The sequence below is a fragment of the Dermacentor albipictus genome, chromosome 4 (assembly GCF_038994185.2).
Source record: "Dermacentor albipictus isolate Rhodes 1998 colony chromosome 4, USDA_Dalb.pri_finalv2, whole genome shotgun sequence".
Lineage (NCBI taxonomy): Eukaryota > Metazoa > Arthropoda > Arachnida > Ixodida > Ixodidae > Dermacentor > Dermacentor albipictus.
Genome location: NC_091824.1, coordinates 105,291,396 through 105,579,753, shown reverse-complemented (window position 1 = coordinate 105,579,753; position 288,358 = coordinate 105,291,396). Strand labels below are relative to the sequence as shown.

Below are 288,358 nucleotides of genomic sequence, written 5' to 3'. Positions count from 1 at the left end.
ACTGCTCTACCTGTGGGAAGTTTGCTTGTCAATCGGGCGAAACAAAAAAATCTGAGAGGAGCCCTGTATTTAGATTAAAATGGTAATTTCTTCGCAGTTCAGCTACGCTGACGTAAACTGACTACTGCAGTCCGAGCTTTACCGCATGAACACCACAGTGTACTAGTCAATTTTCAACTGTGCGCCTAAGCAACGAAGAACTTTTTTTTATTTAGGAAACCTGTGGTCTGTATAATTTTGTTTCATGGATGCACGTCACCTGAGACAACAGTATTTGGCTTCCTTGCACGTCGTTGACGTTGGCTACACATCGCACCGTATGCCTCGGCCCTCTGCTCAAGGACTATCTACGTGTGGTTTATGTCCAATCATTCGTCAACCCCTGCGAGAGCGACCTCGTACTCGTGTTCACCCAGATAACGAAGGCTGCTACGTTATCATTATTGCGAGGAAATAAATGTATTGCGTGAAATTCAACACAAAAACGTAGTAAGGGACACAGAATAGTGCTAATCAGTTTTATTCAGTACATTGTTTTCCTCGCAGTTCGAACCAACTCGCTCAACAACAAGTCTTCTTGTTATCATTACTGTGGCGCTTAAAAGCAAGCGAAGGCGAAGTGCTCTAAGAAACGATAAGGCACGCAACGTGTTCCCTTATCGATATATTTTTTTCGCCAATATCGAAGACGAAGACGAAGACGAAGAAGAAGCATCGAAGAACATGGAGAAAGATCGGCTTCCGCTTTCAACATCGGTTTCGACCCGTTAGTCTGAGTGTATCCTTGGTTCGGTTACATCAATCGACGCTTAGCATCAAGAGGATTACGGCGACACCAGGATTTCTACGGTGGGTCGACTATTCACATTTTAAGAGACTTTTTCGAGCAGCCAGGCCAGGTGCTGCCTGAGTGTGGCAATTGGAGGCGAGTCAGGCATGCAAGTCATGATGGATGGGGAGGAACTACCTCCCGACAAGTGCACCGAAGAGTACGGATGGCAGGCAGCAGTTTCTAGGCGAATTTCTACCAGATCCGCTATTAGCGGCAATTCAGCCGGAGCTAGGCCTCATATGGCTACGTCGCCTAGAACATTCGAGAACGGCAGTCGAGTCAAGAACAGGGTCGCCAGGGCATCCCGAATGCCATACTTGCCGAAAGATCACTTTAAAATCATACTCCGACCACGCGGCGGACTCAATATTAGCAAGATTGGCTCTACCAAGATAAGCAAAACCATCGTTGAAGCAGCTGGTCTAAGCTCGGACCACATTGCATCAGACATCATATGCCCGAACGTGAACCAAAACATAATTGTGGCGAGTACGCCGCAACGAGAGAATGCTGAGAAATATGTAAGAATCAGGTCAATTAACCTGAATGGATGCAGCTTCGAGATCAACGCATATGAGGCTGCACCTCACAACACGTGCAAGGGAGTGATAAGGAACGTTGACTTAGCAGATGGCCCGACGGAGCTGGAGAAGAACATAGTCAACTCAAGAAACCCTTTGGCTCTCGCCGTTAAAAGAATCAAGAATACCGGTACGGTGATCATCGCCTTTGATGGACACAAGGTTCCGAATTTCGTCAGATATGGCCCGGTCCTTGTAAGGTGTTCACTATACAAGAAACAAGTCGACGTATGCTACGCTTGCGGTCGGCTCGGTCACAGAGCTGATGTGTGCCCGTCTCCGCAAGAGAGAATATGCCGAGGCTGTGGTGCAGTGAATCCGACTGACAAACATCAGTGCCAACCCAGGTGTGAACTGTGTGGTGGCCCACACCCAACTGCGGACAAAGTGTGTAAGCAGCGCTATACAACTCCATACGTGGTCAGAAAACGGAGAAACGAAAGAGCGCTAGCAACCAACGTCAACAAGGACAATAACGACACGCAGCCAAGCTCAAGGTCCCGCAGCAGGTCCAGGTCCCGCAGTCGCTCACGCTCCAGGGGAAGAAGCGTGTCCAGATCCCGACCCAGATCCAGATCCCAATCCAGGACGCGATCCGGATCAAGAGATCGGCGCCAACAGGCTGCATCGAAACCCGGGGAAGGAATCAACGGATCCACATGGGCCGACAAAGTCAAGGGAACGGCCATAGCGGACAAGACGCCTCCTCACCGGGACAACAATAAAACAAGACTTATCTGGGCCGACGACGCGCGTACCGATCCGGTAAGTGCCATGCTTTGTGACCCACCCCCAGAGCAAAGTAAGGATCGTGAAATAGAAAGACTTAAGAAAGAGAATGCAGAACTAAGGGAAATGAATCAGAACATTAGAGAGATGACGGCAATAAGGAAACTCTTAAGCGAGGCTAAACAAGCAGAAAACAAAGATAGCACTAATACACGCAAAGAAGCCCCAGTCCCGGCGCCTGCTGGTGAAGGCCCAATGTCAGCCAAGCGTAGGGCTGTTGAAAGTAAACTCAAGAACACTGAAACACAGATGGAGGAAGTCAGACAAGCGCTGGCGTCTTTTAAAGACAACATGCAGATGCTTATGGACAGTGTCTCACAGTTGACAATGAATGTAGGCCATATACAGACGGCACTGAATGACCCTAAGGAGGGACTGAAGGCTTTTGGCGAAAGAATTAAAACCCTGGAAATGATGACTATGTCAATGGACGTAAGGGAACAATGCGGGTCGTCATTCCTCAGAGCTACACTAACTCCCCAGGCGGGGGAGATGAATATGCAATATGGCTCACAATAAGAGGGAATTTCGAATATGGCAGTGGAATTGCGGGGGGTACAATAACAAACGTTCCATCATCCAGCAATACCTTAGGTCACTTCAGTCTAAACCGGATATTATCGCACTTCAAGAGACAGGATATGGATATGTCACACTCACTGGATACAGAGCCATAGAGTGTCAAACGTTCGGTAGGGGCCTGTACGTGCTTGTAAATAAGCAGCTTACACACATCCCACATGAATTAGGCGTCATAGACAAAAACCTAGAGTACCTCATGGTTGAGGTTGTAGTACCAACTTCACACAAAAATCAAAGGAACAATAGCTTATTCGTACTCAACATTTACAGTAATCCGAAACACCAGAAACAACACTTCAAGAGATTATTCGAAAAGGCTACTAATTTAGCTGGAAGTAGACCTCTGATTATATTAGGAGACTTCAATGCAGCCCACGAGCTATGGGGCTACGTTACGACGAATGCCAAGGGCAGGAATCTGTGGAATCACGCGGATGAGCTAGACCTGGTCTTAGTCACGGATAAGACACATCCTACAAGGCTTGGCAATTCTGTCTGCAGAGACACCACACCTGACCTTACGTTCATTAAGAACACAGAGCATGTTTCATGGACTAATACAAACATGAATTTTGGAAGCGATCATTACGTAATAGAAGTCACACTGGAAGTTGAGAAAGGCCGAACTCGAGAATTCGAGGTCGTAGATTGGGACCTTTTTCGTAAATTAAGAGCCCAAAGCGGAAAAGAAACCACCAAACTCAATCTCAGAGACTGGTGTGAGGGCATCAGAAGGGACATCAAAACAGCGTCCAAAAGAATTGTTACAGATACTAATGTAGAGGCAATGGACTCGAAACTTGCCCACTTAATAGAAGCCAAGGAAGCCATAACCCGAAGGTGGCGGGCACAAAGGCTAAATCGTAGGCTCAGAAAAAGAATAGCAGAACTTAACAAACAAATCGAACAATACTGTAACGCCCTCTGCCAGCAACAGTGGGACGAGTTTTGTGAATCAATCGATGGGCAAATCAGGAACGGCAAGGCGTGGAAATTGATCAAGCATCTGCTGGATGAAAAAGGCACTAAAGCCAACCAAAGACACAGCCTTGCCCGAGCCATACACATAGCCCTTAGGGATCAGCCCATCGAAACAGTTACCAAACAACTAATTGACAAATACCTACCAGTTAGAAATGAGCAGGACCAGCCACTTCCATCAGAATACAGGGGAGCCGCTCAACCGGAACTCGACCAACCCTTCACCATATCCGAAATCCGGAGGGTGTTAAGTGAACTAAATCGAAATTCAGCCCCCGGTCCTGATGGAGTAACAAACAGATCACTTAGAAATCTCGATGAGCCGTCCATTGAATCGCTGACAGACTTCATTAATGAAGCATGGATCTCAGGCGAAGTCCCAGAAGAATGGAAAACTTCACAGGTTATACTAATGCCCAAACCGGGTAAACCTCCAAGCTTGGACAACTTAAGGCCAATATCACTTACATCATGCGTGGGGAAGGTCGCTGAACACGCAATCCTTAACAGGCTAAAAGACCACTTAGAAGACAATAATATATACACTCACAACATGCTGGGTTTTAGGTCTGCACTTTCCACGCAGGATGCCATGAAGCAAATTAAACACCGCATACTCGACGGATATTCTAGAAATACTAAGGCCATATTGGGATTAGACTTGGAAAAAGCGTTCGACAGAATCAAGCATGAGTACATCCTCAGAACGATAGAAGACATTGGACTCGGGTTGAGGATGTTTAAATACATCAAATCCTTTCTCGAAGCACGCACGGCGAAGATAAAGGTCGGAGACACAAACTCGGAAGTGGTTCAGCTCGGAGATCGAGGAACCTCCCAAGGATCGGTGATCTCTCCCGTCCTTTTCAACCTGTGCATGATTGGTCTGTCCAGAAAGCTGGGCAAGATTAACGGCATTGACCATACCATATATGCTGATGATCTCACTGTATGGTGTGCTGGTGGCAGTGAAGGGCAGATACAGGACGCACTGACTGAAGCGATCAAGATGGTGGAAGAATACCTGAGGCCCACTGGACTCAGGTGCTCCCCCCACAAATCGGAGTTACTACTTTATAGACGTGAAAAGGGGGGCAGGCCTAAGGGCTGGAAACCTCTATCGGAAAGCAATATACACCTACATACAGAAAATGGTGCCAATATACCCAGAGTCAACGTGATCAGGGTACTAGGCTTTTTCATTGATGCAAACGGTGGAAACCATACCGAGGTGAAGAAAATCACCCTTAAAACGGATAACGCGTGCAGGATGATCAGGCGCCTGGCAGGAAGACACAAGGGCATGAAAGAAGATAACCTCATCAGGATAATCAACTCATTCGTACTCTGTCATATATCATACGCCGCTGCCATGTACAATTGGACGCAGTTTCAACTCAAAAAGCTTAACGCAGTGATCAAGAAGGTTGTTAAAAGCGCATTGGGGCTCCCAATTCGAACCAGCACTGCAAAACTGCTCAAATTAGGAATACACAACACGACCATGGAGATCGCGGAGGCTCAAGAAACATCACAAATAGCGAGACTATCTACAACCAGCACGGGAAGATCAATCCTGGACAAGATCATGATCAACCCCATTACGGATTCAGCACAGTACGTTAAAGTTAATCAAGAATTCGCAGACAACATAATTGTCGCACCTCTACCCAGGAATATGCACCCAAAACATAATATCAACAGGAGAGTCGCACGAGCCAGGGCGTTAATCGAGAAAATGGATAAAGGGGGCAGAGGAGCCTGCTTTGTCGATTCGGCTGCCTACAAAGATCTAACTAAGTTCGCGGCGGTGGTAGTGGATCATCAGGGCAATTGCACAAACTGCGCCACGGTCTACACTAACAAACCTGAAGACGCTGAACAAGTTGCCATTGCACTGGCACTAACAGACGATAGATTCATGGAAATATATAACGACTCGAAAACGGCTATTAGAGCTTTCAATAGGGGAAAGATTGCCCCGCAGGCTGCGAGAATAATTAACAAAAGGCAAACAAATGTTACACGTTACATTTATTGGTTCCCGGCGCACCTTGGTTCACTTGATGGCATTCCCGTCAATCCAAATGAATCGGCCAACAGCGTCGCCCGCGACCTTACAGACCGGGCCGCTTTTACATATGGTTTTGATTCTGCTGGATTGGAGAACTTACATAGAGATACGCTCATTACATACAATGAAATTACAAAACATTACTACATGGGAAGGAGGGAGTTTCCACCCCCTCACTATAGGCTAAACAGAGCACAAGCAGTTACACTTAGACAATTACAGACAGAGTCTTATTATTCACCTGCACAAATAAAGAAATGGTATAACGTTGCAGACATGAATATTATATGCAAAGCATGCAAAAAGGAGATATGCACGCTTGAACATCTGCTCTGGGAGTGTGGGTCGCTCGGCCCTGGCATTTCCCGGAATCGGTTTTTAGGAATGATCAGATCTCCTGATCATATCCCTCAAGTCCTGGCTGTCCAGTACGCCCGTGATAGGGCTAGGAGGCTTGACCTCCCGGTCCCAACATGGAACTAGCCGGGCAGGTGGCAACACCTTGTACAGGACCAGAATAAAGTTTTTCCTCCTCCTCCTCGCCAATATCGTGTACCACCCACCTCCCCTTTATAAGTGAACCCTTTTGTGACGACCCGTATCTATGTACTCTACATACGTACTACATATGTACGTATTCTACGTATCGTACATGTGTACATACTCTACATGGCACTGACTCTTTCTTGCGGGCGACATGGTAGGAAATGCCGGCAGCTGTGCTTGCCCCTTAATCAAAAATTTTGCCTCGCATCATTTTCTTTCTTTTTATTCTCTATCGCAAACGGTAGCCCGCCAAGGACTGGCCAGACAGAGCTACGACTGTCTCATTCTCCTGAAGTGAACAAGCAGCTTGGATTACATTGTTGTCGAGGTACATGAGGCAGTTTTGACTATATAACTCGTTATCATACCTAGAAAAACGGTTGCAGTGCAATTTTTTTCCGACAAAACGCGCCGAGCGCAGTAGTCGACGATGCAGCTATGTAAACAGCCGATAACCACATTATCATCACCGTTAATAGGCTGATGCTGCCGGGCTATTCGTCTGCTTTAATACTAACACTATCCACAGTGTGCGTCGACTTCCGCGCAATCCCGCGCTGCCGCAATGTGGGTGTCGTTTACCCAGTTATATTAAGTTTTACTACAGTAGAAAACCAGACCCCTGTTTTTGCGATAAAGCTAATTAAACCAAGTGATTTCAGGAAAGTAAAGCGTGTGCTCTGAAACGCGTTCATTTTGCTCTCTAAAGGCTGTGTTCTGCAGGCTTCTGCCGGTTTCTGCCGCAACCCCTACACTTATTTCTATAGCACCATGCGTCATACATGAAAAGCACTACGCCATGTTTACCTTAGCTTAAGGTGAAGTCTTCAGCAAACAGAGCGCGAAAAAGGGACGGTTAGAAACCCCAGTTGTGACATCCAGTCCTTTTGGTAGAACACCGTGTTCCGTCAAACAGTGCCACCCTCTGCGGCAGACTGCACTAACGATGTTTTGAATTGAATTCTTGAGATTTACGTGCCAAATCCACGAGTCGGTTATGAGGCACGCCGTAGAGGTGCGATTCCGGATCAACTTCGGCCCCCAGGAAATCTTTAACGTGTCACCCGGGACACGGCTGTTTTTGCATTTCGCCCCCATCGAAATGCGGTCGCCGACGCCGGGATTGGATCCCGCGACCTCGTGTTTAGCAGCGCGACATCATAGCCGCTAGGCCACAGCGGCGGGTCCAGCCATGTCCACAGCACACCGACGCCGTGTTCTATGTACTTGCGTGCGGGATTATGCGTACTCTCGGAAGCAAATGTTTTGAAACCAAGGCATCAGCAGCAAAATGAGCATTTTTTTTCTAGCATAACGGTTTCAATGCATAACATGCGCGTGCAAGCTGTAGCACTTAATTTGAGCCTGCATTCATTAAAAAGAAATACTTTCATGCGGCGCTTATGAACCCTAAGATTTCGCAGGCCACTGAACAAGGACAGTCGAGCGTAAAGGTCATGTGCAGCTGCAATAAGTAATATAAAGAAAATGGCCGTCACGCAGTTTGTCCATGTTCCTTTTATTTGGATTTCACGAAAGTACAAGCGTATCGGTTAATAATTTTACAACATCGATTTCTGGGAACAAGTTGCACACGCTGGTATATTTAATTATAGCTTGTATATAGACGGAGCATGTAAAAAAGGCCGTAAGAAGGATGGATCAGTCAGAAGTTTCATCTTTTAGTTATTCCAACGGTGACTTCTTTCGGTTTCAGCAGTCTAACGCCTTTAACAAACTCGAAAGGTGCCTAGAATGGGTGGACGAAACAAAACACTGAGCAGTTCGTCATTAGCAGATCAAGCAAACCTCAAAAAAGTGATGATATAAGAAATAGATGTCGACATCGTAAACTGTGTGAGCTGTCCGCGCTTCTGGCAGCATAGCGACTTCACACAAGTTTGGCGTACGTGGGATCTACGTATCTGGCCTCTTGGTCAAAAAACAGCACTTTAGCATCTCCACAACGACACACAAACTGAGAAATAGTGTCAGTGCATGTAAAGTTAACGGTACGGGCGTAACTAGCCCTAACATACAGTCTATAAAAGTAGCCACATTGCACCATAGACCACTATCTCCGGGGTGAGCACACCTGGCCTCTTGGTCAAAAAGAAAGAAATAAAGAAAGAAAGAAAGAAAGAAGGAAAGAAAGAAAGAAAGAAACTACGTCGACGTTCATGCGCGCAAAAGAAACGAATGGAGAAACTTGGCATGAATAAAAGAAATAAGAGGATTCGGAAAAATATGTCATGTGCGACAACGGAACGAAGAAAATAATGCAAAGAACGCAAACGTATAATGCAACTATGCAGCATTGTATCATCTTTAATGCTTTCAATTTCAGTAGATATAAGTATCCATACACCGCGATTACGCCGACCCTTTCTACTTTAGCGTCAAATTCGGCTGACACGCCCTTCTTTTCTGTTTCTTTTCTGTTTATAAGGCACATCTACATTCTACCGCTGTGATGTTTTTCCCATTCTGCTCTTGTCAGAATCACAATCAGAATTGGATTTATTGTGATGATTAGAAAGATTACAGGATGTTAATATGCCGAAGGAGGTCCCGAAGTCAGACTGCAACGGGACCTCCTTTACTACCTAAACGTAATAAAACACAGATTACAGCAGTTTCAACAAATCATTAACAAGGAAGAATTACAAGTTTGAGTATCAATAGCTTAATTGAACAATTAAATTTGCATAAATAAGAAGCATATAAAAAGCACCTCAGAATAATTTCATTAAACCTAAAAAATAGCGTAAATGACATGACGTACAAAGCATAATTTGCGAACTCGAATACATAGCATGGCAAGGACATGAAGCAGAAATGTAATTGTATGAAAATAAAATGAAGGCACACTGAAAGAATCGTTGTGAGTACGAACTAGACATAAGTATTCGACAAAATATATTCTTTTATTTGTTTCTTGAACTCGTGTTTCTATGTCTAATGGTAGTGTGCTCCAGAATGCGACAGATGAAAAATGGACGCTCTGCTTGCCGTAATTAGTACGTGTTTTTTGTAAAACGAAGTTCCTATTTATTGCATATCGGGTAATATTGGTATTTAATATTGTAATTCATAGTATTTAATGTAATTATTGTATTGTATATAATATTAATATTGGTATTGGTACTACAAGCATCGACGAACTCTGCAGAAGAAGCCATTATTAAAAAATAATCACTTCAAAAATTTTGAAGCCTGACACAGCGAGTCATCTGACTTGAACCTCGAAGACATTTTTGCACATGCGATAAGGTCAGCGGCTGCAGTTGCATAGGCCGGTGGTAACCATCTTCAAAGGCTATACTGGTAGTGGGTTCCTGACTGGAATTTACTAACTATACCTTCATTTTTAGGTTGGATGAATGTGTTTCGCAACACTACTATCATACAAGTCAAAATTCGCACTTGCCTTTGCTTTTCTCGCGGGTACAAACTGCACGGTGTGCACAGAGTGAAGCAGGCCCAACTTGGTGACCTGCAGAGCCATACGCATACCGATGCAGTTGCGAGGCCCTGCTCCGAAAGGCAGGTAAGTGTACGGTCGTATGGAACCAGCATTTTCATCATTGAATCTAGAAAAAAAAGCACGTGATTCACACCTGATTCTTCTTTTTTTTACCCTATAGAAAATTAAGGCATTGTATCTCCGCAGCGCCTGTTTTTGGGTGGGTTAGCAAACTTGATGAGTACTAGATAGACAGTTCCTTAAAGGAATTCTACTTCTATTTTCATTACCCCTTCCCCGTGCTAGCTCCAATAAGAGCCATCTATTGTCCAATAACAAGTTTACTGAACGAATCACGTCCGCGTCAATCAAAGAAACACAGTGAAATTTTATGAGTTTTCAACGTTCACAGCTACACAAAGATTTCCACATGCGCAGAACTCTTGTTGCAGTACTTGCCTACCACTTATGACATGCGCTGGCGTGTTTTCAAGCAGTCTTTGTGCTTATATTGTTTACTAGCATTTGTTCTTTCGTTTTTCAACTGTCCAGGCTTACTTGAAGAACCTATGTGATGTCCTAGTTTTCCATTTCCTACCACAGGGCTGCTGCAGTATACGTGAACAAATAAATAAAATAACCACAAAAATACGCTTGTACATTATGTCTCTTAACTGCAGCCAACTAGCCTCATGTGTGGTCAGGTATTTTATTAGAACATCCGTCGCAAGACATATCTCTACTAAGTGAGTGATTAACTGGCAAGTATGCCTTATTTTTCATTCCTTGTCCCTAACAAAGTCAGCAAGATCTCGGGTTAGGTCATTAGGTTTGCACCTGTGTGATAGTATTTCCGGCTGGCTGCATGACATGTAGATGATTCTAAGGACTGGATTCGTGTTCTTTCGTAAGGCAATATCTTTGAAGGGAACCACGCAAAAGGTGAGACAATTAGGCGAGTGGCAAACTAGCAAACTCCGCTTTTTGGTTTGTGTCGCTCCTCAATTCCTGATTATCTGTCTCAACCAGACAGGCAATCCTGTTGAAATATTTAGCTTCCAGAGCGCTATGTGTGTGTGTTCGCCAGTCACCGTCTCGTCTTTTACACTGTTTTTTTCGAAGATGAGGACTCATTCATGGCACTCAATTGCCATCGCGGCTCTTTCCAGATATACTTAAGTGACCATGGTCACGCGCGTTTTTAAATTTTCAAGTTTTTGCCGACACTTCTACATTCGCTTTATTATTTTTTTACGTTCTTCGCGTTGTGTCACGCTATATCTTTGTGAAATTAGTTTTTACCCCTGCCAGATGGGCACTCCAAAGGTCTTTGATCCAAGGGGCGTCTTCCTAAAAGACGTTCACGTGGGGTGACAAACAACAAAGGAGTGTATCCTTAGAACTTCTTTATGGGCCTTAAAGGGTAACCTGGTTTAACGAAAGAAAACATTACAGGACGCAATTGCGGGTTAATAATAACTTTAGTGCTTGCAAAAATCATTTTCTACTTAGCAGTGGCGTAATTTGTCTGGCGGTGGCCTTTTAGTGCAGTGATTCCCTGAAACTGTCGTAGCCGTTGCCAGAATTATGATCGCCACCATCGCGTCCCATTGGCCTTTGGCAGCTTCATCACTGTATGGATTCCTCGGCAACCGGCTCACAAGCGGCAGGGTGACTCGCGTGTTTCACCTTGTCACAATTTGGAAGCACCGTATACCTTCTTAGCTCGACGTTTACCGTCTGTTTAGACCAGCGTAATCCTGAACACTTGCACACAGCTGCACAGCCGTAACGCTATAGTGCGCTTTCGCACAACGCTTATTCCGTCTTAGACGGGAGAACCAGCTGGGCACAGTACTCTCCTCGCAACGCTGCTGATCGAGTCAATCGATTCAGCCTTTGCAGTCAAGCGAACCTTTGGCGTCTGAGGGACGCGCTAGCGGAAATTCGAAATCAGCAGACGTTCTGTACAACGCCTTGACGAGTGTAAGGCGTGTGGGACCTTAAAGGGATCCTGAAACAATTTTGACAATTTTGTACAAACACGGAGTCGTTAGGGCAGGTCCTTCTGATCATTAAGTCACACATTTAGGCGCTCTGCGTAAAGCGTGTAATTTGTTATAAGGTTTTTAAAGTGTGCACTACCGATCGTAGCGGCGGCACTCAATAATAATAATAATAATAATAATAATAATAATAATAATAATAATAATAATAATAATAATAATAATAATAATAATAATAATAATAATAATAATAATAATAATAATAATAATAATAAATAACGCCTGAGTTTTCAACCGCCCTGTTGCAAACTACGTATCTGGCGCTCGTGACGCCAGTTGGGCGAGCTATTCGATGGGCTACTCAGGTTGCGTCATGATAATCTTTCCAAATTGATGGTGAACAAAGGTTGTCCGTAATAGTTGAAACTTTGGATAATTTGTTTCTATAAAATGTAACAGAAAGAGAATACATAACAACAGCATAACGCTACACTCGAGCACTTCCCACACAGAGCCAGTGCCGTCCGCTTGTGCTACAACGTGCTCCGTGTTGCCGCGAGCTGCGCGGTCAATGTTGGCCTCAAAGTTTCTTTTCGCGAGGACCACTTAATAGCCCTTGTGGCGTTTTGGGCTGCAAGTCTAGCGATTGGCGGCATGTAAAACAGCGACACCTTGTCCCTCCGCAAGGCAACAGGCGAGCGGAGTGGATGCAGCGCATCGGGCTGTCAGTATCCGAAAGGCGCCAGAATCTACGCTCTTGCGGTCATCACTTCACGCCGGAGAATTGCTACCACGGTAGAGAGCTTTAGCACGTCCGGTATTCCGGTAAATGCAGGCGGACTGCGCGTTTTGCCAGACGCGCGTAGATTGAGGGGCGCGCCACCTGGTGGGGTGAAACTCAGCCACACGAATACATAACTAATATAGCAGTACCCAAGTGTAGTCTACTTTGCTGCTAATATTAATTTTTGGCAGCAGCGTAATTGTGAACACGTTGTCTTTTCAAATGTCTTCCACTTGGTTACATCAATATTAGCTTTGTAGTTGGCTGGTTGCGCTCTGCGCCACCAGGCGACTGGCAATGCTCAGGCCGCTTACGTTTACAGCTCCGCCCATCCGTCAAAACGCCTCCGCCCATCCGGCAAAACGCCTGCGCTTACCGGAATAACGGACATAATCGGCGCTGCGACAGAACGCTCGCAACGCATGCTGCTTAGATAACTCTGGCTGGGGACTAAAGGCCCTGCGGCGGGCGGACACGTTGGAGAGACGTCGCGTGCTGTGTGCGAAACACCGAAAATAGACGTCACCGAAAATAGAGCCAGTCAAGGCGAAGCTTAGCTCCGATCGCTCGGCGAACGAGTTGAGGAAGAAAAGCATGGGTATAGAGAGGAGAGTAACTTTTAATCGTCCGTAGCTCTCCTATTATCAAACGCTTCACTTAAATCGTAGCGTGAATGCTTCACTGCAGCTGTACTCTACGCGGCTACAAAATTCGTCCCAACCATTTCAGGGACACCTTAAGCGGCGCTGACCCCAAAGCTGTAGAAGCTTTTTACAAAATTGGAATTATTTCTGTGTTTTCTTCTTTTCAATTGGAATTGGCCGGATAACCCATTTTTAAATGCTTTGTCAGTTGCAGTTTGAAGAGGCCGCGCAACATGTTCTGTGGCGCCTGTCAACAAAAGAGGCCGCGCTGTACCATGTGTCAGAGGCGAGAGAGAGAGAGAGAAACTTTATTGTAATTGTAAAGATTTGAAGGAGGGGTGGTCGGTGCCTTTCAGTCCAGGGCCCCACTGGCCTCTGCCGCCTGCCTGACCTGGCTGATTAAGGACTTTTGTCCTGCCAGGTCGGAGCGGGCGAGCTGTGCCTCCCACTGCTCCATTGTCCTACTGGTGTTTGGCCTATCAGGGTGCTTAGTGCACTCCCAGGTTATGTGCATTAGGGTAGGTATGCCACCGCACCAAGGACAGTTGGCCCTATAACGAGTGGGATACATGGCATTTAGCAATTTTAAATGGGGGAACACCCCGGTCTGTATTTTACGCCAATCGGCGGCCTCTTCCCCGTTAAGTTGTGGGTGAGGCGGCGGGTATTTTCTTCGGACTCCACGCTGATGAGCAAGGATGTCTTTGGCATTTAAATTGGTGGAATTTTGTGAAGGGTAGTGCGGGTGGTTGGGGTTAGAAGAGGACGCCGTCGCTCGGTTAGTGAACCCTCGAGCTAACGCGTTAGCCTTTTCGTTCCCCTGTATCCCCGCGTTGCCCGGGCACCAGAGTAGGCGATGATGGTGGTTGAAGGATTTGGGGATTATCGCGAGGCTAGCCGCAGTCACGTGCCCTTTGAGAAACATGCGACATGTCTCCTGGGAGTCCGTGGCCACGACCGAGTCCCTTTGCGAACGCTCCGCGTGAGCGAGTGCGATCGCCACTGCTAATATTTCAGTTGAGGTTGGGGATCCCGCCGTGGCCGACGCGGTAATATGCTGTTGGCTGATAGCGTTCACGACTGCCAGGGCGTACCTCCTTTGGTAGCGCTGCCCGGTCGCCTCTGCATACAGAGTTGCGTCCGTGTAGTACGTGTTGTACCTATGGTTATTAGAGTAGGCTGATTGAATGTGTTGTGCACGTGCTTTGCGCCTTTCTTTGTTGTACTCTGGATGCATATTCTTTGGAATCGGGGCTACGGTAATTTTGGATCTCATCGAAGGAGGGAGAGGTACGGCCTGCTCTGTGAGATAAATGGGGTATGCTGGGATATTGAGTCTAGCCAATATTGCCCTACCAGTTTTTGTGAAGCTGAGGCGCTCCCTCTGTCGCATCAGGGTGGCTTGCCTCAGTTCGTCGAAAGTATTGCGTTGTCAGAGGCGAAGTTCTTCCTGGTAAGAAGTCCTTCAGTGTAAAAAAAAAAAGGTTTACTCGTGTGTCAGGGTTAATAAACAATCTCGCCCGAACTCCTAATCCTTGTATCACTAAACTTCTTTTATCATTGCCCGACTGTCCATGGTGTATCACGCTGAGAATATTCATTACCTTTCAGGAATGAATTTTTCAGGATCAGGAAAGAACTCCGGGTCCCGATGCATAGCGTATATGGGGATCGTAACAACGCTGCCTTTGGGCACCCTGATTCCAGTGTCCCCCAGGACATACTCCTGGCACGTGGTCCTATCAAGTCTAGAAACAAATAGACAATTAGAATAAGGCTTTAGAACATCCAATGCCGAAGTACTGTGGTTGTCAAAACATATCCACACGTAACATGCGTGTATGTGCACCTTCCTGTGAAAAAGAAACTCGTCGTATTCACGTGCTATCTTAAGCCGTGAAGAGATAAATAGAGCACACCTCGGAGCCGGTGGATACAGCCTCATAGTCTCCGATACGACACAGTGCAGGTAGGGCAGCTTAGAGATGACGTCAAGACTTGGATTATTTCCCTGGAAGTACATAAAGACTTTATTTGAATTTATTTTTTATCGCATAATATATATCATATGTATACAGCCAAAATTGTTTTTGCAGGCAATATAGAAATATTTGGTGACAACGTGTGGAAGTCAAACAACAATGTTTCTCTTCTAGTCTGAAACGACAGTAGTACCTTGCCGAAGTAAAAACACTCTTCCTTCCACAAGTACGGTAACATTTGTGTCTGAAGATTATGGTAACGTACAGAAAACCGACAGATATTATAAATAAGACATGATGGATTCACAGCCACACTCACTTTCTCATGTTTGGCGCACAGCACGTTAATTCGCATAAGTGACTCGTATCCTAGGCACATAATCCATGTGCAAACAGACACAGTTAATAAGGGCACATTGAACTTACTGGCATTTTGTGCGATTTATGAAATCGCGCCAGTCAGCTGGACAACGTCGTTTGTGCCACATATAGTGTCGACTATAATTATGCGCGCAAAAGTCATTCTAGCTGCGCTCCGTCTATTGGGGAAAGTACCATGCAGATTCGTGCAAGGGCCGCACCTTTTTCCCCAGTTTTGACGAACTGTGGCCCTCACACGGGACGGAACTTTCAGTCAAAATGGTGCCAGCGACATGTGCACAACCTGTATGTACCATTGCATCAGAGGTCAACACGCGGTTCACACCATCTAGGGGCGGCACGCGGAAGTGCGCAACGCGCGAAAATTCGCCGATGCGCGCGTGCGGCATAAGGGCACCGAACGCAATTGCTTCTCCATTGGAATTTTCTCCGAATATTGGGGTGCTAAGTGGGGGGTGTGGCCTTTACACAGGTGCGGCCCTTACACGAGTCTATAAGGTGAGTGTACGCATACGTCGATACAAAAAGTTTCTGCCAACACTGCAGCTATTCCATGCTTTTGTAAGTTGCTGAATAAATACCTGAACAAAACGCTTCGTGAGATTCTGGGTAGCAAAGAACGATGTGCATATTAGGAAGCTAAAAGCTAACATTCAGGAAAGAATTGGGTTAATCGATTTCTCCAAAACACGTCACCATCTCCGAAAGCGCCAATTAAGTGATCGTCCATGAATGAAACCAACGACGCAGGTATCGTGCGTTTAGAGGCATTTGGCAAAACAGCAATGGCGGTTCACACGTATATGCTGCCTAATACGAGGAAGCCACGGCCACACCGCTCCAACGCGACAAATGATTTTGTGCAGCGAGTACTTTTAAAAGCATTGAACATCGAGTAGTGCAGCATTGCTACTTTCAGTAATGGAATTGTACGAGTTCCATATCACTCATCCTCAAAAACTACAGCACAGCATGCAAGTTCCTGTGATTTCTTAATGCGAGTAGCCTTCTTTGTGAACCTCACCTAGTTTGCGGTACGTATCTCCTCCTTCGTATACCCGGTAATCCATTGTCGTAAGTGTGTAGCGCGAAGTATGAACGAGGACGTAGACAAGGACAAGCGCTGGATCACCAGCGAGCCCAATCAGTCACCTTGCTAGTGACCGAAGTTGCTTATTACTCTAGGTAAATAGGTACGTGACGACTGGTGTTTGCTAAGCAGACAACATAGGCAACTGCGCATAAAAAATAGACAGAACCCATCCCACGAGGGCTATCCACGGTAATGCGTTTAGCATTGAACCACTATAGCGATACAACGAGTCATTTATCAGGCGTGTACTGATGCGGGGCTCTACATTCGCGCTTCCCTGAGAACACTGCGCGGCCCCTGGTGACGACGCCACGAAGCCTGCGCATGGCATCTGGAATAACTGGCGCGCCGGTGCGTGTGAACGGTGAGAAACGCGTCATGCTGCAGCTGAGCTCCTCTCTCGCGCTCCTTTCAGGACACGTTGCGCCATCTGGTGGCGCTGTCGAGAAATCCGCGCGTGGCCTCCGAGACGGGAATCGTGGCGTGCCGATACGTGCGAACGCTGAGACTTTCTCCCTCACTTGCCACACACTCAGTGGCACATTCACAGTGACCCAAGTTGGCGAGAGGTTCACTGAAGAATGGAACATACCAAGCGCATTCATGACGCCGCTCGCTGAGCGATGGCGTGAAATACGTTCACTGAAAAGCGGCACATAAGCCAGTGCAGTTGTGGCGCAGCCTGCTAAAGAATCGAGTTGCTGTTCTTGGAGAACACTTGCGATGGGGGTTCGATTCCACCCCTACCCCCCCACGTCGGAAAATTTAAAGGATCTTTTTGTCATTGTAGAGCGGCACATTCTCAGTGGCACGTACCTAGAGACCCAAGTTAGCGTCAGAGAGGTTCATTGAACACCAGCGCAGACCGACTGGCGCATACCCCACCCGGTGCTTCAAGTAGGCGTCAAGGAGTTTCATTGCAGAGCGGCACATACCCTTTACAGCATCTACACTGACCCATGTGTGCGGGAAGAGGTTAGTTGAAGAATGGCACATACGCACACATTGCCAGATACTCAGTGATTCAAGTTGCTCCGAAGGTAGATTTAGAACCCTGTTCCCTCACCGCAGCAGCCCAATGCTCTCACCATTCGACCATGACTACACAAAGACCCATTTTGGCGGGAAAAGAGATGCAAACATCAGTATATATATACATCCCAGAAAGTCCGTGAAGGATCTAATGCATTAAAATACTGGCGAACATAGTACAGGTAACATAGTGCAATACAAAATGCTCGTGTCTATACTACTATAGAGAACCAGCTAAATAACATCTTCAAACGACTTTGCAGACACATAATTTGAAAGTATATTCACGTCACTTGGTAACTGACTCCGATCTCGAGCAGTTAATTCTTCAGAAAAAAAATGTCTTACCTAATAGGTCAGCTTTACAAAACGTCTCTTTAACTTTAAGGCCATGATTAACTCTCGAGGACACATATTCAGGTCGATGTTTAGGTTTCACGCGGTCAATACCTGTTTCTGTGTGGAAAATTAGGAAAACAACTTTATTCTTGAATTTTACGGCGTTTCTGCAGCCTGTCATATTGTATCTTCTTCTTTACATCCATAGCGCTAACATTTCTGGTATAATTTCTATTATACTGCCAAATGCTGGGGTGCATTTGGCAGGCATTCTCAGATCATGAACAGCAGGTTGCCATTATCCCTCAAGAGAAAAGTATATAATAGCTGTGTCTTACCAGTACTCACCTACGGGGCAGAAACCTGGAGGCTTACGAAAAGGGTTCTACTCAAATTTAGGACGACGCAACGAGCTATGGAAAGAAGAATGATAGGTGTAACGTTAAGGGATAAGAAAAGAGCAGATTGGGTGAGGGAACAAACGCGAGTTAATGACATCTTAGTTGAAATCAAGAAAAAGAAATGGCCATGGGCAGGACATGTAATGAGGAGGGAAGATAACCGATGGTCATTAAGGGTTGCGGACTGGATCCCAAGGGAAGGGAAGCGTAGCAGGGGGCGGCAGAAAGTTAGGTGGGCGGATGAGATTAAGAAGTTTGCAGGGGCGGCATGGCCACAATTAGTACATCACCGGGGTTGTTGGAGAAGTATGGGAGAGGCCTTTGCCCTGCAGTGGGCGTAACCAGGCTGATGATGATGATGATGATGATTCTAAATGCAAACCGAGCAGCTAGCTTTAATCTGCACTCTTTGTAATTTTCCTATGCGTGTTGCTTTCCAAGGATCCCGAAACATACCGGCGTAATCAAGTGTTGATCGGACGTTGGTAACATAGAGTTTGATAGGAAAGTGTTTTGCGTTTACTTTCTTAAAGCCTAGAACACGAGACGTTTTGGCAGTAATGTGATCAATATGATGTTTCCCATATAAATCAGGGGTTAAATACACTCCCAAATACCTAAATACAAAACAGTCATCAGCAGCGTCCCATAAATATTATAATATACTGAAGTAGATTCTTTCTTTTAGAAAAACAAATATGCACTCTCTCTTTCCTTTCTTTACGCTAATGTCCATTTGCCATGTTGCGCACCACTTCGTAAGCTTATCTATGTCACATTGCAAAGCTTCACAATCATCTATATTATCAACTATATATAAGCTACATACGACACCATCAGTGAACATGCGCAGTAGAGAACAGAACACAGAACAGAACAGAACAGAACAGAGCGCAGAACAATTGTCAAGAATAAAAAATTAAATTATGGGGTTTTATACGTGCCAAAACCACTTTCTGATTATGAGGCACGCCGTAGTTGGGGATTCCGGAAATTTCGACCACCTGAGGTTCTTTAACGTGCACCTAAATCAAAGTACATGGCTGTTTTCGCACTCCGACTCCATCAAAATGTGGCTGCCGCGACCGGGATATGATACCGCGACCTCATCCTCAGCAGCCCAACACCATAGCCACTGAGCAACTACAGCGGGTATAAATCAAAATGAGCAGAGCATGGGGCAACACTGACCCTTGTGGTACACCCGATGTATGTATAATGTCAGCGTCAGCCGATGTCTCCCCTTTATTCATAGGCGTATCTACCAGGGGGGGGGGGGGGGGCACATGCCCCCGCACTGTCAAAAGTGGGGGGGGGGCAAAGTATGTCATTTGCCCTCCCCCCTTAATTGAAAGCGGGCACTGGAACTTTCGGCTGCATGCTGGAAGGTCTATTAAAACTACAGCTGAAGCTAAATTTTCTCTCTTAGTAGAGTGCCCACATAAGTGCTGCTTTTCTTTACTACGCATATCCCTGCTTGGACAACGACTACTGTCTTTTGTGTCTTTTTGGGACGCCCTGTAGCGGACAACGCGTGCGATTCGCCATACACGCTGGCGTTGCGGAGAACGCCTGGCGCTAGGCAGTTCCAGCCATAACAAACTGTAAGCTTACGCAACTTGCGTCATTCCCAGTTTTTGAGGCACCGCTATATCCGTATTCTGAAACACAATCAGCGTGTTACATTTATTCTGCGGGTGAAAGAGGGGTCCGGATAAACTATAATAATCAGCTGCGCCCAAGGACTGCATGAAATCGTTGGATTATCAAATGCCGGAACTACTTTATCTCTCCGTTGCAGCGTTGCAGCCTCAGTATCTTATCACCATGAGAAATGCAATGAAACCTCTTACATGCATGACTGTACAATTTCATTGTGCGCTCACTACTTATCGTAGATATGGTCGTGAAAATGGCCTTGGTCGAAATCGCAGAGCCAGTTCAATACCGATAGAACACCGACTTGTTCTTTTTCTAAAGACATGTGTCACTTCTAACTGATGATTTCATTTTGAGGCTGTTTCTAAATAAGAGTTCACTATTACTTGTTTCCCAGCAAGAAAGAAAATATAGCTTGAGCTGGTAGTTTTAGTAGACTTTCTAGTGTGCAACCGAAAGTGTCAGTGCCCGCTTTCATAAGTGTGTGTGGGGGGGGGGGGGGGCAAATGAGATTCTGTGCCCCCCCCTCAACTTTTGATAGTGCGGGGCAAAGTGCCCCCTCTTCCCCCCCCCCCGCAGATATATATTATATTGAAAAAAAAAATAAGGGCCCTATTTGGTGATGTATACCAAGAATTTGCACTGCGTAGGTTGCTTAGGTACTCTGAAAACATGAACTGACTGATCGTCTTATACCAATTTTTGTGCGTTATAAACGGGATTTGGTTGTTTTCTTCCGGTACACCTGGTAATATATACGGGGCCCGGTGATTATATTATTCGACCCACGAAACGATGTTCCGAGTGACGAGCGATTTATGTTTATTCTGTGTAGTTTCATTACAGCCTTTGTAGCAAGTTCCTCATTGAAGCGTTGAGGGTGTCATACTGCCGTTAATCTAGATGTTTCCTAGTCTCCTAAAACAACGCACGAGATACGGGCGTGAAATTCTGCCAAAATAGGGAAATTTTAGGTTCAATGAGTTGCGAAAGTTTCACTTTCTTGCTTTAAATGCAAGTGTCGCAGACAATTACTCAACCCTTGTTTTTTTTCGTGTATTTTCATGAAATACCTTCCGTCACGAATTACGTTTGAATGTCGATAAATGTCCAAGTTATGGAATTTTATCTCAAGGTGCAGGAGAATCCACATAGAAAGCAAGTCAAGGTGAGAGAATGACTCGTTGCATTTTATATTGACCCATCATAATGACGTAGTAAATAAATATTCATTTATTGTACAGTCAGTCATGCTACGCTTACTCATTAAATATATTGAATCACCCGCTCAATGTGCATGCAAGAGTATATTCGGCCCAAGCACTACGGCAAGGGAAGAATTATTCTTTCGCGATTACTACTGAAACGTCTCACTTGAAACGTCTCGTCAAAGACGGTAGTGCCTTCATGAAAGCGGCCGTGTGAAGCGATACATTTCTCTCAGAATTGAAATGGGCGTACTTTAATAGCAGAATTCTCAATTTACTGAAATCTTATTGTCCACTGTCTATTCCTTGCAACCACTGCACAGTAACGGTAAAAATAAGTCGCGTCCACAAAACGTGCCCGCCGTGACTGAAGGGCATATTACGAGATTTGTAGTTTGTTTCTCCGGTGTTCTCGGTGAGCTAAACAAGGCATTTGTTTATATCTAGGGAAAATTAGGGGCATGGTGTGGATAAGTTCTAGGCAGTGTCCCAAATGAGTGGGAAAATTGCGCATTTTCCAATAGAATACGTATACAAGTTGTACATAGCGTTATTAGTATGTTTTACTAGCGGTGTAAGACTTAGACGGCTGCGCTAATTACAATAATTGAGGTCCAATGTTGTGAACATAAGGGCAACAATACGCCAAGTCTATGTCCCATGGTAAATATGTGTTGATCAAATACAGCGTTAAAAATAAATTGTAAACAAGCGTTAGAAAGTATCACGCGACTGCTATTAGCTAAGTCTCCTAACGTACCAAGAGAACTCTGTGTTTCAGATATTTTATACTTTGAAGGAATAGGAAGCATTTTAAGTGCAATGTGTAGCGTATAATTTTAACCTTTTTTGGCTTGTTTAGAAACGTTACAAATAATGATTAAACCCTGATCTTTTTTCTTCTAACTTTTTCATGCGTGATATATTAGTTACGCCTGGTGTCCTCCCTGAACTAAAGAAGGCAGCTTCGTTACGTTTGATGACTGTTAGGACGACTGAAAGGGTGATGTGGAGGTGAAGTTCAAAACAGATGGTTAATTGGGGCTATCGCAATAAATAGCGTACGCAAGCACTCCACAATGTTTGAGCACGTCTGATGAGCGGGGAAGAATTGATCCCGCTGGCCTGGCAGAACCTAAAAGCCGTCAAGACCAAAGTTAGCGAAAATTGGTGGTACATATGGAAACTCTCTGTGTGAAGTTAAATGCGGTTTGATCAAACACATCTCTTGCAGAAAAATTCGTATTCAAGTGTAAGAGCTTCTGGTATGACCACCGTCAGCTATGCTTTCCAGTATCCCGACATAGCTGTAGTTTACAACAGGTTTATATTTTGTAGAAAGCGTAGGTGGGACATGATAACTGCAATGTGGGACAAAGTTTCTACGCTCCTGGTCTCCTGACCCACACACACACACTCTAGAAATAGTTGCTACGCCACTGCCACTATTAACGACTCTTTGGCATCTAAGATGTCAGTAATTGTTTGATGTGGTGGTTGTAATGTTTTAATGGTAGTTTCTACGGAGTTTCAACTGAGTTTCTGTAATCACAACAAGATATATCGTGTATCATTCGTCATTGAAGTTGTCAACAGGATTGTTATACTTAGTGTGTCTGCTGATGTGCCCATAGGGTTTCGTGATTCACTGATGACATGGAGATATGACATGGGGATAAAATATTCATAATAATATTAATAACTAACATAAAATATATCATCACCAATTACACACCCATCTTAAAGAAATTGCAAGTCGCATTACGGTCACCAATCATCTTCAAAGGATGGATGCAGCGCCAGCTCTTTTCTTCCAAATATTGGTCTTCTACATAAAGTGCGCCTCTACAGGAGGGCCAGGGTGGGCGGCCCACACCCAGTGTTTCGTCCTGCTTACCCTCCCCCTACGGCCACCATGGAATACCTATTGATGGGGTGCCCTCCTGCACGCCCAACTAAAATGGAGAACCACCTTGCGAACTTCAGCAGAACAGATTTGCCATGATCCATGTTCCCTATGCTTCGAATTGTCGATTAATTCGCTCTTGCGATCAGATCTACTAGCCTCATGGTTAGCTAAGATGGCAAAGCGACCGCCCCGGAAATGTGTCGGTCCCGGGTCCGAATCTCAGACGAGGACGAATTTTTCTTCAACTACAAAGCGTCCTTTTCTGAGAAACGCGTGTGGGTTTTCTTTGTATTTTCGTGCTACATTCGGGAGGATGACCATTTTTCTTCCTCATGATGTATTCCCTCAACAGAAAAGTATTGGCGCCGCCACCCCTGTTCCACATTCTGATTGCGTTTCGTACATATATAACCGCGCTTGCTCATCTTCACCGTCAAAATGTACTCACATGTGTGGCGAAACATTCATCCGCTTCTCTGCGGAGCTTGTCCTGCGCATCGGGATTAAGGGCGAGAAGATGGGCGGCGAATGCGAGGACGGATGAGGTGGTATCGTGGGCGGCGACGAAGAACAGAACGCATTGCGCCAGGGCTTCGTCTTCTGTCAAGGCTGAACGGCAAGTTTAATCACGTGGTCAAAGCAAACCGCGTTGCACTCCCACCGCATGCCGTTGTGTTACTCCAATAAAGTGTCAAAGGATAACTATAAACAATTCATATAGACGGTTTGACCTTTGTACAGGAAGTACGGACTCCTCCTACAAGAACATTGTTAAACCTGTGGAAGTGAGGGCAACTGAAAATGGCAGCTCTTAGACACGCAGCTTTACTATTTTACAATTAAGCTGCTATAATGTAGCTCATTTAACGCAGAGTGCTTGCAAAACAAAAAGAAAGAGAATACGAAATTCACCAAATAAGGAGAGAGGCAAATTTCTGCTCTGTGTACCCATGCTGTATTTTAAAGCCTGCTGCTTAAGCAAGTAAAGAATAACGCATTAGCTTACTAGCGATGGATGCCTAAGTATTATAACCTCCAGAACAAACTGAACCGTTGGGGCTCATGCTGTACATACATGAGACAATCATATTGGAGCGCACATCTCAGGCGTACTCTTCGCGTAGCGTCTCCCGGCGTCTGTGCGCACAACCCACCCTTCCCTCCTTCTTTTTCCCCTTCCCACGAAACCGCTTTCTAATTCCGCCTGAAATAGGTGCCATTTTATTTGCCATTAAATCGGATACCTAATGGTATGAACATTAGCCATGATAAGGCGGATATAATTATTCTTGATAAGGCAGCCCAATGTGAACTCGCAGACACAATGAAGGGTACCGAACGTGCGCTCCAAATACTCTCCATGTGGTTGCTGCTTGGCCAACGATATGTTACAAAACTGCTCAAGTCATTACTACTTAATTACTCACTCACCCTTCGTGACAAACTTCTCGTTGCTCTTTACTTCAGAGTCAATGTCGAATATTTTTGTGCGTTCCTTTCCGGGCGCAGTTTCAACACCATCGCCAAGAGTTCCTTCCTTGGCATCCATCATGAGTTGCAAGAAGTCTTCATGACGCTATAAATACAAGTCATGTTCGATTTGCCAACACGTACATTCTCTCAACGGTAATTTTTTTTATTTGTAGACACTCGGCTGGCAGCCATATTTTACATAAAAAAGATAATATCATTCGATGCTAATGCATTCACTCTGCTCGGCACTCCCCCCACCCCACCCACCCCCGCCCTTGCCACTTCCTCAAATTGGTAAGGACGCACAACTAATTGAAATTTGATCAAAATTGTTCTCTGGTACATGAACGTCTGACGTAATGCCGTATTTCCATGCTTTCTATGCACACACGTGTAGTCTTGAACAGTGTGAAAGTTATACGGCACCACACTTCCTTCCGCCGCAGCTGAGACTCAGAACCACGGTCCGTTTTCACAAAAAATGATGTTATGCTAGAATTATTCGTAAGATAGAATTCCAGCCAATGTTGATGCTGGACATATCATTAGCAAATGCAGCGGCCCTATCGCAAAGAGCAATTACGAAAGAAAAGCCTTAAAGAATTCGGCCACGCATTTTTGCTTCAGTCTTGCCAAATGTCGTTAACATTTACATATATCTTAACCCTGCCTCTGGGTGGTCTCAACCCGAACAAATCGGCTGACTAGGGTGTCTTCTAATTTGTTGATTATATGCGAGAACTCACCTACGCAGCATCGCGTGGCCAAGAACATCGTTATACCTGGATGATATATATGTCGACATAAAGAATACCAAAGCAACTAGTGTTTTGTAAACGCTAGGGTTGATAGCATAACCATACAATAAATTTTGGTGCTTTTTTACAATAGTGTGTACGACGGTGTGTACAACAATGAGACCATGGTGAGAAGCACAAATGGGTCCACAGATAACGCCATGCCTCCCCCCCCCCCCACCCCTTTCCTGGAGGTGGTCCTGGATTCCCTCCTGGTGACAAAAAACGACCATGCAATATACTTACATGGTGTCCTCGCCTTCTCTCTTGAATAATTGCCACACAGACCTCTTTCAAGTATCGAAATGGCTCAGGGTCGAGAAGTTTAATCTTCAAGACTTTCAATAGTACCGGGCATAAAACTGAAAAAAAGAAACAAATGACATTTCCAAGATGGGGGAGAGAGAGAGGATGCATCCCTACATTTGTGATGGCTGGGTGTCACGCCACTTTATTTAAATAAAAGCGGAGAGATGTAGAGACATATCTGCCCTTACTGAACAACACGACAGGCAGTCTCATCCCGCCAGAGAATGCCTTCGAGGCTTTCGTCACAAATTCGTTGCTTGCATCTTTGTACGAGTCAAGTTCGGTGCCGAAAGCGCACTTTGCTATGACGTCCAGTGTATAACGGCTGTAAAACCTGAGCAAGAAACAAAAATTGTCATTTGTTATCGCGTACTCATAGGTTGCAAAGCTGTAAGCCGCTCACGGAATGAAAAAAATAAAATATGGCTTCTACTAGTTCTATCAGAAAATAGGTATGTGTAAATTCTTAACGTCGCTGTCCCGCCTGCATTATATAGCGCGTGAGCAGGCTAAATTGCCTAAATCTTTAGGAATAATGGGAGAAATACGTGCCTTCTTGAATACCCAAAAGAGGCCAGAAACATAAATTCCCGATACAAAAAAAAGTGGGGGCCACTAAGAACGACATTGTCTTGAAACACAAGTTTTCGATCTAAAGGCTTTGTGAATTCGGTGGTTGATGTAAAATTAGATCTAAAAAATTTAATTATGGCGTTTTACGCGCCAAAACCACTTTCTGATTATGAGGCACGCCGTAGTGGAGGACTCCGGAAATTTCGACCACCTGGGGTTCGTTAACGTGCACCTAAATCTAAGTACACGGGTGTTTTCGCATTTCACCCCCATCTAAATGCGGCCGCCGTGGGCGAGATTCGATTGCGCGACCTCGAACTCAGCAGCCTAACACCATAGCCACTGAGAAACCACGGCGGGTAAAAGTAGATCTACGCATTACAGGTTCGCAGCAAGATCGCACCTGGAGTGGTCAACAGCAGTTGAACAAAGAATGTCCCTGGAGCCAAATTGCGACAAAAGAACTCCTCGTGAGAGCGTTTCACAGATGCAAGCGCGATAATATTGATGGTAATTTACAGTATCGTCAAAAATATGCTGTGGCTATTTGCTTGGCATACACTATATTTGCGGAAATAAAACGCTTAACTCTGGAATATTGGTGTCTCGATCTTTAAAGGAGAACAGGGAACTAAGTAAGTATTTACCACTTGAGATCCACGTCTTTTCCCTCTTCAGCGGCTTTCCCAAGGTGCTCCGACGAAATTTTGGCACAGTCCTGAATCATGTCGTTCATCTGAAGCAGAGTATAGCATTCAACAACAACGATTTACTTCGCGCAGTAAGGTCTGAAAACAACGTTGAAGTGCAATAGGAGCATTGAATTGTTACAACGCAACTTTCACATAACCCTTGAAAGTGTCATGTGCAATTTCAGCATGGCTGGTCAGTTAAACATTCTACAGTTTACAAGCTGAATATCCGACAATCAATTTCGTCAGTATCATATACGGGAAAGCATGGGAATGCCAGAGCTTCTTCACGCGTCTTTCAACATATTAGCGCTTCGTTTTATGACGATGGTATGTATTACCTTTCAAACACTAAAGTGGATGTCTATTGCTTGCTTACACAAGAACAGGTGAAATGCAAGAACGCTCGCACACTTAGATTTAGGCACACGTTAAGGAACCCCAAAGGACCGGAAGAAATTAATACTCCAACTCCTATTGGATGCCTCCAACTACGGCATCCCTCATAATTAGATAGTGGATTTGGCGTGCAAGAACTCAGAATTTATTACTGCTTGTAATGTGAAACCAATATTGTTTGGCTTTGATACGTGTTCTGGCGTTCCTATTCGAAAAGAACTTACCCTGCGCAGCTTGCCCATGGTGAATGCAGGACTTGACGAGGGCCTGATTTTCCTCCAAATGTCTACAGGCGCTGTGGTCATCATGTTGTCCAAAATTGGTTCGAAAAAATCTATTATCTGGCGCAATAAAAACACAGTTAGTCATCTTATCGTTGTAAGTGAGGTGTGCCAGTATTACTTTCAAAGTACATGAGCTGACTTAACTATCCCAGTCGCACAGGCTATAGCTTGGCCAATTCAATAGGAAGTGTCCGTCAGGCTTCGTCTGTTATGTAGATAGTTATGACGGCGGATATTTACGCATTCTTTATACTGCTGATTTGCTGACAATGATGGCTAGAGAGGTTCGCATGTTTCCAAGTTTTACCATTAGTCGAACGTTTCAAAAACAAGCAGTCGCCACTGCAAGCGTTCATTTGATGATTCACACCAAACCTTGCTCTCACTTTCCTTTGCAAACTCCAGCAAGAAAAAGCACTTGTCGTTAGTACTCCAGATGACACATTAATTGAACGCGGCCCAGTGCATGTATGCTTTAGGGACCCAGTTCTCTATCGTCTATCTTCTAGCTTAAGGATACCAAAAAACAATAGTACGAATTGGCACTGCATAAGAATAACTAATTCCAAGAAACGTCGCTCATTGTAGTGCTCTTTAGATCAACTCTTTATTGAGAATCATTACGTTAGAATAACCAACTTATAACGATAGAAACCTTAGTAAGTTGTTAGGAATTCACGTTATAAAACGGCAGGCCTACAAAACACTCCAGAAGAAGGGAAAAAAACGACACAGGGGGATTTGTGCAGTCCTTTTCGTTGCTCCTGTGTCGGTGCTCTGCAAGCCTGCCTTTTCATACCATGAACCATCTTTTTGGGACACGTGACTGACCCTGCACAGGAAAGGGAACCAGGGTCCGTATTACGTAACAATTCGTTTCATCCGACTGTGTCATTGGCCCGAACGAAGCCACGCCCCAAGTTTATCGCCGAGATCGGCCATTCAGCGAGACGGCTCATGAGAAATAAATATAATCGCACGAAAAGAATCCTCACAAAGTGTGGCCCCTTGACTTGTAGTCACAAAACTTCTCTTATACGTAAATTTTGTCCATCACATTGGCAATCGCCGTGGCCGTCGTATCGTTTTCACGCTAATCACTATCTAGAATGTTGGATATGCCCGAAAGACGGCTGATTACGAAATGCTCTCGCATAAGAGGTTCTGCTAATGCTGCTTAAGGAGCACTGCAATTCAGCTAATACGCACGACTCCAACAATAAGGGTAGCATATGAGTAACGAAATGCGATTAAATGCACAGGACAAGCGCTCGACAAGTACAAGTGCTTCCCTATTGCATTTTTTTCGCATTTCGTTCCTCTCGTGCTATCCGTATATTTATGAACACAGGGCGTGTCTTCATGAAATTGTTGCTTCATTCTTTCCGTTAGTGCCTTCCACAATGACTTCCGATTTTTCGAAGCTTATATTGTTTTTATTTCAGTGGGTGTAGGAAATTGCCGGTTTACTTCTTATTTTACATATTTGCGATGTTACTGCCCCACCTTGGAATATACTTCGAATATATTTGCTCTATTACACAGATTTTTTTTATTTTGTTCTACTCGTTCTTAGGTGGTATTTCATGTCTGCTACGGCCTATCTGCCTATTCTACTCTCCCTATGCACGGTGTGTACCTAGTGCCGACTGTACAACAACCCTCTCCCGAATTCAATAACCTGTTGCGGGCTTTCTTATGCAAAGAGACAACGGTAAGAACTAAGCCAAGAACATATGCAAGGTCATCTCTTTACGTACCCGTCTGTTACAGAGGATTGGAAAATCCTTCACGAGCACAAGCTTCACCATATCAGGCTCACCAACCGACAATGCGGGCCTGCCTCCCTCGAAATACCTGGAGTGTTGAAGTACGTGTTAAAAAGAACGAACCGTGCATATCTTCAAGTTAGAATCATCTGTGATGGCTCACGTGTCTGCGGCAAGCAAATAAGGCTACATACCCAAATATCCTTCCCATCTTCAGGTAGCGTTCTTGATCCAAAGTGTGCACAGGCTGGTCAAAACAAAATAATACGATTAAAAAATAAGCTCGTCTTTTCGCGGACCCACATTCTCTTCATTTTTGTTCCCCCGCGATATACAAACATTGATAACGCATTATTGTCATTGCGTCATATGTACCTTTCTTTATTGCTGCTCAGAACGCAGTAATACGGGCAACAGTTAAAGGAAACAAACGTAGCAGTTGAAACTTGGGCATAAAGTGTCATGTTTGCCTCCTGAATGTCAAATAAACTTCTCCTTAGATGTGTTCTCAACAAACATGTAGATCCATCGTACGACGAAGTTTAAACTGAACACGATAAGCTTGGAATATCTCGAGCACATTCTTTTGGTATTCCTGTCCAGATTGGGAATTTTTTTAATGTTTCCAATTATTGCAGTGAAAGCACTTCAGGGGCGAATCTTTTCACATAGTAAATATTCTGCTGTCTCCAACTTCGTTTGCATAACCCTACGCGTTATCTTATGGTGATCGTGCTTTTCGTTGTATGAATGAAAATATTACTACATCGCAAGTGAAAGAAAAATAAAAAGGAAATAAAAGAAGAGAGTGTACTAATCAGCGAGAACTAAGTGCGAAATTCGACATAGTTTGGCATTTCACAAACGAGCCTCGTCGAAGAAACCAAACTCTAGCGATTCGTGCAGCTATTGCTTAGTGTTTACGCACTCAGTAAATACATAAGAAGATAATGCTTGGCGAAATATATAATGAGTAAACTTTGAAAGGGCTTTTACGAACACTCTAAAATAAGTAAATGAGGTAATGGAGGTCCTCTGCCGTCTAACTGGCCAACTGCAGGACATGTAGAGAGAAAGTATGTTAAAAAAAATCCCGCATGACAGAAATTAAACAAAAAACATATTGCGCGTATATCAATCTGTCTGTCAGAAATAGAAGGTACGCTCTCGTATAGTCGTTGAATTACAGAAACCAACGTGTACTCAAGATTTAGGTGCACGTTCAAGATCTCCAAGTGTCAAACTTTTGTCTCAATAGTCCTCAACGCCGTCGCTCTTCACTGTCCCAATTCTGTCTTTTTATTTATTTATTTTCATGCTTTTTTAATTATAAGTATTTGCGTATGCTTGTACTGAATTTTAACTGTAAGGATTATCTGTAAGGTGCAGCCAATATAAAAATTATGGGGTTTTATGTGCCAAAACCACTTTCTGATTATGAGGCACGCCGTAGTGGAGGACTCCGGAAATTTCGACCACCTGGGGTTCTTTAACGTGCACCTAAATCTAAGCACACGGGTGTTTTCGCATTTCGCCCCCATCGAAATGCGGCCGCCGTGGCCGGGATTCGATCCCGCGACCTCGTGCTCAGCAGCCCAACACCATAGCCACTGAGCAACCACGGCGGGTGCAGCCAATATAATTTACTGGGAGCGAAGGCTTCTTGTCCTTTATTTATAGTTTGCGTACATTATCGCTAGTTCAGAAAATTTTAAGCGTAATTTGACGCGCATTTAAGTTGGCGTGTTTCTGTTTTAGAATATCAGTTGGGAGTCAGCGCCTGTCTCATGCACATTTATTTAACTTTACGTTGCCGAAAAACTAGAGCGACATTCAATATACATTCTAAGATCGTAGCCTCGAGCCCGAGGGAGCAACATGGTGTCGGTTTCATGCCGCAATAATCGGGATTCTGTGAAGAAGTCACAGTTACACCGAAAACAAATCAAAATGAGCAGTTTGAGCTCACCCACTTGCTATGGTGCGCAGATAATCGTTTGTAAGTGACCCATGCGGCCTACCTTGTACAGAAGGCCGGTGGCTGGTCCAAACAAACAGGAGAACTTTTCGTGAACGACATTTTGATTTTTCCAGTAGTTTTTGCTTCTTGCTGCATACCTGTCAAATTATTCACGATAATGAAGATGATCATTGGTACGGTGTGAATGACGCAATTAAATGCTATACCGAGAGAAGGAAGCGCCAGCAGTAAAAGAAAAATATATAAACGTTTTCATAACCAAAGCACAAAACCAATGTCCAATCTGTGCCGTTTCTTTTGACCTAAAAATAAGGAGAATACACTGAAAACATTAGAACAGTGAACGTACTAGCCGGCGGTAGGCGTGCGCTCTGGTTTTTATCGTGCATGTTAATTTGTCAGAAGGCGCCAGAAATTTCGAAAGAACCGTTAAATATAGACCATGACTCCACAAAAAAACTTACTTTCACAAATGGAGTAAGGAACTCCCATATTCGTGATACTGCTGCAAAGGCGAAAGCGAACTTCAGCGTTTTGTCGATGGCCTGTTGCTCTCCAGAAACGTTTAGCCGGAAGTGTAGCATGAGTGCGTGAAAAACAGCCTAAACACAGGCTCGAAGGCATTGGACTTTGCCTAACGGTAAAACAAAGCTTCAAAGTCCAATGCCTTCGTCCAAACACAAAGTCCAAACACATCCGCGACAGGGATGTGTTTGATGCTGTGTATGACTTCCTTGAAGCAACAAAACGTTGGCGATCCCTATTACACTTTTTTGCAAATCATTGTATATCTAAATCGTTCAATGAACCTTTTATTTCACTGAATTGCAACTGTCCACTCATCTTCTGACTGCACAACTATACAATATTGCAGCAATGTTGGCTTGGGAGCTGTTCTTGTGCAGCGGCAGGAGGGCACAGAAAGAGTACTTTCCTATGCCAGCAGAACACTCTCACGCACAGAGGCTAATTACTCCACAACTGAGAAGGAATGCCTCACCGTACTATATTGTGTCTTGGTACGGCCCTGGCTCCCCCCTGCTTTTTTTTTCCCTTTTTTCCCCCCTTTTTTCTGCTTCTATTTCTTTTCTTTCCTCCCCGCGTGCCCACTCTCACGCTCTTGTCCCTTCGTCTTGAGAATGAGGCTCACAGACGTCGGACGACAACGCCTGTTCCCTCTTGTAATCTCTCTCTTTAAAACCAGCCGCCAGCGACAACACCCGCACGTGACGTCACTGCACTAACCCTTTAAAACTAACACGCCGAAGATGACGAGGCCGCCTTTGACGAAGATAGGTCCACCTATCGAAACTTTGGCCAGCCTGTCTGAGGTACTTCAACCCTGTTTAAAAAAGTTTATACCACAGTATGGGCAGTTATGAAATTTCGCCCATATGTGTATGGCCGCCACTTCACAGTTATCAGCGACCACCGTTCACTGTGTTGGTTGACAAACCTTAAAGACCCTTCGGGACGACTGGCGTGTTGGAGCCTACGGCTGCAAGAGTTTGACATGACTGTCAAGTACAAGTCGGAGAAACGACATACGGATGCTGACTGCCTGTCTCGATCGCCAATAGAGTCGTCTCCTCCACCCGAAGAAGACTCGGCATTCCTCTGTGTTCTGGACACATCCACCTTCGCCCAACAACAGCGGGACGACCCTGAGTTGCTTGAACTCACCAATTACTTAGAGGGCAAATCTGCAAAACCGCCTAGAGTTTTCGCAAAAGGACTGTTGTCGTTTTGTTTGCGGGCCAAAGTCCTCTACAAAAGAAACTTTTCTTCGACCGGGTCCCCCTATCTGCTCATCATTCCTGCAGCTCTTCGTACGGAAGTACTTCAAGCCTCGGTTCCTCGCAGACCATTTGACCTAATCGGAATGGATATATTGGGTCCACTTCCTAGTTCTACTGCAGGGAATCGCTTTGTTATCGTAGCAACCGACTCTCTCAAACGTTACGCTGAAACAAAGGCAATCCAGAGAAGCACAGCCGCCGATGTGGCGCGCTTTTTCATTGAGCACATTGTGTTGCGCCACGGCGCACCAACCGTCCTAATAACAGACCGAGGAACCGCATTCACGGCTGCGCTTTTAGATCACGCCTTGCTGCTAAGTGGAACGGTGCATCGAAAATCAACCGCCTACCATCCGCAAACCAACGGATTAACAGAACGCGTATACAAAACAATCGAAGACATGCTCTCCATGTACGTGGATGCTGAACATAAAAATTGGGACGACATCCTACCATATATCACCTTTGCATATAACACGGCGAAATAAGAGACGATGCGCATGACTCCGTTCACCCTTGTTCATGGACGGGATGTACAAACGATGTTGGATGCGATGCTTCCACATGACTTTGACGACACTGATACGAATGCCGTTGTGTTTATGCAACGCGCAGAAGAGGCTCGGCAACTCGCGCGCTTGCGGATCTGCCAGCAGCAAGACTACGACGCAGGGCGCAATGATCTTTACCATCGAATCTATGACGTCGGTGACAGAGTGTGGGTTTGGACACCCATACGGAAACGAAGCCTCTCCGAGAAGCTGTTAAGGCGCTACTTCAGACCATATCGAGTATTGCGCCGACTCAGTGACGTCACGTACGAGGTCGTCCCCGATAGTCCCTATTGTACGCGGCGCCGCACGCACCATCCTGAACTTGTGCACGTTGTCCGCATGAAGCCGTATGTGAGCGAATAACTATATGCGAGATACCCTTACTTCCGCAAGTGACACTTCTGGTCTAGCATCGGGACGATGCTCTCTTACGGAGGGACAAATGACGCGTCTATTCTTCTATGCAGATCACAACAAAGATAGGGACATTAACGGACTTCATCTAGTGGGTCAGGGGGATTCGGCGTGGACAAAGATGTGTCTCTGGCCTGTTTCGTATTTGAACAAGTCCTGCGGTTCTTGAAGGTCTCCCTGTCTACTATCCGCGTTGTACTGCGACAATATATTCCTTTCTGTCCAGTCTTATTCTTTATAGTTCTCCACTTTACGGTTCTTATCTGAGCGTTTCCTACAGCTACCCAATTACCGTCTCATCTTCCATTGCAGGTACGTGCCATATATGAGCATCCTCATTATCATCATCATCGTCGTCGTCGTCGTCGTAGTCATCGTCATTATTAAACAAAAAAAACTAATAAAATCTCAAGGTCTCGTTAATACCTTTTCTAATTTGTCTGCACAGGACCCGAAAAGGTAGCCAGCATCTCCGCAGTCACGGATTTTTGTGAAGCCACTAAGAAAAGAAAAAATAAACGCGAACGTGGCTAATATCCGGGAGTGTTCTATTCGGAACTGCGCTCTAAACCTGTACTTCAGGAGCACACGCCTCCAACATTCTGGCACGAGGCACAAAATGCTTCTTTCTAGTCTGAAAATGACACAGACCGAAACATAGACGAAGCCGAGTATTCAACTGAATGAAACAAGCGAAAGAAACGTGCAATGAAAATCAGGCGAACAAGATTACTTACAGGTAAAACAAAATGCAGGCAGTCACAGCCAGGAGCAGCCACTCGGGAATGTTCATCAGCGCCATCGTTCTCTTGTTCAGCGCCGTTGCGTCTGAACGCGAGGCTTGGTTCGCAGCGTGCGCGCGGCGAGGTCACATCTGAGCGCAATCGAGGAGCAAAATGCAAATGCAAAATGTTTGCTCGAAAAACAGCTCGGTGGAGACAACGCTTCGCCCCACTTCGGAACAAACGTCTGTCCAATCGCGAGGTTATGCACAAGTGGGTCTCTTCGGGGGAGGTGCGGATAAACGCGAAAAGGGAGCAAAGCACTATCGACAGTATTGGAGCAGGTGAAAGGCCACAGGAGCTATACGCTCGTCGTAAGCCACCGCCTTCACGCGAACACTACTCGTGCGCTGCCCCGTAGGGGAGCTGTGCAGTCGAGACTCGTGTCATGAAAGTAGAGATCACTTCGTCGCACGACACACGAACGTACGTCCTTGACTGAAAGGAGTGTTCAACGGGTGATGGAATAGGGGTCTCCTGTTTAACCCTCGTGGCGCAACCACGTTTTTCTGTCTTTTATTTAAGTTTTTTTTTAGAGCACGTGGCGCACCATTTCGTTCTTAATCAGGTTCAACCTTTTGAACTGAGATAAGACGAAAACACAACAGACACACTGGTGTACTCGTAATTCAAAGAATTCGGGTCTGTTCAGTATGAGTGGTAAGCGTGAGTTTATTTTTGACAATTTTCCTACGTAATGTACGGCGCGTATGATAGTAAATGTCGATAAATGTGGTTGCAGAATAAGGCATGGCGACCGCTGAAATCTACATTTTGGATCCACACATTGTGAAGACGGACATAAGTGCCCCCAGAACCAAGGAAAAGCTCTGCGGAAGAAAGAGCAAGACAAATTACAACTCCGAGAGTGAAAATGTCAAATTCTTTCTCTTGCAATAATTGGCATTATACTCGGGCACAACGTGACGGAACGGTTGAGAAAAGTCAACAGAAACAAGCTATATAAATATTGCACCCGACGTTGAAAGACCAGCCAATGTTATGCCCAGGCTGGTATAAAATACTGACACGCTATTTCGATTGTTTTCGGCTGTAATTATTTGCAATAAGTCTTTTAGATCATTTTCAGGTCTAATTATTTGCAAAGATGACGAGCAGATCTTCTGACAACATAGGTAGAGCGCTGCCCAAGGCAATATATGACAATATAATCTTTGCAAGTGCAATATTAGGCGCTGATGTCGGTAAATAAAGCGTAATAAATGCAACATATGTTTGCCGGGTTATTCGCACGTTGTCGAGCTTGAGGAGGTTAGTTAAAGTAAAAATGTTTCTTTGTTGACTGACACATAACAGCACAGTCACCGCAGCAACATAACTACGCAAAAGAGATGATAAGACGTGTTTTCAATTACTTGTAGCATTAGCCAAGTACGATTGGCAATCAGTAAATGCTAACAGCCGCCCGAGCACTGTCGTCCGCATGTGTTTTGTTCCTGACTTGTCGACGCAAGCTATAACTTCCACAGAACATCACTGTTTTACCGGGCCAGGCAATGTAATGGCGCGAGGACAGAAGCCAGAGAGAAACGTACGCCGATGAGAAGGCTCACGAAGCCATCGTAGCCCTTGGAGAGGACACCGACGCCACCGGCAAGAAAGAAGGTGGAGCCCGAGCCGTAGTACAGCACCGACTAAGGAAAGCAACGTGCGGACTGTGTTAGGACGAGCATTCGTTGCAGAACGCAACTGTTTCAGCAAAGAATAATGTAGAATATGTGTCTCACGGTACTCTCTGTATGGGATATTAAGGAATCCCAGTCATTGCCTTCTGCACAGTACAAGGACATTGCCAGCAGTTCAACACTGCGGGGCATATTAGAGCTGAAAGTCGGGCGAATCGGTGTTGGTTCTCTTCGGAACAGCGCCAAAGAACTAGGATGATAATGATGGTGTGTGTGTGTGCGCGCGCGCACGTGTGTGTTTGTGTGTGAGCACGTGTGTGTGCGTGTGCGTGTGCGTGTGTGCGCGTGTGTGCGCGTGTGTGCGCGTGTGCGTGCGCGTGTGTGCGTGTGCGTGTGCGCGTGTGTGCGTGTGTGCGTGTGTGCGTGTGTGTGTGCGTGCGCGCGTGTGTGCGTGTGCGTGTGTGCGTGTGTGCGCGTGTGCGCGTGCGTGCGTGCGTGCGTGCGTGCGTGCGTGCGTGCGTGCGTGCGTGCGTGCGTGCGTGCGTGCGTGCGCGCGCGCGCGCGCGTGTGTGTGCGTTCCCACGTGAACGCGTAACTGCTATCGTCGCGTTTTAATTAACCATTTGCGCAGCCTCTCTAAAAGCCTACGACGCCGTCTTGTGTCGCCTTTCCGTAGTACATCCTGTTCTTTTGTATCGTCCAGAAGGGGAGCTGCAGGCCACACGCCCCAACGTCTCCCGCAAGACAAGACTATTTATCATATTGTGAACGCGGTAGTAGAAGTTTTAAAATGGCTGTAGAGAGCTTTCCTGTACATAAAAAAAAGAACAGTGGAAATAACTTAGGGAGATGTGATCACAGAAATTCGGTAACACAAGAACTAGCGAAAGAGGTCGGTTTCTAGAGAAATAACCTTTGCGGGCTGTATTTTATTCATCTGTGCTTGAAACGAAAGAGAAAAGATACTTTTAAAGCCGTAATCTGATTTCCAAACTATATATATAAGAGCCTAGTTTGAGTTCCCAAGCGGTCGGAACTTGATGTGAAAGTTTCAAGAGCTGCACTGCATGCACAATACTGTTTTATCAAGTGTGCTTCAATAAAAACTGTGGAAAACATTTTTTGAAGTAACTGCTCGTCAAATACTTCATCATAGGAAGCTGTAGTGATGTATTCGACGCAGCATACATTCACCCTGCCTTGAGCACAAAAAGAGTGAAAGTATCCTTCATCGGGGAGGACAAAGAATGAGCCGTGAGCAAGGCAGCACAGCCTTATAAGAGTTGGATACCAAAGCAGCAGCTGCTCACAAAGACCGTGGTGGTGCTGACGATTGAGCTGAGGAGGCTGTGCACCGCCAGGTAGACGCCCACTAGGGAGTAGGTGAAGCTCACGTAGCCCAGCCACATGTAGACGCCGGAAGTGTTGCTCGTGATATGCAGCAGTATGAACAACATCGCTGAGAAGAGCTGGAAAAGGAAAACTGATGTCCTTGTTCAGCGAAAGCGGAACGCAGGCGCGTGATAAGGACATTTGCGAAGGACAGTAATATACCAGCAGTTAGTGCTGCTGAGAAAAACAGCAGGAAGAACTCTGGCCACCCGTAGATCAGTGCGCATACGCAGCTATCTTGCATCTTACAGCAGTGACGGGGACAACTGAAGGTCCCGTAAATGTTACTAAATGCTGCAGCTGAACGTCCTCCCAGGATGGGAGCAACAGAAACTGATGATGACAATTTCTAATGGCACTCTATTTGAAACGGGGGCTGCCAGAAATGGTAACCTAGCCTGCTTGAGCTGAACAGGTTTTACTGCGTCTACTGCTGTCTAGCGTTTTGCCTATGTCTACATTACATTCATTCTCTTCATCAAAATCCATTTATCATATTGTAAACGTATAATGACTCCAGCTCCACTTCTTCCCTCCTTCTTTCAGTGGGACTCTAAACGTCACTTGCTTTTCTTGACTGCTGACCAGTTAACGCTCCAATCAGCTTTGAACCCCAGCGCTTTTGAAATGTGGACATTCCCTGGGGTCCCGGCTGGGCGAATATCTTGGCATTCCATCACAATGTACTGAGTCGTCACTGCATTTTTTTTCTGCAGCAAATGCATGCATGCATCATCCTGCATCGTCTACCTGCACATTGTCAAAAAAAAAAACGAGGCCACTAGGTGAAGAAAGGACAGGACGAGCGCTGTCCTTCTTTACCTTGTGTACTACGTACGACAGGTACCTGCCAATTTAGACAGAAGAATTCGCGCAGACGGTTGCTTGTAGACGAGAGATGTCTTGATGCGATGGCTCACGAACTCGACACAGCCGGTAATACTTGTTGACACTATGCCACAAGTTCTTTTGACTTAGCCGCTTAGTTCATCTCAGTGTCATTTAGGTGGACCATATTTTGATGAATGAACAAAAGAAGTGTCGTGGCACATAAAAGTGATTCAAACGAATGTCGCCACAAAAAAGATATTAAAGGAGTGCGGAGCGCTGAATATGAACAGTGCTATGACAACTAAACACACGAACATCAATATACGTATGTTTACTTAGGCTAAAAAAGAGTCGCAGAGGTGAATAATTGGATAGCTTCAGGAATCCTGGTAACCAAGCATGCAGCTGTGAATGGAAGGTTGTGTTCTTTGTAAACCCGAAATAGCTTTCTACGTGGATGCCACGATGTAAATATTCTTTTGGGCTGAATACGCCTCGATATTATTTTCTGTTGCTGTTGTAACGAAAGCACTGTACGGAGATATGCAAAATTCCTATAAAACGAAGGCGCTTAAGTGCCGTGAATTTCATGTGGCATATAGCTTGCTTACAATATTTAATCTGAGCGGGAGACAGCATGGAGGTTTCCATTATTTATTTAGCTCAACAAAATCAACCCAAAAGCTTAGCTCACCGTGACAAGAGTGCCCGCAATGCCTCTTCTCGAGCAAAAGTAGTCGAAGTTGAGTTCTACGCCTCCCTTCAAGTCATTCAGGCGGCGTTAGAAATCCGAATCACGACACAGACATGGCAGGTCAAGTTCATGCAGCTTCTAACTTGCCTACCGTATTAATTCACTGATTGCTTCTTCTATAGATAGGCAAACGAGGTTAGCGCCTGGTCGCCAACATCTCTTTCGACCATGCACTCTCTCGAAGTTCGCAGGCTCATGTCCAATCATCGGTACGTATGCGCATGTTCTCCCTCACGCCCATTCACATTCACCGGCAGTCAGTCACTCGTGCTCATGCTCGAGCCCATTCACTCCACCAGCACCTCAGGTTGACTCTCACGTCTTCCAATCTGTTGCAGGCAACCACTCCCTTACATACCCACGTCCACGTCACACACTCAGCGACACTCGCCATTCACGCCCACTCACACGCACAGGTAGTCACCCATATGCACGTACTCGTTCACTCCCAGTCACCAGCGTTCACTCGCGTCTGCACTCGCGTCCGCTTACAGTCGCACCTGAGAAATAAATGTGGCCGGGTATGAGTAAGCATGAGTAAGTATGTTGGCCTAATCGTGTTATTCAACTATTGCGCTAACGTTTGCGCATCCACCAAAATTATAATTTATCACAGATACTTTCCAAGTTTTAACGACACACTGCTTGCGTGTATAGACTCGTAACAAATTTGTTTGAAACGGCTTACGAATAATGTGTGCTCGCGCATGTATCTTGTGCGAGCAAACATTGGTCAAATCCTTATTCCGTACTTGCAAGTGGCGTGTCGATTATATCAGCACCCCACCAGATGAGAATTAGTGTTGTCGCGGATGCACTGAAAGCTAGAAGGGAAGCGATAATGGAAGACCCAACGGAAGCTTCAGTTTTCCCAGCCTGTTAAATGAAGTCAAAGCCTTCAATCCCTCCCGTAAATCTTAAGAAACATTAGTATACTGGCAGTAATATTAATTATCAAGGTTTAGGCTTACCTTGCCCATTCTTCTCGCTGTCTGGATTTCTTCCTTTTCCTTTTGTTAGCGGCACCACCTGAAAAACTAATAATGGTGCGCCCTCTCACTGCTGTCATTTTTGCCTAATCTTCTTCGAAATATTTTTTTAATTATTGCGATATTTCGTTATCAAGCCTATTTCTTGACTTGCTTTCTCCTAAATTTTGTTATTTGTAGCTACTCATTCAATTTCCCATTTCTGCAGCCTTGTCTTTAAAAGTCCTGGCTTTTCCCCACCTCAATATTGCTTTCAAAAGTTACATCAAGATTGCCTTCAAAAGTAAGTAATATTGTTACCGCAAAGCTCGGAGACCGAAGCGCGAACCAAATGCTTACGATTCGAAGTGGTCAAATGGGAGAAGCTTTGTAAGGGCGGGCACCGAAAGACAGAGAGAGAGAGAGAGAGAAACAACTTTATGTAGTCGCCTGCAGAACGACACCGTGACTAAATGGCGCCGCGACGCGGGCCATTTGGAGAAAAACTTTCATTTGGATTCACATATCGTTCTATTTTTCATTGTGCCCGATGAAGGTGATGTGCCATTTTATGTCTTTACTAATTGTCTTACGCAGTTTATGGAAGACACGAACGTTGGGCCACAACGCTGAGCCGGTTGTTTCTTCATCAGTGCAGTTTAATAAAAGGATTGTTCACCTGAAGGATGTATCTATGACCCAATGGAATTTAAACCAAACTGCTGCCTTCGATTGATAAGTAGTTTGTCGCTGCCTCCCTTTCAGAGGCAACTATGCTTGTTTTCTTTATCGATTACTACTCATACAAATCGTGTTTTTTTTATTATTTCTAAAGTGACCTATTGCATTTTGCCGTTGTAATGATTGCATATGACGAATAACTAGCTGCAATAAATGCTATGTATCAAAAAAAAAAGAGGGCGGGGGAGTGCGCCCCTCCAAATTCCTCCTTTAAAACGAAACTTTCTTTGCCAACTTTACAAGGTTTACCATGTCTACCTGGCTGTTGTTGGCCCTACCGCTATATCGGTGGATATATATGTCCATGTATATATGAAAGTTATATGAAAGTACCAATGAACTAGATTTGCGTACAAACCTTGTAGAATGAGCAAGTATGCGCCTCTCTGTTCTGCGTACCAAAAGACTTCCTTCATAAAACCTCATGAAACCTCCATACCCATAATGTCCGCTCACAAGCATCCCTAAAACACGCCATTTTGTTAATGGAATGGTGAATTATATACCGCGGATTCTTTCACGTTATGGTTATTTACTTAACGACTCAGTATGTATCAGTGGGGCTTTCCCGTCCTTGGTCAATCCCCCAGAATCGGTAAGTCCCTCTACGCCACAATAAGACGTAAAGAATCCCTAAATCTTGTTCGATATGTGTCCTACTTTTCAGAAGATCTATGATGATGATGACGATGAAGCCTCAAATAATGGCACAAACCCACTATAGGGAATAAGCCACGAATCGGGTGGTAATTTGATTCAATAAATAAAAAAATGTTTAATAAATAAATAACACAAAAAAGGAAAATAAACATATAATCGAAGATGAAAAACTGTGAATACATAAGATAAAGTATTGATCAATACTATAGTAAGCCTTGCGTTGACAGGAATACTAAAAAAGAAGATAGAGCTTTCATCAGCATTCATCCCTCGACAAGCATGACACATCGTCTTCGTCCTTGAGGCATCGATGCGTATACATCTCACAATGTGCATCCGCCTCATTTGGAGTTTGCATTTCGGCATAGCCTGCGAATGACGCAGTGCATAAACATAAAAATTGCAGTACGATAAAGTTGCAACCTTCGTGGTGGACACAAATGCACATTCCAAGGGATTACATGTTGCGCGGAGTAAGAAAAATGTACGCGTCACTGTTCGTTGTAACGCGTTTAATTAACCGCTTTAATAAAGTTTTACTTCACCAAGATTCAAAAGTGTGCGTCGGCTTTGCATATCTTTAAATATAGTTTATTTGTGTATTCATCTAATGGAATTGTTCAATTAGACGCTAGTCCTTGCTTTTTAGGTTTCATGATTCTATCATTTCTTTTATTTATTGTAACTTATAAACCTCTATACCACTAGCCCGACTCTTTCCCGATCCCTGATTTTATAGGCAGAGAGAGAGAGAGAAACATTTATTGAAGCATAAAATGGAATTCTCGCGGATCGAGGTCATCTCTTCGTCACGCTGTCTTCTCTTCGAAGGGAAGCCTCTTCAGCACGGGTGGTCCCTCAGTCCAGGGCTCCACTGAGTTTGGCCGCGTCCCTAGCGTGCTCCACCATCCTTCTTTGGACGGCGAGCTCGCAGCTGACGAGCCGGCTCTCCCAATGCTCCGCACTCGGGGGTTTATGATCGCGGAATGCGTCGTTTCGTTCACACTCCCAAGTTATGTGATAGAGTGTGGGCGTAGTCCCGCACCAGGGGCAGGTGTCCCTATACTGCGTTGGGAACATCTTGTTTAATATGAAAAGGTTGGGGAAGGTGTTTGTCTGGAGCCTACGCCAGCCCGTTGCTTCCTCCTTCGTCAGCGCTTTATGGGGCGGTGGGTACTTGAATCTAGTCCCCCTGTAGTGTTGCAGTAATTCCGAATAACTGTCACTGAGGATCCCGGCGTAACTAGCGCGGTACTCCTGCTGCTGCCCAGCTCGGAATCTATTAGCTCGAGCTAGACCGTCCGCCGCCTCGTTACCCCTTATGCCCTCGTGCCCAGGTATCCAGATCAGATTGTGTTTGATTTCCGCCTCCTCCGAGGGGTTACTCCCTCTGAGGATCCTAAGGGCAGTTTTGCATGTTCTGCCCCTCATATAGTTGCGACAGGTCTCTTTCGAGTCTGTGAGAATATTTAGAGATTTATTCCCCCTATAGCCTTGCATTGCCGCCAGCGCCACGGCGATTTCCTCGGCTTCAGCTACGCTCCATATCTCGGCCGAGACGCACGAGACAAGCTTTTCCTCCTTGTTCATTACTACCGCGATGGCAATTGCCTCGCTTCCTATTACAGTTATGCTCGCGTCCGTGAAGAGAGTGTTCTCTTCTCTAGCCACTGTCTTTTCTATGTATTCGGCCCTAGCTTTCCTTCTGCCTTCGTGGAGCCTGGGATCCATGTTCTTCGGTATAGGCTTTACGTTAAAGGTTTTCCTAATTCCCGCCGGTACGTCCTCGTACCGGTCGACGTCTGCTATTTCGAAGCCCAGCCTACCGATCAGGTTTCGCCCCGTGTAGGTCCCCGTTAGTCTTTTCATTTGCGCCTTCCGCTGTGCTTCCGCCATTTCGACGAAGGCGTTGCATTTTATAGGCAATACGCCCCATGCTTGAGGATCATCATCGCCATGATCGTCTCTACTGCGTGCGCTTCGTGCCTGATGAAGACGAAGACAAGACCACGTTAGTGGGAGGCCGCTGAGAAGCAGCAGTTGGGACTTTTCCGTTAGCGTGCAGTTACCACAAAAGGTAAGCGTGGCCTTAAGTTAGAACTATCTATAGATCGTGCTGCCGCCGCCATCTAAATCCGATTTCTAAGGCGCAGAATTGACGCTCCGCTGCTTATCCTGCCACAGAAGTGACAGCGATAGCTGAGGCGCCATCCGACTGCGATGTGTGCCTGACACTGTTCGTGTTATGATTTATTTATGTGTTATCATACCCTCAGAGGGTCCAGTGGGCACTGCAGAGGGAGTAGGTACATAGGCTTGCAAGCAATCATATATTAATAATAAAAGAAAGAAACAGTGAAAAACTCCAAAGCATTCTGTCGGTATCAAAAGTAGATTTAAAATAAGAAAGAAAAGTAAATGCAAGTCCCCCCCCCCCCCGTCCCCCAAAACATCACCGACGAATACGTTACTCCTTAATGCGAAATTTGAGCACAGCTCCATACGTGTTTTCATTTCGCGCATCAATATTTCGTGTAATGATTATATAGGTACACGGTTTATATTATGAAGAGAAAGCTGCGAGTAGCTTAGCTGGCGCCGACAATCTGTCTCGTGCAGCACATTGCAAACGGAGTGAAGTGTGGCGCGACTGCCTCGCTAATCGGGATATCGCGAGAGGCAGCGCGTAGGCGATGCGTGGGCGCGATTCACAGCAGCCGCCATGCACTCATGCAGCGCTGTTTCCATACAGACAATGGGCCCTACTCTGACGTCATATCGTAGCCATCGTCACCGCACAGCCCGTCTTGCAAGGCACTGCGCTTTTTTTTTCGCACGCTTTTGTTCCACCAACGACCAGAGCGGGGCTTCGTCGCGGGGAAATCGTGCAACCAGTGTCAACGGCGACAGCACCCAAGGGAGCGTCACATCGAGCTTTATTCGCAGCCACTCGCCATCGACCCTTGCGGGAGCAGTGATCCCCTTCACACACGCTGGTACCGCGGTCTGACTTCAGCAGCTGGCGCCGTGGACGAGCATAGCCCTCCCCAGCTCACGCCACCCTGCCCTCCTCCTCGGAAGCGCAGATAAGATCGCCCAAGCGGCTGAAGATTCCGTGGCCACCGGCAACTCAGCGCATGCGCAGGCCGTCTCCCCTCCGCTCCTCCTCCGCTCCCGCCTCATGCTCTCACTGTAGCCTTCTCATCCGCTTTCCTCCTCGTGCGTACTTTCATCTCCCGCTGAGTTCCGCGTTCGCTCGGTTACGAGGTGTTGCAACACCGACACTCATCGAAGCAACGGGCGCCTAAGAGCTGCGCTCTAAAATTTGGTTATAGGAGTCTGAAATGACGGTGAACCGGCTGTAGTGGCGATAGATGAGGAAAGGTGGCTCCCCTCAGCAAATAGGTGTCTAGCATAAAAAATGTAAGAACACGTCATTTAGACATCGAGGAACGGCTGCCTTACACTACTGCCATCGACACGCCATGAAACTTAACATAGCTGTGAAATAAGTTGATAGAAGACATTGTGATTGAACGGTGATGGCAGATTTTGTGTACTAAGGACCCGAGTTGCTGCAGCGAGTCTCAAAGTTAAACAATATAAGTATTAATTTCCTATGCAAAATACAATTGCTCAGAGCATTAATAGTAGAACATGTGATCGGCACGATAGGTAGAGAGCTTAATGGAACCTTTATGAGATCAGTCATGCAGCATGACGAGTCATCCATAACACAGCAAAACACATTAATGGAATGCAAAGTTGCTTCAGATAATATTATATTGGCGCCGCCGCTGTCTGTATTTCTACTCATTGTTGGTTGCGGTGGTTATTCATCAGCTTACTTGAGACCAAAAACGTTTCCCAGTAATAGAGAATTACCCTTGCCTTACGCTCGCTGACGCCATATTATGCCTGCAGGTTTTCTAATTTCATCGCAACCACCTACTTCTCTGCCGTCCTCATCCACACTTCCTCTACTCGTCCATTCTTTGATTGGATATCCGCCCTATGTACGCCTCAGATGGCTTGCCCAGCTTTATTTTCCTTCGTTTTCATATCAAATATAATATTGTCTGCGTCCATTTGATCACTAATCCACTACACAGTTAATGGTACATTCGACTGATCGCTTTCCAGCGCTCTAGAGCGTTCACGCGGCGCGTTTTACATTCGGCTGGTCGAAATTGAGCGCTCTGAACACATTCGCGTGACTCATTCAGAGCGCCGCGCTCTAGCTCAGAGTGCACGGAGGCGCTCCTACTTTAAACCTGGGAACGCCACCTAGATCCCACAGAAACTTGATCACGTGGCTACTTCGATTGCCCTGGGACCAGATAGCACGATCGGATGGGGCAGGCTTTCCCTGGCTCCAATCTCGATAGGGCTACGCATCGCTACAAACCGAGTTAGAGTGCGCTATTAACCAGTCGAATGAACCATAAGGTAAGTTAGCTTATAATAAGTTGAAGCACAAGAAAGTACAGGAACGCGAGTAAGCCAGCGAGAGAGTCGTTTTGTTATAATTTGCGGTGACTTTTATACAAGAACAAATATACCATCTGTGAGCACTTTTGAAGGATGGGCACTGGTCTTTCAGATATAAGAGCACATGCGCGTCATCGTGTGCTGTATCCTGGGGTGCTTTGTTGCAGGGAAAAGCTATGGCAGACACGCCTCAGGCAGCACTGAAAGAAGCCAAGCGACAAAGCAACTTGAGTGTGAACCCCAAGTATACGGTCACGTGGCATGGCTTCCTGAACATTGCTGAAGTAGTGAGTGCCTTATTTCCCTCATTTCGCTATTTTTCGTTGTCGCACAAAACAACGTTTGCACTCTATAAGCTGGTGTAATGCAACTTGCCGCTTCAACGGAGCTATCACACTGTAGGGCTCGACTGCGCATACACGTACATCGTATTTTCTTGTTGTTGGAGCTGTGGAGCCGCTTTTTTGCCAAACCACCTCATGAAATTTGTTCGGTTATACTGGGTAGTTGACTAAGGCAACTTTGATCAGCCAAATAAGTAAACTTCATGCACGCATTGTCTGTCATAAACCAATTCGCTTCCTTTCCTCGTGGGTCAAGGAAAGCGACCAGAATACAAATTGGAATAAACAGTAAAAATTTCTCATTCATTTCTGGTGCGTCAGACCTTTCTACATATGATTTTCCAGCGCTTTGTCTCTCTATCTCGTCCGTTGTTATGCGCCGCTTTTCCTTCAAATCAACATGCGACAGTAATGAGAAAACGTTTCCCTCTAAGTTCCGTGTAATTGTGCTGTTTCAAGTGAAGTGCTCAAGTGGTGGACTACCCGCCAGTCGAAACCCTACGCAGGTGACGGCCATTTCGGCCCTGGTGGCCGTCATGCTATCTTCCAACGAGACCTTGGCTGCCGAGCTGACGGTGGTGTCGTCGTTTGCCTACGGCTACGTCTCGCTCATCATGCTCGCGGGTGGCATCGTGTCCCCTTACTCGCAAGCATTGCTACCGCTGTCGCTATACGTGAGTCGAAAGCTCTCTGATAGGCGGAGTTAGCCGCCACGGCCCCTCTATTGCTTTTTTGCTGTTGAACACGAGGTTGCAAATTCAGCTTCCGACCGTAGATAGATCGGTCGAATTGAGGGAAGAATGCAAAAATTTTAAAAAAGCGTCTGTTCGAAGGTTTATGTTCGCTAAGCAACGCTTGCCAAATTCATCTGGGAGCCCCCGCTACGGATTCCAAAAGCCCAGGTGTGATTTTGAGGAGTTACACCTCATCGTCAACCAACATGGTGGACAGCGCAGGAGACCGGACATGGGATGCACGAGCAGGACAGATGCGCGTGTATCTTTTGGGCTGTAGCCTTCAATGTTCACAAATGCAAAAAAGAAAAAAAGCATGGGACCTTTGTTATAACCCCCTTCAAACAATCAATAAATCAGTCAGTCAGTCAATCACCCAGGTCATAACACCCAATCAATCAATCAATCAGGAATGAAGCATACGTGTCCCAGTGGTTTCGATGGCTTCTTGGAGAATACGAAGTCTAAATCTTCTGAGACAGACAGACAGACAGACAGACAGACAGACAGACAGACAGACAGACAGACAGACAGACAGACAGACAGACAGACAGACAGACAGACAGACAGACAGACAGACAGATAGACAGATAGATAGATAGATAGATAGATAGATAGATAGATAGATAGATAGATAGATAGATAGATAGATAGATAGATAGATAGATAGATAGATAGATAGATAGATAGATAGATAGATAGATAGATAGATAGATAGATAGATAGATAGATAGATAGATAGATAGATAGATAGATAGATAGATAGATAGATAGATAGATAGATAGATAGATAGATAGATAGATAGATAGATAGATAGATAGATAGATAGATAGATAGATAGATAGATATAGATAGATAGATAGATAGAGTGAAACCTCGTTATAACGAACAGTTAAAAAGTCGGAAATTAGTTCGCTATATCCATAATTCGTAATATAAAATTTCGTAAAAAATACATGCAAGAGGAGCAAAATTCAATCAGAGAAGGCACAGCAACTCGAACGATGCTTACTTGGGTCACGTTCATTTATTTACGCACAAAGGACTGCGTTACCGCGGCCTGCTTCTTGGTGTTGATCGCATTCCGTATCACGCCCTGTTCCACAGTTTGCAAACACTCAACAAGGGCAAACCCACTGCCCTCAATAGCACTGCAGTGGCGGCGCAGTAAATCCAACGCAGCAAGTGCTTCTTGTGAAGTCTTAATGTTCTCATCGTCTACAGGGTCAGCCTGAGCTTCGTCTGCGGGATGTTCAGAGACTTCCGCAGCGATTTCGGCGTCCGTCAGTAAGGCCGTGGTCGCAGTTTCACAGTGTCTTCCATGTTGGCGGTTGTGAGATGCGGACGATTTCTTTGGCTGTCAACTCTCGATGACGACGTGGCATCCGTGGCGCTGTCAGCGCCTGCGAGGTAGTCCTGAACGTTTGCTGCGCCGCACAACACACTTGTAGTGCAACGAAGCCTGTCGCCTGCTATTAAAGTGAGGTAGGGCTTGGCGTCGCGAAGTTCGTTATATCCGTTTTATGCCAAACCGTGTTCGCTATAGGAAGTTAAAAATACATGTGTTTGACAAAAATATTTCGGAAGAGTTCGATATATTCAATAATTCGTTATATGCGTGTTCGTTATATCGAGGTTTCACTGTAGATAGATAGATAGATAGATAGATAGATAGATAGATAGATAGATAGATAGATAGATAGATAGATAGATAGATAGATAGATAGATAGATAGATAGATAGATAGATAGATAGATAGATAGATAGATAGATAGATAGATAGATAGATAGATAGATAGATAGATAGATAGATAGATAGATAGATAGATAGATAGATAGATAGATAGATAGATAGATAGATAGATAGATAGATAGATAGATAGATAGATAGATAGATAGATAGATAGATAGATAGATAGATAGATAGATAGATAGATAGATAGATAGATAGATAGATAGATAGATAGATAGATAGATAGATAGATAGATAGATAGATAGATAGATAGATAGATAGATAGATAGATAGATAGATAGATAGATAGATAGATAGATAGATAGATAGATAGATAGATAGATAGATAGATAGATAGATAGATAGATAGATAGATAGATAGATAGATAGATAGATAGATAGTACAACCATGTCATGGACGACGCAGCAATGGCAATAAGCTGAGCAGAATAACTTATGGACATAACCAGAAGTTGTTGCTGGGTTAGTTGGCGTACCGGTGACAGTTGTCAAGACGGGCAACACGCGAGCACTCGAGCACTCACTAGTGGGTCTTTAAAACTTAGGAATGCAATGACCAGGTATGCATCACTGGTGTCCTTTGAGCACAGTGTGCTAACAACTTTCTCCATGCATGCTGTCTGGTCACTCTGTCACAGTTTCTGCTCTACCACCTCATTGGCAGCGCCTTCCTCTTGCTCAGCGGCGGTTGGCTCATGGGCGTGGCCAAGGGCGAGTTCCTCATGCAGGTCGCGGCGGTGAGTGCGCATGCGCGGTAGTCTCGGTCCCTTCGTGCTTACTACAGGATAAGAAATACAGGCTGTTCGAGATACTATTAGGAAAAGCGAAGCCTTCCGTAAGGATGAAATCTGCAACTGTGTGCTTCAACAGCAACCTGCAGAAGCGTCTAGTATTTTGTATTCTTTTTAATTAGTTTGAAATCCTTCATTAGCAGTAGGAACCTAAAGAAGCGTCAAGATATTTTGTTGTTCCTAATTTAGAATGATCACTAAATAAGGAGCTTCTTAGTTATCATGTATGCGGCACATATGTCAATTCTATGGTTTAGAACAATTTGTAAACGTTAATTTGAAATTGCGGCGCGCTCTCTCGTCTGTGTTTCTTCTTTTTTCTGCGTTAAAGAAAGAGAATCCTATACGACTTTCCGCTTCCAAGCGCTTTATACTTTCAAGCCCATAATTATTTAAATAAAGCGAATTTTAGTATACGTTCTTTCTTGGGCTTTTGCGCGTCTGCTCGGTCAGCTTCTTGTCCAGTTAGGCGGGTCGGCCCGCGTGATAGTACACTAGTAAACTGGGCTGATCCCGGAGATGGCGTGTTCAAAAGGGAGCCGATCCCGGATTCAGTGAAATGCGTGGTGGCTTTGATCACACGAGTCACGTGTTGGCTGTCTCCGCGTCTTTCTGGCTTGTCAGGCAGGCACGTATTTGTTAGGCTAAACATGTGGTGACGAAAACGAGAAGCTTTATAGCACTGATTTAATTACGTTACGAAAGCTTCGCTTCGCATATATTCTAAAGTATTCGTTGGATCTGCTCTGTCTTGTTTTGTTTTGTTTTTTCACTCCCCGAAAACCTAAGTGAAAAGATCACACCATGTCAACAAAATGTTTTTTTTTTTCTTGACAGGGTTCCGGAATCGGCTGCGGGATAATGCACTTTCTGCACGGCCTGTACGTCTTCGTGACGGTTTTCCACCAGCCCGAGTGAATGGCGCCATCACTTAGACTTTTCGCGTCCTTATATATAAAAAGATTGACTCTACCCGTCGTGAAGTCTGTTTATCGCTTTCCACAGAAAAGACATCGTTGAAGTTAGAGAAGCAACACGAAAGACCACAAACCCGCAGACAATATAACGTAAGTCAACCACAACTGCGCCAAGCGTGCGTTGGAAAGTGAACCCGCATTCAGAGGACAATGATCATGCGTATCCGGCCATACGTTTCACCGGTGTTTTAACTGCAGAGAGGTTCACCCAAACAGCTGCCTCTGTTTGAGTGACGTTTGCCAGTAGTTGTGGATGGGATGCATCTGCAGTGGTCCTGCCGACACCGCGATGACAGTAGTCCTCGCTACTATTTCGATGTACTTCGAGGCAACGCTGAGGGGAATTCCGCGGACGGTGCCAGTGTATAGGGATTTTTCCAGTGAAGACTGCAGGTTGCGTCTCAACTCAACTCCTAATGTAGAAACTATTTATTCTCGTTTCCCTGCTCTATAGAACAAACACAACATGTTTCTTACCATAGTTGCCCTGCAACCCTCTTTGCCAGCATGTTGTCTCGCGGCAGTGGTGGCGTATGGTGAAACTCGTCATGAAATCAATCGCTTGGCCACGCGAAACGGTGGTCGTCATGTGATCTCGTTGCGCAAGTGGCACCAAAATTTTCGTCCACAAGGAAGTTGTTACAAAAACACGTCTGCGAGGGAAACTGCCAAGTGTGCTGCGAGTTTGGTGGGGCGTGGCAAAGCTGGCAACGTGAGCTGCTCTAAAATGCAATTAACAAATAAATTGGGCAACGTTTGTGGGAATCGAGCTGGTCGGAACAGCAGTGTCTCAACCTGTAAACTTCGCCAACAAGACCTTCTTGTTTTTGTTGCCTATTATGACCAACGACAATAGTTTTAAGATCGTTTCCCGTATTTGCGTTTATGTAACCTCGATACGGCATAATGATGGCAGTGACGACGGCAGTGACGACGGCAGTGACGACGGCAGTGATGACAGACGGTCCGAGGCACCTTTTGCAGGGTCGCTTGATTTCACCTGCAAAATTTCTGATTTCTTCCCATGAACAACAACAATGTTCTTAGTAAAGCGATTCCTGAATCAGCGCGGTTGTTCAATATTTCGCGTAATCTCATTACGACATGGTCACGGGGGTGAAGACAGACGACAGTCGTAGGCATCTTTTACAAGCTTACTTCACTCACGTGCGAGCGTCTTCCTTGTTATGACCAATGACAACGATCTCGTCATACTTGTGAGCCGACTCACTCACCGAGACTGACCCTCAAGACTTATGTTGAGTGAGCTTGTGCGGATCCTAGTGAGCCTGTACTAGCAGAATTTTGGGTAATCTGAGTCCGAGTGATTAGCAAAAAAATACATATTTTTTGCGAAATTAGTCCAGCTGGGTTCAGTTTATTTTCCAACCTATGGAAACCAAGTAGAGGGTTGTCTGAAGGCGGGTAGTTTTCCAATATATAGTGTAATATCACTAGAACATCATTCACATCATTGAGAGATGACAGACGATAGTGCTAAGCACCTTGTACAGGCTAACTTGATTCACCTGTAATCATGTTTATTGCCTAGCATGTCGAACAACAGCTCAGTAGAGAGTTTTCTTAATTCGCGTGGTTCTTCAGTATTTTGTGCAATCTCACTGCGAGATGATGGCGGAGGTTACAGCGCTGCAGGCAACATTTACAGGCCCACTTGATTCACCTGCAAAAGACATCTGGCTTAGGTAGCAATAACTTCTTTTTTCTTCTACAGCTGCTCTCAATGCTCCTGCGGGCATAAAGGGAGATTTGCGCCACATTTTCTTTGAGGGTTGCTCAAGGAGCCTTGCCGCAGTCACAAAATGAAGGCATGCAACCGTTTCTAAAGAAGTACTCTCGCCACTCAGGGACAGGCAACAAACACGCGCACAACAAGGACAGCGCAATAAGGAACTTTCGTTGTGCTGATTTATATATTTTAAATATCCTAAATATTTAAAATACCATTTAAATATTCACACACGAGCAACTTCTCAATATTTCGCAAAAGAAATTTTAAAAACAATCATGCACTAATTAGTTTCTTGCCAACAGATTGACCTTACGGTAAGATAGTCGTTTTTTTGCAAAATCGGAACAAAAACGCTCCCCTTTCGACACTTGTGCTCGATCTTCGTCAGTATAACCTTCGTGTTTGCGTTTCGAAGTGTTTCGAAGGATATCTGAAGTGATCGAAGTTTTTGTAGTTCTTGCAGCTTGCGCATGCGTTTCTTTGAAACTCGAACGAAGCAGAACTGCCTCCTATTTGAAGAAACTTCTCCACCTGTAAAAAGAGGTAGACCAATCAACCAACATGTGAATGATTGAGTTATTCATGTCATTGACAAGACGATCAGGCATTTATTTTGTGAATCTGACAGCCTTACATTGTTCAAAGAATTATAAAGGGCGAAATAATTTTCGTTCTCGCTTTTTTATCTATATGGTTACCTCAAAAACAGAAATCGTTGTTTTCTACATATTAATCTTCAATCACACTTTTACACTTTCTCGGGTAAGGTTCTCAATCAGTACTAGCGTAATCCGGCATAAACTCGCGTGCTGACATACTAAGATCATTGCGGGATATAAAGATATTGTGACTCACTTGATCACTGGATCACACCTATAAGACAAAATGTACACGCACCATCCATCCGTCAATTGCTTTAACGTAAAAATAACTTGCTTTTATTAATAAGTGGCAAGCGTGTTGATGTGTAGACGTGTACGTGCAGGTGGAAACGTTGTTAGAAATGTAGGGGGTGTTTTACGTGTTACTTGTTATGTTACTTTGCTTATTTACTTTTCACTTGTAAGAAGTGTGATATATAAATAGCCACGCCTTCAATAAGGGTTTAGTTTTTAGTTCAGTGCTTTACCTGTTCTTTCTACGTCCGTGTTAAGTAGCGCTGTTTTTCCACGATGTATATGCTACTAGTCCGCCCAAACATCAGCTATCATCAAAAAAAAAACATACTGCTTGATTCTTGAATTAAAATATGTCACCGCAGAATCTGCGAACCCCGCTGAATTCTTTGTTCCCGAGGCAGCCAGTGCTTCTGACGGAAGCATGCAAGGTTTTCACATACATCAATGAAGCATAAACTCAAGTTTAACCACGAAAAGCCCAGGCATGTAAGATGCGTTAAGGATTCATAAACTATTTGTAAAACCAATCTGACACGCCCGAGCGTTCATACACAGGCAAGGGGAGCGTATATACTGGGATATGCTGCTAGAAGGAAGCAAGGTGTGTGTCATCTGCTGTAACACTGCTCAAAAGATGCCGATTTCTCGGGAACAGTACGGTGGCGCCAATTGACACCACGTGGTTTGCCGCAGAGGTAGCGTATGGCACCACCTTTCGTCGCAGTGACAGCGCAAAACTACCTACTTGTTACCATAGGCTACGCTTCTATTTTTTTCCTTCACATCGAGAAACCATCTCAAGAAAACCGCCGAGATTACGCCCGAACTTCGCTACGGAGGCCACATAAAGAGTATAAGTCTTCAACCACATTCACTTCCCGTGAAGTGGGCGAATGGGCTGGAAGTGGCGACCCGTTCAGCCTCAAGAGAGCAGGCCTATAGGAAGTCCAGGTGCCGCCATGCAAGGCAATGATGTAATTTTTGTTGCGTAGTCTGCAAGAGACTTAGACGAGCGCCGCTTCCGTGGTAAAAAAAAGGCTTTTTACATAGCGCTGAACAAGAATGAATCACTCACCTGCGCCAGTATATATATAATTATCTGCATGATCTGTAATTCCAAATTAATTCACTGTAAGCAATATTGTCAGCATTATGTGGCCGGGAAGATGTACCTTCAAGGCAGTATGACAAATATTAGAGACGTGGTGAGGTGGTATGGTAGTTCACTTTCACCTTTCATCTCCGCAGCTATTGCATGCTGTCCTATTTATACAGATTATCCCTACCGTTCTGTAAAGGGACTCTACTGTAATTAAAGAAATGAAAATATCAAATATGGTGAAACTTTCCCTCCCACGCTGCATACATGTAATGACCCGCCGTGGTGGCTTAGTAGCTACGGCTTGCGCCAGATTTCCAGCAGAAGTAGCTGCTATTGAAGATAACCACGTTTTTCGGCAAGCCCTAAATACCATTGTTCTAAGTAGCACTTACTTCATAATTGTCGCCCACTATAAACTTTTGTATTTTGTTGTAACTTTGTAACCCCTCCCTTCTGCAATGCCTCTGGACCTGAGTGCATTATAAATAAATAAATAACACTGTTGACAGCAAACCTCCACAACGGCTTTTCAATGCTTCAAGCAGTTTACCCGATGCTGTGTACACAAAGCTTAGATGAGTTCTTATGAAGCAAGAACAGGGAATGTAGGTCCTCATTTTAATGCGGGAAAAAGAAAGAATCGTGTGTTAAATTGCGCAGCCATTTGACGGCTGCCGTTCACTATACCTCACGACATGCAGTGGTGCACTACGAACCAGGCTAGCGTTACAATAAGGCGCGACTGGCGTGTTCTCTCCTCTGGCCTTTTCTTACCCGACGAGTCAATACGCCGAGGGACCTGCAAACATGTAAAGCTTTCCATTTAGGGTACCGAAAACGCAGCATGAAACTCGAGGCGACCTGGCCAGTGTGGAGCCCTAGAGGAGTACGTCTGAATGGTTATTGTGTGTTTCGCCCGCGACGAGCGTTCCAAGCGCGTTAAGGAAGCGGGAATGTGAACAAGCTTTGTAACGTACGTGCCAACAAGTAAGGCCAGAAACACAGTGATCCCAATTCAAACAAAAAAGTATAGTAGTACGAGGACAAGCATACACACGTACCAAGTGCAGACATTTGGACTGAACATGAGGAAGGGGAAAAAAACGAAATCACAAAAGAACCAAAATGATCAGAAAGATAGAGGAACGTGGTAGGGGAAGAAGAACGAATGCTTATCTACCACATACCCGCGGTGAGAGCTGGACAAAAAATATTGATATAAAGAAACCGCTGTTTCTTTTCTCATTGTTTAAATTTGGCATTATTTGCGCAGAAAAATATTAATCAGCCGGGAGACGTTAAGTTTCCAAACGAGTTACTTCGTTAATAAAGCGTGTCGTTCTCACGTACCTGTCTTTTATGTAGATGCAGATGTACAGCCTTGTGAGTTGGTGACACATACCCATCCTGGGGGTTTTGCCAAGAACAAAGCGTATTATAGGAAATAAGAAATATAATATAATACATTAAAGCGAAAGTCGGGAATATGCAGGCTGAAATCAAAACGAAGAGATTGTAGAGTTTAAATGACCGGAAACTTTAAGGTCAAAATTAAGAGCTTAAATTGCAGTAACAGTACATCGAAATGCTATGACTTTCCTTTCGCTGTGCCCAAAAGTCGAGGAACTCAAGGAAAGCAAATTAGTTATGGTCATATCTAATTCTAGAAGGTGAAACGTTATTCTGTAATGTTATATTCAATTGAAGTAAGTGAGTAATAAATAAATAATAAGGATAATACATATCCTCTATCTTTATTTGTCTTTAATGTGTCATGATTTGCAACGCGTTGTCTCTTCCTTTGATCTTAAAGAAAGTGTATCCAATGTGCAGTGGTTCGATTTTTTGTTATTCGCCCCTCACTTGTGACGGGATGCAAAATACCACAAATCATCATGGCACACGGCCGCAAACCCACGCCTACACGGGTTCTCCTAGCTAATATTAGCCAAGCTTTTCAACGAAAAAAAATTTAGAAATACACGGTGCAAGATACAACCATAAGACCTACAGTATTCGAACACCGTAGGTGTTCCAATACTGTGTAGGTGTTCGAATGGAATTTTGCACTGTTTTTTTCTTTCATCGTTTTTCTTCTTTTTCTTTTTTCGTTGAACAGCTCGGTAAACGTTAGCTGGGACACATGGTTTATACTACACAACGGGTAACAAATCATTGCGAAAATATTCGAGGCTGCAAATGTTTGGCACTTCTTCGTCTCTGAAACTTTGATCACAAGTTCTTTATCACACGCATGAAGCGTACATATTCCCTTAGGTAAATAAAATGTAAACGTACATGCCCAAGCCCCAGAGGGATATATATCCGTTGCATAATGGGCAACCAATGCGCAAACATATTGCTGTGGTGCCTGCACCACACAAGGCTGAATGCGTTTAATCTTATGGCCCTTCTTTTTTTAATGAGGCATGCTTAGCGTCAAATCGCCCGGAAAAAGAAGTTACACTCAGACACGGCCACACTGAATGCCAACATGCGGAAGCAATTAACATTGCGTCGTATTTCCTCTATTTTAATTGTATTACACCATGCTTGCTAAATTTTTATTAACAACTGACAAAAACCTGACCGCATCAGTCACAATTGCTGTTATCACGCGCCTTTGGCTCTGCCTCTGGCTTCGCTGCCACTTCTTGAACGCATGCGCAGCCTCATCGCCATCGCCTCCCGCTTCCACACGTCGGCTGCCAGTTGCGGAAACCGCCAGCTTCCTGCCAACCCATCTACGAGCTGCGTTTTCACTTTCGACTCACCGCATGGCTACGTACCGTAAGCGACCTCTGCATGAACGGATATTATGTGAATGGACTTTGCACAGGCGGCTCCCGAACGTACAGCAGAAATGGGCAGCACTGTGAAGGATTTGAGTGGTTCACGTAACTCCCTCTCACATGAACCTATAGGAGGTTCTAAATATTCCGGAAAAAAAGACCTCGCGGTTACTTACGCAGACGGACAAAGCGATGGGCAACCGTACTTCTAGAAGAAAACGAAGTTCTTGCCACAGAGAATCTCAGAACGCATGGCTTTTCTGTTTTCTGGAAAGAAAGTATACGTGAAGCAAAGATAAGAACGTAATTCAAAGCACTATGACAAAATATTTTTTTTAGTAAGGAACTGAACTCAAGTGGAACAATGAACTGCACAATGATGCCATTCTGGGATGCCGAACTCTGAATTTTCTTTCGCAGAAGAGCCATATTACCAAGATTACCAGCCCAACCAGCCCAACGCAGCTACAGATCGTAAGTACACGTGTTCACAGTGTTTATTTGTTCGTGTCGAGTGATGCGGACTTTTCCCAACACACGGCGCTATGCCGTATTGCGTTTATTTTTATTTTTTGTCTTACCAGTAACAATAACGGGGAAGTGTATTAAAAAGCCCTGGTTTCGAGAAATATTACCCATGCATCTGAACATGGGAATCCTTCAGGGTGCGTTTTTCGCCTATCAGATAAAGTCAAAATTTATGTTACAGAAAATATATATACAATCAGAATTTTTTTAACAAACCAAAGCACATGTCTACCATCCAGGCAACCCGTGACATACTTGACACATCAAGGATCTCAGCTGGAAAGTATTTTTGTGGAGTTAGTGGAATCGGAAGCAAGAGAGCTGTTAACAGAAATCCGTGTTTTCTGTTTCAATCAATTCTACCTCTACTGTGTGCCAGAAGTGTACCACTAAAAGCGCACTATAAGGATGATGGCGTGACGTCGGCTGACCATCTAGAAAAGAAAAAAGAACGACAAAGGTGTTATTATTTATAAACGTCAAGTCTGATCCACGTTGCACTCTTTATTCCTCGATAAATATGGGGAAGAATAGAACGTCGATCAAGAAGTACACCCGTCTGGGAAAAATAACGAATTTGACGAATTTGAATTGACGAATTTGAATTGACGAATTTGAATTGACGAATTTCCCAGAATATGCGAGCCGTGCCGTGGAAAACCATACTTTCAAATGATTTCATATTGCACGCCATGTTTTCACCTCAAATGTGAAATTAAAATTGCGCTCACGTAGTCACATTTTTTTGTAGTAGTATTTGTTGTCAGACTAAATATCTTCGGAATATCTTGCATTGAACGTTTCAGTTGGCGAAGTTGCTTCAATGGGAAATTGGAGACAGGGTTGAGTTCAGCTCGTCCTACCTTTATAGATTAGTGTGTCCCAACCGTAAACTCTTCTTTCTTTCCTTTCTTCCTTCTTTATTTCACTCGTTTCATTGCAGCTGGTTACTACGATAACACCGCTTTCCAGGAAGGTGAGCGCTTTCGCATTTTTTTTTTTTTTTGCCTTTTCGCAGTACTCGGGTGCTATTCCGGACATCCTCTATAATTCAGTCATATTGTCAAATCTGATTGGTCTACAGGACTGTTGTGGCCTCTATAAGTGGCTGAAAAATCCGCCATTGTAGATTTTGACAACGGCAGAATGTCTCGGGGACCCCATATATTCAATAGAGCTGGTGCGTTGAGAATTCAAGAAAATTGTTTGTCAGAGCGGAACAGAGAAGCTTTAAAGCAATAACTAGTAACGACACTCCGACTACTTCCACACCGTCGCTGTCATTCATTATGAACCAAGTGCCGCCCTTAGGAGGCTAGTTCTTGTTGCGATAACTGTTTTGCGTTCGTGGGCTCAGTTGTTGAGTTCACGCGTGTTCAGTTTAATCAGGAAACTCGGGGTAAAACACAGCGTCGGATATGACGTGCAGCGTTTCGGGAGTGTACGCTGATCCGACTGCTGGAGTCTGCTGAGACGGACTAAAATTGCTGTTTTTGGTGCGACATGGCTATTGCCGCGTGTTGGAATCGGTCGACTTCGACGAGGGTGCGTTTCATACAACAGGAGACTCGTGGTACGGCAGCAGCGTCCCATGGTTCCACTAAGACCAAAACTTGGTTCACCTATGCGGCAACACCCACCACCCCCTCCTTTTTTTTTCCTTTTTCAATATGTTAATTCAAACACTTGAGCACATCACTGAGCATTGATTGTCACGAGTATTTTACAACGCATGAAGATGTAGCCTAATTCTCAAACGACTCATTTAGGCTCGATATAATCATAACGCAAAGCTCACGGTAGCGTTTCTGGTAGGCTAGTGTGAGTTTTCACGGTGGGTATTGAGTAACCCACCGTTTTCATTTTCTATATATTTTCTAGATATCCTTTGTATATATGTGCGCTCCCTGGTCAAAAATAAACGTGGACAAGTTGCTCTAACTTTCTTTATGTTGACCTCGCGTTGCTCCTGCTCTATGAAAAGCACTTCTTTTGTTAAATTTAGCTAAAAAATTGAGTCAGGACTGAAATGACGGACACCAAAATTTAATGTAACCAAGTGAATCGTGCCGCTCACGAGTACTGTTGAGACCTGCAGCGTCCCAAAGAAAACAATGAATTGTCTAGATTTAACTTATTAGTTAACGGGAAATAGTTCGGACGCAAGCCCCATTGCAATGCGCAACAACGAACTTAATTGACTCAACAAATTTCTGGCAATAAATTATGTTTGCAGGCGTCGCAGATGCGCAGTTTCAGGAGAACTACAGCGGTAAGTAATCTACTTAAAGTGTACAAACGTACTGGCTTGATATTTGCTAGATTCGCAATTTCACTAATGTGTTGCACTTTTATGCTTTGTTTCTGCAAAACACTTGAGTATTTTTATGTGTCTTCATTCTACCTAAAAATCGTTATAGCGTGTTTAAAAACAAGGACAATATGCATGTCGTCTTTAGGCAGCACTGTCTTTCATTTCTCGTAATTGTGAGCACCAAGTTCGGCTACTATACAAATAAAAACGCAGTCTGTTTATTTTTTTAGTCTAAATGTTTATTCGTGAACGTCATGTTAGTTTCTACAGTATAACCCGAATACATGTTTGAGCACGCTGGCAAGTACATTATGTATACGGACGTAAGACTATGCTTACGGCTTGACAGAACTAAACTTCGTCACTTTTATGGCACAATAAAAGTAAGCTCCTTCTAATTCTTTGTTAGCGGTGCACGTAATACAGGGGCAAAGTATTTTTTTCTTTAATTTTATGTTTGAATGTCAAGGTAACGTGCAGCCGCTAAACCCTCAGAAAAGCTTGCAACCTTTGGAGCTTATCCAGACAATAATTATCATCTGTTCCATGTGTCTTTCTCTTATTTAACCCTGAATATCTACTATCTCCATGTCACGCACGGCAAGCGCTTTACCAGCGTAGCATAACAATTTCTTGACAGGCAAGTAGCGAGCGCATTCAAAGTAAACGCAAGCAAGACAGATGACGATTATTGCTTGACAAGATACGCCGAAAATGGTGTAAGCTTTTCTTAGAGTTTGAGTCTATACTGTAATAATGAATGTGAGTTAACTTGCTCGGAAGGAACGGCGGGCTAGTTGGTTTGACATCTTTGATTGAACGGCAGCGCCCTTAATGAGACATAGACGAACGTTGTCCTGCATGTGTATGTGTGTTTCAATGTTCGTCTAGGTCTCATTAGGTATGCTGTTGTTCAGCGAAGAGGGATTTACTCTTTCCACTCTAGCTGCGGCCTTTTGTTTGCAACTGTGCATGTTATCATTAACAATATTTCCTTTCTCCTCAAAGCTGTTTACGGCAACCCAATGTACGGGGAAGGTAAGAAGCCTTTTTTTTTTTTTAGATCACGCATCGAAATGTCAGCGCGTAGGAACTTTCGCATTCTGCGTTCACTCTATGCGGGCCTGAGAGGAGGAAATTTAAACCTATAGCTAAGCGTCATGCAGAACTCATAGGTCGGCAAGTGGCGTTGTGTAAATTAGCTTTTAAGACATAGCTCTCGCATGAGTGGAATTCTAACCTAAAGTACTACTGCAGGTGACGCATTTGCGATGAAATGTGCGACAGTAGCAGCCTTCTACGTCGTTTCCTTTCGCAAGCTGATAAAACGATTATACGACACCTAGTTTCCACCGCTGCGAGAAGTCGCTTTAAAGCGACCAGTCGCGTGGATCGTATTCTATCGTTGCTTTGCTCGCGTCCTTGCAACCTCGCAGTAAACTTATTTCACTGCTGAGCGTGTAGTCGGCAGCTACATTAAGCACATTTCTGTGGCCGTGGCCTCCTAAATCACGGAGGCCACGAGGCGTCGAATATACGGCGTGGTAAGTGTGAAGCGCGAGATTGACGCACCAGCTCCTGCCACGCCGAAAATTCTTTAGAAACACGCACCCACTGTTTCCTGCACATGGCCACTCGGCACTGTTTGTCACCACCGCGTGGTAGCAGGTGTGCCGAAACCCCGACCAACCGTGACCCCCGAGATCACACCGGCACACCTAAGGATGCGCCGGTTCTCGGAGGCCATGGCTGAACCGGTACGGCAGGCACCCTAATGGGCCACGTCAGTTATGCTTGCGCGGAAAACTGGCGAAGTAATTTTAACGTCTGATAGAGCACTATCGATGAGAGATTCTTCAGAGCACCGTCACCAACATCCTGGCTCTGTTTTCGAATCACATTTTCTGGTTGTCTCCGTGGCTTCTCGCAGGCGCAGTGGCTGCGCCTCCTCCTACTCCGGGTAAGTTGACCGTCTATAGTTTCACGATACATAGCAATGCGTTACAGGTGATAAGTTTCATGCCAAGCTCACCCTTCGACATACCGCATGTGAGGCAGTTGGCCAATATTGCACGATGTAACAGTACCTGTACAGCACGTGCATCTCTTGAAAATTGTTTCTAAGCATCAATTTCTATAGCAATACTCATTAATATTATGACTAATCAATATGTAATTATTGGTAATAAATCTACAAAACGTGCATTTGGTAGCCCAGTATACCTCATCTCAGTACTTGCATACGGTCAAGAAATGCAGATAGTACGATATGAACAACATTTGTCATGCTCATAAAAAAATGTTGTTCGCTTACTCATCTAAACGACGTGTCGAAAGAAAAAAACATTCCCATTTTGAGACCATTGTTTTTGTTATTCTACGCAAGAAAACATTCGGCAGCGAAAAACTATTTTCGAATTGCACGGATGTCACAGATGTTTAACTGATCTTATATTCTGCTGTCTATCATTACGCTGCTGTTACGTTTACCTATTTAGATTTTAGCACTAGGTTTCATCGGACACACAAATAAAACAGCTATCTATGGAGAGCTATTTCACAGACCACATGAAAGCGCATAAGAAATATGCTGTGGTGTGTTGTCTGATTGATCGACTTGTATATCTGTTTTAGCCTGTGTGTATACGTATTTCTTGCTTGACTGCACTGATAATGCGTTTTATTTTCTATTCAGCCGACATAGGAGTGGGATCGAGCGGTAAGTGTATATTTTCCATGCATTTGTTGAAGACGCCAGCGATTGGCCTATCGTTTAACATACGACATTATTGAGCTCACTATAAATCTTCCGGCTATTTGACTCCCCCTCAGACGAGGTTGTTAAGGAGTTTGGAGTTGATGCTAACATATATCCACATTTGTATAACTATCACCGTTCTAATGACGCAAACTGGTGAGGAAAGATAACTTGGAAATTGAGTTTCTTTCCTGACAGTTATGTCAGTTCACGTCTCACGACCGCAGTTAAAACAGTGTCGTCTTAAACTTATCAAACGAATGTCTTGTAAGGAAGTGTCGCAACGAACGCAATTCCACGAATGGGTATTACAAATTTTAGTGTCGTTTGTCGGGATAAACTGTAGGATATGAGGCAGCGGTGTGCATTTTTGTATTGTTAAAAACAAGCGGCAGCTCCGCGCTGCCCATGTCTTGTGGTCATAGGGGGCAGGGTGTTTTTTCAAGCTGCACTTGCAGATTTTCTTCCCTGTCTCCCCCAATCTGTTGGAAATAAAGATATATTCAATTCAATTCAATCTGTCCGTTACGATAGCATACACGAACCCCCTTTGCCAGGTTTTTGAGGTCGTTGTCGCAAACTGCGCATTTTCGAAGGTGTCACAAGACGTGACCCTGTCTCACATCACTTGTGGTAGAGGACTTGACTGACCCAACGACCGATAAGTTCGTTTCAAATCAGGCTAAATACGACTAAATGTCCGACGCCTTATTGGACGAACAAAGTCGGGACGTGGTGGGATGCGAGATATCGGCACCATTTCTCTAAACTAAGTTATAAAACTACTGTTCACATTGTTTGGTTATTTCAGGGGCCGAGAAACAGTACCCGTAAGCATGGCTCCGTATATCTTGATTTACAAGGTAATATTGAAAATGCATTATCGTTCTTCATGGCGTTATTCGTGAGAGTGGGTACTACATGCCTGCCCAAAGGACCGTGTACTGCAAAAGCGCTACCAGCTGCTGTAGCTTCCAACAAACACAACTTCACTTCCACTGCCGAATATGATATATACTGACTATTTCACTGAGTACCCTTAAAGTTGATATAATCATTCATTGATCAACGGATGTGAACATCCCAAAGCAAAAAAAAAGTATGGGGTTTTACGTGTCAAATCCACTTTCAGATTATGAGGCGCGCCGTAGTGGAGGACTCCGGAAATTTTGACCACCTGGGGTTCTTTAACGTGCACATAAATCTGAGTACACGGGTGTTTTCGCATTTCGCCTCCGTCGAAATCAGCCACCGTGGCCGGGATTCGATCGCGCGACCTCGTGCTGAGCAGCCCAACATCATAGACACTGCGCAACCACGGCGGGTCCATCCCAAAGCAAGACAGGATCTATGAGGGAAGGCTCAATGGAAGGCATCACAGTAAAATAGACTATCCGACGTTCTTTGAAGTGTACATAGGCATCAGTAAACGCACGTCTTCGAATTCAGCCCCCCCACTTCACTGGAATACGGCCTCCACCTCCAAGGATCAATCCCTCAGTCTCGTATTCAGCTGATTTTATTGACCAATGTATTGTAGTGCATATATAAGGGCTATGTAAATAAATAAATTTTCGAACCCAATGGAATACGAATATCCGAGAAAAGCGAACTTCGGATATCGAATCGAATACCGAGTACTTGGAGTTTCAAAACAAAGGCAAATATAATGGATCCATGGAGTCGGCTTCACACACAAAAAAAGGCTTATTTACGTTATTCAATACATCTAACGCCGTTAACAAATAGACGTCAAAGCCACAGAGAAACTCGTAAACTAGAAATAAAGGAAGCATGATCTTACCTAGTGCGCCGGCCATGACAATGACAGTAACGAAGCAAAAGAAAAAGGTGTCACCAATGCACTCAGCCAAGTGTACTGCTTGTTGGGGAAGACATGGGCAGTCCCGCAGGACCGCGAATTGTTTTCAAGAAACCGAACATGGCAATATTGGCTAGTTAATGAACCGCTTTGCCCAATTCGAGACAGCAAATTCGCAGGCTGCATAAGCCGAGACAAGCTTCTTTATCGACTGGTAACTTCTGCAGACAATATCTCCTCTTCGCCGTGGTTCTCCTTTAGCAGAGTTATTCGGGATATTCTCCCCTTACATTCTTTATCCATACATATATATATATAAAGGACCCGATTTTTATTAGGCATACCATAAGAAGCCAAGAAACACTGACACCTAGGACAGCATAGGGGAAATTACTTGTACTTAATGAAATAAAGAAACGATAAATTAATGGAAATGAAAATGGATGAAAAAACAACTTGCCGCAGGTGGGGAATGGTCCCACAACACAACCTTCGCATGCGAAGGTTGTGGGATCGTTTTTCACCTGCGGCAAGTAGTATTTTCATCCACTTTCATTTCGCTTAATTTATCGTTTATTTATTTCATTTATTAAGCACAAGTAATTGCTCCTATGTTGCCCTAGGTTTCAGTGTTTGTGGGCTCCCTATATATGCCCGCTCGCGCAACGGTTGTGTCGGTGCTGCAGCATTTATTTTATGTGTTCCTGCGTCTCCGCCTCTCTCTTGTATTTTATTTATTCGTCTACTACGAGAAAGGATGCATTTGCTGCTTTTCTTTTCTCGCTCTCTCTTTCTCTGTATCGTGCAAAGAAACGAGACCCTTAAAACATTTCCGCCATCTTCTTTCCAGACCTCAGAGTACGTGTATGGAGTGGACCACCATTGGCCTGATGTTATTTTTGACTATCACATGCATAGCAGCGGCGGTTGTCTTATTAGTGTCCACGAGTAAGCATCTTTCAATTCGCCTAACGCTTTCCTAGCCATAAGGTTTGTTGGTGTGGTGACGAAAAATGCGCTTGTAAACATTATTATTCTTTTATATGAGGCTTGGCAAAGGGGAAGAAACGCCACAAGTGGCGTCGAAAGTGTTTGGGGGACTTCAGTGCGCGAAATGGGGATGGGGAGGTGCAAATAATACAGGAACCACGAGGACAGTTCAATTTTAACGCGACAGCGTTAAGGAGCTCGTGTCGCAGAAAAGCTGGTGTCGTCGGCGTCGGTGTCGGCGGCGTTTTAATTTTAAGATTGATTGAACACCGCGTGCGTGACTACGGCTTACTCCCAGTCTTTGTGACTGCACACGTATAGTGCAGCAGAACTCCGCCCGCCTTCTACAAAATTAGATAGTGCTACGGCTCGCCTTTGTGACGAACAATCGTATTACGCGACCAAGAACGACGCGAAGCTCTTCAAGTTATGGCTCGGGCAACGACGACAATTCAAACGGTTAAAAAGATTCACCGACGATTGCGACACTCCCTAATGCGAATTTTGAGCGCAGCCGTTTAGGTGTTTTGCATTCGCGATATATTGTGGCAAAGAATTTGACTGCGAACGACAGGGTCCTCTTGGCGGCGGCGCTGAGCCTCCGCTCGCGGCAAGCTCGTTTAGCAGCAGCGGCAGACGAAACATTTCCACCGTTTGCGACGCTCATTGCTCAGAAAGAAAACGTGAATACGGAACCGCCTGGCTAGCGCGGAGCTCATTCTCTAGCGGCGGCGGCGGCGGCGGCGGCGGCGAAGCAGCGCATGCGCAGTGGGTGGAAGCCCACGCCAGCGGTGGACGCGCCAAGCGCATGCCTGGTCGCCGCTGTGGAGCCCATCTTGCGCGGCACTCCGCTTTCCCTTCACCCTTTCGCCATATTCTCCTCCTCCACTTTCCTCCTCACGCTCTCTTCGCTCTCGCTGTCTTTCATCCCCCACTACACTCCGCGTTCGCTCTTTCATCCTTCGCTGTGCTCGTTCGCGTGGTTGCGCCGGCGCCGACGTTCAACGGAGGAATGGGCTGCGCTCTAAAATGCCGAAAGTCCAGTGCTACCGCATCGTCGTCTGTGTAAGCGTTTGAGCTCCGTTGCGAAGCCTTCTCCCCGTCTCTTTGACTCGCGCTGCGGCGCGGGAGCTAGCTGACGCGTTCGTTACGTGTCGGCGGCGCCAGGCCGCGAGCACTGGGCGTCTTCGATTTATCCTCCCGGACTGTCCAGGACTGCCCGAAACTCTGCCTACGCAAGGCTCATTGGCTGAAAGCACCACCTCGGGCAGTCCGGGTCAGTGAGTGAGGGATAATCGAAGAGGCCCACTGACAGCGACGAAATTCCCTCATCGTCCTGGGCGAGAGCGTTCCCCAATATCGCTATCGACTGCGACAGCTTTGACCCTCACATTCGCTCTTTTTCACGAGCAAGTTTGTCGAGCTGGCCGCGTTTTGCGTAGCGATTTATTTAGACGTTGTTTTTCGTTCACGGTCGCGTCTTCTCTGCCCGGACAATTTCCGCTGATTGACCTTGGTCAAGCCCAACCCGCCAGCACATCCTTGTTATTGACACGCGTACGTGTTTATCTGATTTCCGGTGACCGGTCTTTCACCTTCTAACAAATGTTAGTTATCGCCCGGCACAAGATGCGTTTGCATGTAGCAGAACATTCTCTACTGTTGTCACCGATTCTATCGGTTTATGTTGTCGCCAAACCTTGTGTAAGCAGATTGCATGCACGACTCGAATAATATTCTACATTCTGGAAGGCACGCGAGCATCAGCGATTACACTGGAATCTTTGACGAGTCATGCCGACGTACAGGCTTTACGCGCAGTTCAGATTCCGGCGATCGTCGCATGTACTCGTCACTATTGTTTCGCCGGAGTTTAACTTGTTTATGGGGTACACAGGTTCATCCATTAGATAGTTTTGTGATTCGCCGTTGCACCGCAGTCAATTCTTCACCGTTACTACAACGTGACAGTATAACAAAAGCCTGCTTCCTCCGACCGTGACGCCACCACCGTAGTCTGACGCTTCTCGCAGTTGGCGACATTCCGCGGCACTATCTTCTTTGAGCCACCAGTGGCCATGCTTTTTTTGCCTGCTGTTTATCATTTTCGAAGTGCATAGTCACGACGTCACCGAACACCTATGCGACGTCCCGTTGGTGACGAGCCCCGTTGCATAGACTGGACTAATACTTGATATACATTGAACAGGACGAGCTGTAAGTATAATTGTGACCGCGTGTACCGCCAAGCGCAAAAGGATACAAAACCTTTATTTTCTGTTGTCGGCCGACGAAAATTGAAGGTGGGCTTGTTATTTATTGCTTGGGAAGTGAATGCATTACAGCAAGAAACGACTCGGGGGCGTCTGAAATATGTAGTCGGTGGGGTCTTGCGCCTGATGAACTTGGTGAAGGGCCGAGCACACACACACACGCACCTGAGAAAATGAAATTATTAGTCCTGCGTTTTATCACCACCTGTGCTGCAGCCACGGCAATTTATTTCAGGGAAGTATGGCTTGCAGTACATAGCACGGCAGGAGCCGGAGTCAATTATAAACACTTGTTTTCTTTGTGTAAAATTAAGCTGCGGTGAGCAAGACTTGTGCGGTTAACGTTGTGGGTACAAAAATAACTAAGCAGTAATACCGCTTTCAACGCTCGACAAAACAGGGCTCAGTTCCCAGTAGAGTCCTTTGGAACGCTGCAGTCAGGCAGTGGCCAGAAGGATGAAGCAAAGACAAATACCGCTGTTTATTTTGTATTTATTTTATTATTAGTATTTATGTTTTTACCTATTTATGTTTTGAGAAACTGCCGAGGGAAACACTTTCGAGACAAGCTGACGAGGCATGTTATGCGGACAGCACCATGACTTCCTTTCTTTCTCTCATTTAGTAATGCGCGCTTTACCTATTAAAGAGTTGTCAGAAATACTATCACCCACCTCTAAACCTCATCATTTCGTATTACTGTTACGGTATTGCCCATAACAACTTATGAGGGTGCTTTCTTTCGCCGGGAGGGAGAACATGGGTAGCTGCGGCTCATTGGGGTTGTCTGCCCGACACCTATGCATTAAACGGCATGGCACTAAACTTTCACAAAACAGTAGCACAATCACACAATGACAGCAAAATCGCGCACACTCATCGCGCGCGCCGAGGTAGAACACTGCAGGCAAGCCATGCCACAAACACAAAAAATAAAAAGACGTGTGCCCAAGCCGGCGGTTCGTCGCCTACTGGCCTACTGCCGACGGACTGCGAAAAGTGACATGCGTGACGTCACCAGGAAAGAAAGCAGCCTTTCAGATATATCTAGATAGGGTTGGTCAAGCTCCAGGCTACTTCGCCAGCGCTACCCGTGGGACTCGTAAGCCCCTCGGCAACAAGCCTCATGAGCTCTACGAGGGCCCGCCTCCCTTTATCGGCAGATTTGGTCACGTGTGCTGTGGCCTAGAAACATTTCTGAAGTCGTGCCATTGGCCTGTTAATTTAAAGCCACCAACTTTCTTCCTAGCACGAGTGAGAATATATACTGGGACGTCCATGCCAACATTTTCACGGTTACTCAATAGGGAGCTTTAGAAATAGTGCCCCCGAGCTTTTTGGGTACCTAAAGCTCCACTCCCCGTTTGCGTTCTTTTGCACGCCCTGCCGATAGCGTTGCCCGAGTTTGGGTCCCTTATTTTCATATCTCCCTAATGACGGTAGCGATTGGTTGTCCCTGGTATAAACAGCATTCGCATACAGTTTTATACTCAGCGGTGTATAGTGGTGACGCGAAAACTACGCAAAACGCCGGCCTGGCTCCCCCCTCCCCCTCCCCCTCCCAACATGTCCCCCAACCCTTTTTCTCTTATGTTTCAGCTGCGGACGACTACTCGACTACATCAACAGATGAAGACAATGAGACGACCGGGATTGAGCTCAAAATACCCACGATGGTCCGGGGTGTGTTCGCGGCGCCACCTTAGGCGGTCCACTCCAAGTTAGGCGGGACACTACTTGCTAGTGTGCCTTTGCGCAGCAACACCCACGAGCGTCCGACACACTGCTTAATTTCTTTCCTTTTTTTTTCTTTCTTCGTAAGTTCCGATTTCACTTGAAATTTTGCACCATGTCCTTGTATTTTCTTTGCCGTGCAGCTGGTCTTGGTTTCTTGTAACCTATAGTTGCAAGGCCCACGAGAGTCAAGACATTTCCGAGATGGTTTCGCTCGCTTTATTTTCTGCTCGCGCTGATACGAGTGGGACGAATTTGGCGTCCTATCTAAGGAGCCCTGTTATTCGCTGCACAACTCGCTAACCACGCTTTGTTAAAGTGTGTTATGGCATTATACTTAAGCATACTGCGAGTGGCGAAGGTTCTGCTGCGAATTCGGCACGTATATTTGCAGGCTAACTGGAATGAGGCAGTGGTGCACTTGTGACGTGCAAAGCTTGATGAACGCAATAAACTGACTAAATGTGTCTGGCGTTTCGCACAAACAATCAATGGCCCCGTTGCTTTTAGAACTAAGCTTTTCTTTTTCCTGTATACCCTCCCGGATTGAGCGTGGCGGCTTTTGCTTGCCGTGCCTTGGCTTGGCTTGGCTTGCTTGCTTGCTTGCTGACAGTATCTGACCAGAATACTGACATGCCTCAGAACTTCCAAAACAATTTAATGTAGCAGCTTTCATACAGCCAATTTCGTTTCCCAGGACGTACGTGAGTGTCGTGAAGTCATGACGCAGGCGGTAATTACGTGGGAGCAGGACATCGCAACGTTCTGGCGCTCAATGCGGTGAGGCGGGATGAAGTTGGCTGCTGGAGTTGGAATTCGGGCATTCGCTCCGACTCGCTTCTTCGTCTTTTACGCTGTTTGTGACACCTGATGTAGCAGCATAGCAGACGGCAGAGCAAGCTGGAGCGACTGTCAAAACGTCGCAATGTCCTGCTCCCACATGACTGACGTCCACGTCATGACGTCACGACACAGTCACCTAATTGGAAACAAACTAGCTGTAGAGAAACTAAAATTATTTAGGGCGCTCTGAAGCCTACCATTATATTTTCGCGGCAGAGGGTAAAGGCGACGTCAATAAGCATGCCTCGTTTGGGGTCTCTTCAATAAAGGAAACGCTACAACTAGACATAGCAACGTCTGTGGAGAAACTAATTAGATAAATGTAAATTTGAGGTATGGTACGGCATGTTTCTTGCTGCTTTTGAAAAATGAACACCGTCCAATTTTTTGTCGGCGCACATCTGACGCAGGGCACGAATACGCAAAGTCCGCAGCGTCATCGCAATACAGAAAACATAGTGCAGTAAGGACAAAGGACAAGTCGAGGCTGGAGAAGCGCTGAATTTCAACTAAGGTTGCGGAAGCTGGATATACAGGGTGCCCCAGCTAACTTTAGCCAGAGTTTGAAAATATGCGAATGCCACGTAGCTGGACAGAACCAAGGTAACGTTTGCCGACCCCTGGAGATACTCAAATTATTATTTTTTCATTCCGCCTGATAATTAGTCGTAATTAATCATCTCAAGTATTATAAGTAGATAAAAAGTGTCATTAAATGAGAAAATTGTAGAGGGACATGAAAAACTCTCCCGATGAAGCTTTGTTTCTCAATACGTGCTACATAAAAGTTTTTCCGAGCGTGACAGAATCCCGCAAATGCACGCAAAATCTGATGGTTTTAAATGCGCACGCATTTATATCCTAACCCAACGGGAAAACCGTCCCTCCGTCCGTCCCGTAAGACGATCGCTTTCAACGTAGCGCCCGTAGCAGCGAGCAAATTCACCTGCGTGCTGGCTCTCGCTTCAACGCCAACGAAGCGGCGAGAACACATCGCTCACGGATCTCGCAGCACATGCCACACACTGCTGCTTTCGCAGCTCCTTTTCAATATACGGGCCGCGCCAGAGCACGGTTGATCACGGTTTGTAATTGTTCAGTGTACCTAATGAATGTTGCATATATATCCTCCATTTGCTACATCTCTCCGCTCATCTCATCCCAAGTCCGCATCCGCATCCGGCCCGGGATATCTATAATACCAGTAAACGTTGCTTCCAATCGCCTCTTCAACGTCGTCTCGTGCGGGTCTCACTTAACAGTGCGGCGTTGCAACCGCACTTCGTTTCACGGTTCTTTCACAGTCGTTCTCACAATTATACGAAACACGCCAGCATACTACCACCTAAAGCCACGTCAGTATTACGAAATTTGTACGCATAATTCAGATAAATCCCAGAGAAGATTCTGCGTGGGTTTTGTTTTTTCGTTCAGCCGTCCCGATTGCCAATTCGGCTCATTTAGAAGTGGAACATTTACTTCCTTGAACGCATAGGTTTTCCCTTTTCTATACACTTGTGTCGTTTCGCGGTCTGTTTATTCAGCTTTTATTTTTTGCCACGAACCTGTATTTGCAGCGCGTATACACTCTCGTGAAAAGTAATACCGTCACTTTAGCTTTGGTCCGGAGTGAGTTTATGGCGCGAAATATAGCTGCGCGCGCACTCTTTCGATGCAGTGCGAGCAGAGCCGGGATTTTGAAACGTTCTATGCCTATTCCATTGCTTTTCACGTTTCGTGCGTGGTCAGAGCGGTGTTTCGGCAGCGCTATCAAGAGGCTTTTTTTATGAATGTGATCAGTTGGCCTTGAGAGACGGATAATAACTGTGACGTAGAAATGAGAGGAAATAATAGCTGCGAAGCCGCGAGACCTGCTCTTGGGGCTCCTTCCATACCACTATTAAGATGATGCGCTGTCCCTTCGGGTTTGCGACAGGCAAAGCAGTTGCTTTCGATCTGCTTATTTGAAGGCTGCTTTATGATGTGTGCATTCACGTGGTATTTTTCATGGGGTTCCTTTACCAGTCATAAAAAGTTGTAGGCAATAAGTACGTCGTTGAAAACACCGCAGTTAGAATTCATTTGGGGTGCCGACACTTTGATAATTAGGCTAATTCATCTCGAGTTAGATAATTATAATTGCCTAATTTAATCGCAGTAACGAAAAAGTTACTGGCGGCTACTCCACTTTACTGCAAACAATATGCACTAGGTTTTCTTCGAGTAACGCAATTGCTATTTAAGTCTTAGCGCATGATAATTGAGAGACCCTGTATAATCCACTCAGTACCAAAATGAGGCAAAGCTGGATTCACTCGAAATCAGAAACAGCAGTCATGCACAGCAGTGCTTATACTCGGACTTGCAGAAAAAAAAAGATGCTGCACTTCCTCTAGAAAGGCAAAGCAGTATTAGTGATAGGGAAGTATAAAACAATTTCACGAAGCAAGATTGCACCACTGAAAGAAGCCAGATTCTTGGTGGTGGGAGAGGACTCGGAGAACTGTCGCCTACTATGAGGTTTCATATACACACACACACACACACACATATATATATATATATATATATATATATATATATATATATATATATATATATATATATATATATATATACACCCACTGTTAAGAATGGCGAGCTGCAAGGCGAGATTGCCACCCAGTTACGACTGGGGGACACGACGCGCATCCCCCACTCACCGTCGCTGCAGCTAGGAGGCGTTCGAAAAAGCGGCCTTTGTGCTGAAAACCGCTTCCTTCCACCAGCCCCATCGACATTGTGACGGGACGAGTTCGGTGTGTGAACAATGGTTTCGGAGTTCCCCAACGTGGACCTGATTTGACACGCATGGACAAGCTGCCGTGGGGAAGCCGTATTTTGGTGCTTCTCATGCTCGTCCAGGCGCAAAACAACGAGCGACCCTCGATCGGCGTCGATACTTCCCGGAACGGCACCCCTTGAACGCCGTCGTTTGGGCATCGGAATGTGTGTGCCTTTGTGTACGTAAACTGTTCTGCGGAGCGGCAGCAAGTTGGCGATGAGTAAACGAACAGTCGCCGCCTCGTATGGCCACCCGAGTGTATAAAAACTGTTGTGCGAATGCTGGACACACTTCTCTTGAGCAGTCATGTTAGACTGATACACTTCTCTCATGCAGTCATGTTGGACTGATTTAATTTCTGTAAATAAACCCATATTCCTCGTTCTCGATGAGAAGCAGTTCTTCACTTCATCGACGTCCTCAGCGTAAATAAGTTCGACGACGGCATGGGCCAGCTATCTTCGAATTCATGTCGTACTCCAATCTTGGCAAAGGACCACGAGCGATGGGATTGAGCCCCCAATCCTGACAATACACACACACACACACACACACACACACATTATATATCTATATATATCTATATATATCTATATATACACACACACACACACACACACACACGTATATATATATGTATATATATACAGTGAAAGCTCGTTAATTCGAACTTCAATAATTCGAATTTATGGATAATTCGAACTGTACGATTTGGTCCGGCCAAGCTCCACAGAAGTGTATGTATAAAAAAGTCCGTTAATTCGAACGCGAGAAGGTTCCCTCACGGATAATTCGAACTACGCTCGCCTGGCACACGGCCTACTGCCTACACACAAGGCTGTATTGCCTCCGAAACGGAGAGAACGGCGAGAGAAGGCAAAATCGGAAAAAAATCTAACCGACGCGGGGTCAGCCAGAAGGCAGCGGCGGCTGCCGCGTCTCCGTTCTACGCAACCCCCGAGACTTCTTACCCGTTGCGAATCTCGGAGGTTTTGAAAATCTTGTACAGCTGCTAATGTTGTGCGGAGATGGCACGGCAAGCGCCAAAACACGGTGAATCAAGTACGTCGCGTCTGCGTTTGCAATCAAGAACCAACGAATCAGGGCCTTCGCCACCTTCACATGTTCACCGTCTTTGTCTCGGCAGTCTTCATCAGTTGTGCACCTCTGTTTTCAGCTTAGAAGGTATCGGCCGTCGCGATTCATTGTGACGGTGTTAAGCCTCGGCTAACGTTCGTTTCGGTGGACATCGGTGGTGTGGCACAGTCGGACCTAGAGCTTCGACTTGAAGATGGGCACACGCCATCACTTTCTGACATGCCCTACTGCTTCCAAATCGCAGTGTACTGTTGCTCTCCTTCACTTTCGTTAGTTCGAACTTTCGTTAATTCGAACTGAAGCGGCTTCCCCTTGCGGTTCGAATTAACGAGCTTTTACTGTATATATATATATACACACACACACACACACACAGTTCGGAAAGCTGCTCGGGCCACGCCCACTCCCCCCCCCCTGGCAAAAATGAAAACTTCCCGTCTATGTTTCAGAAGCTGCATTAGCGAATCTGGAATTAAGTGCCAAATTTTATTTCAGTTCACATATAACGCCAGTGAACGCTTTAAGTGTTCAGAATATGTACTAAAAATAAAGAAAGTCGAAATGTTTATACAACCGTACAATGTTCTCCACACTGGGGAAAATTGTGCTATACAAAACACCTTCGCGATTTGATTAGGTTCCAGTGAACATTGTTCAGCAAGTACATGTTATAGGAAAGTACAAGTGGATGCAAGCAGGTAAGCTAACGCAGGGCAGTGAACACTGAAGGACAAAAGTAACCGCGATAAAACAGTCTGACCAAGACAACACCGCAGGCACGTGCGGTGGTGGTGTCCGATAAATGTCCCTATCTTGCTGAAGGGAGGTTCAGGATCTGCCTTACTTGGCTGTGTAGTGGTACACCGCTTTACCGCTAACATGAATAATGACTGTAAAGGTTTTTAAAAAATAAGCTTGGTGCCATGCCAGCACTAGTTTTCGAAGGAAAGCCCATAACCATGATCCTCAAAAGCTAACGTAAATGTTTTATTGCCTTGAATGCGCACTGTATGCTTTTTGCAATAGTACGCTGATGCTTGGCAGTAGCCATGATTAATGGCTTGATAAACAAGAAAGATGTGGCTAAGGAAAGATACAGAGACCCCTTGTATCAGAAAACAAGTTGACAATGCAAGGGCCATAGACAAATACATGAGTGGACGCCCTTCGATTAAGGTTAACGCCCAGCGACAAAGTTGGCAGGGTTTGCGAAAAGATCCACGACCATCACTGCGTAACCACCAACGAGCTTTCTGAAGGAATTCACCGGCTAAACGAGGCCAGCCAACGAAAATTTCATTGAAGTGAGAATGCACCCGACGAAAATGATGCCAACAACCGGATGAAATGACAAACAGCAACACACACACACACACACATGCATGCTCATACAAACGCATACGCGTGCGCAACTTCGCAATGCGAGCCAGTATCAGTGTACCATTACGAGAGCACAGAATGTGAATTATTATGCACCAATCCCCAGATTGACTGAGTAGTGTACCTCAGATGAGTCAGCATATTACGTAGAATACAGCTACTGGGCGGAAAGAACTCTCGCAGGGATGTCGCGGTCGGTGTTCGCGTCATGAATCCGTAGATGCGCAGCGTCGTCGAGGCAGCACGAAGCACGCAGAGGTGGACGTTTCCTGCAGCTCAACGTCATCGGGCGCAGCAATGTGAAGAGTTGTCGCGAGAGCAGGGCCGGTATTTTGTAGCGATGCCTTTTCCCATTCTATGCTTTTTCAGGCTTTTCGCGCTTGGCCACTGGTCAGAGCGACGATCTGCCCACATTATCAACGCGATCAGGCGGCCGTGTGTGGTGGATGATAAGAATAGCACAGAATAAGGCATCGCTACACAATAGCGGCCCAGGGCTTGCCGCACAAAGGTGAGCACCAGATTTCATCGCCTACTACGCAGGCCGGACAGATCTTGACGGACTGCGGATGTCAAGACAAGGGTTGCTGTCTAAAATCACAAAGTAGGTGTGTTAATGAGCTGTCAGCACACTGCCGCAGTACGGGCCGGAAGGACTCGTACTTAAGCGCAGTCGACGTACTGCAGAGCAGGTCATTCAGGTTTCTCCATTCGCCAGGAAACCAGTAGCTGTATGGCTGGAGGAGAAGTGCGCGAACGGTGGGACGACAGGTGCCGAACGTCATGGGTCTGGGAGAAGGCACGGCGCAGGAAAATTCACCGTACGTGACTGATGGCCAAGGCTGTGGAACTGAAACGACAAGGAGGCGCCGTGTTAAGCACTCGTCGGCACAATACTACAGTAAGGGCAAGAACTCTGACAAACTTACGCGCAGTCGACGTACGGCAGGACGAGTCGTGCAGATGTCTTCATTCGCGAGGAAACCAGTAGCTATTTGGCTGGAGGAGAAGTGCACCGACGGTGGGATGACAGGCACTGAAAGTCGTGCGTCTGGGACACGATTGGGCGCAGGGACGTTGCTGGAATGGGTCAGAAGCGAAGGCCTAGGGTGCGTACCTGAAAGTAAAGAAGGTCAACTTTACGAATGTGAAATATAACCAGAAGTAGGTACTCACCATGACAAGCGTCATCGCACGAGCCGTGGAAGATGAACTTGGCAAACAGGGACGGCATGACGAGCGACAAAAACACAGCGTGGCACAAGGAATAGCAAAACAAAAAAAAAAAACGTGGCCATGTACTTTGGCCGCAACGCGCCGCGCTGCGAACCGAAGACAACGTCCGTGCTTCAACGTAGCTAGATGAACTGAAGTAATACGCCACTGGTTAGCCTGACAGTAATTCCGGATGCCACCGACTTCCGCGATTCCACATTTCGCGCCCTTCGGCGCGCGTGGACGCGAAATTTTGGCCGGGAAGCGATAGCACTCGGAACGGGCTGATGGCCGTGTCACAAAAGACACACATACCTGCACACATACATGCACACATACATGCACACACACACATACATTACCTCTGCCAGCTTCGGTCTGCGCAGTGTAAGCTACCTGCCTACAGTGTTAGCCAAGCCTAAAGCTACAATCGCCCTACCCTGTCCTCTCCGCTTCCGTCACGGCGACGACCGGATGTTGTTGCGGCCGTCCACGGAAGCTCGTGCCTAGATAAGCACTGCAGTTAACAGCACATAATTTGCCAATGTCCTCAATCAGTTTTGATGAAGTTAAGGGCCGCGCCGCACTCGCAAGCTAAACACTCCCACCTAGGCGGTTAGATGCCGAAGCGAAGCTGCGGCGACAGTTGCTGCGTTGTCCCTCAGGCCAGTGCCACGGTCACTTGGTTGCACGAGCTGCACCTACGGTTGGGAAGATGAAAAGACAAGCCATGGCAAGCATGGTCGTTTTGAAACCACACACAAACGCGATCTCATGTCGAGAAAGAAAAACGCATGCATCGCAGGGCTTTATTCATCGTTAATGTGAAATGCGGCCCGAAAACGAAGTAAAACTACGGGCTCAGACGTCACTGTCGGCGAGAGCGGCGTCATGCGTTGCTCTAACTGAATTTACTGGGCAAACGGCAGCCGAAGTATATTACAGCGACACAATCAAACAGGACAAAGCCTTTCGCGGACTTTGCGGCGATTCACCGCGCGACGTTGAAGACAGCGTGACGCGCCTGCACATCGGCGTCTATTGCCTTGCGCAGAGCTGCGATGATTACACCGTGAGCACGTTCACGCGGCACTAATGGCGTTGTAAATCAGAATACGGCGCAAAAATACGCAGTGGCAGCGGGCACGGAGAGCTGGAGCATAGGTGAGCAGTCTTGTCCATAGAGCGCTCATCCCGGACCCCTGGTGCAAGACAGCGCTGCCTAACGTTAGCCGCTGGGCTCGAGTACCACCGCGCATGGGGTAAGAAAAGAAAAGAGCTGCTGGGTGCCTCATCGCTTCACTGACCAGTTCCCGCCTTGTGCGCTCGCTTCGCTCCGCCATGGCCGCGCCGCATGGGTATGGTTTTAATACGAGGCGCTGTCATCCCTTTGTCACTCGCTTGCGTGCCTGCATGGAAGTCGTGGCAACGTCACCTTAAATGCCACGGCGGCACGAAACGAACGCACGAGGTGGGAACCGCTCACGGAAGCAATGAGCAAGCACCCGACTCTTTGCCGCGCGTGCGCAGTGGACACCAAACTCGAGCCCAGAGGTTAGGGTTAAGACGAGGTGCTCCGCAGAACCTCGGCGGCACGCCCTAGACAACGCCGCCCACCTCCGTACAGAAGAGCATCAAAGACGATATGTAGTCTTGCCAGGAATCCGAAGACTTCGCGAGGCGCGTTAAGAGGCGAGAAATATCGGGGAAAAGAAAAACTCGTGATATTTGTGGAAATACGCTCGTTATGTATTATGGGCTAAACATGGCAAGAGGCCGTCATGCAGTTATAAGGCAAAAAAAGAAAGCCGCGCCACCATAAGATATGGCGTTCCAACTAACCTTAGCCAAGTTGTCACAAAAGAGAATTAAGGCTACGGTGTTCGGTTGCCAGAATTCTGATAGACAACCGCAGGTTTTATCGTATCTTACACCCTGAATTCTTACGTTCTTTTTCGTTTTTTTTTTTAACAGCTCGGGTAACTTGAGCTGCGACATACAGTACAAACAAGCCCGCGCGCGCACACTCGCACACGGAAACACACAGTGGCTCACCTCACAAGGTAGTTGAAGCACGTGCCGACGACACTTGCCTCGTTGTCCCTCGGTTAAATGGCAGGGTGAGTTCGTTCGTGGGAACAAGCGCACAAAAGCAAAGACCGCGACCGGCGAGACTTCAGACTTGCCGGCAGCAACGGCGTCGTTGGCGTCAAGCGTGACAGCTCGTGCGTGAGAAAGGATGCAATGACCGCCGCGCGTCGCATACGTATTCCGGGAACTCGAATGAGAATTCCGGAGCAAAAGAGAGTCCCGTAACCGCAGTTTCAGAAGTCCAAGCCGTAAGCGGTGCATCCGCAACTTAAAGCTTCGAAGCACGCCATACAGCAGAAGCCAGCGCTGGAACCCATGGCTGTTTCGGGGTCGATGTGGTCACCAATCGCTTCCAGAGCATATACGATGCAGAGGTTCAGCTGACACGGGCGCCTGCGGCGTGAAACGCAAAATGAAGGGCTGGTCGGGCTGATGTCTCGGCGGCCGCTTGTTAAAGCAAAATTCAAGCGCAACTCTCAACTGTTGGCGCATGCGCTGCTGTGCCCAGGCGTCTTTCCTTCGCGCGCCGTACGTCATCGTTCGTCGCCACTGGACCGCAACAGCCGTTATCGCCGAGATCAACAACTCGGCACAACCGCTGGTCTGCAAAGAAAAAAATAGAAGGAAAAAAAACCCGACGAAACTGAAGGAAAATGATCTTTGCCATAACCTCACCTTCCATAATCCGCCGGTTTCGGAATATTCCAGTAGCGTCCACTTTGTTCAACTGCGGCTGCGTGCCGCACCGAAGATTACGGGTACCGCCATAGAGAAATTATTGTACCGCCCGCATCGTCTATCGATGAGGCACACGAACGCAACCGCCGCTCCGGCCACATCACGCCGCCGTCGTGTTTGCGACGCGCTATCACAAACTGCGTGGACTTGCAGTTCACAGGCGCATAATATGTAACATGTCGGAACCAACCCTTTTCGAGCTTCATTATCTATTTAATTTTCATTCGCGCCTTCTCGTTACGGACAGCTAGAAACAATCCGCCGTTCATATTATATGACTCCGCGTTCCAGTTGTTTCGGTTTCATATCGCGCGCGCTTATATCGTGACACCGACGTCGTGGACATACATGTATGCTATAGCAGCGCGCGAAATCGCTGTTAATGGTTAAAAAAATAAGACAAAGAGCTGTTCTTTGCAACGCTGGCGCGAATGAGGCCGACCGTTGATGCAAAGGCGCGTGTCTCGACGACGATGACTACACGACGTTGCGAGAAACATTTAGCGGCCACGTTACGGCTGTTTCATAACGGCGGTTTCTACGCCTGTTTTAAGAGCAAGCTTTGCGGGGCGGTCAGCTCGCTGTGCTTTAGCTAGCCGCTTACCCTCAGTAAACGTAAATCCCCGCGCTGCCCGCGGCAGCAGTGGCATTCTCATGCCCAACACGAGGTCACCGGTTCGGTTCCCGACTATTCTTATGTAGTAAGAAAAGGCTCGTGTAGTTAGACGTATACAATCGGCGTCACCCTTGTGCACGGAGCAAGAAATATAGGAGTGGAAACTCCGCTGTTTGCGGCGACCAGAAAAGGTCACAAGCCCGCGGATATATTTTCATGCTGGCGCCACCTGGCGGCATGGGAAGAAATTACCGCTGTTTCGGTTGCCAGGGCAACCGGTCGAGTGTTGCTCCCGTTCGGCCGCGCGCGCCTGACTAGCCCGAAAAGCAACTGCTGCTACGCTTCAGCCATTTGAGCACAGTAAAAAATAAAACGCGTTATCCATGACAGCTATAAGATGATACGTAGCTTCTGGTTGTAGCCAGGGCTATCTTGCTCCGTGGCGGGCGGTTTTCGGCTTTTTACGCTTGCGAAACTGATGGCTATCTCGTTCCTAATCGCTCAAAGGGCGACCGCTTCTTTCTCGCTCTAGTGCTCACAGGGGTGCGCTTAGGAAGGATGCCGCCGTGCATGTGTTTCCGTTCCTTTTCTTTTTTATAAGACTCGCGAAAACTAGTTGCCCTAGCTGCTTGGCGATAAGAGGAAGATTAGCGGAAGTTTGCCACACGTGTTGCTTTTTTTCGATGGGCACACAACAAAACAGTTTTCTTGAGTGCGCGCACCTACGCAGTTCGGTTACGGCGTGCCCGCTGAAGCAAACACCCGTGTCGTCTGCTTGTCGTCTGCTTTGAGCGGGTGCCGCCGGAGTGAGCGCCGGGCGCTGCTTTTTTTTTTCCGCTGCTGCTTCTACGACGCGCCGCATGGTGCCGCCACTGCATAGGGTAGCGTCGGCGCATGCAACAATTGTGACTTTATCTGGTCGCCCGCGCTCGCTCGCGCTGACGGGAGTTTCACCTCCTATATGTCTTACTCCGTGCCCTTGTGTAAAGCGCGGGAACGGCGACCTCTAACACCGGATGGATGGATGGATGGATGGATGGATGGATGGATGGATGGATGGATGGATGGATGGATGGACGGACGGACGGACGGACGGACGGACGGACGGACGGACGGATGGATGGATGGATGGATGGATGGATGGATGGATGGACGGACGGACGGACGGACGGACGGACGGACGGACGGACGGACGGACGGACGGACGGATGGATGGATGGATGGATGGATGGAAGGATGGATGGATGGATGGATGGATGGATGGATGGATGGATGGATGGATGGATGTTATGAGTGTCCCCTTTGGAACGGGGCGGTGGGTTGCGCCATCAAACTCTTGCTATTATACTGCTTAATGTCCTACCTAGGTTAAACAATAAAAAAAAGAAAAAAAACACTATGAACTCCCACAACTAAATTTTCCGATCCCCTATATGGAAGCGACGGAGAAATCGAACAGCGATTACAGACAGCGGTCGAGGTGGTGGAGGAGTACCTCGTCGGAACCGGTCTCGTCTGCTCGCCAGAAAAACCGGAACTCCTCCTCTACCGCCCGACGCTTAGGGGAAGACCCCCCAAGGCTTACATCCAGCATGCTGCATACGAAGAAATTTGCATACGCACCAAAGACGGACAAGAAATACCCAGGGTGAAGCAGATTAAGGTGCTCGGATTCATCATAGAATCGAACGGCAACAACGGAGAAACGGTCAGGCATTTGGAGACTAAGATCACGAACACGATGAGGCTCATCAGAAGAATCACCAACAGACATCAGGGTATGAGGGAGGCCAACGTCGTCAGACTCATACACTCCTTCGTTATTAGCCACATTACCTATGTGGCCGCCTACCACAACTGGTACACAGCCGAATATGCCAAACTGAACACCCTCATTAGAAGAGCACACAAGATGGCACTGGGCCTTCCAGACAGCACCAGCACGGAACTGCTGCTACAGCTGGGCGTCCACAACACGCTTGAAGAGTTAATTGAAGCACACCAAATCTCGCAACTCGAAAGACTAGCGAAGACACGAACGGGCAGGAGTATCCTGGACAAACTCGGGATAAGTTATCACAAGCAGCACGGCGACAAGACATCCCTTCCAAGCGCGATCAGGGAAAAGCTGCAGGTGGCTAATATACCCAAGAACATGAGCCCCGAATTCAATCAGGGTCGAAGAGAGAGTAGAGCCAAGGCTTTACTCAAAGCCTTCGGTAGGGACAAGGAAGCGCTGTTCGTAGACGCGGCAGAATACGAGGATCGACGTGCTTTTGCAGTGGCCTTCCTCAATATCGAGAAACAATTGGTCAGTTGTTGTAGCAGACGTGTAAAAAAACCCGAGGTAGCGGAAGAGGTGGCGATAGCCCTAGCCATCGTTAACCCCAGTTGTAGATACGTAATCAGTGACTCGCAGACGGCGGTCAGAAACTATGCACAAGGCAGAATTTCGCCGAAGGCTGAGGCTATACTCAAAGCCAACGCGAATTATGTCACCTCCGAGGAGACGGAGGAACGACACATTATATGGTTCCCGGCTCACACGTCCCCCGACACCCCCGTACCCAACCTCAACGAGGAGGTCCACCGCGTAGCGCGAGGTCTCACGTTCCGCGCCCGCGAAGAAGGATCCTCTCTTGGGGTTGAAAATCCAACGGAGGCATGGACAGAGAGGGACAGAATGACCAGATACTGTGATATTACAAAATTTTATCAAAACTCAAGGCGGGTTTATCCGCCCCCTAACCCCAAACTCGACAGGGCCCAAGCGGTAGACTGGCGGCAGCTACAAACAAAGACCTTCCCCAACCCCGTCCATCTCAGGAGGATATATCCGGACGTCTACTCAGATGATAACTGCAAGCTATGCAGCAGGGCTCACGCAACTCTTAGACACATTCTCTGGGAATGTGACGTTATATGCGAAGAAAATGCAGTTTCCCCAGATGAAGCTGCGGCGCGATGGACGGCCGCGTTGCGCAGCTCAAACCTCGAAAATCAACTATGGGCCATCCAGCAAGCCCGTGAGGCGGCGAGGAGACAGGATCTCCGGACCTCCTCGGGGGCGGCCTAGGCCCAGGCCACGAATTTGCCGGATTGTTAATAAAGTTGTTACCACCACCACCACCACCACCTATTGCGAACTATGCTTTTGAACGTCTCCGTTTTTTGTGGTTTCCCTACTTTTCTTCCACCAATCATCCAGTCGCTTCTTACTAATCCCCATTGCGGACATGTTTACTTTTCCACTGCTCTCGCTGAACCCAAGGGCTTCAAGGAGGCCAGCGGTGTCTAAATCGACCGCTGGGTAGACGTCTTCACATTCTAATAAAACATGCTCCATACTTACCCTAGCTTTACCGCAGCAAGCACATGCTTCTTCTTCCTTCTTATATCTCGCTTTATAGGTTCGTGTTTAAGGCATCCCGATCTCGCTTCGAAAAGTAATGAGCGTCCCTTTCAGTTATCATAAATGGTTTCTTTCCTGATTTCGTTTTTTCCTCTTAAGTGGTTACTCATGGCAGGTTTCTTTTCCATTGCCGCCACCCATGGGATTATTTCGGCCTCTCTGACTTTCCGCTTGACGATCTTTGTTGCTGTGTTGCACACCCTACAGGCCGCATACTTGCTGGTAAGCTTCCTCGTTCTTCCACTGTGAATCAATGTTTTTCCTGTACTGATACCTCAACACTCTCCCAGCCCAGTTACTTTCTTCCATATTCCTCAGTCGTTCTTCATAGTCAATTTTACTGCGAGCTTCCCTCACTTCAAGACTAGTCCAGCCCATATCACCTTGCACAGCTTCATATGTAGTCTTCCTGTGAGCGCCCAATGCGAGGCGACCCACTGGCTTTTGGTTCCCGTCGAGTCCTGATTGTACCCCTGGTTTAAAGCAAACAACCGCTATTCCGTAAGTCCTGGAACCATTACACCTTTCCACATACGTCGGAGCACCTCTCACCTATTCTATCCCCATAGCGCTATGTGCTTCATTATGGCTGTATTTCTCTTCCCCTTCACTGTTATTTTTTTTCCCTGTGTTTCCATATATCTATTGCCTTCGTTTATCTATATACCCAGGTATTTATATTCTGTTACCCAAGGTATTTCCTGGCCCTGTATCTCCACTGTCTGTTCGCTGTTTTCATTGAATACCATAACACCTCATTTTCTAACACTAAATTTCAAACCTAAATTGTTGCCTTCCTGTCCACAGATATTAGCCAGGCGTTGCAAATCACTTTGCTTGTTAGCTAGCAACACAATGTCATCCGCATAAAATCAACCTGGAAGCTGCTGCTGTACTACTGTACCCACCTGTTTGTATGAGAGATTAAACCCGGTATTACTTCTTTCTAGCGCCCTCTACATCCTCAGCATGTACATCATAAACAGCAGTGGGGATAAAGGGCACCCCTGCCTCAGTCCCTTGTTGATACGAACTTTCTCCTCGCTCCTCATCCCTTCCTACTCAACGTAAATTGTATTTTCTAGGTAAATCTCAATCTCAAAAGCTGTAGGCAATAGCTGCTGCTGCGCCGGACCTCTAACATATCTGCAGGGCATGTTGGGGCCCAGTGAAACTCACGTTAGACGTCGGTGGCTGGCTCCTGAGCGCCCCGGAGGCCGCCATTCCCACGTTCCACACAAGGGTGACGCCGACTGTACGTACGTCTCCGTACGTAAAAAAATCACTGCGGCCGTTATGAGCGGTCGCGTATGACGTTTGTCTTGTGTGGACCAATTCTCTGGCATTTTCAATCTTCATCACGGTTATCGACAGAGTGCCTCGCTTATCTTACCGTCAACGCATCATTTTTGTATATATAGAAGGATAATTTATGTGCGTCTTGGACTAAAAGAAAAGGTAAGAAGACAACGCAAAAGCCAACGACGACTGCAACATATCAAGCACAGTTACCCTTGATAATATTCTATCGCACAGTGACATTGTAATATCGCGAAAATGAAGCAGGTGTGATGTTCCTGCTTCTTGACCTGGACCTAAAGAAAGGTCACCAGGCGCTGATGGATATACCTGACGCGTCTTTTGTGAGATATGCCGAACGATGCACTAAGTGCGTCTGCTTTATATATTAGAAATTTCTCGCCCGGAAATTCAATTGGATTGGAAGCATGCAATAATTATTCCTAAATCAGAAGATCGCTTGTTCCTTCCTCCGACCGTCCGATATCCTTTCTTTGTACGTAATCGAAAACACAGAAAACATATGTTATTTCGACTCATCTCAGAACTTATCCCGCGGTGAATGTCGACGTTAACGTGATTAGCACACAACCAATGCAACGACCAGTGGTATTGCTGAAAATACCTTTATTCGGAATCTGTAGTGGTCGTTCTGTGGTTTGCATTGTTTCGGATATATGCGACACACTGTCTCCGGGATGAGTTCACTTTGCTTCGACACCCACTCCCTATTTAAGGTCGGCCTCAGGCATGACAACACATGACCATCCCCTGCGTACACACCAGTGTTCCTGCTGATCTCCTGTGTGTACGTACCATTCGGAAAGCTAAAAATTACGCTAACGTTAAAAGTTAAGCTAAGACCGACGCCTTCCCGTCGCTCCCGTCTCGTGCCCCATCGGGATGCGACGCCTGCAATGACGCAGGTGGCGCTCGTAATCCCGCCAGCGTAGTGAGAACCCAGCTGCCAAGCGCTGCTCCTTCTGCCCAAAAGTTGTTGCCTTGCGTGCTGCGAACAATTATAATACACCGGCTAAGGAGTTCAAGTGATTCAGACACAACGACGAAATCTATCGCTACGTAAGTTACCACATCGGCACTCTTGTATCGTTTGCGCACATCGAGGTCGCTTACCGTTTCCGGGCCACAAACAATCAATACGGCTATAGCGTGCCATCCCTAAATGTCTGCGTAGCAGCTCCGATAATCCCAAAGGTATTGCTGATGTAGTTTTTCAAATTTTCGGACAAACGTAAACTCTATGAACATGACATGACGCGTTATTCGGCACGTGTCTTTTAACTCGACTTCATCACTCCTTGAGATCTCGAGTCCATCATTTAAACCGCGTTCACCACATTGCAAAGTGTTGTCGAGAAGCTCGCTGGACACGTCGTGTCCTGCCTCTTCGAAGAGTGATTTGCAACTGACGGTGATCCGAAGCAGATCACCGTCAGTTGCAGTATTTGTGTGTGTGTGTGTGTGTGCGTGTGCGTGTGCGTGTGTGTGTGTGTGTGTGTGTGTGCACATGCACATGCACACGATAAACTCTCCCGTCCTTTCTCTGCCTCTACCACGTGACCGGTTTCCACATTTCACACAGAATCACTTTATTTTTCACTCTGACGCTATTAATGCTAACGCTCTAATATGCAAGAAAGCAGTCGGGAAGCAAAAAATAATAGCCAACGTCCACAAAAACAGCTAAGGCCTGCGAGTTTATAAAGCAGCAAAACAAGCAAGAGCTACGGCCGGCCGGCAACTAACGTGAACTGCAACTATCATGCCGGTACGCTGGAAACTAAATTGTAAAATAAAAGCAAAAAAATAACAATAATAACACAGCAAGAAAGCAAAACGCGTAAGGAAAATAACAGACAACGCATGTAAACAACTTAACACCGAAAAGACAACAAAAGCAACTGTAAAGGCATCTATAATGAAAAGAAGCGTGATGCGGAATGCGAGTAAGAAATGGAATAGAATTATTACAAGAGGGTCAGGAAAAGAAAAACTTTTCTTGTCAATGCGCCACTGGTACATTCTGACAGCTAATGCATTCTAAGAACCGCTAAAATATTAGATTCAATTTCTTGTTAGTTTAATCGACGGTGCGCTAAGACAATTATTGCCTTTTAACGGAATTTCGTGCGCTTGAAACAATAAACGCGCATAGGTGTCCTTAAAGGACTTAAACACAGTGCAGATTTTAAAATCCGGCGCCCGCCCACGTCGTGCAGTGTATAGGTGGCCATCACGCTCCCGCTCTTGGTCGCAAATTGTACGCCCGCTAACCAAGTCTCGTGTAGAGACGCATATCCCGGTCTATCCAGGTAGCAGCGATAACAAGGCAACGACACATTGTAAACCTCTGCTTTATACATGAGAACTTTCTCGCCCGGAAATTCAATTGGATTGAAAGCATGTAATCATTATTCCTAAATCAGACTATCGCTTGTTGCTTCCTCCGGCCATCCGATATCCTTACTTTGTACGCCATCAAAAACAAAGGAACATATTTTAGTTTGACTAATCTCAGAACGTATCCCACGGTGAATGTCGACGTTCACGTGATTAGCATTCAACCAATGCAACGAGCACTGGTATTGCTGAAGACACCTTTACTTGGAATCTGTAGTGGTCGTTCTGTGATTTGCATTGTTTCGGATATGTGCGACACACGGTCTCCGGGATGAGCACACTTTGCTGCAACACCAACTCCCTATATAGGGTCGGCCTCGGGCATCACAACACATAACACTGAACACTTCAGAAACCCTCTGGTGCGACATTCACACCTCTTCGCAGTGTTGGCGTTTTCCTGAGTCTACACACCTGCACAACCTTCAAAGTTTGTTCAGAGGTGTGAGAAATAACGCCAGCGTCCGCTTTTTGTGCTATAGCTTTTTGATCATGCGGTTTAGGCTGTGGACATAGGGAATGACGCTTTTCGATCACCTTCCTTTTAAACCGGTAGAACTTTTGAACCAGTTTTGCCCCGAAGAGCTGATAAAAGTAGGGCACGCATGCGCACTCGACAATTCTCGAACCCAAGCTTGCTGCCGTCCGAGAGCACAGCGATGCAGTTTGGCCTAAAGTTAGTGCGCGAGCATATACAGGGACACTTGTTTGGATTTGCTCTCGACAGCACCTACATAAAGGGACACTAAAGAGAGAAGCAAATTAATGTGCGCTAGTGAGGCATATACGAAACTCCATTTCTGTGTCCCACTCACGCAGTCGCCCATGTCGCCGACCTGGTTGAGCCCAATGTTTGAACGTGGAGTTTTGTATCACGCAGCGAAGCATGCTGCTAGTTTGGCTTCGCGATAACGCAAAATGTACTTTCGAAGGCTTATTCGAAGCTGCTTTTGCATTCAGCATGTGCCTGTTCATTCGGTATGGCGCCACAATGTGAAGGCATACATTGAAATACGATACTGTGGCCTTTTTTTTCCGCATGGTCGAGCAGTTTTCTAGGGGTAAGTTATACTACAAGCCTTCTTTCGTGACACAGCCAATGGTCTGAAGAGCTGGCTCAGTATCGCCAAGCATTGAAGGACTCTGGCATCGCGCAATACCGTCCGTGTGCGAGAAGGCATTTCGGAAAGAAATCGAATTGCTTCCCGGACTGCAACAAGTTCGGCGACAGTTGATGTTGACTTATGGCCTAGTTTGAACAGTCAGGTGATGATGATTTACGGGATGACGAAGGGCGCAGCACAGTGGCCTAGCCCGGTTGTGGCAGATCGCTTCCACCCCCCTTCCAACAGAAATTTCTGTGTTAGTATGCGGCTTTCCCAACCCCTCTCTCTTCCTCCCCATGCCCGTACCTGGTCAAGCGGGTGCCGCCCCCTCTCCTACGAAAAAGATTTCTTGCTACCCCGCTGCTACAATGGAGGCATATGACCTGACAGATCCATCGGTATATATGTGCGCTGTACCGCCACACATTACATAAATGTGAAACAGGGGGAGCTACTTGATGTCAATGAATTAAACGGAGAACTTCTTTGTAATCTCGTGTATCTGAAGTCAAACTAAAGATTTACGCAGGACCCATGCAGGTGTTCTAGTGGCAAGAAAGAATCTTTATGGAATGCTCTCTGGCGTGATACAATCCTTGAAGTCTGGGTGAGTGACGGGTGGTGATGACAAGGGATGGTGCCTGTGCCGGGGTCAACAAGCGAATGAAGGTACACCCGAAGAGACTCAGAGTATATACATACTGATAAGACGAGCTTCTGCTTTTGTGCTCGGTGCTCTAAGAGTGAGCTTCGAGTACGTCTCACACGTTCTAGCGGCGATCGTCCATATCAGTCTCACGTAGAAAGTTCAAGAGCGACTTTATGGCACGCTGGTCCTGGTCCACTCTTCTCCACGCGCCTAAAATCTTTTCTTCCGAAAAGGGGCGGCAGTTCAAGCAGTCAGCGCTAGACATAAGTGTTCTTCGCATGGCCGCATATTGAGGGCACAGGCAAAGTAGGTGAGCTATTGTCTGGTAAGTGTGACAGACGCTAAAGTCAGGGTACTGTTCTTATGCAATCTTGTGAAATTATCGATCGGTGAGTGCACGCCACACCGAGCCTTAATCGATGAATGAGTTCCATTGTTTCCCTAGCTTTACCGCAGCAAGCACATGCTTCTTCTTCCTTCTTATATATCGATTTATGTCCTAAGGCATCCTGATCTCGTTTCAAAACGTAATGAGCTTCCCTTTGAGTTATCATAAGTTGTTTCTTTCCTGATTTTGTGTTTTCCTCTTATGTTGTCACTCATGGCAGGTTTCTTTTCCATTGCCACCACCCATGAGATTATTTCAGCCTCTCTGAATTTCCACTTGATGATCCTTGCTGTGTCACTCCCCCTACAGGCCACATATGCCGGTAAGCTTCCTAGTTCTTTTCCTCTACTGCGAATCAATGTTTTTCCTGTACAAATACCTCAACGTTCTCTCAACCCATTTACTTTCTTCCATATTCCTCAGTTGTTCTTCATAATCAATTTTACTGTGAGCTTCCCTCACTTCAAAAGTTGTCCCGCCTATATCACCCTGCACAGCTTCATTTAATCTTCTTTTCTAATTTTCATTTCAATTTAATCTTCATTTAGTGTTTTAGTCTTCCCGCGAAAGCCCAATGCGAGGCGTCCCACTGACCTTTGGTTGTCATCGAGTCCTGATTGTACCCCTGATTTCAAGCAAACAACCGCATTTTCAAAAGTAAGTCCTGGAGGCATTACACCTTTCCACATACCCCGGGGCACCTCGTACCAATTGTATCCCCACAGCGCTCTGTGTTTCATTATGGCGGTATTTCTCTTCCCCTTTACTGTTATTTTTTCCTTTGTTTCCATATATCTGTTGCCTTCGTTTCTCCATATACCAAGGTATCTATATTCTTTTGCCCAAGGTATTTCCTGGCCCTTCTCTAACGCTAAATTTCAAACCTAAATTCTCGCATTCCTAGCTGTCCACAGATATTAGCCAGACGTTGCAAATCACTTTGCTTGTTAGTCAGTAACCCCTGAAAAAAAGAAAAACTTGGAAGCTGCTGCTCTACTACTGTACCCGCCTGCTTGTATGAGAGATTAAACCCGCTATTACTTCTTTCTAGCGCCCTCTACATCCCCACCATGTACATCATAAACAGCAATGGGGATAAAGGGCACCCCTGCCTCAGTTCCTTACTGATATCATCTTTTTCCTCGCTCCTCATCCCTTCCCATTCAACGCAAACGGTATTTTCTAGCTAAATCTCTCCTAAAAGCTGTAGACAATTCATCAGCGCCTAAGCCTTCCCCTTCTAGAATATCCCACAATATGTTGCGATCTACGTTGTCATACGCTTCTGTCATGTCTAAAAAAGTCACATATAACGGTCTACTTTCCGCTTCTGATATTTCAGTACACTTAGTAAGAACAAATAAGGTATCATCCAAATGCCTATACCTATTCTGAAGCCGTTCTGAACTGCTCCCAAAATGCCATTATTCTCTGCCCATGCTTGCAGCTTTAATTTGATTGCCTGCATTATTACCGATGTAATGGCCAACAGTCTATACGAGTGAATTCTTTCTCCCCCTTACATTTGTAAATTAAATTCATTCTACTTTGTCGCCAATTCTGTCTGGTATTCGTCTATCTTTTAAAGTTTTTTCCACTCTTTTCACCAGAGCTTCCTTACTTTTTGGTCCTAGTTCATTAATCAGCCTAACGGTATCCTCGTCTAGCCTGTGGCTGTGCGCTTAGGAATTTCTTCTTCGGCTTTCTTCCAGTTGAAATTTGTCAGCACCAGCTCATTTTCCGTCTGGTTCTCTTTCGTACTCTTTTTTTCTTCGAATACAACCTCGTCGAATTGCCTTGGAAAGATATTCGGTTGTTGTTTTTTGGATGCAATTTAATGTCGCTTCCTTTTCCAGTTTGTTTCCATCTTCGTCTAGGATATGTTGTTGTATTTTTGTTGACTGCCTGCCTAATAATTTTATGTGGTTCCAAATATTCTAGGTGCGGCCTTCTTTTTCTCACTTATTTCTGAAAACCAACGTTCACATTCAGGTTTTATCTTTGCTTGCACCCGTATTTGAACCATAGACTTTTTCTCCCGATATATTTCCCATTTACTGGCTACTTCATCCTGCGGCAACTCCGCTTTTTTTTTCTTTTTGCCTGCCTGTGCTCTCGAGACGCTTTCTGTCGTTCGCCCCCCCTCCCCGATCGCGCGTTAGCTCGAGGGTTCACTAAGCGAGCGACGGCGTCCTCTTCTAACCCCAACCACCCGCACTATCCCTCACAAAATTCCACCAATTTAAATGCCAAAGACATCCTTGCTCATCATCGAGGAGTCCGCAGAAAATACCCGCCGCCTCACCCACAACTTAACGGGGAAGAGGCCGCCGATTCGCGTAAAATACAAACCGGGGTGTACCCCATTTAAAATTGCTAAACGCCATCTATCCCACTCGTTATAGGGCCAACTGTCCTTGGTGCGGTGGCATACCTACTCTTATACACATAACCTGGGAGTGCACTAAGCACCCTCACAGGCCAAAACCAGTAGGACAATGGAGCAGTGGGAGGCACAGCTCGCCCGCTCCGACCTGGCAGGACAAAAGTCCTTAATTAGCCAGGTCAGGCAGGCGGCAGGGGCCAGTGGGGCCCAGGACTGAGAGGCTCTGAGCACCCCTCCTTCAAATCTTTACAACTGCAATAAAGTTTCTCTCTCTCTCTCTAACGAACGTGTTGTTCCTCTTTCCGTATTTCTGTTGCTATTACACTTAGAAGCTCACTATATTCCCACTTTTTACTTGGCCATTTGTCAAGTTCCAGGACTCTTGTCACTCTTGGAATAATGTACAACCTTTGGGGCGTATCTTGTCACACAACGATAATAATCATCTGTCTTGCCCGCGTTTCCTTTCTTTAACGCTGCGAGCCCGGTACTTTCCAGTCACGAACGGCATACGCGTTATCAGTGGGACGCAGCGTTCTCGACAGGAAAGTAGCGAGCGCCTAGTTTTCAAGAAAGGAAACGCAAGCAAGGCAGATGACGATTATCGTTGTGGGACAAATATCCACCCCACAGGGTGCAAGCGTTTTATGAGTGCACGTAGCATACGATGAGTTTCTTCCGCAGTTTTGCAAAGTTTAAAACAAAACTTGATGCAAATCCTTCGCTCCTTGAAGTCTGTCATATTCGTTGCTAAGAAACATGCCAAATTAGTGAAACATGGCGCTGCAAAACATCACTTCGCAAAACAATACTAGGGACCATAACCATGCCATAACCCACTCATCCGCAAAGCCTACGCAAGGCTCGCAAGGCATACTACTAGCCACATCTAGCGGCAGAAATCTGTACCATACTTAATACGCCCGCGCTTTTCAATTTCCCAGAACTTTTGAGTAGCTCCCCGCATATTCTTGTCACAAATCGCCAGTCATTTCTTAATGGCCATGTTGAAAAGTAGAGGTGACAGCGGTTTTCACTGTCTTAATACTGTCGGATGAACCAGCAAGGCGTGGTTTTCCATTGTGCGAACAGTGCATGGTGGAGGTCTCGTAAAAGTCCTGGGCGTAGTTCACAAACTCCAAAGGTAACTCCGCGCTTCATTCCTCCCAATATAGCTGCTAGCTTCACTCGGCCGCAGGCCTTGGCAACATCAACAGATGCACATCGGTTAAACCATGCCCCTCCCGGTTTTTCTTGTGTCTGTGTGTCTATGTGTGTGTTTCCATTTGGCACATCTTTTAACAGCTGTGTTGGCTGTAAAAAACACCACAGTCAGTCGATCGTTACAGCTTCAGCAATGTCATGTTGCCAATGCAGCACGCACGTTAACAAATTTTTCCCAGATATTTTTTGTTCTTGCTCTTACAGCCGGATTTGTATAAATATCTGACAGCAGTTGCGCACAACGCGGTGTCATATAGTAAAAGAAAAAAAAAAGGCTACGTTTTCTTGCTTTAATTGTTGCGCGAGAAGGGTTCACTGATTGAGATATACTTTGCGCATGGGTGTACGCGTAGGGGTTCGCTAAAAATTTAAACAATAACAATTGAAAAAAGAAATAGTAAAAAGAACTGTTTCCGCCCGGGATCGAACCGGGGACCTTGCGCGTGTGAGGCGCACGTGATAACCACTACACCACGGAAACAAGCATGTCCGGCGGGAAGTGTAGACATCTTTTAAAGATTTTAAGCACGATTGTATTCGGCATTTTCTGGCCAATAGAGGCGCTGCCCTGGCAGTAGGCAAGCCACCGCCCCGTTCCAAAGGGGACGCTCATAACATCCATCCATCCATCCATCCATGTGTGTCATACCATCAAGTGGGCTTCTTCGATTTTCCACTTCTGGCTACCCGCGGGCTGCCAGAGCCAGCCAGAGCGTCTTCGTTTTTCTCGGGTTGCTCCGCCCACCGCGCTACGCACTTCCGCCGGGCGTTCGTTTTGCTCGCGCTGGACGGTTCTGGCTACCCGCGGGCTGCCAGAACCTGCCAGGACGATTTTGGTCTGGCTGCTCTCTGGAAGTTCTCTGGCTAGCAGACGACTAAAAGAGGCGATGGGCGCTCGCGGCCATCTTTACGGGGACTTCACGGATTTCAACGCGGGCGCTTGAGGACTTAAATTTATCTCGCTCAGCCAACTGTATACGGTCATCTTCGGATTTCCTTACTTCTAGCGTTATCTTTTTAGGTGCTAACGCTCCGTTCCGCATCGCGAAGCGGTGTAATACGAGCCTTGGTGAACCGTTTGAAGCTTTTGTGTGTGTGTCCCCTGATTGTTTCTTCGCGGCGGTGAACAGCGCGCCGCGCTCTCATGCGTGCATGTTATCTGCATCGTGTTCCACGCAAGTTGTAGACGCTCATTCACACATTGCGGTACATCTTGGTTTCGTCTTTCTCTGGTGGCGTTCCTTTTCACATAATTCGCGTATGTATATCTCTCCTTTCTCTGCAGTTAGCGAAGGCTTTGCAGTTCGCCCGTGTTCGCTCCGTCTCTCTGTCGTATGCTTAGGTGGCAGCTCGAAACCGATGTGTGTTCGAACTGCAGGCCGTTGATCTAAGAATACACTGATTTCACTCGGTACATTTAGACACACGTACATTGGCTTATTGCTCTCATGATTGCGACCAATGTTGTTTTTAGTGTGAAACGTTTCGCTGGTCACAGGCGACGTGCATTTTCACGCGCCAGCCGCGTCGAGCTCCTTAAATGAGAAGCACCATCAGCCACAACAAACTTTCTGAAATCGAAGCCTAAGCAGGTCGGCGCGAAATTTTATGCGTATGAGACGTACCCGATAACCTGCTTTCTCATCTCTTGTGATGATACAGCGCCAACTCATCAATGTCGCCGGTGGGCGACGTGATCGCTGCGAACAGGGATCTTCCAGCTATCGCTTTCGAGTATACAATCACGATTTCGCGTCTTGTCATCTGCCGCGTCGGAGGCCACCTGTTGCGCTGCGCAAGGCGAGCTTGGCCCAGTACGCGTCCTGCGACGAGTCGCGCGAAATCGCGCGAAAGCGATCGTATTCCTGAATGCAACTATACATTTTCAAGGTGGCAACGCATAAATGGGCCGACTACGCCGAGCGCGCGTCGGCCTCGACGGGCGCTGCCATGCTGGTAGCATGTTTACATTTGGCCAGCTGCACCGGCGTTCGATTTTGCAAACTTCGGGCAGGTTCGGGTTGTCTTGGGATCCCAGCCCACGTGACTTCCTGTCAGAACCGGAACTAGCTGGCTGCCGTCTGGCGACCAGCGGGCTGCCAGAACTGCGAAAATCGAAGAGGCCCACTGTCGTTTTTTAGCTTTCGGGGTACTGGAGTTGCGAGTTCGAACTGCGGCTAGAGAATGGCCTGACGGCCTGCCCAGGCGCTGCGGAAACGCCGGTCAACAGAGCCCTCTATGTCGCGTTTTTAGGTTTCAGGTAGTACAAAACGTGATGCCCTGAATGCATGGCGCCGCGGCAAATCTGGTCGTCTCAACTGCGCCGCGGTATGTATAGGAGACATTGTAGCACGCCTTCCGTCGCCAAGGAAGCAAAGCGCCGTGCCGATCGAATGCGTGCACTGCGCACGAGAAGTAGCAGACGCCATTTCGGTGCACCGCCGCTTTCATGCGTATGCTGCTCAAGTCGCGCGATGCCAAGCTTCAACGGCAGACTGCTGCAATATGTGCCTGTTTACTTAAGCATTTGCACCAACTCAGAACCGTTGCCCAATAAGAATGAATTAGTCATGAAACTATCATGCTGGCATTAGCACCGTAACTCAGCTTGAGCGGTTCTGGTGTGCGTTGACGCTGAGACTGCCGGCTACATGCATGCTTACGCCGCAAAAGCAATTTCCAGACCTGGCAATCAGTAAATACTGCGACGGAGTGTCTGTAGCTATAGCGCTGACGCGCAGCAGCTTTTCTTTTCGGAAGAACGATGCTGCAGTAACAGTTTCGTTTATGGTAATGACTTTGCCACGTCAGCCTATCAATTTTCTTTCGCGTGCTCTCTCAGCAACACATTCTGAAACAGTTTCAACAACTCTATGTGAACTTCCGCTTAATTAGGTGGGCCGCTTCACCATGAGAAATTGTTTTAGGTCCTGTAAATTCCAGTGCATGGCAGTTTTCTAATAAAAAGAAATCATCCACATGCACCTTTAGAGACGACTGCATTTTTCATGGTTAAGCTAAGATGGGGTGCACTCTCGAGGAGATGATCCACAGGCTACTCTCACCGAACACAGGTGCCTTTTCGGATAGCTAAACACCAAAATAAAGCAACAAATGAAAACTGAATTCAGAAACAAAGCAAGCGAGACCGGCTGTACACAGCCCGGTGACAGCATAACTTAATATGGAGAGCTGCAACTTGTATGTTACTTAACTGATTTTGTCCCTCGCCACCAAGTCATTGCACAGTGCGTTGAAAATTCCAGCATGTCAGGCCGATGACCTTCACGACAATTCACCATGCCTCAATAACAGTGGGGACGATGGTTGGGGACAGCATGCTGCTCAGCGCAGTCTGGCGTATTATTCTAGAGTTTGCTACCAACTCGCCAGGTCCGCCCACTTTCAGCACGGTTTGTCGGACAACAAGCGCCCGCACTCCATGACCTGTGCTGCATTTGGTAGTGCACAATGCCGTGCGTATGCGTCGAACACTTTTAGAGTGCGAGAACTATGCACAAAACTCAAAATAAAGCATAAAACAAGCGAGACCCGTGTTGCTCAACGCGACGGTGTATTTTCCATAAAACAACTATGTAACAACTAAACAACTGTAGGTGCAGCTAGTTCTGCACCTACAGAACTAGCTGGAAAGCTGGTTTTTCATTCTATGCCGGAGCATGCCAAAACTCTCTTATGTAAGCTGTCTTGCACCAATTTGAAAGTATTTTTTATGAAGAATTTTGCGCAGCAGACACACGGCACAGACAAGTGTTTTCTTCTGGACATGCTACTGAAAGCTAGGTGCTAGTTTTCGAAACAAAATTGGCCGAAATAAACTGACATGTTTCGAAATATGAAGCGAAAACTTATTGTATTACATGCTTTTTCGAATTAATTCAACACCACCAGTTTAAGAAACGTCCGCGTGGCGCGCGTGTGTAAGCGTCATCACGTGACATTCTTGACCCATTCGACTTGCTTACGCGAGTACAGAATTAGCATTTCTGGATTTACTACATATTCTGTGAGACAAAGTATTTTTTGATGAACCTAGGTACAGAAAAATACACATTTGCTTATTTTCTTCAATATATGATAATTTCTGGCACCCTCTGGTTTTGGGGCAACTCCTTTTCAGCAGTAAAAGACATCAATGAACTCTGCTTTCAGAAAAGACCACTTCTGAGAAAGAGTTCACTCCCCGTCGTGCGTCTGCAGGTGAAACTCTTTTTTGGCAGAAATCTTTTTGCTCAATATACTTTTGAGCGCCCATGCGACAGGTGTATTAGGCTAAACAAAGGAGCTTTTCAACATCGCCACTCGTCAAAAGCAGTTATGCACATCTGTATAGGTCGCACATGCTCCTAGGCACACTATCTCGGACCCAACAACTCCTGCCAGGTGTCGATCTGCAGAGCAAAGCTGGCTGGTCGCGTGCTCTATACAGCAGTGGACCGCACTGTACATGCACTGTGCTCAACACCCTACACCTTGAAACAAAATTTGGGAGTCCAAATTAACTCGTATTACGAATTACGGATGCCTAAATTGTTCAATGAAATATTGATGCCATTAAAACAAAGCCATGAGACAATCAAAATTGCCTGTTCCCTGTGGTAACGTGTTTCTCCATGAGCATTCCCTTGCGCGTCACCAATTTCTATTTAATGGAGCTAGAAGACGCTTTAGTGGCAGTGTATATGGTATTCTGAAAGCCAAATGACCAGCGTATTTAAATATATGTTCCTGCAGTTTTTGGCTCAAGTTCTTTCACTGTACATTGCAATGGTTATTCTATATTTAAATGTGATATGAAATGGCTTTGGTTTGTACATGAGCATTCATTATACCTTTATATATTGCCGCACAACTATTTCTAAGGTAGTATAAGTATTTATATCACACTTTAACGCACGAGCATGGCGAATGGAGGATGAAGCTTTTTCATTATCTTTTTTTCCAGCTGCAACTCCAACAGTAAACCTGAGACAATGAAATCTGCCTCTTACAAGTAATCTGTGTTTAGCTGGCTTCACAATAACTGAGAACTCGAACATGCTTTGTTTAGGCTCAAGGGCAATGGTTCGAAAAGAACAGGACCAAACTGGGATGAGTATAGACCAGGGCCGGGCACGGGCCAGTTTGATATTACTAGGCTGGGCTCAAGCAGACTAGTGCATGGCACCCATGGTACTTTCAGGAGTGGACCAGGCCCGGGCAACAACAACAACAACAACAACAAAAAAAAAAACAATGCAGTGCTCTAGGTTGCCCCTCACTTTCAGCAGACATTACACAAAGCAGGATTGTTGTTGGTCCATGACATGGTTACCACTATTTTTTTATGCCTTAGAGAAAACAAAATTACAACGTTCAAAATATTATGCAGCTTTTTGCCACTTAAGAGCTTATACAAATAAGAGTCTGACTTAAAAACGTTCTTTATTCCAATACATAAATTTCATTAAAACATTTCATCTCTAAAACAACACATTCAGGAATGAATAAAAACTTCCTCTTAGGTGGCCACCTCATCAATTTTTTTAAACAGCGTTGGCACACGAACACAAGAGAAACTAAACTCATCAAACCAGTGATGATACAACAAGGTACTGTTTTGCAGTCAGTCAATCACACACACACATGAACACAAATAAAACACAGAAAAAGGTATCTGCTACACACAAAGAAATAAGAGGGTGGGAATGAATTGCACAGGGCTACTTGAACAATGGTCATCTTCCTGAACTGCACTGCTACATCCATATTCAGTTCATCTTTCTAAACAGCACTACTATGTCCATGTTCAGTTCAGATCAGCAGGTTGCATGCTGTAAATGCTGCTTCAGGTGGTCAGTTCCACGTAGTTTCATGTGAATTGATTGAATGTATGTATATCACCAAAGGGTGCCTGCATAGCACTTCATTTGCAGTATTCAAACTTGCAGTTTTATGAAGAGCTCCAAAACTACAGCATCTGGGCAGTTAACGGCCAACTGCAAAAACATTTTGGACCGCATAAAAATCTTAGTTTATAGACATGTAGATGTAGAAAAGCATCCATTCAAAATTTCACTCTTGAAATACGAGTGCAACTCACGAAAAGCTCGCAGAACCAGCCATTTTTAATAATGAAACTGCAAGAAAAAATAAGAAATAAAAGAGGCACCATTACAGCTTGCTGGAAGTGATGAATGACATTATGCACGGTGCATCAGTATGATCTACGAGATTGCAACTGTGCACCTGTGCAATCTCCAAGGCCACGCTGCTGCAGGGTGGTGTGACGAGCACTCTCGCTGTGGAGATGTTCTGACTAGCATGTGCTCTGATCGGTCACTGTAGTTCTCGAGGCGTCGTGACACATGACAATGTCCCGCGCACGTGGCGCGCTGAAACATCTCCCAAGAGGCGTACTGGGATTTGCACCGTAAAGATATTACCAGGTGCACGCATCATCTGCTTAGGTACTGTAGGCTGCTTACAAACAAACAAGCAGGCAAAAAAATAAATAAATAAACTATAAGATTCCCAGCTCTGTAGCTCTGTAAGCACTGGTTTAGTGCTCATTTATAACAAATTTAGCCAAAGCAAAATTATGTTGCAGTTGGCCTTTAAACCTTCACAATATGTATGCTCCAGTCCACACATATTCACCACTTTAAAGCCGCAGTAATGCAGAGATACCACATAAAAGAGAGGAAAGCTTTTACAGTGTGTGAACGAAAGAAAGGTAAGCACATTAGCAGCGATGCTAAGTGGATCCAACAAGGCAAATTCTTTATAACACTTGTTGCCCACTAAAGACACGTCTCGTGTACAAAAACAGATACAAAGCCTAGTAATAGCAAGCAGTGAAATCAGCTGGGCTCTACAAAGTGCGCTTGCAGTCAAATATATGCAGAGGCCTCTGTAGTGCATTCAATATGAAATTTTCATTGCAAATGCATCTAAAACAACATGAGCAGTACTCTGGCAAGTAACTAGATCAATTACATTAAAATGGACCTCACATGTACATGTGAGAGCGTAGTATAGACTTCACATTCAACTCGTGGAACTTCACCACAGAACCCAAGTAAGCCACAAAAGCATAAAGAGAACTGTCCTTTTGCAGCCTTGCTGATAAGAGAGTGAAAAAAAAAGGAAAAAAAAAAGGTGAGACACGAAAATAGTATTTGATCACATGAAGAAAATGTGCAGGACGGCTGCAGACAATCACTGTGCACCAGAATTGCACTATGTCCACTACCAAAATCATACTATTACAAATGATATGAGCGCAGTTGCCCAATAATTTTGCGGGCTTAAAAACCATTTGATATGTGCCGCTGGTTCCATGTGTAGAATTCCGCATTGCCAGATCAAGGAAAGCATGCCATTCACGTTGCTATTCATGCAGACTTTTTCTTCTTCCTATATACACAAATTCACCAGGAATGCCTTAGTTCTGTTAATGCTGACACTTCAGATCGGCATGAGAATGAGAAGACGTGGTTAGAGCAAATGAACACAAAATGAGCATGGCTAGCAACTTAACAGGTACATTTTCTTAGAAAGTGCTAGGCGCCAACTAAGTGGAGCATTCTTCCTTCATTTGAATATGCCAAACTTGCATTTAATCGCATAGCAATGCACTAGCCAACCTAAACTGGCAGCTGCAACAAGATGGGAGCACACAAACATTTTCTGTTTATCAAGTGATGGTGATACGGGAGGACCAACTACAAAAATGATTAACAATCAGCTGTGTGGAAATGCTGAAAGATGTGATGCCAGGTTGAATGAAGTGCTCCATAGAGTTGGGCCTTGACACGCATAAAAAAAAAGAAAGATATGAATAAAAATGGGCTTGCTTCATGTTTTAGAACTGTAAAATAAACACACGCTAGGAATGGATAGTAGGTGCACGCCTGAGATAAAGTCCTCAACAGCACTACGCAAATGAGAGTGTCTACAGTAAAGCTTTTTGCGGCTGCCTAAGCAATTTACTTTCGTAAAAAGGTATTTTAACGCCTTTACTGCCCTTCTGCTATCAGAACCTCTAGTAGATGTGAAATGCGCATGGAAATCATACTGGCTACTAGTGTGCCATGAAGTCAGGCATCTTGCACAGGCAGCCGCAGTACTGTAGGTAGTAAAACATGTTTAACATGGTAGCATGTTAAAACAGGCCCTTTTTAGAAGATGCTGACTACACCCACGCCTTGCGCTCAGGAACTTCACTAGGGCATTCAGTCAGAAGATACATTCACATGGGGATGTTTTCCACAAAGCAACACACACGCAAATGCAGTGAACCCTTTTCATGGTCGCTTTCTTATAGCACAGATGACATATGGACAGGAAAACCAAAATAGACAACAGGCATTCTGCTTCTTTTCCTTGTATGTGTATCATGCTCAGTGTAGAAAACGCGAGTTACAACAAGCCTGCTTCGACGTCGTAAAACACCTTTTGTGTCGAACTTTGTAATGTTAAATTTCCTGATAAGCTGTACAGTTCGTGGACAATCTTACCCTCCCTCAGATGCTACTGCAGTTCTATTCAGCATAATTTCATAGGATGATGAACATATGTCATTTAAGGCTTCTTAAAGGGCTCTGAAATTATTTTCTAACTAATCAAAGAGTGGCCTCGCTATTAAAGTACATAGTCCCATGAATCTCATGGCACAAACATTTCTTTCAAATCCTTCAACTATAAGTGGAGTTATCACACAGATACCTGGCTTTCTCTTTCTTTTCACCTCTGCTAGTGTGCTGGAAGCTATGCAACATAGAAGCCAAAAGGGCAAAGTACCGGCCAATAGTTGAGTGTTGTGGAGGTGTATGGATTCGTTACGGCACACCGTGGTGGCCACGAACTATGCTACGCAGCACACTGCTGCCATCTTGGAGGCCACAAGCAGCAGACACCGTTACGCACAGTGCAAAGGTGAAGTGATTTTTCTGTCTTTTTGAGATTGCAGGCATATATATTTTTCATTTATTTAACATAAAATTAGCAACTGTGTATAACTGAGAACGTTCTCGCGACCATGAAATCAGCCAATAGCGTTGGACAGCCAATTGCTTTCAATCAGCTTTCGATGACAACATTGTGGATGCAAGAGCAAGCGTCTGTTCACTGCTTTTTACATGAGGCTGTGAATTTTCTGCTGCATGCTGTGCAATAATATTTGGCTCACATGTTGATAGCAGCCTCGTTAATAGATTGGCAATGTTCTTTTATTATGTTTCAAAAGTGTTTCAGGGCACCCTTAAAGTTCACCTAAAAGAGGGTTCACTGCAAGATATTATTTTCGATACTTTTCTTTCCCCTCCTGAGCGCCTAAAACTGCACTTGGTTGAGGAAAAGGGCCAATTTCTTCAAACACGTTCATACATGCACACATGCTGGCACATACATCTGTGAAACCAAAATTTGCAGGTAGCGCTGTCCCCTCTGCTGCAAACAGCTGATGGTATTGGTAAACTAACAACAATTAACAAGCAGTAGTACAGCTCAGCTGGTGCTCAGTGACTGTTAAACAGAAAAGAGCATCAGCTGACTAATACTTACAATTTCCCACTGACACCCAGCCACCTATGGTCCTTCATCGAACATTTTCTCTCCGAGTGATAACTGCTAGCCTTGGGCACCACAGCTCTTAGTACCTTTAACTTCGAGACTCCTCACTTGTGTGCTGCAAACTGCACACAACCGATACTGAGTACGCCTGCAGAACACAAGCACAGGCATTTGACTTTCTTGAATATGTGTTGAACTAATAGTAGTGCTAGCAATTGCAGCCAGAACCACCAGTTTGCGCAGTGAACTACTTATGACTTTACCTGTGCATTGCAACATTCACAGCTGGATCCCCTGCTTGGTCTTGGGCACCACATTAGTTCGTTTTAGCCTCAGACATTCTCATCCTTTACAAAACTATGCAGATTTTGAGGTGTACTTTTGTCCCACAACAATAATAACCATTTTAGGGAACTATCTGTGTTGGCAGCCTCCAGCACATGCCATTTCTGTGCTCCATAGTGTTTGCACGAAGATTTACTGATCATAAAGTACTGTGCATTTGAATGGATGCACAAAGGTATGGCGATGGTTACTATTGCATGACGAGAGCACACCGCAAGGCGTGTAAAATTTTTCAGTGGGATACTTGCTGTGAATTGCATGCAACTACCACATAGTGCAGACCACAGGCACAAGAACCCGAATGTACCGAAGACACAGTTACACATGCAACAGTGACAGTTGCAGCCTGAGCAGGCAGGTAGCTTGTGTGGTGAGCTACCACCGCATCCCTGCTTCGATTTTCCTTGCCATATCCTCCGACTTGTGCTGTTTTACGTCCACACACCAGTGCATGCCATCCAGCTTGGCTGGCGTGCTTTTCTGTTCTTGCTTTTGGCCTATGCTTGGTACTGGTTGGCAAAGCACTATCGATTGGGCATAGTGTATGGCTTCCATCGGAGGCACTCGGGGTCCAAGGTGCGGTCGTGCCGAACCTTTTTGACTTTGGAGGAACTCTCGGGTGTCTCCTGCTTTTAAGAAAGTGCAAAGAAGAAGAAAGAAAGAAAAGGAGCTTCACATGTTTCATGTCTAACCAGCAATATGAAGATTTCAGTTAACTTGGGCATATTTCTATCAAAGAAGTCCCAAAGCAGATTTTGTTAAACGGAAACTAAAGGCAAATATTATGTAAACATAGACTGTTAAAATATCATTGCGGAAACCCCACAGCACATGTATCTTGCTAAGAAAACGCTTACTTTAAAAGAACATTGTGCCTGAAGGGTTGACATTCCTCTAGAGCAATTTAAATCGCCCGCCACGAGCGAGGAAGTGTGACGCTGCATACATCATCAACACCCTTTACTGCCATCTGTCAGTAAAACAGCGCCAGACATCTGGTGCTATGTTTTTTTTTTAAATGTAAAATGCAACAACATGGCCAGAAACAGAGTGAAGACACAGTCAACAGCGCCCCAAAACATCATATGGATGTGGCATTTTCTGTCACTTGCAGCAATTTCGTTTGCTGCCCGGAAGTATGCACAGTGGCCTGCCTGTTAGTGTTATTTCGTAACATGACAGCAACCAGTACAACTGCTTCAATCCTAATTCGCTTTTGCTACTGCTCTCCTCCGTGACAGCAAGAAATTAATGGTAAAATGAACCTTCACTTTGTTTCATCTCACACTGTTTACAATGTATCCTAGATTACGCGTGCACAATCTCAGCTGCGATGTAGTCACAAAGGCGCCATAGCAATTACCGCTGGCAGCATGGAATGCACTTTTACTGATGATGACGGCATCTTCAAGGGGAGTCCCTCACCAGGCCACATGCAAATTTTGGTTATAAGCCGGAAGTTGTTATATGCCCTCTAAGGAGTGTTCTACTGCAAGTATTTTTCAAATTAGTTGATTAACAGCAGGGATAGAAAGATTTGAAGTGCCGTGAACCCATGATTTCAGGAGGCGAGCATCACCGCCAACCCAGACACTCTCAGAGACGGAAGATCACATGACGAATACGGCACGGGCCCCGTTTATTTTCTATGTCTCTCTTTTTCTCTCTCTCTCTCTCGTTTTTGCTGAGTGGTGCAGTCCTGTGATGGTCTTGCACATGAGCTGTTGCATTGTTGCACTGAACTGTCGCTCTGCATAAGAACACCTGATTAGCAGCATAAGTCAGTGCCACAATCCTGAGCACTGAGGCAGGCGTGAGAGGATGAAAGAGCATGATTGTGGCCCTGGAACACGGTAGAAAATGACGTAGTTTTGTTCTCGGCACATGTCACTATGCGTGACATCACAGCACAGACATGTACGTAGGTGTACTTGCGCAACTGACGTTGACTCTCCTGCTGGGAGTGTGTTGCCCGCGAGGAGGAGGGCAAACAGCACTTAGTTTAAAATTTAAGCTCTTTCCACTACGCATAGGGACATAATACTTAGCAGACACAATCGTTAGAGCGCATTGTAAGCACTGAGTTTGTCAGCTCAAAATGGCCAGACCTGGCGAGGGGCGCTCTCAAAAATAAACACTGAACCCTTTTGGTTAAAATGTTGGCCTCGTGGCAGGTTTGAGATATTTTTATGGGCCTGCAAATGTGTTGATCAGACAACAATGAAAGTTTGCAGCAACTTCTTTTTTCTTTAGATGCTGCGCCCATGTATACAGCTATCCCACAGTGAGATGCAACAGGGTCTATGTGTTGCTTCACTTGGCGCTGTCACTTGATTATCACATGCTTGTGGTTGTCTCTAAGTATGAGCTTCTTGAGCCAACCACGCAAGTGCACTACGTTATATGCAGGAACTACCAAAACGTGAAGGCACGGGGTTCAGTGATAACTAAACCTTTTGACCACCCGATGCGCCGTTGTCAAGGGTAACATCAATGAGTCCTTTTTTCTACAACTGAATAGAACTGCATAAGGAGCATTTTCTATCATCTTTTAATGCAGTGCAATGATCGTTTTAATATCAGCAGTTGAGTACTGGTGACACAATTATAATGAGGAGTTATGGTACCAGCAGGCTAGTACTCGAATTATGCAGCAGAATATCAAATGCTGTTCTATATTTATGTCAATTTCTCGCTTAGTAAAGCTCTGTTCACGATAATATTGATGCCTTGGACATTTTTGTGGGTTAAACTATCACTTTAGCTTGACTTAATATTTGCCTTTAGTGTCCCTTTAACGTTACTGTTACTTTATCTCAATCTTTCTCACTCACTTTGTCCCTGCGAGAGCACCTCAAGCTTTGATGTGAGTCGATATCAAACAGAATGTTTAATCAGTAATGAGCAACAATTACAGCTGATGTGTAAGATCAAGTCTTGTTTGCTGGTGCTTCATGGGGACTTGCAAGGACTAGAGCTGCATCATATTTAATATATTCAAGAATGAATAACGTTTAAGGAACAAGTACACATCTTTTTTTTTTTTTGCATTTAACAAAAATGAGAAAGGTATAGGAAAAGGGCGTAGTGAGCCCCAACAAGTCATTACAAAGGCTGTAACCAGCATATGCTGGCTTGACTTTTCAATTTTGCAGAGCTTAAGGCCACATATTCAACTAGCATAAAAGGCCAACTGCAACGAAATTTCCCTTGGGTCGAATTGACTATGAATGCCTAGTGTACACTCTCAGAGTATTCTTGGCAAAGCCGATGGGCTGGTAATTGCCTAATTTTGTTATTAGCAGCCATTAAATAGCACCTACGCAGATGTGTTCATCTGGCGGCAAGGCGGTAGCGATGTAGATATGGCGAATATTGAAGAACCGTATGCAACTGTTGATCTTTCAGCTGCGCCTTGTTGCACCTAGGCAGCCAGGCATATTGCTTGCTCATCATTTGTGAGCTGACGGGCGTCCTTCTCAGCGTGCATTCTCCCTGCTGCACTCGTGATTTTTAGTTGTGAGAATGCCGACGCATTGTGTGGCCGTCGGGTGCTCGAATACGAGCAATGGCTGTGCAATACACAACGCTGAGTAGAGAAAGGCTGAATGCATCTTTCCTGTCCCGGCTTTCAGGGCGAAAGCGTGCACCGGGGTGCAGCGGGCAAGTTTGACGTGGACCAACCAATGCGCACAAAGCATGTAAACTGCAGTTGATGAAGCTGCACAAGCTACATTTCAACAGCGCAGTCACTTACCCATCAAAATTTGCTTGGCAAATGCTTTCTCAGGGCAGCTATAAGTAATATATATGCCACAATGGCGGACAAATACCAAGGGTAAGATTCAAAGGTAAATTGTATTCAAGAGTCATATTCCCGAGTGATCATTACCGGTAGAGCATGATCTTCAAGATATTCCATGCATCCCAACATTGGACGCGTCGAAGTAGACGAACAAAATCATTTATGACACAGCACCAGCAACGAGCAGGAATCGCATGCTACATATGTCACGAAGAAGAACGCGACACGGCGGCCATGGTGTAGATGCGGCAGCAAGCAATGCAGGAATGCAGTGCCGCCAGACTGTAATGGGCGAAGCTTTATCATGGTCACAGTCCGGCTTGTCTGGCTGTGAGCTTACATTTGATTGGTCGACGAGTCCGGTGCTTCCAGTGTGCCAGGCAGCGGCAGGTGAAGTCGGATACGTCATGGCGGAGGCACCAAGATTGCTAAAATTTAACCCTGCGCTTTAAATGTGACCCACAGCAGTGTGGCAATGAGTTGTTGCTGCAGCACTGGCGGATAAATGCATAGTGAGCGAGCGCTTCTTTGTTCATCGAAGGCATAAATGCAACACGCTTGCTTCAGTGAAGCCGAACAGCATGCTGCAGCATGCAAGCTAGCACGCTATGCAACCTGTTCCAGCTGCTATGGCATGCGATAGGACATATTCTATTCTAGCACCAGACATGCTAGACTGTAGAGCATCCAATTTTCGCTGATGTAGCATAACTGCGCCATGTGTGGATAGCATTTGCATTAAGCTAGGCTATACCGCACCTTTAGCTTGGCCAGCCCAATGTTCTTTTCTACAAGCGGAGGCAGAACGTATCGAGGCCCTGCTGTTGAATGACTGACAACCAGGTAGAGAAAACCGGCAGGATTCAGAGAATACTTCACATTAAAAGAACATCGTGAGCACACAAAAGCACTGACACAGCCCACGAAGCACATAAAGTATAGTAACTCTGTGGCTAGCAGACGTACAGAACGTGTTTGCTGACACACCAGAACGAAATACAAGCAAGGAAAGCAGACAGCATAGGCGCTGATTCTCAATATTCTTCACACTATGTGACTTCCACAGGGAGATAATGGAGGTGTTTTCTTTCTTTTCAGTTTCGGTATGAAAAACATCATTTTTGCGAGCTCTTTGTGATGGATTGACCTGCACTTCAAGCGTAAGATTTTGCACAGAGCTACTGCATGTCTAAATTATCTAGAACTGGCCTTTTTATATGGTAGAAAATTTCATTGCAGTTGGCCTGTAACTAAGCTTGAAGGGCAATAACATTAAAGAATTTTTTAGCAAACACCATAATTTTAAGGTTTACTCATGGTATTGAAATTGCACTTAGATTTTAGAGGGTTCTGAAGACTTTCAGAGATTATCACAGACCATGCAATATAGTAAATAAAAGGAGGAATAAACACAAAGGTGATGGGCACTCACAGTGTTAACGTAATTTCTAAGCACGAGGTGTTTTCCTTTCCAGTACTTTAGCATCCCCAAGGACTGCAACGTGCTGACAATGTCGTACGCACTTACAGCTGTTTCCTGGCTCAGGTCTGGAACAAATGGAATGACGAAGAAAAGTTAGCACGGATCAGTGAAGCAGGTGACATTGCCCTGCTCCGAATGATTAATGAAAAAAGTTGACACAGATCTGAAAGCCACAAAGCAAATGATAATCTCAGTACAAAAACCACAATATCTGAAAAGGAACCCTTTTATACATATCACAGCATACTGTATATGCCAAGTAAATAAGGCAACCACGAATGTAATGTGGGCGAGGGGGGGGGAGGGGGAGTTTCAGTTCCTCAGAAAAAAAAAAAAATTATATCACCATTATGTATAATGCGAAGTGATGTTGCAAAGAAACGGGAAATGACGCACAAAATAGATGTCCGCAGGGCACTTTATTAATTGTTACTGCGAACTGCCATCGCAAAATACACAGTGAAAGGACGAGTGCAGGCACAATTTATTCATTGTCACTGCTGATATCTTTGTCACTGCCAGTGAGAATGACATCGTCCTTTATGCCAACTAGGTTACTGGACAGGCCGCACTTCAGAAGTGCGCGCGGCACAACCTGACACAACAAAGTCATCTATGATTGTGTGTGTTTGAACTCAGCTCTGTATGCGGTAGTGATCACAGTGGTGTCTAGTGGTTTAGCTCACTGCAGGTACAAGCACCAGAAATTTAAAAACAACACACACACACACACACACACACACACACACACACACACACACACACACACACACACACACACACACACACGCACACACACACACACACACACACACACACACACACACACACACACACAATTATATTTTAGTCACAAACCCGAATATAACGTGAGGTGTGCTAAGAGGCCAGAAACTCAAATAATAAACAAATAAATAACTACCACCACATAGAGTGAATGAACACTTACAGTAGACTTCTGTTAATTTGGCCCTGATGAGACTAACAAAACTGGTTTAATTGTCCAGCAAGAAAAATTAAGCAAGAGACAGAAGAAATGCTAGAACATACCCCTCCTTTGGGTAGTATCTGTCCAATTCTAACATTTGCCTGAACTGAATGTGCATACATTTTATAGATTCCTGGTAGAAAACTAACATAGAAATAACCTAAGAGCTCCTCTAAAGAAAGTACAAATCTACCGTACACCCATATTTCAGCAAAAAAAAAAAGTTGCATGTGTTCTATTCTGGCTATCAGCAAAAGATGAAACCAGTGAACTTCACCTTCACAAAATGGAAATTTATGCTTATATCCGTTGTCTTCATTCTGAGAAAGCACTTTGTAGCTATCTATGGACAACAACCTGTTGTCTTCAGTACGATCCACTGTGCGTTTGATATTCTGCATTCACCAAACGACCTCAACAATTGCAAACGAGCAAACTTTGTTTTAGCTTTGGTTAAAATTAAATTAAATTATGGGGTTTTACGTGCCAAAACCACTTTCTGATTATGAGGCACGCTGTAGTGGAGGACTCCGGAAATTTCGGCCACCTGGGGTTCTTTAAAGTGCACCTAAATCTAAGTACACGGGTGTTTTCGCATTTCGCCCCCATCGAAATGCAGCCGCCGTGGCCGGGATTCGATCCCGCAACCTCGTGCTCAGCAGCCCAACACCATATCCACTAAGCAACCGCGGTGGGTTGTTTTGGCTTTGTATTCTATTGCACTACACACAGGCAATTTTCAAACAGTTCCTTGGAAAAAAAATGTGCATTAGAATTGGCTAAGTACTTTTGTAAGCATCTGTTTTTGCTTCGAAATGTTCCTAGAGAATACCGAAAATAGGCATTATCTGTGGGAGATATTTTGGTGTATATTTCACTTCTTTACTGTTCCCTTAACCCTTTGAGGGTCAATTCTTTTTGCCAAATGCCATACCCTCAGGGTCGAGCTTTTCTATTGCAGATTTAAAATTTTCAGAGTGACCTGTTTCGGAAAAAAAAAAATTAGTGGCTATAAAATGAAAAAAAATATTTTCCATAGGCAAACATGCATTGTTTATTCTTGAATACAGATGGGCTTGCATAAATGCTTATAATGAGAATAAAAAAAGTACATCCATTAGTTATATTTTTATTCAGTGTGGGGCGAATCTGCATCAAAGGAATCATCACTCTACTCACTTGCAGAAGAGCAACTGGCCAGCACATCTATAGTGTAATCAAACTGTGTATGTGAGCTCACGCAAGAAAACACTATGGTTGTGCACCCACGAGAAAAACCAAACGAGTCAGAAATTTGCAGTGATCCTTTGTCCCATTGCCAACGAGGGGGCAATCACTTTTTGCGAGTCTCAAGAAAAGATACGCAGGCATGGCAGCATTGTTCATATATAGTGGCATCATTTGTATATGCCAGTGTCCACCTGTGAACAGGTGTAATCACACCCCAAGTGAGCAATAAATGAGCGAACACCTAATGCTGACCTTATGAGAGATTAGAAACCAGGCAGACAGCAGTTTCTATGAGTGCAATAAACGGAAACAGCTCACAAGATGAAACCAAAACTGCACCGCACCAGCACGGATGTGTGAGCGGTTGCTAAACGCTGGCGTAAAGAAGCCGTGGAATGAAAACCAAGAGACAATGGAATAAAAAATACATCCTTGTATTCACACACGCTGGCAGCACTTGCTGTGCAACAGAGTTGAAAAATTGGCATGTCATCCAAGGTACCAATGATATACAGCAGTTAATATACAGCATTAACCATTTGAGACTCGTTCGTGGCACCCTATGTACTAGGCTTGTGCGAATAGTAATACAGTAAAAGCTCGTTAATTCGAACCGCATGGGGAAGCCGCTTCAGTTCGAATTAACGAAAGTTCGAACTAACGAAAGTGAAGGAGAGCAACAGTACACTGCGATTTGGAAGCAGTAGGGCATGTCAGAAATTTGGCGAGTCAAAAAGTGATGGCCTGTGCCGCGGGCACACGCCATCTTCGAGTCGAAGCTCTGGGTCCGACTGTGCCACACCACGGATGTCCAATGAAACGAAGGTTAGCCGAGGCTTAACACCATCACAATGAATCGCGACGGCCGATGCCTCCTAAGCTGAAAAGAGAGGTGCACAACCGATGAAGAATGCCGAGACAAAGACGCTGAACATGTGAAGGTGGCGAAGGCCCTGATTCGTTGGTTCTTGATTGCAAGCGCAGCTGCGACGTACTTGATTCGCTGTGTTTTGGCGCTTGCCGTGCCATCTCCGCACAGCATTAGCAGCTGTACAAGATTTGCGAAGCCTCCGAGATTCGCAGTGGGCAAGAAGTCACTGAGGTTACGTAGAACGGAGAGGCGGCAGCCGCCGCTGCCTTCTGGCTGATCCCGCATCGGTTAGATTTTTTTACGATTTTGCCTTCTCTCGCCGTTCTTTCCGTGTCGGAGGCAATACAGCCTTGTGTGTAGGCAGTAGGCGTGTTTCTCTGGCCGTGTGCCAGGCGAGCGTAGTTCGAATTATCCGTGAGGGAACCTTCTCGTGTTCGAATTAACGGACTTCTTTATACATAGACTTCTGTGGAGCTTGGCCGGACCAAATCGTACAGTTCGAACTATCCATAAATTCGAATTATTGAAGTTCGAATTAACAAGCTTTCACTGTATTTTAGTTCAAAGCGAATTCGAAGCGAATAGTCCTTGGGGTCGAACACTTTCAAAGCGAATTCGAATAGTTGTCAGGTGTCTGAATGAAACGTAACAGTTTAAAGTTGTTCTATGCAAAAATTCTTTATTTCTGAGGTTACAACATACAAAGGCATCACAGAGAATCCTGTGATAACATATTGTAACCAGTAAAAAATGTTCTGCATATAGACTAGTTGTTATCTGTGTGGAAGGGAGCACCTTCTTCTACAACCTACAACACATGTATAAAACATCACAGAAAATCATTTGGTTACAATGGCACCCGCTGTCGAAAATAACCTTTCACTTGTTTGGGTTGCTGGCACTCAAAAGTACCTGCGGGCTGCCCTTACAAGAGACGGGTGAAGGTGGCTGCCTTTGTTCTTCCACCACTCGAGCGGGTCCTCACAGCGAGGAAGGAAGGAAGCTCTCAGGTAGCCCTCAACATCATATTTGATGGAAAGACCAGACTTCATAGTACCATCTGATGCAACGCTTGCAAAGACCCCGACACAGACGCACACACAGAAGCATTTTGGGAGCTATCTAAACCTGTACCACTCTCACTTGATGTTTCACAGCACACAACTTGCAGTGTTCCCTCTGCTATGGTGAGAACACCTCAGGCCCACTTCTTCTCTGCCCTTTACGTACAGCAGGTATCCTTAAATCTTGGGTCCAGCAACATTGCTAGGGCTGTATCCTAAGATGTCTCGAAACCAGGAAACCTTGCCTTGATGCTGCGTGCCAGACTCAAAGCAATTGCCGGCAACTCATCTGATTGAGCTGCGCATCGAGCAAGTACAATGCCAGTACACTCCAGCAATGGAATAACTTGGGACAATGTGTGATATTTGTCCCCAGGTAGCTCTGTTGTGCCTTGAGCAAGTGGATGCAAGTGTGTGATCAACCCGATTCTGCTCAATATGAGCATGAAGCACAAGTCCACGATCGACTTGTACATGGCGATCAAGATGCTACAGGCTGCTTGGATGGCTGTACCGGCAAGCACAATCGGCAATTGCTTCCAGCATGCCTCATTTGGTGTCAGCAGTGGCAGTTACAGTGAAGATCTCAATGCTGCCGCCAATGAGGGTGGCGTGGGAGACCCAAGCCCTAGCGTCGTGGGACGCTCTCCTTGACGCCGGCATTGTGCCCGACTGCGACACCTTCTGCACGTACGTCAGTGCCGATTCTAACGTGGTGATGACGGAAGAGCTAACGGAGGTGGAAATTGTGCGCACGGTGATGGGGGTGCCTAATGACGACAGTGACGAATGTATCGATGACAGCCCGGAGCCTACTATTGGCGAACTTGATGTACCAATGCCCGCACAAGCACTGCATGTGGCAGAAATGCTGTGCCGATGACGGTGCGGATGGACTCGAAATAGCGGCTGCAGCTGAAAAAGCCATCATTCGCCTGAAGAAGATGGGGAAAAAAACCTATCAAGGACTTTATTTCTGCGAAGTGATCTGCCAGCTGGTGTGCTGTTGATCGGTCAGTGATGAGCTGTTTGGCGTGAATAAAGCAGCAATTCCTTTGCTGTCTTTTTTTCACTTGCGTTTTTTTTTTCCCCGTGCGATCGCCGTTTTCTTTTTCGCGTGACCGACTGCTGTGAGATTTGGTTCAGGTGAGTACATCCTCTCTTGCTTGCTAATTGTGGATAGAAATGGATAGTGGCTATAACGAATTAATGTTTACAACGAAGTAATTACGACCCCACCTTCAACTTTGTTATAACAAGGTTTTACTGTAGATGGTAGCACTTTGTCAGTGCTCTAGGACAGTGCTTTTGTAATTGTGTGCTTTTCATGCCTTTTCGCAGATTTGGATTGATGGAGTCTGTCACTGATAGCTCGCATGTGAGTCGTGCGTGCAAAAGAAAGGTGCTGCTTGAATCTGACAGTGAAAGTGAGAGTGAAAGCTATGCACTAGAGTTTTGTTCATTGAGCAATGAGGATGATAATCTTGTGATCGCTTCTTCTACCGAAAGTGATGATTTGGAAAGCGAACACAACATTGACTTGGTCAGACAGTGGTGCAGCATGGACGCTGACAGCCTCTCTTCGTGTCCAGAGAGGGGCTGTCATGTAAGAATGCATGAGAAATTTCCTCGGTGGAGAACTTTGCTTTCCAAAATAGTTGCTTTTGAAACAAGGTAAAATTTTAAAAATGTCCTCGTTCCTAACTGTACCATTTGTTACAATGAAAAGTACATATATACTGTGTAGTGAAGAGGTCAAATGAGGTTTTCATGCTTAAGCCATAAAGTAAATTGGTTGAAAGAGCTTTGGGAGGGTTTTCGATGGAGTGAAGTTTGAAAATAAGCCATCAAAAAAAGAAAGGAAAGAAAGAAAGAAGTAAAATAAGGCCACGTTTGGTCAAAATAATAAAACACTCCATGACGTTTGCCTTGTGCTGGAAAGTAAAATAGACTTAGTTAACAAAGGCTAGCTACACATCAACAAGAGTCTACTGTACTGCAATATGCACATTCAGGAGGTGGCGTGTATATTTAGGAGCTTATTCTTTGCCAAAACACCTAGTATAACATCTCATAGGTCATTGAAAGGTGGTATGCAAGCAAATGGAAATAAGGCAGGTTGTACTGACCCTTGATGGAAATCTCTTTGCCCTGAAAGCGTCGGAGGTAGTCGAGGACAACACTCTTCCAGTAACTCCGGTATGAGATCAACCCCAGGTCCGACAGAGGCTTTTCTGGGGAGCCAACCTTGCCTTCCACTTTGCTCAGCAGGTAGCCTGGGCATATAGAGAGCGTACAGATGCTTTTACAAGCAACATTGTGCTTGGGCTTATGTGACATAGTTACAGCGTTGAATAATTTTGAAGCAACTAGTTTAAATCCTTGGCACAACAGCCACAACAATCACAAACAAATATAAAGAACAAGGGGGGGGGGGGGGATTCACTCGCAGGAGACAGTTCATTTTGAAAGTACAGTAAAACCTCGTTAAACCGTACCCGCTTAAACAGTAGTTTCGGTTTAAAAGTAGTAAAGTCAATTCCCCAACTCGGCGGCCATTGAACATAATGTATTATGTATCCGCATAAACTGTACCAGCTTATTGCGCACGCATCGGTTAAAACGTAGCGTTTCCACTTTTCGTCGCGCAAACACAGCGGTGCGTCGTCTCCATCGTGCGACCCGGCAGAACAAGCCTCAGAGATCAGTACAACGGCCTCCAAGCGCCCTGTGCGTTTGCACGTGAAGCCGCATCAACATCAACATCATTTCGACGCCGCATGGACGCCGTGCCGGAGAGCGTTCTGGCGTCGTGTAAGCGAGGACTCGCGTCATGCCGAAGCTAGGATAAAAAAGACGCCGGGTGCTCAGCATAGAAGAAAAAGTAGACATCGTCCGTGTTACCGAACGTGACACGAAGAAGTCGGCACTGGCCCGCGATACGGATCTGCTGTTGACTACAGTATGTGGCATTTGGAATGCGAAGTTGCTCGGCAGCGCACCTGCGACCGCGAAGAGATTTCGGCTACGAGGTTCCACTTTTCACCATCGTTGCCGCTGTTGTTGCCGAAGTGTCAACTAGCGACTGTGATGAGGACGACACGGAAAGCGACAGCACGGGCTGTTCAGGCCCGACAGTGGCAAAAGCTGCGTGTTACGTCAGCCTCATGAATGCGATCATCGCAAGGAGAACAGGGGCGCGATAACGTAACTATTCCAAACGGAAAGTTCTCCGAACTCCGGCACCCGGCAATGAAAAAGGCGCCCCGGGACTTATGCAGCACTACTGCGCGCGTGCACGGAGAATACGTAACGCCAACGAGGAATCTGCCGTGCGAGTGTTTGCCGAGAGGAGAGGGGCTGGCTGAGAAGCTGGCACGCAGCTTCAGTAAGTTTGAGGCCGCTGTCGTCGTGCTAGGCCGCCGCGATATCAAACGAAAATAACATTTACGTCCCGCGAAGTGAATAAATACTGCATGTTTTTTCCCTTTCCTCGCACTCTCTCTGAGTTCCGTTTTCGACAGGTAAGTGGGCGATCTCATGCTATTTCGCTTAAACAGTACTACCGTTTAGTACGTACTTTTTCCGAGCTCCGGTCGACTACGGTTTAACGAGGTTTCACTGTACTGATATTCAGACACTGGCGTGAAAAAACACAAGCTCACCATTTTTGCATATTTTAGACCCCCAACAGTACAGAAAATTTGTTTACAGATTATGGCTTTGTCGTGTTAAGTCTACCAGAAATCTTCTGATGCTCAAGTTCACAAGGGTGCTTCAAGCGCACCCATCGCGTGGCCTAAGGTGCGATGCACACTGACACGACATCGTGAAGTGCAGATGTCACACGTAATCTTGACTGCACAATGCCGGCAGTTTAGGCAGTGTTGTGCAAATTTACCTAGGTGCTTTCTGCCTACATGTGTGCTTCACCTTCACTGAAACTGTCGGCTGGTTGGCCAAGGACCCGAATGCCGGTTTACAGTTTAGCCCACGCACAAGGTTTCTGGGCTGATCACTAATGACTCAAACAAGGAAGGGTAAGTGCCTCAGAAAACAGTTTTTCACCCAATACTATGGCAGACAATGGCAAACTTTTGTCACAGCCACACTGCCTTTGCTGTTAGGCCTAACCAGCACAGCTTTGCCAGGTGTCAGCGACCAAAGTCACAGTTTGGCATTCAGTTCACACACACACATCTATTTCAGAGTGGCTATATGGCTCTTGGAAAGCCAAGAAACTAGTTTGCCAAAAAAGCAATATATGAGGGACAGCCCGAACAGCACAGACTTTCTTCACAGCCACCATTTCTACGACGTTGTGCATGTCGATTCCATGTGAACAATCAAGCGAGACGCTGTATGGCATCTGGAACTCTGATAACATTTATACATAGGATTAATGGATAAGGTGGTAGTGCTGCGGGGATGCTCAAATAATTGAGCAGGTCAGAAAAATATTTTGGCAAATATCGACTAATTCTTCGACATTATCTTGTTTTGCCTATGAGTCATATCAAACAGCAGTGCAACTCGCTCACAGAAACTGCTGACAATACATGTGCTTGAATATATATTTGCCCATTCTGATTACTTTGAAAATGCTAAACAGTGAAATTCGAACAAATTGAATAGTGCAGAGGTTAATATTTGATTGAACATTAGAAACTAATATTCATTCGTGCCGGAAACGGATTACTAACAAACAGTGCACTATCACTTTTGCAAGCTGGAGTGCTCCTGGCAGGCAGTGGCAGTCTACAAATATAGTATACAAATATATATATACAAACTAATTGCACTGCAGGGATCTCAGCCTTATGCACCTAAAATTTTTTTTAAGGATGTGTGAATACTGAAAATTTCAAATACATATTCACGACTTCGATACAAGAATTGATTTAAGAAAGGAAGCAAGCATGCTACACTGACAACAATGCTGTGAGCTACTTGAGCAGGACTCACTGAAGTCAATGAGCATCCTTCCATAACCTTGTCGTTGATATGGTGGCAATGTCAGGATGCAGGACACATTGTAGTTGAGGAATGAGTTCTTCTCCTGATCCAGGAAAGAGACAGCAAACAAAAGATACAAAAGAGTGAGAAACACATACAGTTGAACATTGATATAAAAAACCTTAATACAGTGAAACCTCGTTAAACCGTAGTTGGCCGGAGCTCGGAAAAAGTACGTACTAAACAGTAGTACTGTTTAATCAAATAGCATGAGATCGCCCACTTACCTGCCGAAAACGAAACTCAGAGAGAGTGTGATGAAATGGGAAAAAAAACATGTAGTACTTATTCACTTCGCACGACAAAAGTGCTATTTTCGTTAGATGCCGTGGCGGCCTAGCACGACGATGACAACAGCAACCTCAAACTTACTGAAGCTGTGTGCCAGCTTTTCAGCCTGCCCCCTCTTCTCGGCAAACATTCGCATGGCAGATCCCTCGTTGGCGTTACGTATTCTCCGTGCACGTGCGCAGTAGTGCTGCAGAAGTCCTGGGGGCGCCTGTTTCATTGCCCGGTGACAGAGTTTGAAATACATTTAATTTAGAATAGAGTTACGTTATCGCGCCCCTGTTCTCGTCGCGACGATTGCATTCATGAGGCTGACGTAACGCGCAGCTTATGCCACTGTCGGGCCTGAATCGCCCGTGCTGTCACTTTCCGTGTCGTCCTCATCACTGTCGCTAGTCAACATTTCGACAACAACATAGACAACAATGGCGAAAAGTGGAACCTCGTAGCCGACATGTCTTCGCGGTCCCAGCAGCGCTGCCGAGCAACTTTTATCGCATTCCAAATGCCACACACTGTAGTCAACAGCAGACCCCTGTTGCGTGCCAGCGCCGACTTCTTCGCGTCACGTTCGATAGCACGGACGATGTCTAATTTTTCTTCTATGCTGAGCACCCGGTGTCTTTTTTATCCGAGCTTCGGAACGACGCGAGTCCTCACTTGCACGACACCATGACGCTCTCTGGCACGGCGTCGAAATGATGTTGATGTGGCTTCACGCGCAAACGCACAAGGCGCTTGGAGGCCGTTGTTCCGATCTCTGAGGCTTGTTGTTCTGCCGGGCCGCCCGATGGAGACAATGCACCGCCGTGTTTGCACGATGAAAGGTTGAAATGCTACGTTTTAACCAATGCATACGCAATAAGCTGGTACGGTTTATGCGGATACAAAACACATTATGTTCAATGGCCGCTGAGTTGGGGATTTGACTTCACTACTTTTAAAACGAAACTACTGTTTAAGTGGGTACGGTTTAATGAGGTTTTACTGTATAACAAAATTCTTGATATAACAAACAAAGTATTGATATAACAAAGTATTTAATCTTTTATAAATTCTTGTCTATAGAGACTCTACGTAATTTGAGACTAAATGTAATGAAGTGTATATAACACCAGGGTGCCTACCAAGTTGACATTTCCAAATTCCCTGAGTTTGCCAGCTTTCCCCTGAGTGCCTTTGCAAGTTTCCCTGAGCGACGCAGAACTATGTTTAATGTCAAGATGGGAAACCATGTCGCCTGATGCTGTCACTCTCTAGTAAGCATGTGAAAAATAAAAAAATGAAAACCGACTCAATTCAGTTTTAATACTAAGGAGTAGTGCTTATTTTATTCAAAAAAAGAATATGAGGGTGGGGTTAGTAAAATGTGCAGCAAGTAAAATTTCTTGGAAAAAAATTGCAAATCAAGTCGGACATTCTCAAATACGAATAAAAGCAGATGCATACAGAAGCAAGTATTTTCGAATATGAGTTTTTTTCTACCAACTGATAGCAAGCTCAGTGGTACGAGGCCCAAACTTTGTCATAATTGAGATTCTCTCGCAACAGCTCGTAAGTCAACCTCAACTGTCCTGACATACTCTCAGCCCACGTACGAGGCCTCAGTGTTGTGCTTCCCTGTTTTAAAGAGTTTATTTTGGTTTGTATGAGGGACACCTGCATTTCAGCGTCAGCCAAAACTGTCTTTTGAGCTCAAGCTCCTTCAAACGCTTCCTTTCCCGTTCATTCCTCAATGCGTAGGTCCTTTCTGTTCTTGTCCTCTTTCCGCCACGCATTCGCCCCGCAGACCATTTGAACCATCTTCTTGGTCCCTAGGGGGAACGAAAACGTTCGAAAAATTGCCCAGTTGGAAAAAATAAATGCATGCCTTTTACTGCCCTTAAGGGCTAAAACCACGACAGGCACATTCAAAAAAGCTCCGAAAGCCTGTCGGTACACTTATTAGACATATTGGTGCTCGTACTGTGACAGGAGATACCGGGTGCAAGTGTGTATAATTAGAGCATACATACTGTGTGTCGTGGCAATTGCCCCTTCCCATACTTGTTATGCTTCACTGCAATACTTTTGCGTATACCCTCACCAAGTTACATTTCTGTACAGAGGCGAAGGTGACCTTCGGGAACCGGCGTTATGCAATGCACAGTGCTTTTCCAAGCTTTGAAGCCAATCGCAAGGACCACAAAGGCGGAGTCAATGCCATTGATGACAGCGGCAAATTCTTTTGTTGAAAAACACGTTGCCCAATGGCAAGAAGCTTAATAGCGAATGTCTAAGCAGTTAGGCCTAGTGTAGCCGCAGTGGTGGCTATGGCTTCCAGCTGATCCTCATGCGAGAGCGCCGGTTCAAGGTGGCGAGGTAATAAAAACGGCACCGGTGGTGGCTTTGATTAACGCCGTTTTGAACCTCAAAAAGTCCAGAAAATCAGACGGCAAAGGGTTCTTGCATGCGAAATTTGAGATGTTCTGATACAGTGATTCTATGAGGTATGTGGTGGTGCCGCGAAACCGTCCGAATCATCGGGCATCCGGAAAGTCAGTCGTTGACTGTACACTGGCAACTCCTGCAGCCGACGAAAGGCCGTCAAAGAGGATTCGTTACAATTGCTGTCTGTTACTCGAGCCAGCATTACCGCAACTTTTGTTCCCTTTCAACAAATTTACAGCTAATTTTCCCTGATAGAAGCCCAAATTCCCCGAGTTTCCCCCCGAGTTTTTCCAGACTACAAAAAATCCCTGAGAATTCCTGGTTTTCCTAGTTCGTAGACACCCTGAACACGATTTCAATCTAACGAAATTTCACTGCTGCCGTGAAGCAATACAGAGGCAACAAATGGAAACTTCTGCAGGTGTAGATGGTCAAATGGTTGAATTACGAGTGGCTATTTGCGAATGTACTTCTCCAATCCCTCTGCATGACACAGAGTGGCCACCAAAGTGGAGCAGCACAGCAGCAAGACAGTTTCACTGTTGTGTTTCATATAAAGTCCAAGGGTGATAAAATCCTATTGCGCACCTTGCTCCACATGCTCTTGACGCGAGGGACAGCGTGCAAGTGTGAGTCGAAAAAGATAGCGGCTTGATTTTCGCTGTCTTACTGTGCAAGCTAGGAGGAGGAGGGAGTGAGGAAGGGGGCAGGTGAGCAAGCGTCTCCTCTCTTAGCCTGGCCCTGGCTGCGCATGGCTGTCAGCGTGGCTGAGCGCATGCATGGCCCGTGTGCCCTACCTGAGAGGTACGGTATTTACTCGATTCTAACACGCTGTCGATTGTAAAGCGCACCCATTTATCGTGACCAAAAAAAGGGGAAAAAATAAATGCCTGAATGTAACGCACACCCGTTTGCCAGGACTTAAAGAAAGAAAAGTCCTTTACAGTACTGCACACCTCATTCTTTCATACAGAAATAGAGCTATCTCTCATTTGTAAAAACAGATAAGCATTCGCTCACTAACTAAATTAACAAGCATGGTGTCACGCGCACACAAGCATGAACACGTCTCACTCAATGATCGTGGAAACTCTCTAAATGCTGGAGTGAGGAAGTGTGGTAGCAGGAGCGAGGGAATTGACCTTTGTGTGGCCTCTCATTTCGACGAGAACACCGGGCAGTGTGCCTAGATGCGTAGACCCTCCATCTCTGCCACAGATCACTTTCAAGATAAAAGCCGTGCGGCGGCACCGTACGTAGCAGCCACCGGTGTAGAACCCCTCTCCTGTTGGCGCCAGTCCGCACGTAGGTTTAGAAAACTCCAAACGAATGTGATGCGACCCGATTTCCGTTCATCTCCGCACACGTGATCGCTTTCCTTTTAACTGCGGCACTGTGATGAACTCGGCCTGTCTTTGCAGTCGGCATTTGAACGCTGATAGAGCAAACGCAGAAAACAGGAAGATGGGCGGTGAAACCTAAGCCAAAGGAAGCATTGCCCAAGCATATCTAGTACAGCACATGGAGGAAGCCATGGCAGCTAGGCTCGAAGCACGTAAGAGGCAGCCATTTCGAAATGTCGATGGCGATATGGTAACGCAGATTTAGGGTCATACTCGATTCTAACGCTCACACAATTTTTGGACCCGTTTAATCGAAAAAGAAGTGTGCATTAGATTTGAGTGAATACGGTAATCTGTGGGTTACAAAGGTTATGCAAGCCAAGATGGCCCTCGCTTCATGCTCGCTTTATGTGTGCTGTTCTCTTGCGTGTTTAGTGCTGGAGGTTGTGTAATCTTGAGTTTAGGAGATGCGGTAAAGTGAGAAGGAGACGAAGCATTTGCACCCCTCTGCCTGTGCTCTTCATGATAGTGTCGTCCCACTACAAGCAACACTACCAGCCTTGGTGGTGGAGTGAACACAAAAGTTTCGCAGGCTTCACTTTTTACCACCAATGTGAAGATATTGTCCACACAGCATGAAACCATATCTTTGGCTGCTGCATCGCAAAACTTAGCAGAATGACATTTTTTTTTTGTCGGTGAAATTTGTTTTTTATCGTTTCCTGATGATTTGGAAAATTTTATGGCCTTCTCTGTGTAAGGAAATCCACCGGCGACTGTATTTGTTTGTATAAGCTGTCAAATTTGATTACGATGAAGTAAAGTGCCGATTTTACTGACTTCATTATATCAAGGTTTAACAGTATATGCTAAGAAAAACAAATGAAGAAAAATGCAGTCCAACCTCTTCATAACGAACTTGCATCTGACAGCAAAACTTTTGTGATAGTACCTGATATTCATCATAAGCATACACGTTGACATTGGTAAAAATAAAAAAGGGAAGACAGAGTCCATATCACGTTTATGCAAAGCACATGCAATTGGTGATGCTTTTGATGGGCTCCTGTTAATTTTTATGGCCCATCGGCAGCTTGCGTGTGAGCACGTGAACAAAAATTACGTACACACACCTTGCACGATCACTCATACTCAACTGTGCTTTGGTGTGATTGCACGCAATTGGAATGTTGGCTTGCTGGCTGCGACCAAATCAAGGCACTGGCTAGAAGGCACAACATCCGCATTTAGAACGTGTAAAGTTGCTTGACAGCCGATTTTTCGGACATGAGAGAGGTCCGCGAGCATTTGTGAACTTGCTACTAAGGCCATCAGTCTAGCCCATAGATAACACTTCAAATCACTGACAAGCTAAGAACTTATTAATGGCAAGCTTCCCATGATGACTTGTTGCTAGCCACTTTGCTGGCTGACGGCAAACTTTTATTACAGCTGTAATGCCTAGGCCACCAGGCCTAACCAGTGCCGTTTTGTTGGGACTTGGCAACCGAAGTTGAGGTTTGGTGCCAAGTTTATGTGGCAGCAACTTTGTTCATGACTGCCATGCTTGAAGCATTGTGCGTGCAGTTATTGCAAAAATAAGGCAGCAGGACACGAGGCAGCAAAATATATCTGTTGTTGTTATACGATTGGTTTCAGGGGTGGGCGCCAGCACCACGGGGAAATCGGAATAATCGCATAGGTACAAATAATATGGCACCTGAAAAACCATTACGACTGTACAGTCAAACATAAATATATCAAACATGGATATATTGTATTATTGTGTATATCGAACACTTTCTCTATCACCTGGAAAATCGCACGCATTTTTTACTTTTTATTTCGAAGAAGCTGAACAGAAAATGTATATATCGAACTCCACCACCCTGACCATGTGCACTCTGTTGACAGGCGGCGAGCTTTCCTGCAACACCCTTGAAGATTGCAGTGGCACGATAGGTGTTCTTCGGTGCTGTGCACTATAGCTGCAGACATAGATCGTGCCGAGGGTGCCACTTGAATGTAGTGGTGCACACACGTGGTAGCTTGGGTAGTTAAACAACATCAATGACGCATTGCATTTGCCGCACTGACTCCTCCTCAGAGCGGCGCTCTGCACATGCTGTGCCTCGAAAGGAATGGTGGCTTGCATCCCCGACGCGCACTCATAGATGCCTTGGCAAGCACCACTTCATACTTTGTTTTTGACAGTGTTTCAAAATGCGTCGACTGACGGACATGGAGATCGCAGTGGAAGTAGCGGCCAAACGAAGATGCTGCCGAAATTGATCCCGCAAACACTGACGTTGCCCCGCTCCCAACTTCAGGATGTAGATACTCTGGCCCTTCTATGCTGCTACTGCAGCACAATTGAAGGCCCTGGCCTATCGCTTGTTGATCGTTTAGATTATGTTGAGGACACCATGGTTAAGCACGCAGCTGCCAATAAGGAACAGACAAAGAAATAAATACTTTGGGTGAAGCTTCAAGTAGAGCCTCGTTGATACGTTCCTTTACGTATGTTTTCTCGGCGCCAACATTCACAATCGAGAACACAGAAAATGACCCAATAGAGTTACGCTCATTTTTTACCGGTTCACATGTTCTCGGAAAACACGATTTTTTGGCACTAACGTTCAGTACGTTGCCAAACTATAATTGTACAAGGCGTTTTCCAGCCGCTAGCTCCCTCCCATGTAAACAAGAAAATGTATGAGGAGTGTGTGATTGAGAACAGTACATAGGTGACTGCCGCGGCAGCTTCACCGCAGTACTCACCTGCCCATCTCACGTAAAAATGCCAGTGCGCACTCAGGTTCTAATGTCTGTACAAGCAAATTTTCTCTGGGATCGTCGTACGCGGCATTCACAGCTATCACCACCAATCTTATTGTGATAAGCATCTTCGCCTAGCTGTTTCACAGCAGATGGTGCCATGGGAAGGGTAACGCATGCTTTTAATAGGTGATAACAGAAATGCGCTGCTGTTCCCTGCTGCAGACTGCGATTGTATACGTTTTGCAGCCGCTAGATCTCAGTAAACAAGAAAATGGGCAAGGCGCACGCGATTCAGAACAGTATATAGCCGCTTGTCTCAGGTGAAAACAACGGTGTGCAGTTTCTTATTCCCATACCAGCAAATCTCCATTCAGGTAGTTGCACGCCGCATTCACAGTTATCGCTGCCAAACCTATTGCGATAGGCATCTTCACCTGTCTGTATTATAGGGCATGGTGCCTAGTGCCATTGGTAGCATGCTGCACGCTAGGTGATAATCCAAAGGTGCTGCTGTTCTCTGCTGTAGGCGGCGCGAAGTGGGCATCATGTTTCGCTTTGGTGGCATCCAGCATCACCCACCAGTTCGATTCCGTTTCGGTTTCGTATTGCCCCCTTAAAACGTCACATAATAGGAAAACAACAAAATGTGTCTTGGGCTGCCAAAGCACCACCAGCTGAACGCATGGCAGCGTCTCGTGCTTCGACAATCCACGCAATGTTTTGCATTACACTGATGTCAACAATAGTTTAGTCTGTCAAAATTATTTTTTATTTCAGATCGTATGTTTTCCCGGTTAGTATGTTTTTTTCCAGAATGTATGAACGAGCTTCTAGTGTATTTACTGCATCACAATTGGTTCACTGATTGATTTGCACGAGGTTCTAGTGCATTAACTGCGCCACAATTGGTTCATTGATTGATTTGCACGAATTTCTGATGCATTTCTTACGTGATTTTATAAGTAGACTCTCTTTAAGACGAACTCCAAGGGATCATGAAAAGTGTTCGTCTTATCAGAAGTTCGTCTAATCAGGAGTGCTTCTAAAGATGATGTTTGAGCATGCAGTGTGCGTCCAAATACCTCGTATATGAGAACAAATGAATGAAATGGCCTTTCAGGGAAAAAATAACTGCAATATAAGCATTTATTGCACTACTAGTGGTATACTACACATTGCCCTAGTAAGGCATCAAGCACTGTTGACGGTTACCCAGTCTGTTAATTTTTTTGTGCCTGTCAAGAAAATCGCCTGGCTGCTACAAATGCAGAAATCTCACTTAACTTTCTAAGATATTCCTCAGTGCCCTCGCATTGTTCGAAAAACTGCACTAAAGTATCCAGGCAAGCGTCAGCTGCATTGCAGGTCACTTGTGCACTTGTCATCGTCAGCAGCAGTTTCTGATGGCAGGTCGAGCACCTGTTCAATTAAAGCTTCCAGTGATCACCATTGGGAAACAGCATTGGCTGCTTTTTCTTTTCACTTTTTTCTCTTCGCCTTCTTTTTTTTTTAGTTTCGCTGGCTTTACTGGTCGGGCCGCACTTGCTCTTTCTCTCTCTCTCTCTCCCCCTCTCTCTCTCTGAGTCCTGTTTCCTCCCTGCAGTCTGCAAGTTTGGAGAAAGCCAGTGCGATACAAACCTGCTGCGGCGACAAAGAGGAGAGATCATTGTGGGAGGTGCTGCGATGGGGGGGAAGTAGCACAGCACTGAAAATGCCTCGTATGAAGGGCTCATCACGTCAGAGCTGTGCAGGGCAGAGGGGGAGGGTCCGGCGATGGGGAGGCAAAGGAGAGAATGAACTTGAGGGCACGGCTAATTCTTGTAGCCGGGCTGGGAGGAGACAGAGGAGTGAGTGAGGAAGGGTGGGAGAGAAGGAGCGGAGGAGCAGCGGAACCTTTGCAGAAACACCGAGGTGGTTAGGTCTCCTCGTCTCTCCATGTCACACAGATGGTCGACGGGGCAGAAAAGCTTTCATTTTTGTCTTTCCTTTTCTTTCTTTCCCCTAAAGTGCTGCTCGGATGGTCGAGTAAAGCTGCGCGGGTAAGGCGCGGCCGGCCGTAAAAGTTCATCTTAACCGATTAGCGCATGTGCAGTGTTCATATTAAGCGATTTTTTTTGCATTGACTCTAAGAGAAACCAAACAAACGAATTCCACTGTTCATCTTAATCCAGGGTTTATCTTAAGCGAGTTCGTCTTAACGGGAGTCTACTGTATGTAGAATTCTGGCTATATCAAACTATTTCGCATTCACTGCGCTGTTCGACATATAGAGGTTCGACTGTATTAACCACTTTTGCTACCAGAACATATTCTGAGCCACGTGCAAACAAAAATTTGCTTTGTTATAACTGACACCATGTCGGATTATGCAGTTTTGGCTTAATTATAGTAGGTCAATACTCCACTGAAGTAAAGCATGTCCTACTAAATTCCAAATTTACTTTGTTAAATGGATTATTCGTTATATCCATGTTTGTTACACTGTATCAAGGCTTAATGCACAATGAATGCAGCAATGAAAGTGCTTTTTCATCTTTTTTTTTTCCCTATTAGTACTCCCTTGTGTTAGTGTTCTATATTCAATTCTGCTTCGTCTGTCGAGAAAATGACAGCATGCGATTCAGTAAGAACGTTGCTACAGTTGTTACTAAGCAACTATACGTCATGATTGACCACAGGCTCTTCTGTACTGTACCGTGGTACTGAAACTCGCATCTGCTCAGGCTACATCTTTGAAGCTTTAACTCTTCACATTGTTGAGACTGTATGCACACTCAATGTGCACAAAAATTCAGGTTCATTAAATGTAAAACTGCATTGTGTGCTGATGTCAAGCAGCATTACTACAAGCTGTAATTCTTCTGTCAGCAAGACTTGATAACAAACAGCATGGCATGCAGTCTGGGTTTCCCAGTAAATGAATAATTTTAATGGCCTGAAATTTTGAATGGTGTAATCTTAAATAACTTCGAACAACCTACGAACAAGTTGATAAGATATGCATAACACAATTTTTAGCCGATTTTTCGTAAGACAAAGAACCCTGGACTTTCAAGTGGCCATCCACACCAGGTACTTTGAAGTACAAGCCAGCTGATAAGTCAGTACAAACACAAGGTTAGCACAAAGCATTTCCAGTTATAACAGTTAAAGAAGGGAGAGGAAGATGGTGACAACTTAGCTATAACAGTGCTGAAGCAAAGACAAGAACTGTACCATATAAAAATGCACATGACGAGAGATACCAATGCAATAATGCAATGCTTGCCTTGGAGAAGTATCCAACGATGTGACATCCTTCAGCATCGGCATCCGTCATCACATAAAAAAGGAAAGGCTCAACATCAAAGTAGAGGGTCTTGTGGTCGAGAAAGAGCTTGGCAAGCAGGCACAGGTTCTGGCAGTAAGCCTAGAAGACAGGAAGCAGGCAGGATATCAGGAAAACAAGCGAGGTAAGATGCACCTCACTTTAGCCACTTAAAAATATGCACTTGAAGGGACCCTGACACATTTTTCTAATGAATCATAGAATGGCCTCAATGTTAGAGCATGCCATCCCACAAATCTCATTGTGAAAAATTATTTTGGATCCTTCTACTACAAGTGTAATTACCGCACTGATATCCGGCTTTCTCTTTGTGTCTTCGCTAGCGCACTAGAAGCTACACAGTGGAGAGAGCAAGAGAGCAAAGCTCCGGCTAAAAGTTGAGTGTCGCAGTGGGTGCAGTAGGCTATGCTACGCAGCACACAGCTGCCAACTTGAATGCCACAAGTACCTACGCACAGTGTAAAAATGAAAATATTTCTTTCTGTTTTTTTGAGATTGCAGACACATATTTTTCACTTCTTTAACTTAAAATTGGCAATTATGTATTACTGGGACTGTTCTCATGATCACAAAATCAGCCAATAGCATTGGTGGATCGACTGCTTTCGATGACGACATTGCCGATGCGAGAGCAAGCGACTGTTCATTGCTTTCTACAAGAGATTACAAATTTCCTACTGCATGCAATGCAATAATACTTGACTCACATGTTTACAGGAGCCTCGTTAACAGATCGGCAACATTTTTTTTACTATGTTCAAAAGAGTCTTTCAGGGCCCCTTTAATATTTATGAAAGCAGCCAAGCTGCAGGCACCACCAAGCAAAATTACCAGCTTACAATTAACTTCAAGTTGGCTCCACTCACCGTCCCTGAAACTACAACACATGATATCACAACAGTGTTTCAATGCAAATTTCTGCATTTATACAGTGTTTGACAGCCAATGTGTGCTCATCTTGTGCATGTTTCAGACCTGTATTGCACGACATAATCGTATGGGAGGAAACGCTGTATCATTCTTTATGTGCTACACCTAAAGTGCAAATCATGAGATACTATAGTTGCTTGCAAGAAGACTGTTATATGGCACATTACTACAGCAGTGTCTATCTCATTGCCAGAGACAAAAGCAGCAGTTTCAGTTGGCACTGCATGGCACACAAGCTAGTGTTAACGGTGGCATGACTCAATGGCGTGGACTACCTGGTCACTTGACCACTTTATGCGGTATTATCAAGTTTGTTGTATGTGGGTTCCCAACAACACAAATATTTTGCCTTCAGGTGGAGTGTCACAGCTATTCATTCTGCACTGCAACGAAGCTGCAAAGAAAAGTAGAATCTACACATGAATGTTGCTGTACTTCACTTCAACAGAGAGCAATAGCAGAAGCACTGACGACTAAACCCACAAAACAATTTTACATCTGGTGCGCCGCTCTGAGCCAGCAATGGTGCTGCCTTGATTTTATAATGATCTGAACATTGGTGTTTGGCCTTATACTCAAGTTAGACGTGCATATTTTTACTTTTTTCTCTCTCTCTTTTTTTTTCACTGGATTTGACTAGAGATATAAGCTGCACAGAAAAACAGGTTATAAGCGGTGTACGAAACGAAAACACACCTTGTTCTTGACACCGTCCACCTCAAAAAAAGAGATGTTGCCCTTGCGGTAGATTTCATCACCTGGTGGGTGCCGCCACACACATTTTGCCTGAAAGAAAATAATAAATAAAAAAATTACCAGATCTCTTACAAGGGGTGAACGGCAAAAGCCTACTCTTCCTCCTCATATCATTTGCCTCTTTCTCTTTGCCTTTTCTCTTTCTCTTCTTTCATTGAATCATTACTGCTCACTACTAAGCATTTTAGTCATTTGTAATCAATTGTGGTCATTACAAGCCGTCGATAGACATATTGGTCATTTCGTAGTCATTAGTAGTCATAACAAGTCATTTCAGTCATTATTAGTCATTACTAAGCATTTTTAGTCATTTCTAACCAATTGTAGTCGTTACAAGTTGTCGTTAGACATATTGGTCATTTCATAGTCATCTCTAATAAATTGTGGTCATTACAAGCCATCATTAGACATATTGGTCATTTCAGAGTCATTAGTAGTCATTATTAGTCATCACTAGTCATTATTAACCTCTACCAATCTCTATTTAATGTTATCATTCACTAACTGTCACTATCAATCATATTTCATTCTTTAATCTGTCTTCATATGGCATGATGATGCTTTGGCGGACACTCCGGCGGTCAGGTCTGCTGACATAAGCTTCACCATGAGCCTAGAAAGGCTTTCTCCTTAAAAGAGATGCAATGGAAAAGCAAAGCTAAGCCATCATATTCAAAGCAGCCAATAATGCATACTTGGAAATTGCTTAAGAGACAAAAACAATATTAGCAGCAATTAAGGCAGCTCAAAGTGTCAGTATCAGCACAGAGATAACCCTAACACTTCACGTGCCACAGTCAAATGACACCTAGTGTTTTAACGACACATTTTGATCTTGAAAATTGACAACTGAAATTTTTTCTTATGTGGCACAGCAGTTTTTAAGGCAATTGAGGTCAATCTAGAAGTGTTCACTGTGGTATTCCTCGTAGCCCAGATGCAACCTTTGCTACTAAATAGTCAATCTACTTAAGCCCAAAGGGACAGTGTGGAAACTCACAGTGTGCCGTCGCAGGATGGTGGGGCTGCCCATGTACTTGAGGCAGAACTGGCACAGGTACAATTTGGGTAGCGCCTGGTACTCCTCCGGATAAGGGGAGCTGTACCAGACGTCCATCTCATACCGGCCCATCTCCAGCACGCGAATGCCCTGCTGCTGGTGGTGGTGGTTGTGGTGTCTATGGTTCCCACTGTGACCGCCAGCGGATGAACGCGAGGGAGGGGATGACACCAGCGATGTCACTCGCTGATGCTCCTGTGAGTTAAACATACACAGCTGTTGCAGCCTTTCCAACGTCTAGCTTTCTTTCGACTACAACTAACATACATCCTGTGCATTGAGCTCGTTTTCATTGTAGTACAGCAACATTTTGTTGTCGAGAGGTACGAAATGCATTGAATCCTATGGGGGTCACCGGGGATACAAAAATACTACTTCGTTGTCACGAGAATTTTGTTGATGTGGGATTTCATTATCGCGGATTTTGACTCTATGTGACACGTGAACAAAGCTAAACTACAAATGTGCTTTGCCTAGTCAATATGGAACTGTGTGATTGGTGTGACCCCATGAGATTGGTGCCTTGGCTAGCCGGCTACAGATCAGCCAAGCTAAACCATTGGCCAAAATGCACACGCACATCCAGAGAGTGCTATATTAATTTGCTCTTGAGTGTTTGAAATGTTTGCTACTGGAATATATGTACAGTAAAACCTCGTTAATTTGACTCTTGTTAATTTGGGTAATTTGGACTCGTCCTCTGGTCCCTGCCGGCGTATGCATTGTTTAGTGCAATCAAACTCGTTAATTCGGACGTATTTGGCCACACGTTGGTTACCGTATTTACCCAATTCTAACATGCCCTCAATTGTAATGCGTACCTATTTTCTGTAAGCAAAAGAAGCGAAAAAGAAAAAAAGAAAGCACTGCTGCGATTGTTTGCCGTGACCTAAAGAAAGAAAAAGTCCTTTACAGTGCCACGCACCTCATTCTTCCATACAGAAATGCAACCTTTTCTCATTTAGAAGGACAATGTTTTTACTCCAAATCCACTAAAGCTGCGATAAAAAAAAAAGCCGGAGCTTCACCTGAAAGGTGAAGCACAGATTTCGATAGCAGATTAGTAGACAACTATATAAAAAGTAAGGACAGTAGTTTTATTGGCCGTATAAACTTTTAAACATTTGCTTGCCAACTAAATTAACAAGCGTAGTGTCACATGCGCACAAGCAAACGTGAACATGTCTGACTCAATGAGTGCGGAAACTCTTTATCAAAACATTGGAGCAATGAAGTGCGGTAGCAAGAGCGAGCAAATTGACCTTTGTGCGGCCTCTTGCTTCAACTCGAACTAAGCTACGAGAACACAGTGCAGTGCACCTAGATGCATAGACTCTGTCTCTATTGCAGACTGCTTTCAAGATAGGGGTGCTGCGGGCACACCGTACGCACCAGCTGCCAGAGTAGAATGCCTCTCCTGTTTGTGCCAGTCCCGCATGCAAGCTTCAGGAACTCAGAATACCTATGATGCGGACCAATTCCCGTCCATCTCTGCACATGTGATCACTTTCCTTTTAATTGCAGCATCGTGATGAACTCGGCGTGTCTTCCCAGTCGGCACTTCCATGCTGATATAGCAAACGCAACAAATGGGAAGACGCGATGATGGGCCAACCTAAGCACACATACCTGGAGGCAGTTATGGCAGCCAGGCACAAAGTGTGTATAAGGTGGCCATTTTTAAATTCCGATGGATATACAGCAACACAGATTTAGGGCTGTACTCAATTTTAATGCACATGCAATTTTTGGACCCATCTTATGCATCGCCATAGTCATCAGTGGGGAACGTATGTGAATGACAGCAATGCCGCAACACTTCATCCCTATTTGTGCCTTTAAGGGGGGACGCGGGGATCAGATCGCGAAAATCGCAAAAAACATCGATTTTTGGCAACGACGCGTTTCGGTATCTGCAATGCCTAATCTACATTGTATCAAAATGGTTTGACTGAAAACACACTAAAAGTGCCCGAAAAAAATTAATTTATCAGTGCGTAGGGCGAGAAAACAGCTTTAAATCGCGTAAAATCACTGCGGTTCGCGGAGCCCTAACTCGTCTTTCCCGCCACCGAACGCCGCCATCTTGGTATCGTACGAAAGCTCTAAGTTTCGCCATTCCGTTTCTGAATTCTTCGGTTGTCGCCATCTTGTAACAAACGCACAAACACAAAAGACACGCGGGTCTGCTAGAGGCGGTCACACGGGCCCTGCGATAAAAGCGGGCCTCCGATTGGTTGCCGTACTGAAAGGCGTCTCGCCATTGGTTGCTACTGCAGACGCGGGCAAGCTGGCAACCACAGCGGACCGCAGTTGTCTGCTTTGAAAACCACGCCGGCGTCTTCCTTCGCTTGACACTCGCAGAATTCGGATTTATGAAAACTCCCAGGTCAGTGATGGATCGTCGCTCGTTCAAAAAGAACTTTTAAGTGAAGCATGCCTTCGGAAAACGGAAGCACAAGCCTCCTAGGGCGAGAAAAAGACGGCGGCCAGCGGGAGGAGCGGAGAACCCGACTGAACACGCGGATAACGTGCCGCATTATCTTGCACCGTGCGATTCCAGCAGCGAAGCCGACAATCGCCCTGTGACATCGACACTGATAACCAAGCCACCGGAAGACGTGCCAACGGGGGCTCTGCGTACGACGCGCGCGAGTCGGCAACCGAGAGCGCGTTGTTGGAGGCGACGCGGGTCGAAGGTCTCCATCGCCGGCAGAGACGGTGTGCATTTCCGATGCATCGTGCGACAGGGACACGCAGCCTGCGAGTGAGCCCCAACCGTCGACAAGCTACATACTGTATGGTGACTCAAGGCTCACCAGACGAATCGTCGCACGATTCAGACGCGCCTCGAGCCGCGTTTTGTGTCAGCGGTGACTGCAGAAGCGCAGGCATGCAGCGTTCGCGACTCCCTTCGCGCAGTGTCCGCGACTTAGCGGAAGCAGCAATGCCAAAAACAAATTTCGGCCCCTTGTGACTGTGAGTTCATTATTATGCCTGTTTCCGCGATGAACTCTTTGATCGCTAAAACTCTGTGCCCAAGATGCCAACAGCGTTCTGTGGGTACACTGCGATACCAGGCTCGGTCTGGCAGTGAAAATGGTGGTCATGCACTACTCCAGACGGCGCAAGAAAAGGATAAAGAACGCCAGACGAAGGCATCCAAAGCCCACCAAACAATGAGGCAAAGGTGTAAGAAGATGCCTGACAACAATGATTCAAAATATTACAGCCCTGGTGCTTTTTAATAAATTTGCAGTGCTTTTAAAACTTTGCAGCCAGTTTTCTCAATTGCATGTTTTTTGTCAATCACCTCGCTCGTGGAAAGCGTAGCACAACAATGGCTGGACCGATTTTGACCCAGTTTGTTTTTCTGTGATCCACAAGCTGTGCTGTACGTAAAGACAGTCTTGAAATGTTTCTTTATCTTTCCATTATTTAATTATTTCACAATTACTACACGGCTCCATGCAGTGAAGCACAGTCATGTGCATGTTATGTTGAGCAAAAAATTATTAGTGCACTAAAAAAAAAAATCTAACACTGTCTTGATGTAGATTAGACATCTGGGCAAACATGCAAGGTATTCCCAGCTCCCTATCACGTTTCATTACTGTGCCAGGCTTTCCACAAGCAAGGAACTTGTAAATTCTTATAAAACAAAAACTAATTAAGATATCCTAATGAAATTTTAGATTTGTCACTTTATTGCAATGTGCAGTGTGTGTGCCAAATTTCAGCCCTTTCTGTGAAGAAACAAAAAAGTTAATTCTGATCTCCGCCTCCCCCCTTAAAGCACAAATATACTCTTGCGTTTACTGCTGTGCATAAAAGTGTGTCGACCGCATGCCTTCATAACTGCGTAGTCAACATCCATGACTACGACGATAGTAACCGCGGTTTTCTACACAGTTGTTGCAGCAAACCGGAGTTTCGTTTTGACGGGGTGCCCGTGTTCGAATCAGTTATGTGTTCTGTTATGTACGCACGAAGCCACATGAGAGAGGTGGCACCAACAGCGTCTGTGTCTGCATGGTGGATCCCGTGATGCGCGGAGCCTATATAAGAGGCGTTCGCTGAATAAAAGGGGCTCTGCTCGATCACCCAAAGGACAGCATCCTGACTGTGTTCTTGGGACACAGGGTCTCATCGCGACAGTGCCTGCATTGGCCGCGTGCCTTCAGAACCGCAAGGTAGCCATCCGCTTCGGTTGCGGCAAACAGTTTCGTTTTAATTCAGTGCAAAGCTGTCGAGGATGAAGAGCACCGGCTACATCGTGAAGGATGGATAGTCTGTTGGCGACCAGCTCACTGGCTAAAAAATAATAGATATGACGAAAACTGCAGCTTCCACACTGCTTTTGTAAAAAATAGTAACAGGATTTACTGATTAATTAAGCAAATAAAAGCATGTTGATGTAGCAAGCATTTGTTTATTGTTTATTGATATCCTCGATAATTCGACATTTGGTTAATTCGGCCATTTTGTTTTGGTCCTGTGAAATCCAAATTATTAACGAGGTTTTACTGTACTTTCAGCTGCCAAACCAACAAATATATTCCCTTTGCAATAAATGATATTGTATAGAATCAAGCATTTTCGGTTTTGTTATAGCAGTAAAATACAAACTGGAGTAGAGCATAATATACCAACTTCTATATTTACTTCAGTATATCCATTTTCATTGCACTAATGTGTTGCCCAGACTTTAGGCAGTTGCTTGTTTTATCAATGAACTTCGCAAGATAAAAATGTGGCCTGAGTGCTGTCTATACAAGATATTTACTTTCAAATAAGCCTAAATTTAGCCTGTCCAGAAAAATTGTTGCTGTTGTTACTTCTGTGAAAAATAGGAGGCCAAGAACTTTATCTCGCAACACGAGAAAGAGAATCTCGTGCATGTTGCAATGATGTGCTATGCTTAGCTATATTCCGCACACAGGTGCAAGACTTAAGTTACACTGTAAAATACGCAAAAGAGAGTCGTGAATAGTGAATACTGTGATTCTCATGCTGACATGCAGAAGGATGTCACTTGTGCTAGCTCTGTATAAAGTATGAATTCGACCACTCTCAAGCTGCAGTAGGCTCTACGTGTACGGCAATCCATGACAATCCATGACAATCCATGGAAACTTTAGCAGTCTGTGCTCACCATTTCCTCTGCTGCTTTGGCTTGGGCTTCCCGAAACATCTCCAGGTCATACACAGGAGCCAGGCTGCTCAGGTCTGGTTCACGGTCGGACTCGCTAAGTCAATCAAAAAAAGGCCCCCAAATTCTTTTAGGAAAGCAGTAACTCCTGCTAGGACAACAGCTTTCATTTTTAAAATAGTAGAAAGAGTTGCTTTAAAGGGACACAAAGAGAGAACTTATTTAAGTCAGGCTTTTTTTTTTTTTTTTGCTTCGTCCCTCCTCTCTACGGGCACTGTCTTGCCAAGTAGACAACTTCGGTCGGTGGGTATGTGGTACTATATATGAACCCAATAGACAACTTGAGTCACTGAGTATGTGCCTAACTTGAGGTATAGCGCAAACAGGGCACGCAGGACGACAGAGGAGACAAAGACGCAGCACTACCAACAACTGACCTACTAACCTTTTGCGCTATACCGCAGGTTATGCAATCACCACGAGCCTACCGGTCTGTTCTTTTGAGTATGTGCCGTATAGAGAACTTGGGTCACAGAATATGTGCCTATCCTTGGCTAATTGGCCACTGTGACACTAAGTGTATAGAAACCTCAGGTGTATTTAGATATGTCCTACTTCTCTGTGCATACACATTTCAGCACCATTCTTCCCTCGACAAGCATTATACATCTCTTTCGTTCTCATGACACAAGCAGCTAACATCTAGGCGACCACGGCTGTCCTTGAGTTATCTGCTACTGCTGTTACCTCGCTAGCACAGACTAGCTTCACATTATTTAGATTGCAATACTGCGTTGGATCTGCATGTTTTTTTTTCTGTTTTTGTTTTTTCAGCTGTATTGGTAAATTACCCTTCTACAATACTAAAGGAACCACTTTTACCATGGCGTGAAGCTTGTTAAGAGTGAAATGATGCAAAAACGAAAAACCAGTGCTGATGCAGTCGTAAAGTTCCTGCAATCGCTTGTTGAAATGTCATGGATTTTAATGGCGTCGGAGTCAGATTGGGCCTAGTAAATATTTTATTGTTAAATATAGACCATACTGTGTACCAAAAGAGCCAGACTGAACTTAAACTAAGCCACAGAGATTGTTGTAGGAGTCTTATGATGGTTGCTATAGTTCCAATGAAATAAGACCTGCATTAAAGTGCACATAATTATAAAAGCAACATTTGGCAGCAAAATTTCGATGACAACATTTCGCGTCCAGCGACTGCAAACAAGCACGCAAATTGCAAATGGAGGCCTGACTCTTTTCGTGCTTTGAACTGGACAAGCTCATTCAAAACACGCAGAGGGTTGAGTTTCCATTTATACTAATATTTCACTTACAGCATGCCTTTGGACCGCGTTCTTGGGGATAGCTTCTCTCTCCTCTGGTCCAACATTTTTTGGTAGCATTCCTTCTGCTCAGGAGTCTGCACCTGCCAAGCAATTTGCATAGCTATACATCTTCTGCTCAGTTGGCGAGGAAAAGGTTACAAACACTAGCATAACCATCAGATTATTGCAGAGCAAGAGGTATGTATAGAGAATATACATTGGGCTCTTGTTAACTCAATCTCTGAGGGCAGAAGGAACCCACTGGTTCAGTGGCAACAACAGCCAAATATTAGGCCAAGCTAAAGTGTTAGAGCAGCATTTCAAAATGTCCAAAGCATCCCTTTTACTGAGAACCGAGCTCTCATAAGCAAGAATCATGATGTAACTGTAAGACACAATGGGTGTTGCCACTGTGAAGATATGGTACCTAATCCCGTGCACGCTAACGCACTCTAACCACTGGAAATAAAGAATAGCATACTTTGCACTTGAGCATTAAACAAAATGTAGCTACTTCAATTTTAATAATTCTTCCTACCGAAGTACTCACTGGTGCTAACTCTTGAGACCACTTGGTCAGGATTACTTATGGGAGTGGGCGCCCTGTGTGAGTGGGCTTTTAACATCAAGGAGACAGTGTGCGACTTTCATGGTCTTCAAGGTGGCTACGTTGCAAACGATTTGAATTTCGGAAGATTTGGGCATATCTTGGGTAAAGAACAGATTCTCAAAGATTTCTAGAAAGGCAATTCTAACAATCCATGTTAATTCAACATTTGCCTTTTGTACCTTTTTATCCCATTAGGGAATCTTTACGACCTCAGCTTGCCAGGAGCGAATGCCACTTTTCAGTTAATGACAAATGCACCTCTAGTGGCAGACATTCCATCATCATAAAGCTTTATTAAATTAGATTTTACACACTATTTTCAGTCATATATCTGCGTTGTTAACATGTAATTAAAGCATATCATGCGAAAAAATGAATCATTATGGTAGTTTGTTTTTTTTCCCGCCGAAATGAGCCCCTAAAGGGAAGTTTGGGAAGCAAGTGCAGTCTGTAAAGACACGCTCCCTGTTCACTTTATGGCTTATAATTCAGAGCTTCCCATTTGCTGATGCCTGGGAAGTTTTATAGCGAAGCTGGTAAGGGGAGTTCTGTAGAGTTCTTGTGTAGCGGCGTGCAAGAGCCTGGTCACTATCAAATGCCAGTGCAACGCAAGTCGAAGCCACAAATTTGCTTTCAAACGTAATAATCAATAATTATAATCAAAATAAAAGTTACTTTGTGTATATTTCATTAAAATAGACAACTTATATACATAGTTTTTTCAAACAGTAAATTAATTTCGCTTATCACGCCTCATTATAACAGCTCCTCGTTAATGGTCAGCTAGAAGTTAGAAGTAAAGGTCAGCTAGAAGGCTACAGCAGTGAAAGCTGGTGCCGTGGTGCTGCAATGCCGCCTGCGCGGGGGCTGTCACAAAGAAGAGTCAGCCATAACTGCACTCTAATTCAGCAGCAACTGTTTTTGTTTTGAAGCAAGGCCATAGCCCAGCAAACAGATGCCTAGTACTTATGAGGGGTGTGAGAACTCACTTATATGGCTTCATTGTCTTTAATGTATCAGTTAGTCAGATTGGCACACATCTGTGAAGGGATTTATTTTATACTTACAGGCTTTTTGAGGCTGATCTGCCGGTTAATCTGCTGCTGTCGTTCCACCTTCTTCTTGGTTCGTGCCTTGTACTGCTCCTGCATGAAACAAAGCAACACAAACATGTTAGGTACAACTGCTACATAAAACGAAGATCATTCTTAAATACTACAGCTATGATACATTACAATGAGTGGTTTTGCGAGTTTTTTTCCACATGATTATGTTAATTAATTACATGGCATGGACATACCAGACAGAACTTCATCAAACAAAAAAGGACACAGAGCTGTAAGAATGACTGATCGTGTAAGTACGCTTGTCATGATTCACAATGCCTCTGCTCACCACAGCATACTTTATTAGTTACTTCCATGCAGTGAGGGTCATGACTATTACAATGCAAATACAGTAGACTTCTACTATATTGACTTCGGTTAATTTTTTTTTTTTTCAATTTGATTCAGACTGAACCTACCAGCAAGCGCCCATACTATGGGTTCAGACTTTCGTTTATTCGATCTCAATATTGGCCATCGCCAAATAATTCAAACTTGAGTGGTTAACTTCGCCGCAATTCAGCCATGTTATGGGGTGAAGTATAAGCAATTTATTGCAGTGACGCATATTAGGAATGGAAAAGGACCATTGTCATGGCGCACGGTATGGGCTTAATTAATTATACAGGTGCGCACGCGCCGCCTCCAGTCATGGTAGGAGCACCTAGATCCCTATTAAGCATACTGGTGGTCATTCAGAGCTGTTTCTGATGTTGCTGTGATGACTTGAGCCCTCCTTCGACCCACCATGCATGTCTCGTATATGAAACTATTAACGAGGCCTAGTACGCATTCCTTAATTATACATGCATGCATGCGCCGTGCATTGAGAAGAAGAGAAAAATTATACGTGTTTTGGGAAAGTTAGTGAAAAGGGAGGCAGTAAGACTAAATACTCAAAAAGTCGAGGAGAAAGTTGAAGGGTGTTGTTTACACTGGCTTTACTCAACAAAGTATAACAAAAACATAGACGTTTCGCTACCTATGCGGGTGGCATCGTCAGTACACAATGGCAACAAATGAGAAATACATCCTATTTATCTATGAAAGTGCCGTAAACATCCGGCAGGGGGCCACGGTTAGAGTTACATGAAGATTGATTACGACGGATGAACCATGATTCTACGAACTTCTCATTTGTTGCCATTGTGTACTGACGATGCCACCCGCATAGGTGGCGAAACGTCTATGTTTTTGTTATACTTTGTTGAGTAAAGCCAGTGTAAACAACACTTTGAAGCATGAGTTCCCCTGGCTTTTGGAACATTTTCTCAAAGTTGAAGGGGACGTTTAAAGCCAGCGAAAGAGCAACGGTCGTTCTAAAGCTCTGAAGGTCTGCCGGTAAACTTATCAGGTATCTCGGTGTTCGTACTGTGACTGGAGACATGGATGTGTTGTGTAAATCAAGAAACATGCATGTCACCTAACAGCGGCACTTTCCCCTGCTTGGTATGCGTCGCCGCATAACACGGCTGTATTGCAGCGAAGATAACCTTAAAAGCAAACACTGCCATGTGAATCAATGCCGTGTTTCGTCATTTTTATGCCTTTTGTTTAATTTGAAATTAACGGATGTTGGCTGTACTCGCCTTGCTGTACTGTTTCTTGCTGTCGCAAGTACTCATAAGCAGTCGCACAGAATGTCTACAAATGCGCACCTTTTAAGTAATATTTTTTAACTGAATCAAACTGGTGGATTTTAAGCGGGAGAACCATGCTATGATGTGCAACACACCCAAAAGGCGGCTGCTCTGAATGTCACAACCAATGTAACCTGTAGAGACTTAGATGTTATATGACTGTTCATATGCCGTATCGGGTGCCAAGTCATACCTTGTGTCTCCAGCTCAACAACCCAAGGCTACATGTGGCATGTCATAGCGAAAGGCTGCAGACTAATTTTGACTTTGTGAGGCTAGTGCTAGATGCGAGAGCATTTTCTTAACCCAGTTCACACTGTACCCAACTGTCCTAATATTTTCCCCATTACCTTGCTCCAGAAGCCGAGCCAACAACTGAAGGAATGAGAGTAAAGAGTGAATAAAACATTGTGCTTGCAATGACAGCTCTTTCCATGTACTATGGATTACCCTTACTGGCGTCTTTTGCTGCAGTCCTGACGTAGGGGAACAAACCATCAGATTGGTCTATTATATTTGAATGTAGGTACATTCTTCGCCGTCTTATCAACTAAGTCCAAAGTACGTCTTTGATAGGTTTTGCTACCTTGTGACCAACCTCCCTTCTCACGTTCTTCAATGGTCACTTGGTAGCTTCAATCCTCTTCCCATTGTTTAATCATCATAACCATTCTTTTCCCTACTAACAGACTTGGGGGTAAACAAGCTTCACCTTGCTAGTGCCATTTCATCCTGGTATGTGCGAACAAGTTTGTTCTGATAAGCTTACTGCTAGTAGAAGGATTCAAGAGACTGAAAAAAGGCATTGAAAGAATAGTGCAGAAAATAAAACAAATTTTATGTGCACTTCTTTGCAAAACAAGATATGGTGCTTGTGTGTACTTTAATTTTGAATGTTGTCCTGTTGTTAACAGTGTGTGTAAAACGATGACTTCAACCAACCTGTATAATGCAATAAACTTAGCTTAGGAGGCCTGGCACAACAAATGATGCCGAGTTATCTTGTTTTTTGTCTTTACCTGATGTTTGCTGATAGGCAGTGACTAGCTAGACTCCACCACGTTGTACAGACTTTTGAGAAGTGCAAAACTTTGAGACAGCATTGCCGAGATATGCTTGACGCTAACAATGATAAATGTTTAAGACTCCTTCAACGACCTGCTGTACGAATTGCCTACATAGTACACTGGCCATAAAATTTGCTAGATCTTAAAACATGCAAAGCAATAGCCAGCTTTAAAAAAATCATGTGCGAAATGCTCCTCAATACTCCAAAACTTCAGTTTTAAGCACCACACTTACGGCAACATCACATGGCTTCTAGGAATTCTGAAAGCGCCAAAGGAAAAGATTAGTGCTTCATTAGCTACTCAAGTACTATATTTACACAATTCTAATGCGCATTGAATTTTCATGGGCCTACAACAAGAACAAAAAAAAGTGCACCCGAACGTAACATGTGCCTGAATGTACTGTATTATGTGCCCGATTTATAAAAGAAAAGAGGTCAATGTCAACCAAGTACTCAAGTTAATGAAGACAAGGTCGACGTACATGTTTCTTCAACTGATTCAATGACTAAATGTTCATTAGATGTCTCTATTGTGTTTCTTTTTTATGTTTATTATTCTTAATTTGTCAGTTAATGTATCATATTTCACATCCAATTATGAGAATGCCGAATGGATCTTCTTGGCCATCCTGCAACGTAGGAGACGCTCCTAGTATTCTTCAGAAATCTTGGAAGCCACGAGCCTGTCTTGGCAGACTTTCTCCTGCTAGGCCCCCTAAATTGTGCCTGATGTCCTGTGGCTCCTGGCGGGCATCTATCATATCTGGGCAAGAGATTTGAGTTGGATATGTCACGCTGGTGACGTCTGAATTGTCGAACATTTGCCTCCTGTATAGTACTAAGTGTTGAACATGGCCCACAGCTGCACAGCAATCAGCTGTTGCTGCAGTGTATAGGCACAAGCGGGTGGTGAACGAGCACTTTTTCGTTTGGCCAAGGCACAAACTCAGTACACTCTCTTCACTACACCTAAACTATAAGCCACCATGTTGCCAGCAAGCCAAAATAGCGCACAATGCACTGTGGTCTAGCAGCTTCAGCGTGACGTAGGACATGTTATATTCCTGTGCCAGCTGTGCCAAATAGTGCCGAACACAGCTGCACATGCTGACTGCGCCAGACGCTAGACTGTATGAGCATCCACTTTTTGCTGGCATAGCGGAACTGCATTGCGTATCCGTGTTATGCTGACACACACCGAGTTAGCGCACCACACTAGAACTTCGTCAAGGCTGGCCACAGAGTCCCTTATTGGCTTGATCAATGGAGCTGCTGCACTGCCTTTTGCCCCCGCACGCACTCAATAAAGACAGCATGCAGGCGCACTCAAGATGCGCTTCTCCGACTTAGCTTTCTCCCCCTTCCTTAAACTCCAAGATGCTTCAATGTGCATATCCTCTCTCCCACCATGCATGGTGTTGAGCATGCAGTGAGGCACCCTATCACACTCGGGTACTCCACACCATCTGGTGGAGGGCACGGCCGTTGCGTCAGCACGGCACATCAGCATTGCGGCGGCACGGCAGAGGGCGAAAGTGATTATGGGCTCATCGTGACGTCCCATGAAGGCCTCGATATCTAGACTACGCAGCAGCATGGCTTTCTAGATTGCGGAGGTCATGTCGAGGAGCCACTTATTAGGTTATGCATCCTTTTCACTGAGTGGTAATGGCAGTATTTTATTCAATTTAAGCATAAAAAATGTGTTTTTTAGAACTTTCTGTGATGCTCTGGCTCATATTTCAAACGTCAAATTTTGCACAGAGGCTCCTCTACATTTACATAATTTCAAACTAGACATTTTATGCAGTTCAAAATTTTCTTGCAGTTGGCATTTGAGGTTTCACTTACCTTATATAACAGCACAATGCCAGTGACAGCTCTGACTGCCTTCCCAAAGTGATAAACATCATTGCTATTGTCCCTTGGCTCAATAGCCATGGTTGTGCACAGATGAATGTGGAATACAACACAGCTAATGATGCTTTACAATTGTCATTGCACTGTCATTCTGCCAACTCTAAGAGTGCAATTATGCAATTAGTAGAAGGTATACACACCTTCTTAGGTGAGGACATTGCTGACATATGTGCAAATGAGAGATAGACCAGCAATTGTTCACTGTGCTTTTTTGCTGTGCCATGATTAGCAGCTACAAATAGACTTCATTATTCCATCTCTGTATCCATTCGCTACACAACATCTTCATGGTGAAAGTGAAGTCCAGATTGCTCAGCACATAAGTGTATCAACAAATGACAAACCACCGACGATTTTGCAGTGATTCTTTGGTGACTTTTCCACAATGGTCAACCCCAGAAACCAGGGAAGACATCTGTCTTTTAGAAATAAATTATTATGGGCATAACTAGATGTATTGTGAGGGATCTTTACTAGAGGAAAGTCAGCTATAGTCAGCTGACTTTAGTCAGCTATAACCATCGACCAATAAATTGGACACACTCGATTACTCGGATTCCTTCAAAACACTGCCACTAGCCCTGTAGACTTAATGAATAAGGACAACCGAAATTTCAGACACCTTACAGCATGCTGTTCGATAATTCGGACTCCATCTGTGGGTCTGTATGTTAATTTGACTATTGAGTCTAGCAGAAATAGCAATATTTTGACTCTGATCAATCACGGCATTGCCATTGGCTACGTTGCTGGCGACTTTTCGAAACTGAAATTAGTGAAGCCTAGTTGACCCAGCACCGGCCCCGCCCAAACCGCAGGACAAGCCAAGCCAAGCCAAGCCTGGCAAGCTGTTGTAAAGATGCATGTTTTAATTCTGTGCATTAGCTGCCTTCTTATTAAAGGGTGCAAGTTCTTCCGGAATTGGTTCTGTGTGTCCAGTGTTTGTGTCAGCAATTATCTAGTGTCCTTGTGGGTTCTTCAAGCTGGCTCAAGCTGTGCCAACTTCACCCTCAATTCCTGTGCCTAAAGCGCCGGACAATGACTGGTGTGAAAAAACCATCTACCATTCAGCTATGGCACATGGCAAACATCTGTTACGTTGCCAGAAGATGAAGATTCGATGCATTCTTTTACTGTACTTTCATCTATCTGCGGTGACAGCATGACAATGGTTAAGATGTGGGCTGACCAGATCACAGGCAAACATATATGCGTGCAGCAATATGTTGACAAATTTGGGCTGTATTCTCGAACAATCACTTTCGAAGATCCTTTCGCTTTTGCAACATTTCACATGACTAGCAATGGATGCGTTGAAAGACAACCATGTTACTGGCACTGTAGTAGGACAGCAAGCGTACTTGCACTGTGCAAAGAATCTTGCTGCTCGTAGATGCTAACATGTGTGATGCTGGTAATGTGAAGTCCTGTGAAAGCGCAAGTATCCCCCAAAGTGATCATCTGTTCATATGGCACACTTCTTTTGGCCATTTATGCAACGAAGTCGCTTGTTTTACGTCTAATGTATTGGGCTCCTGATTATTTGGAAATTTAGGCGGTGCCTATTAAGTTCGAATCATCAGTTTGTGAATGTATATAATTTCACGCTAAAATAGTGATGCCGATGGGCATTTACTAAGAGGATGCAATACAGCTAACCCTTTAATGACTGAACATTTATATAGCAGATAAAAATTATGTTCCACTAAATGTGCAAATAGTCAACATCCGATTTCTCGCACTCCCTAGGGGTGGCAAAAAGTCCGAAAAATAGGACAGTTCGAAAAGATGAATGCATGCCTTTTACTGTGCCCCCAAGGGTTCAGATCACCACAGGGACGTGCGAAATAGCTCTGAAGGCCTGCCAGTACACTTATTGGGAATACATTTATCTGTGCTCGTACTGTCATAAATGACGGCGGGTGCATGCGTGTACAGTCGCCGACCGATTTTCCGGACTCCGAAAATTCGGACATGCCCGATTATTCGGTCAGCTTCGCGGCACCGCCATTCTCCCCATAGACCACAATGTATAACCACTGCCGAAAGTTCGGACACCTTGCAACCTCTTGTCTGATTTTTCGGACACTCCTTGAGCCAACTCGGTCGAGAGCACCATGCACCGACTCTGACCGGTGCATGGTTCGACTTGCTGAACGCCATTTTTGTTTTGAACGGAGCTTCCTTGCTGCCCCACAAAGTGGCGCTACTGGAAATCCCCGCTCATCATCATCGTTTCTGCCTGGTTCGATAGAGTGGCTCTGCAGCAGTTCCGGTTTCAGCTTAGTAAGCCATGTCAAGACAATCCAGCAGCCGCGTTTTTTCGCTTGTGTGACTGGTGTCGGCACGGTGGTGTTTGCTTTGTGTGCTGTGTCGAGGTTTCGGTGATCCAACGCGGCATACGGAAACATCTCGTCAAGTGTCTAATGGCGCCGACAGTGCCCGCGCAGACTGTGCTGGGGAATGCCGGCAACCGGGTGCCGGGAGGCCTAATATTTGTCGCCTTCCGATGTGCTCCCTACCGACGCGGAAAATGTTCTGCCGAGACTTGCGCAGTGGTTGCATTGCGATTCCGGACACCGTCTCATTAACAGTTTCACAGGTGCTGACACTGCTGTAGTGACATGCGCAGAACTCGACGACGGCGAGATCATTCGTCAGGTTTCTGCTGCATCGCCGGACGATGACCAAGTCGGAAGTTGACGCACCTTGTGCTACGCTGCCGTCGCATGCGGAGCGTGTACAAGCAGTGACTGTGCTTTCAGCCGCCTATAGTGTCCGTACGACCCTCTCCGAGATTCAGGCTTATCTGATTGCGCGTAAACGGAACAGCGTGCAACGGCGCATTCGCGATTTCTTCAAGCCTACTGCCGAGCCCGAATAAGTGCGTGGAAATAAAGGATTTCGTTTTTTTTTCTTCATAATCTGTTTTTTCGGACACCTGTTTATTCGGACATTTCCGCAGTCCCCGTGAGGTCCGAATAAACGGTCGGCGACTGTATAGTTATGGAATAAATAAGTTAAGGAAAGCTGGAACAACTTGAATCGGGAACTCAAGCAAGCTGAGAAAGCTTATTACGCAAAAATATTAAGTGCAAGTCAGCGACCTGACGTGGTGTGGCGGTTTTTTAATGATGTTCTTGGTTATGGAAAGTCAGACGTCACACTGGCAAAAATCTCCATTGACACTCTTGAACTTTTTGGTGAAGAGCTTGCAGATCACCTAACAATGATTTTGTTAATGTTGGCATATCAGGAAGCACATTTTTATTGGCAGACTCAGTCATAACTACAACAGGAAGTAAATACCTTGACGACATTTTTCTTGCATCAACAGATGAACAAGAAATTTACACGACATTTATGAATCTAAAAAAACAGTAAGGCACTGGACATCGGCAACACTCAAAATAAAACCAATAAAATATGTCTTGGAATTTATCGCTCCAGACTTGAGTCACATATTTAACTTGATGCTTGAGTCAGGAGTTTTTCCAGAAGATATGAAAAGAAATAGGGTAACTGTGTTGTTCAAGGGTGGAAACAGTAACCAGGTTTCCAAATATAGGCCTATACATATTAGTCCTGTACTTTCAAAAGGATTGGAAAAAACAATCTATTCCTGCATATCTATATTTTTTTTACTCCAGAGATTTTTTACTCCAGAAATTTTGATACAAGAAAGCAAATTACTTATTTTACCGACATTGTTACATCGAGGTTTAACTGTACTTGCTATCCATCACGGGCATGGTACTACTGCAGCAGGAGCTGTTGCATCTGTCTTTTCTTCTGACGCGGTTTTCGAAACAAAGTGAGCCACAAGCTAAACCTCTTCTTCTTGGTCCTGTGCGTCTGCTCTAAACCAACAAATGAAGCTTTCTGCCTGTCGTTTAGTGTTGGACAAAGGCATTTAGCAAGAAAGTTTGAACTCGATATCAGAACTAAAAAAAAAAAACGAAATCTTTATGGTATGTTGCCCGTAAGCAACACTTGTCCATAAAGGGTTCTTAATAAGCTGGCACAACAGTTGTCCTGTGCCAAAGAGACATACGAAAAGGGGAACGTACCTCACAGTCAGCTGCCGTGGTGTTGTGATACAGTGGACAGCACTCAATTGTGGCATGCGATGGAAACCTGCCACTCAGATGGCCTGGAAAAAAAAATGTAAGTGATGCACACACTAAGCGGCACATATTAGAATGCCAAGCCATAATTGTATGGCAAAGAAGGTCACTATCCCACACAGAGGAGCAGACACCATCAGAATTCTACTTCGTTACGACAGAACTTTGGTCCTGTGGAACCCCAATTATACGACTTTCTAAGGACCGCGAAAAAGCATCGTAAAATGCGGGCGTCGTAAAATCTGAACATAAATTATGCCTATAAAAATACTACTTATTTCATGCGATGGATTTACGAGAAACTTCAATGTAAACTACTAACATACTCTCCAGGGCTTGAAAACCCAAATTACCAAAAAAGTAAATGCGATAAAAATTAATGCAGCAGTAACAGGTACCAATCATGCTTCATTCAAACAAACCTTTACGGCACACCGCTGCCCACTGCCGCGATTCCCACCAGCCAGCGCGAACTTAAAAAAAAAAAAGTTGGTAAGTTTTTTTTGGACCTTGTTTGATCTGTGAACCAAGAGCTTTTGCTCAAGTTGGGCAACGTCCAAAAGGAGGTCCTCTGCGGCGTCACGTGAACAGATGAAGTTTTGGATGCCATCTATGTGCCGTAGCACCTTGGCGAACGTGGTAGGCACAGGCACGGCATCTGTGGCGTCGTCCTCGTCCGATGTCGCAGCGGTGTCAGCACTAGGAAAAGCCTCCTTGATGGCGTCATCCAGCGACACCTCGCCACAGATCTCAACGTTCTCGTTGGCCTCTACATACTCAGCGAAGGTCGTGGTGAGGTTTAAACCCTCGAAATCGTCGTCGGCGAAGCCTGCATCAGCCTCGAGTGGCATCAAGGTTGGTGCCTCCCCAGCAGAGAAGGCAGGAGAAGGCTTAAAGCCTGAACGAGTTAGCGATTGTGCTTCGCGACAATGCATTCCACGAACTGGCAATAAAATGCATGGCGTCGAGCACAGTGATATCTTTTTCCGACTCGCTGCTCTCCATAGCCGCTAGCCGACGCTGCTTTAACCGCTTTTGGTACCCTTGCTTAAGGCACTTAATGATGCCGGCATCCAGTGGCTGCAGCCGGCTTGTGCAGTTGGGCGGAAAAAAAAACCTTTATGTTCCTTAGGCTGGACATATTGGGTGGGTGGCACGGTGCGCTGTCCACGAAAAGCAATATTTTCCTCGCTTTAGCACCCATTCTGTTATCCAGGTGCTGCAAAAAATTGCTGAAGAGCGAAGACATCATCCGCGCCCTTTTGTTGAAGTTGTAGCTGCACGGCAGCATATTCAAGTTTTAATGCACCATGGCTTTGCAAACTTTCCAACAACGAGCACGGGCAGCCTCTCAAAACCGTTCTCGTTAGCACAGAATAGTGCCGTCACACGCTCTTTACTACGCTTGCTACCATGACAGCTGTCACCCTTAAACGCAAGGGTTTGCTCGGGCTGCATATGGTCAAAAATACCGCTCTCATCGGCGTTGAAAACGTTGCAGGGCTTGTATGCAGCAATCATCTCCGGCAGCGATTCCATCCACTCGTTCACCGTGGAAACGTTCACGGAAGTGCTTTCTCCGCAGGAGCGGCTGTACACAATCCTGTTTCATTTTTTAAAGCAATTCAGCCACCCGTTCAATGCCTGAAAGTCGTCGATGCCCAGACGTAATGCCACAAGGTCCGCCTTTTCTTTTAGAATGGCACCATCAACGTTGATTGCAGAGCTCCGTGCTTGATGCAGCCACTTGACGACAGCTTGTTGTAACTTCTCATGCTGTCCTTCTTTTGCCGCTTTCCACTTCAGCCCGAACTTGTTGGCATTCTGCAATATCACCGCTTTGTTTGCCAGGATCGTCTTAAGTGACGATTCGGGTATCTTAAGGTCCCGGGCAATGCTGGCTTTCATGGCTCCATGCCGCTTTTCTACTTTCTTAATAATATTCAACTTATCGCCGAGCGACAGAACTGTTCGCTTTCAGGACATCGTGTGTCGCATTGCTCCCCACAACTCAAAACCTCCACTGAACGCTGGTTGCTAGGATTACGACGAAGAACACATGCGATAAACCTAGGCCTCTCCGCGCTACCGTGTCAGCGATCTGCTGCTGGAAAACTGGAAGTAGAGAAACGCTTCTCCAAGGCGACGAGAGGCGACGCCGCCGAGAAGAGAGGGAGAAAGTGATTGTAGAGAAGAAAAGGTGCTATTTCAGCACAGCGATCGTCACGGGCGGCTGCTGGCGGGGGAGAGAGAAACGAATGATGAGACGATGCAGGAAAGAAAGCTGCGCGGGAGTGAACGGGCTGAGCGGTGTCAAGCGCCCCGCCTGTGGAGAGATGGAGTGAGGAAAGAGACCCGCGGCACTTTTCTTTTGTTCGCCATTCCGTCCCGCGCTTCGCGAGGATCGTTGTATAACGCGGGTCAGGCTTAAACTTGCGTCGGATAACTGGTGTTTTTAATGCAGTGCTTCTATGGGGACTTCGCCGGGACTGCGCTAATCCATCGTAAAACCCGGGTCGTTGCAAAATTGGCGGACGTATAACCGGGGTTCCACTGTATTTATTCCACAAAGGCCTATTGGATGGTCTCACTGACAGATAACCGACTGAGTGAATGATTGAATTACTGAATTGGCATGACTCAAAATTCTGAGGATTCACATGGATTATTTCTGAAATGATTGGCTGGAAACTCATTGATTGATTGAACCGACAGGACTTATCCTTCTCAGTGTTGACATGTTACGGAGGTGATGAATCCGTTGCGTTGGGCTTTTCTCGTGGACGTTATAAAATAAACAGAATGGCTTATTTTTGTGATAATGCAGGCGGGAAGAAATAACACAGATAATGGCAAATGCTCTTTTGGTATGGTCCTCACATTCCTATCTGACAGAAGAACAAAACACATGGCAGACTCAAACACAACATCGTTCTCAGTACTTTTTCGACGTGATGGAAGTTGCGTTGTCCTTGGATGACATGCTGTCATCTTTTGAGTCCAAGCTCAGCTAAAACCTCAGGAAAATATGCTTCTAGAAATACAATAAAAGCTTGTTCATTCGAATTCCGCAGGGATGCTAGGAAAATTCGAATTATGCAAAATTAGAACTAATGAAAGCCAGAGAAAAAAATAGCTCGGTTAAGGCACATATATACTCCAATGTAGCGTGAGCACGCGCGCACACAAGCTACATCACATTGGCATGAACAACAACATCTATACTTTGGATCACTGCAGCAGCCAACGCAACCCACGCGGCCAGCGCGGTTCAACATGCCTGATGTTGAGATGGCTCTTGCTCTCGCGCCAACTGGCGTGGAGAAAAAAAGTTGTTACAGTTTCGCCAGAAAAGCAAATCATCGATTGCAATAGCAAATTAATAGATAGCTATATGAAGTAAGAATAGTAGTTTTATTGGCCGTATATACTTGTAAACATTCGCTTACTAACTAAGTTAACAAGTGTCATGCGTGCATAAGTAAACATGAACACATCTTGCTCGATGACTGAAGAAACTCAGAACTCGCTGAAAAATGCTGGAGCGAGGAATCGCAGCATTAGCAGCAAGCGAATTAACCTTCGTACAGCTCTCACTTTAATGCGAACGAAATGTAGAAAGCACATTGCATATGAAGCTGCCAGCACTACGTGCACTCTGCAAATATCACTTTGAAGATTAGGCCCATGAGGGCGTGCACTTTGGCTACGTTGCAGATCACTTTCAAGATACGGCCCCTGCATGGCCGCGCAGTAAGCAGCCGCCGGAGAAGAAACCCCCTTCCACCTCACCCCTGTGCCTCCATGCTGTGCCGACCCGTGCCGACCGCCACTAGCATCTCGCTACGTACTTCCCGCTGGCTTGCACGAGAAAACCACATGTCCATCAGCCTTGCTTGCTTTACGCGAAGCTTGCCGACAACCTTCTCCAAGGCTTCCAGGTGCTCCACATAGCGAAGTGGAAGGTCGATCGCGAAAACAAGCCCATGGAGACTGAATCATCTGCAGGACCTCCCGCAGGAACAATGCTGAGGTAGCCTGCCCTACTGCATCAGTGCTGCCGTCGTGGCCCTTGCTGTCGCTGTCCGATGCAAGTATGTTCGCGACGATCACCTCATTGGTTAGAAGCCCTTCGTTTTCAAATCTATAACAGTGCGCTTTCTTTTCACCGGCAACATCGTGCATTGCTGATGAACAGAGGGCAGATCAGCCATCTTCCGTTTGGGCGGCGAGTCAAACGAGGGTGAAAAACAACGTGGCCAGGAACGACTTTGATGCAACAAACAAAGACAAGCATGAGCGACTTAAGCCGTTAGCAGAATTGTGCAGAATGAAGGCCACAGAATAAAGAACCAACTGTAAGGGCCGACCAAGCAATTTGGGAGCAGTGCTGGCAGTGTTGTCAGTGCAGTTGGCGTGGTCCATTTGTGTTTCGGAGAGTGGTGTGGCGCAGAGCTATAGGTGCAGCCCATTCATGTTCGGAGGGGTGGAAGGGCGGTGGAAGAGATGCACGTGAGGCTGGCATGCATCTCTCATGGAGAGAAGCATGCTGTGGCAGTTGGGGCGGCGGCAGTTGGGGAGGTGGGCAATCGTGCAGCGGCTCGCATGTCACTTTTTTTTTTTTTCAAGGATTTCACATTCCATTACCATTCAGCATGGACCCCCAGCAGCCTGATTTCATCGTTTTGACCAATAATGCGGCACGGGGACATTGTAGTAGGCAGATTATTTCCCCATAGAAAACATACAAAAGCTGACAGTGCAGCAGCTTTTCATTGTTATAACTGATATATTGTTAACCCTTTGAGGGTCAATGATGTAAATATAGGGGCCCCGCAAACAAGTCCAAAAATGGTTGATGCCGTATATTTATCACGCCGCCTGTAGGTTTAAAAAGTGCGCCAATTTCCTAACTTTTTCTTTTCTGTCATGTGCTGCCACTATGTGGGAATACAGGGAATTTTTTTTGCGCGCCTTCCTCTCTCGGTTTTCGCTGCATGGTTTGTTTTAGAGCTAGTTTGCTCTCGCGCGTCTATATAGTGTATTTACTCGCATAATGATTGCACTCGCATAATGATCGCACCCCTGAATTTTTCTGTCAAAATTCATCTTTTTTTTTACCCGTGTAATGATCGCACCTCGAACTTGTTGCAGCAATATGTCAAGTGCCAAGTGTAGCTAATGATGATCGCGCTTACCATCTGTCGAATGCTACACGAACGACTCTTGAAGACATACCAAGCGGTCTGCAGGCACCAAACATTCTTAAGCAGATGCCCCATTTCATTCCTTTCATCACTTTCCACACTTCCATGAAAAAAAAAAAAAACTGCAACCAAACTTACCTTAGCTTTATTATTTGTAGGCTTCATAATGGTTTTGGTCAACAACAACAAAAGAAAGGCACCTTCCGATTCTTCTCGTCTGCACTCGTGGGCCCGCAACGAATCGCGAGCGACAATAGTGGCCACGTTTACACCGATACATTACAAGTGTACCCTATTCATACATGGAGGCTTGTAACAGCTAAGATATTCGCCCACCCTTAGCAGAAACGTGCCGTATTAGAATAGTAGCGTAGACAAATGCCGCAGTTTCCGCAGCATGCCCACCATATGTTTCTATGTCACTGGCAGCTAAGCACGCCCACCTCTGTTTCTGTCCCGTCAAAGAGGACATGGCTACGTTATTGTCATAAATTTGCTGATATTTGCGATATTATTCATTACTGATACAATATAAACTGTTTCAATGCGCGTAATGTACTCACGAGAAGAAAAAAAATTGCGTTCGGCGCGTTTGGCTTGCTCTGCCGGCTGCCATTTTTGATTTGGTCTACCGCACTGTTCAGCAGGAGCCGCCTGCTTGCTGACCCATTTTCTTCCCGCAGCAAACGCGGGATCAAAAAATTTTTTTTTCGCCGAAAATTTTGCCTGCGTAATGATCGCACCCCTGAATTTGGGTCAATCTTTTCGACAAAATGTGCGATCATTATGTGAGTAAATACGGTACTACGACTCGCGTATTGGTGCGCGGGAGGGCGGGAGGCAGTTTTGGTTTTGTTCCGCGGGCGGTATCCGCTTCTTGCGCTTGCAAAACTGATGGCTATCTCGTTACTAATTGCTCAAAGGGTGACTGCTTGTTTCTTGCTCGTTTAGTGCTCACAAGGGTGCGCATAGGAAAGATGCCGCCGTGCATGCGTTTCCGTTGCTTCTTCTTCTTCCTTTTTTTTTTGACACTTGCGAAAACTGCCTTTGGTTGGCGATAACATGAAGATTAGCGGAAGTTTATTTTGCTTTTTTGACGGGCACACAACCACAGTTTTCTTGAGTGCGCGTACCTACGCAGTTCGATTATGCTATGGATGTACATATATTACTGTAAGAGCAGGAACAATTGAGTCCTGCGAAATATTCTTGTGTGCGCATTTTCAAGGCCTTGAACTATGTGTATAACAATGCATCAAATTTTTAATTCTTATAAGTTTATTACCTTTTTTATTGTTGTTATTCATGAATGAAGAGTACATATATACCAATACAAAATATTTTTTCTCACTTTACGGTCACCCTAGAAATATTGCGGTAAATGTTTTTCAAAATAAGTACCTAAGAAGAATTGGAATCTGTAATAAAAATATCGACCCTGGGAGGTGGCATATGGCGAAAAAAATCGATCCTCAAAGGGTTAAAACCGGTATCGTTATAAATGGGTTCGACTGTAATATCAACAATTTCAAGTTCTGTAATGTGCGTACAAATCGCAGTGCATGGGTGTTCTTGTATCCTGTTGCAGCGGGGAATTAGGGGGTAGAAAGGATACTTTAATTAATTTTAGAAATATGGTGTAGTATGCAAAACTGCGCCTGCGACTGCTCTCTGCGAAATGTGCTACTGACCCTTGGAGTCGCAACCAGCCACAGTACAGTGAGGCTCATCTCCTTCCCGTGGGGACTGGCCGTTAGCAGCAGGCATCTCACGAAGGATGCTGCGCGCACCCCCACGACCATTCTTGGCCGGCAGGCGGCCTTTGGCAGCGCGACGCCGTGGGCTACCTTCAGGGCTGGCGACTGGTGACAGCTCGGCAGCGGAGTCGTTGCTGCCCGTTTTGCCTGCAAGAAACACAGTCCCCCTCACAATGTGAGTTTCCAAGCAGCTCTGCACATTTTCCTCCATTAATCAGTCAATGAAAAAGGCACAACATTTTACATATGATGATTTTTCATTTATACAGGATACAAAAGAGGCAGCCTCTTGGGTGGCATTCACGCCAGCAAATTGTGGAGGTCACACGGCCAAGCTGGCCGCAAACGGTCACTGGCTGAAAAGCTATCGTTTCTGCTGAGTCACTTGCTGCTGAACTAATCATCAGTGCAGGAGCAGGATATCAGAATGTGCTCATGGGCATTTGACATGCGGTGGTTGTGCCAGTAGACGTGAATGGCATGAATCGCGAGACATTTCAGTGTGGTGACAAGCCAGTCGTGCTTGCCAATATGAACATCGGTTGCCAGTTGATCCGTTGCATTACATCTTTGAACTACTGGAGCAAATGTGACCTTACGATGAGTGGAAGCTTGGTAAAGCAGAAAGACAACAAAAACAAAAGTTAGGTGGCAATGCCACTTAAAAATTCTTGCACCAGCTTCCCATGGCATCATGAATTCTGAAAGCATCTGCTCAGGTTTAGTGAACTGGTTAACAATAAAGAGTAAGTGCAATGTGCTTAAAATTAAGCCACAACTCAAAACAGCAACTTTTATCAATGCTTTCTATGCAAGGACATGGCCAAAATGTGTGAAAATATTGTCAACTCTCTGATGGAATAAAGATCATTGGCATTGAAATTTTTGCATGAAAAAGAAAATGTTTAGCCTCAATTTTGTCCAATAAGCCTTTGTGCACCAAAGAAATGCAAATGAAGATATGAAGGTACTCTAGCTGCCTATCTATGCTGGTTTAGCGGTTCCAGAGCCACCTTTAAATCAAAATTTGATGTTTTGAATGCAGTTGAACAAGTTATACCCAACATGAAAATACTGTTCAGAACACTTTTACCTGCTTTAGTGCGGGACTGATTATATTGCGGTCTTTTCTGACTTTTGTTTCCCCTCCCGTACAACACAGTGCATACCCATACCACTTATAGAGCAATTATGCAAGACGACATGCCGGTTATAATGCAGCAGTCGGAAAATCCTGCAGACAACTGAGGCAGTGAATGTGCTTCTCAACAAGGTGTGTTAGCTGAAGGTACAGCAACAAGGACAATGCTTTATTGAAATAATACCTATCTGAAATTTCGTGGCAGTCAGAACGAAAATGGTTTGCCGCTCGCTTGTGCCAATGCGTGTTGCTGAAAAATGCAGCTATAACGCATGTAACCTTGACTTCGTGATGCTGTCAGTTTAGGATTTGTTCTACAAATACAGTTCGGAGTTTTATTTTGTGCTCACACGTAAGCTTTTGCCATTCCTACAAATACAAATTAGGCATTTGTGGTAGTTGCATGCTGACTGCCCGCAAAACCAAATTCCACTTCAAACGAGCTGTCCTCAGTTCAAACCAATGCGCGTGATCTCATGCCGAACCTGCATTTATTTGTCTGCGGGTACGAACATATTAAGGGTGAGCTTCCCACAACAATATGCTGCTTGGTACCCCAGCCAACTAGGCCCAACCAATGCCTCCTTGTTGAGAGTTGGTGACCAAAGTTGCAGGTTGGTGTTGAGTCAACGAAATGCTTTGCAGTGGTCATATATGGCGCTTGGTAAGCAGAGTGTAGTGGTGCGACTACCACCTCCAGAGTTGGCGAAGAAGAAGATGTGTGGGTAGCATGAGCGTGGGTCACCTGCGGGTAGCATGAGAATAGAACACGCTAGCACGCTCAATCTGAGTGGCCATGATGTCGGCCGCTCCCAGGATCCCGCAGCAGCATGGCTGGCTGGCCTAAATAAACTGTGGCCATGGTGGCTACTACCTCTTTGCGCTGCCTTCTACAAATTGGTGACCCGGACGACCGAGCCCTGCCATGCCAGTGTCAGCGCACCGACTCTACCAAGGCATGAGTGACGTGGCCTCATATAGTTCGGCAGACTTCCTACGGTTGCAGGGTGTCCAGGAATTGCCGGACATCTGGTTAATCTAGCTGGATGACAGCCACTTATTCCTCAACAATATTCCATGATCAAGCTGCGTTCCAGGCTCTGGTTGCCTACCCACGGCCCCAACTTCTACGAGGACTTGTGGGCAGCTGTCCTTGCTCACTAGGTGACTGTGAGAGCTCAGTCTCCTCCAGCTGGCACTCTGTCACAACAGCTCTCACCATGTGAACCATCATGTCATTCTGCGTCTTGCTGTCCCACATCGCCTGCGTCCACCCGTGCCGATCATCAGCCCGTGCCGGCCCCAGCGTTAAACATCTACTCAGTCCATGAGCCTCCTTTCCATCTCAAAGGCAGCTGCGTTATGACTCTTTTCAAATAATTAATTGGGCCAAACGCAAGTGCTTTCAGTGACTCTATGGCCCTCCTCTCTCTGTCCTTGGACGTTCCTGCAAGCTGTCCGCTTTCCATTCGGGCGCACCTCACTCATCACCGATTCAGAGGCTCTCTCACCGGCTCCACTAGGCACAAATTTCACTCTTGCAGCATGGCAACAGCACAAGCAGAACCGTCATGATGCCTTCAGTGACCACGACGACCCTGATGCTATCAGCATTCGAGATTTCACCGAAAGCAGCAGCAGGCGAACCTTCCGATGTTCAGTGCTTAACCTTCCGTGGATGCATGGCCTACCGTAGATTTATAGGAGCCCACCCCCCCTAGCTCTGCCATCTGGTTTCTTCAGATCGAGCCTCACTGCTACGTCGACATTGTGAGTGACCAACCCTTGCACTATCTCCACGGAAATCTCAAGCTGCTAGATGGCCTACTTTTGGAGCTCCGACTTTTACAGGCCCAGGCATCTACGAGAAGCTGCAGCAGGTTGTGATTTTGCACTATGGCATCTCCGTGGTTGCACCTTGTTCACAACCTACCCTGCTTGTGTTGTATGGTACATTTTTCTTGGATTGCGTGAACCCAACACTACCAACGACGATACCATCTGCACATTTTACCTGGACTCCTTTACTGGAATTTACCACTGGACTTTATTTCGATTGTGCTTCGTACTAGGAGGGGGCTCTATAGCAGGTGACTATCGCCTTGGAGCTGGCGAGGAAGATGGCTCGCATTCAGGTAGCGCAAGAGTAGAATACGCTGGCGTGCTCGACCTGAGCAGCTACAGTGTGTGCTGCTCTCGTGCTCCAGTGACACCATGGCTGACCAGCCTAAATAAACCATAGCCACAGCAGCTACCTCTTCGTGCTGCCTCCCACAAACAGAGCCATCATGAGAGCAAGAGCGAAAGTGAGGGCACTGGTGGCACAGGCAACACTCAAATGATGGCAACTTGGTTTGTGGTCATCATGCTTTCGACATTGCGCATGTGGACTTCTTAGAAAAATTTAATGAAACATTGTACGGTGTCGGAAATTTCACTCACTGTTCTACATTGGCTTTGTGGAGTTCGTTGCAGTGACGTGCGGAAGTTCGAATAATCGAGCAGGTCTGAAGAATAAGTGGGCAATTTGGTTGCCTCTACAGCATTTTTTTTTTTCCTGTGTTGCTTTGCTTCATGTAGAGACCGTGGTGGGTCCTCAAACATTAAGGGGGGAGGCTACCCTCGGACACCAACTTTTTTGTTTATTGAAATATCTTAATGATATTTCCAGGATAGACTCATAGCAAACGCATTAGTAGAACTACAAAATTTCATGCCGTTACGTTCACTGGTTCTCAAGTTACAGCAATATGTCAGAATGGTGCACATGGTTTTCTCATTCCAGGCCTGGAGAATTTTCAAGAGGTGCTGCAACTGTGAAATTCACTATGATGATTCCCAGATGGATACCTCAGAGCAAGACAGAGCCCTTTCTTTATTTTTTTTTTAAATTTCCTTGCTGAAAAATTTTAGCAGACCACCGAATTTAGTGTTGGCGATTAAGATTTTATCAATCAAATTTTGATTAAATATCGCAAATCACAGACACAATATATACATAAAAGAATGGGCTTGTCTTGCCCTCAGAAATTTATTCAGATACACAATAGAAAAAAATCCTGGAAATCTGATGAGCAACTACAGAGACATGGCTGGAACAAGGAGCCTCACCAGCCAAAAAAGTCATTTTGAGAAAATGAGCTTTGAAATTTTTGAGCACATATATTGGTCTAAAATGATCCTGCAGCGTAAATGGAGATGTCCTTAGGCAGTCTTCTTTTTCCGCCTTTCCACCTTGTCCTGTGATCGCTTCTTGGCCTTTTTCAACTGCAGAGAATCTTTCACGGCTGCCCCTTGAATGGCTAGGTGGCCAGGTGTTAGCCCCGCTGATGAACATAGCTCTTGTGTGGCCCTGTGGCAGCCAGGACTATATTTTAAAACTGCCTCATGCAGTGCTGTCTCCACAGCAATCAGCGACGCATGCTGCTCTTTGGGCATCAGGGACCACAGCACGGAGTGAAATGATTCTGATGCATTCTGCGTCTTTGCTCCCAGGCAGCGTTGCAGAAGAGAAGCCTGTGAGAGGCGCTCATAAACAGGTAGCAGTGCTTCTGCAACATTGCCTGGAAGATTGCACCGATGCTTCGGAGCTGGCACATCATCACTCTTGCTGGCGTTATGACAACACCACGAATCTCCGCCCTCAGGGCACAAGTCATGGTGAGGATCCTCGTCCGTCATTGTCCCATGGTGGTACGATGCCATCACTGCACACTGCATTGCAGCCACATCACTGGAATTGTTCCGTAGGGCTCAGCCATAATAGTTGGTCAACTTGTAGATGAGGGCCTTTGTCAGTCTGCCCTTCCCTCCTAAAGCCTTGTCACTTTTCTGCACAAGGTTGCGCAGTGCTGTCCCCATCCTCTTCTGGACGTGGTTCAAGCATTTCTCTTTTGAAATGGGGACCAGTCCATAAACATTTTCTTGCACAAGGGCAGAGAAGGTGGCACTTATCTCCGTCAGACACGAGCATTGTGTAACGGAGGTTGTGCTTTGGCATCGAACATTAGAAAAGGATGACAGCTACCTCAACCTCTATCCTCCCTGACTTAGAGTCAGTGTTTTTCTGGCACACATGATCCTCCTACCAGCTTGTGTAGCCTGGGTCTCCAGGCTTTGGTCCTACTTGGCAATTAAGGCACTGGTTCGATCAAACAATGGCATCCAAGATGAGGCCCATATGATATTCAATTATTGCACCAACTCCAATATGGGACGTGTGGCCATGCTTGTGCCATGTTCCGTCAAAGTTTACTGTGATATCCCTGCTGAAATATGGATCCATTTCCTTGTAGGTGGTTTTCACAGCAGAAGCAGATTCTGCATAGAACTTGTCTATGCACTGTGTCTGCGGTTCCCTGAAATTCGGTTCGAGACTGGTTTGAGACGGCAAGATAATCAAAATGGCAGCGGTGGTGGTTTTGATTAATGCCATTTGATTTCGAACCTGCAGTCACGGCAAAAAGTTCGAAAAATGGGATGGCGAAGGGTTCTTGCATCTGAAATTTCAGACATTCATATACATAGGCTCTATGGGGTACGTGGTGGTTACAGCGAAGGCGTCTCAATTAGCAGCCGTCCAAAAAGTTGGTCGTTGACTGTACACTGGCAAATGTTTAAGCTGACGACACAGCATCAAAGATGATTCGTTACAATTCCTCTCTGTTTCTCGAGCCAGTTTTACCTTGACTTTCGTTCCTTTTCAATAAAATTACAGCTAATTTTCCTTAATAGAAGCACAAGTTCCCTTACTTTTCCCTGAGTATTCCCAGACTATTAAATATCCCTGAGAATTCCCGGTTTTCCCAATTGGTAGACACCCTGATCCTAATACCAGCAATAAGAATTTTAGGATTACTTTGTTATACTGTCAACACTCAATTTTTTGAACATGTGCAACAGTTCGGACGACTTCGTGGCCCCACTACATACCCCATAGAGCCAATGAATAAGGGCACCTGAGATTTCACACGCTGAAACCTTTTATTGTCCGATTTTCCCGACTTTTTGTCGTGACCAGAAGTCCAAAATAGCATTAATCAAAGTCACCACCGCTGCCATTTTGATGACCTCCCTGCCTCGAACCAGTACACTCACATGTTAATTTGCTGCCAGCCATAGCAATCTAGGCCTAGTCAGTTTGACAATCGCTACCAAGCTTCCCGCTGTTTGGTGCCCCATTTTCATTAAAAGAATTTGTCACAACCAGAAAAGGCGCTGACTCCACCTTTGTCATCTTCCACGAGCAGTGCTTACCCTTTGGTCGACCACGCTTTGGGGGTGTCACGTCACGATCGCTGTTGGCCTCAGGTGCCTTGATCACAGGGCTACGTGGACTAGAGGTCTTCTCAGGTGTGCATGGGGCCACTACTTCCTGGTGCATTGGTTCATTCTGGCACTGGTTCTGCTGCAAGGAAGATATACGCAGCAGGTCAATTAGGCTAGCCCTAGTGGTATATTTTGGTTACAGCAGATTCTGGAGAAGTAAACAGTGACGGTAACCACAGTGGAACCCTGATTATACAACTTTCTCGGAACCGTGTGAAACTATTTAGTTTGGCCATTGTTAATCTGATCAACAAAAAGCATGTCTAAAATACATGTTTCCACATAACACGAAGAGCTTCGATTTAAGCTGTAGGCTAATATTCTGAAGTACTTAGAAACCAAAGCCGCCAAAAGAGTAAGAGCCTACACAAACGAATCTCTGAATGTTGTTGATGCTGCATAACACATTTGTGAATGCAGGCACAGGCACAACAGCATCTGGGGCACTGTCCTCATCCGTGCCCGTGACCAGCAGTGTTGGTATGAGGCAATGCCTCCCTGCACGTCCAGTCTCGTATTACAACTCATGTTAAACTGGGAATTCTATTATGGACGTGTGAGAAGTTCTGTGCGCTTACTTGTAGACAAAGCTCCAAACTGTGTGCATGAATGCGCTTATGTGATAAGATCTGTGTGCCTTACTGTGAATAATGAGTTTGAGCTTCGCAAATGCTTTTATGCTTTCCATACGCGTGTTGGTGGTATTCTTGGGTGATCATTTTAAGATACTTTTACTTTCGCGAGGGTCGGCACTGGACACGTCGAAGTATTGCGCTCTCATCATTCGCTTTCCTTCCCCCTCTTTGCATTGCTCAACTGCTGTCTGGGTGATCACTTTCAAAGATTGTTCGCTTTCACAAGATTTTGCATGACTCTGCAGTATCGGCAGTGGACGCATCCAGTGCAAGCAATGGAAAGAAAAGGACAGTTGGAGCTTCCTGCATGCAAAAGGTAGCTTTTGTTCTCCCTCTACCTCGTGGAAGGGACAACGGTGCAAGAGAGCTGTCGGAGGCTGGTGGCGTTTCTCATTGTAATATCTCATCTCGTATCATTGAGATTTTTAATGCATTCATTGACTCTGTGAAGAGTTTGCCAAGACAGTATTAGCAGGACATTGCAATATCAGAGGATGTATAACTGGGGTTCCATTGCATGTAACTGGCTGGAATTAAATTGCCAATTATGTGGTTTTTACTACTCAGAAATAAACCTAATTTCAGAATTTTTTTCCCCCTTCATTGCATGAGTCTTTCTTTCTTGCAACCATTCTGCATTATTTTTCAACCTTTGTCTTCCTACCGTATTTACTCACATAATTATCGCACTTTTTTGTAAAAAAAATTGACACAAATTCAGGGGTGCGATCATTACGCGGGTTAAATTTCCCACAAGAAAAACAACTTCTTTTTTCATCCTGCATTTGCTGCGGGATGACAAGCAGGCAGCTGCCGCTGTTAGTGCGAGACACCAAAACAAAAATGGCGGCCAGCAGAGCAAGTCGAACGCGCCGAATGCGATTATTTTTCTCCTCGTGAGTACATTACACGCATTGAAACAGTTTCTTCCGTATCAGTAATGAATAATATGGTTAATATCAGCAATTTTGCGACAATAATATAGCCATGTCCACTTTAAGGGGACAGAAACAGAGATGGGCGCGCTTAGCTGCCAGTAACATAGAAACACACGGCGTGCATGCTGCGGATACTGCAGCATTTGTCTTCACTGCTATCCTAATACAGCACGTTTCTGCTAAGGGTGAGCGAATATCTTGGCTATGTTACTAGCGTCGGCGTATGAACAGGGTACACTTCTAGCGTATCAGTGCAAACGTGGCTGCTATTGTTGCCGCTCGCAATTTGTTGTGTGCCCATGAGTGCAGACGAGAAGAATCAAAAGGCGCCTTTTTTTGTTGTTGTTGTTGTTGACCACAACCATTATGAAGCCTACACATAATAAAGGCAAGTTTGGCTGTAGCTTTTTTTTTTGTCACCGAAGTGCGGAAAGTGATGAAAGGAATGAAATGAGATGGGGCATCTGCTTAAGAATGTTGGGTGCATGCAGACCGCTTGGTATGCCTTCAAGAGTCGTTCGCGTAGCATTCGACAGATGGTAAGCATGATCATCATTAGCTAGACTTGGCACACGACATATCGCTGCGACAAGTTCAGGGTGTGATCATTACAGAGGAAAGAAAAAAAATCGAATTTTTATGACAAAATTCAGGGGTGCGATCATTAAGCGAGTGCGATCATTATGTGAGTAAATACGGTAATTTCAGAAAGTAGTAGCTCAGAATATATTTGCCCTATTGCCTATGGTAAAAACCTCTTATTACGATAGCAACTACATGGACACTCCAGTCACATTTCTGCCAGGATGTTCTGTATAAAGTCCAAGGCTGATAACAAAGTTGCCGAGCACCGTATGCTGTATGTGGGAGTAAAGGTGTGCGACGGTGAGCCAACCATTGTGACTCAACCTTACGCATCCAAAGGAGGAAAGCGGGGAGGAAGTGCACCGTCTTCCGGCATGCGCATGGCACCAGGGGGAGGGGGAGGCATTCTGCTTCAATGGCTGCCCGGGCCCTATCTTGAAAGTGATCTACAGTGAGCACAGTGTCGAGGTGCACCAAGGGCTAATAGCTTCCTGTGCACTCAGTGCTTGCCACTGAGTTCGCATTGAAGTGACAGGCAGCACGAAAGTCGATTCGCATCCTGCTGCTGCCATGCTTTTGACAGTGAGAGTGCACAGTCATTGAGTAAGATGTGTTCATGTTTGCTTGTGCGTGCGCGACACTATGCTTGTAAATTTAGTTAGTAAGCAAATGTTTACACACTTATACGGCCAATAAAACTACTATCCTTAATTAGTATAGCTGTCTGCTAATTTGCTATGGCAATCGATCTTTGCCTTTCGGGCAAAACTGACTTTTTATGAGAGCGTGACAAGCACTATAAAGCCTCTTGCATACTTGGATGTCAAGGTGTCAATGATGCTGAATAAAAAAATGTGCGTCAAAAACAGCAGGACCATGCAGCTATTTCAGCAGTGCGGTTGCCTATGGTCACCACCTTGAACAGACTCATTTCCTATTAAATAAGGTTATCCTTTTTTAATTCAATAGTTTTATTTAAATTGCTGTAGTATTTCTTTCAACATAATAAATTTTCTCAAAGAACAAGCTTCTCCGTATGCCACTCCGGATCTCTGAAAGATTCATCATCAGCCTGGTTATGCCCACTGCATGGCAAAGGCCTCTCCCATACTTCTCCAACTACCCCGGTCATGTACTAATTGTGGCCATGTTGTCCCTGCAAAATTGTTAATGTCATCCGCCCACCTAACTTTCCGCTGCCCCCTGCTACGCTTCCCTTCCCTTGGAATCCAGTCCGTAACCCTTAATGACCATCGGTTATCTTCCCTCCTCATTACATGTCCTGCCCATGCCCATTTCTTTTTCTTGATTTCAACTAAGATGTCATTAACCCACGTTTGTTCCCTCACCCAATCTGCTCTTTTCTTATCCCTTAATGTTACACCCATCATTCTTCTTTCCATAGCTCGTTGCGTCATCCACAATTTAAGCAGAACCCTTTTCGTATGCCTCCAGGTTTCTGCCCCATACGTGAGTACTAGTAAGACACAGCTGTTATACACTTTTCTCTTGAGGGATAGTGGCAACCTGCTGTTCATGGTTTGAGAATGTCTGCCAAACGCACACCAGCCCATTCTTATTCTTCTGGTTATTTCAGTCTCATGATCTGGATCCGTGGTCACTACCTGCCCTAAGTAGATGTATTCCCTTACCACTTCCAATACCTCACTACCTATCGTAAACTGCTGTTCTCTTCCGAGGCTGTTAAACATTACTTTAGTTTTCTGCAGATTAATTTTCAGACCCACCCTTCTGCTTTGCCTCTCCAGGTCAGTGAGAATGCATTGCAATCGGTCTCCTGAGTTACTAAGCAAGGCAATATCGTCAGCGAATCGCAAGTTGCTAAGGTATTCTTCATCAACTTTTATCCCCAATTCTTCCCACTCCAGGTCTCTGAATACCTCCTGTAAACACGTTGTGAATGGCATTGGAGGGATCGTATCTCCCTGTCTGACGCCTTTCTTTATTGGGATTTTGTTGCTTTCTTCATGGAGGACTACGGTGGCTGTGGAGCTGCTATAGATATCTGGCAGTATCTTTACGTATGGCTCATCTACACCCTGATTCCGTAATGCCTCCATGACTGCTGAGGTTTCGACTGAATCAAACGCTTTTTCGTAATCAATGAAAGCTATATATAAGGGTTGGTTATATTCCGCACATTTCTCTATCACCTGATTGATAGTGTGAATATGATCTATTGTTGAGTAGCCTATACAGAATCCTGCCTGGTCCTTTGGTTGACAGAAGTCTAAGGTGTTCCTGATTCTATTTGCGATTACCTTAGTAAATACTTTGTAGGCAACGGAGAGTAGGCTGATCGGTCTATAATTTTTCAAGTTTTTGGTGTCCCCTTTTTTATGGATTAGGATTATGTTAGCGTTCTTCCAAGATTTCGGTACGCTCGAGGTCATGAGATTCACAAGATTCACAACAACTCAAATGTCAAAAAATGGGAAACTTCAATGCGAGAGCACTGTCTATAATAAGCTGAGCATCATGTCCAGCACAAGATGCAATTTCATCTTGAAGAATGACTTTGGATACAGGATTCTAGCACTGTGTAACATAGTAGAATGCCACCAACCAGCAATAGACACAAACATGATATAACACGCTACTGTAATTTGTGCCAAATAATAATAATAATAATAATAATAATAATAATAATAATAATAATAATAATAATAATAATAGAAAAGAGAGAAATAATAATAAAAAGAGACCTCCAAGCATGGCAAAGTAGACACCAATATCACAGAGAGAATCTTATTTGCATTCGAGGTTGTGAAAAGGGACAACTTCGTCAGGACAGCTGCTTGGCAAGTGTCAGTGAGTGAGGTCTCTGTTGCACTTCTTTAACGATTACTATAACTGATTCCAGATATATAAAACTCGGATATATCAAGTGATTGTCTATATTGAACATTTGTAAAACCCCCTGAAAATTCCTTGTAAAAGTATAACGATGTACCACACGTACATCCTACTCCCTTTCACCGCCACATTCGATATATCGAACGATGCACCATGCCACACCTCTTTTTTCTGACAATCACTTCTCGCATCGTCAGAAATATTTAATGCTGACAAATTTGAAACTGCACTGTTTTGGCAGATGTTTAAGACTGAATATGAAGGGCTGTGCATGCCATGGAGAAAAATCAGCAGGGTGCTGTCAGTTTTACTCTATGCGCAAATGGATGGCTTATGTAAAGTGCGGCTGTTTGCTATCGGCAAGAGTAAAACACCACTCTGCTTCAAAAATGTGAAAGGCCTCCCAGTTCAATATGTGTTTCACAAGAAAGCATGGATGAAACTCGATCTTTTCACTAAGTAAGTGGTGCTGGCTATGGGAAGCCAAACTGGAGATGCTGCACTGCCGGGTTTGTCACCTTGTAGACAAAGGCTTTCTGTGAATGGGATTTTAGAATACTGAGGCTGGCCAGAAACCGAAATGAATTCGACTTGAGCCTCCACTTGTATGGATCTTTACATTACAGTTTAAATTTAGCAATACCACCACTCGCCACATCCACATTTCACGGAAAGACACCCCTCCCTCCCATTACAGCAGCGATGCACAAAACTCATATCAGTGCGATTTGTGCGTCCATGCTAAACACGTTTCATTAGTGTTTGCACGGTTGAACGTCTGTAGGAATGTACTAGGATGCTCTGCAAGCTGAAATCCACTTTCACAACAGACAGTGTGTGCGTAGTGTCAGCCCACACCAACACAGGAGACAGACGAGAGGGGCCGAGAATGAGGAGACATACTGGCTGCCAGGCGTCAGAACGCTGAGTGACATGCAAGAAGAGACGGGCGGACTTCTTAGGTTGGTTGCTATGCGAGGTCGACTGGTTTGAACAGTAAGTCAGTTCTGAAACCTGACATAACATTTCTCCCGGCTCGTTGCCCAAGTATGACGATCGGCTGGAGATGTACTCTGCAATTATCTACTTTGGTGATACTGTTGCCTTGGTGCGCTGGTTGGCTGGTTGAGCACTACATTATCTGATTTTGCTCAACCAGCCAATCAGCACACTCCTGATGGCGATAATATTGCCTAGGCGACATTGTCACCAAATGTGATCGTCGCAGAATACATCCTCTGTTTAAATGGCGTATTGTAAACACGCGGCAGGGCATGTTCACACGCAATTCCCAGTACAAGTGTACTGATGGCAGCACAGTGCGTATCCCTATAGGCTAGTTCACTTTCCAAGGTGTATCCATTTCTACTTTACCTTGAATAAAAATGCCCAACAAGCATTTCGACGCATGCGAGGCACACCACAGTCTCACGTCCGGGTGACATGAGCCTTTAGGGCTAGCACTGCAAATACTATTCTGCAGCACGAGTGACTTGGAACGTTCTTGAGGAAAAAAAATAAAAGACAACTTTTGTGCATTTGACATAGCATTTGCAGTAGCAAATTGCATTCCAACTTTTCAGTGTCTCAGGAAACTGTCCGAGACATGCGTAGATCTCAGATAAGCTTCAAGCATACACACAAAGGAACAATCATACATTTATGCAAAAGGTATACTTAATGTTACGAGGCTGTGTGTGCAGCTCATAGCAGCTGAGTAACTGCGACATTGACCATCACGACTGCACTTGTCATGTGGGAAAGTCAAATGTCAGAATACGCGAGAACTGTGCAGGGAAGATGAACATCAGGAAGTGCGAAAGACTCATGTTCCCACACATTTGCAACGAAACGTGTACTATACAGGCAACCCTATGCCATCATGAACAACTTGTCACACATTTGATGACATAGTGTTACACGTGTATCAAATATCAGCAATGTTGTATGTTTCGAGGGCTCAGCACTATGGCACCAGTTTTTGGTAGCTTAGACATGACCAGCGTACTTTTCGGTGCTTCCTCTTAGAAATCCTTCTATAGGAGAATTTTGTTAACTCAAATTTCAAAGGGACTGCAATTTATTCTAATAAGACGTAGCTTGAACTAAGGAGAGCCTTTCAATATGAGGCCCAATTATTTGTGTGGTACAGCACACAACACCAAAACAATCACTGGGCTTGCACTGAAAAACTTTCCTCTTTCCTCCGCGAGTGGTAATGTGATCAAGCGCACTAGAGGGCTCCCTTTTGCACCTTTTAAGCCAGATGGGAAAGGGGGGCCGCACGTCGCTCTGCTCATTCCGGTTCGGTCTCACCTCCCTGCGCACCATTCCTCATTTTTATGGCATGCAACATTACGGTAACAAAGCGTCACCTTTGGCGTGGGTTTATCAGTAAAGCGATCCGTGAGACCGAGAAATCTTGTTCTGAATAACTGTCGCGCCTTTTTTTGAAGTTAGAATTCATGAGAGTTTTTCTCTATACATGGAATTTTGCCAGGACCAACAGAGCAGTTAGAATTATTTGTCAATTCGAACTAAGATATTTCAAATTATTGGGATTTTACTGTATAAGCGCTAGCGTAATGTCCGAAGTATATTAGATACGAAGGTTTTCATTTTCTTGTCGTGTTCCAATGTTGTACAATTATTTAGACCGACATCTTTCATGAATGTGTACACATGAAAACACATGCTCACACACGCATGCACATATGTGCAAACACATACACAAAACCAAAGAGAGAGAGAGAGAGAGACAGAGTTGCACTGGCGTACATTTTGGGGGTTGCCACGATATGTGTGCCTTGTCATCCTCGGCCGCTTGGGTGTGGATGGCGGTGAGCTGCTGATGCCGTCCCTTTCTTCCTCCGAAACCTGTGTTGTTGCGCCATTGGTTGCTGGCACCTCAGTGCTGGTTTCAGTGCAGCGCCCACACTTTTCTGGAAACAAAGTGCAGAAGGCCAAATGTGATGATCGTTCATATTTCTGCTTTGACCAGTGCAAATAATGAAGAACCATGCAAACAAATAAAACGCATTGCAATGTCTATCACAAAGACATCAAAAGTGCAAGGCCAAGAAAAATTTGCCAGCGACATCTTCTTACAGCAATTGTGTCAACGATTCCTCTGTTGCTTCCAACTTCTGCTGTAATCAAAGCCATCAGTTGCACCAGTACTACAGAAATACCACAGGGCATTAGTGTATTTCCACAACCTCGTGATAGGAGCCTATGGCACTTTTATGTCTCTAAATGTTACCAGCGCTAAATACAAATCTAGAGGATAGGACACACTTATTATTCTTGCATTTTATCTATATGATTAGTGCTTACAAGGCCACTATCATGTTCCCATTTCAGTGACTCATTTGCTGATGCACTGTGCTGAATTATTATATGCAAGACCACAGTTTTGCAAGATTAAAATACCCTAAACTTCTGTTAATTCGACTTCGGTTAATTGACCTTTTTGGTTAATTTGATCTCGATTAAAGGTCACGGCCAGTACCCATGCGTTTCTATGGGCCAAAACTATCGCTACTTCGATTAGAAAATTGTCTTTCTCCGGATAATTCAAACTTGACCAGTCAGCATGCACACGCATCACTCCTTTAGTGACCCCAATAGCGACTCCTTTAGTGGCAGCATATGTCTTGCCAGAGCTTAATGGACAGCAAATGTGTTGAACACATGTCACTACCCTGGAAAATGCCTGTTTTCAACAAGGAAAATTTTCAAGCAATAAGAGTAGCCCTCAGTATCTCATTATGATAAAGTAAAAGCTCACTAATTCGGACCTCACGGGTCCGGCAAAAATGTCTGAATTATCTAAATGCCGAATTAACAAATGAACAGGAAAAACAACATTAAAATCAAGTTGGAGAAGCATACCTTTATTTACTGAAGTATTTTGCAATACTTGTCTGCTTTTTTGCGCAGATTCCGGCTGACATCACCAATTTTCCTAACTCTTCCAAATGGCCAACAGCCCGCAAACTGTCGGAAGTGCTCAGGCAAATGTCCTCTAATATCAAAAGTGCCTCTGTGGCTCGTGAGGTGCAATGAGGTCGCGGCTGCACCTCCTCGCATGACTTTTCGTCTGAATCATGGTCTTCCCGGGCGCCCGTGACATCAGTAATAATTTCTTCATCGGTCAGGAGACCAGTCGTGGCAACAAAATCATCAATCACGATGTAGTCCTGAAGGGTCACATTTGTGGGAAGGACAGCATCGAAGGTCGGGCAGTCATCATTGGTGGACTCGGCTGACACGTCGTTGGCTACTGTCGCATGCTTGGGCCTCACAAAACCGCTGTGCCAAAAAAAGTTGGCGATGACTTGCGGAGGTGTATTCTTCCACACATGGGCGACGATGTGCACTGTGCCAAATAAGTCCACTTCATACAACTTTCCAATTTCTGAGCATAAGATAACTCACTGTAGCACGTGCTTTCGGTATTTCGACTTGACGTACTGAATGATACCCTGGTCCATCGGCTGAAAGGCACATGTAGTGTTGGGCAGCAAAAAAACCACCTTGACACTCTTCAGTTCGACTGTACAGTTATGTGCACTGCAGTTGTCAACAACCATAATTATCTTGCGGTCCTTAGACGTGAAGTGCCTGTCTAACTGCTGCAGCCAGCCTCGAAAAATGTCCGAGGTCATCCAAGCCTTCCTGTTCGCTCTGTACACGACAGGAAGGCTTTTGATGTTTCTAAAACAACATGGCTTATGCGCCTTCCCGATGACAAGTGGCAAGCGTTCCGTGCCAGTCATAATGGTGGCAAGTAGCCCAGTTATCCTATGCTTGCACTTCTTGCCACCAATGCACGGGTCCCCTTTGAAAGTGACTGACTTGTCGGGCAGAGCTCTGAAAAATAGAGCAGTTTCGTCTGCATTGAACATGTCCCTTGGTTCATATATGGCAATGTGCTCAAGCAGCTTCACATTTTTCCACTGGGTGGTCATGCATTCGTCAACACTGGCCTTTTCGCCGCCGCACACACTTCTGAAGACGAGTTCCTGTCTCTCCCGAAACCTCGCGAACCACCCTTCTGAAGCTCTGAACGATTCAATGTTCATCATTGCAGCGTACTTCTCACCTTGTGCCATGATGAGAGGTACGCTCAAAGGCAGATGCACACTGCGACAGTCAGTAACCCACTGGAGCAAAGCTTCTTCGAACTGAGGATGAGTTGCGGTTTGCAACCACTTTCTTGATACATGAAACTTCTCGCTTTCGAAGGCTTGAAGAATTTGTTGTTAATTTTTAGCGTACGTTCCCCTACGTGCTCCACTTCATGTTGTACTTGGTCATAACGTACTGTCGCGATTCACCGTTCTTCAATGCCTGCAAAATTTCCACCTTAGTCGCCAAGTTCTTGGCTTCGTACTTCTGCCGCTTTGCCGGCGTTGCCATCACTTTAGCACACGATGGAGGTGGCATGCGAAACACGGTCACAATGAAAAAAGAAAACTTCGCAAGAAGAGATGATACCGACTTGACAACAAAAGGAAAAATGGCATCGCAGGCACAGTCGAGTGAAGAAATAAGACACCGATGTTCGGTGACACTACGATCGGCCACAATAATTGATGACGATGGCGATGCCTTTCAGGTTTCGGTTTCATTCCAGTGGTGCTAGCGCTGCTTTACCACACTTTCGTGTAGCGGCAGTTGTCAGCATTTGACCGAATTAAGTGGTGCGGGCCAAATTCTGACGAATTAACGAATGTTTGGTTTGGTCCCATAGACTAACATGCACTTGGGCCGGGACCAATAGAGCCATCCGAATAATCCAAATGTATGAATTAACAGGTGTCGAATTAACGAGCTTTTACTGTATTCACTCGATTCTAATGCCCACCATAATTCTTTTTTTTCTGGGACAACTGGGATAGAAACTGTCTGCACATTGACAATCTCATACAAAACCAAAACGACCTAAACAACATAAGTAGGCATTACCGTTTAACACGGTCATACTGCTGTGAGTTGACTTGAGAAAATCGTCTGCCATTATGCGACACCCATGCCCCCCCCCTTTTATTTGTTTTTTAATTTTGTTTTATTTTTTTGCTGCTGAGAAATCGAGTGCACGTTAGGTCGAACATATCTAATGTAGATACACGTTCAACATGTTTTGACTGGGGGCGTGTTAGAATTGGGCAAATACGGCCAAATGAATCAGCAGTGTGCTTTGTCATTTTCTCTGCATCTTCTTTAATTTGACCTGCCGTATTATTTAGTTAGTGTTGCTAGGATCAAATTGACAGCAGTCGACTGTACTTGAGAAAAGGGAAAAGCGAAGAACAACAATCGTCCAAGGACGGTAATATAGAAAGGACGCTGAGGTTAGGAATACAAACGCATGTCTACATAACAGTTAACTCGATACTAAAAAAAATTAGCATTGAAGAACACGTAGGTAGCCAGTTATACAAGTAATACGACAGAACGAAAATATAACAGTTAATGCTTCAAGAAATTATACAGCTGTGTGAAGAGAGTGTGGATATATAGATGAATATGTACCAACTCACCCACAGTTCATATTGTGAAATCACAGTTTTTGGCAGTGAACACCTACACTAGCGAGGTGGAACAATGAACAAACTGTGATGTCGTAATGTCACAGGTAAAAAGAATAAAAAATGAAATTAGCTAAACAGATCCAACAGTGCATTGACACCTAGAAAGACACCAGTCAGTTACATTAAACGCAAGGAAATATGACTTAAGCACATTGAAATGCTTGTGATGTGGCTATATGATCTGTTAAAGTTGTTCAATAGTGAGGCTCACAACTCACCTAAACAGGACCTGCTGAGTGCTTGAGAAGGGAGGCAGTTCTGATGGAAGCACCGATCACAATTCTTGCACAGCACGAAAAGGGCCTGACAAAGAAATAAACAGGAAAAAAAAAATACTTGAATTTTTTTCAAGCCAGAGAATTGCACAGAAAATTGTATTTAATGGTACTGAAGCAATGTTTGTGTGCCGTAAGCAAACATTAAAATGAGAGCAAATCAGCAAATAGTGTTTTTTCATTTTGCTCATTGATCGTATCGGTAAGGCACAGCATGTAACTTAGTGTTGTACTCACGGTTTGCATTTGTTGGAAAGCGCTTTCATCCAGCAGAAAAGCACTCTGATTAAATGCGGGCAGCATTCCTGGACACGCAGGCCCTTGACAGCAAACCTTTGCTAATATCAATTTTTTGGTTCGAAGTGAAGTCTAAGTGAATAGTAATTAGTGTCAAATGATTTCAAATCAAATAGTTTTAATAGTTGAGAAATTTGCATAAACTCTTGCCATAAAAGCCAGATGTTAACAAACCTAAAAAAAAGAAAAGGTTGGTCCTTTGCTTCACAAAAGAAACAGGTTTAACGCTCAAAGTAAGGTTATTTTCAAAGTGCCATTACAGTTGAACCCACTTATAACAATACCGGTTAAAACAATATATTGGTAATAACAATGAGAAGCTGCTGCACCGTCAACTTTTGTATGTGTTCCATGGTGGAATAACTCGCTTACTACAATGCCCCAATGCCGCATTATCGGTAATAACATTGAAGTCTGGCTGCTGGGTGACTGAGCCCAAAGGTAGTGAAATGCGAAATCCTTGAAAAAAAAAAAAAAGAAAACGAGAAATTCAAGCTGCTGCACGATGGGCCACTGCTTCAACAGTCGTCACGCACTCATTTTCCAGCCATCTCCACGCACCTCTCTCCCGTCCCCCTTCCTCCCCTCCGAACATGAATGGGCTGCGCCCATAGCTCTGAGCTGCCCCACCCTCCAAAACACGAATGTGCTGCGTCAATTGCGCTGCTCGCATGTTGCTAGCTGACTTCTCATTCAGCACAGTTCTGCTAACAGCTTAATTGCTGGCATTCATCTTTGCTGGTTGCATCGAAATCATTCCTGGCCATGTGGTTTCTCAGCCTCATTTGACCAACAATTGGTTTGACTCGCCGCCGAAATGGAAAATGGCTGATGCGCCCACTGATCATCGGCAATGCATGATGTTGCCAGTGAAAAGAAAACGCACGGCTATAGATTTGGAAACTAAGTGCTTCTAACCGATGACGTGATCGTCGCGAACGTGCTTGCATCTGATAGCAACGGGGATGATGGTAGCGATGCTGCAGTTGGGCTGGCTTCCTCAACGTTGTCCTCACAGGAGGTCCGGCAGATGATTCAGTCCCTCTGGGCTTCGTTTTCGCTGGGAACCTTCCGTTGCACTACATGGAGCACTTGGGTGCCTTGGAGAAGGATCTCAGCAAGCTTCGTGTATAGCATGCAAGGCTGACGGACATAGGCTTTTCTCGTGCAAGCTAGTGAGAAGTATGTGGCGAAATCTCACCTCTGCGTTTCTTCTGGATTTCTCAAGCTGACAGGCTGCCGCAGCAGCCTTCTCGCAATTTTTAAAAGGATCTCTTTTGGACCACCAAAGCGATGCCTCGGCGGTGCTCACATATCGCTTGCCACCCGTGACCCCTCTTTGCAGTTGTTATAGCAGTGCCATTGTTTAATGCCAACTGCCGCAGCGTGTTAGACGCAATCGGTGTGCCCAGGAAGCAGTAAAACGAGTGAACACAATCAGCAGCTGGATGGAGGAAGGTGATGGGGAGGGGCACTGACCTCCCCACCATTACAGTTTTCTCACATCAGGTCTGCCATCCCCTTATTTTGATTTTTTCATGCAACCTCGTTATGAGAATTATCGGTTATAACAATGGAATTTTCGTGGCACTTAGATATTGTTATAAGTGGGTTCGACTGTATTAAGATATATTGGTGCAAAAATGCAGGTTCAACATTTCTTACAACTCCAGTGGCACAGACAAATTTGTTTACAGGCTTTTCCTCATTGTTGTGCTTCAGTCAATTTAAAATTTTATGGTGGTTAAGGCCACGAGGGGGCTTTGCGCTTGCCCGTTGTGCTTTGCCGTGATGCTGTGAAGTGCAATCTTGACTGTGCGACGCTGTCAGTTTATGCTGTGCTGCGTGAATTCAGCTTGATGCACACTGTCTAAGCTAAGTTTATAACCCATTTCATTTTGTAAGTGCACAAATGAACTTGGCAGGTGCATTTGCTGTTTCTGCGGTCTTCAGTATGGCCACCATCACTCACCTGTGGCCCGATCACCAATAACAGGCAAACTTCCAGCGGCGGTTCGCCGGCCATCGTCACACCTGCCTTGGTTGTCAGGCCTAAGTAGTGCTGTTTCACCAGGTATCAGCCACAAAAGCTACGGTATTGTGCTGCTTCAATGCAAATCTATTCACAGCAGCCAGATGCCTCTCGAGAAGCCATACGGCCGCCACGATAATATGTTTTAATGTTTGGATAATTGAGCAGATTCAGATTTTTGATGGCCATATAACACACACCAAAAAATTTAAAAATTTAGCAGTGAAATTGGAGTGTAAGTTATATGCTAATTTCGACTTGAGGTGTGGCATCACGGCAGCACAAATCTTGACTCGAGATGTAGTTTCACAGCAGCGCGACCCACATTGCTATGAAATCACCTTTAGGGCAAAGTTCTTTGCTATTAACATCAACGGAAAGGTGGGGAACGGAGATGCAACATGGACGATTTGTGACACATGAATGGAGGCTTCTTTATGAAGATACTGTATGCAGTTATTTACATGGGTTATACAGGCAGATCTTTCTCTTTCTCCTGGCTTGCTGCAATTTAAAGCATGGCTTATAAGAAAAATATGTATATTCATTTGCTTTGAATACTTTGAAAACATTCAATGCTGAACAAGAAAGTTGTATCCATCCATCCATCCATCCATTCAATGCTGAAATTTCAGCCAAACTAAATAACAAATAGCATAATATTCAATTATTACAGTTAAACTTCCATATAACGAACCTCGATTTAATGAAATTCACAATATAAAAAACTATTTTCATCTCCCGATTTTAGTTTAATTGAAAGCCATGTATTCTTTTTTGCAAAATAACAAAAAAGACTTTTGACACCTTCGATTTAACAATGTTTGTGGCCATTTCAATCATGTACCTGTAGCCTGTATGGCTGTTAAATCTAGCAAAAACCTATAAAAATGCTGGTTGAGGCAAAAGTTATCTACAAGAGTCCTTCCACATGAAAAGTTTGAGCAGCAATATGCTGTCTGTGCAGTATATCATCAGGCTGTTCATCCTTCAGCTCTTCATTCTCATTGGTGCCGCCAAGAGCCAAGTCCATTATTTTGGCATCCATAGCCAAGTGACAACAGAAACATCAGCAACAGCCAACGCGAATGAGTCGAAGTTGTCTTCTACCTCTTCACCAACAATTCTGTGCACAGCTTTGTAGAGAACACTGCAAACCTGGTGATCAGGCTTGCCCAAGTGCAGCCGGGAAAAGCTGGAATGCGCAATAAAGTTAGCATCTTTGCAAGTGCCAGTACTTTCCATGAATGACTTAACAAATGTAGGGCATCAAGCAGGTCGATGTTGTAGCCCTTGTTGGCAACATATGCAATGGGCATGAGTTGTAAAACACTCTTGTGGCATAGCTTTCGCGTCGTCTCAATAACACCCTGATCCACAGGCAGCATTATCTTGTGTTCACTGGCAGAAACTTCAAAGTGATCGCTTTGAGACCGTCAATCTTCCCATGGCTGGGACAGTTAACAAGGAAAAGAGCATGGCGATGCTTTGCCTCGAACTATCGATTCAGGAGGCCCACATACTCCTCAAAAAGAAGTACAGTGATCCAAGCACATCTATTGTTTCTATATATGCAGCTTTTGGGCATCGTTTTGTTGCGGAAGCATTGCGGCTTCTCTGTCTTCCTCAGTATCAACAAAGAAAGCTTGTCCTCACCAGTCACATCTGCACTGAACAGCACAGCAGCATGCTCCTTGCTTTGTTTGCCTCCCAATGAGCATCTGCCTGGTGTACAGTCAAATCTCAATAAAACGAATCATGCAATACCGCCGAAAATCGTTCCATTATCTTGAAATATCATTGTAATGAAAAACGTGTGGTTATAAGCCACTGGACAAACCTTGGCACCTTGGCAGTAGACGCATGTACAGACAAGCATACTAGCAAATAAAAATGTTTCATTCACTTCAAAGCTGCTTTATTTGAAGAAACCAGCAATTTTCTTCTGGTGCATGCAGCACACACGACCGATTAGGAATGCGTCTACATCTTCCACTTTGCGCAATACCTCATCGGGTACGTCACTGCACCGAGCGATGAAAGTGCGGACTTTGTTCATGTGCACTAAAACATCAATGTTCGACAAGATCTCATGTTCTGTGTTCGGTGACCCACAATCGTCTTCCTTCGGGTCGTCACTGTCACTGGAGACGTCGCGAACGCAGTTAACAATCTCTTCAGTTGTCAGGTCTGCCGCCGTTAGTGCTGCACCGTCGCTCTCCATGTAATCAGCGAAGGAAGAGACGGCGAGCAGCAGTTCCACAACCTTGGTCCACGGGTCTCCTGGGTTACTGAAGTAATATTGCGCAACAGAAAAGACACGGACGTAAGAGACGAACACGTGTTCTTCTTCTCTTACATCCATGTCTTTTCTGTTGCACAATAATACTTCAGTAATGGATTATCAACTTGCTCGAAATGCTGCTCTCATTAATCTGCTAGGTTGCTGTCAGTCACCTCAGGTCATCTTCAAGCTGCACAGGCACTTTGACAAGCTTTCCTTTTCACCAGCAATTGCTAATGGTGGATGCCTTAAAGTTCCACCAAGCTCTTGTGAGCATTTCTGCTGCCTGACAAATATTGATTGCAGTTGACTGCTTTAGATGGAGGTTGATAATCACAAGGCGCTTACAAAATTCTGCTTTCATATCCTTTATAATGCCAGGACGTGTTGTTTGGCAGCAGAAACTCCAAGCGAATGTGCGTCAAGCCAACATTCACAATGTGAGCAGAGTAGTTGTCGACAAACAGTAGAATTCTTCAGTCATCCCTCCTCATTTGGTCGCCAAGTTTTATGAGCCACTCAGAAAAGAGTTCTCTGGTCATCCAGGCTCATTTGTTGGCGCGGTAGTCATACAGTAATGAGATGACGTTTTTCATGCAGCAAGGCTTCGCGTACTTGCCGATAAAGAGCAGTTTAATTTTCTTCGTGCCTGTTGCATTGTAGCAGAGCAAGACTGTCACACGAAGATGAGACTTTTCTTTGCACTGCTGCCCTTTGAAGTGCATCGTCCGGTCTAGCAGGAGCTGATAAAAACATGTGGTCTCATCCGTGTTGAAAATATCGTCTTCAGAGTACGATTCAGCCACCTCTAGAAAACAATCATTGCGCCAGGAATCTGCGCCTTCTCTATCAGCAGTCTTTTTTTCGCCCGAGACCACCTGCCAAGTTAGTCCATTTCTTTGACGGAAACGAAAAAGCCAACCCGCACAGGCGTCAAACCTAGTTGCTTCAAGTGCATCCGCAAATTCGCAGGCTTTTTCTTGGAGCATTGGGCCATACGCAGGAACGTTTTGCAGTCTGGCATCTTTGAACCACGTGAGAACAGCTTGGTCCACATTTTTAGAGTTTCCCAGCCGCAGCCATTTCCTAGCGGGAGCAAGTTGCAATTCCCGGTGAAGCTTGACAATCTTGTCTCGGTCTTTAAAAATGGTCGCAACAGTCGATGGCGCAATGCCACGCTGTCTGCACACGTCGATTTCCTGCAATACGTCCAATTTGTCCAGCAGCGAAAACAGCTTTTGCTTTTTCTTGGCGCCGTCACTAGCTGCATTCATCGTCTGATATCGCGCGAACATCGCCAAACCTTTGTAGTGACGTTCTTGGTGAAGTTTGTGGTGAAGCAGCTGGCACTCAACATGGTGACGATGATAGCTACTGTGACATGGTCATGATGATAGCTACTGCACTCGCGGTTTCCGTTTCGCGCGAGAGTTGTGGCGCTGTGACTTCTAGCCGAATTCGTAATACAGATATTCCTCGGTTATAAAGGGGAAAATAAACTATGTGCGTTATTCTGAAATATGCGCTGTACTGAAATTCGTAGTTCTGAAATATTTTTACTATGAAGATATAGGCAATCTGGTGGGGACTTTTTAAATATTCGTAAATTTGAGAAGTTTGTTAATGTGGGGGTTCGTAGTAACGAGATTCGGCTGTAGTGTACGTGCACTCCAGCAACCATTTGTAGGAAAATTCATCCTCCTTGAAGTTGTAAATTACATTCTCTTTAAATTGTTGAAGTAGGGAGCCCAGCTGATGCTTGCGCCATCCCTCCGCAGTGTCACAGTTCATGGCTGCACTTTCGCCAACAATAGATTTTGAGCACACGCCGTGACATCGGTTCAAGTGTTCAAGCCAGCCATTGCTCCATTTAAACTCTTGCTTGCCCCTTTGGAGGGCTAGACCAGCTTTTGCAGTCAGTGCAGGTCTATTCAAAGGGAAGTGTTCACTTCTGGTGTTTTTCAGGCACTCAAGAAGCTCACGGGCCCTCTGCTTTTCGGGATGAGTGCTTATTCAGGCACTCTCCTCTTCGGGATACTTGGAATCACAGTTGCACTTTCGTTTGGCTGAGAAGCTCTTCATGAAGGTCTACGCACAGCTGACAGTTGAGAATGTTGAAAGCGGCATGCTGAATTGCTTTGCGATTTCACATTTCTGCCGGCTGCCCTTTTCCACCTCACGTATCAAACAAAGCTTTTCATTCTAAGGTCAGGCACTTTTGCACGGGGACTGGTGGCACCATTTCCAACTGAAGACCACAAAAGCACACACAAGGCACACGTACTGAAGCAATCCACAAACAATGTGTTCATAAAGCCTGCACACGCCGATGCACACGTGCACACAAGAACAGAGGAACTAGTGTGTCTTGCTTTGAGTGACTTTGGACAAGCCGGGCTCATTGAGTTTCCTAGGGCGCGTTCACATCAGGCATCACCTTGAGCCGGACTTCTTCAAGTCAAATCGTGGCTTCAATAAGGTACATTTCTCAATACGGCGTAAGAGCTGCCAAGCTACAAATGGGTCAAACAGACAGTTATAGGCATTGACTCATAGACAATAAGCTCACTAAACCATTACAGGAAAACTTCGTTGACTCGGATTTCAAGGGATACACACACACACACACATAAAATTAATTAAGCAAATGTCAAATTAATGAGGGTATCAAAAAACAATAAAAAAATGCTTACTTCATCAACACGCTTTTATTTACTGAATGAATCAGCAAATCCTGTTCCTATATTGCACAAGAGCAGTGCAAAAGCTGCAATTCTCGTCATGTTGTGAATGATTAGCACTTGCAGCGGCGAAGGCTTCGTGACTTCCTTTGCAGTGCAGCCGCAGCGTGCATTTTTATCTGAGACAGGCATTTCAATTATACACACATATCGATTATTTTTTCGTCAGTGATTTGGTTGCCAACAGATCGCCGGTCCATCACGTCGTAGCTAGCGTTCTCCACCCTCGACAGCTTCGACGGCATTTGTAGCATTGCGTATGCAGCCATTGCACCGAGTGCCTCCGTGCTACGATTAAAGCATACATCTATGCCACAGGACAAGCTATTCAGTGGAAAATGAAAAGAAATAGAACTAGAATGCGTTTGCAAGACAAAGCCACACATTAAATTAGCATAAAAAGGCAAATTTTTTTGATGACATTGTAACAGAAAATTAGCTTCACTATGTGCACGCAGAGCTTTCTTAACTTTGTCCAACAAAGAAATGTATAATGGATTGTCTTGCGCAAAACATAGCAGGCTTCTGTGAAAGAAGCAATGTTAGTGCAGTTGCTCTGCTCTAACAAGTCTTTTAGTGTGCAGAACACACAGAAACACGGCATTGTACACAGCAAGGACATGCACAGTAAGGGCAACATCTTGAAGTTGTGTGTAGCGTGCTCTACAACAGAGAAAAATGCCTTCATTAAAGGTATTTCCTTCCAAAAGGCTCCTTACTCCATCTGGCATTGTTATGGAGAAATGCTGAGCAACAAATGAGCTTGAGACATTTCCAGCACCATATTAACAGTCAAAGCTATACTAGGTGCAACTTTTGTGTATTCAGGAGGAAAATTCTCAGCAACCTCTGCACCTAACTCGCCCCCCCCCCCCCTTTTCTGTATGAAAAGTGCTAACCTTTCTACAGCAAGGACACAGAGGCAAGAATATGTTGCTGGGCTAGTTGGTGCATGAAAGTAAATAGATTCTTGCAGGAAATCGGCAATGAAAGAAGCAATACACACATAGATAGGAAAGGTGCTGCCTTGTCTATGTGCGTATTTATTTTGTGGTCGTGTGTTTATAGACAGGTGCTGTCCTGTTTACGTTTTTACTTTCTCCGTTTGACCCAATCATCTAAAATTCACTGACAGAAGTACTTCTGCACTTTGAGCCAGTGGGATACCCCTGGGCCAAAATGCTCTGAAGACGCTGGCTGTTAGGCCAGTGCCTGTGTACATAATTTGTGTGCCTTCCTGTTCTGTCTACTTGTAGTGCAAACACTCAATTTTAAAGAACAATGTATATATACCAATTAGTCCATAAACAAAGTGTTTTGCATCAAGCAGTTTGGTGCAACTCACACTGGGCGATTCTGGCTGGTGGCATGTCTCGCATACTCGGCACCGGTGGCACTTCCAGTCGTAGGTTGTGACCACTTTAGCCGCTTGATCTGAGAGGCCAAGGCAGAAGGGGTGAGCTGAAATGCAAAATGGCCAAGTTTTAACCCTTTTTAATGACGGCACAAATCTTAGAAAAAAAAAACACTTATTTTCTATCTAATTGTGCAAAGCACATGGAGAATAAGCATAATCAATGAAAAGTAAAAATATATTGCGGAAATGGTTCCAAAATAGGGACAAGACACCAGGCAGAGAACTGGAAGTGGGCTTCACCATGACACATGGATAGCTTTGTTTGGAATTAGTAGACAGCTCTTGCCACATGTGAACCATAGGTGTGCTTTACATTAGCTTTACATCACATGTGTGACTGTGCGACACCACTGCAGTTGGATATCTTGCATCGGTCTGTCTCCTCTGACCGTCCTTTCAAAAGAAAGTGAGTTGCGTGCCAAACTTTCTTCCTCGTCCTGTGTTCCTGCTCTAAACTAACAAATGACATTTGACGCTTGTTGTTCAGTGTTGGACGAAGAGATTTAGCTAGAAATTTTGCACTCAATACCGTAACTAAGCAAGTAAAAAAATGGGAGGACGCCTAAGCACTTATGAGTTGTGAATGTGAAAGCATTAATGTCCAATTGAATGTTGCTGAGCAGTTGTTCGAGTTATACTTGTGGACAAGCAAGTGCACTTTGATTTGGTCTTACCAAGGCGCAGTTCGAACGCAGGTGAGAGCTCGTGTGGACAAGAAACATGCGGATAACATAGGCTTCCAAGAGCGAGAGTGAGGGTGACGTGGCATTGCGGCAATGCCCTCTCCCCTAGCGCAACACCTGGCATGCTACCGTAGCAGCTGGTGTTCCCATTCGCCCGCTCTGCTCCGTCGAGGCATGCTCATCATGTGGCATCGCAGCCAATGGGAATTTACTTTTACCTTCGCTACTACAGATGACAGACGCCGGCTTTTTTTTTGCTCCGTGGACTATTTGTAACTTTTACATCAAAAATGTTTTTTTGGTGCGTTGCCTGTACGTAATATTTGTCAGAAGTAAAAGTTTAACTACTTAGACGAATTCCTACACACACAATGCAGCTTACAAGTTCAGGAACCTTTGTTATGAAAAGCAACAACACTTTCCTTCAGTTTTGCAACGTGAAACACTCCTAAGCGTAAGGTTCATGTCTTCAGGCCTCCGTGCTAGAGGTGAGGACTTCCCAGGGCAAGATAATTAGAAGTATTTTTCACTATACCATGTACAGTAGAACCTCACTGATACCATCCCATTACATACGATTTTCTGGTGCCAGTGTTTCGATCGAGAACACCAGGAAATACCCAATACAGCTAGCTACGCTCATTTTTTACTGGTTTGAACATTCCCAGAAAACAAGATTTTTACAGTACCAACATTTGTAATCACCAAGCTGCGATCGTATGATACGTTTTCAGGACACTAGATCAAACAAGAACAAGAACATGCAAACACGAAAATGCGCGAGGCGTGTGTGACCGCGAACAGTATATAGCCGCCCTCCGTGGCAACTCCACCACAATACCCGCCCGCACGTCTCACGTAAAGATGCCAGCGCACACTCAGTTTCTTATTCCAGTACCAAGAAATGTCTGGAGTCGTTGCAAACCACATTCACAGCTATTGCCGCCAACTCTATTGCGATAAGCATCTTCGCCTAACTGTATCACAGCGCAAGGAGCCCTTGGACGCATACTGCACGCTTTTATCAGGCGATAAACCAAACTCTCCGCCATTCCCTCCTGCAGAATGCAATTGTAATATGTTTTCCAGCTGCTAGGCCCCATGTAACTAGAAAATGTGCGTGCGATTGAAAAATGTAGCCGCCTGCCACACCAGCTTCCCAGCGATTCTTGACAACCGTTTTCGCGTAAAAGTGCCGGCGCGCACTCAGTTTCTTATTCCGGTCAAATCTTCTCTGGAGTCGTTGCACGCCGCATTCACAGCTGTCACCACCAACCCTATTGCAATAAGCATCTTCACCTGTCTGTTTCACAGAACGTGGTGCCATTGGAACCGTAGTGCACGCTTGTAATGTGTGATAACCCAAATGCGCCGCCATTCCCTGCTGTAGGCGGTGCAATGTGAGCGTCCCGTTTCGCTTCGGTGGCATCCGGCGTCGGCCATAAGCTCGGTTTCAGTTTGGTTTCCTGTCCTTGTCTTTAAACATGGTGCAATAGGAAAACAAGAAAACGTGTCTCGGGCCGCCGAAGCTCCACCAGCTCCACGAGTGTGGAGCTGGTGGAGCTGGTGGTAAAATTTCATGAAATTTTACATCTCTTCTTGAAGCCCTACAAAAGAATACTGCCAGACCACGGAGAACCCTAAACAATCGAGTCTAATAGATTTTCGATGAACCAGTTTTGGTTTCTTTTACGAGAGGCCATGTGTGTCATGATGTTACGAAGCTGATGGGAGCAGCATGACGCAATGCTTTGACACTCGCACAGTAGTTTGCTGTACTGCTGCTCACTGCACAGCCCCATGCAGCAACACACCAGAGTGCCAAAATGGTATGATGTCAGAACACATACAGCTCCTGGTAAATGAAACTGAAACTAGCTCATAAGAAAGCTATTATATAATAAATTATTTAGGGCACCCTAAGGCTTGCCAGTATCCTTGTTAGGGTTTCAAGCTGCAGAACTGTCATCTAACACAAAGAAGTTAAAAGTTGAATGCATGATGTCACTACTCCTTCAAGACATCCCTGCATTTGTACGTCAACGTGGGTGGGTATGTCTGCATATCAGCCATGTAGGTCCGCAGAACGAATCTTTATTTTCAAGCATTTGACAATAGTGATGATGACTGTCAAAAACATGATCATTCTCAGTCAGCATGAAGAGCCTAGGACAGACATCGCGGTAAGATACGTGGTGCTCATGAGGTGTCAAAAATTCTCACTGCGTCTGCATCATACACGATATGTCACTTGGCTCAATCGTTGTAGTAGTGAAAAAGTGCACAAGGTGCTTTTAAAATAAAAAATCCACATTAGGCCATCCACATAAAGCTGATGGCCCCAAGAACACACTGTGCCATAATCGCCGCGACCTGCATGTATTAAAAGCCACAACAACGATTGCGCTGTCTACTTACATCAAGAGGAGCATATTAGGTGGGTAGCTTTGGATGACAATTAATTTCTTTTTGTTGCACATCAATAAAGCAGAAACACATAGATCAACAACCACAGCCGTTGCCCCGTAAAACAGTTATGTAATGTGTCTTTAGCTATACTGCAGACACCTACAGAATGCATTTTACAGCGAGAGCTGTTATTTTAGACCGAGTATTGCCAGTTGAGGGTATTATTTATCGTACTTCCTTGGCAGAAGTTGCCAGGAAAGAAAAATCCATGTCACCCCCGGAGATTTTATCTTCTGTACGCAAACAATCAGCCGCCGAGCCAACACTGCTGTTGGCATGCAACCACCGTGGTACTGCTGTCATCCTTGTGATCGAGTCACTGTTTTATGTATCACTCGAGGCATTTGTCGGCGAACCTCTTTTGTCTTTTCTGATATGTTGCCATATAAAGTCCAGTTTTCTGCAATCTGAACGAGAAAGACTCGTTGGCTCAAGCATCGCGAGTGGAGGATGGGCGCCCACACTCACCGCACGTCTCGCACTGGGAGCAGGATATTAGCTGCGCGGGCGGGCTGCGACGGCTCTCGAGCAGTGCCTGGGAGCATACGCTGCACAGAGGCTCTGAGGACAGGCGCGACCGCACCTGTCGCAGCCGCTTGTTCGGTACTTCCCCTGCTTCCAGTGGAAGAAAGCAGGACGGGAGACAAACGGAAAAGCTACAGTCACTCCCACAGCTTCCTTTGACCTCAGACTATGAAAAAAAAAAAACTGTTATTTGCTTGCGATCAGGGCCTATACAATGTGATTTTAGTTATACTGATTACAGAGAACTGTAGAATCCTGTGAGAACAGAGCTGTGGAGAACCGTAAGCAATTAACTGTAGAGTCAGATTAGATTTAGGGATCCCATTTTGGTGAATCTTTGCATACTTGGCCCTACTTGAATGCTACAGTGCATGGGGAGCATTTTGATGTGGAGTTTCTTAAAGCCAATGAAAGAGGATGTGTAATGAGAGAGCATTCTGCCATGAAATCATACAAGTGGCTCACAAGGGAGATTATGATCATGTTAATTTTACTGCTGTTGACGATTTTCAATGTCAGCTTCTATATATATATATATATATTTTGACAATCTAACTTTCTGGTATTGACATGCACATGAAACCATCCTACTCTAATTAATACAATATTTGAGTCAATTTCGCGATGTGGCACCATGAACCACAAATACATCCAGACTCCCCCAGTTCTACGCTGTTTCTTGTTTGTGACATATTTGTACATTGGCAATTGAGCAAGTACCGCTTCAACACACAGCATGTTAACTGAGCATTTCTGTGCACTTTAGAAATTCACCCACAGCACGGAACTCTCAGTACACTAGCAGCAAATTATTTCTTCACTTGTCAGCACACACCCTCCTTTTTAGAAGATCCCTGCCAAGCATGCACTGTGCGGTCACTAACTTCAGCCAGCTTTTCTGACTGTGACTGTGTAGCACTTCAAACGCATGAAAATTTGATAGCACCTGAAACTTCTCGCAGGGTTCAAACAATGTTAAATGAACAAGCGAGATATCAATACATGAAAACCTTCTTTTTCTTTCTTTTATTTTCAGTATGAATTGAAAACCAGCAAGTCAATTCTTAAGGCTGCATGTGTGTGCTTTCATCCACGAAAGAATGGTAACTCACTGCGCTCGATGAAAGCCAAATCTTCACATAAAGAAATGTACTAATCTCTCCTCAGGTTTATACTCGCGTTTGTATTTTTCTAAATTCATTCAAAGTCAGGTATCCATATCAACTGAGCTAGCCACACAGTGTGCCACCTGTACAGAAGCCGCAATTTATTCATTCTGGTATGTCCCCGCCTATACATCTGAGTTGCTTTAGTAACTGTTGGGCCTATCTGCTACGGCTTTTCTGGTGACATGAACGCACTGGTTGATTTCCAAGTCTGACAGCTTCGAAGCTTTTGCCTTGTGCAAGAAATGGTATGGTACAGCTTTATTACAACAGGGATGGCTCATCGGCCTATTTTAAAGGTAATGGAGTAGGTGAACTGGGAGATGAAGACAAATAAAGTGAAAGGCATTACTGAGTGGTGTAAGTTTCATGAAAACCTCATCAATACCTTTCATCTCTATCATAAAACTTTGTTTAAAAGGTTAAAAAAAGGAAAGTAAAAAGTGAAAACAGCGTTTTTTTCATCTTCAGAATGGTCACTGAAATGGACTATCTCGATCACAATATACTGCTGACCGATAAAACCATGTGAACTCTTCCCTCTTGGAATGCTCCCAAAGGCAGTTGTGTAGACCATAGAACATTGTATGAATCAGCAATGACAACTGTTCCTCAACATTGAATTACCTACTTTTTCCAAATTCAATAGAGCGAACTACAACACTTTCTTGAAAAGTGGCACACGCCACCAAGCGGTCGCCACAACGTGGTATGAAAATTTTGAGGGACAGCACCCCGTAGTCTACGTCTAGCGTGGCCCGCCTCACAGGTGCCACAGCAGGACCACATTATCACTTGCTTGAATAGCTTGGTCAGTGCTGATAGCATACGCAGTGATGCATGCATAAATGGCTCAGATGCACACTATCAGGACATGGCATAAGTTATACTGTGTTGCGTTTTCTTGTGAGGCTTATTCAATAAAAAGTTGCATCATGGTGCAGTGGCCAGCTTGTAGGTGTGTAAACAAAACGCATGTCTTTGCACCATCTCAACGTGATATGCGAATTTCCACTGCACGTTGTGGGGATGCGCGACCCTCGCGCCTCCCCTGATAGCTTGTTTTCCCGCATAGCCCCGTCTCCGTGCGGCGTCGCCACGTGGGCCGCGGCGTTGGAGTGGTACAAGCGTGGTGCGAGAGATGGCGCGAGCGTCGCGCCACTGCGCGGTTACTTGGGTGCGGGAGAGACAAGGCGCTCTCTCTTGGGTTCGAGACAGCAAGCAGCACGGACGTGCCGTGCGTGCAGCAACCCTCTTTCCCGGCGGGTCGGCAAAGAGCGCGGACCTTCCGCGCGCGCGGCGACCGATGCTTCTGCGAGACCGCCTCGCGTGGCCGCCTTCGAACGCACCACCGTTGGCGTGACCGAACACGCGAACGACCAGGCGTTGGGATCCAGCATGGGGCGAACATATTCGCTCGCTTCCGGTCGCGGTAAGTCGGACTTCTAGATTTGTCGCGCACCCATCGGCATGTTTTGTGGACAGCAACTCGGCTAGCTGGCATTGATCTATGAAAGGTGCAATAAATGCCCTTGTGATTGTTTGCACTACTGTGTTGTCGTTCCTTTGTCCCAAGAGTACGGTGTGAGAACCCCACATCGGACCCACAACGTATGTAGAAAACAGGCTTTCTGTCTTACTACTGCAGTACGTAAAACGTTTCATAGTGCGTCAGCTCCGAGTTTTGCCATGTTTATACATCATCACACAGAGACGCCAAAATTCTGAGCTTGATGCTGCATTGGCTCTGAAATTTTCGTTTCAGAGGCCATTCTTCTGAGGCTTTCTACAGTAATGTTTCTCGCTGATATAAGACCAGAGTATAATGAACCAGTTGCTTTTTCCTGGAACTTTCTGACTAAGTTCTCTGCCTGACTATACTGCGAGTCAAAGTCATTTTCTGTTGCACCGACACGTTGTTTTCACACCCTTTCAGGCCTTCAACTAGATCGCAACATTAGCCCCGTAGGTTGCACCGCATTGTTAAACTTCAGTGACAATTTTTCCACGAGTTCTTGCGGGAAGCAGTAACTTCTAGCCTTACCCAATTACTGGCCAATGTTCCTAAAATAGAACATCAATTGAAATAATTTTTCATTTGTCCCAGGTCCATTGTAATTGTACAGTATCCACTCTTTACTTCAATTTGGGTCTGGGCAAGCCGCATAAATACTGAGCATTGAAGTTTTTATCAACCAGGTTTATAAATTTGGACACGAATACTTCAAAATTTTTAGCCCTACTAGAGGTCGTAATTCAGAGCACCACTATATAACAAGTAGGAAAAGCTTATAGCCTAGCATAATATATATGCTACAAATCGTGGTTTTAAACACTAACACACTAAAGACAAATATGGTCATTTTACCCTGTTTCTCACTTTCTTTAGAACTGTTTCTATCAAAATGTTCCATTTTTGGAACATTGGCGTGTGGAGGTTTCAGCCGTAGCGCACCTCTATTGTGCAATCATATTTTTCTGTCTGGCTGGTAGTTCCACCTAATAAATACAGAAATAAGCCTTGTTTGCCCGCCCCCACAGGGTATTTGCACGCCAAGAACATGTTACATGATGGATAGAAGACGCAGGCGTTCTCAATGACTTTCCGGCTTGCAGCGGTGCCACTTTCTGGATCAGATCGTTTTTACACGTGAGTAGAAAACTGGCGAAATGTATATATTTTTTTCTAAGCAAATATTATACTAGTCCTTGCTTGCACTTTAGTTTTTTTTTTAATTTTTTAGGTAGGGCGAAGTGCTTTTCAACTCTCGATGAAGCATTTGATTTGTTTTTTAGCCTCCCCTATGAAAAACAAGCAGACACTTCAATCTGTTAACATCTGATGAAAAGGGGAACATCACAAATGAGGAACAGATAATGGACATTAATTTGGCTGTGGTAATTCTTGTAGATGTTTGTGGTCATGTTGAACTCTTCCAGAACAAATACAGAGACACTGCTTAAGAACAAAAGAGGGCTTTAGCCACAGTCACCAGAAAACAGCGAGCTGGAGCTTCCTGCACCTCTCTGTAGTATGCAGGGTCTAAACAAAAATAACAAAAAGGTATGGCACTCAGCTTCTACAGCAGCAGAATCATGGAGGAAATCTACTCATTTTGACAAAGCACTTTCTAAGGAATGCCCAAGTGTCCTACTAAGGAATGCCCAAGTGTCCTATTGAAAATGTTCCCTATTCCGTAAGCTACTGATGCCTGAGTACCAGACGTCTCTGGCTGAAATGATGAGAAGGTACGCACACGACGAAAAAGGCATGTTACTGAACGTACCTTTGGCAGATTTGCGACAACTTTTAGACCTCATGCTGCTCAGCTGCTATCACTCCCTGCCATCAGACAACACACACTGCAGCACTGCCAAAGACCTCGCTGTTGCCATTGCAGCGACAGTTATGCATCGTAAGTAATTTCATGACTTTAAGAGACTTTTTCACATCGTAGGCAACGGCCTGTTGATACAAATGATAAGATGAGAAATGTTGCTCCTATTTATGATAAGCTCTCAAAGAAGCTGAAACAGTTTGACAGAGTATTTCACAAACCATTCAGCATTGATGAATCAATAGTTCCCTACAATGGGTATCATTTATGGAAAATGTTCATTTGTGGAAAGCCCATTCATTTCGGGCACAAAATATGGATGCTGTGCTCATCAGATGGGTATTCTTATCAAATGGAAGAAATCTATGCCAGGGAATGGGTGAAGAAAAAGAAAAAGCGGACGGAAGTGAACACACCACTTGGTTTCAAAGTGGTGAACGATATGGTGTCGGTTTTGCAACACCCTGAGCAGCATGAAGTATATGTCCACAACTTTTTCACATTGCACAGTCTCTTACAGGCACTTTCTGGACGCAGAGTCAGGGCAACGGGAACTGTCTGTAAGGCAAGAACGGCGAGTGCCCTTCGAAAAATTAAAAAAATCATGCAACAGCATCGTAGTTGTATATATAAGACAGAGCATGATGTGCAAGAAAGGAACCGACTAGAAGAAAATAAAAGAGAAATTTTCGAAACATGAACCACCACCAAATTGCCCAAGTAGTTGTATATGTTTGTAGGTCGAACGACAGTTCCGTTGTGACAGCTGCATTGCAGCCATGAGCCGCTTGGTAACGCAAAACATCACTCAACGTATATATTAAAAAAAAGTAGATGTTTCTTAGCCCCATCTTGACAGGAGGTATAATGAAGGAATGTGCTGCATTGTTGTGCTAGATCAGCTTTTAAGCAGCTACAGGTCCAAGCTCCAAAGCAAGAAGTGGTGGTGGAATATTTTCAGCAATACTCTCAACATGGCGGTCGTTGCCACTTGGCACTTCAGAATGTCTACAAAGTTGACATTTCCAAATTCCCCGAGTTGTCCAGATTTTCCCTGAGTGGCTTTGTAATATTCCCTCAGTGACACAGAACTTTGTTTTATATCAAGACAGGTTGACACCACGTAGCCCGATGGTGTCACTCTCCAGTAGCGTCTTAAATAATAAAATAACGACTTCATCCAGTTTTAACAGTAAGGAGTAGCAAGGAGAGCGCTGGTTCGAGGCGGTGAGGTAATCAAAAGAGTGGCGGCGGTGACTTTGAGTTTTGCCATTTCGGACCTACGGTCACGCCAAAAAGTCCAGAAACTCAGACGGTGAACGGTTCTTGCATCCGAAATTTCAGACATTCTTATGCCCTGACTTTATGGGGTAGGTGATGGTGCTGCGAAGCGGAAAGTCGGCCGCTGACTGTACACTGGCAACTCCTTCTGCCGACAACACGGCATCAAAGTAGATTCTTTACGATTCCTCCGTTACTCGAGCCAGTATTACCGCGACTTTCATTTCCTTTCAATAAAATTACTGCTAATTTTCCCTGATTGAAGCATGAATTTGCTTAGTTTTCCCTGAGTATTTCGAGACTATTATAAATCCTTGAGAATTCCCGGTTTTCCCAGTTGGTATACACCCTGCTCCTTCACTGCCACCTTCACAAAGGCACCGAAGTGGAATGATTCACTTGAACTACAGGTGGAAAATCGTCCTTTCTCTTCTTCACCTGACACAGAAGCTCACCATCTAACCAGGCCCTCGAGCCCACTCAAGGAAGCAAGAAGGAAAGATGGAAGGCCACTAAATAATACCTGGCACTAAGTTTAGGTGCGCGCGTTTTGACGGAAGAGCATTACGAACCAGTGCAATGAATGCAAAAAATGACTGAGCAAGAATTACTTTCCTGCTTACCACGGAGTGCGGGTGAAAGTGTTTGAGTTTCATATGTGAATATAAACAAACGAGACAGCACAGTATTTTTTTAAATAAATAAACCGAAGTACGGTCATTCAGAAATACCGTCTACTTGATATGCCAATGTTCCACAAATGGAACATTGCAAGAAGCCTAGACAGCCCTACCCAAGGTGGCTGTTTTTAATTCTATGGGTACTTAATGGTACACTAAGTAAAGTTGCACTCGCATTTCAAGAAACTTTCAGCCATAATACATTGCAGCGTATAAACGATTAAAGCCTTGGCATTGCATGTTACTAGCTGCCACCGTTAAAAACGCTTTGCGAGCGTAAAAGTAGGGAACACACGGTACAGTCTGGTATTTGTCTTATACGAACAACTGCACACCAACTATTTTTAATCAGTTCTGACAGGATGTGGCGTCATACTTGATACCCTAAGAATTGCCTAGATAGCATTGTGCAATGGCTGGAGCAACTGAATGGCTGCAGTGAATCGCACCTTGGGTTACCTGTAATGATTCCTGCTCCAGGGGCAGGGCCACCAGCGAGCCAGGTCCTCACTGGTGTCATTGCCACTCACAGCAGCATGAAACTCGGCTACAATTTGTTTCTTATACGAAATTGCAGATAACAAAATAAAGGCATATCAAAAGTGTGCTCATTCTACAAAGCATTGCCAAGAACTAAATCACTGGCAAGATTGGGAACCACGATGTGAGGACATATCGCAGGTGGGCAGCATCATACCAACCATATAAGCAAGGCGGCTTGGCTTGCATGCCTGCTCTTTACGATGTAGGTGTCAAGAAAACTAATTGCATTTATTTAAGCGCAACATAACTGCACAAATGTTAATTATGTTGGCAAAAGTAAGCTATCACAAGCTAGACTTCAAGTGCGAGCCGTCAGCCGCGGCATCTAGCGAGATAGGTTTACTCGCCCAATCAGTCGCTTCACTGGACAGTGCACTGTTGTGAAGTGCTTGTTGCTTATGCAAGTGTGCATTCATAGACAACGTTCCTGTAAAACAAAACAGTGTCATACAAAGATGTTCGTTTTGTACTCTTTGACTATATGAATTCTTCCAAATGCACATAAATGGGGAATTTAGATTTGGTGGAGTGTAAGTGTTGCTTGTTTGTTTGCTCCAAAATTATCATTTGCCACAAGCCACAGCACACAAAGCCGTGGGCAGGACTAGATGCGGGACCGTGACAAGTGCTTTCTGCTTGTTTTTGTTTGTTTTTTCCCCGCCGATATTATGGCAGTCACCCCAACCTCCCAGCGGCTCGGTGGCCGAAAGCCTGCTCTACCGGAAGTGCAAAAACCAGAAACTGACCCAAAAAATTCCTGATTTCTAGGGTGTCACAGGTGGTCTATGACAACTATGTATCTCAGGAACCCTCAAAAGGCTTGGTAAAACAAGTTATCTTAACTGGAGACCTGCCAACATTAAAACGAACAAAGTACTAAGCCCACAGGCTGAGATTACTAAAAAAATGTTCAGAAATGCATACTAAAACATGAATTATCACCAGAAACGTACCATTTTCTTCCTTTCCTTTCTTACAAAAAAGGCATTACCAGAGTTAATGAAACACTGACTTTAAATGAAAACACTGGCTTTATTATCGGAATCATATGCCAAAAGGCAAAGCCAATCTTGATTCATGACTCTCTCTATTGCTGTCCATAACATCAGCTCTGTTCTCACATTTTTTTATGTTGAAATGCAACATATTGCACCAACTGGCAAGGAAAACGTTGACAATAATGTAGCACTAATTAAAACAAAAGCTTTTAAGCACACCACCAGACAACGATGGTGAAAGACTGGTTTGGTTGAGCACTTAAAACATTTTGACCAGACAATGATGGTGAAAGACTGGTTTGGTTGAGTGCTTAAAACATTTTGTTATGTCTTACCAACACGACCAAACAGCCACGTTATTGAACTAATTATAATATGCACACTTCTCCCCTTCATGAGACTTCGCAGTGCATGAAAAATGAATGAAGCAGCTGAAAATAAATGCTTAAAGAACTTCTGTTGAATGCAGCAACAATGCAAAAAATACATTCAATGGGGACCTATACTAGCTACTCCATCCATGATGGCATTGAAGCTCATGTACTACGCCAACACAAAACTTAAGCACACTGCAATTGGCTACCATAAAGTTAATATTTGCAGTTTCTTAAAATTAATTTCATCTAAAACAAGGCAGTACAAAATTCTGAAGTTATTAGCAGGATTACTAGTTAACAGACTCTAAAATAAAAATTATGCGATTCAGGGTAAAACTTAGGGTTCCATAAGGACATAGAATTGCACTAGTTGGTGTACGTGCATGAGTGCAACCGCGCGACTAGGACAAGGACCAAGTGCAGAAAAGAATTCTTTGCATGTGTTGAGGCAGTTGAAACCCTGCGGCACTTAAGCTTTATATACTGTTTCTGTTTCTTCCAATAAGCTCAAGCTGATCAGCACCATGCGGTGTCCCCTCCGTTGTTGAGATCTTGTCCTAGTCACGCCTTCATGATTGTTGTGGCTTGCCGTCAGTGAACACAATGCGTAATACTGTCATATAAAAAGGGAAAAAAGGAAGAAAAAGGAAAAAAAGAGAAAAACACTGTTTGTTCCTCACCTTCGGAGGGCTCCTTGGAAGGGGTGTGGGGAGGTGTGACAGGCGTCACAGGCACAGCACCATTACTAGTAGCAGCGGCACCACCTGATGAAACAGCAGGGACAGGGGTACCAGCTTTAACGGCAGGGCCGGTCATGCTGGTGACTGAAGACTTGCGCGATTGGCCCCGTGTCACAACATGGGGCGGCTCCATCTCACTCTCATCCGAGCGAGACCCCTCCGAGCTCGTGCTCTTCAGCTGGCGCTGAAGAAAATCGGACTGTCAGCAACAGTGTACACAAGTACAAATGTACACCGTGATTAGAGGTATATTATATCGCACCAGGGGTGCTGTCCTGAGAGCACATCCCAATATCTGACAATACACATCTGGTAAAAGAACACTTCATACTCACACCTTGCTGCCATGAATGACCAAACTGCTACCTGTTTTCAACTTCATGTTGCTAGCAAGTTCTTGCAAGTGGTCATTAATACTACAACCTGCTTGTACAATATAGAAGTTTCCATGTCCTCTAACAGCAACTAAATGCCTCAGCTTAATGAACTTAATGCTAACAAATACAACTACCTATTAGCAAATATTCACAGGTGCCATGATAATGACATGCATCACAGCAGAGAGTGCATCACATTAAACATATGCAAGCACAGTATACTTACCCTTCTCTTTGGCATGGTGTGTTTTGTTGCAGATGCGCGTCTTTCAAGCTACATGTGAGATCTGCACAAAATGAAAGGTGATAAGAATACCAATGAATGTTTGAAAACCATCACAGAAAATGAAGATTAATGCAATTCTGCACATATACGTCTTGCAGCTTAAGCGCTGTGGGATGGCAGCTTTATGCATTTGCACTGCTTTCACCATTACTAGTTGCTGGGTTTTCAGCGTTATTTGTGGCTGGTGACACGAAATGAAGCTGGCCACAGCAGCTTGAACTAACCGCGGCTAGCGTGAATGAACCTAACCATCGTTGAACACTATGTCACAGGACCAAAGACAATCTGTTGATCAACTCGAATCCATGACATTTCCGTAGGGCACGCGTGTTTATAGTATGCTTATTCAAGGTCATCTGAACGCCAACTGAACTGCGCTATGCGTTCAATGCAGCCTTATATTTTTTTAGAGAAGCTGGATAACTAAAGGCGTAATTTCAAACGTTCGTTTGCACATTACAGCATTACGATACACTACAACTGAAATCCTTATTTCCAGGAAGGAAACGTGTATTAAGTTTGCGATCAACATCATTACATGCACTACATATGCAAATGGGAACTCAAACATTTCACAGACAACGTTCACCGTGACACATGTTCTCAGAATGAACGTAGAATGCTACAGCTACCCACAGAGCAATGCACGACACAGCATAGTTTCACACTTCCGCCGCGAAACGGCTTCTCCGCCGAGCGCGCAAGCTTAGCGATGCGATGTCACTAGTGCATTAAAAAGCAGATGGTATTCATGCGTGAATACACAACCGATTATCACACGAGCCAATGCATTAGGCTGATGTTTACCGCAACAACAAACAAGGTGAACGCTGCTCTTGGCAAAACTGGGCGTGACGTAATGGTTGTTTACAAAAGGCACAAGTAGGTTTTCGCCCGTTATCTCCGATGTTCTCGTAACGGTCTTCGAAGAACAATTTGCGCTGCGTTCACACGGGACAAGCGCCGCTTTAACAAATGGATAAGTGATACACGCAAGTGATCTAACGATACTGCAGCGCGTGGGCAATTAAACATGGGCTACCAGTTACTCGGAACGCGCGATTGACGCGCATGAGATCGCAAACATGCGGAAGCACACCTACTCAAGCTGCGATTGCCGCCAACTAGCCTAACTTCAGAACGATCACAAGACGATATACGACACATTTGGTTATTATAAGCAATCAGCGACTACACGCAAAGCTTTAACAAAACCTCTGCCATAAAGATCGTTTTAGGCGTTTGCTGTTTACACCAAGAGTGAACATAAATCACAGACGAACGTATACCACGGCACTATCATGTCCATATATACGGCAACTTACCGTCAAATTATCCAGGCTTCATCTACTTGTTCATAAGGTTAAAAAGCTACAATATTAGTCTGGTTTGATCGGTTCTGTACATCACCAACACTCATCGCCGTTGCGTGAAGCTCTGATAGGCTTAAGTGGGTCTATGACTATGCGGCGCAGCAACGGAGGTGGCCAGAAAACTCCTAAAACGACGCCTAAATGTTTACAAACATTAAAAGAGTCCTTATTGCTCGAACTAATTTCTACAAAACGGCTTAAACAAGAGATACAATATAGTATTTGTTGTTAATATATCATTCATTTTAATTCATCGCAAAATTGCAGATAGCGACCCCTGCTGCGTGTTGAAGTACAAAAGCAAAATCGAAACTTTTGTGTAAAATGAACAGTAACAGACTGTGACAAAAAATTTCTGCTAATGCACACTAAAATAACAATATATTCTAGCATTTTTTTATAATTTGCGGTAAAATTAATAACAAAACTACAAAATTACTTGTCAAAGCACGTTCAGTTTTCAAGATTGTGACAAGTTGCATGAAAACTATCTGCTAATCACTCGTAATATAAGTTTATTACTTATTTTACTTTTCTAAAATTCGGTTTATGGAAGGGGACAGTTTTGTGATATTGTGTCTATCTTCTTTACCAAAGTCATTACTATCATCCGCTATCATCATTCTCGTTGCACACGCACAAAAAAAAATTATTTGCTTTATTGGCTGAAACGAGAAGTTACAAATACGCGCGCCAAATTTGTCTGTCAGCTAAAAAAGCTTCAGTGGTTGCTGACTTGTAAAGCGTTAATAGGGTGGTATTTAAATAATTCCTTTAATACCGACCCTAACTGAGGCACGTGCAAATATATAGCATCCGTGTACCCCATCGCTGACACCAGTGACTGCTTTTTAGGCGAGATCCAAAACCAATTGAGCTCAGTACGAGAATGAAGTTACAACTACGATACATATTTTTAGGTTACTTCCTTAGCATTATTCCACTCGATGGTCTGTCCACCCAACCTGATTCCAGAGGCGCTCATGTTACCGTGCTTCAGGGGCTTACATTCAAGTAGTCATGGCAGGTAAGCAGGGTGACTTCGGCCGCATGAATTTGCTCTTCGCGGAGCGAACATGAAGAAACTTGCCGCATCGTCCGCATGGTTCGAGGTGCATAGTAGTAGAGTAGGTGTGTCGGAAGCTTCGTCTCCTACCAGTGGTAGGCACGATGGGGGCTAGTTGGTTGACGTGCAGAATGCATGATTGAAGTACTGTCGGTACAGTGCCCTTCTAGGGCACTGCAATTGAACAGTGGGCTTGTCTTACCTCATGCTGTCTGTGCGGTGGCTTTGCACGACTTAAAATTGTCTTGTTGCCACCTCAGATCAGTTAACATACCTTCGACGACGCTTGCTACTGTTTGACGATCGATATTCTTGCAAAGACAAGATTATATTCAATCGTCCCGTGGCAACACAACAAAAATCCTTGCTTTTGCATCAGTGTTACTGGTAGTCGGACACATTGTCCAGTGCACTCATCTACCGACAGACTCCGCGGCGAAGCTTGCGGAGGCAACTAGTACTTATCGGTTTTCAGCTGTGGCGGTGGGAGGGAATTCCGTCCGCCCGGAATTCGGCAGCGCGCACCGCATGTTTTTGGAATCGAAGAAAGCCTTAGCGTAGAGTAACGGATGCTTGCGTCGGCACCCACTCTTAAAACAGTTTACACCCTTGGGACTTATCTTGTCCCACAACGATAATCGTCATCTGCTTTGCTTGCGTTTCCTTTCTTGAAAACTCAGTGCTCGCCACTTTCGGGTCAAGAATGCTTTGTCACGCTGATAACGCACAAGCCGTTCGTGACTTGGAAGTATCGGACCCGCAGCGTTAAAGAAAGGAAATGCGGGCAAGACAGATGACGATTATCGTTGTGAGAGTGCATGCTAAGCAACTCCGTACCCGTCATACGCACGTCTTCTGGAAGGAAAGTAGAAGCGCTGGTAGAGCGTTCGACGTTCTACCAGTTCTACGCCCAGTGGTGATGATGATGGTATTTATAGGCATCCTTCTTGAAATGGGTCGGGGACGAATAGTCGCCTAGCTTGCTTTATTGTTTGTATGAGGTTTTACTACATATATTGCAATCTAGTATTTTGCCTATATGATCTCGATCTAAAATTTCACATTTAAAACCTCCATGAATATACCGTATACATTTACCCATACAATTTCTTACAATTACTAGAGGGAACTCTGTCCCTGCGGTTGTTCAGTCACCATGGGAATGATGGGTAGTACATGGATTTGTCTTATTTTCGTGCTTGTGGCTTCACAAGTTCCTGTGGCTACGCTTTAACTCGGCGCAAATTTGACTAAATTTCAAGGCAAGTTACACTTTTTTTTAATGCAGAAGGCAAAAAGACTCTGCAAACGTGCATCATCATCATCAGCAGCCTATTTTTACGTCCATTGCAGGATGAAGGCATCTCCCTGCAACTCCAATTATCCCTGTCTTGCGCTAGCGGATTGCAACTTGCGCCTGTAAATTTCCTAATTTAATCACCCCTCCTAGTCTTCTGCCATCCTCGACTGCGCTTCCCTTCCCTTGGCACCCATTCAGTAACTCTAATAATAAATAATGATGTAAAGCATAATCACAGATAATTTCAATGGTTCAGCGCAGTTCGTACCCACGCGGTTCCGCGGAATTTGCCGAAGGATGATGACATTTTTACCACTGAGGCTTTGTCAATGGTCGCGTCAAACTTGTGCTCGATAAGTTTAAGGCAAGTTGCGGCGGGCTGAAGTTCACGCACGAACTTCCGTTGAACGGTAAATTGGAGTTTCTGGACCTGCGCCTGTTCCTTGGACATGAAGGTGTGTGCTAGAGATATCAGCCAAGACCAAAAAAGGGATTGTTGAATCATGATTGGGCCCACTCAACACTGGTTAAGAGAGCCATTGCACTGAACTGTGTCAGATCCGATCTCGAACCGCCCTCGCGAGCACCAATAAGGTCAAATCGTGAACAGTCAAGTTATGAGGACCCAGCAGGCGGTTTTCCTGGTGAAACCATCGCTTCTTTGGTTTAATGCCTTATTGGTGAAGTTAGGTCTGGTGCGCGGAGTAGGGGAGCTGACAAAGAACGGCCAAAGAAGCTTGTAGGGGTGCCTCATTTGTACAACCTCTCACACCACTTGACGAAAGGGGCCGTAAAGTGCGGCGTTCCCATAGTCTTCTCCGCCTCTGAGCAGCTGGCGCGTATGTGCCGAGCTGTGAACTGTACGCGCACTTCACAAAAGTGCTATGCTGCGCGCTTTGTAGGCCGCCTGACGGAGGTGGTTTACCGCATCCCGCTCTCCTGTAGCAAGTGTTACGCCGGGCAAACGGATCGATTTGTTAATGACTGTTTGAAGGAGCGTCGAGCAGCCATTCAGGCTTTCGTAGCGGGTGGTCACTTGGCTGACCAATGCGAAAGGTGTACGTCCGCTCCAGGGTATTATGACACTTGTGTACTTGGAAGTTTTAAGGCTCATAAAGAGAGAAAATTGTTTGAGGTATTTTGCACAGAAAAGGAAGGAGAAGGTTGCATTAGCACCACGTCACGTAATTTGCAAAAAAAAAAGAAAGAAAGAGAGAGATATATATACATATATAATTGCACAAGCAGTTTCGAAGTTAGCGGGCATGAAGAGCGAAATATTTTGTTATAGCAGGTTTTAAAAACGTGTTTTTGATCTTGCGCAGATTAGGATCTTCAGTACTCATGTATGAAATGACGATCTGTTGTGATTGTGCTGACAATGTGCCCCATGGCTCTGTTATTTACAGTGTTTCTGCGCAGCAACTGCTGCTTGTGTAATTTTTTCCGCAATTATTGGGGGCACGTTAAAGATCCCCTAGTGGTCAAAATTAATCCGGAGTACCCCACTACGGCGTGCCTCGTAATCAAACCGCGATTTTGGCGCGTAAAACCCCAGAATTCAATGCAATTCAATTTTTCTGCAGTAAAGTTCAGCTGCACTTTAATACCCCTCCCCCTCCCCACCCCAACCCCTCTAAGTGGTCATAATTATTCCGGGCTTCCCCAATACATCGTGCCTCATAATGACGTCGTGTGTGTGGCCCGTAAAAGCCTAGAATTCAATTTTTCTTGTCGCTCTTTAACATTTTCGACCAAGACAATTTCATCCATTGACATTGAAAAATGACTACAAAGCTTCAACCTCTTTTTTTTTTTCATCGTCACTATATATGACAGAAACGGGAGACGTTTCTGCCACCAAACGAGTAGAAAATGTTCTTTTTTAGTGTCAGAAATTTTTTGGGGGGTGGGAAGGTGTTCGAAGATTGAAATTTCCGAATCGAATTGAACATGAATATTCGAAAACGACCTCCAAATATAACATCGAACATCGACTATTTTATTTCCAGACACAGTGAAATATATAGTTTGCGTGGAGTCCTCTTGCTTAAAACCAAAAAGAAGAGAGAAATACGCTTACTGCCCTTATTTTACGTGGCGTACTTACGACGTAATTAAATGCATGTAATGCGGTTCGCATATGAACATCCGGTCAACTGAGGAGGTAGTAAAAGAGAAACATTATATTTCAGTTAGCTCCATGGTGTACCATGGCAATGACAGTAATGAAAAAAAAAGAAGAGCAGCAATAAAGGAGGGAAGTGTAGTACTACAGCACCGCACATTGTTTTAGAGCGATGAAACATGGTCCGAATAACCAAATAATAAATTGCGTTGGCTAACTTGGGACAATAAGTTTGCTCACAGACTGCCTAGAAGTGAGGAATTATCTGTAGGAATTATCTGCTCCGTGCGTTCGCTCGGGTTGTGCCCCTGCGCAGCAACTGCAGCACTTCTGCGGCGGAATCGTTTGGGACAGTCCCCCTATCCATCGCTCTGTCCACTCTGAGATTCCAAGAAGTGTTGTCATTCCTGAACTATTCGAGGAAAAGAAAATGAATATTCGACAATATCGAATACTGAGTTATCGAATCGAATGTCAAATGCTATTCGATTCGTTTTCGAAATTCGAATATTCGCACTACCCCTAATTTTCTTCTTCTTCTCTCTCTCTCTCTTTTTTTTGTTTCTATCACGGATAGGGCGTTTCGCCTACTGTCTGCCGTTGAAAAGTGCTGACGGCGACAAGCGGAAGACACGGAATGCGAAAAGCGTGAGAAAGGCTTGAGCTATCGCCAATTTGCGGACGCAGCAAAAATCGGAGTGGTGCTATGCAGTAGTATACTGTATACAGTAGCACGGGTAGTATATTGTTTCTGCCGGTTTCATGACTAAATTGAGAGAAGGGGTTCGTCTTGCAGAAATTCGCAGCACTTGTCATTGAGATAGCGCCTTTATGGTAACACACTGCGGCTAAAGCCCATAGAGAAAAACGTGTCAACACGAAGAAAAATAAATCGTACGTTTATTTAAGTTAAAGCTTTTCATTTTCGTAGACATGAACAGACACTGCAAATGAATGACAGGCGTGCTTTTGCTTTGTACTCGTCACATCAGTTGCGCGTCCCCGTTAGCCGTGTGATAACGTTATCACGTCCGGCACGACTCTTTTCTTTATTGTCATTTAGAATCTAGTGCGGTTTCCGGAGTCCCATCATGTGGAGAAAAACAATCTTTGCGATTAAGAACAAATTAAACAGGGATATTTCATTATGTGATCAGTTTTAAATGAAAGGAAACAAAATAGGAACAAAATAGGAACAAAAATGGAATAAGAAAGGACACAGAAGATGTTAAGCGGGATAAAAAATGATCACACAACTTCTCCGACATGAATGCTAAGTGAAGCGACGAAGCAGGTACTACTGCTGGCTACAGAACTAGATAAGCTCTCGTGCTCTGCACAGATCGATTACAACCAGACATCGTCTTAGGCTGCTTATGCTTGGCACCTGCTTGGGAGAAATGCTAGCCAGCCAGTTATGTTCCTCTGCCCTGCACAGAAGCGGAACACCTAGCTGGTACGCTTATCTATTTTTATGCTACCGTCTATAATAAAGGTGAAAATAAATATTACCGTGGCAAGGCCCACGTTAATTACTCTTGAGATAAGCTTTTTATCGGGTTGCCGGCATTTCCTGCACCTGGCCTGACGAACAAGGTGGCAAAGCATTGCTCCCTTTCAAGGTTGTCCTTTGCGTACAGCTTAGGACAGCCTGCGACTATACAGTTGATGTTGACCCGCCGCTCCCCCCCCCCCCCCCCCCACATCAACATATTTGTAGGTATTAGATGCAGGTTGCTTTTTCTCTCGGACGGGAAAAGCTTTAATGGGAAAAGGACCTGCAAGGTTGCCAGCCCGGGCTCAGGCCACCCGGGCATTATGTGCGGTGAGGCATAGCCTTTCCACCGCTGCCCGGGCTCGCTGGATAGACCATAGTTGGTCTTGTAGTTCCGAGCTAGTCAGAGCGCTTAGCCATCGCTCCTCGAAAAGGTCCGGTTCTATGTTGTCCTCTACAGATATTGATCTGATCTCTGTGCATTTCCATAAGATGTGTGCCATGTATGCGTGTTCGTGCTTGCAGAGCTTGCAGCTCGCGTCTCCTACATTTTTTATAGACAACTGTGGGATCGCCACCTGTGAAGATGGTATTACATCGTACCGTGGTCTGGCTTGAAGGCACATACAAATGGAGCAAGCAGGGCCGAGCTCCTTAATTGAGCTGAAAGTGACACTATGTCCATCCAATACGCAGCCCACCCAGTGGCACACGGTTCAGTGTGAATGAAGGAATCTTGATTGAAATTGAGATTCGCAGGGCATGACATGGCATGTCTCCCAAGTTCACAAAGTTCGCGAGTTTCCGCAATTTGCTTCCAAAACTGGGCCTCGTTTACCCATAGTCGTTGTTATAGCTGTGTAAAAAAAAAAAAATCCAGCAGTCCTGTAGACCTGCAAGAGCGCCGCAGGGATGTTGTCGGACAGGGTCATGATGGACGTGGGGCGGCGCATTGCGCTTGTCTCGCTCTAACCATTAGTCAAGGATATGGACAATGCAGTCTGTGCCATCGCACACATCGCTGTTCGTGGACCACATGGGAACTCTACGGATCATTGTTTTTGTGCATGAGGCATATTATCACCCTTTGCAAAATGATCGCCGATCATTCCGAGCATTCGGCGTCAGTCTCACACGTTTGTTTGGACGGAAGTGTAGGCGTACGTTCTCTTTTCCGCTGACAAAACACCGCTGCTGGAACCAACTTCCGATGGAGGGGCGGCAGCTCCTGCGAGAAAAAAGAATAAAGAGAGAGAGCGAGAGAAAGACGTTGCGGTTTCAAAGCGTGAACATCCAAAAGAGCCTGAGAACATGCACGTTGGTTGGCATATCTGCTGAAGTTTCTCTTGTTGCGCTGCGGCTTCGTTGCACTAGACCGCCATGCTCTGTTAATTAACCACGTTTCCTCATAATAACAGGACGGCTGTAGAGGAAGTCATACAAGGAACAGAGCGAAAGCTGTAATAACTGCAAAACGACTGAATGTGGTAACTGCAGATGTGCGCACAGCAAAGAAACAAACATCACATCCGCTGGCTTTAACTTAGTTTTCATGGTGGTCTGCAGCTGGGCGAAGGTCGCGGGTTCGATTGATTGCTGCAGCCGCTCTTTCAGGAACCCGGAACTCCCGTGCGAAAACTGCCATGTCGTGAGGGCCAAGTGTTAATAACCGCGAGTGGTCACAGTTGATGCTAAGTCATATTTACAATGGATAACAGCCCTCACAGCCAAGCTTTAGCTCTAATCCGGTGAAATCCAATCAATCAATCAATCAATCAATCAATCAATCAATCAATCAATCAATCAATCAATCAATCAATCAATCAATCAATCAATCAATCAATCAATCAATCCACCATGCATAGCCTAAGCAGTCGCGCAAATTTTCGGCTTTTGAGGGCGAGAAGCAATTAACTATAACAACTACTTATGAACAAGAACCCGCTGCGATAGCCCAGTGGCTATGACGTTGCGCTGCTGGGCTCGAGTTCGCAGGTTCGGTCTAGGTCGCGCGGCGGCCGCATTTCCATGACGCCGAAATGCACAAACGCTCGTGTAGTTAGATTTAGGCGCACATTAAAGATCACAGATGGTCAAAATTAATCAGGAGCCCTCAATACGGCGTTCCTCATAATTATGTCGTGTTTTCTGTACGTAAAACCATATATATATATATATATATATATATATATATATAAACGAGAAGAAAGGGGGTTAACCGAGGGACCCGATAATTATTAGTCATATAATGAGAAGCCAACAAACACTGACACCAAGTACAACATAGGGGAAATTGCATATGCTTAATAAATGAAATAAAGTAATGATAAATTAATGGAAATTAAAGTGGATGAAAAAACAACTTGCCGCAGGTGGGAACCGAACCCACAACCTTCGCATGTCGCGTGCGATGCTCTACCAATTGAGCTACCGCGGCGGCGTTTCCTCATCCACTTTCTTGGGTATTTATGTGTACTAGTAGAACCCTGGGAGTCCACTTATTCATCCACTTTAATTTCCATTAATTTATCATTACTTTATTTCATTTATTAAGCACATGCAATTTCCCCTATGTTGTACTTGGTGTCAGTGTTTGTTGGCTTCTCATTATATGACTATATATATATATATATATATATATATATATATATATATATATATATCCCAGGTGGTCGAAATTTCCGGAGTCCTCCACTACGGCGTGCCTCATAATCAGAAAGTGGTTTTGGCACGTTAAACCCCATAATTTTTACATGTTTATGTACAGTAATTATGTCGTGTTTTCTGCACGTAAAACCATATATATATATATATATATATATATATATATATATATATATATATATATATATATATATATATATATATATATATATATATGTGTGTGTATATATATATATATATATATGTGTATATATATATATATATATATATATATATATATATATATATACACATATATAGAAAACACGACATAATTACTGTACATAAACATGTAAAAATTATGGGGTTTAACGTGCCAAAACCACTTTCTGATTATGAGGCACGCCGTAGTGGAGGACTCCGGAAATTTCGACCACCTGGGGATCTTTAATGTGCACCTAAATCTAAGTACACGGGTGTTTTCGCATTTCGCCCCCATCGAAATGCGGCTGCCGTGGCCGGGATTCAATCCAGCGACCTCGTGCTCAGCAGCCCAACACCATAGCCACTGAGCAACCACGGTGTGTGTGTGTGTATATATATATGTATATATATATATATATATATATATATATATATATATATATATATATATATATATATATATATATATATATATATATACACACACAGTGAAGTAGACGCGCGTATGAAGCGGTTTATTGACGTTTCGGCCGGGGTCCGGCCTTCATCAGAATACATTGCATGGTGTCGGTACTGACACCATGCAATGTATTCTGATGAAGGCCGGACCCAGAACTGCTTTCTTTCTGGTATATATATATATATATATATATATATATATATATATATATATATATATATATATATATATATATATATCCCCTAGTTGGTCGGAATTTTTGTGTTTGAGTTTGCGCGTAACAGAATTATGTTTTCTCGTACACTGGAATTACAATGTGATGCTATAATGTTTACAGGTTGTGTGTCAGTCGTACTGTATGAATTTTCTGGCGCATATAACTTTGAGAAATTCAGATATATCAATAACGCACTTGCGCTAGGCGGAGGACCTACAAGAATGAGGATGTATGGATGGATGCATAGATGGATGGATGTTGTGAGCGTCCCCTTTGGAACGGGGTGGTGGGTTGCACCAGCAAGCTCTTGCTATTATACTACGTATTGTCCTACCTAGGTTTTAAAAAAAAGAAAAAAAAACACGGTGAATTCCCATAACCAAATTTGTTGACCCCCTATTCTGAACTTTGCTTTTGAACGTCTCCGTTTTTTGTTGTTTCTTACTTGCACCAATCTTCTTATTGCCTCTTACTAATCTCTGTTGCGGACATGTTTACCTTCCCCCTGCTCTCGCTGAGCCTAAGGGCTTCAAGGAGGCCAGTGGTGCCTAAATCGACTGCTGGGCAGATATCTTCACATTCTGATAAAACATGCTCCATTGTTTCCCTAGCTTTACCGCAGCAAGCACATGCTTGTTCTTCCTTCGTATATTTCGCTTTATAGGTGCGTTGTCTTAGGCATCCTAATCTCGTTTCGTAAAGTAATGAGCTTCCCTTTGAGTTATCATTATTTGTTCCTTTCGTGATTTCGTTTTTTCCTCTTAAGTAGTTACTCATGGCAGGTTTCTTTTCCATTACCGCCACCCATGAGATTATGCTCTGCTAACGGTACCGTCACCTAGCGGCCGCGGCCATGGCCTCTCGTACAGACCTCAAACGGAAGCTGAAAAAGGCTTTGTCTTTCAGTTTCCGCGAACAGATTTATGTTTTCCCGTATAGTCGAATAACAGTCCGAAGCTATCAGGTCTGCAGCTTGTGTGTATGTCGTACTTAACGCATTTTTCTGACGCAATTTACGTTTAAACTTTCATTCAGTTCAAGAATGGACTTGCGACTGGAGGAGGGCCTAAAGAATATTATATATGAGGGTGCATGCTGCACTTTCGCCCACGTGCGTGCGCGCGTGACGTTCGTCGCTTGTGACGGTGGTGCTTGTGTAACGCCGTCTAACGTCGGTAACAGCTTCACTGTAAGTACAACCACTTTCACTTGGTTGAACGAAGGCGTATTTTTTTTTCTTAAGATCGCTATCAAAGCGTGACAGGCAGCCGTGATCAGGGGCCTTATAACGTACAACTATTCCAATATGTTTTTATTCCATTCTTCTGACGTCAAATTTACGTAACTGCCGACGCAAGAATCGGGCTGTTACCCGCAGCGTTGTTTTAACTCCCCTGTCAAATGCTCTCCTCGCTTATAGCAGGTCACTTTTGTTTGCTTTGACCTAATTGACAGTTTTTTTCTGATCTAATTGGCTGACAATAGGTGACGAGTACGCAGAAGTGGAGAGTGTTTTGGTGGGGCCGAGCTCGCGCAGCGAAATTAGACAACCGGATGAGGAGGGCGGTGCCGGTATCTGGGATTGGCCCGCTTCACATTCCTTAGGTTGCGGTCGCCGGGCTGAAATCGCGGCGGCGTGCAACGGAAGGTTAAAATGCCGCTAAAATGGATCCTCAGGGAAGAAGAGTTGGCAAAGCGATGTAGACGTGCCGAAAAGGTTCGAAAACATTATACTAACATGTAAAACTTTTTTATTATACGCAAATAAATTTGTTCTCCCCGGATAGTAGACAGTGCTAGGGCGATTGGTGGGCAGACATCTTCAATTCCTCCTGGAACGGGGAAGTTTCCGGCTATTCCGAAAAAAAAAGTGATTCATTTTTGTTATGCGTATTAATGTGCGTACACGACACTTTGACGTTGAGAGTTCTCGCGGTTTTGTGACTTCGCGTGACAGAAAGGTTAAGTGGGTGCAGCCCGATGACATTTGACGAATAGCGGAGGGATAATGGGAGAAAATATGGGGAATCAGAATTGATTTTTGTTTTGTTCCATATAATCATGCGTAGTGTGCACACATCATACCAGATGGGGAGTTTTCGCTGTTTTCGTGGCGTCACGTGAACGACAGGCAAAGTGGGGGCAGCTCGAAAAATGTTGGAGCAATCGTGGAATGCTAATTGCAGAAATGGAATCTAAACGGTTTGGAATAGCTTTACGTTATAGCGCCCCAGGAATCGAAGTCCCAATTCCGTGCTCGACAAACGCACACCATAGTCGCTGAGCCTCTGAGGCGGGCGAACGGGAGACCGCGTATCTTAAATAGGCCTAATTTTTCAAGAGATCTTAACATATATGTCCTGTCTGACAGCCTGTCGATTGTCACACCCAGAAACTTGCCACCTGACACGTACCGAATGGGAGAGCGTGCAACCTTTAACATGTAGCGCGAGACATCACGTGGACGCCCCATATTCGAATATTAAGAGAAAAACTCAGAGCCCTAGCTGCCACTCTGTGAAGAAGCATGACCAGCGAAGCTGTGTATGCGGGCCCTTAATGGCCAATTGCACCTCCGCCGCGGGTCAGCCCGGTATTGCACCATCTTCGGGATCGGTCCACGTATGGTGAGTGCTTGACGCCTGCTTCACCTAAGCCATGGGTCAGCCCGGCTTCGCACAACCTTCGGGATCGGCCCATGTATGGGGAGTGCTTAACGCCTGCTTCACCTCCCCCACGGGTCGGCCTGGCACTGCACTATCTTGGGGATTTTGTGTCTACACACGGACACGATCCCGGGGAAACTAGCCCTTAACAGCTTCGCTGTAAAAATTGGGCCATACGCGAGCATCTTCCGTATGCTATGAAGCAACACTGGTGGCTGCTCCGTAAATTCTCTGCTACGCATGGGTACGGCTCTCTGGGAAGGCCTCCTACGATACAGCCTTCCTGTGCTACAGGGCATTTCTCAAACCAACGTAAAAGCACTCACATTTGCGCAAGCAAAAGTCCCGAGTGTGTGCAACGGCATATCAGAAAACACGCCAAGCGTGGAGCCCTTGCAGAAAGCAGACGCCTATCGGCTCCAGCGCTTCTGAAACACGAGTTTCTTCGAGTGCACATACACTTTGCCGCCAGAGTGCCGGGTTATCCACTTGTTTCAGACAGTGGTCCTATGGTGCGAAGCTTGCTCCCGCTGAATTATCAAAGCCCTTATATGCCGACGGAACCACCATGGAAAATTCCTTCGTGGTTCATTGTTACTTTCGTGCCTGGGTTCAAGAGCAAGAGAAATATTCCTGGTCCAGCGTTGACATATTTTGCTCTGGTACATGTTAACGCCAGTTACAGGGCTCACCGTCATATTTGTACTGATGGCTCCGTTACGCCTACATCATCTGCCATTGGTATGTGGATTCCGTCTGCGAGTATTACCATCTTTGCCACTGTCAGTCACCACGCTTCAGCGACAGCCACTGAACTAGCTGCACTGCGGGTCGCTTTGATTTAAATCACCGAACAGAAAGCTGAGTCTTGGGTCATCTTCACTGACTCAAGAGTGGCCCTGCAGTCCCTAAGGTCGCCACGCATGCAGGAACAACTCGTAATGGACATCAGGCGCCTATGCAATAAAGCCTGCGAACTGCGTCACAGCATTGTGCTGCAGTAGTTACCAGCCCACTGCGGAATACAAGGCACCGTCCAGGCTGACCATGCTGCTAGAGCTGGACGCGGCACTTCGAGAGAAATGGTCCAGATACCTTTCTCGAAAGAACGCGCAGTGACACACGCATCTGTGCACGCTTGGCTTCTCCAGCAATCCCTCTGTACAAATGCCAGCTACCAGTACGGACTCCTATACAAAATACATCCATCGTGCGACTTTTACATGCCGCGAGGCCTCAACATGCAAGACCAAGCATTTCACCGCATAAGACTCAATCTAACCTGCATAAACTACTTCAGATTTAAGATTCAACTCACGGACTCGCCATCGTGCTCTATATGTACAGTCCCTGAAGATTTTCAACATGCTCTGTGTGACTGCTGCCGCTACGCGTCAGAGAGGGGGAGAGTCTCTGAAGGCGTCACTGCACCTTCAACGGGACTCAGGCTCGGTACTATACAGCACATTCTCGGCCCATGGCAAAGCAGCACCTGTGCGTCGTGCGCCACGAAAAAGCTGCTGACGTTCTTGCAGGCCATGAGCCTTAAGGAAACTTTGTAATGATCTCTATAGTGTATCATGTGTGCGTGTGTGAGTGATTGTATGTGCTGTTAAGTGTTTATCACTGCATATGTCATAATCAACACCCAGGACTTGGAGTAGCATGTCAGGTAAACAGTCAGGCTAATATCTTCAGCATATCATTGAAGCTTGTTTCTCTCATGTCAATCATATTTTTGTAGGTACTGCGGTCGCACCGCCAAGCATGTTGGTAGGAGTGGGTCAACTCACTTCTCTTGGCTGTCGCTGAGCGGCCGCGCTTGCCTGCTCCGGCGAGGTAGGCGAGCGAAGCGTCCAGAGCGTATGCCAGCACGCACCAGGCGAAGCCGGCCACCGCCACCAGCTGGAAGGTGGAAGCGCCGCCCAACCACTCAAAGCCAGCACCACCCACCATGCCGCCTAGCGCAGTTCCTGCCCATGCGTCGCCAAGGGAGGGAAGGAAAGAGGAAATGCTTTATTTTCAAGTGGCTTTCAAGAGAGATTGCAGCTCGACAAAACAGGCATACCCTTCGAGATCGGGCTGCAAGGCAACGCGTGCTGACAGATCTCGGAAGACATGTTACAGGGATTATGGTACGGCGAAAAACCGATGGAAACGCTGCTTCGTTAACATGAAGTCGACGTGAGAGAGTTCATTCAGAAATAGGACTGACTCAAGGCGACCTGACTGCGTTTATATGCATTTTGCCAGACAGGTCGAACGAACCAGTAGTCAACCCTTTGGCGTGGCCTAATCCAAGCCTCTCCCTCGGCCGTACAACCGCAAGTGATTAAGTTCAACGACCGAATTTTGAACCAACGAGCCGACTAGCTCCGACTTCACGTCGCGGTTTCCACAAACGTAACAATGGATCACTGAGATAAAAAAAATAGAAAATGTGTTCTTCAAAAGCCCCAGTTGATAGCTTTTCTGTAGTATTTTTCCTTCTACCACTACGCGTATAGTCGTGCAGTATAGTTCCTGACAAATCAGCTCGTCCAGTACTTTTGAACCGAAAGTCTTAAATGCCTCATCAGATGGTGGCCTTGAAAACGCGGCGCGTGGTACAGAAAGTCATGTGAGCTCGAGTCGCGCAGACACGTGCTCGTGCCACTGAGAATAACCTAAAGCTTAGGAAACAAAGAACAAGAATGACGTCTTGCGAAAGATACCGTCTCCCCTATGTCATTCAAATTTTGACTCCATGGTGTCGATGACCTGACCTCTAAACAGCAGTCCTATGTATAGACCTACTCACTGCTTTTAGATTTTATTCGAGTGAGTCAATATAAATCCATTGATCCGCGAATTGTTCCGTTACCCTCAGCTTTACTGCACAGATATCTTGCCTATTTTTGACAAGGTACCGGAAGCAGGTTCCGGCTTCAACTTTAATTTGGTGCATGTGTGAAAGGCAGTTTGGAGCGAGCATCACAGCGAAGTAAAATTAGTGTTTAGTATATGGCACATGAACGGGATCTAGTACGTTGGTGATGAACAACTGAGGACGTGTACGTGCAGTAACAGTGCTTTGATCATTTAGCTAGAGCCTACCATTCTCCCCTCTCTTCCTGTCTCTTCATTTTTTTTTTCAATTTTCAATTTAGCGTTGCCTCGAAAGCGAGGTCAAGATCCTTTCAGCAAGGCTGCATGCTGCGTGTGTGGGCGCGTGTTTTTAGCGCTCCATGTAGTAAGTACCCTGGCTGCAATATTTGAGGGTAGCTTTGATTTGTTGGATCCGACAGGTCTTTAGAAAGCCAATCTTGCCCTTACCTCCCTATCCTTGCACCCTTCACAGGAACAATCTTGCCCTTACCATTTTCCCTTTCCTCTCCCTCTCCTTGCATCCTCCACGGGGAAAAAAAAGATGAATAGAAGAACACTCCCTCATTGTTGCCATGTTGAGCAGAACGCCGAGCGCTGCCTTCGGAAGGTTTTTTTTTTTCAGAAGACCACATATATGCTGTGTTCACAAATGATGCAGTTCAGCCGTTTTCTTGATACAGTATACTGTGTTACTATAGGCTTCCTCACCTTTGCAATGGAATACCAACTAGCCCGTACCCAAACCCTGCTTCCTCACCAAGTTGCTTTGCATTTTGAACTGAATTTAAGGTTATGGTCAAAAGAAGAAAAACACAGGCCACTCAAGGATAGGCTCGGAAGTAGAGGAACTGCGTCGTAATTGGTCATACTAAGAATAGTTTGAAAAATAGTTTCTCAAATCCAGCAGACCGCTTGGTCAACTGTGACTTTTTCACACCCCATCTTACCGATGCCTTCGAAGAAGCCCATCACGAGTCCCATGGTTGTGGCCTCGGTTCCGGGTGGCGCCACTTCTTCGGCGTAAGAAGGAATGGCCGTGAAGAAGGCTCCCAGCGCCAGTCCGAGCAGTAGCTCCACGAGAAGGGTCACCCAAGGGTTAATGATAATTGAGTACAGTGCGAAGGAGACTGCCATCGAGACAAGAGCGGCGCGCAGAATGAGCACGTGTCCCGTCTTACCAATGGCCCAACCTGCGCACACAAATACCGGAAGTTCGGCGAAGCTCCTCACTGCCACAGACGCACCCATCAGCGCCGAGGAGGCACCGAGGTTGTCCAGGTACCAGAAGTGGTACTGCCACACGATGCCCACAAACACTCCACCGATAGTGGCGTCCAGGAGGAGAAACCACACCCGGCTGTCCTTGTAGATAAGCCGGGACACATCCTTGGCAATGTTTTCGGCGCTCTTGCTTTTCCTGATGTCACAGATGCAGACGCACACGGCATCAACTAACATCAGCGCGGCAGCCAAGTAGAACCCTGCCGAATAGTCTGTGGGCGACGACGCGCCGCCGATCCCCTTGAGGCCGTCGATGAGGTATCCGCTTCCGGCGGCGAATATGCCCCATCCCACTGTACCCCACAGCCTGTGCAAGCCGAATCGACTTTTGGAGTCAACGCCCTCGCTTTCCAGGAGCTCGAAGCAGCCGGTGTCCGTCAGAGAGTTCGCGCAGCCGATGGCCGCGTAGTTGACCGTCACGAAGATGCAGTACAGCCAGAACACCGCCGTTGCGAGGACAGACCCCGACGTAGGTTGTGGACCGCGGTCCGTCAAAGGACAAAAAACGGTGCAAGCTCCGGTGACATTTTCAAGTTCTCTGGGAGGGAAGCTTAACGTTATGTTTGTTTCGCTGACGTTTCCGTGCACTCGTATGCTTTGGGAAAGCACGTTGTTTACAGATTGATTACCTTCATGGACGCAGGTCAAGTTACAAGAGAGGTCTAGTAGAGCAGGCCGTGTCAAATTTAGCTCGGGCATGTATATTACACGAGATCTAGTCGTTATGTCCTCGGGTGTGACAGATATTGACAGGTTGTGAGTGGAACCTTCGCCTTCTGTCACCCTTTCAGCGACGGCCGGTAGGAAGTTTATCGCAGCGAACGTTGTCAAGACGCAGAGAAGGAAAGAGAGGATGACGACCTTGATCTGTTTCGAGTGGTCGACGATAGCGCCGAAGATGGGTTTTGAAGCCGCCGAGAAGAAGGGTGCCACGGTGTAGATAAGGCCCACTTCGACGGCAGACACTCCGCGGTCCTTGATCAGGACGCCGATAAAGGGCAGGAAGCCAGAAAGGGCTGCGTAATGCAGAAAAGAGCGTGGTGAGCAAACAAGGTCCGCTCGTATTTGAGTGGATTTCATAACATGGAAGCTGCGCTTGTAATTTCCACTATCCGACCTCCCGTCACCGTTGTTCTCATACTAAGCTTCACATTTATCAACAAAATGCTTTTCTGTGGGGCATGCAGATAATGCAAAAAAGTGGGTAAAGCCGAGTGAATGTTGACAAAGCTTTGACCGGACAGTATGGGAGCTCTGGACATGTGCCTCTGGAAAGTGCTTCGAGCGGCCAGTCGCGCGGCAATTTCGCTTGTGTTCGTGGGCGCCTATGACGCTAGAAAAAAAAAACAATTTTATGTAGCACGTATTGAGCTACAGAGAACTGCATCGGGAGTTTTTCGTATTGTTAAACGATTTTCTTATTTACACTTTTCATCTAATTATAATATTTGAGAAGTTCATTAATATATTAAGACTAATTATGTAATTAGGTGGCATTCAAAACTTATCTGAGTATCTTTAAGCGACGGCAAACAACATTACCTTAGTTCTGTCCAGCTACGTGGCTTTTGCATATCTTTAAGTCTTGATGCATAATAGTTGGGACACCCTGTATGCATGTATACCGAGTCTTGAACTGCTCTGATTAGAGTTCATATTATATTTAAACAGACGCTGTTTAAGGTTTGCACCATATCAGCACAAAGTATGCTCGGTCCCGGAATAGTTTCTTCTTAGAGATAATTTTCCTTCGTCCTGTAGTCAAACTTGAACATCGCTCGCACGCGTGAGACATTAGCGGATTCGCATTCCCTTGTAGAGCCAAACAACACAGGACAATATGGTAAACGAAGATTAGAATTACGACCACCAACTCGCCCAAACTATCAGGTTATTCATGTAGCAGACCCACTCCGAGGAAGATGGGCTAATCGGAGAAACTGCGAAGCGTAGGTTTTTAAAGCTCTTTCTTTGCCTCTTCCTTCGACTTTCCCACTGCTGCTGCTGCTGTGGGCTGCTGTGGCCGCTGCTGTCGCGCACACCACGTCAGGGGGTGTTTCAGAGCATGTATATAGATGACAACCGCGAGTAAGAGAAGAAAGGTGACGGGAGAAAATCGTTTTCACCCCACCGCGTTGAATGTGCCCAATGTCCTTTGGAGTTCCCTGGCCGTCGCCACTTTAGCCGCTTGACAGCTGTAATTATCAGTGACTCCCCTCAGAAGCATTGCAGAAACTGCAACGCTTCCCTGTCTACTAACGTGCGAGTCCGAACGGTGGTGACGGTCCGGAGGAGAGAAATATTCTTGATTGGGGAGGAGACGCAGATAGAACTGTAGAGAGGAAAAGAAGGAGAGGGAGGATAAGAGGCTGTTCCCATACAAGAGAGGGGGGAAGTGACCCGAGAAGGCAAGGAAACCCCACTACTATACGACAGCGGTTGCGGGGAAACAGGATAAACTCAAGTTCAACGTACGGTACAGTACGTTGCTTTTGTTTCTGAAAAATAAACGCCGTGCAAATATGTCAAGCGGGCAACTTACGCAGGGCGCGCAGAAGCAGAGCCGCATTAATTAAAGCGCACTGCAGGGTCCAGGAGACACTACGGAAGCGGTCGACCGTCAAATCAAAACTTCTGAGCCTACCGCGTTAGCTTTGCGGCTATGACATTGCTAGAGGTCGTGAATTTGACCCCAATCGCCGCAGCCGCATTTCGACGTGGGCGAAATTGAAAACGCACGTGCACTTAGATTTTGGGACGCGTTAAAGGACATCATGGTGTCAAAATTAGTCCGCAGTCCGCCACTACCGCGTGCCTCATAAACCGAGTGGGGTTTTGGCACGTACCAGCCCTATAATCCAATTCAAGTTTAATGCTTCTGCCACAATGCGATGTGCCATGTCAGACAATGACATCGCTCAACGCTCTCAGAGGTTAGAAAATATGGCGCACAACAACGCCGCAAGCAAACATCTCTCTCTGTGTGTTCTGTGTACTTCACAGACAAGCAGCAGTGGTGCATGCAAGGTAACGTTTAACATCAACCCACCGCTCTCGTGTTAGCCTAAACATTGAAGAAACTAAGATTTGGCCGTCAACATCACTGCTAATTATCGTCAATCAAAGTATCCAGCACGGAAAGCTTCGCTTAGATCGATTCCCACGATGCGTGGGATCTGCATAATTTTTTTCTAATGCTGACTGTTCAAGAACGTTTCCAAAAGTGATTTATTGCCGAAGCGACTTCACATCAAATGATCCTTTATTAATCGAACAATTTATCGTAAGCAACTAACGACACAAGTGACACTAATTGCGCGTAACAGAATTTTGCTTCACAGCAGGCGCACGTGTTGCAAATCGGGGCTGCTGTCTGGCACATGACTCGTCGCGACCTTGTTTACAACTGCGCTTTTCATTTGTATTTCCGTCTGACGTGGAACCACGTGCCTCATCGTGTTGTCATTTCACGCCGTCTTGTAGTTGTCGAGAACGGCCAGATTGCAGCACTAAAGAAGCAACGTGAGGTACGGGGCCAATAAATAGAACACCAAGAATTGTGCGGCCCCTTCAAGCATTTCATGACATCCGGCGACGTATACTACGTTGCATACAGGCCTGCCCATGTTCAAGGTTCAAGAGCACATTGTGCTTTAGAGTTCAAGATGCATGTGTGGGTGACGGTTGTGACAAGGACGTGACCGAATAATGATAATGTGAGCTTCTCATTTTAAGCGGAGTGCTGGCTCAAGCCACCAATCTCCTTCTTGGAAAAGTGTCACACAACTTTCGCTTTGCAGTGAATGTTTTCTTTAGTCGTTGCTTTCTCGAACTTGTATTCTATAAATGATGTTATTCGCACCTCATCTTACGCTCTGTATTCTAACTCGTGCTGTTAACTATATTCCCGTTTGAATTTATGTGAAGCTCAACATCTGCACAGATGTGTCGAGCAAGCCGGCACTTAAGTGCTGAGTCACTCATTTCAGATAGAATGTGTGGCAAGAAATAAATTAAGAAAAAAAACAATATTCTTTCGCATGTATTCGACAAACAATGCCAACGATGTCTCAACATGTGCGTGAGAAGCACTACTGCCTTGACAATAGAGAGACGTACTACAATGCCTGTCGCGAAGCGGTTAAAGCGAACATACTAGTAGCAACTGCCGGGGCACTTACCGCCGTAGTAAAAGAAGTAGTGCGCCTTCATTGGCAACTCCCTCAGGTTAATATTTGCCATCGTGCAAAACTTCGTGGCTTTCGCTGCTCGCGAGTCTTGCGTTTCTGGCAGTTGGCCGCGCTCCTTGACCGAAGTAACTTCTCCGTTTCGTTTTTTTTCTTGTTTTCTCACGACGTACTCCAAGGTGAAGTCATTTCAAGTTCTGATCTTCGCAAAGGAGCATTGCGCAATCACCTTGGTCGTTGTTAAAGGTTGCTACGAACCACGGGGTGGTGAAGCCCGGGTAAAACGGCTGTCACAGGTCGAAGAGCATGGCTGACGCTCCATACCAGAAGCAAAAAAAAAAAAAAGAATTCGAGACGTACAGAAGCAGTTGTCGAAACGTATAGTTGAGTCGGATTCAGTCGTCCTTTTCTCGCTTACTTCGAGCTGTACCATCTCCTCTGGTGCTTTTGGGCATCTTGGTGGTGCCGTTGAGCTTATCGTTTGGCCTACCTCCTTGGTGTACAGGCTGCTGATGCTGCTTCTGCCGCTGTTATAGCTTCTCCTCCCGGAGTGCGTTCCGTTATCTGTCAAGACCGCCGCCGCCTGGGCATGCTTCGTGCTCTCTTCGTCTTTTGCTGTTCGCGCTCTCCGAGTTATTTCTTTTGCGAGACACGGGGTCTTCTCTCTTTCGCCCTCTGCTTGCGTGCCCGAAGAAAGATCCTTCGTTGCCAGGCGAGCTCCCGCCGCGTTGAGTGCCGTCCGAGCGTACCGGGCCCATCGGGCTCGTTTATCGAGAGGAACGCGTCGCGCTTCGCAAGCTTTCCTTTTTTTTCTCTCTCGCGCGTGCCGAACAGCTGACGGCGGCACACTTGCGCAGTCGCGGAAGTTCCCAAGCAGCAACAGCACAACATCCTGCCGTTGCTGTCGTAAGCGCGTCCGTAGCAACGAACTCGCACCTCCTGCCAGAACGTGCAAACGCAGACGCGGCTTAGCGTCTCGGCCGAGAGCTTGTGCATTGAACGCACTTGTGAGGCGTGCGCTTGGCCTGTCAACACACGGCGATGGATTATTTTGGAGTTAGTGAAGCGAGAACAAGCGGTAGGGGTGTCATTTTTACGATGTCAAGAAGGCAGGCACGTACCCTGGAGGGGTCCGAGGGTGCCCATGCCCCCCCGAAATTAAGGAACAGAGCCCTCCCTCCCGCCATGCCACCGCTCCTCACACACACGTTCCTAAAGCACCGCCAAAGCAACCTTGAGACTTGACAGCTATTCGGCGGTTAACATTTTGCTGCCTTTTTAATTCCTTTTTGGATGGCGGTAGTTATCGGCATCTCCTAGGGTGTGAAGGCCAGCTTCCTGATCGATTCGGTACCCGCACGATTAGATGCCTTCAGTTTTCACCATCTAGTGCAACGGTCACGCGCATCGCTGTTGCTTCATTAGTTCAACCTTCTTTGTTTAGACTGATCCAGGGACCAGGTAAGGGATTTAGTTTGTACTGAGCTGGTCTGTATGTGGCCGGAGAAAACGCCAGTTGCTTTTAACTTCTCCTTTTGCTTCATTATTTCCTCGAGTGACGGCTCGCCGCGAGGCTGACAGATCCTTGGAACCATATACCTGTGATATGGGTTAGATAAGGCGGAAAATAAAATAATACGAAACAGCGTCTGTCATCACACCCTGCAATAACCGTTAAACCCATAAGCTATATGAATGCTACTCGTTACCAACGTTGTCCATTACCTCGTCTGGTTTTATTCGATCGGTACAGCACCTTTCGTGCAATATTGGCAAATGGAAACAAGAGTAGCAAGGAGCTGAGAAATTAAGCGATATACTAAGGGAGAGAGCCGAGGCGACCGCCAAACAGGAAGAAAAAGCAAAAATTATCAAATTTACCCGTTGTTTGTGAAAATATTTATGGATAATTTTATTTTTGAAAGAAAGGAAGTGGAGAATGATTCCGTGTGTTTTGAATGACGTTTCTACAGTTATCAGTCGAGCCGCCCAAAGTAGGCACTTCTCTGCTGTACTTATGTGGTTGTTTTTCTCATCTTCCGCGGCGGCGCAGTACATCTAGAAGCGCAGCGTCGTGTGCTCTACAGGGTTGTACGGGACTGGCGGCTACGCTTTGTTACACAACTTCCTGAATAACAATAGGAGTCGGCTCTGGCACTTGGTAGAGCAGTAAACGAGGGACGCAAAAGAAGTTTGATTGTTCCGCAAATATATAATTCTCTATACCCTTTCCAGAACTAATTCAAAAACTGGTCGTAGAAACCTTTATTTTACACTTTCGCTTGTTTACTTGTTTTTGGCAGGGTCCTTCCTGCGTTTCTTTCCTGCGCGATTCCATTTGATGTTGTACTTGTTTGTCAAGTAAAGGAGGGGTGTATTTCACATGCGTACGTGTGAGATACACCTGATTTCATTTCTCTTTTACGGGTTTACCCGTCGTTATGGCGAACGGTGGGCATTTTTCACGTTTGTACTAATAAAGGTAGCCCCCACCCCTCATTTACACAGAAAAGTGATCTTGAGGTCGGGACCGAACCCATGACCTCGAGTTCAGCATCTCAGCGCCGTAGCCACTGGGCTGCCGCTGCGGTTAGGATCCTGCATCGACCCCACCATCGGTCATGTAGTAATCATATTTTTCTGTAGAGGCCCATAATAAGGCGAGACAGGAATCTGCCTACAGGGAAAAAGATAAGAGATTGAGATAATTTCATTTTGATGGGGCACGGAGAGGCGTGGATCCCCGTTATGGGTAGAGCCTTCAGTCCAAGGCCCCAGCGGCGGTGGCAGCACTTACGGATCTGTCGACCAGCTTTAGCTGATCCTCCAATGCCGAGCTGGTCAGCACTATCTCCCACCGCTCGTGCGTTGTGTTTCGGTTGGAGGAGTTATTAGCGATTTTATGTCAGACCCATATGGTATGGTATAGGGTAGCTCGATTTGTACAGAAAGGACAACGGGGTGATAAAGGGTAGTGCACATGGCATGGAGGAGTGTGAGATGTGAGAATAGGTGTTGGTCTGGAGTTGCCTCCAGGCCGTGGCATCAGCTCTGGTGAGTGAGGGGTGCGGCGGCGGTATCGTTCTTCTCGAAAGGCGGTTGTGCTGGAGTATTTCGCAGTAAGTGTGTAGTGCCTGTGAACTGGGGTATTCTGGCGTCTCTTGCAGCGCCCGGTCGCGGTGACCTCGGGCTATCGTGTGTGCACGGCGGTTTCCGCTGACGGCTTCGTGTCCCGGTGTCCAAATTATCGTGGTGCGGGGCATTTTGTTGAGGCCGTTGAAAATATCACATAGTACTTTTTGTAGATGGCTGTTCGCGTAGGTTCGACATGCTGACTGAGAATCTGTAAGAATATGCATTTCCTAATTCTGTCTCGATGTCGAGATAGCGAGGATAATGGCGGCCTCTTCTGTTTCGGTGACGTTCTGCGTACGAACGGAGGCGAATATCAGTTCCTCCTGTCTGCGTCCTGCCACGCTGATTACCATGCCCTCCCCATTCGGGCACTTGGCCGCATCTGTCCGGCGAGCAGTGGAGAGAGTGCCGTATCCTCTTTCTATTGCTTTGGCTCGTGCTTTTCTCCTGCCCAAGTGATATTCTAGGTGCATGTTACGTGGAATAGGGGACACATTATTTGCTTAGTACTTGTTGACTCTTGGTTGTCGCTACGGGGTATTGCAATCTTCGAAGAGTTCTGCCTGTTCTAGTGAGTTTGAGGCGTGTGATTTGCGCATGACGGTGCGCTTCAATGAGTTCGTCTAAGGTGTTGCGGATGCCCTGGTATAGAAGTTTCTTTCCAGTGCATGGAGGAAGGCCTAGGGCTTGTCTGTATGTTTTCCGTAGTAATACGTTTACTTGGGCGTTTTCTCTTGATGTTAGGTTGAAATAACGTGTCGCGTAGGTGACTCTGCTGACGATAAGGGCCTTAGTCAAGCGTAATAGCTAGGTACTTCTTCCTACATGCCATGCCTGCGACTTGCGACTCTATTTATCATGCGAGCTACGCTGTAGGCAGTTTGTCTTAGTGCGCTTATAGTGTGATTACTGCGACCATTATTTTGCACGTGAGCAACTAATATGCGGAATGTTTGAACTCTGGGTATAGGTTTATGGTTGATGTGTATTTCAGTGGCCTCTCTGCCTGTGCTTTTTCTTCTGGATTACTTTTCGAGAATGAGGAGCTCGGATTTTGGTGACAGCGTGTGCCGCGGCTTGTATAGGCGTCCTGCTGTTCTCTATCCGAGCCTCAAGCTGTCCGAATGGTGATTTCGTGGGCATATATTGCGTGACAAAGGTGTGGGATCTTCTCTAGACGGTCTGGGAGGTTTTTCGTTGCGAGATTGAAGAGAAAAGGTGATATGACTGATCCCTGAGAAGTGCCTCTATTTGGGGCTTTTTTCCTCTTTTATTCTCAGGGTATGCACACCTACCGTTGCGGTGTGGTCCATTAAGAAAGCTCGAACGTAGTTGTAGGTTCGTTGGGCGCAATTTAGCTGCGATAAGTTTTTTAGGATGGTCTCATGAGCTACGTTGGCAAATGCTCCTTCAAGGTCCAGTGCGAGTGTGCATTTTGCATTTGTGGTGACATGATCCAGTACTTCTTTTAATTGGAGTTGTACGTCTTGAGTCGACAAATGCGGCTTGAAGCCGCATATTGTGTGAGGAAAGAAACCTTTGTCATTCCCGTGAGGCTTCAGGCGACTGAGCACCTCGTTTTCGAAAAGTTTCCCCAGGCACGAAGTCAGGGATATGGGTCGCATGTTGGAGAGGCCTGGAGGCTTGCCCGGTTTTGGCGTAAGCACTACGTGAGCATACTTCCATTCCTTTCGTGGCGTTCCCGCTTTCCAATGGGTATTAAAGAAAGTTGGGGCTTTTATCTAGCCGTCGTCCAGGTTTCTGAGGATCTTATTTGTGAGCCCGTCTTGTCCGGGTGCTGTGTTTCGAGTTAGGGAGTGAAGGGCTGTCCAGACTTCCGGCTTGTCGGATGGGTAATGAAGGTCTTTATTTCGTTTCCAACTGTAGTTTGTTATGGATGTTTGTTTCCGTGTATGGTCGCCGATGTATTTTGCCTCTAGCTCTCGCAGAATCTTTGTCCGACCCCGGTTGGTTGCGTAGCATGCGTCTGATTGTGTGCGTGGTTTACTGCTCATATTTTGTTGGGTCCAGTAGGTGTTTTAGTATTGCCCACGTTTTGGATGAACTGCGCTTTCCGCTCAGGCTGGCGCGCATTTGCTGCCAATTTGGCGCACCAGGACCGTCGCGTATTCTTCCGCATGTTGTGTAAGAGCCGCTACGCGCAATTTTAGTTTTCTATTATGTTGTTTGCGCCATTTTTTCAGAAGGCTTCTGCGAGCACCCCAAATATGCACGAGATGTGGATCCACCATCGGATTTTCTGTGGTGAGATGCATCAGCGACGAGTGTTGTCTGTTCGACTTTTTGAGCTCGCCCTCGCATTGTTACAGCAATGTGATATCCTCTTCTTCTTCTTCTTCTTCTTTTTTGTTGCACTCTCGCTTTCCGAAATGCCGTCCCATCCGCCGTTGTGCGGCGCCGAGTGGCTTCTATCCCTACCTGCACACGTCGAAATGAAAACGGTGCATTAATTTGCATTAATTATTACACGTGTTTTAAAGTGAAGTTTTCTTTGCCTCTTCTCCGGGGTTTGGCGTTCGTTGTGGTTTCCTCGCCGGACACACACACACACACACACACGCACACGTACACACACGCACACACACACGCACGCACACACACACGCACACGCACACGCACACGCACATGCACATGCACGCACAGTCGACTTCGGCGACCAGGTATGTGCTGCCTGCTGTCTTGCCTAGCAGATAACTTGGGTCGCTGGGTATGCGAACATTCTTCGCCAATCTCCCAGACTGACTGCAGTGACGTTCTTTATTCGTTTTCTCACCAACTTAGGTCACTGAATAGTTCATGACCCACCCGCCGTGGTGGCGTAGTGGCTTTGGTGCTACGCTGCTAAGCACGAAGTACCGTGCGTTGAGTGCACTTCAAAGAACCCGTCAAAATAATTTGGAGTCCTCCACTACGGCGTGATTTATAATTATATCGTGGTTATAGCACGTAAAACCCCATATTTTTTTAGTAGTTCATGGCCTAGTGGGTAGGATATTGCTGCGCTTAGAGAACCAGATTCGAAGCCAACTGTCGGACCAACTTGGGTCGCTGGATATGTACACTGAGTATGTACCGCTCTTCAATGAACCTCTTTGACGCTAACTTCTGCCTTCGGTGCTGGGTGCAATCAATCTCGCGGTCTATATATTCATACAATCTTGCCTTAACATATTATTCACATATGCGCGCCGCGCACTGACTTCACAGTGATGCCGCTAGATGGCACAGTGTGTCCAGAGGGAAACGCGAGAGAGGAGCCCGGCTGCGTACACGACGTACACGGCTGCATACATGATGCTTCTCTGCGTTGACGATGCGGTGCTTGACTACATTGCTTCATTGCTAAGAGCATTACCGTCGATTTTAATCATGAGATGGGGTTCTACTGACATTTTTTTAGCTGTGTGTCGTACTCTGCGCAGCTCAGACCTCGGAATCCAGACGTGGGCACTCCAGCAAGCCCGTGAGGCGGCGTTGAGGCAGGGCCTTGACGTTCCCCCGTGGGAGACCTGAGCCCGGGTCGCGTTAAACCTTGCCGGACGTACAAGAAAGTTGTATCCATCCATCCATCCATCCATGTGTCGTACTTCTCGGTGCACAGACACCTCAGTGACCTCTCATGAACATTTTTCCATCGACAAGCATCATACATCACATTCGACCTCGTGACGCAGACAACTAACAACCAGAGCCAACGAGACTGTTCTTGTGTCTTGCTCCATTACTGCTACTTCGCTAACTTAACATAGCTTCGCGTTACTTAGATATGCGTCTTGCGCTTCATAGCTACATCTCATACGTAACGGACGTCGTAAGTCCTTGAGAGAATGAGCGTGTTGCTCTTTCATTCAGCTAGTGCATTTACGTGGTCTTTTCTTGCGTTGTGAGCGAACGCGTTCGTATGGGGGCAGATCATATGCTGATGATAACTGCAGTGCCATGCAGTTGTAGGGTTGATGTCTTTTGCGCGTTTCTCTTTTCTATTCTTGAAAATAAAAAAAAGGTTCCCGACCACCACCGGCTGTTTTCGTTCTGTTTTCGCTCCGGGAGCGAGCGCGTGCGGAAAGCTGTCCAATCCGTCAGCACCACGTCGCCGTCGATTACTCGGCGAACGTTTAGTGATTCTATTAAAACTCTAATAATGTTGTGATCACTACCCAGAGGTTTATTTAGATTCGTCCTAGTCGCGCGCCTGACGTTGAGCGTAAATGTCAGGTCGGGGTTCCTGTTTCTGGTAACGCTGTTGCCGGCTCTGGTGGGCGCCAATGGTCGCGTAATGAGGTGGTAGCCTGGGTCTGCCGCGTCGCGCTTTAGTGAGAGTCCCTTAAAAGTGTTTTGAATGTATCCCCAACTCAGGGATGGGAGCACTAAAGTCTCCCACCAACACCGCTTGATTTTTGGTGACCGCCATGCTCTTGATTCTGTTAAGATTTTGGCCAAAGTTTCACATCTGTTTTTGGGCGGGCTGTAGACGTTTAGCACGAGCGTGCTCTCTGTCCCGCTTTGCCTGTATAATTCTAATATTTTGATGCTGCGTTTCGATGGGGGGCGTAATTGATTAGCGGCGTCGTGATGGCCTTGGAAACCAGCGTTTCGATGCGAAGAAATTTTGGGTCGCACAGGGTGTAATATACCTGCATGCATTCTGGCCTGCTTGGAACTGACTTCCTTCGTTTGTGAAACATGCGGCAATTCCACTGCCAGATTTTTAGGTGTTCTGGTGGTCTCCCATTATGCGACTGAGCCATGTTGTCTAGCGTTGTCGGTGTCGGTCGAGTACGAGTATTCCTCTACCCGACGGTAGCCTTAGGGTGGCGTCCCGTAGAGTTTGTGCGCATGCGCTTCTTCAAGGTCCTGGCAATTTCCGCTACGGCCTTGTCCGTATAGTCTTTTTGTTTGGCGAATTCAGTCGCAATTTGCTGCTGAAATTCGGTAAACATGTCATGTGCGCTTTTATCGATGGCTCTGCTGACGTGAAACGCCAAGCTAGTGCTTCCAGACACAATCGGATTCATTAAGCTAATCAGGGTCTTACGACTTAACATAAGCAACGCCACCACTACATAGCCCCTCAATTATTACTTCGTGTCTAATTTGCCATTTCATCTGCTGCAAAGTGTTGCGGTTCTAAACACTCTATGGAAGTGCGTAGGTTATGTTCAAACTCTGCTATGTACGCGTGTTCAATTGCGTGCCACAACGTAAGGAGCACTTGAGCGAAATTGCGACTAGATGGTATACACCGATGAATTGGTTCGGGCGATTCCTTCACACATGGCACATACCCACGAGGAAAGTTAGCCAATGATTACCAAGAAATAACAAATTTTAGACAAAACAATACGAAAATGAAATGTTTTGTACAAGTCTTTATTTTGCACAATATGCTATCTACAGTCAATGGAACATGAACGCGGACACATGTATGAGTTATACACAAACAAAAGTCACAACCAAACGAAAAAAAAATCGCGTCTAAATACAAGTCCTTCAAAGAACAACCTTCATGCTTGACAAATGTGCGTTTGATTAATAAGTAGTCAGCAGGGGTGAGGCCAAGAGCCTTCGCTCAAGATGAAAATATCTTGAGCACATGCTGGTGTCCTGTGAATCTTAATACCACGGAACCCATGCGGATAAAGGTTTTCTTTGTATTACTAGATCTTCTCGTGCAAACTTGCTTTGTCGGCTATCCCATTATGGGAAAATCGGTAAACGAATAAATAAACAAACGGAGTAACGCCACTTTATAAAGCCATGGCTCAAGTAAATGCTTACGACTGTTCCAGAGTTGGTAGGAGACGGCTCTTCACTAAGGAGCCTTTTCTCTCCCTCTTTTTTTCCCTCTTATACCGTGTTCTTGCAAAAAACTCGTGGGGCTTGTTCATAGGTCATGTTAAACAAGTGAGTCAGCGATCGCTTTCTTTTACACTGTGTGTAGACGAGCTTGATTCCGTGTGACCGCTCGTCTGGTAGACAGCTAAGCAAGTTGGCAACAATATGAGATCTTTAGTGAGCCCTGTACGTACGAATACTTTCTGACGAGTTCTTTTTCCATATTAACAAAATTTTGAAACTTCTGTTATTTGTTCAGCAACTTCTTCAGGGTTGCTACTCTAGAAAAGGACAAAGCTTCTGGTAGCTCAATGCTTTTCTGTTAGAGCTAAACGTTCAGATACGTTTCCTAGCAGACTGGTTTCCACTTGTAACAGATCTTTTGATTATGCCTAAAGAAATTGAAATGATGATGAATTTTCACACTGTCAATTGTGAAAATAGGCTTGACTATTGCTTGGCCCAAATATTCTCCATGAACGACAGTACCGCACGCCGCAACATATACTACGACAAACGGTTCACCCTAACGAAAATGTAGGGCCCTATAACGTAAAACTATTCCAATATGTTTCTATTCCAATCTCCTGACGTCAAATTTGCGTAGCCGCCAACGCAAGCATCGGGCGGTCACCCGCAGGCTTATCCGAACAGACCAATCAAGCGCTCTCCTCGTTCATAGGAGGTCGCTTTTGTTTGCTTGAAAAACGAATAACATTGCCTACACTGAGCGGCTTGTCGTATCTAGTTGGCTGACAAGAGGCGAGGAGAACGCTCAAGTGGAGAGGGATTCGATGGGGCCGAACCACTACACTGAAAGTCGATAACCGGATGAAGAGGGTGGTGCCGGCGTCTACGATTGGTCAGCTTTCCCTTACTTAGCTTTCGGTGGCTTGTCGAAAATCGCGGCGGCATGCAGCGGAAGCTCAAAAATGACGCTAAAACGGACCCGCTGCAAAGAAGAGTTGGCAGAATGAGGGGGTAAACGTGCCGAAAGTGTTCGAAAACGTTACACGGCCACGCAAGAAGTTTTATTATACGCAAATGCGTATAATGCACCTCTGCTCTCCGGCAGGTGCGAGTAGCCAGCGTCTGAGCGATCGGCGGCAGCAATCTTTTATTCCTTTCGGAACGGGGCAGCCTGTGGCTATTCCGAAGAAAATTCAGTTTTGTTCGGCATATTAATGCATCTTTATCGTGTACACGTCACTTTGACGCGGTGAGTTCTTGCGGTTTTGTGACATCGCGTGACAGGCAGGTGAAGTGGGTGGAGCCCGAAAGCTTTTTACCAATAGCCGCGGGCTAATGGCGAAAAGGTGTCGAATAAGAAATAACCATTTTTCTTTTTTCTGTCAAATCATGCATAATCAGTGTGTACACGTCATATCAGATGGGGAGGTATCGCGGCTTTGGTGACGTCGCGTGACAGACAGGTGAAGTGGGGGTGGTCGAAAAAAGTTTTTGACCAATCGTGGAGGGCTGATAGCAGAATTGGAATAGAAAAGTTTGGAATAGTTTTACGTTATAGCGCCCGTACTTTCCACCATACGTATAAGTTTCTTTTTTTAGGGCTTCCACGTGGACGCAGGAAACGCAATAAAAATGTTGGAACAGCTCTTCGTAAGTCCTGTATACATTGCGGACCCATATAGGCTCACACAGGAACAATAAAACCTACTTGTGCGCATTATGCGCGCCGTTGTCATGGAAACATCCCGTCAGTGGGTGTAACGGGAACTAGTCCGAAATGCTCTTGGATGAAGGAAAGCGTTTCAAAACCTTCAGCAGCCGCGTCATGTAAAAGAAAGTGAGAGAAATAAGACAGGGATGTTCACTGTAATAAATGCTCGTTCGTCAGGCGACACTCAAGGCCTGCCACTGGCGCATTTTCGCCAGTTCTTGACACTGGTTGGAACCACTAAAAAGTATCAGTCATCAACACACTTGCCTTCACTTTGCAGTCGATATCGCCTAGTATACGGTGTCGAAGATGACTAGCGCAAGTGGGAATACGAAGCAGCGAAACACACTTGTAGTCAACTCTTTTCTCAAAACGAGGTTAGCTGGTGACGACGAACGCCGTGGAGTGGTGCGGCCGTTGAGCACAATCATATATATACGCAATGAACACTTCGCCACTTATCTTCCTGACGAAGCGAAGACGACCCAGAGGATTGTGTTGATTACTAAAAATAGCTAACGATGCCGACATATAATCTTCTTGTAGAAACGTTCTCAACTGCAGCGGCACCCGCAGCCATGTCTAAAAATATGGAAACGATGTAAGCTGTTCCATCTGTCTTCGCCACGAACTGCCATTGTGATGCCTTTTTCCTGGGGAGAACTGTGTGTAACGGTTGGCACGTCTTCACCCCTGTTTGGTGCGCCGCGCGGACGGCCCAGTGGATATTAGTGAATGCGACAAATCCCAAGCGTTGATGCCTATGCAGTTCATGAACACTGCATAGCTGCAAGGCTCTTGTCTATCTCGGCATTATTCAGCGAATGACTTTGAGGATGATGAACCTGGATGATGGTCGCGGGTCAGCTTCGACCGCTCAAGACGACGTCAGGATTGACCAGTAGACGGCGTTGAAGACGATGAACGCCAGTGGGAAGATGTAGCGGCAGTGGCGGTCGATACCGTTGGCAATGTCGCGTGGCGTCAGCGGCGTGATGAGCGTGCACACGAAAGGTGGCTCGTCGCCCGCGAACGAGCGCACCGACATCGGCGAGCGTGGTGGCGTGTCCGGCAGTTCTGGCAACGAATGCGGCTCAAGGTCGGTCAGCCTGAGCACGGTCGGACCTCCCGTCTTGTAATTGCCGTTGTTGTTCTTCTTGTACTTGATCTGCACCGCGCACTGGCCCTTAGCGCTCTGGCCCGGAGTGAGGCCTCCGTGCTGGTGCTGAGCTTGCTGCGAGAATGGTAAAAGCAGGATTACATCGCATTATAAGTTGGCGCAGCTGGAGTTGGCGAGAGTGGCGCAGGCAAAAAGGCACTTTAATTTGACACTTTCAATAATAGTTTTCAAGTAACCAAGTATAAACGAAAATGTGGTGACAAGATTGACCTAAATGCGTTGTAGGGGTAGATGCATCGTCTTTATCAGCGGTTGTGTTGAGCCGTGGGTGCACTTGCCTCATGACATCCTGTTGCTCACATACAAAATAAAACCACCTGCTATTAGGGTGAACAGTATACACGCAGTCTAGTGGTGTTCTTCTTGCGTCCTAGCTCTCCGCTACTGTTTTCTGTAGCAAAACCGCGAACATGCATGACTGCTATGTTATATGTCATATTGTCCATAAATTAACTGAGGGAATTATACAATACACCAGATGTGTACAAGGTAATTTGACTTTCCGAACACCAAGTTGAGCGTTTTCACAGGTGAATTCTTATTTTTCCGCTTTACAACGTAGTTATTACTACGAACAGTAGTGGGATGACAACTATTGGACAAGTTTATCCGAAAATGGTCCTAAGGGCTGAATATATGCGTAATATCATCCGCTTAATAGTGGCATCTGAACGATACTATCGAGCTACGACTAGATGTGAGCGATAATATCAACTTTGTTTGCAAACGGCTTTTTTTTTTCGAGCCACGTGGCTGGCACTGGCTGTACTGGCACTGGTATCCCGTTACCATGGGCTTTGGGCTTAGGAAACTCTCGAAATGTGCGACGCGAAACGTCACCAGAGCATGTGTTTGGGTTGAATGGTCGAGTGCGTCTATGAGTGTGGAATTAATGGCGATAAGATGGGATGCGTACATATTATATAGAAAGTTAGTAGAGATTGCTCACCGTGCAACAGCGATTATTTTGTTTCTTATGTTGTGAACGTAGAAAGCAAGTGTCAACAGATTGTGTTGATACTAGTGCAACTCAGAATAAGTGAAAGAAACGTAGAAAAAAAAAGTACTTCCTCTCTGAATCTTTAGCGCACGTGAGTTACAGCCTTGGTTGTCGGTCTAGAGATCGCGTTGCGTGCCGAAGGTTAAGAAATACTGGCTACGAAATATTGTCCACGAGAAATGCATGACAGACATGAAAATACCAGATGACTGCCGTTTTCAAAATGGTCATTAGCCGAGCTTGTTGCTACGTTAAACAGACGCCGAGCTGACGCATGAAGGGAAGCGCTTATACGACAAGGAAAGCGCACATATGCAAGATTACCCCCTCCCCACACGCACATACGCGCAGACACGCACAGCGGCCTCACTTTGTGTCACGACCGGCTTTATTAAAGCCGGTCGTGCTTTGTGTGCAGAGTATCCCCCAGTCGTACAACAGCAATTTTGTTATATATGTGGTTTTGTCTTTACCTTGTTTTATTTGGCTATACAGTCAAACCTCGATATAACGAACACGCATATAACGAATTATTGAATATATCGAACTCTTCCAAAATATATTTGTCAAACACATGTATTTTTTACTTCCTATAGCGAACGCGGTTTGAAATAAAACGGATATAACGAACTTCGCGACGCCAAGCCCTACCTCACTTTAATAGCAGGCGGCAGGCTTCGTTGCAAACGTTCAGGACTACCTCGCAGGCGCTCACAGCGCCACAGATGCCCCGTCGTCATCGAGAGTTGACAGCCAAAGAAATCGTCCGCATCTCACAACCGCTGACAGCGCCGCTTCAGCAGCGCCCGCAGCGGCGTGATCGAATGTTGCTTTTGCGTTTTAGTGTTTTAGTGTGCAGTGCTATTGAGGGCAGTGGGTTTGCCCTTGTTGAGTGTTTGCAAACTGTGGAACAGGGCGTGATACGGAATGCGATCAACACCAAGAAGCAGGCCGCGATAACGCAGTTCTTTGTGAGTAAATAAATGAACGTGACCCAAGTAAGCATCGTTCGAGTTGCTGTGCCTTCTCTGATTGAAGTTTGCTCCTCTTGCATGTATTTTTTACGAAATTTTATATTACGAATTATGGATATAGCGAACTAATTTCCGACTTTTTCACTGTTCGTTATAACGAGGTTTCACTGTATATTTCTCCCATGCTCAATAAACTGGCAGTCAGAGCCAGTGCCATGTGGCCCCTTAATCTTAGTTCCGTTCTCGCACTGTTTGCATGTGCTGCATGTGCATGTGTTGCATGTGCTGTTTGCATGTGCGCATGTGCTGTATTTTGCGGCAATAAAGACCAAAGAAGGAGAGGTAGTTCCCCTATAGTAACGACTGCTACTTTTCCCATAATATCTAATAATAATAATAATAATAATAATAATAATAATAATAATTATTATTATTATTGATGTAGAAGAAGAAACTGTGTATACGCCATATCGGATCGAAGAATATAGTGCACAAAGTCCTGTGCACACACGAACACATAGAGAGGAGAAGCGAGGACCTTTACCACACTGAGTCCCTACATATACGCGAATGCAGAGTTCTAAACGTATCCACGAGGCCGCCATGCTGTCTCAGATGTGCAGGTGATCAGATGATGAAATAATGCGCTGTTATTTGGACTTTCGGTGTTCATCCTTATACGTCGCGTCTACGCATGAGCTATTTTCCCCAAACGAGTTCAACGAACTCGCCCTAATCTCAGTCGAGGAGGAAGTTCTCCGTTAGCGCGTCTTACCTCCAGCGCGCTGATGACGTTGATGTAGGTGCTTCCGTTCAGTGAACCCCCGCCGGAAGCCAACGAGGCTTGGCTCTCGATGCGACGCATGCCTCCCTGGCGCCGGCGGTTGTCCTTGTGGTAGATGTAGTTAACCATGGCGTACTCCAGCAGGATGAAGAACACGAATCCTATACATGGGACAGGATAAGGGAGGGTACCATCGGAAGGGAATCAGTGCCAACGCTGAAGAAGCGAACGAAACAACTACGTTAAGGAAGAAAATAAAGATGTGCTTGCATCTGACTTCTGGATTTCAATTTTTGCTTGATGTGAATGAACTATTTAATATATTTGATGGAAGCGACACTAACCTAGCTTCTTTTAAGATCGGAAAGTTGCTGTAGGAAGTCTTGAGGAAGGCAAGGAAATGGTGTGGTGTGGCACTACCCTCGCATGCTTCACCACATTCCCTCTCTTATATGTGGAAGAAAATACTACGGGTTACGTCAGCCAATCAGCGATCGGAACTAGAACTCCTCCTTTTTAATTGCTCATCATCTCACGAGCCATGCCCATCAGAACGATAGGATTGGTGAAGAAATACCAACACAGGCTGGTGCAAGCCTCTCGCTTTATCACAAAGTCTTTGCCGGTTGGTTGGTAGGCTGACTGGACGCGTATACTTCTTAGCAAGGAGCTGATAAAGCCGAGCAAACGACCGTCCTTGTACACGCTGTGGTCGGGCGAGTGCCCTTAGTTTGCACTATATACCATCCTGCTGCTCCTTCTTCTGGCCATCCTTGCCATCCTTGACATCCTGCCATGACGTGTGTTCTAACTCGCACCACTGAACACTCACGATGGCAGTAAATTAAACAATTGCAGTGAATGAGAACGTTTGCGCATGCGTATATGTATGCGGAAACTTGTCGAGGCTTTTGGCCTTATTTATGATCACCACTTTTTTGTTTCTATGCGCCATGCACGAATACTCACCGGTGCAGGCGAGGTACCAGACGTCCAGGGCGTGCACGTAGGGAACCTTAGGCAGCTTTTCGCGGATGGACTTGCCGCCAGTGACGAGGGTGAGGAAGGTTGTCATGGCGAGGGTCACACGCGCCGGTGCTGCCGGGATGTCAATCCACAGCGAGAACCACGAAGTGATGACGAAAGTGATGCCCGGGATGTAGATCTCCAGCAGGAAGGGTCCGAAGTCGCGCTTCAGTGCGAACTCGCACATGATCATTGAGAAGTTGCCTGTCGCGAAGAACGAAAAAAAAAGAAGAGAAAAAGTTGGTCTCTTTTCGAGCGCGCGGATCTTTGCATGAAAAATAGAAACTAATGAAATAAAGAAAGATCAGATGATCCGAGACCGCTACATACACTTATTTCACTTGCAGATTTGAACATTCGTCAAAGGAAAAGAAACATATTGCATGTATTTCTCATTGCAACGAATGTGGTTTACTTACTAACGGGCTGAATGCTGGGCTACCCGAGCTGTCTTTTGACAATTAAGTGTTTCTTCATTTACTTCATCAAGGGCTGTGCCACACCTATACCTGCTGTTTCATTTTCTCTCGGTATTGATCGTCATTCCACCCTTGTTGTAGAACTCTACAAAATCGTATTCGCTCTTATAAAATAGTTTATAATATATATTTTCATTCCTATGTTTACCGCTATTTAGTGCGCTAATTCCCGTCTCACTCACTCTGACAAGTTCACTCTCGGGTTCGTACTCCCAGTCATACGCGATATACCACCACTAATGAGTGTGCAATGGGTGGGCCACCGACAGTTCGTGTAAACAACGTCACTTAAGCTCGCAGTTTTGAGTAAATTTTGTGCGCCGCTTTATGGTCTGCAGAGAGGCTTTCGACTCATTTTCTAGTTCTGGTGAGAGGTGTCTTGAGTCCCGTGTTTCGCGAGTTTAATTCGAGCGATGAGATGGGTGATGGTATCTGGTTGAATGACTATCCATAAAAGCCTGTATGCCTTACAGCAACGCAGCACGCGCTGAACGTCACTTGCTTCCATTGTCATGTTTTCGCTCAAAGTAAATGCTGCCTTCAAGTATACTGTATAGCGACCTCACGACAATTTTCTCACCGTCGCCAGTGCTCACGCCTAGGTTCTTCTTTGAAAAATCACTGAGAACAATGCAAATATGTTCTTAACATTTGTTGAACTGAAAAGGTCTAAGGAGCCAACGTTTCTCGAAGTCCCCTTATCGAAACATTTGCTCCAGAGCCATTCCTTGATCAAACCATGTCGACCACTTGAAGCCTACATTTTCCTGGGCAGCTTTGCCTTGTTTGAGTTCCAAAGGTATTTGAATGACTTTATCAAGTGACTGAAAGGTGTTCCTTAGAAAAATGCACTGTCTAAACTTTTATATTAAACAATGTTTTACCCCGCTATCGAATTATATTTCAGATCATCTTTCTTATTGCACGCAGTGAGGGTCACGTATCGTTCTACTACCAGTTCGTTTCTCAAGTTGTTTCACACTCGTAGTCATGCTTTAAGTTGCCAGCAAAACATATTCGCAACCACTAAGACGGAACTTGATTACAAGCCTTGGCGGCAATCTCTATGTGGCCTTTGCAATTCGCTGGGGCGAGGTGATAAAAGACACGCTCATGTATCCTGCGCACGGTCGGTGAGTACTAAACACTTACAGGTGACCTAAACATGCTCGAGTTCTTTATCGTACGGCACCTCCGTCAACATGCGCACTGCCTTCAGTGCATAAAACACCACTTTATCACCACGACAACGTCGCGAAAGGTCGTGACTTCCATTTAGGAGCTGCTCCATGTACGACATGGGTGTTCCTTGCTATGCTGCAGTAATACTCATCAATAGCTTATAGAAGCTCGAGTGAGAGCAACGGATAAATCTTGCAGCATAGAAAAAATAACACAATGCAAGCACCAAATAGCAAACAAGGCGCTTCGTGTGTTCTTTGGTTGCTGTCCTGTGTCCTATGTTCTCTTGAATTGTAGCATTGAGCCAGTGAATACCGAATCATCCAGATGTGTAAGTTACGTAACGTAATGAAGACGATGGTAAGTAACCGCATGTAAGACTAAATTCTTAGTAAAATATAGAAATATGATTGAACTTCCCATCAAGCGTGCGAGAACTTAACCATCTACACTCCCGCAATTCCCGAGCAATGGATATTTTGCTTGTACGTGAACCGTATTGACAGGTGGAGATGACTCAAATAAAGACAGGTCATTTGCTGCGTTGTTTCATTGTTTTCAGAATTCTCTATCAAACTGGGTCTTGAAAAGGTGATTACCTATTTTGCCGAAGTTGCTGACGTGGCTTGAGCAGTTGAAATCGAGCATCTGGAAGCCCGTGACGGCAAAGTTCTGACTGAATTGCAAGGACTCTTCGGTGTCCCAGTTAAGCACCATATTGCTAGTCGACAGCGTGCCTGTTTGTGAAGAAAAACAAGCGTTCTTAAGAGCCCGCCATGATGATACAGTATTGAAGCACAGATCCGCGCGACGAAGGTGGGCTCACAGAGGCGAATTGCACAAAAATGCCTTGAAATATACACGAACAGCGTTTCGTATACGACGGTTGCATATCCAGTGACGTGGCGGCCCGTGGTTGGCAGCGCCATCATGACATCTTATTCTGCTACCCAAAGACTTTATTTCGCAAGGGCTGGCTTAAATGGCGAAAGTATTGAACAGCTACGCCATTAACTACTGACTAGCGATGCCCTAGACTTGGATGGCAACTTAAATTCACAAAATAAACCACACTGTATTGAGCAAGTTTCTAATATACATTATGGTTAATATTTGTTTTATATCATTTAGCTATTAGGCCACTCCTAGTGACGACTAGAGCTCTGAGGTATTTTTCGACTGTTTTAGTTGCGGAAAAATAGGATACAGATGCGCATGACTGTCAGTCCTGAAAACTAAATTTTACGACAGAAAACAGTAGCACCCGACGCATGTAATATTGTGCAACACTCCTAATCACTGTTTTTTTTCGCCGTAATTACACAGGGAAGGTCTACGCATATTTTCCGTGTGATAAAACTGCAGCCTGTTCGTACGCGAAATTTCCACGCAACTTGCTTTCAAAACTGCGCTTTAGGAAACTTCTGTGCTGCAACTTGGGCCAAATGTCATGCAGGAAAAGCAGCTGGCTCACTAATTTCTTAAATTGTTTTCTGACACATTCTCCGCCATAAATCATTACGGCCAATCCCGGTATATAGAAATAAAACTAAAAAAAAAGCACATGGCTGCATTTACGAGTTCTACAGAATGTACTCACTGCTCTGTATTTTCAGGCTGCAACGTTGCTTGTCCAGTGGGTACTTGTGGAATTCCATCTCGCATGTCAGCTTGGGGTTCAGTCTGGTTGCAGCAAAAAAGAAAATATTTCTAATTTACAAAACCTTGGCAGTAATGCAAATAAGATATCCTATTGCTGGAAGACACAACGATAATTTTTTTTATTTGCTTTGCGGCTGCGCGAGTTACGGTATATTATGCTCATGTAAACTTAGCCGCGCTAAATCGAATGAAATCTCTGGACATTACCTGCCACATTGTTTGGAATAAAGGTAAAGTAGAAGACAATTTTCTGAGTCCATGCTTTTACACTTAGGCAAGGTTTCTCAGTAAAGCATTGAGCTGGGATAGCCGGTTTCAGTTCCAGGTTATTTCGCATAATAAGGTTACACATGTGGATTAAGCATACAGAGAGAGTTCTCAGAGTCAAGAGACTGCAGAGGGAACCTCCAGTTAGTATTAACTAGAAAACCTAAATATATGCAGCAAATAACATAACTACAAGAACAGCGTATTGTTGATGTCACAAGCTAACGCAAGAAATGCATGTTCTAACAACACTAAACAATCGCCAAAACTGTAACCGGTAGAACATTAAGCTCAGATATTTACGGATGTTTGATTTGAACCTGCAAAAGCCAGATGGTATTTTAATATGGGATTGTGCTGAGTTCCATAGTAATGTGGCTGAAAAATCGGTAGTAAATTTACTACAATTAGTTTTAGATTATGGTAATGAGTAGCGGTTGTTAGAAGTCGGTGGGCGTGGAGGGCCAAAAGTGGCTGCTGGTAATTGTAAGGAATCGGAGCTCTCCGCTAACAGGTTTAAGTGCCACTGACTGTGGTATTTATAACTTAGACGTAAGTTTCAAAAAAGACGAAGACAAACGCGAAAACGAGAACACGACCTCATCAGAAAGCGGGTGTACCGAAAAGAACCACACAAGGGCACGCTGCATTAGGAACTGTACCAAACGCGAGAATTTCTGACCGCAATGATATTGGCGGCCTTTTGAGCGCATTTGAGTGCTAGTCCTTTGTGTCCAGACAAAAAAATTCTAGTTTCTGTGTACGGCAGATTCGCATGTTCGTGAAAAGTGTCTCGTTCAAGAAAAGTCAGCTCGGTACTACATGTGTTCTCACCACGCGACGGGGGGTGACCGCCTAACTGAAACTGCCTGATGGAAGGTGAATGTCCCTGGTATCGTGTAAAATGAAGGCATGATGCGCAATTTATATGCGCTATACTCATTAGTCAGAATACCCATCAGCATGATTCGCGAGTTCTCGCATGTGCACGACACTAACACTCATGAAAGTTAGGAGGTTAGTTCTCGTATGTGCACGACCCTAATACGCATGATTGGGTAATGAGCCTAGCAGCGCTCGTGGCGAAGTCGAATGCGAAACGAATGCACGCGTACTTCCTAATGAGGTGCACCGTCCCGTCGGGCAGTACGATGACCAACATCGAGCTGGCACCAGGGGCTGTGGACGACTCCAAGTGGCCGGCGGCCGGGCCGTAGCTGATCGTGTTGGTAACCTCGACGCTGGGCAGCCAGAGCCTCTCGGCATGCCAATGGTCGCCCTGGATGCGCGAGTCCGGCTGCAGTGAGTCGGCGTCGTAGATCAGTCGCTGGTCGTACCACGTCAGCCGTAGTCGCAGATTGGCCGTGTACTCCTGCGCAGCGTGAGTAGAATCAATCAATCAATCAATCAATCAATCAATCAATCAATCAATCAATCAATCAATCAATCAATCAATCAATCAATCAATCAATCAATCAATCAATCAATCAATCAATCAATCAATTGATTGACTGATCTATTAGCGTTGAAAAGCGAGAGTAAAGGATAGGGAGGTTAACCAGGTCTATAGCATCTAGTTTGCTACTCTGCCCTGGGGGAGAGAAAAACGGGTGGAAAAGAATAAAATAGAACACCAGACGGAAAGGAGGAACAAGTAATGCGCGCGCGTACACATAATAGCGCTCGCCGCGCTATGAGAGGCGGTCGGAGGGTTCAGTCGACTTCAAAAAGTGCAGCATTGCCCTTGTGGCCCGCAGTGCGGAAGATGGTCGAGGTCATGGTCCCAGTATTCTTTCTCCCGTGTCGTCCTAGCTGGCGGCTTAAAGCTGCACATGTCTCTTTTTTATTCACGAAACAGGGGCAATAAAATAGGATGTGTTGGATAGTTTCATCGCAATAACATATGATGCGCAAGTCATTGTATATCGTGCCTGTACGAGAACAGTACGTGTTCGTAAAGACGACACCCAACCACAAATGACACAGTAAAGTTTCGTCGCATCGAGATAGTCACCGAGAGAGAGAGTGTGTTATAAACAGCGCTTGCACAACTGTAGGTCTACAATATACCGCACATTGAAAATATTGTGCGGGCGCTAATTCACTGCACTGCTAAAGCGGTGGTCGCACTAGTGACGGTCAGCCGCTGGTCAACTGAACAATCTGCTTGGCGGACACAACATTCACAGGTTCGATGCTAATGAACGCTCCACTGGTAATATGTCCCAAGAAGGAAAACGTACACGCACGCACGCACACAAAACGCGACGTTTTAATTATTGCGACTCACAAGCTGTTTCTAAGGCGTTCAAAACCAGACCATGCTATCGTCGCGTTTTCTAAACACGAGGTGCTCATAGGTCGGCGCCTTTGGGAACGGCCTCGCCGTATAGATAAGGCCTTACGTACCAACGCGCACTTGCGCTGCAAAGCTGTAGGAACAATTACCGCTCGCTCCCGAGAAATGCGGCGAGAGACAAACTGAGAGGCCTTTTTTTACTGTTGTTTTCACTACGTCAACTATAACCATGTAGCTGTGAAAAGTTTGTACGCTCACTACCTGCACGCCAGTACCCAAGGCATGATCATCGAGAGGACGCCTTTTTGACCAGCCTGCCCACCATGTGGCTTTGATAGCCTTACTGAGATCAAGCTGACTGCATGGACATGTTTTCGCTCCATTTCTAAAGATTTCTTCTTTCGAATAGCTTTCGGGCTCCCCTTAGAGTGTGAAACTGACTTATAAACAAGACAGAGGCACACAGGAACATGGACACCTGAAGTGATCGAAAGAGATCGAACTAGAGAGGTCGCAAGCTGGCGCCAACGTTTCGACAAGGAGACTCGTCTTCGGCGGGGCTTAAAGCAACAGCCTTATAATTTTTGCCGGTCAGTTCACCTCTTTGTTCTGAAAGACTGTCACCAAGTTCAATGAAATGTTAATTGGTCGGCCGTTAAATGCAAAGCTACGAATGCAAATATTGTATTCTATAGCATGTTCTGCATGAGAAAAGACGGCTCGCAAGAGTTTCAAAAACGCGCATGAACGCACAAAGCCAGGGGGCTGGGCACGCACAAGCATGCAAGCTCGAATCGTCTGTCAAACCCTGTCAAGGTTGCGCCAAACGCTCACACGATATAATAGGCATGCCTGTATCGCGGTATCAAGATGCAGAACACGAGGAAAATGACCTTGACTCGGAGCACAACACATGTGTCATGCCTAAATTACTTCCACGTGTTTGCTAGCCGCTGAGGCACCGTATCAGCCCTAGCGCAATCCAATGACTGCGGTGAGACAGCCCTGTTCAAGTCCCCCGAAATGAACACTAGCGCCCGCCCTTCACTTGCTGCATCAGGGAAAACACGCCAAAGAGAAAAGCACAATGGTTCTGATGTGTTTCTTTCTGCCTACAATTACCGACCTCTTGTGACAGAGTGACCAACCATCGCGCGTGTCCATGCGCTCACTAACTCTATTATCTCTTTCTAAATAGGTATCTCATTTTTACATTTTTTCTCTTTTGCAACTGTAGACTAGCGTATTGGGCTGACTTCTGTGGTTGGCCTTCCAATGTTTTTCATCAAGTATCTCCTTTCTCTTTAGCTCAGCCGGGCTACTACAATATATACCGTTCCAAATTTCTACAAAGCATTTGCAGTGGCGTGGAAATTCCTCCTGCGTCAATAGTTCGGTTTTTGGAAGCCGAAGTCAAAAGTTTGAGTCCCAACATCCGTGGCCGCATTTCGATATGAGAGCAATGCAAGAACGCAGGCGTACTTAGGTGCACGTTCAATAAACCAATGTAGTTCAAGTTAACCCGCAGCCCTCCACATACGACTTGTCTCAAGACGCAGGGCGAGCTCTGTTACCCAAAAGCCATGCAAGTGCAGGTGCTAGTTGAAAAGGTTCGCCTTGACTTCCTTGGCGTCCTTTGGATTCCTTGGCTTATTACTTTGACTCAAAAATTAAAGCACTTATGCTCAAACAAACACGCGCCCCTCCCCAAAAAATGTGCAACAGGTTTCTACAAGATAAATTACTTTATGTCAAGCTCCGTGTTATTTTGCAGTTCTTTCTGGCATGTACAGCCCCAGAATTTAATTAGCTTTCTTTAAAATTTCTTTCATGTCGAGAGAATGGAATAAAGAGCGCGTTACTCTGCATACTTTGAATGATGGACCGCCATCACTTTGTTGTCTGTAGCTGTTTGGCTCCGCCAATCGCACTGGTTCTCAGATGATAAGGAATGTTTTTTGTCGTGTTTAAAAGAGAAAACGTGTGCCTTTAGCAAATTAAGAACCATAAGCAGGTCTTTTTTTTTGTACGTATACTGCAAGTTTTGTGGTGTCTTTATCTTTCACCATCACTGAAATTAATAAATGCGAATGGTCTACATTCCATCTAGCGCTGTATGACAAAAGTTGTAGCAGACCGCTTCTAATCGGTGATTTCGTTCTCAGGGCCAGGCAGTCACAGGCACCGAGAAATTGGTAAACGGCTTGAGGACTAGACATTTCTCGAAATAATTTCTCCAAACAGCTTCGGGTTCCCCACAGAATTCGTACCATAAGTCGTTATTTCTGTGCTTTCTTGTTGTATTAACTCGCTCTCTTGCTGCCAAACGCTAGCTTCGTGGTTAGCTAAGTTGGTAAAGTGACAGCTCAGAAACTTGGTGGTTCCAAGTTCGACTTCTACAACATCGCGAGTTTTCTGCAACTGCGGAGCTTTCTTGCTGATGAATCCGTATGAATTTCCTTTGTGGATTCATGTTAGTCTGGTGGATGCAAGCTTTACCCTTTGTGAGTCTTAGTTTTATGCGATGTCACAAAAACCTACATTAACAAAGTGGCATGTTTGATACGCAACCTGTCCCTTAATGGTAAGATCTGATAGCAGGGTCGGCAGAGATTATTTGGTCGCGTGTGTGGCAATGTCGACAAAATATTTCCCCTAACGATGACTTTCTCCTGCCTGCTCAAGCTCGACTCGTCCGCAAAGGCACTGTTTGTTTCAACACTACCGTTCTTACGCTGCGTCCTAGGCTGCCTAGATAAGCATGGCGACTGGAGTTGAGGGTTGAGCAAGCACTGTCGCTGCAGCCGTTCAGCATGCGCAATTAAATTTGATAACACTTGGCCAGCGACGGCACATGACCAGCAGGTTGCCTCCAGTTCGCGGCGGTTTTTTCTGATAATGACTGCGCCGCAACCGCCCTGTTGCGGTGCTGCAGCTGATCAGCAGCAAGCGACGCATCCTCCTATAGGCACTACTGTGGGTGGCAGCTGAGTGACTGTTGCAGACGCTAGGTAGTGCGTCACTATCTGCCTGCCTGTTTTAATGCTAGAGTATACTCTCGAGTTGGGGAGCAAGTAAATGACCTTGAGTACGTAACCTGTGGGCGGGAAACGTGGGCAACCGCTGCAGTAGCTCAGTGATTGTGACGTGCGCTGCTGCATCAGGTCTCGGCTTCGATCCAGGTCACGGCGACCGCATTCCAATGGAGACGGAATGCAAAAACGCTCGTGCGCCGTGCTTTGGGTGTACGTTAAGAAACAGGGATGGTCGAAATTATTTCGGAGCCCTGCACAATGGCGTCCCTCATAACCCAATGTGCACTTTCGGGGCGTTAAACTCCACAACGTAATATAATTGAAACTCATTATGCAAAAAAGAGGTGAGGCGTGCAGACAGGACACAAGGGTAGAGAAGGGGACAACACGAACGCCTGTTCGCTACTCTTGTGTCCTGTCTGCACGCCTCACCTCTTTATTGCGTAATGAATCCTTACCAGCTAGCTCAGCTTTCTGTCGTTCTAAAATAAAATTGAAAACTTTGATACAGAAAACCGTCGCCTGAAGTGATTGCTTGGCCACATGTGTGGCAATGTCTACAAAGCATTTCCCGTAGCGGTAACTTTCACCTGCCTGCTCAAGGTCTACTCGTCCACAAGGGCACCAAGCTTGAGGTATACGTGAAGAACAAAGACCTACTTATGGTTCCTAATCTACAAAGAGCACACATCTTGTCTTGTAGACACGACATGAAAAATTTCTTATAATTTGTGTACCACTGTGATTTGTGAAGACAACTGCAGACAACTTATCTAAGTGAGATTCGAATTTTTTTCTCAAATTTTTGAAGCAAGCGTCTCAGCGACTGCCACGACACGCTTTGACAGTTTCGCGCTGCCGATGAAAGGTGTTTACATCACTGGTTAGGTGCATCCCAACAGTTGAATTAGGCTCCTCAATAAATTGGCTGTTAGATTAAGTGAGTGAGTTGGTAATGGTTCCATGGTATAGGAGAAGCTGATAACATTTGTTTAGCTGGAATTTGTTAATACAGCTATGACAGTCTAGTTATCTGTACTTCTGCAGAATTGCTTTTGAGATAACTGTAGCAATACGTTTGCAATCTGCTTTGCTCTTTTTCGAAGCCATTTTTAAATAATCCGCTGACGTATTCGCGGTTGTTTTATTTTATTTATTGTGAAATAAGTGCGTCGAGTAGGAACAGGGGTGGGTCGACCATTAATATATTCGTATGGCCTTTTATGTGTGCGTCTAACGATGGGATAATATCATAGGACTTTCATTGACCAGTCATTGCAAGATTTTCAATTGTGAAGTAAGCTGTGAACATTTGGCTGGAAACACGGCATCTTTCACTTACAATAAATACCATAGCATGGTCTTCTTCACACTCAATGTATAGCAACACTGTTTGTCTCGCCGTACTCGTGGCTGCAACATTTTATTCGATACACTAAATTTCATACATGAATGTTTATTGATTCACATTGAAGCAGTAGTAAGACTACTGTGACCTTGTTACTATGAATAATTCTTCTGGAAAAATCTTGGTTAGAGCTCGGATGATGTTCTTTTTTTTGGGGGGGGGGAAGCACAATAAAAGGCTTGTAACTCAACTCACAGTGTGGAGGTCATTCGTGGATGCCATGCTGTAGAGGTCTATGCTGGTGTTGACGACGACAGGAACACCTGGAGCAGTGTAACGAATGCGTGTGTCCAGCACGAAAGAGATAAAGCCCCTAATGCCACAGGTCCTGCCAAAGGTGCTGCAGTATGACAGCAAACATGTGCATGACCATGCTGGCAAAGCACGTGTAAAGGTTTGCTATGCAACCTGCGCACAATGCATCCAAGTTCAACTAGCGCCGCTTGCACAGCGGTATATGGTTTGCAGCACCTGGATAACACCCACCTTTTTTCGGGTCAGACGGAACGTACTGTTTTTACCGAAAACCATGTCATTACTACCAAAAAGCAACATTACTACATTTTTAGAAACAGAATGCGAATTAGCAATGAGTCAACTACGTTTGTCACAGTTTGTTGAGCCTCAATAAAACTTCAATAAAACCTGGTGCTGGGCTAGGTAGTTGGTGAGCCTATTCACCCGAAACTTACTATAGTTCACGTACGTACCAGTGTCGCTTGTCCACAAGATTACATACTTCATACGTTCTCAAAAGTGCACAAACTGCAACAAGGTGCGCTTGTAATGAATTCGGCAATGCGAACACAAGACTGAAGTGCTGCACTTTTGTTTACGCTGCTTGTATAAACGCGCCATTTCAGCGACAAGGCCTTGTACAGGGAGATACAACGAAGTCTAGAGCTACAGCGACAATGAAGTGTTCAGGTTAAAGCCGAGCTGAGAAAGTAAAACTACTATTTACCGCGTTGATCCCACTGGACTTCACCCATTGCGATAAAATTGGGCTGGCCGTCGTTTGGTTCTTCGCTTCCCGCAGAAAGTTGTTCAGCAGGAGCTGAATCTACAAAGCTTTTTGTTGGTAAGAAGTTGTTCTGATTGGTCAGCTGCCTTTGCAGATGGCATGTTCACTGCAACTGTTGGACGGTTTTTGTTCTTACCCTCTTAACTAGCGTAAGCAAGTTTCATGAATACGGGCCCATATTAGAACAAAGAATGCTACTGTTATTCCGTTCTTTATCGGTAATACCTGGCAACAAATCATAAGCAATTATATGTCAGTAAGGAGGTCAAGATGCAAAGAGAAAGGAGGGAAAGATAGAAAAGCGCATTTCTACTGAAAAATGTAGACGTATGTTCTCGTAATTTTGTGTTTTTCGCTTGAGTTTCCATTTATTGATGACAACCTTGTAGGATTACAGCTGGAACGGAATATACTGGAAGAGGTCCCTCAATGCAAACACTGCTGCATTGTATCTTCCGCACACAAAAAACGTTGACTGGCACAGAAATTCACATACTTTTCTTGTGAAATACGCGGAAAGCTTATTGAATTATGAGACGACATGCGGACTGCATTCTGTAAGGATGGGCCAAATGCCTGTCCAAGTGCGCAGTTTCGAGATGTACCCTGCTTACCTATTGCGTAGGAGGGCCTTACTCGCTTGTTGTATATCGATGGCGACGTGATGTTGGTGAATATAATGTCTTGGGCTTCAATCATTGCCTGGACGCAGTGCCTGCGCATGGAAATAATGGGTTGGTTAGTTGGTTGATTGGTCCCTGGTGTCATGGCTTAAACCACTACGGGGGATAGGTCATGGATCGGGCAGTAGTAGGGAAAATAATAGTTGAAAACTAAAAAATAAATTTATAAATAAAGAGAAAATATTGAAGGGGTAATATTTGTATACATTAAAATATATGAGACAAGCGTCAACACTGTTTTCTCTTGCTAACAGGCCTTGCGTAGCTTGTTTATTTTTATAAGTAGAAGAAAATTAGCATCTCACTTGATATGCGGCCACGCTATTATTCTGGTTGCAAAATGTGATTGCTAGTCACTGTGCCTCTATATCTTTCCGTTGAAACTATGTAATATATGATAATAATGTGAGAAGCTTTTCAAGACGTTTTGTGCATACAGAAGAAAACTTGGTTGGTTTGAATGTTACAGTCGAGGTAAATTGTCCTATATGACGGGAAAATAACTGCATGATACAATTTTGCGCTATGCAATTAGCCAACTCGTAATTCAATACAGCTAAAAACAACATCACTAATTCTAGAAGTATCAATAATACTATTTTAAAAACTTTAATGGTGCGGTTACTGTTGAGAGAAATTTACTAACTATTACTGCTGGTATCAGATGCGGCTACTACTGCAAATAGTACTAGAGCGCACAACCGCCATAAGGGGTATCGGATGTATCATTGTGAATTACACCGCTATATGTTTTCGAAGCGCATGGCCACGTAGACTACGACAAGATCCAAAATATGAGTGTTTCAGTTCTAGACATGTGTTTAAGCAATAGAATTTTCGTTGGCGTTGTTGCACGGGAAAAACGTTGGCGCTGTCGCACGGAGATTGTTGACAAAAAAGCGGGGAACACGAATCAGTCATTCTGCCGGTAACTAACCGGACTATATGCGAAGCATCGCGCAATGACCTTGAATGGATGATAGGTGTCATATGTCGTGAAGAGGAGCTCTAGCCGGCAGGTGCAGCTGTCCCTGCGTCGTAGATGAGTAAGACCGCTGACTGCGGCCTACATCATGATGGAAGGCACTGACATATATGTTTGATGAGGCAAACAGCATGGCGGCGTTTTGCCGCCGTCATGTTTTCCGAGGCGTACGTGCAAATAGAGCAAATGTTTTTTTTTTCCTGGCTGTTTGGACGAGGCTTGTGCGCTGCACACGTCAAATAAATGCTCTCGTGCGTTGTATATGCTGGCTCTTTCATTTGCCTTGTTTGAAATGCAGGCACGATAAAGCTACAGGTACGACAACGACTTGCCATAGTTGGACCTGATCACTTAATTCATATTACTGTGCTTGTTAAAGAAACAAAAGAGAAGTTTTCCGGTTAACAAATTATGGAAATAACAAGAAGTTGACAAACAAGCCACAGAAGGGGCTGGTTAATAATCTATCTATCTATCTATCTATCTATCTATCTATCTATCTATCTATCTATCTATCTATCTATCTATCTATCTATCTATCTATCTATCTATCTATCTATCTATCTATCTATCTATCTATCTATCTATCTATCTATCTATCTATCTATCTATCTATCTATCTATCTATCTATCTATCTATCTATCTATCTATCTATCTATCTATCTATCTATCTATCTATCTATCTGTCTGTCTGTCTGTCTGTCTGTCTATCTGTCTATCTGTCTGTCTGTCTGTCTGTCTGTCTGTCTGTCTGTCTGTCTGTCTGTCTGTCTGTCTGTCTATCTATCTATCTATCTATCTATCTATCTATCTATCTATCTATCTATCTATCTATCTATCTATCTATCTATCTATCTATCTATCTATCTATCTATCTATCTATCTATCTATCTATCTATCTATCTATCTATCTATCTATCTATCTATCTATCTATCTATCTATCTATCTATCTATCTATCTATCTAAGCCTATATTACATACAAGCCCGCAGTCTGAAAGCTGCCAAACCCAACGAGCCTGACTCCGTCTTGCTTAACTAGATCGTTCTTTTAACTAGAGCGTGGTTCACAGCAGATGAGTCCCGTTCTCCTTGATGCTCTTTGTATTTCCATTTTTTTTTCAAGCACAGGTATCTAGCGCTGTATGCAGGATATTGCGAGATTTTTCCATTGAAGTCCTAGCAGAGTTTGTGTCTTTGAAGTTGTGACGGTTAATGCATGCCGTTCGATCGTTCCGTCTTGCACAGTTCGTTATTGAGCGGTGACGTAAATGAACAAGACCACTTTAGTGCCATATTAAAGGACTGAGCTAGCCCCTTGTCTAGCACACGTACTTCAGGATACTACGACACCGGTCCCGCACCACCGAGAACACGCGAACAGCGACGCAAAGAAAAACTAAATGTAGGAGCGCTCCTAGCGAACTTGTACAAGACATGGCAAAACAAAAGACTCAAGCTACCGCATATCTCGAAAGTTCTGCGCCGCAGAGAAGGTCGGCGCCTCTATACAGCACCTGTTACAGCGGGCAGGCCACTTTAATTGTCGCTAAATGAGCATAAATTGCCGCTTTATCTCTCGTTTTAATAGCTGCCGGCGTCCGAGCTTATATACCCGTGCCCTCGTTTCCATTTGCGAAACCTCCCATGGAGGGCGAACTGCTGTCTAATCTAGCTGTGTTTGTGTCACGGAGCTATATCGCATGCATATATATATATATATATATATATATATATATATATATATATATATATATGTATGTATGTATGTATGTATGTATGTATGTATGTATTTGCAGGCATGCATGCATGTACTCAACGACGCTTCCATAAAACAGCGACAACGACTGTGAATCCTAAGTGAAGCAGGGGAGAGGTTTGACGCCACGATTTCGCTGCGAATGCACTGCATTGTTTTACGATGCCAGACAAGAAGTGACTGGAGGATCTAGGCAATCCGCGGGGCCAAAGCTTATAGGGCATCCCCAGGAATTCCCCCCTCAGACCATATGCAGTTTTTACGGTGTATTTGGAAAAGAAGAAAGTGCGCTAATTGTAGTGTTGTGGTTGACGTGACGCAATTTGTTATGTGTTGCACTGCCTGCACCCAAGGCCACAAGACCTTGGCGTGCACTGTCCGCGATGCACTCGGGCTTATCTACTATGGCGGACCCTTACTTGGAAATACCCTCTCGAGAACGCCTGGCTTAGCTGATGAGTGATAGTGGATAAAGACTCGACTTTAACTTGGCAGCATTTGGACGGGGAAAATGGAAGCACTTTTACAAGGCTAGATTTGACTGTGGCAATATGACACTGTTGTAATCGGACCGCTGGCACCAGTTGTTGCATCTGGGTCGCAAGCCCCAAGGGCAGCGTTGGCCTGGCGGCCTGGGGCACAACTGAAAGCATCCGAAGGTCCTGGCAAAGCATGAGTCGACTGCTAACAGAACAACTTGTTTATTCTAGCATCGCAAAAGAGCGGCCGGTCAGGTCGACCGAAGTGGAGAGACGGGAGAGCACGCTACTCGACGGAAGAATTCGGAGCCTCTCTCTTGGCGTCCGGGGGCAGCTGCTTTTATACTCTCGGAGTCGAGGGCAAGAAGGAATGCCTCGTCAGAAGCACACGTGATGGCGCCACGGACATGCTGAGAGACACGTCGAGACGAGTGTAGTGACGCATCCGCCGGGCCGGCGCCGGTCAGACCTCCTCGCTTCACACTTTGGGAGCTCCTCTCCCCGGCTGCCGCGCTTTGACAAGCGTGGGCACCAACATGCACACACACAAACACACGCACACACGAAGACACGTGGCATTGAAACATGCCTGGACGCGCTTGGCGGGGAGGCGTTGTGGCAGCGCTGAACGGGCCAAAATGGCCGCCGCTTTGAATGAAGCCCCGGCGTCCGTTGCATCCGCGCCGGCTATACCGCGCGTCGTAGGCGAAACGTAACAACACTCACTCACTCACTCACTCACTCACTCACTCACTCACTCACTCACTCATTCACTCACTCACTCACTCACTCACTCACTCACTCACTCACTCACTCACTCACTCACTCACTCACTCACTCACTCACTCACTCACTCACTCACTCACTCACTCACTCACTCACTCACTCACTCACTCACTGATCAGCAACTTACACGCACGCACATGTGCAGGCACACAAACACACGTCCGGCGTAGTTGGGCATGGAGGTCAGTGCGTGCACGTAATTGTTATCAGCAAGGAGCGTTTGTCCAACAGCTTTGGGCAGCTACTGCGCTGCGTGAGCGCCTCCTTGCGAATCGGACAAGAGAGATAATTAAACGAGCAAAATGATTAAAAGCCACGCAGGCCAGCACATCGTTGACATTGTTCTTAGATCACTAGCTCGTAGGAATGGTGCCGTCCCTGGCGTAATATGGAGAAGACGACGAAGTGTTCCTCATATGGAACGCTGCTCTCAGAGGATCATCACAGGAACGTATTCAGGGCCGTATGTGAGTTCCTTTTTGACACAAGGAGGATACCTAGTTTAGTTACTGATTTATTATTTATCATTTTACAGAATTTTAAGTTACATTAAGTTACTGATTTATTTTATATGAATTTACGAAATTGCGATTAAATTGATTAAAATGTTTTACCTTCTAGCTTGCTCTCCTTTCAAGAACACGCGTTTTCCTACAACCGTTTTCGGTTTGACCGCTGGCTTTTTGGCCAATCTCCGCAGTGGGTACGCGCACTGGTATAGGAAGCAAACAAGCAAGCAAGCATTATCATGTTCCATCTCTTCAATGAATTGGATAAACTTTATTAAAAGTCCTGAAAGACGTGCGTCAGCGCGTAGCGGGTGTCTCCCACGCAGGGACCGACAGGGAGTACCTGACGGCCACTGCGTGGGCCTGCTGGATGGCCCATCGCTGGTCTTAGAGTAGCAGGCTCTTCAGTGTTTGGGATTTTTGTGTATTCTGGAGATCATCCCTATCCTGCGGGTGGCGTAGGCGTTGTACGTAGTCCTGAAATGGCATTGCCTCCGACGTCGGCCTAAAGAAAGTGCAACAGCTGAAATATTGAAACCGCCAGTGACACCACTGAACTATATACGGCGAGTAGCGATGACAGCGACGATGGCTTCGTCCCTATGGCGAAGCGCTAGACACGCCGAGGAGGATCCTCGGCTTCGCCAGGAAGTGCCTCAACCATGAAGGCTTCCTTCGAACGAGCTGAGGAGCATGAATCGGCAAGTCATTTCGGCCCGACTTGAAACTCTCGTGCCGAATGTGATCAAGGACGTTCAACTTAAACCACGTAAGAACGTCCTGGCCATAGACATCGGGCACCCGGCCGCTTTGAATCAGGTTACGAATAATTTGTTTCTTCATAATGCATTGGACGTAGCCAAGTTGTGTATATATACTAGAAGCTCACGTATGTTCACCTAATAGTGCAGCCTCTCGACGACAATCAATACGTGTGTCTCCGTGGTACAAAGAAGATTTCATTCACAGTGATAGGCGCCTACATATCCCCATCACGTCGACTTGATCTACAGGGTCTAAACGACATACTCACAAAAACTACGCGCCCTTGGATAATCATGGATGACTTTAACGCCCATCATCCATTCTGAGGAAGCTTCAGGACAAATCAAAGAGGTACGAGTCCAGTTGATCTCGCTGCCGAGCCTTGATTGAGAGTTTTTAACGATGGCAGCCCGACTTATCTCCAAGTAGTGACTTACATCAGCTGTTAGGACTTGACATTAGTGCCGCATAGTTTAGGTTCCAAAGTACAATGATTATCAGACATTAAACTCACGACAGCAACCATCTTCCTACGTACATGATTATCAAAAGCCTTGACAGTTCTTTCTTTCCTGCGCCCTCAAGACAGATTGACTGGCAAGCGTACCGATTTTCGATCGAGGCCCCTTGAAGACTTGATCGTACAAGCGCTGCAGGCTTCTACGCGGAAATATACATCTACAAAACGCACAGATTTCTACCAAGGATTGGAGAGGTTTCGGACGATCGGCCGGCAGGTTGAAAGACGATACAGACGTTCACTTATGACCTGAGGGAAGCGCGAAGCATTCAAAAGAAAGTTCAGAGTCAGATGAACAAACTTCAGGACCAACGATAGAATAGCTCCTGCGAATTGCTGGAACCTCGCAAGCCGTTGTCCCCCATGTGAAGTCTTCAGGGTGTTCTCTCACTTCCACAACAACGTCGTCCCTTTAAAATGCTGGCTCTACATCAAATTCGTCCAGAGCTTGAGGTCGCTGGTGATTTTTGTGTGAAGTTACTACTGACTCGTTCTACTGACTCGCTACATGACGTTCCTGCCGCGCGAGGTCGAAGTATAAAAGTGACTTCTTCTATGGAAGAACTGCAAGCGGTTTTGGCTACGTGCAGGCGATCGTCATAACCCGGTCCAGATTGGGTGACATACGTTGCCTTAAGGCACCTAGGTTCAACAACGCGATGCCGACTTCTGGATACCTTCAATCAATCTTGGCATGACGGCATACTTACCGACGATTGGAAGTGTAGGCCACTAGTGCCTATATACTGAAGCCTGGAAGTCTCCGCTCGACCTTATATAGTAACGGCCCATTGCACTTGCGAGTTGCATGGGTAAGGTCATGGAGAGGATGTTGCTGACACTTATGGAATGGTATCTTGAATAGTATAATATCTACGATAATTTAGCGTAATAACATAAATATCATAACATCTACAATTGACGATCGGGGATGGTCTTCAATTGACAACGTCACTGATTTTGTGAGCTTACGTGCAGCAACAAAACGCTATGAAGCGTCTCTCTCTGGCATTATTCTCAGACGCAACAAGTGCCTACGACAAGGCAACCCACGAAACCATTCTCCAAGGTCATCAGGCTATAGAACTTACCTGTTTTCTCGTATATTCGAAATACACTCCTTTGCTACCATGTCTGTAGGCTGTGTGTAAATCGTACTTTCCGAATTTTCTGACATTTTACTTTGAGAAATTCAATTATTTCAATAATGCACTTGGGCCAGGTGGTAGGCCCAAAAAAACGGCAGCTGGAAGGCTTTGTATTTGATTTTCCTTCGTAACAGAATTATGTTTTCTCGTATATTCGAATTACAATCCGATGCTATCATGTCTGCAGGTTGTGTGTAAGGGGTACTTAAAGAATTTTCTTACGCATTCCATTGTGAGAAATTCAGTTAAATCAATAACGCACTTGCCCTAGGCAGAGGGCCCACAAGAATGAGGATTTGTGCTTTGTTACGATCGACCTGTCGGGTGTTCGAGACGTTTAAGCGTGCATTCCCATGGCAAGATGATTTGCCTCATCTCAGAAAAGGCTGTTACGGTAAGCCTGGACTTTGACCTGTCAAGTGTGAGAAGCGAAAGGTGGGCGTCCCAATGCCGACATATTTGCCCTCTTCTCCGAAACGGCGTCACACTTTTTTTTCCGCGCTGGCACAAAAAGGATGGGGGAAGAGAAGGCAAACCGAAGGACAAGAGCTCAATGGCAGAGCATGGGGAATGTACTAATGCTTCTGCAGGCTACCTAGGAAGACGTCGGCAACCGCAAGACCGCAAGGGGTAATTAAGGCCGTCTGAGCCCCGTATGACTGACCTGTCAAGTGTGAGAAGCGTTCAAGCGGGCGTCTTCGTGTCGACATAATTGCACTCTTCTCCGAAAGGGCATCACCCTTTTTTCCCGGGGCTGACACAAAAGGATGGGGGAAAAGAATGCAAACCGAAGGACAAGAGCTCAACGGCAGAAGCAGATGAAATCACTAATACTTCCACAGGCTCCCGAAGAAGACGTCGACCACCACAGGACCACCAGGGGTTATTTAAGACTGTGCTGGCCCCCGTGTTAATCAGAACCACTCGAGACTCAGATGAGAGTCACATCCATGTACCAATGAAATGAATAAAATCTTTTCTACTTTCTTTCATCTAGACGATGCCCGGTTTCATCATCGTTTCCTTATCTGGCAGTGAAGACCCACCTCACCCGGTCAAGATCGTAACAGTTGTGCTAACGGTATCACCTCTTGGTGGCCGCGGCCACTCAGACGACTTCAAATGGCAGCTGGAAATAGGGCTTGGTCTTTCAGTTTCCTCATAAAAAATCTGTTTTCTCTCTCTCTCACACACGCACGCACACACACACACACACACACACACACACACACACACACACACACACACACACACGCACACACACACACACACACACACACGTGTGTGTGTGTTTGTGTGTGAGTGTGTAAGTCGTGCTTTATGCAGTTTCTGAAGCAATTTACTTTTAAACCTTAATTTAGTTCACTAAGGAGCTTGTGCTTGTCGGACGGCAAAAAGAATGAGGATGTATGCTGCACTATCGCACACGTGCGTGCGCACGTGACGTACGGCGCTTGTGGTGGTGGTGCTTGTCTCACGCCTGCACCAGCTTCGCTGTACATCCACTTTCGAAAGGTAGAATGGAGGCGGATTTCTTTCTTCTCTTTCCTTCTTATGTATTTTCCCCTTTTCCCCTCCCCAACTGTACAGCAGCCAACCTGACACATGCTTGGTTAACTTCCCTACCTCTCCATCTTCGTTTTTCTTCGTGGCTTAATATACAGCAAGGCAGGATGTGTGCCTTTTGAATCCAGAAGAAAAATTCAGGGCACGACCGGCAAGCCAATTGTAGCGACAGAGTGGAGTGGCTGTCGGAATTTTTCAGACCAATCTTGTGTCCGCTTGCGTCGTACTCCGTGCTTATAAATTTGCACCTTCAGTGAGCTCCTTTGACCTAGACTGAGTTTACAAGTGAGTTATCGGCTACGGTATATTTATAGCTGACCGCGTTATTCTTGACTTGAGCATCTATTAGCCACAAATGCCGCAATATTATGACCCGCCGCGGTGGCTTAGCAGTTACGGCGGTGGAATGCTAAGCACGAGGTCGCGGAATCAGATCCCGGACGCGGCTCCCGCATTTAGATGGAAGCGGAATGTGAAAATGCCTCTGTTCCGTGCATTGGGTGGACGTTAAAGATTCCCGGGTGATAAAAATTAATCCGGAATCTCCTATTATGGCTTGTCACTGCCACTACGGCGTGTATCATAAATCAGATCGTTGTTTTGGCACGTAATACCACACTATTTAATTTTTAATTGAACAAAGCTATGTACCAACGTTTGAAGAATGCGCGGCAGGTCCTTAAGGGTTTAATACTTTTGCTAGCTAAATAACTTCTGCTAGCTAAAGAATGAATTGAGGTAGCCACTGTCGTGGGCATCTACTTCCTTTCTCTTTCTGCGCAACATGGACAAATGAAGTCGTATCAGCTATTTCAGCCTCTCTCCAAATTCACACATTGAGGATAACACCCCGATATATCCCATGCACTCAGGGATTTTCCGGTTTTCTAACGCGCACTTCATTCTATCCTAATACGCTACCTGAAACCCCACAGACTTGAGGAGTGGCCGCCTAACCACCAGCGGAAAACGTGGCCGCTTTAACGGAATTACCACTGCCTTTGGACTAAGCATAACCATGCCATAGGAAGCGGAGCAAACTCCAGTGAGGAGACGGCGCCATCAAAGTGGCATCTGGACCCTCGTCTCCTCTCCCCACTGACCGAGACCCAAACACCCAATAGCACCGGGCAGGATGACATAATCACATAAATGTTTCTCTCTTTTTCTTTCTACAGTAGATAATGCAAAGTGACCAAAATTGGCGTATGAATCAATCGCATACAAACGTGGTACCAAGGACAAGTCGATTACCCTAAACTACTGACGACTCTAATGTAAGGAAGCGCACTTGTTGCTAGGAAAATTTTTACTCCTTTTGACACCTTCCCTGTACGGTGGATCTCGTGTTCTTCGCTGGAGTTATCACTGCCCCCAGGATTAGGTGATAACGCAGCTCTAATAACCGCTATTGCCTGGGCAAGTTCAACTCTCTAGCGTCTGTTCGTATGACTCGGCGCAATTCATTTGAGGTGATTGGCGTTGCTATTCAGCTGCAGCAGCGGGCAGGTCTTAACCTGGCTATTGCCTTGCTTGGCTTTATCTTAGTCTCTTCTCCATAGGAACCACATATTACTGCCATTTTCCTGCCGTAAAAAGCATTGTCAGCTTACTTCGTTCCTGGTATCGAATCTATAAACCGCTCAGAGGTTAAAACATCTTCATACTTTTGCTGCGACAACGACCATGGGCAGTCCTGCACTTGCGCTTAATAGCTTAAAGTACAGATGGCCTAATAGGTTTACTAGAGATTTAAACGTACCTTCGTTGACTTTTCTATATACACATAAGGTTCTCATGGCAGTTTAAGTGGATACGCACGGAAAGAGAAACGAAACGTTGGGTCCATGACAAAGACGCTCCTACAAACGCATGCAGTTGTCACGTTGACTGTGTTGGAATTTCCGGAATTGTGGAGCAATTAAAAAAATCTCTGTGTCTTGAACGAAATCGTTCTCACTATTCCTTTGCTGTATCTAAACGTTCACGCGCGAACAGTGTCAACGCTGTACGTGCACTTGTTATAACTTTCAGAGAAAACCGACTCGCTGTGCCATGCAATAAAGTACAGCTAAAGGAAGCTCTATTGCGAGGAGCTCAGCAATCAACGACATTGTTTCTTAACAGGCCATGCGTCGCTCACACAGTCAGTCGTGGACCCGGATTTGTGATAACAAAGACTAGGCTAGTTGGCTTACTCACTTTTATTTTTGTGACTCCTCAATGCTGCACCAAACTGGATGTAAGTGTACGCCGTAATACGACTATATGGGGGATCCCGTAGTGGATTGTGACGGATTAATTCAGTACACCCGAGTTACTTAGACGCACTCCATAATCTCAGCACATGGCCGTCTTTGTATTATAGCGGGTAGCCGCATTCTGAGGGTCACCCCATCGGAACAGGACCGCTGCGGTCAAGAACTGCGGCCTCGTTTTTCTTTTCAGCAAAATGCTACAGACGCTGAGGCATGGGAGCAGGTCTACTTTAAGCACGTCATTATGCGCACGATAATTTCAGGCACATGCGATAAAAGTTCACCGGCAAGGTGAAGGCTCGTAGTGATTAACAGCAGTCAAAAAGGAATGTCGCTCGAACCAAGGTTTCGACAATGGTACTAGTTTTCGACAGGGCCTTGCCAAAAACCCCCTGGTCGAAACGGTGGCATCAGCGAAAGCGAAATTCCTTGTTCGACTATGCTGTTATCTCCAAGCTTATGTATCTTAAGTAAAATAATAAAAAGGTATCTACGTATATATATATATATATATATATATATATATATATATATATATATATATATATATATATATATATATATATATATATATATATATATATCGGCGGTATAACTTGCCGAGTGCATAAACATGAAGGAAGGGGTTAACCGAGGGGCCCGATTTTTATTAGTCTTATCATAAGAAGCCAACACTTTCACCAAGAACAACATAGGGGAAATTACTTGTGCTTATTAAATGAAATTAAAAAACGATAAATTAATGGAAATGAAAGTGGAGGAAAAAACAACTTGCCACCCGTGGGGGACGAACCCACAACCTTTGCATTTCACCGAGTGCAACTTGCCGAGTGCATGCCACACCTACTCATGGCGAACCTGACAAGATAACTGTCAAGTGTACACGTTGTGGGAGATAGCTGTTTTCACGAACGATGCTAGCAATGATTTATTCTGGCAGTACCGGAGAGAGTACATTCTTTGAAGCTCTGACGCTCTCCAATGATAGCCGTGCTTAGTGCCAGTGCCGACAAAAACCACAATTTATAGATGTATTGTGTGCCTCGCTATCTTGCAGCTGCTCCAGCTCTTTCGTGAAATCCCGGAAGCGGCAGTGATCCTTTCACACTGTCCATATGACCGAAAGAAAGTTGAGAGGAAAGTCTGAGGCGAACGCAAAGGGGTGTTTAGGGGCTAGGCTCCTGTAGACCACTTGTCTGCTCAAAGTGAAGGTCGGAGTAGAAGAGCTGTCAGGGGCGTACAGAGAGAAATACAGCGCGTATCAATGTAAATTCTTTGTTATGGACGTTCATGGCTTGCTGGCCAACCTTAGGGGAAAAAGGGCAGCAGGAAAAAAGGTGAAAACATATTCTCGCGAGTATTCCTGCTTCGCGGGCGAAATGTCACAGCGACTGGCAAGACCCGAGTAGCGTTGTATTGCTGTATGTATCGAAATACAGCGTTCGCAAGAGGGATAGGGAGAGATAAAATAGGAGAAAAAACGCTGAGAGGTTAACCAGGCTAACTGTCAAGTTGGCTGCCCTGCACTGGAAGATGGAGAAGGGGTAGAAAAATTAGGAAGAAAGGGAAGATGAGAAGGGAATCCGACCTCACAAACACAAGTAAAGCAACAGGCTACGACGGCAGTTTTTTATTCAGTCCTGGTGTGTAAAAAGAATTGCTCAGAATAACGCGTGCTAATGTCGGCTTTGATTACGGTCAGTATTCGTAAGACGACGCATTGTCACGCTCGCGCGCTCGAGAAGTCTCTAGACCGAGAAAATCCCACGCTAGACACTTCATTTTTTTTTCAAGATGCGAAGATTCGAGTGCTCCTTGAACACTCAGAGAAATGCGGCATGAAATTCTTGAAAAGTACGAGCCTTGACGGAAAGGGCCCGACTGTAATAATAGTTAGAGCCGTGAATGCAACGTACATAAAACATTTTTCTCTCTACCGCTCTCGCCCCTTCCCACACATACACAAATATACACAAACATTGTGCCGAAACGTTAACGAACGTTATAGACGCCGAATACAAGCGGCACGCATAACGCTGTAGCTGCTGGTATGGAATGTACGATCGACTCGCGTGCCCTACGCCCGCCGCACTTGCTTACTGGCTATGGCGTCGGGCTACTAAGGACAAGGTCGCGGGATCGAATCCCGGCCACGGCGGCCGCATTTCCATGGGGGCGAAATGCGAAAGCACCCGTGTACTTAGATTTAGATGTACATTATAGAACCTTGGGTGGTCCGGAGTCCCCACTACGACGTGCCTCATAATCGGATCGTGGTTTTGGCACGTAAAACCCCATAATTTAATTCTTTTATCGCACGCCTTATGTTGACGATATATACATATTGTTACCCTAGATGTCGCACATTCTGTAGTAACGTCTACATGCTGATCGCTTAATTATTAGCACTGCTGAACATCGCGGATTGTTTGTTTGTTTCTCTCTACGAGTGGCTCATGCCCACAATGGTTGGATTGGCCAAGAATTGGTTGCATAATACAAAGGATTAAACGAGTATAAAAAGAAGCACTATAGAAAAATTTGAATAGCTGAAAGAATGAAGTCGGATAACATTTAAGAATTTAGCAAAGAAATCGTCATTATTCAATTATGTATCCCTCAACAGCTGAACCAACGCCTCTATGATAGTGTGCCAGAGAAGTGACTGCGGATTCCAAGGTAAGTTTTTTTTTCTTCTCTCGCACAAATAGTCGGGACGCTCACGCAACCCGTGAAGATGCGCAGAAACCACTGCATATAAATGTCAACCTTTGAGCGAAGAGATCCACATTCTTTAAAATGTATTTAAACGTGTGAAATCGATACCATGAGCAATGCACATCTTGGTGAGTAAAAACAAAACCGACCGAAAAAAAAAGCCTAACGAAATTCACTTCTCAGTAAAAAGTTAGAAGAGCACGAAACACACTGTGAGAGAATATATAATGGGACACTTGCAACTTACAACTGCAGTTTTGATGAGATTCATTCACCTTCAGTAGCGCTTGCACAAAATCCAGCCACAATAACGCCCAATGCTTTGAAGGTACACATCAGTAAAACACGACTCGCAAGACTTAAAGTGATGTTACGAAGACAAAAAAAAATAGGGGGGGGGGGGAGGAACATCTAAAACATACGATTCTGCGTCTTGTCAGTGCGAAAAAAGGCTGGAAACATACACAGGTGTGCGAGGTGTGCAAGAGCGCAGGGCGCGCGGAGTCGCTTACCTTTGAAAGAGAACCGCGGTCAACAACGCTAGGAAGACCGTCGGGAAGATCCACTTTTTCGCTCCCATTTTCGCTTGAGCCCCAAGACGAAGGCGCAAGCGGCGCGCGATGGCCCCGTGGCTGGTGCCGGCGTCTTCAAGGCGTCGAAGAGGAGCGGAGTTGATGACCGCACCTCCTTTGAGGCAGTCTGTAGTTCCGGAAGGCTCCCTTATATAAGCGGCTACGTCATGACCACCGGGGCCACAATCTGGAGACGTCATCCGCTACGTTTATCGCCTTTCCCTATCTATTCTCTCCCTCTCCCTTGCACTGCAGCGGCACGCGAGCGACGAGACGACATCGTCGTCGGCTGGCCGAGGCGACCGTGTACGCGCGCGAGCAGCGCGTGTGTGAAGACCCCGAGTGTTTGTGTGCGACGTAGTTAGGCGAAAGCGGTGATGATACCCGAGCAGAGTCGGTGGCCTCCGCTGCTTTCATGTCGGGGAAATGAAGCGCGCTGTCACCGGTCGGCCACTCGATCGCGCTCCGCATTCCGCGCCAGCTACAGCGAAAGGTCGACCAAAGAAAGCCTTCCTCACTGTGGAATATTCGCGGACAGCTGTAGCTGTGCTGTGCGATTGCACTAGAAGGCCGTCGCTCCAAGCGCAGCCCTTTAATGGCCGCGTTAAAGATGGCCCGCATGAGACGCGACTATGGACTAAGGTACCCTGTACTTGTATGGTGGAGGCGGGGGCAACTGTGGATTCAACTCCTCTGCAGTTCCTGCCACTCACGCTATAGCTAGAAAATATGCCGTGCCAGAAAAAAAAAAGCACCAATAAATTTCGGCTGGTAAAGTTAGTAGTAAAAAAATTATGGCTGAAACTATCTCACGATGACTGCAGATGGTAATGCGATTAGTATTGGAGGAATGTAGCGACACACCTTATTTTTGAATTCACCTTTGTTTAACATTCGTAATGGTCATTATGAGACTTCCGTTGCTTTGGCTATATGGCGGCACACTCAGGTATCGTCCCATTTTGCTATGGTCCTCGCTTGTCAAGGTCGCCCATGAGTAAAACGGCAGGACGGCGACTATATGACGGTGATGGATCGACCAAGGTGGTATGACGAGGACCGCATGACGACAATGACGACTCTTAAATGATCACGATGGTATAACGATGACAGCGTAACGACGACACGAGTACTATGGGAAGATGACGAGTGTGTGACGAAAGTATGACGACGACCGGATGACGAAGTTGGAATGACGGCAATGGCACGACCACGATGGCATGAGGGCTACGGTATGACAACGGATGCATGATAGAGACTGTCTGATGACGATGGCATGGAAACAGCGGCATAGTCATGAATGAATGATGGCAGTACGTATACGATAGAATGATGTACTGACATCGATCGATGAAGGTGGCACGACAACGACTGCATGACGTCACCGTCACCGACTGCATGACGTCACCGTCACGCGTTCAAAGTTAGAGTGACGATGATAGAATAGCCACGATGGCATCACGATGACCGTATGAGTACGAATGTATGACGACGACGCAATGCCGACGATGGCGTGGCAATGGTATGAGGACAATGGGATGACGACGAGTGTATGACAACAACAGCGTGGCGAGGAATGTATCACGAAACCTATATGATGAAGACGGCGTGGCGAGAGTCGGATGACTAAACTAGAAAGACGTCGATGCGACCACGACGGCACGACGGATGCACAACGGATGCACGGTAGCAACTGTGTGACCACGACGTAATGACGACAATGGCATGAAAGCTGCAACATAATCATGATTGAATGACGGCAGCTTAATAACAATACAGTGACGAATAAATATTTATGGCGACGGAACGACGAATGCGGTATTACGACGACGGCATGACGGCAATGAGACGACGTTACTCAAGTGATGACGTTGATGAAACGACTGCGTGACGATTACGGCATAATGACAAGGTATGACTACGACTGTGTGGCGACGATGGCAGGACCACAGTCGTATGACGAAGTTAGAATGACGATGACCGAACAACCGCAAGGTAACACGACGACTGTAGGACAACGACTGTATGACGACGAATGTATAACACAATAACGATAGTGCCATGACAATGGTATGAAAGCAATGGAATGATGACGAGCACACGACTACAATGTTGCCATGACGATGGTATCACAAAGCCTGTGTGATGATGATGACGTGACGATGACGGCATGGCGAGAGTCAAATGACGAAGCTAGGGTGACGACAGTGGAGCGACCACGATGATATCACAACTACCATCACATATCTTGGGACCCAAGCTATTGACAAACTGGGCCACTGGGTCGGCGTAGAAGGCGAGACGTCGCAGGCATGACGACAGTCGGAACACGAAGCTGGCATGATGATGATGGAACGACCACGACGACATATCACATGACTTCTTTGCAAAAGCACAGTGGTTGCAATCAGCGTTGCCGGCCATTCCAGTAAACGATGGATGAGCGTTGGTAAACGAAGAAACCAAGCGCAAGCTACAAAACTGGGTTGCTTCAAAACGGGAGGCACCAGGTAACACTTGCGTAAAATGGTTGCAGATTGCAAGCTATCGCGTGTGGAATCAGGTGAATTCTATTGTCGCAAGGTCGCATCACAGGCAAGCTTGCAAACTTGCAAACTTGCAACGCTGCGACCGTTATGAACATCGTAATGCAAATACAATTGTACTCGTTCACGCGCTGTGCGAGCAACTTCGGCGGTGCTGTCGTTACCGAAGATACCGATATGGCTCCCACTGAAACACGACGCCGCGACATTCTTAGAACGCGTGGCGGTGTGTTTTTCGTATCTCCGACTCAAGTTGCTCTTGACCCGCGATGAATCGCCGACAAAACACATAGCGGGACTTCCTTCGAGTCGCTGGATATACTCCAGTGATTAGATTAACATAATGGACGGCTCCAGGGAGGGCAACGAGCTTCGAACCCGTCGACGTAGGAAGTTTATTTTTTTTTGATTGATTTAGACGGAATAATCACTGCTGGTCAGAGTTGAAGAGCCATTATGTAGGAGTTGAATAACCGTCATGATTGTTATAATGATATTCACAGGTGAAACGATGGTGAAAAATTCAGGTCGTCCTATATCATGAAGCGAACTTTAGGTAAAACTTTACTTGCACATATAAATTTTCTGACTCCCCCTACGATTTTGACGCCGGGACACAAATCATGTGTGATTTTGGTCAAAGGAGGAATTATGCGACAAGTACAAAGCTCTTTGCATCGGAATGCTCAGCTAATGTCCCATATTCTTGTTTTCTCATTGGGTATTGAGATATGCTAAGTTTTCTAAGAACGGCTGTTTCTTGGCGTAGCCAAACTATATTTGTGTGTGCGTGTATGTTTGTGTATGTGTCTATGTGGCATGACAGATTGCTACGTGTCCCATTCGAAAATCACATGAAAGAAGAAACACATTATGGTAAGCCCGACATCAACATGCCAAAGAAAGGGAGAGAAAGCAGAGATATGAAAGGCAGGGAGGCCAACCGGACGAGCGTCTGGTTTGCTACCCTACACTGAGAGTAAGGGAAAGGGGCAAAAGAAAAAAAATGAGTGTCTGAAGCACATTGCGACGATTTCACTTTCTTCCAGCAACAAATACCTGCGCTTTGCTTTTTATGCAAGGAGACTAACGGATATAGTTTATAAATTTGGAATGTCTTTGTTTTTTACAAGCTAGAATTTTTAAATCTTAGTAGCTGACAAAGTTTTTCTGAGGTAATTAGAAACACTGTCTTTGGAGAACAGCAAGAATAAATTAGACTTCGCTAGTTGTCAAAGTGTCAAGTGCAAAAGAAGATGTCGCGATGGCTTGAACAGTACGTTTCTACAACCTCTTCGATGAGGAAGATTACACCGAAAAAGTTAAACAGGGTTAACAGTACAGCACCGAAAGTGTCAGCATCGGTACATTCACTAAGGGCCTAACCGTTTCTGCAACTTTCTGCCGGCTCACGTTGCTTGTTCTTCTCTCTGAAGACACCTCTAATTTTTTTCTTCTTTTGTGTGTTCTGTTACATATGTTCAGAAACGAATTAATTGGATGGAAGGGCACCTGTTTTTCTCCTCACTCTCCAGATATCTAACGGCGCATCTTCTTTCTTTTACTTGGGGGCATTTTCATTTTGATTGCTGGATGTTGGGCGCTCAACGTGACGGCACAAATAGGCGAAGCAACACAGGTACAGAGGCGGTGGCAGCTGTTGAATCAATCAGGTTTCAGAAAACAGTGCGACATTTTGCTGCGCACTACCATCTGCATGTGACAGTCGCACTTGCGCACTTCGCGACAGCTGCGCATCCGCAAAGCGGAGTCAGAGCGACGTCGGCTGTTCCTGACAACCCGAGCTTAGAAATCGAAACCTAACTGCTAAAGAACTGAATTGAATTCTGGGTTTTCACGTGCCAAAACCACGATTTCATTATGCGGCACGCCGTAGTGGAAGGCTTCTGGTTAATTTTGGTCACCTGGGAATCCTTAACGTCTCCCCATTGCCCGGGGCACGGCGTTCTTGCACTTCAACCCCATATCAATTTCTTGACTCTCAAAGGCTGGTGTTGTTCTGGGAACAAATTTCCGTTATGATTGTTATAATGATATTTACAGGTGGAACGATGGTAATAAATTCAGGTCATTCTCTACTATGAAGCAAACTTTACGTAAAACTTTACTCGCACATATAAATTTTCTGATTCACCCCATGATTTTGACGCCAGGATACAAACCTCTCGCGGGGAACCAAACGGCGCACGCAGCGGCCCGAGACCACGTACGCCGAGCCATCTTCGACATGCAGAGAACATGGACCAACGGCTGTCACGAAGAGGCTCAACACTATCCAAGAAGTATTCAGATATCTTGGCGCACTACAGGAAGCAGAGGAGTCACTACCCATCCGCACATAAGATGATGAGTAGGAAACAAGCGGTGAGCTGGAGAAGAATCCAGGCTGGAGCATGCCCGCATGGAACACTGCTGCAAGCAATGTATCCGGGGGCGTACGGGCGGGACTGAAGGTTCGGCCCGCCGGACACGCCCAACACGCCACATGGGGCGCCACATGGTGCTGGGGTGCAAGAATAACCCAGACGTGCCACCGTAATCACCACCACCAGGCGATAACGCGCAGAAAGAAGTGGAACCAGAAGAATCGGAAGACCAGTGGGAGGCTTTGCTGGTAATGCAAGACCTTGAAGACCAGCTACAGTCGGTGAACATAGCTCGGGCGGCGGCAGCGAGTCATGGCTGCCTCGACTAAGTAGTAAGGAGGCCACCCACTTTTGGGCTCAAGTCAAAGAAGCCTGGCCATGTAATAAAGTTAATTATCTCTCTCTCTCCTCATGAGTTTTTTAATCCCTTTTTCCCTCCCCATACAACGTAAGATTGGAAAAGCACCCCTTACTATAAGAAAATAATAACTGGACCATAGTCAGCGAGTCATCTGCAACAAGAACCGCGCACGTATTCTTAAGGTACTTTTTAATTGACACAGAGTTAGATTAGCAGTTTGTGATAAGTAGTCTCGAACACTTACATGTGAAGTGACGCGCTTATGCTCTCTACTATTGATTGAACTTGAACTATGCTCTGTGTTTGGACTTAACACCCATTTAGTACGTGTAGGATTCTTGCACCAATGGATGAAAACTGCAAAGTGTATATATTATCCGATTAGCTGAATGCATGTACGGACATCAGATGTCGAGTGAACTCTCCGTTGCGGCGATAGCGTATTATATTCATTGTAGTCTCTTCCCTATTGTTATTATGATTAGCCCAGTATGAACTGCTGCGTTATGTGCTCGCGACTTTTATTCGGGAAGCAGCAATATACTTTACATGCGGTTTGTGTAAAATTCACGTGGAAAGGAAAGTGCATCACATTACCCGAAGAAGGAACTGCAGGCGTTGAAGTCTGGTGAGTTTCCGTGTGTGTGCAATCCTTGAGTGAATGCTGAGGGAGACACAGCAAGGCTTAGTGGAGCTGCCCCCATAATGGTCCTTTGCACTGCTTGCCCGGCCGGGACCAGTTCTGTACCGGGCAACCTTGACGGCCAGCCCATCTCCAATGCACCGCTTTCTCCTCAACGCGCTGGAACGAATTCCTTTCCTAAGTGACGAGGTGGCCGCGCTACGTTAGGAAAATGGCTCATTTCGGAGGGAGAATGGACGGAACCACGCTCGCCACATCGACGCTGTTGCTGCTCTCCGAGCGGAGGTGTTCTCTCTCCGGGACCAACTCGCCTCTGCTCGCCAGCCTGAAGGATCTGTACTTGTGGATTCGCAGTGTAAGGTACCTTTAGATGACCTTTGTGCGGCAGGGGCAACGAGTACGTCCAAGCCTGCGTCAGTTGAACATTTTGCTCAGTGGCGCCCAGCCTCCTGTAAGTCGCTGACTGCTGGTGCACCGGCCTCCAACGAACTGGCACATAAGCGTCAGCAGAAGATGAGCATCATTTCATGTGACACCAAGTTGGTTGTTGCTGCTAAATGTAACGCAAGACCTAGGGTGCTTTTCGTATCGAAAATCTCGCCATGCGCAAGTTCGCAGCTCGCTATCCAGCGGTCTACTGTGAATTCGACACCTTTGTCCATTAAGCGGCTGAAGACAAAACAGGATACGTATATGCATCGTTCAACGTGAAGGTCTCCGACGGCTCTTTCAACCATCTCAGTGATTCGCCACTGTGGCGGAGGTCTTGCTTGTTCAAGCCGTTTTGTATTATGCTCCACGACAGCGTGATCTCGTGCGAGGAGCAGCAAAAAGAGGAAGCAGTGAAAGACGGTATTAAAGGAGGGTGACGTATACATGACGCAGCAAACGTATGCATCTTCTATCAAAATGTTTGAGGCCTACACACGAAAGTGAATGAGTTTTCTTTGAAGTATTCTTTCTTCTCATTCTCTAACACTTCTAAGTGAAACCTGGCTTGTACCTAAAATAGTATCTATTTGTATTTTCCTCAGTATTATAACGTCTTTCGTAGGGATCGACAGTATTCCTCCTGGAAGCAGAAAGATGATAGCGTCCTTATCATTGTTGATAGCGCAATAGAATGTGTCTGTCGCTTAGTTTATGAGTGCGATGATGACGCTTTTAGGACAGACATGCGCTGTTCAGGGGGTGAACGACTGTTGCTTGGTGCATTCTAAACAACACCTGACGCAAGTCAGGCTGTATTTGGTCTTATGCAGGCTTCAGTCGAAGCCGTTATAATTTCGCGTAATAATCACAAAGGGTATATTGTGGAATACTTCAATGCACCTGGGATTTCATGGTTTAATAATACTGTCGGCCGGAATGCCTTTTGCACTTCTCAAAAATGCCACTCCTTGCTTGACTTTATCTTTTTTTAAATTCCATGCAGCAGCTTAACATCTCTGAGAACTGCGGTAGCAGCGCTTTAGACCTTTGTCTTACGAATCTTGCTACCGTTTCCGTCATGCGTAGCAACGTTCATCTAGTGGTGCCAGACGAGCTCAACCCTCTTCAAATCGTTTCTTTAACTCTGGCAGTACAGAAACGCAGCATCCGTGCTCATATCAACCCGAAGCGCAGCTTCAACTTTTCCGTTGGGGACTACCGTTGGATTGTACCGTTATCTTGCAAACATGGACTGGTCGTTCGTAGATGAGACAGCTGATGTTGATGAACAGGTTAATTTGTTTACGAAAATCATTGAAGATGGCATGAGCCTATTGATACTTACAAGAACACTCAAAAAGTCAAAGTTCCCTAATTAGCTTTCTAAAGAACTAAAAACAAACATAAAACTGAAAGACAGTGCACACAGAAAAAAGGGGAAAACAGGCCTAGATAAGTGGAAGCTTGCATTTAGGAGCTGTCATTGTTTTTACAAGTTTTATTATAACAATGATAACAAAAACCCGATTGAACGTGTTGACGCTAGCATGACACGTAATTCAAAATATTTCAGGAGCTACATGTGCTCTCACCCTTCTAAAAAGATAACCGAAGATGTAGTACGTCTTGTTAATGAAAAAAATGGCGATGTTGTTTCCCCTGCTGATGCCTTTGCAGAATATTTCTGTTCTGTATTTGGTGTAACAGATGCTTCTACCTCAAGTAACCTTCATTCTCAGTCTGGTACGGTGTGTACGCTATCACTCAATGAAGATGTTGTTTTCAAGTGCATGAAGTGCCTCACACCTTCCCTTTCTTGTGGCGCTGATGGTGTCCCTCATGCACTGCTGAAGACGCATGGAAGCATACCTGCCTTTTTTCTCACTAGCATCTTCAACAGTTTCCTGAAGTCTAATATGTTTCTTAGCGCTTGGAAGGTAGCACGGATAGCACAAAAATGGGGTGCTAGAGGAGGAAGAGCAGTAAAAGGAAGAGAGAAGGCAGGGATGTGAAGCAGAAATGCTTCTGGTTGGCTACCCTACACTGGGGAACGGGAAAGGGGAATAGGAAAATGAGATAGAGAGCTTGAGGGGGGAAGGAAAGACGCGGTGGGTTCGGTTAGTTCCAGGCGCACTGAAAGTAGACGCACGGCAGTTAAAATGTCCATACATGGATATGACAGAAGCATTTGGATCTCCGGTTACCAACACAAACGTTTGGCCCGAATAGTCCACGGCGGATTCTCTATCATCGAACTTCACTTATCGACGTTTGGGCTATCTTTATCAGCGGGAAAATCTGCCTTCATGCTTTGCCCGCGAATGAAGCGGAAGTCAGCACGGCTTACGCTGAATATTAGAAGCCATCCAATTCGTCGTGCAACTAGCCTTCGATTCCTGGGCATCACCATCGACAGCCAGCTACTATGGCGACGGGCAGTTGAAAGCGTTGTGGTTGCATCAGGGCAAAGAGTCAACTCAATTCGTCGCATAGCAGGTCTACATTGGGGCAACAATCCTGTGTCCGTGCTTAAACTGAACGCTGCACTGATACCAAGCCGCATTCTTTATCAGCTGCCGCTGATATCGCCATCACCGAGTCAATTCGAGCGCTTGGAGGCAATGCACAGAAAGAGACTTCGCTTGGCGATGATAATTTTTCAGGTGGCTTCAAACAAGAAGGTTAGTAATGAAGCACACTCCTTTCCACTCCGGCTTTTGGCATTTCAGGCCTCGGTGATGCTGTTCTTAAGGCTGGGTGAGTCCCCCGCAGGCCCGGCGCTTCTCCGACGGCTAAGAGCAAGAACTCGCTCCCATTTTCATGCGGCGCTTAACACCTTCTGATCTTTAGGATTAAAGTGGCCTAAACGCAGTCGCCCCAACCCGCCATAGTCTCTCCCGGACGTCACCTGCAGCCTCTGCGTACCCCATCTAACGGTGACACGCACCGTTGCAACTGCCGAAGCAAAGTTTCTTGCGCTAGACCACTTCAGCACAGGGTTTGAAAGCCACTTTAAAAAGTTAAACTATGGGGTTTTACGCGCCAAAACCACGATATGATTATGAGGCGTGCACGCCGTACAGGGGGACTCCGGAAATTTGGACCATCTGGGTTTTTTTTAACGTGCACCTAAATTTAAGTACAAATGTGTTTGCGCGTTTCGTCCCCATCGAAATGCGGCCGCCGTGGCTGGGATTCGATCCCGCGACCTCGTGCTTAGCAGCCCAACACTATAGCTACTATGCAACCACGGCGGGTTCAAAGCCACCTATAAGTGCACTCAGACTGGTCTGTCTTTGCACAGACAGATAGCTGGGCAGCGGCATTCTGCGTACCCTCCCTTGATGTGCCATGTACTGGCCGCCTGGATCGCGTAGTTCCGTCTCCAACAGTAGTTGCCTTATTCATGGCGTGACAGCGCATGCGCCCTGCCCTAGCGGATTAGTCGCGAAACTTTTTGGAAGGGACGCGCGCGCAGCCACGCAGTTGGGGGAACGTCCCCTGGAAAAAAAATGCGCATGAACGCGCACTGCAGTGAACACTCGTGCCGCGTACCGCGTTGGAACTTCACTGATATATAGCTCCACGTCGGTGCGGTGCCGAAAACGTGCGTAGGATCTAGACCACCACTGTAAAACGGAAAGCGGCCAGACTGCACTGTGAACCACGTATTAGCCGCCTTGTATTGATAGCTAGCACATTTATCGATAAGCCCCTGCGTTACACTTGGACGACACTTTAAAGACATCCCGTTGCTGACGAAGTCTTCTTGCAGGGTCGGCCCTCTCTTGCTGGTGGTGGCAGCCGCGTGTCTGATTTCACGTCCTCGTTTCATGAGCGGCAACACTAGGTCGATGCGAGACCGACAAGACGCTGACGTCAACTACTCTGTACAGTGTGTCGCTAGACCCTTTTATCGTAACCGGCCGGTAGCGATGCAACCGACAGGCGCGAGTTGTCGTCCCGCGTCGGGATTTCTTGTCGACAGCACCGGCAAAATCAGCGTGTGGACCATGATCGCTCGACCGAACCCCACGTGATCGGCCGTCGAACTGACAACGCGATAACCGCAGCGCCTCGAGTCGAAACATGCCTTTGAAGTTGAAGTGCCGAAGCTTTCACCCCTCTCAGGCCGTGCACATGAGGTTTGAGCCAATGTTGATCCTGTTTAGCGAAGGTTGGGTTAAGCCTGGCCCTGTCGAGTTCGTGCATGCGCTACCGATGGACCTGAACTTACAGATGAGTCGTTACAACGACGGAAACTGCTTCTATAGTTCAGCTGTGGCAATATTGTGATTAGATACCAACTATTGCTCGTTTCGCACGGCGCGTGCCCAATAAGCGGCAAGCGGCGGCACAGCGCTGTGCCAACATGTGTATCAAGGTCACCATTCCCGAAGGCTGCCGGTCATATTCGCTACGTATATGGGTGTGTCTGTGCGTATTGTAAAGTTGACACATTTTTTTTTCCATTCCAGATGCGAACTGTTTACCTCTGAGTCAAACGAGAAACAAGAGACTGTACATTCGGTACAGCAGCATAAACAACCTCCTTGCAGTTACCGACGGTGTCAGCGATGGAATCCGCGTTTTCGCGCGAGAACTACACGGCCTAAAGTGAGCGCTCATGCCGAGCACACTTTTCTCTAATGTTGCTTCATGGCACGCGCAAACAGTAAGCATGATGAAGTTAAAGAAAAACGACGATCAGTAATTACAGCCTGTATGTGTCTGGATCACATGTAGTTGCCATCGTTTAAGTGACCCGGCCGTTCATATTGACTGGTTTCCGGGTGAAACAACACTGCTAATATGCGCAAATATGTATGTTTTACTACGTTTTGACATTGTTTAATGTCAGTGATGCACCTTTTTCACAATATCCGAAGCTAACAACCGTCTGTGGCTGTAGAGGTCGATATAAACAAATGCACCGTTTTGGAAAATCCAACGCAGAAGGGTGCATTCGAAGATTTTTTTGAATATGCGAAATGTGTAATGATCGCGTAAAAGCAACAGAAAAAGCGAGGTGCGAAAGCAGAGATCAGCGACTCCAAACTCCAAGGCATCCGCGTTGACAGACGGAACTCAGTGTGCCTTTATTGGCTGCGCTGTTAGCATAACAGCGCACTCAAGCCTGATGACCCAGCAGTTAATGAGTGCTATATGACTACCAGGAGGGACATGCTGTCCCGGAGAAGCCATTAATAATACATCGCGATCCACAAAACGTACAGCCTACGCACACTCAACATGGACGCAGGTACACAAATCAGCCGGCGAAAGCCCCAGCACCCTTCCAAAACGTTTCCAGCGGCACGCGCAAGAGGGCAGCACAGGAACATAAAAAAGATGGATTACCACGGCCTTGCGAAAATTACGCGTCTATTCAGCGCGTAACATCGTGGTGCTGACGGACTCAAAGTCAGCGTTACAACGATTACACCGTGGCCTACTTCGAGAGAAGTTTACAAGGCAATCTTTGACACTTAATAAAGTTATAATGAGCAAGGAGATTTAACGTCAAATTTCAATGGATCCCATCCCACGTAGGAATTGATGGAAATGAAAAAGCTGACGCACTTGCACACCTGTCCCTCACTTGTGTTCTAAAAGTAAGAGCGCCAAAGATTTATCAGAACACTATGGAAGCAATCCGCGTCAACTTTAGAGCTATCCACCAGATTCCACACCAAGCCTGTGTGACACATAGACTTACTTGCGAAGAAGCAACGCTGTTTTCCCGCATACGAACTTACTCCGCGTATGGTGACACCGGCTTGGTTATTGAAGATTGGGCGACGCGGTTCCCCGCTCTGTGCCTTCTGTGGTGATAACGGTGACATCGAACAACTAACTTGGCTATGCCCGCAGTTCGACACAGAAAGGAAGCCTATGGTCGACAGCCTGCAAAAGAGTGGTTTTTCGCTCAGGACGTTTGAAGATGGCATTTTACCCGGAGGACCCACGGCTATCAGGAAGAGATTGCAACGACTGCTGATTGTCTTCATGCGAGAAACGGGGCTCTTCGACACCTGGTGACCCACACATACAGGAGGATCAGGTGGAGCAATTGCCGGTTACCACCCCCACTACCACCACCACCACCACTACCAGCCTATATCTATCCTCTGCGCTGCGTCAAGTGTGTTTGAATCCGTATTGCATTCCAGGTTTTCTGTTAGTGCTAAGAATATTTTAAAAGATGAACAGCATGAATTTGTATCAGGGCCCTTCACAACAATGAGCTTGGTCAGATTCATGACCCATGCTTCCAATGTGGTAGAAAGTAGGGGCCAATTAGATGCTATTATTTTGACCTAAGTAAAGCATTTGACGTGGTTTGCCTTAAGCTCCTTGTTACGATGCTCACGCAAATGGACATACCTTCTTCCATCACTGCCCTGGTACCAAATTGCCTAAGCAATGGATTGTCCTTCGTTGGCATTATTGAACAGATCTCTATTATCTATGAGGTCAGTAGCGGGGTTCTTCAAGGTTCTGTTCTTGGCCCTCTTCCTACTGTTTATAGATGGCATTTCATCCGCAATCCGACACTCTTCATTATTTCTGTACGCTGACGACTTAAGGCTATTTAGGACGGTCAGCAGAGTTCACGATTGCATTGATTTTCAAAAAAAAACTTTTTTTTCACTTTCAGACTGGTACAGAAACAATAAGCTACTCTTAAATACTTCTAAAACTATGTTATTATTTATACCCGGAAAACACACCATGCGCCATTTCCCTACACCATTCGGTATGCTCCACTGCCCAGGGTCGATGAAATGAAATATCTTGGTGTAAACTTCGACAAAAATTTACACGTTAAATATGCGAAACAACGTGCCTTTCGCGCTCTTGGTAATTTTTGTCGTATATCACATGACTTTCACTTCCCTGCATTTTTGAAATTGTATTCTACTGTTTGCCTTCCACTGCTAGAGTATGCCTCTGTAGTTGGGAGCGGAACGTGTAAATTTAATTCTGACATCATTGAATGCGTCCAAAGTAAAGTTATAACTATTTTCAAGCACCGCTCTTGTCGTTCTGGCGACCATAACCCAGTCCTCTCAAATATGCTTCAACCCACACCTCTAATATCAAGACGTATTTAATCAGACCTTTTGTTGCTCTATAAGGTTGTATATGGCATAATGCATTGCTCAGAGTTCCTAATCACGTGCACTTTTCTGTGCCGGAAAGTATACCAGGCAACATTTCGCATTCCTGCCCGGCTTTGTTGCATGAAAGACTATCCTTTGCCTCGACTAAAAAAATAAGTGTTCTGCCTGTATTGACATGTTTCAGAGTTCATTTCCTGCATTTTGTATAAATGTAAATAATGATGTTGTATGATTAAATCCCTTTTACGCCTGTCTCCTCGTTTTCTGCTACCCAATTTATTTCTCCATCTCATTGTTTTGATTACTACATGTCTTCTTTTGTGCATGTTGTCTAGCGTACTACCTTTTATGTTTCTTTAGCGGAGTGGTACGCTTCCAACCTTTTGCGTAATGATATAATGGACACTTGTTTAATTTGGTCGCAAAATGTACACTTTACTATACGAATACTCACTTGATAACATTTCTTTGAAGAAAGCGAGTTGTACGCGCGACTTAGAAATATTGGTTGCCTCCCGACTAACTTTCGAAGAACACGTTTCAAAAATTGTTAATGCATCCTACAGACAGTTAGGTCTCATATCAAGAATGACAAAAAAGTTGACTAATGTCAATTGAATTGTTCTCTTGTACTCTTCTTTTGACCACACGAAGTAGTTCTGTTGTATGGAACTGTATTAATTTGACCCATGGGGCAAAATTTGTATGTGTCCAGCGACGTTTCATTCGTATCCTGTGCGATAGATTTGTGGTAAGCCGTATATATTTTGTGCCTGTGAGCATGTACGGCCCATGTTTAATATTAAACTCCTAGAAATAAGGCGGAAATATTGTAATTACTTATTGTTGTATGAACTAATTCACAACCACTTCTCCTGTCCGCGGTTACTGTCGGCTGTAACGCTCTGCTTGCCTCTCCCAAACTTGCACAAGTACAAGCACAAGTACACCAATACTGAGGCGTAGAGCGGTTCTTGGGCTCTTTTGGAAATAAATGCAATGAAATGAAATAACTCTTTAAGTGCACCAGTACAAATGCTTCTTAGGCGTTCCTGGGCATTACTATAACCGTTTGCTTGATTTATTATTTGATTGACTATCGTTAATAATTTTGGTGTGTGACATAGAGAAATCGGAGTAACCGAAATTCTCTCTACCTCAATGCCTTCGGAGCAACCCATATGTAACAGAACAGGGAAGAGCATGTCAGCAGCCATATTTCACGTCGGCGAAAATCTCTGCCTTCCATTAAGTGTTTAATTATTTCTTTCCATCTCTTTTCGTTACAATTCGATCTCTAATATAAGACTTAAACGACACTGCAGGAAACGCGTGGATAATAAATGGAAAAGATTACAAAAGACTCGTGAAGACAGTTTTTTGCCCTTTTCTTTTTTTTTTTGCGAAAGGTTCTTGCTCCTTGTCTGAGCGGGATTGCCGGCACGGTAGTGCCGGTCTTTGTCAGGTCTTAGCTGCCTTTATTATGGTTTCGTTTGGCAAGGTCGCATTGAACAATATTATCTGTCCTTGCCCTTTGTTGACGCAGCAATTAGTCGCCATGTCTAAGAATATGGGGCCATTAATGCCGTGTTCTGTCGACTGGCAGATAAGCACCAAAACAGCGGGAGTTTTCGAGAAAGCGAGAGAGAATAAGACTAATTGAAGAAAGGTGGAGTTTTAAAAAAGTAAAGGGCAGGCAATTTTTTTATGGCGGAATGTCAAAATCGCAGCTTCACCTGCATGTGTTCCACGCTATCGTTCTCTGGGCAGATTTATTTACCGTGTTCAGAAAACATTACAAGGCACTTTCCCAGCAATGAAAATGTTTTACTCGTACTTTCCTGTATCGGCGCCACATTTTCCATTCCGGCGAACAGAAAGCGGCAAGAATACTGAGTTGTACCGGACTTTCTGACAGAATAAGATTTTAGCGTTAAGGCTTGTAAAATAAGTAGGTTGCTCTTTACAGCTTTATAGTAATTCTAGAGCGAATTACTATTATTTCACGTGTATGCACACTGAACGCAGCCCTTGTTAAATGCATTTCGCTGTTTTGGTTTTCCATTTTTTTTATAGGCTTATGACATGTTTGTGTTTCGGTAGTAAATGTGCGCGTCTTATGTGGGAGAAACGTCAGCGTCCGTTTCAAGCCTCGCTTTTGGGTCTTGAGATATCCTGGTCTAGTGTAATTTATCTTCCCATTTGTGTAAACTTAATAAACAACAAACTATCTAACTAGATAGTGTGTGTTCACAAAAGAAAGGTGTTTTCGAAAACAAAAAGAAAACATTATGCCTGCCCGGCGTATTCTTCCGGAAACTCAATACACGGACACCTAGTTTCCAATTATGACCCATTATGACGAATGTTTCACCGTACACCGCTATTGCTCTTCGAAACACGTGCGTCATTTTGTAAGTTACGCCATAGCCATTTGACAACAATAGGGCTCTAATTGTCATCTAGACATTTGCAGTTGTCGTCTTTATTGAGGCCCAATCTCTCTTTCATCTCTTTGATAGTCGATTAAACGAGTTATAATATATTTATGGTTTTTTTAAGTTCCTAAACAGATCTTTTTAGGTTCAACAAATTCAGACTTGTCAAATGCATCGGAGCCTATCAGAGATGCGTAAACGCCCATACAACCTGGTCGAGAAAGCAGTGCATGACGAAAGCTAGAAAAATGAACAATCAAAATAAACTAAAATAAATAAATAAAATAAGTGCAATGTTGGGATTTTGGCAATACACATGACCAAAAACTTCAAATATCAAAATCTTTATTCAGCATTCTTCCGTGTATGAAAAAAAGAATGCTAGGATAAGAGCAAAAAAAAGCTGCTACAAGCAGCTTGACAAGGCCCTTGCCCCTGTTTGACTGGCAGTGCAAAGGTTTTACACTCGTTGTAAATACATATTGTTTACATATATGTGTTGCATCTCACAGAAAAAAAAGCAAGACAAATGTATTCGCGTACAATAGCATCCCGCGTACAGGCCAACATGTCTGAAAACATATACAGGAAAAGGAATGTATGACAAATGTATTCGCGTACAATAGCATCCCACGTACAGGCCAACATGTCTGAAAACATATAGAGGAAAAAGAAGGAAAAAAAAACGCTTTTCTGGTCCAATTTAGACTATTTTCACTCAGGTCGTACAGATAATATCAGAATCATACAAAGGTAATACGAAAAGAAGTGACCTGTAATACAATAGAAAACGTTTACATTACATTTTTCCCTTCGCCTTTCTCCCCATTTTTTTTCTTTTTTCTTTAAAGTTGAAGACCGTCGTTTGCCATTAAAAATTATTTCCATTGTTTTCTAGTGATGGTCCTCGAGTCTATATGCCTCTTTTCAAGACTATTTAGCAGGAATGGTACACGATATTGTAACCTGTTAAAACCATTATTGGTTCGGGAAAATGGCAAATCCCATATTTCTCTTTGCCTTACGCTGTACGGCAGCTGCAAAGATTTCTTGAGGCAGCTCATTCGAAGAAAATGCTCATTTGTGCGTCTTAAGCTGCTCTTGTATTTTAAGAACAGGTTAAATATGTATGCATGCCTGACAGAAAGGACATTAAGTGACTGAAACACATCCCGCGTATGGGAATCGTATGGGGGCATTTGCGATATGGCGAATAACTTTTTTCTGGATTAGAAGTAATTTGTGAATGTTTGTTCGAGATGTTGTCCCCTAAACAAGGTTACAGTAGTTTATATGCGGGAGGAATAAGGCATTATATAGAAGAAGATTGAGTTTCGGTGGAATCACCTGTCTCAATCTGCAAATCATTCCACATGCCCTCGCCAACTTTTTAGCTACAAGGTCAACATGAGCGTACCAAGTTAAAGTTTCGTTAAAAACGACTCCTATTGTGTTAACCTGTTTTGCAAGGCCGATTTTAGAATTGTCAAAATAGATATCCAAGCAACGATTTATTTGCTTTTGCACCGGCGCAAATAAAATACATTTGGTTTTCGCTGCGTTTATTTTTAAGGAATTTACTGTGCTCCATTGAAACAATTTATCAAGGGTAGTATTTGCTAAGCTTGCGAGTTCCTTAATATCTTTGGACTGAAAGAAAATGCTGGTATCATCTGCATAGCTAACAAAATATGCTGGATCATTAATGCTTATTAAATCATTAACATAAATATTGAATAAGATCGGTCCCAGTATACTGCCCTGCGGAACCCCAGCCTTCACAGAAAGCAAAGATGAATATTCGCCTGAAATAGCGATGCACTGTTTTCTTTGTTCCAGATATGATTTTAGTAATTCTAAAGGTATTCCACGAAACCCATAATATGCTAATTTGCATAATAAAGTGGTATGATTAATCCTGTCGAACGCCTTCGAAAAATCTACAAGTATGCCAAGGGTTAACTTCCTTTCCTTAAATCCATTAAGTATGTACTCTTTTCGCGACAATCGAGCCAGTTCAATTGACACCTGCTTTCGAAAACCGTATTGCTGAGACGTTATAATCGAGAACCTATTACAAAACGTTGTCACTCTATTACAAATAACTTTTTCCAGACTTTTCGAAATAACAGGTAATATTGCCACTGGTCGGACTTTAAGAGGCCGAGACATGATTGAATGCAGGTTAAGGTGCGGCTGGTGCCATTATTTCGTATCGTATTTAACGCACGATAGCAAAAACAATCCACCGGCTGCCCAGCGATCACCACATTAACATTGTGTTGTCTGCCATATTTTGGGCAATAGTGCAGTGTGGGAAAGCGAGCTTGGCGCTTTCCTAAAGGGCCTGTGGGGGGACATGCAAAGTTCCACATGTGTGTCTTTTCTCGCATCTCGTTTAAGCTAACCATGCATCGCAATAGACGCTTCACATTTCGGGTGAAACTGTGACTTTTTTCGTTAAACTGAGAAATGCCAAGAAATGCACGCCTAATTTGTTTTAGGAAACTTGGTTTGACTGAAGAAAGGCCGCTATCCTGGGACATTTTCCTAACAAAAAAAAAAGAAAAAAATTGTGCACAAGTCAACAAAGATGGCTGCTAATGTAAGTGAATAGCCGAACGTTTCTAGATTCGCTTCATTAAATGAACGATGCCCTCGAAGGCGTATGTTTGCTGCAGTGTGGACAATTAGGTTGCGATTGTAGTTTCATTGCGGAATTCTGTAGAGAATAGAGCCGTTCGCCGGCACATCGGGGTTCATATTCACAAAAGGCTCTTACACTAGAATTGTTCGTAAGAGCGAATTCTAGTCAATCTTGATGCCGGCCATATTATTAGCCAATGGAGCCGGCTAGTAGCAAAGAGCATTTACGAAGGTGAAGCTTTGTGATTTCGGGCGCTGTAGCGGTTGTATTGACTTTACATTGGCTGTATATATAAGCCGACATTGGCTGTATATATAAGCCGACATGTCATATAAAAGTGTCGAAACTTAGAGCGTTGGAAAGACTATGACGGAAGAAAGACAGACGTCTGTTATCTTTCTCTGTGCTCTAAGTTTCGGAACTATAATTCAATACCAACTGGCCCACCTTCATATGTGTTCTGTCTCCGACGGCGGGAGCGTGGGCGCGGGAGGAGACAGTGATGCCTCCTCTCCCGCAGGCACGCGGGGAAATAAGAGGAGGGCCGTCCTTTTTGAGCGCGCTCCACCACAGAATGTAAAGCTTCAGACGTCCCAAGGAACTTGCGCCACACCAGGTGTATCTGAAGGGTTTGTAATTGTTCGAGTTCAGCGACGAACGGGCCCTTTCATGGGCGGCCAAAGTTCGACCTCCGACCACCGACCACCACAAAAACAGGCTAAAGAGCCAAGGAAAGCTATTCGCTTTAAAAAGAAAAAAAGAAAGAACAGGCCTCGCAACGTGTTATCAGCTTACGTTTCGCACCGAATTCCGAGTAACATATTTCAGTAAATCGTAAGAACTAATTTTGAGCTCACTTCAGCACTAAATTGTTTAAGATAAATGTAAGGAATGCGTCAAATTATTGGTTTCTCCCAGCTGCGTCTCTGTGTGCGTGTAATAGAGCGCAAGACCTTAAAGAAGAGGGAGATAGTTTGTTGAGAACTGAAGGGGTTATTACGCAGATTTGACGCACACGTTGGAATGAAGGTGAAGCGAAGCTTTAGTGAAGCGAGCAATTAAATGCTATGCGACTGATGGTGATGCGTTCGATTTCGTCCTATTTGCAAAGAGTAATCTCTCGCTACGTTTATGTTTATCAACCGCAGGGGCCACAAACTTAATCAAGCAGTATTTATCAAGCATTGACCTAAATACCGCCAGCTTGTTTCATATCTACGGGTGAAGGGTAGCAAACCGGACCTGCGTCTGGTTAACCTCCCTGCCTTTCCTGTCTTCTATTTTTCTCTCTCTCCCTCTCTCTCGCTCTTATATACGTTTTGTCCATTAGGTGCTTCTACTTATAGAAGTAAGGCGTTGATGGTGTTTGCTTCGGAGCTCCTTCCGCTGGATTTTATCATACGGCCAACTGCCACTGTCTTTTCGACGATAGTGGTAAGCTTCCAGACAGGATCGGTCAATGTCTGCCGTATGCACTCGAATCCACTGTTATTATCCTGTAAATTTCGTCCTCATGACACCCTGGTACTTCTCATGCCCTGGCACTTAGGTCTAATCCGCTGAGAGATGCCGATGTCAAGCCTGATTTTCCAGATGAATACAACTGTTGGATAACAGAGAACAAAGGCGTTAACTCATTGGTGTAGTAGGTGCATCACACATGTGTTATAAGGATTTCTTTGATATGTGCCGTTTCGTTCGGTGTGGCAAATCCGCCTAATATGAAAAAAGAAATGTTTGTGTTTGCCTTTCGGTTTCGTGAATACCACAGCTCTTTAGTACCAGCTTTCTTTTTTCCAGGTGGAGTGGTATAGCCAGTCTTTTAGAAACTGCGTTCTGATTTTTTTTAACTACTAGGGAACATGAAATACCCAACAGATTTACTTGGACTTGCTTTTTGCCACAATGACAGACATCTAAAGATGCCTCGAGGCAGCGATTAGTCAAGTAAGTATAGAAACTAGACTTAGCCTAATAATAGTGTAATCAGCTCATTGGAAGCTTATTACCAACTTATTGAACATTTCATCGCTTGAGACTATAACCGACTCTCGAGTGTGAACAACATGAAGACTTCATTATCATTACCATCCTTGGAATCAGGTAGGAAGATTGTCACTCTACACTCTAGTCTACAGAGCGCACGCATACCTTTCCACTATCAAAACCACATCGCGTATCTCGCAGGCTTCATAAGCAACATAGTTTTACTCGTCTTTTTGGCCGTGCCCAAGCCTTTAACGCATCTACGCTTTCATGTGCAATTGGTCAATGGAATGACCTTCCTGATGATGTCGTCTGTATTGCTGACCATGTGGCATTTAGGAAAAAACATACTAGCCATTTATTAGTGCTTTTGCTAACCATATGATCACTTGAAGTCATATTGATGGATTTTATAAGGATATAATGTGGGCCCACTCAATTTTCTATAATACCTACTCGGTATTACATTAGTACAATGTTACACCACATCTACTACATTTTACCATTGTAAAATACCTGGTTCTTGAATTTCTTTTGTTTGTTTTTGCGTTCTTGCTAAAAGTTATTGTCTAGTCCCCCTCACATAATACTCCTACATGGAGCCTGTGAGATACTTGTTAATAAATAAATAAGTAAATGAATAGATCGATGCCCCCGGCCATAGACTTGAATCCGCTTACTCGATGAGTTCATAACCGCTTCGAAACTTGCAAAATGCTGACGCCATTAATTTCTGCGCGGTAATGAGTTCCGCTTTGTTCTACACGCGAAACCGAGATTGAAAGGCGGGAGAGCGAAACTGTCACTCCCTGAGGAGACACCCATGGGCGACGTGAGTGTTTCCGCCTCACTGTCTGGCGAGTGGGAAACGAGCAAGCTCGCTAAGGCTCAGCTGACGGAGAGGTTGCGGAAAGAGTCATGTCACTTTATTTATTTATTTATTTATTTAGTCAGCTACCTCATGGTGTCTGCATATAGGGCGTGGCAGTTGCGCTCTCTGGCCTGTCAGCTTCGATCTTGTGGGCAATATTAGCCGGAATTCATTACTGCACAGAAATTAGTAAAATTAGTAGCGTTAGATTTTTTACATGCCTGGAGTGGTTGGGAACCGTTCGGATGATGGTCTGCAAACCTACCTTTAGGAACGATTGCCTGGTTCTCTCGGTTAAACAGTTCTTTAGTCTAATTTCGCTAATTACATGGCTAGTTATTACCGCAATTACTCTTGCAACATCCGTCCTTGGAGTAAAAAAAAATCCCAAGTAAATCGGTTAGGTACGCGTCTCGTCTGCGCTTTGTCAAAAACAAGATCAAAGCATTTTCTCAAGCAACCCGTCTAAAAGCTTTTTCCTGTAGAACAAGATATGTCAGTCATACCGGCGGCTGTGTGAATGGCAGATTAGGGAAACACCTCGCGTCGGCGCAAGCATGTGCAGATGAGAGGCACTTAAGCGGCCTTCACCAAAACTTATCGGTGCCTTGAACGATTGGTCTGCGTAGGAATGGCCGGGACATATCGTGCTTAGAAAGAGGCTGATGTATGTGTCAGCACTGCGTCCGTAATCCTGCCAAATGCGGAGGAGATATATTTTGAATGAAGAAATGCCACATGCTAAACAGCAATATTTTACTTGCCAGGGGAGCACATGGTGATTTTTTCCTATTCGTTGTAATTAATGCTTTCTGAGTTTTTTGTGTTGTTGTACTGCTTCTCAGTAAAGACTAGTTGAATTCCAGCGTTCATCTTTCAACAACCGCAGCGTTCAGAAACAACCGCTTCAACTCGCGGTTGTTTCTGTCTGAGCTAGATACTGCTTTATCATAACTTTCTCTAGATGAACATGTGTGCTTGATAGGCTATATAAATATAGACACTCTCTGTGCTACATAGGCATCTGTCAGTGATTACCTCGACACTATTTCAAGATGAGGCCTAGAAATAACAATCCACTGTACCACACGCGAAGAGTTTTGGCTGATAACTTTACCGTTTCAGCCATCGACCACCTAAACGTGCGGTCATGTAATCTAGTTATTAATTCCATAGTAGTGCAAAGAAAACTAGCTGATCACTACTTCGTTTGTACTTCTGTAACACAGTCATCTGTCACCATCGCTTTTAGTGCCTCCAAGAAAGAAATTTCAGTAACTGATCCCAGGCTGTTTGATAAACTAGTCCAACAATATGATTGGCACAGTTTTCTATCAACCGTGCGCGCATCTGAAATTTATGAAAACTCATTGCTCTTTTCGATGACTTTAGGAGAGAATCTGCTCGAATTATAACTTTTAAACAATGCAGCGCTAATGATGGTTGGATGTCAGCAGAAATTATTGCTGCTATATAAAAAAAAAAAGACAGGCTTTGGAGTCTGTGTCGCCGTGCCCCTAACTGCAACACACTTCGTTTAAAAATTAAACTATGCAGAAACAAAGTTAATGCAGCGATTCGCCTTGCTAAACGTCATCACTTTCACAGCGAGTTTAGGGATGCCCGGTTATATAGCAGTAAAACCTGGTCCCTAATAAATGACCTCAGAGGTGTTGGTAAAAAACTACGTAACGATAACTACTTTCTTTCCCACTTTTCATGTGATGGCCAGAGTATAGCAAATGATTTTAATGATTTCTTTTCTAAAATATCAGGTTTTTCCAGGCCACATGAGGATTTATGGACACTAAAAACAAGTAACCTGCAATCGGCTTATCTACCGCTTCTGACTGATTGTGACCTAATAACTATTCTCCTTAGTCTTAAACTCAGCAAGTCCGTAGGTACCGATGGCATGCCCGTCATTGAGCTTCGAAGAAACTATAGCTACATCAAGGCCATTTTGATAGCAATAAATAATCACATCTTGCCATGTGGCATAATTCCAGTCAGACTGAAAATGGCAATCAATATACCACTCTATAAGAAAGGATCTCGTGGCAAAGTTGAAAACTATCGCCCTATATCAGTTTTACCTTGCGTGGCACAAATTTTAGAGAAAGATATGCCACTCACTATGAATAGCTTCCTTTATACTAGCAACACGTCACCGCAGCAATACAGCTTTACAAAAGACAAAGGCACTCAGGCGCTTTTTGGATGAGTTTTCCTATTTCCTGAATTTTTGTTCCGATAGTAACCAGGTAACGTACGCTTTGTTTCTTGATGCAAGCAGGGCATTTGACAGTGTCTGCCGTGACTTATTGTTAACGAAGCTTTCGATGATGGGATTCCGTGGTTTGTTTCTATCACTCCTCGATAATTTTCTCCGGGACCGGTTTCAGTACGTCTCAGTTCAAAACATTTACAGCAGCGTTTCGCCAATCAAAGCTGGTGCTCCACAAGGTTCAGTATTAAGCCCTCTTCTATTTAACATTTGCGTTAATGATTTGTCTAACGCAATCCCCATCAAAATATTTCAGTATGCAGAGGATACGGTGTTAGTTTCTCGTGCAAATCAATATTCTGATGCAGCTTCTAATTTACAAGAAGCAGCAACGAAGGCAATGGACAGGTTCGCAACAAACTTATCCGGCATTAACATATTAAAAAAGCAACTCGTTTGCTTTCGAAGCCCTTAAAGAGAGTACACCTGACTAGGGAAACAATATTACATAATTCGCATTGTAATCTATGTTCTTGCAATCCTATCGACTACACATCATCCATAAAATATGTCGGTTTGCGCGTTGGCAGCGATCTTTCCTGGAATTCGAATGTTTCTTATGATTGTCAGAGGATTCGCTCAGTGATGTGTTTACTCTATAAAATTCGTCACCTCATGCCGATATCAGTAAAAAAAAAAAACCACAGCGCATGCGTTATGCTACAGTGTAGTCCGATACGGGATTACTGCTTACGGTCATTGCGTTCTTCGTTGGCAAGAAAGAATTAACTCACTAATTCGCTCCCTTTTAAAAGTTATATTTTATGACTTCTGTTGCCTTATACCAAATTGGCGTTATTAAATATTCAGATCACCTCACAGGCTCCAAGTTTTCGGATCATTGTGTGAGGGGCCGGGGATTACAAACGCAGGGGCAAAGTCAGGAGTTTGAGTAACATGATTATACAACGCTTATTGACTGTTAGTACCGATCACTAAAACGCAAGAACATCTTTATACAATAGTTAACGACGCCTTAGTAAGACCCTAAAACGAGCAGAATCACGAATGTTGACGATGTGTTCAATAGCTCGGTGTGCAAAAAAAAAAAGAAAAAAAGGGACCGCGAAAGAATGCACGAATACTCTGTTCCGGCGCTGTTTAGTTATTTACCTTGTAATGTGCTGCAGTCCACATCAAAATACAAGCTAAAGAAAGCACTAAAGCGGGCGGATTTTAACTGTTATAACACGTGAAGAAACATGCCTCACTTACCTCCTTCAGTATTACGCCTGTAGAGTGGCTTTGGTTAAAAATGTGATGAGAAGGATTGTTTCTGCAAAGGTTTCATTGGAGCATTTCTGGTTTAACTCATTTTGTTGTTCATAATCATGTACTCATTTTTATTGTGCCATGCAAAGTAATCGTGTGACATGATGACAACTGTACGCGCCAGATGGATTTCTGAAGCCTGTATGTGTGCATATACGTGCATGCATTATAGATGCGTATAATGTGCGTATTGGTGTAGATATACACATTCACTCACTTTTGGTATTTCTTTTTTTTTCCTTTGGATATTGCAACAGATTGTATGCTGCCTGTCACGCTCTGACAGTCAAGCCCAATGTTGCTTTGGCAGGCCTGATGAATGCAGTGTTTTCTGGAAATAATAAAAGAGCTTATTATTATTATTATTATTATTATTATTATTATTATTATTATTATTATCTTTCGTTCGTCCTGTTTATTTCGCGCTGGTTGACTACCATGAACAGTTTTATCACAGACCAATAATGAAGCTTTGCGTTGACCTTTAAATACGGCACCGTCGCAGGTATCATGATACTAGCATTATCACGCACACACACAGAAACACACGCGCGGGCACTTCACACCCGGCAGTCCACTCCAACCAAATGCCCCCGAGCGTATGTCGTTTCTCCGCTATTGATTTTGATAGGTAACGTATAGGAAGTTGCACCTATATCAGTGCAATAGGGAAAATGTCCTTCGAGACCGTTAGCTGCAGGTGTCTACGGCTCTGTATACTTTACTGGGGATTGCGACCAGCGTGCTTTGACTGTCGCAAGAATAGTTTGCCGTCAGCGGTAGATAAGCGCGCAGTGAGGCACTTCCTGTATGTCCTCTCCGTCCGTGCAATTGTATCAAGGATGCGAGTCAATAGCAGTGCCTCATGTGGCAACTTTCGCACGCCCGTCGCTCGCATTTGCCTGCACCTAGGCGGACGAGCCGTTTTCATTTCGATTACGCGCCACACGCAAAACCGTCGACCTCGGCCACACGTCGTGTCCGCTTTGTGACACGCATGCGCACACTTCATTGCATAATTCAAAGACGCGAGTGCCTAGAAATTGCCTCGCGCAAGATCCTTTGGCGAGGTATTTACTTTAGGTAAACGGATCATTACCGCAGTAGAAAGTGGACATGCGGAGCCAAGGATCATGCTCGATGTAAATTTGCCGATTGGCAGGCCCATTAGGGTACGTAGGTTCCTGTGCACATTCGGTCCCTGTGTTCTGCGAATGGCTGCTCGAGGCACTTTGCGTGTATTCGCGGGCGTCTTTCATGCTTGGAAAAACGCTTATGTGGCGCGTATTGAGCGACAGAAAGCTGTGTCGAGGGTTTTTCATTTTGCTCTATACAATTTTCTCATTGACACTTTTCATCGAACTGTAATATTTCAAATGTTGATCAATAAATAAGCCCAATTATTTAATTAGGTGGAATTCAAAAATAATTTGAGTGCCTCTTAGTGACGGCAAACAACATTACCTTGGTTCTGTCCAGCTACGTTGCATTTACATAAATTTAAGGTTTGGCTCAAGTTACTTTATAAATGAAGGTGTACACCTTAGAGGAAGGAAGCTAACAGCACATTTGTTTTGAACTTTTTGAGTTACCCAAGCTATTTACTTAAAGTGCGATTAGATCACTAATTAGCTACGATTATTTATGCAAACATCTAAATATTGTTTTAGAGTATAACTCGTATATTAAAAATTGAGACACTTTTAATTTTGTTTCCATGACGTTATTTCTTTGCAACGGTTTTTTGCCCCCGGACTCTGAAGAAAGCCCGCAAAATAAATATAAGGAAGCATGAGTCTGGATTAAAAGGTTCTCAAATGGGTTTTGGAAGAATGAAACCGGCATGACTATTGCAAATGTGAGACAGGAATCACCCACGGCATCCAGCGTACATCCTCAACGTGATTGTGAGGATCTAAATCTGCAATTTGATAACGTGGTTTAGATTGCTACAGTTCAGTGATGGGGATGGCATCATAAGCGGCGTCGTATCATACGCATGTATACTGTAGGGGTTGGAAGACGGGACTTCGGGATGAAAACAAAACTTGGGGGGGGGGATTTATTCTACATTATGTACAGAGAGGTGAGCGACAAGTAACCGTCGTGCAGTCATTACGGGCCGACAGCAACTCGGACGCTGCGGCCCGCGGCAAGAAGTTCGAGAGAGCTGAATCAGGGAATCAGGGCATGTCCCAGAATGCTCAGGTCTCTCTGGAAGGCTTCTTATAAACCCTTCGAGCACTGTAAGTCACGTCATGTTTGACCAATGGGAGAGTCCGCTCCGATGACGCCACTTTCAGCCAATGGTAGGCGCCCGTGTCGCGGTCTCACACCTGGCGGCTCTCTGCGGTCTTGCCTCGCAGACTGGCAATGCACTTCTAACGAGGAGAAGGGGAGGGCTGCTCATGCTCCATTGTCCGAGGCCCACCTGCTAATCCCGGCGGCGCACGAACTTGTTGGCACGTGAACTTGTTGCCTTAAACTTGTTTGCTCGGCCGCTCCTCTGGAATGTGCTTTCCTGATTCGGCATTCCTCAATTAGCTGTGCTGCGACTCGAAGTGGTTTGGGGAACTCGAAGTAATCGCAGGAAACAGCTCCATATCTAACAGCTCGTCCTCGCCCCGGTTGTTCTGAATGGCCGGTGAACTCAATTCGCTGGCCATGAGGAACGCTGAAAGAAGCTGCAGAGTACTGGGGTCGAGCCTCGTTTCACAACCCTCGGGATCCTGGGCCCTGGAGAACATACGTCAAACAAACCAAACAACACAGCGCTGCACCACGCGTAAGCGCAGGCTCTTCACCCCTGACTCGCCAGGCTATTACTGAGTCAAAATCAACCCTGATCTTTTAGTTCCCCAATTTTGACAAAACAGTTGTAACCACCCTTCCAAACAGCTATCCATTTCTCCTCGAATGCCGACAAGACCAGAGTACTATTGTTGCTGCAAAACAAAAGGGTCGTTGACGATGCAAACAACAAATGAAAACAGCCGAACATACTTAAGTGGCCTGACTACACGAACAGCATGTTTCCACTCTATCGCAGTGGCGTACTTATCGCACGTAATGGTGCCACTGAACAATCTGGTCAACCTCACAAGTACGTAATCACAAGCGCACTAGCCTTGTAGTCACTAAACAAAACGCGTACTTGCGTTGTAGGCAAACTTTTCATTTACGCTTACTCACGTTTCTTCCCTGAAAGTCCTACAGGACACGTGACGTAAACGAACAATTAAACTTGCGGGACTTACACACTCCGCAGAATCCTTAAAATGATGCGTCTTCTACTAACTCTTTCCACGCACGTTCACTAAAGAAGTCAGAATACGGCTGCCCTCAACACACACTAGCAACCCAGTCATAAATCTGCTTCCTTCCGTCCACACAGGACACGCGCTAAAGGAACTAAGAACGCCTCTCAGTGCAACTCATGCACTCACTGAAAATCTACGCGCTTAACCTTAGAAAATTCAACACTTAAAAAGAAAGAAGGTTAAATAACACACGCGCTTTACCATAGGCCTCTCAACAATAACCTTGACCCTCAGGTTACTCACACATAAAAAAAGCCTATCTACTTATTAATGAGCATCTCGCGAGACTACAGGTTTACCTAAAACGCATCTTTCAAATCTCGAGCTTCTCGAACGAAAACATAAACAAAGCTCAAAATAAAAAAAACAAGACACTCCATTTCTACGGAAGGGCTCTTCGCCTCCCTTTCCAAACGCTTATGTCTGACTCATACTCTGAGCCGTCCTCGCGGTGGTCGCGGCTTGAAAGCTACTCTGGCTGCCGAGAGACAACAAAAGGGCTGACTAACTATCAGCTCCCCCAAGACGTTACGGTCTCCTGCCAATTTGCGTCCTCGCGCCCCGCCTTCAACACAAACTCGATTGACCGCGTCGCTACTCCCCACCTGGTCTCGTCCTGCCACCTTGCGTTTCTTCGAACTGCACGCTGAGCTATGAAAAGAACTACGGAACGACGAGGAGTTTAACAGCCTCGTGCCCTCTGTCCGCGTCCGTGCAGAACATTCTTCGCGGTCCCC

At 45.3% G+C, this 288,358-nt stretch overlaps 7 protein-coding genes and 1 non-coding gene across 14 annotated transcripts in view; 2 read left to right on the top strand and 6 right to left on the bottom strand.

Annotated features, from left to right (window-relative positions):
* LOC139059222 (cytochrome P450 3A24-like) overlaps window positions 1-80,143 on the bottom strand; it is a 108,047-nt gene extending 27,904 nt beyond the window's left edge. Inside the window, exons 1-2 of the mRNA XM_070537350.1 lie at window positions 79,580-80,143; window positions 78,133-78,225 (exon numbers count right to left, since the gene is read on the bottom strand). The gene's annotated coding sequence lies outside the window, so the exon portion shown is untranslated. The remainder of the gene's footprint in view (window positions 1-78,132; window positions 78,226-79,579) is intronic.
* On the bottom strand, window positions 7,894-38,197 carry LOC139059223 (cytochrome P450 3A24-like). Its single transcript, XM_070537351.1, has 15 exons — window positions 38,072-38,197; window positions 35,071-35,207; window positions 31,607-31,703; window positions 29,780-29,832; window positions 29,577-29,673; window positions 27,757-27,873; window positions 27,089-27,177; window positions 26,057-26,202; window positions 25,806-25,921; window positions 24,721-24,865; window positions 23,738-23,898; window positions 15,205-15,296; window positions 14,890-15,033; window positions 9,816-9,978; window positions 7,894-8,135 (listed from the first exon to the last, which is right to left on the bottom strand). Exons 2-15 carry the CDS (start codon window positions 35,133-35,135, stop codon window positions 8,061-8,063), a joined length of 1,560 nt encoding a protein of 519 aa, XP_070393452.1. The 5' UTR covers window positions 35,136-35,207; window positions 38,072-38,197; the 3' UTR covers window positions 7,894-8,060.
* LOC139059224 (uncharacterized) lies at window positions 44,050-51,194 on the top strand. Its single transcript, XM_070537352.1, has 5 exons — window positions 44,050-44,184; window positions 46,766-46,885; window positions 47,449-47,616; window positions 50,070-50,168; window positions 51,060-51,194. The coding sequence occupies exons 2-5, from the start codon at window positions 46,775-46,777 to the stop codon at window positions 51,138-51,140; spliced, it is 459 nt and encodes a 152-aa protein (XP_070393453.1). The 5' UTR covers window positions 44,050-44,184; window positions 46,766-46,774; the 3' UTR covers window positions 51,141-51,194.
* On the top strand, window positions 57,609-70,280 carry LOC139059225 (uncharacterized). The gene is made up of 10 exons (XM_070537353.1): window positions 57,609-57,743; window positions 58,166-58,219; window positions 59,217-59,249; window positions 60,510-60,545; window positions 61,596-61,625; window positions 62,518-62,547; window positions 63,283-63,306; window positions 64,157-64,175; window positions 66,018-66,115; window positions 70,030-70,280. The coding sequence occupies exons 1-10, from the start codon at window positions 57,731-57,733 to the stop codon at window positions 70,134-70,136; spliced, it is 444 nt and encodes a 147-aa protein (XP_070393454.1). The 5' UTR covers window positions 57,609-57,730; the 3' UTR covers window positions 70,137-70,280.
* A 14,119-nt stretch (window positions 80,144-94,262) lies between the features above and the next one.
* TRNAV-CAC (transfer RNA valine (anticodon CAC)) lies at window positions 94,263-94,335 on the bottom strand. Its single transcript has one exon. It is a non-coding gene; the product is annotated as a tRNA-Val (tRNA).
* A 4,945-nt stretch (window positions 94,336-99,280) lies between these two features.
* Window positions 99,281-198,274, bottom strand: LOC139059218 (histone acetyltransferase KAT7-like). 7 transcript variants are annotated; one of them, XM_070537336.1, is made up of 20 exons: window positions 198,058-198,274; window positions 195,617-195,677; window positions 194,954-195,197; window positions 185,834-185,980; window positions 182,142-182,257; window positions 173,386-173,470; window positions 169,347-169,510; window positions 161,462-161,612; window positions 154,999-155,211; window positions 148,044-148,126; window positions 139,303-139,380; window positions 137,635-137,726; window positions 136,304-136,397; window positions 131,089-131,343; window positions 130,029-130,118; window positions 128,343-128,483; window positions 118,182-118,275; window positions 115,346-115,492; window positions 109,013-109,128; window positions 99,281-104,404 (listed from the first exon to the last, which is right to left on the bottom strand). In XM_070537336.1, the coding sequence occupies exons 2-20, from the start codon at window positions 195,629-195,631 to the stop codon at window positions 104,300-104,302; spliced, it is 2,430 nt and encodes an 809-aa protein (XP_070393437.1). In that variant the 5' UTR covers window positions 195,632-195,677; window positions 198,058-198,274; the 3' UTR covers window positions 99,281-104,299. The 7 variants fall into 7 exon arrangements, with proteins under 7 accessions (XP_070393437.1, XP_070393436.1, XP_070393439.1 ...); XM_070537335.1 differs by lacking the exon at window positions 198,058-198,274 and adding an exon at window positions 197,002-197,319; XM_070537338.1 differs by lacking the exon at window positions 198,058-198,274 and adding an exon at window positions 197,002-197,319 and having other exon boundaries at window positions 99,281-104,401.
* A 4,149-nt stretch (window positions 198,275-202,423) lies between these two features.
* Window positions 202,424-218,342, bottom strand: LOC139059221 (major facilitator superfamily domain-containing protein 6-like). Its single transcript, XM_070537347.1, has 4 exons — window positions 217,559-218,342; window positions 213,044-214,393; window positions 211,022-211,201; window positions 202,424-204,266 (listed from the first exon to the last, which is right to left on the bottom strand). The coding sequence occupies exons 1-4, from the start codon at window positions 217,617-217,619 to the stop codon at window positions 204,169-204,171; spliced, it is 1,689 nt and encodes a 562-aa protein (XP_070393448.1). The 5' UTR covers window positions 217,620-218,342; the 3' UTR covers window positions 202,424-204,168.
* Window positions 218,343-226,077: 7,735 nt separating this feature from the next.
* LOC139059220 (glycine receptor subunit alpha-2-like) lies at window positions 226,078-259,635 on the bottom strand. Its single transcript, XM_070537346.1, has 9 exons — window positions 259,245-259,635; window positions 245,171-245,271; window positions 243,728-243,795; window positions 237,906-238,162; window positions 236,462-236,544; window positions 235,461-235,598; window positions 233,144-233,404; window positions 232,166-232,335; window positions 226,078-229,470 (listed from the first exon to the last, which is right to left on the bottom strand). Exons 1-9 carry the CDS (start codon window positions 259,502-259,504, stop codon window positions 229,114-229,116), a joined length of 1,695 nt encoding a protein of 564 aa, XP_070393447.1. The 5' UTR covers window positions 259,505-259,635; the 3' UTR covers window positions 226,078-229,113.
* Between the last annotated feature and the right edge of the window lie 28,723 nt (window positions 259,636-288,358).

Coding starts and splice junctions, on each gene's coding strand:
- LOC139059223 (XM_070537351.1), bottom strand. CDS start 35,135: ATGGCGCTGATGAACATTCCCGAGTGGCTGCTCCTGGCTGTGACTGCC. Junction 29,674..29,779: donor AAGATGGGAAGGATATTTGG/GTATGTAGCCTT, acceptor TCAACACTCCAG/GTATTTCGAGGGAGGCAGGC. Junction 15,034..15,204: donor CTGTATCCACCGGCTCCGAG/GTGTGCTCTATT, acceptor ATTTGTTTCTAG/ACTTGATAGGACCACGTGCC.
- LOC139059224 (XM_070537352.1), top strand. CDS start 46,775: ATGGCAGACACGCCTCAGGCAGCACTGAAAGAAGCCAAGCGACAAAGC. Junction 46,886..47,448: donor TCCTGAACATTGCTGAAGTA/GTGAGTGCCTTA, acceptor AACCCTACGCAG/GTGACGGCCATTTCGGCCCT. Junction 47,617..50,069: donor TGCTACCGCTGTCGCTATAC/GTGAGTCGAAAG, acceptor ACTCTGTCACAG/TTTCTGCTCTACCACCTCAT.
- LOC139059225 (XM_070537353.1), top strand. Junction 58,220..59,216: donor GCCCAACGCAGCTACAGATC/GTAAGTACACGT, acceptor GTTTCATTGCAG/CTGGTTACTACGATAACACC. Junction 61,626..62,517: donor CAACCCAATGTACGGGGAAG/GTAAGAAGCCTT, acceptor GGCTTCTCGCAG/GCGCAGTGGCTGCGCCTCCT.
- LOC139059218 (XM_070537336.1), bottom strand. Junction 137,727..139,302: donor AGATCAGCCTCAAAAAGCCT/GTAAGTATAAAA, acceptor ATTGCTTGGCAG/GTGCAGACTCCTGAGCAGAA. Junction 109,129..115,345: donor CAAAGAGATTTCCATCAAGG/GTCAGTACAACC, acceptor CATTTGTTCCAG/ACCTGAGCCAGGAAACAGCT.
- LOC139059221 (XM_070537347.1), bottom strand. CDS start 217,619: ATGGCAAATATTAACCTGAGGGAGTTGCCAATGAAGGCGCACTACTTC. Junction 211,202..213,043: donor GGGCTTCTTCGAAGGCATCG/GTAAGATGGGGT, acceptor ACGCATGGGCAG/GAACTGCGCTAGGCGGCATG. Junction 204,267..211,021: donor CTCAGCGACAGCCAAGAGAA/GTGAGTTGACCC, acceptor TTTTTCTCGCAG/GAGCTGCCGCCCCTCCATCG.
- LOC139059220 (XM_070537346.1), bottom strand. CDS start 259,504: ATGACGTCTCCAGATTGTGGCCCCGGTGGTCATGACGTAGCCGCTTAT. Junction 245,272..259,244: donor ACCGCGGTTCTCTTTCAAAG/GTAAGCGACTCC, acceptor TTCCATGCGCAG/GCACTGCGTCCAGGCAATGA. Junction 229,471..232,165: donor ACGTCATCAGCGCGCTGGAG/GTAAGACGCGCT, acceptor CCATTCTCGCAG/CAAGCTCAGCACCAGCACGG.